The sequence below is a fragment of the Acipenser ruthenus genome, chromosome 24, assembly GCF_902713425.1.
Source record: "Acipenser ruthenus chromosome 24, fAciRut3.2 maternal haplotype, whole genome shotgun sequence".
NCBI classification, from domain to species: Eukaryota; Metazoa; Chordata; class Actinopteri; order Acipenseriformes; family Acipenseridae; genus Acipenser; species Acipenser ruthenus.
Window position 1 is genome coordinate 24,698,172 of NC_081212.1, and position 263,685 is coordinate 24,961,856.

At 37.7% G+C, this 263,685-nt stretch overlaps 9 protein-coding genes across 20 annotated transcripts; 7 read left to right on the plus strand and 2 right to left on the minus strand.

The window, feature by feature from the left end:
- Positions 1–22,755: 22,755 nt before the first annotated feature.
- Positions 22,756–34,128, plus strand: LOC131700589 (major intrinsically disordered Notch2-binding receptor 1-like). Its single transcript, XM_058998903.1, has 4 exons — positions 22,756–23,160; positions 24,282–26,564; positions 29,506–29,757; positions 32,217–34,128. Exons 2-4 carry the CDS (start codon positions 24,327–24,329, stop codon positions 32,412–32,414), a joined length of 2,688 nt encoding a protein of 895 aa, XP_058854886.1. The 5' UTR covers positions 22,756–23,160; positions 24,282–24,326; the 3' UTR covers positions 32,415–34,128.
- Positions 34,129–66,557: 32,429 nt separating this feature from the next.
- LOC131700590 (5-formyltetrahydrofolate cyclo-ligase-like) lies at positions 66,558–78,206 on the minus strand. The gene is made up of 3 exons (XM_058998913.1): positions 77,861–78,206; positions 74,205–74,466; positions 66,558–67,414 (listed from the first exon to the last, which is right to left on the minus strand). Exons 1-3 carry the CDS (start codon positions 77,969–77,971, stop codon positions 67,191–67,193), a joined length of 597 nt encoding a protein of 198 aa, XP_058854896.1. The 5' UTR covers positions 77,972–78,206; the 3' UTR covers positions 66,558–67,190.
- On the plus strand, positions 77,200–96,746 carry LOC131696767 (AN1-type zinc finger protein 6-like). Of its 8 annotated transcripts, none has more exons than XM_058998907.1 (7): positions 77,200–77,337; positions 91,563–91,729; positions 91,899–92,013; positions 92,911–93,014; positions 93,511–93,738; positions 94,633–94,749; positions 94,942–96,746. In XM_058998907.1, the coding sequence occupies exons 2-7, from the start codon at positions 91,579–91,581 to the stop codon at positions 95,088–95,090; spliced, it is 864 nt and encodes a 287-aa protein (XP_058854890.1). In that variant the 5' UTR covers positions 77,200–77,337; positions 91,563–91,578; the 3' UTR covers positions 95,091–96,746. The 8 variants fall into 8 exon arrangements, with proteins under 8 accessions (XP_058854890.1, XP_058854894.1, XP_058854893.1 ...); XM_058998911.1 differs by lacking the exon at positions 77,200–77,337 and adding an exon at positions 77,580–77,601; XM_058998910.1 differs by lacking the exon at positions 77,200–77,337 and adding an exon at positions 77,605–77,705.
- A 1,796-nt stretch (positions 96,747–98,542) lies between these two features.
- On the plus strand, positions 98,543–109,024 carry LOC131700591 (fumarylacetoacetase-like). Its single transcript, XM_058998914.1, has 14 exons — positions 98,543–98,758; positions 99,416–99,526; positions 100,406–100,527; positions 100,715–100,764; positions 101,825–101,915; positions 102,286–102,383; positions 102,501–102,553; positions 102,735–102,834; positions 105,487–105,617; positions 106,410–106,485; positions 106,989–107,035; positions 107,374–107,475; positions 107,777–107,894; positions 108,454–109,024. The coding sequence occupies exons 1-14, from the start codon at positions 98,678–98,680 to the stop codon at positions 108,525–108,527; spliced, it is 1,254 nt and encodes a 417-aa protein (XP_058854897.1). The 5' UTR covers positions 98,543–98,677; the 3' UTR covers positions 108,528–109,024.
- A 3,338-nt stretch (positions 109,025–112,362) lies between these two features.
- On the minus strand, positions 112,363–129,626 carry LOC117962569 (cortexin domain-containing 1 protein-like). Of its 2 annotated transcripts, XM_058998921.1 has the most exons (3): positions 129,531–129,626; positions 123,704–124,257; positions 112,363–113,666 (listed from the first exon to the last, which is right to left on the minus strand). In XM_058998921.1, the coding sequence occupies exon 3, from the start codon at positions 113,604–113,606 to the stop codon at positions 113,427–113,429; it is 180 nt and encodes a 59-aa protein (XP_058854904.1). In that variant the 5' UTR covers positions 113,607–113,666; positions 123,704–124,257; positions 129,531–129,626; the 3' UTR covers positions 112,363–113,426. The 2 variants fall into 2 exon arrangements, with proteins under 2 accessions (XP_058854904.1, XP_058854903.1); XM_058998920.1 differs by lacking the exon at positions 123,704–124,257 and having other exon boundaries at positions 129,531–129,614.
- Positions 129,459–170,702, plus strand: LOC117429480 (aryl hydrocarbon receptor nuclear translocator 2-like). 4 transcript variants are annotated; one of them, XM_058998916.1, is made up of 20 exons: positions 129,459–129,733; positions 132,625–132,739; positions 136,132–136,179; positions 137,797–137,841; positions 139,534–139,747; positions 140,228–140,441; positions 149,778–149,880; positions 150,850–150,915; positions 151,203–151,288; positions 155,835–155,911; positions 156,740–156,874; positions 157,011–157,085; positions 159,163–159,314; positions 163,694–163,769; positions 163,964–164,087; positions 164,710–164,812; positions 165,278–165,416; positions 165,512–165,677; positions 169,103–169,239; positions 169,456–170,702. In XM_058998916.1, the coding sequence occupies exons 1-20, from the start codon at positions 129,703–129,705 to the stop codon at positions 169,552–169,554; spliced, it is 2,205 nt and encodes a 734-aa protein (XP_058854899.1). In that variant the 5' UTR covers positions 129,459–129,702; the 3' UTR covers positions 169,555–170,702. The 4 variants fall into 4 exon arrangements, with proteins under 4 accessions (XP_058854899.1, XP_058854900.1, XP_058854901.1 ...); XM_058998917.1 differs by having other exon boundaries at positions 164,713–164,812; XM_058998918.1 differs by lacking the exon at positions 137,797–137,841.
- A 12,908-nt stretch (positions 170,703–183,610) lies between these two features.
- On the plus strand, positions 183,611–199,656 carry LOC117429149 (alpha/beta hydrolase domain-containing protein 17C). The gene is made up of 3 exons (XM_034048373.3): positions 183,611–184,664; positions 194,369–194,548; positions 197,665–199,656. The coding sequence occupies exons 1-3, from the start codon at positions 184,177–184,179 to the stop codon at positions 197,882–197,884; spliced, it is 888 nt and encodes a 295-aa protein (XP_033904264.1). The 5' UTR covers positions 183,611–184,176; the 3' UTR covers positions 197,885–199,656.
- A 1,766-nt stretch (positions 199,657–201,422) lies between these two features.
- Positions 201,423–232,301, plus strand: LOC117429034 (cell surface hyaluronidase-like). The gene is made up of 25 exons (XM_058998922.1): positions 201,423–201,625; positions 202,092–202,284; positions 204,055–204,363; positions 205,353–205,802; positions 210,085–210,225; positions 210,581–211,139; positions 212,154–212,323; positions 212,775–212,963; positions 213,184–213,353; positions 213,946–214,155; positions 214,323–214,528; positions 214,812–214,881; positions 215,141–215,269; positions 216,237–216,322; positions 217,357–217,488; positions 217,803–217,838; positions 218,914–219,066; positions 219,360–219,537; positions 221,041–221,256; positions 223,549–223,757; positions 227,165–227,347; positions 228,772–228,994; positions 229,591–229,692; positions 230,949–231,109; positions 231,551–232,301. The coding sequence occupies exons 2-25, from the start codon at positions 202,254–202,256 to the stop codon at positions 231,645–231,647; spliced, it is 4,410 nt and encodes a 1,469-aa protein (XP_058854905.1). The 5' UTR covers positions 201,423–201,625; positions 202,092–202,253; the 3' UTR covers positions 231,648–232,301.
- On the plus strand, positions 209,073–259,015 carry LOC117969339 (cell migration-inducing and hyaluronan-binding protein-like). The gene is made up of 29 exons (XM_058998923.1): positions 209,073–209,355; positions 234,317–234,436; positions 237,266–237,403; positions 238,394–238,532; positions 238,738–238,974; positions 239,277–239,456; positions 240,786–240,856; positions 241,040–241,135; positions 242,151–242,272; positions 242,777–242,924; positions 243,980–244,171; positions 247,462–247,631; positions 248,196–248,405; positions 249,800–250,005; positions 251,103–251,172; positions 251,540–251,668; positions 252,023–252,108; positions 252,286–252,417; positions 252,557–252,592; positions 252,674–252,829; positions 253,268–253,448; positions 253,881–254,096; positions 254,360–254,571; positions 254,913–255,098; positions 255,525–255,729; positions 256,206–256,292; positions 256,716–256,873; positions 257,210–257,310; positions 257,913–259,015. The coding sequence occupies exons 2-29, from the start codon at positions 234,349–234,351 to the stop codon at positions 258,041–258,043; spliced, it is 4,083 nt and encodes a 1,360-aa protein (XP_058854906.1). The 5' UTR covers positions 209,073–209,355; positions 234,317–234,348; the 3' UTR covers positions 258,044–259,015.
- Positions 259,016–263,685: the final 4,670 nt, after the last annotated feature.

The following is a 263,685-nucleotide window of genomic DNA, read 5'->3' on the forward strand; positions in this document are numbered from 1 at the left end:
GGAGGAGGAGGAATGCTGCTCTCTGGACTAACGCAATTGTTATAGCGTCTTAAAGCAAACCCTGTGGTATTAAATCAACAGTAAAACTAAAATGCCTTCACTTGTTTGCTTTTTAACTCATCTGTATGGATTGTTATGTCATGTTTTACCAAACTGAAACAGACCATTTGGCTCGATGTAATTGTGCAGCTCAGTCCTACATAGGAACAAATAAAATAAACATACATTTATTTAGTGCTTGACAATTTTGTTAAATACTTAATAGTCAATGAGAGGCCAGTCAATGTGAGGGGGAAACGGCAGCAACCCCTGGTTACAACTAAAACTGGAGAAACCTGCTTACAAGGAATAGCAAAGGGATCTTGATTGCTTTTCAACATGCAAGTTCTCCCAGGAGTTTTTTTTTTCCCCGATTAGTCCCCACTTTGCCACCTTTTGGGAGGTCTTGGTTTTCTCTATTTTTTTTTGATAAAAAATCTGCCCAGTTATGTTGTTATGATCTTACAGGCCTGCAGCATTAAGTCATGTTTTCTCTTAATGACAATTACCTTATCCCCACTTTGTCGTAAAGGAAGCCTGAGATTGGGCTTCTAAGTAAAAGGGAAAATAAAATGACATAGGATTCAGTTCATATATGATGCCACTGGGCAAATCAAGTTCTGCAAATCACATCATGGCAATCATAGCACTGCAGTCCTGATTTTTTCTTAAGAATAAAAATCATTGAGCTGTAACCATCACAGCACTGAGCAGGGGAACATAACTATTATGTGCTTTGGTTCCCAACCAACCAACCTGCCCACTTATCATTCCAAGCTGAGCGTCTGTCACATCACGCAGCTTGTTGAGCTCGTCTTCTTCATACTAGGAAATAATGATAGGCACCTTCCAAAACACAGCCTTCGAAAAGAAAATGAATGTCTTTGGGTGAGACCTGCTGCATAAAAACATTTATTTTGAATTGGAAAACATTTCTATATTTAAAAATAAAACACAGTGGGTACATAAGCAATTGAGATTGAGATTCATATCGAGTCATATCCATAGGATGATTACGTCTGCTGCTTGTGTGACTGTCATTTGCGTAGGAAGGAGGGTTTTAGAGCCACTATCCGCTCCTGCACTTGAAATAGCAGCTGCCCTGCTTGTATTGGTGAGGTCAATGTCAACTCATTAGCAACGGCTCCTTTCGTCTCTGAAAACATTGCTTCCTGGGCTACCAGGTACGAAACAAGCCATTTTACTAACTTTGACGGTCCCAGAGCCACTGTGAATAACTGAGGATGCCAAGTCTAAAGGTGAAGGTCTGGGTGGATACAACTTTTTTCACTTTTTAATATCTAGAGTAGAAGTGGCAGAATCGCACTAAATGTTCATTCTCCTCACCTTCATCATGTCTGGCAATTATAATAGTCTGCTCAATGTGCTGCACATAGTTATTCTTTTCAATAAATTCCAAGTTTGTTAAAGGCTTCTGTCGAAGATTTTAATCATATTCCCCTTGCTCTGCGTCCTTCATCAAATCCAATCTAGATTTCACGCATTGTTTAACCCTCGCAATGTTAACCACCACAGTTTCTAATTTAGATGGAAATCAAATCCACATTGCATTTCCTGCTGCACTTTCTCAATTACAAAGGTTCCCAGATTTCTGATCACGCGTTTGGTAGCCTTTAGACTTCAGAATATGTATAAACACCCTTTTGTGCAAAGGTCATTTTTGAGGTCAATCATACAGGAAATATAGCATTTTCCACTGTACTAAAAAGCTATTTATCCAGACAATCAGGAACATGCTTGTTCTTCAATATGTTTGCTTGTCTCATTAGGCATAATGAAAAATCTAACATGACACTTGTGGCATGGTTTATTAACACCCACTTCTCTTTATCTCTTTAGAGAAGAGTGTTTTATATGCTAGCACGGAATGTAAAGCAAGCTACAATGAAACATGATTAAAAACAAAAAAAAAGCAAAATATGGCAGGCTTATTTAATTCCTATTTTTATTTTTATACAGAGCTAACAAAATAATTCCAATGCTGCACATATGAGGCCTCCTCGCATTCTACTTAAAGTCACATGGTTTGGGAGATTTTTTAAGAACTCAAACTCTCAGAAGCTTCATGCTTTGGTTCTCCTATCAGTAACCATTCGCTGCTTTTCTATGAATTAAATATTTCTGTGTTCCTTCATCTAGAGATATACAGGAATGAGGCTGAAGTGCAGCATTGAAATATCTGCAGGAATGCAATGGCAGTTTGCAGGTCAATACATGTATGGCCATCTAGTGGTGATCTCAACTAAGCACAACAATAAATAGCACTGTACATGCAGTTAAAGAACTGAGAGAATTAACTAAGTGAATTAACTGATTGTGCTTCAGAAAGTCGAGTAAAACCTGCTGAATACTGTTACGTTAACATACCACTTTGTAGTTTTCAATATAATTAATGACTAAAACTGAAAAACAGTGACAAAATCTAACATGAAATAATGTACTACTGTGCTAGTATGGTTTCCAGTAGCCTGTTGCTATATCATTTTGTAGTTTCTTTGACTACATAGCACAAACTTCCAAACTCACATTCTCTTTTTAAAGGCTTTGTAATCATTATTACTCAGCCATTATTTTTACCCTAGAATATCTTGGATACAAAATGATCTGCTGTAAAACGATTTTAAAATTGTTCTAATTATAAACATCTGCAAGGATAGGTCTTTCTTCAAAAACAACGGTGCATATACTAGAAAGGAGTTTTTAGCTTAGATAATTGCTCACCGATAGTTTTCAGCTATAAACAGAAACACTGGCCTGTCTATAAAGTGCAGTGTTTGTTTTTTTGCTAAGTCAGTCAGGACGTAGGGAACTGCTGTCCTAACAACATGAGCTGCTCCTCAGTACTGCAGTTCCCTAACTGGGGTCAGGTACTCCTGTGTTACAAATGCACCATGTGCTTTCTTCTAGTTACAGTATTAGAGTTTCTTTCTAAACCTGTACCAGCAGCCTTTTGACCAGTATTTAGTTGTTTTTCAATACAAATCAATAATAAAGGAACCCTGAATAATATAATTGTCTAAAACCAAATGACCATTGCCTTTGGTGACCTGTTCATTTCACTCACTATACTGCATTTGTGCATGTGGTAACAGAAACATTAGGTGCAATATTTTCCCTGCAGTAACTGGCATGTCATAGCCAATGCTTCAGTAAATCCTATTTCAAAGGCACTTGCTGGTATTGGTTTGGTGGTTTCCTGTTTCTGATCCAATAGTGTACAGCACAACTAATGCATCAGTGACTGCCTTTGATTAACAAGTTTACAGGTCGCATAGTTCAAAGTATCTGAAATTGTAATGGGCGGATTTTCGCGGCAAAGAGAAATGTGATTTGTAGTTCGTATTGAGTCTTCTCCTTGATTTATGAGGCATATTATACGAAGTGACAGCACTGCCATTTCTGTCTGTAATTACTAAATGCTATCAATTGCTTCGAGACCTTGCACACCCATTCTGGAGAAGATAAGATGGAAATTGGTACTGCTTAAGGTTCCTATGTACCTTTCAGAAAAAAAATATGAGAAGAATCTGCAAGGATTTTGGGTATCTCATCTGGCACTCGGAAGCAATGGTAAAATGACACTTTGGAAATCCACACATTTCTGGCTGCAGCCATATAAATACTGTATCCTTCTTTGAAAGTGCAAATTTCAAAAGGATTGGATTTCATGATAAAAAGAAACTGCCTGAAAGAAGATAATTGGTTCATGATTTTAAAAAATCCACAACCTTTCCTTCCCATGTTCATCTTTCATGTTAATTACTTTTTGTGTAACCAACGAGACTACCATTAACATTTTTAATTTGTAAAATACATACATAGCTTTTTTTATAATGTTAAAAATCTTTTACATTTGGATGAGGAATAGAGGGGCTAAGGTTGAATAGAAGGTATTCAGAAATATTGCGATCCATTTAGGATCCTTGATGCAATTACAACCTTTGAGCAACGGGTGGCACTGTGTGCCAATATAATCTGCCAATAGAAGTGAAAAAATATGCATTCATGGATAAATATCAAGCCAGAAGGAAAGGGGAGAGGTAGTGTGAGACAAATGACCATTAAGCAGATGTTATGACCGGCTGTTTATTTTTTTTTGGATCGGTTACACTTCTCTTCCTATAATTCTATGCTCTCAATCATTCCTTGCCCTTCTCTCTGCTTTATCACCTTTATCACATTTTCTTGAGAGGATGTCTTGGTAAAACAGTGGACCCATTTTTCAGGTTGAAAGTGGTAGCAATAGTGTGAGAGGTGCACTACAAACAAACAACAGGACTGGGTCATTCAGAGTTCATGCACACATTTCACAGAAATGCAATGTGATATAAAAAGATTGATTTTGGTTTGTGGTTGTCATAAGATCTCATAAGTAGGCAAGGTTTTTTTTCCCCCCTTTAATAAATGTCTATTTCTGCCTCAGTCTTTTCTACAAATGCCCAGAGGCATCGTCTCGGAGGAACGTGGACATGTATAAACAAACAGCATCATCTATTCTGCTGACCAAGGATTCCATGAAGTCCATTACAGCCTGAAGCCACATTTATCTTGTGCTAATTCTTACTAGGATTTGTGACCCTCCCCCATCACAAATCCCAGTCATAATTATAACAAACTAAATTATTCAATGGAAGCAAAGTCTGGCAGTACAATACTTTCATCGTGTAATGCTCCAGGCTCTTTGAAAAAACACTCGGTTTCTGAAATCCAATTTTTGCAAACCCTTCAACTTAATTTTTGCAGATATCATTTGGATAGCTGACTAATGAAAAAAAAGAATGAATCCCTCCTGATGGAAACAGAGCCTGTTTATTAACTGAGGTTACACAGTCATGTATGGCTAATCTTTCTAATCCTTGTAGGGTATGCTATACCCTCTGTGGTATTTACTGTGGGGTAAAAAGTTGGAATCAAATACAGTAGAAGTAACTGCTATATATTTTAATGAGTGTTATATAATAAATTATAAAATGTGCTGTGGTTTATTAAATGGCAGCTAGGCATGTGAAGAAAAAAAAGAAAAAAAATTCAGATTCAACTACTTTCCCCTTTAAGGTGTCTTTCTTTACCTTTAATTTCAATTACGTTTTTGTAGCCATTTCTAACTACAACCAGAATTGCGTCTGTAAATGCATAAGCATGCTTTCTGTTTGCTGTTGTCTCTACTAATACCTTGAAGACAATGGCTACTTTGTTCAGCACTACATATTGCAAGTCCTTTACTATTTGAAAACAAAGCGAGGTGAGCATCTGCAGCTTTTATAAATGAGAGAATGCTCTGCCTCCCATAACAAAAGGCTCTGACAGAAGACAACATGCCAGAGTGATCGCCAGATAACTGGGCCTGAACCCAAATGACAGCAGTCTGTCATTATTCCTGGTAGAGATACTACCTGCCATGAGTAAATGGCCCACCTTCTGCTGAACAGATTTATATCAACCAGAGAAGCCATCCTTCACTGGTTAATAATACCCTGCAATATTAAAGCGCTTCTCTCTTTCAGCAGTGTATTGGGCTGTAGCAGAATGGCTTGTTTTTCTATTCCTTATCAGAGCAATGGCATGTCAAAGGATGATTTATTAAAAGCCAACAGCATCTAGTGGCGGCTGCTTAAAGATATAAAGCATAGACAAAAAGGCTATGAAGTGTTTAAACAATAAGGTATGAGTAAGGAGTTGGAGGACAATATATTTTCATTGTAAAAGCTGCACAATAAAACTTTTTTTTAGGTACCAATATTTTGAATGATATAACCCTAACCCGAATCCTTTTCTGATACAATTGTGTACTTACATAGATTGTGTACACATTAAGTACATTGTAACTATGCATAATAACATTGTAAGTGTGTATGTAACATGTATTTACTAAGTAACTACAATGTAAATACACAGTAATTAGAAAGACGATGTAAAGTGTTTCTTTTTAGTAGAGATGAGCGAGAGAGGGAGAGTACAGAGAAAGGTGGTTTGCTATTAGTTTTTTGTTCCACTGTTGGACTAACATTACTAATACAAACACTGTTCCAAATCCACAGCGTGCGCTCAGTTAGTCGGTGTGAATGAAGTAAAACAGAATTCACAAGGACGATTCCCATTGGCTGTGTGCTCTGCTCAAAGTAGGTGTGGTTACGAACACAACCAGCCAACATGCTGCTGGCAATACACAAATAATACCATTGGACTGAAAATCCTTTGATTTGGGTAAGTGGACACACATTGTGAGCCGTGTACTCTGTTCCCTGTAAGTATTACCAAATGATGCAGGTTTTATACAGGTTGTTTCCTTGTAAATTGAGTAAACAAGTTATCTAATCCAGGAGGTCATGTTGTGGAGCAAGGTCATATCAGTCTAAACTCCATAGCCTTTAATTACATTTGCAGCATTGATGTATGAAGGGCATCTTAGGAATCAACGCTGACTCGGCTAACCATACATTACATGGATGTGCAGTTAGTGTTCTGTTATAGGTTAGGGTTAAAATGAAGGTAAGCTCTAGTTACAGGCAATAGACCAAGAATGATGCCCACACAGAGTATTGATCACATGTGTGTGCGTGTTAATTCACTTTGCTATGCTTACTTGAAAACAGCAGCCTACAGTAAATCATTAATAAAACATTCTTCATCAAAAGCAGCACTGAACTATTCTGTAGCATTGGTAGGTCATTTTAAGTAATCATTATATTTTCAACTGAAACACACGCTGTTCTTGGGAGCCAACCATGTTATAATGAGGTAGAGAACATGTTTAAATTTGGTATATGCTATTGAAATAGCCCATACTGATGTAATGTGAGAGTCACTTAGCTGCAGTCTGCTTTCAGGGGGTAGGTGCATTAAAGATATACCTGATAGTGAGGCTTCACAGGCTCTCGGGGTGATTTTTTGATAATCTAATCACCCTAGTTACGACTTAAGGTTGAATTACACAGAGAATTGTGAGGGTCTGGAACCAACTCCCCAGTAATGTTGTTGAAGCTGACACCCTGGGATCCTTCAAGAAGCTGCTTGATGAGATTCTGGGATAAATAAGCTACTAACAACCAAATGAGAAAGATGGGCCGAATGGCCTCCTCTCGTTTGTAAACTTTCTTATGTTCTTATGAATTATAATTGTGGCTTTTATAGCTTGAAATATGGAGCAGAGGCAATAACACTCAGGACAACGATTTACTGGGTATTTGATCCCCTTTGCTAAACATGTAATAGACAAAAAACCTGTAAACATAAATACAGGGTGAATCCTAAAAGACCCACTACATGGAAACAAACAATATTACAAAACAGGTTCACAGGGAGCATGAAACTTCCTAACTGAACGGGACTTGCATAAATAAACACCAAGTCCACATATTCATACCACTTGTAAAACTGAAAGGAAACGAAAAAGTTTCATCCAAATCACCCAGTATGTATAGAATGTGTGGATATTAAATGTGAGCCATCGCATGATACTTCAAAAGAGGAAGACAAATGCCAGTCAGGCTGTTTTCTTGAAAACTCAATTAACAGAACATTAAAAGACATTTGAAAGTTAAAATTTTAAGCAGTTTCATTCGCATTTCAATGAACCAACAGTTGTGAGCAGGCCCTTAGTAAATGTCTCTTACAGCTTTATACATAATTACAGAGGCATTAAAGCCTGCAGCAGATCCGTTCACATATTTATGAGATCCATTACATTTAATGCATTAGGTAATGGTTATTTGGACAATATTGCTTCTTAATAGTGTCAGTAATGCAGCCATTCTTTCCGAACAGCCTTTCACTGTGTCAGTAGAGCTTGCAGGTAGATTGTGGTTTTCGTGGGCTTCAGATATTTCAGTTTTACATTACGATATGCCTTCACTGCTATATATTTCCATAACTCTGAAAAGGAGCAGACTAATAAAACATAACAGCCACGATTGCCATATTACGAAGCATGATGTCAAGCTTTGAATATTCTTAGATAAACTTTTTTTCTATTATCATTTTTTTTTATTTTGTTTGTTTTTTTCTTTATCAGATTGTTTTTTGTTTTTTTTTGCAAAAACATGTGAAATATTTTTACTAGGTAATCTCTGTATTACTACAGATCTTTCCAGGCCAGTGCTTAATAGTTTTGGATGAAAACAACAACCAAAGAGCTACCCAGTACAATCCTCTACATTTCCTTTTCCATAAAGGATGGCAGAGATAACACCAATTGGATCCCACTAAGGTATAGTGCAGTTTACTACTTGGGAAAAGCTCAACAGACAGCAAGAGGTCTCTCAGATCAGAATGGTTTATAATATACTTGAGAACGGAGCTAATCACATGACTTATTGAGTCCTTGACTGATGGATTAACAGGGCACTACCCCAATTCAACCTTCTGAAGCCGAGTAGTACATGGCTGTCAGGCAGCCCTCTGCTTTCAAGTCATAACCCCTTCCATTGTGATGGTGTGTTCTGCTGAACCATCATACCCTTCTGCTCATCTGGTTTAGATTCACAATGAATCAGATTTAACATGAACGAGGACTTGTTTCTGAGTTGAAAGTTAACGAATCGTGCACTAAACAGCAGGTTTTCATGTTTCATTTTTTAATAGAAAAAAACTGTGTGTATCATTTTAGGAACATTAAACCATATTCCTAGCTTTTACTGTCAACTTGAAAAGAAAAGTAAGCGCCTGTAGAATGTGGATTGCCAAAATAATAATTTGAATACAGGGCTTTGTGATGTCAAGTTGTTCTAAAGTCATGTGTTTGTGGTTATAATTTAAATCATTCACTCCAATAGTTAAGGGTTAAAGAAATCCACTGACAGCATTAGAACGGATTAACGTTTATAGGGGGACAGGCTGTAATTTAGCTTAATTACCATGCAGTCCAAGGACTTGAGCAAAAGGTAATCTATCCTGATACTGGTAGATGATACTGACATGGTATAGCTGGCCTACAGCGAACCACTGAGGTCTTCTCATGTGTGACCAAAGCTGGATTCAAACTCAGATCACATAATGATATTAAACACTGTCCTCAGTCAAGTTAGAACTCAATTTTCTGTTTTTTAAAAAAACATAAAAACTAAAAAAAAAAAACTTTGGGGCAACCTATTGTATTCTTTCATTGGAGTACATTACAGTGCATTCAGATTTGAAGACACATATTGTATTTAATATCCTTTAACTTTACAGTGATGCAGGAAGACTTTAAATATAAAAGTGCAATCAAGCGCATTGTTAACAGCTCGCATCGTTCAGCCTGACCTCTTACCGTTTCACAAGTGCGGCTCAATGTTCAGTAATTTGCAGCATTCAGCTACCATGAGAGAAGCAATAGCCCGCGACTATTTGTTACACGGCTCAGGCTGAACTGGTTAGATACAGCAAATCAATAGATCAATAGAGACTTGTATTTGGGGCCAATTCATTACAACTGGAAGTTTCTAACACACTGTCAATAAGATTGATTGAAGCACACTGATTAAAGCAGGTTATTTGAACATTCATTCTTGGTTTCTGTATTTTATTGACGTTTCAACTGAAGCATGTTATTGGAGCATGACATTCATTTTGGAACAACAGCTTTATCACCTTCATGAATGCATCATGTTTATAAATCTGACATGACAAGTAAAGGTATCTCACCTGTATCTACAGTAAGGGCAAATCTAATATTACGGGTGATTTTAATGCATTCTATATCAGGGATGGAAATAAGACTCCTATTGCATAGCAGTTTCACTCATTCCAGGTTTTACTACAAGCTTGATTAGCTTGTAGTATAGATACTGTAACAATCTCAGGTGCGTCTTGTTAAACTCATAGTAAAACCAGGAATGGATCAAATTGCTATGCAATGGGAGTTTCTCCATCCCTGAATATGCATTGGGGCCTAATTGTATTTTGGGCCAATCAAGAGGTATTTTATGAAGCCTACAATGGGAAGTACATGCCTGCATGTAACTGCAGTATGAAAGCCAGCTTATTAGGGTAATGTTAAATAATTTATTGCCGCGCTATCAAGCACTATACCACGGAGAATTCTTTTACGGAACTGATTTTGGTTAACATTTTCATTCAGAAGCAGGAGCTTACTGCAGCTTTTAAATGGGATGCCTGAGGGTTTACTAATAACACCTATCATCATCTTTAAACAAAATTATTAACGCTGTACAGCAGAAGGGAGCAGACGTGCAGGCATGTCAATAACTTTTCAAGGTTACGTTTTAAAAATTGAAGTTTTATGTCAAAGCAGTTGATCTATTTAGTAGGTTTACAAGTCGCAAAACTTTTATTTAAGTGTTTCTAAAATTAGCACTGTTGGAAAAACAAAGTGTAAGGAGCATTAACAGCAACACCAGACAGTGGTAAGAATATGATGGTAAAACAGGTTTAGAAGCAGCATAATGATATTTCACATGCTGTGTACCTCATGCAGTTGGATCATATTGCATTATATAATGTTCTACCTGATACAAACACAAGCATAATGACCATGACAAATGGATGTTATTGACTTGCAGCTTTATATTGCAATAACGTATGCTAGCATCATCCCATCCCTTACTGTACTTAGGGACTGATTAAATTATATATATATATATATATATATATATATATATATATATATATATATATATATATATATAATGTTCCCTGTTTTATGGGGCTATTCAATGAAACCTCCAGAAATAGCACTAACAAAAAGTAAAGCACTTGAAATGTATTTGAATATCGGATCTTGATGTGGGCTGTGGCTCCTGCTGACAGCTTTGTGTCTCAGTGACTCACCACTGGCTGCAATGTGAATCCACCAGTGACCTTGCCTGAAGAATATTCTTGCCATCAGAAAGTAATTAGAACAAGTTGGACTCACTTATCTGGATTACCCCCCACTCAACCCCTCAAAAAAGCTTTTGGGTAAAAAAAAACAAAACAAAAAAAAAGCAATTTATCTGGAGAAGGATTTAAAGAACATTTAATCTTCAATTAATCACATTGACTTTGTTACCTATGAAGACTACTTATAGTGTGCATGTGTTTCCTTGCTGTCTGTGTACATGTGTTTTTCCTTGCTGTCTATGTACATGTGTTTTTCCTTGCTGTCTGTGTACATGTGTTTCCTTGATTATACTGTGTATTTGTTGCATTTTTTTGAATGTCATACACTTTGCTATTCTACAAATCTGGGTGTAGTTTTTAAGCCTGGTGTAAACAGTTAACATAATAGCTCTTATTCTCAAAGTTTCTATTTTTTAATATTTATGAGACTTTGTAAAGAAGTCAACAACACCCAAGAAGAGTGTTGTGAATCTCTTTATTTATTTTCAAATAAAAAAAAGACACACCTATTGAAATTCTGTATCGTTGTGAAAAATAAAACTTGGGAACAACTAATGTTGACCTTTTCTGTACTGTGAATAAACACACTTATCAAATGAAGATACATTTTAATGATGTAAAGATGCAATTGCTGCCTACTGTATTAGGGATTACAGCAAAATTTGACTTTGAAAAAAAACATGTGACTCTGAATCTATATGATTTACAAGGCTGCTGGAGTTTTGTAAATCACCATTGCCTAAAGCATCTCCTGGTGCAGATCCTGAGAATATAGGTTCCTAATGAGCTTCTTTTCAACGAGACATCCAATCACTGGTGCTTAGTGAGCATGCCCTTATCCTTTGGGTTCTGGTGTCCCACCCAGCTAGGTAACTGAGGGCATTGAAGTCTGGTGGACATGGAGTGGAATCAGCTGTATTTAGGATTGTTATTGAGCAACTATGCCGTCACTTTGTCTTCCTGCCTCTCAGTGCATGATTATTAGTGTATATTTCATTGTTATGTCAAGAGCACAAGATAAATGATCTCAGGATCTCGAGATTTCAAATAATCTAGATATCCTAAGATAATTATCTTGTGATCTAAACATAATAAACTGATTTTCAAAGAGCCTGTAGAAAGTGAGGAAAAAAAAAAACCTGAATATGATTATTTGCAAACCATTGTGCATTTCTTCCAAAAAACAGATTCAGATGTAGAGCAGAAGCAGGAACTGTGATGCATTCCTTCAGCTTGAAATGTGCTGCTTTTTCTGGAGGTCAGGTTAAAGTGTTCTGAAAGTGATGAAGTACTTAATATTTTTATTGGAATGAAAGAGTTCACAAAGATTTAAACCAACCTGCCAGTCAATCATCCTTTTAACTTAGCAGCCAAAAATGAATACATCTTTGTGATATTTATATCCAGTTTGCAAAATGCGATAATTAAAATAAATGGCAGCTAAGGCCCTTTATTAAAACTGATTGCATACCATTGATCAAAAACTTGTAATATATTTCTCTTGAGCATAGTGTACACAGCTTTAATAGAAACACATTTAATCATACAGCCTGTCAGTAACATAATTGTTTTCAATTTTGCGGGATTTACATGAAGATGCTAATGTTAAACCATGCATCTTGTGCCTGTTTCTATCAAATGAACACTAAGCTGACACTAAGAGAGGCTAGTTCAATCTATCTCTATCTGACTTCCTGTGAATAAAAAAAGTGACACTTTTTGCAGTTAACTACAATAATAAAATGAAAATCCTTTAGTTTAAATTACATTTGTAAAATGTCTTGATTGTATTGTATTGTTCTATACTTGGTTATTACAGTACATTCATGGTCCAGCAGGTGGCGACGGTGTATATACAACAAATGCTTTCACAAATTAGCTGTAAACCAGTGAACTCTTCTATGCTAACTGAATACATGTCTGAAAAAGATATATGTTGATCTGTGTTGCATAATAAATGTATACCTTTAAAACCTCTTCACAACACATTTGTATGAAAAGACATACAGTATATCACTGTAACACATTAAATGAAATCAGGGACATCCATTCTTTACCCTGACATAGTGCTTTAATATTAATATCTCCAGAGAACTTGAGATTTTCTATTAAAATGTTGTGGTGGTGTCTGTTGTGAAGGAAAATATATGATATGCATGCTTCATACGTCAATTTCAAATAAAGCCTGCCAAACAGCTGTCAAAAGCCAGCCCTGGTAGAGCCTGCAAAACAGGAATTACAGGATGATTTGTCGAATGCCAGGACTGTTATTCCAGTGATTGTCATTAATACTTGTTGATGAAGGAAAGGCTATATTTTTTTTTAATTGCTGTAAATCTTTTTCACAAGCTTTTCAATATGTAACATCCTCTACTGCCAAGCAAAGGGATAATTACAACATTATGTCCTAGGAATACTGTTTCTCAACGAAAAATTCAACAGTTTCCCCTATTTGCATGTTTATGTGCAAAAATCTATCCATTGATCTGAGCTGGAAAAAGCAGGGAAACAAAGCAGCTTTTACTTCCCATTTCTTTGAATTCTCAACTGTACAGCCGTGTGCAAAGTGCAGTGCTCTGTGCTGCTCTGTAATGTTGTTCAACATCACTCCTGCCTCCTGGCATCAACACTGTCCTTTCTGTTAACTGAAATCAGTCACTAGAATCTCTTTCTGTTGCAGGCGGAAACAACTAATAAGCTAATGTACTGCAGTATAAGAAGCAATTGAAAGAAGTCTGGCCAATAAATCTGAAAGAAGCATTGCTTCTAAGCATTATTAACATTCAGATCACCCAAGACTACTTATGCAGTGAATTAATTTCCAGTTTGCATGTAAATTAAGGTCACATCTTGGACATTTTTCAGACAAAAGAAACTAGGAACAAACAAGGGAAAATAATTGCCAGAAATAAAAATAAAAAATAAAAATGGGCTACGGTTGGTGCTATGGGCTAAGGTCCTTTGAAATGCCTCGTAAATGAAGGAAGCCATGTATCTAATTGGGAAGTACATATGAATCCACTACTGGTAAACTATTAAGGAAAACTCTGTGGATATAATATACAAACCTTGCCAAAAAAGTACTACTAAATGGATGGATATTTACTACTGTAAATGATTGTACAAATGATTGGCCGCTGGTGACCTACTTTTTACAGTTTGGTTTCATACTGTTAAACAATACAACAATGCACATGTAACGGGGTGGAGGCTAAGCGTGAACCAGCGACCCCACACGCCGCAAGTGAGCATCTTAACCACAATACAAAAGAGCCGGGCTCGTCTGCAGTCGTGGTTTAAACCTCATCTCACTGACAGGGGGCAGTACAGAATCCGTAACAGCCATTAAACACAATCATACTCAAAGTGCTTCTAGAGTTTTGGATGTTACTACAGTACTTCACCTAGGAACTCATTTTTGACCTTTTGTAGTGCAGTGGAAATATTAAAGCAGTAACTTATAATGTGGTAGCAAGTTGCACCTCTTTGTAATAGAAGCCCACTGCCTGGTCACTTTAAAAGAAAGAGCTGGTATATGTCTCCCATTTCCACAGCCCAGAGGACGTTTGTGCAGAGGAGGGATAATTACATTACATGTGAGGGAGTCCAACATGCGCAAACATTGGAGAAATTATTTTTCAGTACAACACCAAGAAGGAAAATCAGAAGGGCATAAGGGAAACTTCAAGGGGAATCACAATCAGATCCCATTGTTTAAAAGATTTTTGAAAATGTATGTCCAATATTTATGTCTTGTACAGCATTAAATGCCTGTATCAATGATTTGCTGAAGCCTAGACTGTCTAAACAGAGCATCCTCGTCTGTTGTTAGCAAAAGACTCAAGAAATGTCATATACTCTAAAATCAAAGAAAGAACAGCAAACACCATTTCTGAAAGCAGCAGTGAAATCAAGGGCTGAAAATGCTTTAAAACAGACATACTCCTTCACCTTTAAAGTTCATCTTTCTGCCCAGATCAAGTTGCTCAGCAGTTCTGAAAGCTGTAGTAAACAGAACAATTTTTCAATTGTACCATTTTTTTTACCACTTTGCAACGCGCTGCCATGCTAATGAATAATGATGTGCAATTTTGCACAGCTGCTGCTCTGGGTTATACTGCATACTGCTGAAGACAGATTGGCAAATGATCCCTTTGCAGCTTTGTCACAGATAAGAAAGGGTATGAGCAGGCTGGGCACACATCGGAACACACTTTTTTAATTTCATGATAGCATTACTGCTAACAGATTGTGTTTTTGCAAACACTTCCTGCTTTAAATGTGCAATAAGGAAAGCATTCTTATTTATAATGTCTGTATATATAATATATTTCTGTCATCTATCAGACATGTGCAAATGTCTAACACTTCCATTTAAAAAAAAATTAAAACATACTTTTCAATTCTTCAGGAAAAGGCAATTTTTAAACAATGTGAACATTTTGTTCATATTATAAATATTGAAACTATATGCAAGTAAATTAACAACACACCTGTACGAAATAAGAAATTGCTTGTCTTGTCCATTTCCTTTTTTAAAAGGAGGCCTGTTCCAGCTATTCAGCAATGCTGTCACATTGACCATAAGACACATACTGCCAAGTCAATGGGTAATTCTACGGAAGATAGCTGTCTTTAATAAGTTACCTTTAAGCCAGAGGTTTTTTCATAATGAAGAAATAGTTGGGTCTTGTTATACAGTAGTCTGACCTTTATATTTGACTCATAATTATCTGTTTTATTTTAATATGAAGAGATTGCAATACACTTTGACTATTGCATGTGTTGTCATTATTTCCATATACCTGAATCACTGAATAGTTTACCTGCAATCGATTGTGCTATAGCAAGCCTGCCAGCGTTCGCTAAATCTAGATTTGCTACAAGTGCTTTTTCAACCTTTCAGTTTAGCATTTTCTTCTCTCTCTCTCTCTCTCTCTCTCTCTCTCTCTCTCTCTCTCTCTCTCTCTCTCTCTCTCTCTCTCTCTCTCTATATATATATATATATATATATATAAAAAGAAAATAAATAGTGATATAATAAGGATTAGCGAATGTAAAGTTTATCAGTGGATTATTGTTTTGTGACGAGCACACATTTTAAAGTGTGAGCCAAAAAACTTTCTAAATGTTCAGGGTCAAACGATCTTGAAAGTTTCTGCTTTTTTCCAAGATCATTAACCTTCTATTAAATCTGAAGATGAAACACACAGTTCATCTTTGAACTGAGCTGCCATTGAGCATGGAGGCTCTACAACAGGAAGATGTGTGGACATTATTTTTTCATAGCATACTCTATTTTGATTAGCCATCCAGTTGAAAAATTGAATATTTTATACACCACAGAAAGGCAGCACACTAAATGGGATGTCGTGTCAGAGAACTGTATCTATAATTCAAGGAAATGAAGCAATAAACCTGAATTATGATTGCACCACAGGTTTAAAAAAGGAGAAAAAAACTGTGTCTCTCTGATTGCTTTGGTCTGTACTGAATGACTGTGGATGCACCATAGAGTCTGGCCCTATAAATCAGATGATATATCTCAATAGGTAATACTGGACTACTATTACTACTACCAATAATAATCTGCTATTCAAATTTATAAGTAAAGGTAAAAAAGATAAAGGTAAAAACAAAACAAAACATATATATATATATATATATCAATCCACATCATTTCTATTAAAGGTAATTTCTGTTAATGTTTTCCTTGCACTATAGCTGCCAGTAGTAGTAACCTCCTTGAAAGAAATTAAAACAAAGACAAAAGTGAGTGTTATTGTTTTTCTTTTCAAAAAATAATGTGTGTGATCAAGTGTGATTTGCAAACATATCATTCCCCGTTGTTACATACTGAAATGTGATCACTCGACATTTATATTATTACTAATTACTTTAGAAAGCACAAGCAATATGTTGATGGCCTAAAGCAAGCAAAGTACAGTACCCTGTTTCTCTTTCCTCCCATAGGGGAGATCTGACAAAGTACAGTACACTTTTTCTCTTTCCTTTCACAGGGGAGATCTGTGCTGCCTGCTACCTCTCCTCCCTTCAATGCCGTTGTTCTAGCTGGAAAGAGTGATGTAATTAATAAAGAACAATTTACACAAATCACCATTGCATGGGTCAGCTGAGCGTTAATAAAAATATACTTTTGTGCAATGTATTCACCTACAATCCTTAGTTAAAACAACGAGTCAATGTGGGCTTAATGACTGGTTAGTTACCAGGCCCCACTAACAGTAGAAGAATGATTTATTTCACTGGTGCTGTAAAATAGACGAATGGTCCACTGACAAAGTGGACCAAGAAATGTGTCTTTTTTATTTGGAGTAATTTACTGTTGCCAAGAGTAATGTTGGCTTTGATTGTGCGGTTAAAAATTATAGCGCATGATCTAAAATATAACTTTCTTGTTGGCCTGGGCCCAATAACATGACAAGTATGGCAGCACTCACCAATTGAAAAAAAAAAATCATGGTATTACTCTTAAAGGTGTTTCAATTTACATTGTTCAGATTTACAATAACCCTCAAATCCTCTCCCTGACAAAGCAACAACATTAAAATAGAATTAATTTCCAAGTGCCGCTGCATTATCACACAGTATCACAGTATGCACGAGTTACAATGGTCTAAAAGGGTTTCATGTATCAGAAACAGACAATTCCTAAAGTAGGAAAATGCAACTGATGATAAAAAGATATAAGTTATCAAATCTAATAGCACGAGCCACTAGTCAAGGAAAATCTAAAAATGTCATGAAGACATGAAAGCCACCTATAAATCACTGTTAGTGAATGCAGAGAGCATTTAGGTCTGAACAATCCAGGCATTTTGACAGAAATGTAAATCTAAAAATCAACCTGACCCACCACTCTCATTAAAACAACTTTAAATGTCAAAGGATCCCTGCTACGAATAATTATCAGCCGCTATCACGAGAGAGGAAGTTCCTAGTATGACCCTGCTGCCTGGGGTTTTCCCTGTTTAATTATTCATTTTTAAAACAAAACCGTATGTAAAATATAGAAAATATCCAGAAGCATGACACTGGAAATACAGTGTTGAATATTACCTAAATTATATTTTCAGCTCCCCAGAAAACAGTTGGCACCCTTAAAGGATGTAATGCTATAATTCATACCAAGCCACCAAGACAGCCACTTTCAGTTGGTGTTAATTAACACAAGATTTCCCATGATTTGTAATGGCAAAATGCACTTAAGGAATGAACTGTATACTTTTAACTCATAGGCAGATTCATGTTTATACATACAGCTCCATTCCTTTAGACCCGTGCGTGACAAATCTGTGTTGCTGCAGGAATTAGGTGCTAGAATTGAAATGGACTCTGAATCCTACCTTGAGCTTGACATCCTGTGGAGATGCTTCTGAAAATGCTCATTATTGCATACAAAGTGCATTAAAAAAGCATGATCAATTAGAAGCACATTGCCATGGATATCAAGATTAAACCCAATAAAAGAGTTTTGAAGAAAACTCCACAAAATGAATACTCAGTGAAAAGCTCTCACCTTTTTAAACACCTCTTGTGAACACATGTCTTTAATCCTGTGCCAATCAGATGAGAGAAGTCATACCCCTGTGGGCATTTAATCTTATTAGGGGGGTTTAAAACTTTCGGGAGGCCCTAACGGCATTGCACAAGCAGTGATAGCAGGTGATATATGTATATGTCGTTGTTTTTGTATTGATCTTTTGTAGGCATTGTGCCATTACAGCTACTGTAAAACTGACAGGACAAGAAAGATACATCAATTATAATCTAATTGCTTTTCATAATCATTGCTTTGGATAGGATGTGCTTTAAATAACTTGTAAAGTCTTGAAGGCCCACTGACAGAATTATTTTAGGTAATGAGCCGTCTCTTAAAAGGAGTTTAACCCAGTCTAGGATGGGGTGTCTGGGGTTGCTTCAATGTTGTTCTTCCGTGACAGGAGTTACTGCATGGTTTTCTAGCCCCGAAAGTCACTTAAAAGAAGAGACCTTCAGTATTTAAAAGGCCCTTACTGTAGTGTAATGATATGAAGGTATTATTTGAATGTTACAGTATTTTTCTTTTACTCTTAAAATTACATTTATGTTCCTATTGCACACTCCATGAATTGGGATTTTTTTTGTATGAAGGAAAACTACCATATTTATGTAACTACACCATGTTGTTTGTACCAACCATAAAATCATTGTATTGTATTGCATTGTATTGTTGGTATTTGAGATGTATTATATCATTGATACTTAAATCATCACAATTTCTGCATTTTGTGAATACCATCCTGTCAGTAATAACGTTTTTTTTAAAAAATTTTTTATCTAAGAACTGCTCTGCCTTGGCTTGATCAGAATTCATAATGGTGCAACAGAAGACAAAGTGTCTAACTCTCGGCTAATCATCTACCCTGCTACCCTTCAAGCGTGCATGGGTCAATATAATTAACAACGCGTTTCTACAGCACACACCCTCATTTACATGCCTGTAGCAGTTTGATTGACTCTGCCCTCCAGAATGAGATGATTTCCTCCAACTTTGGCTTCAATGAAATCCTGCGTAGTCATCTGGAAAATGAAGAGCTCTGTCCAGGATTTACTGCAGCCGAGGAAGTGCCATTATGCCAATGCCTAAAAAAATGCATTTGTAAACCAAACAAGGATGAGAAGAACGGAAGTCATTTAGCCAGTTGTTATTTACCAGACCGTGCAAGGATAGTTCATGTGCCTCTGTGTCTTGTCTCTCAAGTAGAGTCTTATTCAGATAACTGTGCTTGTATGATTGATAAGATGGCTGATCAAAGGGGAGGTCACGGTCAAGTATCCCACTGAAAATAATTATTTGAGTCGAAATTAATTTTACAGAGTTTCTTTTAATATTTCTACAGTGTTTTTACCATTAAAGATGGATCCTAATGTTCCAGATGCTGAAGGTTTATAATGAGCAGAATTCAATATTTTAAATGCCTGCATCTCCAGTACTAATTCTAATTTGGGCATTTTTTCAGTAACTTTGAAAGTGTCAAAGGCTATGTTGCTTTGCTGAAAGCTGTTCCTCGGGGTATAATTACATTGTTTGCTCCACTGCCACTTTGATAATCTCCTTCATACTGTATCACAGATCAATAGATGCAAAGTCGATCAGAGGTTTACCCCAAGAGAAAATTTTCTTTTGTTTTACTTCCATGTTGCAGTTGGGGTTATGGCCATTTTCTTAGCGGTCACAATCACGCTGTTGCAATGCACAGGTGAATCCCAGTGAACTAAATCAGCTCATCCATATCTACATGTATAAAACACGCAATTAGAAATAAAGATTCAAATGTATCAGTTTCTAACACCGATTTACCTGCCACTTTTAAGTTCTATCAGATCATATAAACTGTAATAATTTTTTTAATCATTTACTAGCAAGGAAGCATTTTCCAACACCACCGATTCAAATTATTCTTCAATGACCCACCCCATGGTAAAAACTACAGGTTATAGTTTAGCAGGAAAAAAGGCCCATACCCTCACTATAGGTTTAATCTATTCCCAAGCCCAAATTAAAGCATATATTGTTAATTATTTCTGCTGGGAACAAATCATTTTTTTCCAGTTTCACGCGTCCAGTCAAGTTGATTTCTTAGAAGAAGATATGAGAATGCGGACACACTTGACCGGTCCATCTTACCAGGTCTAAGCGATTGCTGGTGTCACATCGATTTCTTAGAAATCCTGCTTACAGTGTCTATAAAAACAAGCCCCTGCTGGCTGCAGATTGATCCTAATAAAGTATTATGTTCAGTAGTTATGAGATGCAGAGTGCATGTCTTTTTTAAGTTCAGGAAAAGCTGATTTCTGATTTTTTGCTCCCAACCATTGTTTTTTGGTGTTTTTTTTTTTTTTTTTTTTACAGTATTTTGAGAATGCGTTTGACACCAAATGGTTCTCAGAATTGAAAGAGCAAACTTCACTGTTCACATTAGCTCTCGAAGGATATAATTCTATTAGTCTGGTAGTAGCCCCCAAGATTGTAACATCTATTTTCTTATCTCATTAACAACACTACCACTGCCTCTCTCTTCTGGTTCTTTGCTTGTGTTTTATAGTTCAATAAGTTCATTTACATTAAGTGTCTTTAATTACACATTAAGTACATTGTAACTTTGCATAATAATATTGTAATTATGTGTAAGTACACCTCTATTTACTAAGTTACTACTATGTAAAGTGTTACCGTCAAACTTATGCTGAATGAAGAGCTTCAAAAGGTACCAGCAGAGTGTAGGTAAGGATATGTACAGTCTTCTTTCTTGAACAAAAATACTGGAACAATTTCTTCCAACATAATAGTTTATTTAGTATGGTTTGTTTAATAATGGAACTACAGTGCACACTCACTCACACTCATTTTCAACGACACAGCTGGCTTGTAATATAACAGAATACCCTTCCTGGCAATTACTGATATACAACATATGGCCTTTTGTGTCTACAAGAGGTAGGAGAAACATTTGTATAGGCTGAATTAGCATTGGAAAAGCAGAGAAGCAAACGATCCTCCAGCACAATAGAAGTGGGCACTGCAACAAGGTTAATAATGGAAGTGTATTGATTTACATGCATTGGTTGATCTTCCTTGGAAGTTCATTTAGAGCCCATCTACATGCTGTCCTATTAAATAGTTGTGTTTCCCTTTCACAAAAATGGAGCAAATTGCATCCCAGAACACATCGCTTTAGTGGCTGATCTAGGAGTTACAGAATACCACTGGAATATTCAAAACACAAACTTAGTTCTAACTTTGAAATCTAAGAGTCGATTGGGACTAGGAAAGTCACTTTATTGCTTTATATGTTCAGGATTTTTATTTTATTTGTAATTATTATTCTATCATATGTTGTTTTGCTCTCCAGGGCTTGTAACCAGAAGGCCACCAGTTCAAATCTCACCTCTGCCACTGACTGACTCATTGTGTGACCCTGAGCAAGTCACTTAACCACCTTGTTCTCCGTCCTGCGGATGAAATGTTAAATCAACGTTCTTTTGTAAGTGACTCTCTATATAATGCACAGTTCACAGCCTACCTCTGTAAAGCGCTTTGTGATGGTGGTCCACTATGAAAGGCGCTACATAGGCAATGGAGCATTTCTTTTTTTATTAAAACAAAACAAAACAAAAAAAACTCTTACCTACTGTAAAACGTTTTTTAAGGAATTTGTTTAGGAATTTGACATAAGTCTGAAAGATGTCATTTGTGTTGGCAGCTACTACTGATACGTAAGTAAGGTAACAGGTAGAAAGATGTGGTGCAACTAAAAAGATGCCATGTGATATTTATGTATTACCTATACGCCGAGTCAGCAGGTGCTCTGATGTATTCGCTAGCACGCAAATAATGGCGCCACGGCGTTTACTTTCAAATCAAAGAGCTTCAGTTTTCTGTTCGTCACATTTCAAAGAATGCCGCGCAGAAATATTTCACCTGAAAGGTATTTTCTTTGCAAGAAGTAAATGTTAGGCGGTTGCTTTGTTTTGTGCGAAACGTGTAAATTATGTAAACTATAGCAATGGTGTGTGGCCAAAAACATATAGATACATGATCCACTGTTGAAAGGGGCTGGCAACAGTATGTGCATGCAAACCAGTCGATAACAAATAAACGCCGCTATTTGGCTTACAAAATGCAGGGGGGGTTATGTTTTCGTTGTTGTTTGGTACTATGTTGGCAATCATATAATAACACAAGGAGCTTGGGTAACCCAATCCAGCACAGAAAGAGTGCAATGGCAAACCCAGCCTTATATTATTATCATTTATGAACCATTTGCGGTTACATGCAGTGCACAATGATTGTGAGCGTAAGATACAGAGACGGCTGTACACTTGGTGTAATGACGTCATTCTGAGTCAAAACAAAGCGCCTCCGCTCTTTCAGCACCGCATACTCTCACTCAGTCAGTGGACAGCTCCTTCTTCAAAACTAATGGATTGATTGAGGATCACAGTCGGTGCAAAAAAGAGCACAAACGAGAGACTAAAGGAGATAAAGCAAAAGCCTTTTTTCAAGAGACGAACCTGTTGAAAAACGAAGCTTGCATTTCGTGTTTTAAAATGTAATCCGTATCGAAATTAACAAGTGTAAAAACCTGGATTTTTTTTATGTATCGATACAAAAAATATTTTAAATGCTAACTTTACCGTTAATTGACATAATGCTACAGTTTGTAGACTGGTGTTCAAATTCCAGCATGGATGGCTTTAAATGGGACCGTGCATAAGGTATTTCTTTTACCTCTGCTCTGCATTTATATGTGTATGCATTTATTTATATTAATTATTAACTACTTCATGCATTTTACAAGAGTGCTCTGCATTTTATAAGTACTATATATATATATATATATATATATATATATATATATATATATATATTTGTTTATTTGTAATTGTTTTTGCTGATTTTATTTAGCAATTTTTATTTTTATATAGCTTTTCAAATACAGTATTTTGTCAACTTAATATACCGTCTAACAGATCAATCAAGCTGTTTAAGACATACATGAAAGGTTGACACATAGGATATGTTTTTTTTTATTCCTGGGTTCTTATATTGCTCACATAGAAACTCAGGACACCTATTTCTATTAGACAATAATATACAATTAAAAGACACGACAAAAAGATGCAAGAATATACTAAAAGAAATGTGATTAAAAGAAAACATAAAAAATCTGTTCAAGTCAAGTACCTTGATCAATTTCAAAATACACTTGAGCTTTCAGGGGCTAACTGCAAATTGCATAATTTTGCACCGTTTCAGAGTGAAAGACTTTCAACGCTGTGCACAATAGCAAGCGTGCTCTTATTTTTAATATTACACAACATACATTTATAAATCCTCATCTGTCACGGCTATCTACACCCACAATACTAATCCTTCCAAGCTCTTTATACATTATTTATATGCATATAAATTCAGCATATTATTTGAATAAATAAATATTTTCAAATCCAACTGAAGTGCCAAAGAATGAAACACACGTCTGGTGGTCTAGACGATGTCATTACTTCCCTTCTCTAATTCCCTTCGCAGACCACGGAAACGGGAACAGTAAGATTGTGAAGTGCAGTGCATTGATTATTGAATTGGAGGGGTGGTTGTCCGTTGAAGTCTTGACACAGTCTAGTGTTTGGTACAGGATGAATTGATTGCTGCAGTTTACAGACTTACTGCTTCAATCCCTCGTTTAAGAACCCCCAAAAGACCTTTATTTGTGCATGAGATAATGGCAGCTAATACCAAGAAACAGAATATTATTATTATTATTATTATTATTATTATTATTATTATTATTATTATTATTATTATTATTAAAATGTTTGATTACTTTTTGCTACAGGACTGCAGCTTTCTTTTGAAATAAGGATCAGAACCATCACCCAAAATGGATCCAACACCTGAATATTCCCTCTTCCTGGAAAGGATCTTGGAAGAGCTAGACACAAAGCACAGTAGTGTTTCTTATCAGGATCTGTGTAAATCCCTGTGTGCCAGGTTTGATTTGGCTCACCTGGCCAAACTAAGGAGCCTTCTGTTTTATACAGCTTGCTTGGACCCCAGTTTCCCTGCAACCTTGTTTAAAGATAAGATGAGGTGCTCAATGGACAACCAGCAATCCAAGAAGATAATGGTCGCCGCAGACATTGTCACCATGTTTAACTTGATTCGAATGAATGATGAGGAAGCCAAGGAAAAATTACCCGTTGCACAGCGGCCCAAATTCCATAAACATCAGTCTATCGAATCATGTCGGTCAGACTCTGAAATATGCAAATATTCTGACTGCGTAACAAACTGCGATTTGTTAGATGCCAGGGCACACTCAAGCTCCCGCACGTCACCATGTCCCAAATCAAACTGCAGCAACCCACAGCAGTTCATTCAAACCTCTGATCCAAACTTCTTGCTGGGAGTTAATAAGGAAATGAAATGCAGGGCTGCTTCACTTGACCGGCTTCAGATGCTGCATCAGTTTTCAAACAGAAGTCCTCCACCTTGTGAAATGCAGAGCACCTACTTTCCAATGGATATCGACAGCGAATCCACGGACCAGGACTCATTGCATATGAATTTGGGGATTAAGGAGACTTTTATTTCAAACGCAGAGCCTTTTACAGTACACTCCTGTGTGCAGAAGAGAACTATATTCAAGGAAGACTTCCACAATCTTGCTGCATTTACACCACAGGTCCTCACTACAGATTCGCAACCAAGTGATAAAGGGGTCGGAGGGCACAACAGGAGGGAGACTCATAAGCCAGCTACTTTTTTTAATCACAGTTTTGAACTGCCATATAGCAATCCCTACTTTGAGCCCATAAGCTCCCCTGTACAAGAGAAAAGACGAGCAAAACATGAAAGTCTGGATGATCTGCAAACATCCACTTACTTTGGACCCACCACTGTGATGGAAGCCCCAAACCTAAGGAGACCATCATCAAGGCAGAGCAAACAAACAGCCTGGCCCGTCAAAAGTTTGAGTCTGAACACAGAAGAAGGACCCAATTTTGAAGCATCTTTTTTTAACGGAAAGCAGTCAAAAGACAACCATCGTCTGAATGTCAGTAACATGGAAAAGGGTCAGCATTACCAGTGCTCCAAAGAGCAAACAGCAATTTCTCCATCAGGGTTTGGTATCAAATCCAATGGTCAAAAAATGAAAGAAATGAGTTCCAAGTCTAGCGGTCCGTCTGCGGAAAAGAGGGACGGCATGAAAAGGTTTAAAGACAAAAGTATGAATTGTACATCTTTGCAGGCAGTGGATATAGACAACACTTCAAGTGTAGGAACACAAACCGATCAACCTGACCAGAGAAAGAAGAAGGAGTTTTCTAACACAAAACACATGAAATATGGAGAAAGGCACACTTTCAAGCATTCTGATGAGGATTCAGAAGTGGTCAGTGATGATATCAGTGATATTTTTCGATTCCTGGATGACATGAGTGTTTCCGGCTCTACTGTTATCCAGTCATCCCGTTACAACAGCAATGGGTCCCTGTCTCAAGTGACAAGATCAGAAGGAGATAGCTCACCCGAGCACAACATGGTCGCAAAGTACAGCAAAAAGTTTGACAAATTATTTTATTCACAAGAAAGTGCAGATGATGATCTGAAGGCCAGTGTGTGCAAACTGGTCCTCAGGATAGGAGAGATAGAGAAGAAACTTGAGACTCTTTCTGGGGTTCGAGATGAGATCTCTCAGGTTCTTTCCAAGCTGAATAAGCTGGATGAAAAGATCCAAGAACCGGAATCAAACAACAAGCAAAATGAACTGGACCTGGCCAATGAAGATCATTTAGATAATAATGTCTCACCAAGAATCTTCCAGTGCCATACCACTGGCCACGCCATCAAACAGGACAACAACCCGGAATGGTGTTGTTCAGATGTCAGTGGAAGTAATAGTGAAAGTTTAAGGGTTAAAGCTTTGAAAAAGAGTTTATTTACCAGAAGGTCGTCCAGATCCTTAACGGAGGAGAACAGTGCTACAGAGTCCAAAATTGCGAGCATCTCCAATTCTCCAAGGGACTGGAGAGCTACCTCCTACTCCATCTCTGCCAGTGAGGAGATGAAGGAAAAGGAGAGAGAAAGCAAGGAACGGCACAGGAAGTCCAAAGAGGTAATTTTTATTTTTTGTTTTCATATTAAAACAGGCAATATATACCAGACATCCTAAATAAGATATTACTTTTAGATGTGATAAATTGGTGGGAAAATGCCTGCAATGTATTTCATTTAGATAGTCATAGGCCGCAACTACATTACACTAATCTTAAAGATTTCTATTTTTTTACATTAACCAGCTGTCTGGTGCTAGCCTGATAACATTATGACCAACTGAAAATTAGCGAGCGCAGCAGTCAGCGGATGTGCTTTTTTCTTTGCCATGTGTTGTGGTGCCCTTTAAGATACAGACTGCAGCGTTTTCACAGACTGCACCACCAGTTATCAAGCACCCCCAGGATAAACACAGAGTGAGGAAATGTCAGCTCACTGTGGAAGTAGCAGCACTGATAAGCCCAACAGAGCCAATGTCAATTTGAGCGTTCTGACCTGTACAGAGACACAAACCTCTCTTAAACAAGGGTTTGGCATAGCATTGAGTAACTCTGACAGAATGTGCAAATTAAGGACTACAGTACTATCCCAGGGGATGTTTTTGTTTTCTCCTCCTAATTCCACTGCATCTACAGTATAACACTTTATTGCAATCTTGTGTTGTCTTCATATAGATCTTTTTTTATTTTCCAGCACTGGATTACTGAGTTTAGAAATTTGCATTCGTTTATCTCATGGCTTACATAGGGATTTTCTTAAAAAATGATTTCATTTAATTTCATTTTCAAAAGGTTTTCAGATTGTTTCACTCTTTCCATAAGTAACATGCCTACTATACTTTATATGTGCCTCTCTGTTGGCACTCCTCCGCACTAATTATGCCCTTTACATCAGTCACAGTCAATCTAGCCGTACACATAGCTTTGAAAACAGTTTTTCATTGCAGGCTATTTAATATCAATCTGCCCTGGTCAGTGAATCAGCAGCCCCTGAAGCTATTTTTCCAGCTTAGATTTCTGCACCTATTATGCATTGCAATGAAAGATATTCCCCGACGGTTTCACTTTTGGCGCCCTGCCCAGGTGGCATACGGCCAACCAGCAGTGTATGCCAGCCTGCCTGCTGCTCCACTCCCAGCTTGTCCTCAGCATCCAGGGGACCAAGTGCTCTACAGACCACCTCTACAGAACACCACCATAACCTTCAACCTTCATGTCTGTATTTACATTTCCTATACAAAAATCTCTGCTCTGATCTTCATAGAAATTATACAGTACGTTTGACTTTAATCATGATGACCTATTTATAGAAACATAGGGCCCAATTCACAGAGCTTTACCTCAGCTTTAAATGATTAAATGCAGTTTTCTGATTGTGAAACATTTCCTTTGTTGGTTTATTCAACAACATGCATGACTTAAAATATATAGAAGCACTACAAAGAATCACTAGTAATAGTTTAGACAAGAAGCCTTTATCAGTGTCTTCATGGCATGTACTGTATCTTATGAAGACATTGACAAATACTTTTTTTTTAAAGTCTAGAAAATTCTAACGAATAGAAATCCACCAGAATATACAGTACTTTGTAAAGCATTATTTATTGAGTTAAAGTTTTGTAGGGGGCATACGTTGTTTCTACCTCTCTCAGAGCTTTCCCTTGATTTATTCAACACCTGATTATCTCAACACATTCCAGTCACCAAATACAGAAGTAACATATGCAATCTCACCTTGATTATCCAACCCCCTTGATTATCAGAACATAAACATGCTTTTAACTTTGGTATCGAATTTTAACACTATTTAAAAGGCGAGTTATTATACAGGTGGGACGATGAGAGTTTGTGAGCCAGTTATGTAGAGTGTGGTGGATTGGTGATGTGTACCATCAACATTGCTTCACATGAAATTAAATGCAGGCTTCCATAGGTGAAATGCTTGTGATTGAACCCACTTACACCACCTTGTTTACTATCATCATTGGAAAATAAAACAGTCGTAACATCCAGCAAGCAATGAAGCAACTCTCTTCATGTTGGCAGTAATCAGTATTGACCCTGGTCAAGTCTGCAGCCTCACCATATCCATTGCATTGGGGTATCATCCAGCATGGGGCGCACTGCTCTAATCACCCCCCACTGTGGCAAATTGCTTATGTTCCAGGGGACTGTGTAAGGAATACAAAAATAAAAATGTACTTCCTCCCGCTGCAAAAACCAAAATGTGAAAGACTATCCAATCTCATCTCCTTGTTTCCTCTGTAAGCTAGAGTACAGCCTTGAGGCAATGCATTATTAATGATGTGCATTTCATACATTCACTTTACACTACAAAGGTGCTGATCTGCCGCTGGGCACTCACTGCTCCTGTGCAGCATCTCCTGGTTCACTAGGCCTTTGAATACAATGCCTACAATGGAATAGCTTCTAGCACAGCTGCGGCTGTACATCTGAGGGGTGTCCTGGAAAATCTTGATAACCCACAATTTAATTTACTTTCCATAACCTGCCTATGCGTCATATTACCAACCAAACACGATTTTTTGAAAACTAAATGGGTTGTGGGTTACCAGGTCTTTTCAGGATATCCCTCAGTTAAAAATCCTTCCTATGCATAATAATCAGAGAATGTGTATCTTCCACCTCAAACTAACATCTTGGGGGTTCAAAGCGTCTCCTAAACAGTACATTGGGGTATCAAAAAAATGGGAAAATCTTTACAAATTTTGCACATAAAACTGTATCATCTAGCAACGCCTTGCTTTTTGTAATGCATTTGAGCAAAGCACATTGTCAGCTGGTGTTGTGTTTGCACTTGAAGATTTACAGTTGTTTATAATATGTTCAAATACAACAAAATCCCAGGTAACAGGAGGTGGTTTTGACTTTGTCCAAACAGAAAACTATGTTAAGTAAATCATTCATTGCTTCTCTTGTAAACGGCTATCCCCGAGGGCCTCCTTTTCACACTCTCTCAAACCTTTTGATCTGTATCTGCAGACAGACAGGCAGTACGAAATCCCCCAGGCACACAGGTCCTCGAAGCAGCCGAAAGATTCCTACTTGATAGAGCAGGTCTTCAGCCCTCACCCCTTCTCCACGTCTGTCAAATCGCACAAGAGCAACCCTCTCTACACGGACATGAGGCTGACAGAGATGTCAGAGTCCAAGCGACCCCATCCTTCGTGGACAATCGAGGAATACAAACGAAACTCAGGGGAGAAGGGGAAGCTAGCAGTGCTGGATCTGCAAGTGAGTCCCGACACGTATTCTCATACTTTATACTTCCAAGTGTGCCACGTTACAATCATGTCATTAATTAAGACTGTTTGTGGGATGTCTAGATGCAGCGCAGCGTACTGTTGCATGTCAGGCTGCAAGTCAGAGTGACAAGAGAAATTAGCGTTTGCTGCCTGCTCTCTTTTGGCAGCGAAGGTTGTTCTGTCTTATTTAATCTCTACCTGTACATGACTGTCTTCTGACTAACTTGGCTGACACTTGACAGCTATTACTTTACTCACATAAAAGCTTTGCAGAGTGAAAAACAACAGGGCTTGGATCAATAACTCATTAGGACCGATTGCTTTTAGCCCTTCCTCCTCTAACTAATCAAACGCATTGATGTTTTTTTTACTCAGGTATTACATTCAAGGATAGATCTTTTTGACTACTGTAATGTTGCAAAGGCAGTAACCAATAAGTTTGAAAACAATTATGCTTAATTAAAATCTATATAAAAAGCATTTCTGTAACAGGATTAGTCTAAAGAAACCTCACTCTTTTTCTCTCAAAATCAGATTTTAGACAAAGAAGACAAAGAACACAAAGCACTTGGTATAATTTAATCTGCAGAAATGAAATTAAAATGGTAAATTAATAAATGCTAGCCAAGTTGTAAAATAGCTTCTGTAGAATATATTTCACCTGTAAGATTGTTGGCTTTTTAACAGCAGCAATAGCAAATGGCATAAATTACACCTATTTACAGCTACTGAACACCCTAAACACCTATGACCTGTTTAAAGCCCCTTTGTTCTCAACTAGCAGAGGAGCTCCACTGAAATTGCGTAGCCATTATTTCCAAGAAGCTGCCGTTCTGCTCTGCATGCAATATAACTAAGCGATCCAGACAGTAAATTGAAAGTGACAAAATGACCAGTGTTTGAAGATTACAGCGCCTGGCCCTTTGCGATCATCGCTATTACACAGCATTGTCGTCAAATTGACATGGTCCCATCCTCTTTTAACCTCTCATGCGTTGTTAACAGATTTCCAGGTTTTGTAATGCAAATTTCCTGAGGCACAGGAAAAGGAATTTACATGAAAATTAGTTGGTTATGAACACAATAGACTAATTATACTGTAAGCAGGACAGTGACATGGAAACATCTTGCGTTTAACAAAATACAGTTATTACACAAAATTCTAGATATTGACTTTCCTCAGCAAAGACTGGCCAGTGTCAGATTTATAGCCCTATCACTGAGGAGTGGTTGAATTCAAGGGGGGCTATTCTTCCAATTACCAAGTAACAATGTGGTTTAATTGTTCTGCTTCAAAACAACAAGAAAAGACAAACATGTTTTAAATACAGAACCAATAATGCATAAGCGCTCTGTCTGTCACGAATCAGAAACTTTCAAGGACAGCGTTTTTTTTTTCATTGCAGATGGTGACAATATTTGTTGGACGTGGTACAAGTTTGAGAACAGGACCAAATGGCAATCTTACAAAGCAAATCATCTGTGTCAGGCACTGCTTTTTTATAAGATATCTGCAGAAAGTATATTGTAAATTGCACTTAAAGATTAGATGTGGGAGATTAATTAAAACACAACCTGTGAATGACTTGGTCATAACCCATCTATCAAGTCCTGAAGGAATTAAAGGTTCAAAGGCATTCATCAAATAAGATCAGTACTCACACCATACTTGTGTTACCACCTTTCAGTCTGGGTTTTCCTGGAAATAACTTTCATCCTCACAAATCTGTTCTCAGAACAAAAAGAAAAGCTTACTTGTATTACGTATTGATTACTAGAAAGGTCTCCAGTTGATCTCAGTGCTGTAACAGCTAATAACGCTAGAATACTGATTCGTGATTTAGCTGCTTTGCTGGAGTAGAACTTGATGAATTATCATTCAGACAGGGATAGAGACCTTCAGTAATAATGCACCATGAACTTGCAAGCTACAGGGAGTTGGAAAGCCCTGTGGAAATACAAACTGAAGTGCACAACTCAGATCCACAATGGTTCCGGTTACCGTTAGGGAGACTTGGACTGCAATTGGTTACCCGTATTTATTTTCTCATATGGCTTCCCAACATTTTGGAATCCAAATGTCTGTATATCTGCTTCCTATTCTGAAAGAGGGGCCTCAAGTACAACTTCTCTGTTGGTTCGACCTTGTTGGTAATTTCGCTTTCAGAAGAAACGGCTGCACTTGATGTCTCTCTCTTTTTTCATGTCATATATTATTGATGAAAATCAATTAAAATAACTGTCAGAAGCGCTCACAAGAAGCGTCCGAGATTCAGTCTCAACAGACAGTATCCTTCAGTTGCCTGAATAAGGTCTGTGGTTGAAATCATGGACACTGAAGCACCTACAACCCATTGTCCACGTTGTTTAGCTTGTGCAAGTGGAGCTGTCTGTTCTCCTTCCACAATCACCCAACTCACTCAGCGTTTTCTTCCTTTTCCATTTCAGACTCAAGAATCTTTAAATCCAAACAATTTAGAGTTCTGGATGGAGGACATTTACACGCCAGGCTACGATTCCTTACTCAAGCGCAAGGAGGCTGAGTTCAGGAGAGCGAAGGTTTGTAAGATCGGGGCTCTGATTGCAGCGGCAGTCTGTACAGTGATCTTGGTCATAGTGGTCCCAATTTGCACTATGAAATCATAACATGTAAAAGTTGTTGTATTATATACAGCTGAAATGTTATTCTTAAAACCAATTTAACAAAAATTATATAAATATATGTAGCAGTGGGTTGACAAGAAAACTGTGTCAAGATTTTTGTAAACAATGCTCACAGAGGATATGTACATTTCATTGTGAATATTTTCAAATTAAAGATGCATCAGGTTGATTGTATTTTGAGAATACTTTTGAGGTTTATTTTCTATTATCATTTTCTATTATATTACTTTAGCTAAAGAATATCAAGTGTTTGAAACATGGTCAGGATCTGTTTTTTAAATGTAGTTAATTCATGTTTGAGTGCAGAAAAGGGAATGGAGTGGCTTCAGAAGTATTTATTTTTGCGTTGAAGGAAACACTTTTAAAGTACGTACAAAATAAGTTCATTGAGGAATATAAATGCAATTTAAAACATCCTGAGAGAGAGAGAGAGAGAGAGGATTTTATTTTCCACTACCCATAAAATACAGTACTCCCAGTTTCTGATACTTCAATTGTCTACAATATACATCTAAACCATCCAACATTAGGAACACTATGCAAAATGCATTGCATTGTAGCAGAGAACAGATATGTCAGGGGACTGTCATTAAGGCAGGGAACAAATCAGAATGATAGCACTGCTATTGCAATAGCTATTGTATGACTACTGAGTAACAGAGCCTTGTCTGTGAAACAGTAAATGCACTAATGTCTAATTTAACAGTGTGCTAATTATTGAGAAATAGGGCTTGTATTATATAGTGTCACTATAGTGTATAATTTATTTCAGGCTTAAGTTGAAACACTAAGAGATGCCATGCAGTGTGATGAAGTTAGAAATGTTTCGAGGGCAAACCAGTACTGTGTATACAGAATGAGAAACACGGTTATGCATTGATTATGATATTGATTTATGATCCATTAAAATAATAATAATAAAAAATAACCACAGGGTCTGTTTTAATGAAGTAAACTGTGGCAGAACTAAAATCCCGCCACCTCTTAATTCTATATAAACCCCACAGGTGTTTTCAGGTTAATACATTGCCCCCGCATAACATCCTTGAATAATATAAAAGGACAGTGGAAACAGGTCTGTGGTTGAAGTTCGGGAGTAATAGGCTAGTCATGTTCAGAGCTGCGATTGTGTAGATCCTTTAAGTCTTGGGTACTTACTGGTTGTCGTAGATCTATCTCAGTTACTTATTACTTTGTTATCCACTTCTTGTCTGCTCGCAACGCTCCGGCCCTGGTGCTCAGTAGAATCCTGCTACCATTCAACCAGGCAGTGAAAGTCTCACCACATAACTGTCCCGCCCATTGAGTAACGTGGTATCAAGCGCTTCTAACTCAGCCTGCCGATATGTAATCTCTTCAAGGGCCGAAGAAACAGTAATTGCTGCCAATCTAAACGTCCCCTTCAATGTCAGTGTTCCAATCACACCTTCATTAATATCTCTGTACACAAAGGTACATGTAGCTGAATTGACTGACCTTGGATACAGACATCAATTACTGTAGGGCGATGGGGATGATGGGCAGGGCTTTTGAATGTAATAAGTTTACAAAAACCTTGTGATCAGTCTTGTGACCCTGCCTTTAATATATAAACTGTGATCTGTTGCATACTGTAGTCTTTTATAAATAATTTCAGTGTTAATACAAATGCATTATGTAAGCACTGGTGTAACGACAGTAGAATATTAAAACATTACTGTTCTGACTGTTTGTCTGTGTACTTCTCTTTTGTATTTTTTTTTATTTTTTGCATTGTCTATACATTGAAGAAGAGATCCACAGAGTCAGGTTCACAAATATATGCTGGAGAGCAGATTTCCACAGTTTTTTATTCTTGGGGTGTTTGGTGGAAAATTGCAGCAGCGAGTTTTGATCTCTATTCCAGTCCACATTCACACAAACCTCCTAGTTTATTATATTCTAAATCTCCTACTTTATAAAACTGCTGTTGCCCCTCCATCAAAAGTTTACATAGAATCCAGAACTTGGAATCTTACTTTCTATCATCATGATCTGAAAATTCCTTTTTTTTTTACTTCCACTAGTTCTGGAAGTCAATTAGAGCTGTATGTGGAAGTGTTGAAATGCTGTTCTAGAAATGTTAATCATTTAGAAAGTAATGGAATGTAAAATGAAATCAATAGATTGTCACACATCGGAAATCCCTTTTTGTATGGCAGCAGGCTTAGTACATTATATATAATTTCCCTGCAAATAGATCTGTGAACCAGAATAATATGGTAAAAAAACAGCAATGCTTTAACATACAATGTGTCTATTAATATTAAAAAGTAGATAACAATTTCAGGACATTAACACCTATCACTTCTGCCTTTAACATTTATATAAATGTATTGAAATGGAAATGTATGCAGTGAAAATAATGCTCTCTGCAGGTTATTAGTTTTTGCTTGCTGTGGGGCAAACCCATCTAGAATAATGAAAGGCAAGACAGGATTGCAGTTGTCTTCATGCTACGCAGAACTGTAAACTCACCACAGGGTTTATAGCATTAGGGCTCTTTGTCTACCACTGTGTATTGAATTAACCACATGCAAACTTTATCCTATCCAACCACAGTGCCCTGTATACATATGCCCCAACCTCTTCCTAAAACTTCATAGTTCCCAGTAACCTCCCTGTCAAGTATAAACTTAATTTGCACATTCCATTCAAATTTAATTGCTAAAAAAGGTTGAGTGGATTCTTTCTAACAAGAAGTTTCATGTGTGTCTTCGACATCATAAAAAAAAGGAAAAACAATGGTTTGTAGTTCATATTACTGGTACAGAGAGTATCTCAATTTGTACTGAGAAATCATATCCTGTGCATCATGACCTGTGGAATATAACGTTGGGCTCATTCCAAGAAGAACTCATTCTATCAATCAACGCTGAACCGAGGGGACCCCTTGGAAATCGGCAGTCAGTGAAACTCAGAAAGCTGTCTCCGGATATGAAAATGATTACAGTACACATCCAGCAGAGCCCTCCTTTAGAGTCATAGAGGTATCAGTTCAAATCTGGGGGAGGTCTCATTATAATCAGGGCTGTTTGAAGTATGCAATATGTGCATTTAGCTGTGAAACTAACGCTGAAATACCACATATAGTAGAACTGTTTCTTTTAAATTATAGACCTAGTTTGCATATTTTCATAGGCAAAGCCTCAGTACTTACTAGTAGGCAGCCAATTTGAAAGATTAAATACACAGCTTTCATAAGCTGCAATTGTACTTCTTTTTTTATATCATTAAGAGCTGAAATCGTTTATGTGACAGGTTGCAATTGTATATTCAATTATTTATCAGCTACAGACATCCTTATGAACACTAAGCCAGTGCCAAAACCACTGAGACACTGAGACTGGAAACAGATAGCAACACAGTTTGGAACTGGAGTAACATCGGAGAGCTACTATTTTTTTTAGACAGACTCCAACTAGGCATAGTAGCTAAAAAAAAAAATAATAAAAGCTTATTCCATTCAAACTTCAAATAACTCTGGGAGCCAGTAAAGTGAATATTGCTATAAACGCATAAAGCAAACATTGCAGAGCAAATGTCCAGTAAACAGCAATCCAGCAACTACACAAAGATATAATCGCCTATTAAATATTTATGAAGCTGTAAACACAAATCATATCATTTCAGTCCAAGACACCAAACACACCGACCAATTATAGAGATTTAATTAACAGGAACATTTGCTAGTAATTAGGTGCCATCTACGTGACAGTTAAAACCTGGAACCTCATTTACATGCAAAACATTTCAATAGAAGTTAATTAATTCACATCACTATGCTTAAAATAAAAAAAAAGCTACCTCCTTTATACATGTACATGAAACTGAAACCTATTTTGTAAATCAGGCAATAACAATACATGTTTTAATAATGCTAGAATATAAACAGTTCAGAAAACACTATTTAACGTCTCCAGTTGTGACCTGTGTTCTTTAGATATTATAAACAAGATGACAGAATTGAAGTTTAGCACCCCCTGGTGTTAATGCATTGCCTATCTTCTTTTTGCCCATCTTCTGGCGCTCCAATAGGCTCCTTTGCTCTGCTTGATTTTGTACACCAGCAGAATGAACTCTTAGAGGTACTCCATCACCATCCTGTGTGCGTAACATGTGTAAAACATTTTTAATTTCACACTTAACCAGTTACAGTATCTGTAGCCATATGGAGCACAAGGTTTGTGGGAAACTATTGACTTTCGGCTCAAGGTCAAATAATAACAGCGTCAACAGCGTCTGTTTTTTTTAAGTTTTTCACTATATGAGCAGAAGCAACGTGGATTCCCTTTTGTTACAGAGTTAGGTACAAACTTGGTTCCTGTTGCGTTTGAGGTAAATCCATGAAGCGCAAGAGGTTCTGACAGCCAATAAAAACAGGTCCATCCTCTGAAGTAGTAGAACTGATATGAACTGGTATGAACTTGAAGTCCTATTCATCTTCAGGGCCATTCACTGCACTGTGCAAACAGTGACTCTGTCAGCTTACGGCTGCAGGTAATAGAAAACATTATCCTGTTTTGAATTGTTCAGTTCTGTAACTTTTTACAATTTTTTTCATTAGTTTTTTTTGCAAAGTTTCTATTCTATTTTCCAACGGAAAGGTCATTTTTTTCATTTAATTAAAATAAAACAGTGCATCTGCAAATTATTGGGAAGAACGTAAGATTGGTTTCTTGGCTATGAAATAGGTTTTCATTTGTTTAGGGTAGATAAGGTTAAGAAAACTAAGCAGAAAACTGCTTTCATAATCATTTTTCTTTCTTCATTGCATTCACATATTAACACTACCGGTAATATCAAATGTCCACCAGGCATCGGATGGCACATTTATTATTATTTAATCAAATGTGCAATTTCATAAGCACTTGTCTGTGGAATGCTTTGGTCTAAATAGCTCCAGTACAATTGGACAATTATATTTTACAATTACTGTAATTACATGTACTGTATGATGTAACAAAGGTGTAGGTACAGTGTAACTGCAGTGGATGGAAATAGATTCACATTGCATAGCAGTTTGATCCATTCCTGGTTTTACTATGAGTTTAACAGAACGCACCTGCGCTTGTTATCTGTACACTGTGGCTAATCAGGCACATTTTAAAACCTGGAATGGGGGGAGCGTCTATGTAATAGGAGTCTTACAACCCTTCTCCACTGGCACATCTCCACTGGCACATTCCCCTGATAGTGTAGGTAAGGTACCTGTATTTTAAAGTGTATCCATTTTCCTCAAAGTCACATAACAATACAAAAATGCAAACTGGGCGAGAAGATATATACCCAATACGTGCCAGTGAGCTTAAAGTAAAGAGATTTCAGCTACAGGTACAATCATTCTATGTTGTGAATGGTGTGTTTTCCAATTGTGAATAGTCCCAGCGGGTAATTGGGCTTGCAGGAATATAAGTATTTCAGGGAGGTTAAACAGTACCCCTGTTCCATGTTACAAGTGGTCTGTGAATAGATCAGTTACCCCAGGATTCAACCTCGACCATCAGCCTCTGCAAAATACCAAAGGGCAAGCAAAGTGCACATCAACATTGACATAAATCAGCTACATGAAATGGAATACACGGAAATAAAGACATAGAAAACATGCTGTTTACCTCAATAATACCTACAGTATTATCTAATGTCTGCAGACCTTTCCACACTTAGTAAATGTTGATACACTTATGATGATTACTCCTGGTAGCTGCAGTCTTTTCCAGGGTCATTTAATATGCTTTGCCATGCATCTCTAGCATGATAAATTGTAAACGACTATGCAAATGGCCACCAATTGAAATACTGTTGTAAACCTATGCTTTTGCAAATGGGATGCCATAAGGTTATGTTGCTGTGGAATCTTGAGATGTCTGTTCACCAAAATGTGCCATTCAAATGTAAACTGTATTGTATTGCAGCTTATGATATAGCAAATTTGGAAAAATGTAACTAGCAACCAATTGCCAGAGGAAAATGCATTTCTAAGTCAGACAGAAATAAGAGATAAGCATGCCCTGAAGTTGTACTAAAGATCATGTTCTCCGTGCTTGTGGTTTAGTCGGCCACATAATGGCTGTATTACTGTAAAAGCAGTGCTCCCTGGAGCACTCATTACCTCCGCTTTACGACTGGCATATGGTTGAAGCATTGGCATTTTTTGCAGTTCAATTCCCATTCTGATCGAAGGGCCATTGATCTGCACCTGTATTTTTTTTTTCAGGTGATGTCAGCAAGATTCGTAGTTTGCCAGCATGAATTGTTCACGAAGGTCATTCTTTCTTTCCTCTGCTGCATTTTATAACGTGTGTAGGGGTGCTGTGCTAATTTAGTTTGACAGGTTATTAATGGTAGTGTGTCTGTTACTTTATTATTATAGTGTATTAACATACACTTGCCTATTGCTTTTCTTTTACTTATTCAGTCCATTTCATATGTTGATGCACATGCATCGTGACAAGTAATAGAATACATATTTATTTACTGATTCATACTGTGTCTGGTGGCTAATTCCATAGGGTTCATCCTGTGGGCTCTTATTGTCATTGCGTCTGAATTCATTCAGGGAACAATAGCATTATTTCATTTTTAATGCATCTGTCGCATTATTTTTCCTTTAGCAGGGTACCTCAACAAAATCAGATGTTCCGATACCTAAATTTGGAACCAGGAAAGTGGAGCGTCGGGTAAAAATAGCTCAATGTTCTTCCTCTAACTGATTTACCTCTTTTGCCTCCCCAGAGTAAAGATATGTACAATAGACTGTAGACTGTAAAGCCTGGATGAAAGCTGGAGCAGTTGTTCAAACATGCCTTTCTCTTTGGAATTGGAGTGATCTTGACATACAGTTCTATATTAAAATGCTGTTTTGAATATTAAATGTAATATTTAAACAGCAGAGTATTCTGGCAATACATTTTAAACAGGTACTGTTCTGGTACTTCAAAATGATTTCATAAAGATACAGCTATTATTAAACAAACATGCACATACATTCCATCGTGCTTCAGAGTTTTATATTGTCCCAAATATTCACAAGTATACAAGTAGTATGCCTAAACTATTTAACCCTGTGTTCATTTCCACAGCATTGTATGGTTCAGTAGTTGACGTGTTACATTGTGCATGGCAGCAAAATCCTCTTCAGTCACTGTGATTCTATCGCTGGGATACATGTCATATAAAAAATACAATCAAAATAAAAAAAGACAAAATGCTTATCTCATCAGGCATGGATTTCATTCCTGAAAAAGGTGTTCAGATGTGTTACTCCACCCACTCTCTCAAAGTGACATAGCATTTCTATACATAGTGCTTACTGAGCTACAGTACATGGGCAGATGGTACCATGATATTACAATTAAAAAGTAAAAGATCTAAACCTTGTCCTTGATTTCTTTTATATTAGTTTGGGAGTTTATGATCTTCTAAATCAGTTCCCACTATCTGCTTCTGATTGATGTTCCAATGCAGTTATGATAGCCGTCCCACCCAACACTTTCCACTTGGGTATTAATTACACACAACTGTTATTAATTATAATAGGATTTCCTTTGAAAACATACTGCATTTTCTTAAAGGCAATATCAACTTGAATAATGAACAACCCTTTGACAGAAGATATACTTTTCATTCTCCTCCAGCATCATTATCATTTTTTTAGACACGTGGACCCCAAGTGTTTCCACTGTTAAACAGGGCTATAACAAATTTCTCACTCACATACAAATATCTTCCTACCTTACAATATCTTAAACATTTGCATGTGGATACTCTGAAGACATGAATAGATGAAATGTTTTAAAAACAATAGAATACATATACTTGTTGCACTTGATTATCATTCAAAGTGAAACCTTTTGGAATACCATGCAATGGTTTCTGGCACATGTCTTCCACATGACGTTGGATGATGACCACCACAGCTGCAAACCAGGGCAGAGTTTCAGCCAACTGAGACTTGGCCAGGCTTGATCAGAGCGAGCTTGGATAAATGCCAGTAAACCCAAGCTCCCTGCAGTATGGAAGTCAGGATCAGAGATTGTTATAGATGCCTTGCTGATGAATATTGTAAGAGGTGAAACATGGAGAAAAGCTTTAGAATAGGATATGGTTTAAAAGTCACTTGGATTGCAGCTACTGTGCAAAAAAATAAAATAAATAAATAAATAAATAAATAAATAAATAAAACAAAACCTATTTTTTTCATAGAATGTGTAATATTTTCCACTTAAGACCTATAATAAATGTTCTGTTTTGAAAAGGTGAGACACACTGTAGACACTAAATACATTTTAATATGTATTTAATATGTTCACCTCCCAGTTATAATAGTAAATAATTGCGTGTCCTAAATTCTTGACAACAAGATATTAACAATGTATACTGTTTCTGGTTTGGCTTGAGTGCTAGGTTAAAGTCAGTGAATCGACACTCTACAGAATGTCTTTATTGATTATGTAAATTGCACTGGTGTTGTAGATTGTGCTTACTATTTGCAATTAGGATGCTGTCTGACACCCAAAACACACCATTAGCCAGCCCCAAATGAATACATCAGCAAAATGATTAATCTAGTTGCTGTTATTTTTGTTCAGATTTACCTAGACGTATCTCTACAGATCAATTAGAATTGACGTGATTCTTGAACTACAGCTCTGCCTATAATTGCATTACCTATCAACTTCAGCACAGGGAAACCATTTCTAAAACACAATATTTTAAATGTTTTTACTCTTTCCTACACTTCTCGGAATCAGTATGTGGGTTAACCGAATCTTCCATGCCAATCCAATGAGGCGAATTTATAACATTAGTCTGAAAATGAGCTATCAAAAAGTAGGTTTCAGATTTACTAAGACTAATGAAGTCCCAGAAGCAAATCGCTCACAACATGTTTCTGAGTTTAAATGATGCTGATTACTGTCTTCTATAAAGGGGCACAGGGATACGTACCATCAAGAACCAACAAGCCACATGCACTTTAGTCATTGGAGAATTCCCTGCCATGCTGGATTCTCTCATGTTGGTTTTAAGTAACATAGATACATAGTTAAAGACTTTGACCCAGTTGCATATCTAAAAGGCGCTGTCTTAGATGTGATGGAAGAGGCACGTTCCCTCATGGAACTGAAAGTTAAGAATCCCATGTGAATCATTTTGTCGCAAAACACTGACCACATGGTATCTGAGTTTGGTTTTTTTGGAGAGGCATGAAATAAAAATAGATGTGTTAACAAAAATAGTCAATGATTTATATTCATAAAGTAATAAGCAGAGCAATAAGTGGGGTAGTGAAAGAGCTCAGTGGTTCAGTTAGCACCATAACCTGTGCTTCTGAATAAGCAATATTCAATTTCTGGAGACTGACCTAATAGATTTGTGCTAAAGAAGGCTTTATTAAGCAACCAACTCAATTCATTTTCAGCACACACCATCAGATGTAAGAAACTGCAATACATAGACAATGTCTTTCACATTGTTTAGGCTGATTAGTGAAGCCATAAACCCCCCCCACAATTTGCTAAGCAAAGCTTTGCTCACAGTGTACTAAGACATTTGCCAGCCTCTATGCTTCATATCACCACATTACTTGGTACATTCGTTACAACCATCTGCTTTGTGTTGTCCCGTTTTCCTCTTTTCTTAGCCTCGCTGCTGGTATCCGTGCTGTAAAAGGTAATTTTCAATTTAAATTCAGCGTGTATTGTTATTGCGCTCTATGGTTTCGTAAAGCCGGCACTAAAACTAAAACACAGAGCTATCTTTATTCATGCTTTTCAGGGGATGGCTGTTAGTGCTGCCTCCATTATCCATGAAAACCACCACGTGCCAGTCATGTGACAGTCACTGTGAAAGTCATATAAAAGCTACAATTGGTACACCATCTTCCACCCAATTCTTATGATGCAAAATGGCATTCAGTGAAGCAGGCTGTTTGTTTTATTGGAAACCAATGCTTTTTGTTCCTATTGTAATCCTTGGTTATATCAAAAATCATGGAGGCCAGCTAGACCCCAGCTAGAATATGTGCACCCCTTCACACCTGTAATAGATACATGGACAATAGACAGATATAATGACAGCTTATTCATGAAGCTGCAGCACACCATTAAGTATAATGCACTCCAGTGGATGTAATTCTTTATGAAACTGGCACAGTTGGGTGAGCATAATTGATATGATGGTAGATATCAACATACTGTAATAGATACACAGATAGACAGATACAGAAATGTCTGTCTTCAGTATCTCACAAACGTTGATATATATTCCAATAAAATGTAAAACACTGGATTTGCATGTTTCTATATATCTACTGTATACCAGTAGAGCTAGAACTACATTATGTAAATATACTGTGTAATGCATTATGTACCAAAGAAGCACCATTTTAAATGTTGTACTGGGGTTAAGTTGCTTGCAAGCATAATTTGTATCAGGCAGAACTGAATCCCACATTGTCATTTACTCAAGTCAATAAATTCCATTCTCGGTACAATGACAGGCAAGCACTGGCTAATACCTTCAGCTCTAAATATTGATGTAGCCATCAGACAAATAAAGCCTACTCTTCATTCAGTATTGTTTTCTGTTCTACTCTGCCCATAATTCAGTAGGATTTGTCTTAAGGTGCAGTTCAGAAGGAATAGATGTTGTTCCATTTGGTAAAAACAGAAACATGTAATTAGGCAGAAGTTGGCAGCTCTGATATGAGCAATTCCACACTGACAAGCCAATAGACAGTGTTTCATTACAGTATTGAAAATGAGACTGGAATTGCTATATTTTATTAAAGGAAAGCTTGGCATATTATTCAGAGAGAGAGCAAACACAGAAACTTCTACAAAACTATTTTCTTTCCAGAAAGTCAGTGTGGCGGTCAAAAAAACCTTACCTTGTTCCACTTGGGCACTTATCTGCACACTGAGAAGAAAACTGTTTTTTTCGCTGAAGTTTTTCTCTTGACAAAATGCTCAATTCAAATCTACTCACTGGAACCTTAAAAGAAGACCCCATCACTAGCTTCCATCTTCAGCTACTCAAAGTTCCCTGTCCCCTTTTATTCTGTTATCTTTCTTGTTGACCACAAGGATTACTGCATGGATATGAAAGCCAAAAAAAACTAACTGTGTGTGTGTGTGTGTGTGTGTGTGTGTGTGTGTGTCTGTGTGTGTGTGTGTGTGTGTGTCTGTGTGTGTGTGTGTGTGTGTCTGTGTGTGCAGTTCCTTTGCTTTTCACCTACCTCTTGTAAACTACAGTGCTAAGCTCATAGGACTGCCATTTGCTTTCCTGCATCAGTACTCTTACAACAATACATTGGCGATGACAAAGTGTTAGGGCAATTTAATGAACCCTACTGTCCCTGATGAGGAAACAATTGACACAATTTACCTTTTACCCAATTTTTTAAGACTTAATATGTGGTAACATTGAAATATATTAACTAAAGGGTTTATTTTTTACACAGCAACCAGCTTGTGGGAATAGGGGCTTTGAGGGAGCTGAAGATAAATGGGCAAAGATAGATATGAACAGAAATATACAGGCCATTGCAATACTATTTAAATTATTAAACTACTTCCATTTCTCAGGATCTGCACAGTCTTGCTGGAAAATCCCATCAGAGTGAATGGGGAAACAATACGGTAAGCTAGCAGACTTGTGAACAATAAGATGCCAGGTTGAGACAGTGAACTTTGTGTCTTGTTAAATATAGTACTCGATACACAAATCACAATGTGTAGTCTGGAATCCTTACAATGTTAAAATAAAAATAAGGTGAGTAATTCTATTGCTCATAACTTACTGTGATCACATCATCGAAAAATCTCAGGTTCTGCGAGGGTGCAGTGTACAGCCAGACAAGAGAGGTGAAAAATAATCACCTAGCAACCTTGGGCTAAACTAATAAAGCTTTCTATTTCAGGATCTTCATAATCTTATGTGAAATAGGATTGTGTTGATAGTTTCCACTGGAGATGGAGCAGATGTGGTCAGTTCCAGCACCAAACATAAAGTAAATAGTACTCGAAAAATATACCATTAAAATGATTATTATCTTAAATATAATCTACTTTAAAATTACTGGTGTATCTGCTGGGCATTCGAAATGCACAGACATAAAGGGAAATGTTTCCAAAGGAAAGTGAAACTGCATTATTTGCTTTTTTATTACAGTGGAACTATCTCTTTTTGATACGCAAACCAATATAAAAAGTTCTTTAAAGACAAAGGTGTATTTTTCTACAATGTTTCATTTTGATAGTATAGAGTAAAATGTATTGGTAATCATATGAAAGGTGTTGCTAATGTAGAGTTTCTAAGGTAACTTCAGTTGAAGCATGTACAGCAATGTATGGGAAAGAAGGAAATATGGTAAAAAATGACCCACAGTAACCTTGTACAAGAATGTAGTTAGTGGTTGGTTGCACTTGGAAGGTGTAACAGCTGAATAAGCCTACTAGAGTATAAACACCAGGCACACACAGACAGAAGTTTTCAATATCTCCAGGATCATCATTGACCACCTGTGTGTCAGTCTGAGGGCTCTCTACAGATAGGGTGACTTGATCAATTGCCTTATCTCTGTTAATACTAGTGGCATGCATTGTATCTAAACAATAACATTCAATGTAGAAGGTAATGTCGGTATTTGAAACCAATAAATGGTAAACTTTAAAACATGGTCTGGTCTCAGCGTAACAAAAGTAGTTAATTCCACGTTTACCTTCATTCATAAACCTTGCACTACTTTATTACAAAACAGCTTGTTTTGTGTGTCAAACTGTTCTGCTTCTTCTTCCTGTTGTCCTCAGTTTGTTCCAACATGCAACTCTATAATATGGGAAGTTTGTTAAATTAGAAAAATATATATTTCACCTTTACTTTTTATTGTTGGCTTCCCTTTGCTTCATAAAATCTATTGCCAAACCTCTTAAACCTTGAATTGACAATTAAGCCCTGGATAAGAACAAGCGTGCCAATGTTATTAAAGCTTTTTTCTCCATTAAGGAACTTTGGCAGCAGCAGACTGTGAGCCACTCTGGTGACTTAAAACTGATTTTCATTTACAGCATGGAGCGAATTCTGACATCTACTGTGAGAGTCTCCAAAATGATAATGGAAAGGAGCTTAGTTAATTATACTTACTTCAATATACTATAGCGTGGCACCAATCTAACTGTGGCGGTCTTGTATGCCAGTCATCTTTCTCAAAAAGTGTGGCCTCTTCATTTTTTAAAAGAAAAAAAGGGAATTTTATAAAAATATACTAAAAGGGTCCAGTGGGCATAGGCGTTAGGTGTGCAGACATGGGGATCACAGGGCGAGGCAACGAGATAGACAGGTGAGATCAGGTTTAAACCCAGGACATTGGATATGCTTATATACATACTAATTGGATACAACAACATGGTGGAAAGCTAGATACTGTATACATATTTCTATATTAGATATTTTCCCATTGACGTCAATGCTTTGTTTTATATATATAATGCTTTGTTATATATATATATATATATATATATATATATATATATATATATATATATATATATAGCAATATTAGAGTGGTTATGGAAGGTACCGAAGAGAATACACTAACTGATTGCCTTGGCATGTATGAGATCATCATGATAGGCAATTACTATACTTTGCACGCGAACATGCCCTAGCAAATGAGACATTAAATATCCATGAATATTCCTTGTAAAGAGATGCACTCGATCTCATTCCAGCTACCGGTGCACACACATGCTTGGCAAGAAAATGCAGATAAAAAATAAATGTCTGCAACAGCCTGTGTGGCACGATAAGCAATAAGCAATCAGGCTGTTACAGCTGAGCAAATACGAAAAACCTGAACAAGAATTGTCACGCTTTTAATAGAAAAAAAGAAGAACAGCATTGAACCATAAAGCAGACCCGATTCCATTTCAAAACAAGTAATGTTGAGTTGCTAGCACTCTCCTTATAATTGTTTATGTGATATACTGTACTGGATGCTTTTTACTAACTGGCACCCTTACGTTTTCAAATTTTAACAAGGATCTAGAACAAACATACAATAGAGAAGCACACACAAATCGTAACAGACCAGGTCACAGGCACTGAGGATAATTTGCTTCCCACAGCTGGTGCTGTTTATCCAGTGGAACATTTTGTCCGGGTGAAGTTGCATTAGGATTTCCATGAACTATCTTAAACTATTTGAAAGTGACTGTAAACTGTTGAGGCTTTTTTTTTTTTTTTTTTTTTAAAGAATATGAAAATATGATTATTATTGTACTGTCTTGTGTCTTTTACAGATTTATAATATACATTTATTCCCTGTAGTGTTTGTTATGCTCTATCAAGGAGGTTTATAAAAACCTATAACACTTTCATCAGATATGATCCCTGAACGAAATTTGACATCAGTACCACTATGGCAGTACCACTCCATTCAAAAATTCATATCGGAGAACTATAAAGTTGAATCTCTGCACACAACTAAACTTTTGAATATTGCAAGCATTACAGGACTATGCTGACATTTTATTTCCACTCAGAGGCCAGTAATATAATATCACAACCCCCAAGCCCCAACCTGAGCTGAACTTAAGGACAGGACTGTAAGATTTATAAAATGCATAAAGCATTGGATCTATACTTCAGGTCCAGCAGTCTGTGAATTCAGTGCATTCAGGGGAACATAAATTTAACAATAAATGACCCTTTTCATTTCACATTTCCTTAAACTCTGTGTAACTTCTGCATTAAGGCATCTTCACAGGGGAAAATCTACATGTAAATTATGGGCTCAATTCAATTAAAAACAGGAATGAGTAAGCTGAAGATTTTTATTTTTGGTAAATGATAAAATGTAAAAAAAAACCCTAAACCATGTTTTTACAGGTATTATCATTTTAATACCAGGATTATAATAGCTTAATTATCACAAAATAAAAGCAGTTAAACAAACCTGGCTCCTATTTTGAATGATTATTGTTGGACATTCATGAAATTATTTATTTGAGCTTGCAAGGGATGTTGTGGTTTGCCTCACTTTGAATAAGTACTGCAATCAAGACATTCAAAACCCAGTTGATCAAATGAAATGAAATGATTACAGAATCAGTAAACATTACAAGGTCTTTGACCCAGGCCAATCATTTACTAATTTCAATGAATCACTGTTCTAAGTTTGGCCAACCTCCCAGTTTCTCCAGCGAATGAGTTATGGGTTGTATTTTTTTGGTTTAGTTTTTTTGTCCAGACTCATGTGAGAAATATGCTTCAAAGAGGTTGCCCTTTTGCTTCACCCCCAAACAATGAAAAATCTTTTGCTCTGTGGTTTATTCCAGCAGGTCCCAAAGTGACTCTGTAATGACAACACCACGTTAATTAAAGTTATCGAGCCTAATAAAGAAACATTACTAATGCTGCCTGGTCTTCATTTCTCATGATTGATCTCCTCTAGACTTACGACAGCAAGTTTTCCTGATTTTCTAGCTTGAGACAGCGTGTAGAAATGGAAGACATACAGCCACTTCCTTTTATTATTTTGACTTAAAGGCTTTTTTTTTAGACATCATCTCTTTCAACAGTTAACATGGTTTTAAACTGTATTAAAGTGGGATTGGTGCATCCAACTGTTCTTTTTTGTTAAAATAAAATACACAGATAATTTTTATTTCTTTCTAAAAATGGTCTTGGTGTAATAAAACAAGCTTAAGCTTAGGGATTTGAGTAACTGTCTGTTAAATCAATGATAGCTCTAAAACAAAACAAAAAAATGATAGAACCACTAACCATAAGCTTGCTTTATTTTCAACCTCATCATTTTGATGATAAAAAAAAAACCACTTGCTTAGAAAGTTTCTTAAACCTTACTTCATGTATTTTAAGTATTCAAAAATAAGTAGCGGGGTTCTGGAAAATACAGCGTTATATCCCCTCACGGGTTGCTACAACTGTTTACAATAATGTACCTGTAATTTTTATTTTCATTGTTAACATCCAGACGACTTTTTACACTTATATACATATTTTCTGAGGTCCCCCGTTCATGACATATTAAGTAAAGCAGTGATTTGGAGTGGTATAATATGCTGGTTTAGTAAAAAAAACTAGAGATTATTTTTTTATTTGTGTTATACTGTGATATGCATATTACTACTCACATTGCCTATATTAGCTTGCTATGGACCATCACTGCGGTATTCTGTTGATGAAGCATGATATCCATTATCAAAAGATTCTTACGTTTGCGGAGACTTTTGGCTCAATGGAAAGCTCAGTTGAGTGTCTAAAGTAGAGAGATGCTTGCAGTTTCAAGCTATAAAACAAAGTCTGAATTGCATTTACAAATGGGAGGGGGGGTTGTTATGTGTACCCTTTGCATAATTTATTAAACTAATAGAACTTTTTGTGATGCACAGCTATTAGCCACTGAACAGTAGATCACCAGTTACCATATCCACATGCTGCTAACAATAAGCATTTTAATGGCTATCAATTGGGGTGAAAAGATCATGTAAAAAATGCTGATGCAGAGCGATGTTATTTAATAAATATCATTTATTTAGTAAGCTTTTAAACATCATGCAGAGGTCCTACAAACCTAGCTGACCAGATGTCCAACTTCAGTCGTTTCTTGAATTCCACAGTTTGTATGCATTAATATCAATCTTTTTCTTCTCCTGCTGTGTATTTTTTCTTTTTTTTCAAGGTGTGAAAATAAATTACATTTATTAGGCACATTTCTGATGTTGGGATTTTCTTTTCAAACATTACTCTACCTCAGCTGTGCTATGTGATGTCTTCATATTAAAATGCGTTGGAGCAATTTGTCAGAGCCCTTACATAGGATCATCAGTGTCCATTTTTTAATGATTTCTGCTTTGTCTTTTTTGTTTTGATTCAATCATGGCACCACAAAGGCATGGCGGTTCATTCACTCTCTTAACGGCTTTGTAGCTGGGCTACTATTTACATCCAAATACATGGGGTGCGTGTGTTACATGCACAAAATAAACACTGATAATCAAAATTAGAGTTTAATAGATTTAAATTATCATTTTTAGATGGCATTTTCCAGCAAATCAATGTCATTTTTATCATTTACAAGGAGATAGTATTCTAACAACCAAAATGGCAACCACCGTTTCAGAGTTCACGGAAGAACACCTCCATGTTACTAGAAATGTCAGTCTAAAACAAAGGAACTATTTTTAAACATATCAACTCAAACACTGAATATCGAAAGTACTGTATGTGAGAGGTCCATCCTCCATTGAGCAGATGGCCTCGCCAACACAAAAGCACATTATGGCGAGGAGCCATTTTACAAAGGCCTGTTTTTGATTATTTTCCTACACTGTATACAAGCTTTCGAGATCAGGCTGGTCCCTTCGCATCAAGTCAGATGTGGTGTGACAGCTAAAAGATGAGCTGTTACCATGACAGTGGGGCATCAAGTGACACCATGGCAGCAGCTTGCTGTCTTTTACCTGTCATTTCACAGCTCAAGAGCGGACTTGTGGTCTCCAAAGCGTGTGCAAGTTTGCTTTAATCCCTGTTAGTCCAATTAAAGGTATCAAAATAGGCTCCAGCCACATGTCCACAGCAGCATGAGAACCTTGCCAATTTCAACTGCAGATTCATCCCTCTACAAAGTGCTTCTAGATTATAGACTATAGGGTGACATACTAGATACTCATTTTAGTGCTAAGTGGCTTACCCTGTTAATAATATCTAAAGCTGAACTTCTTCAGAAATGGTGGCTTGAAAGTTTCAGGCAACTTTGCTGTATCAAATCGTAAAGTCTCCCCTGGTGTGCCATGTAGTGGCCTGAAACCTAGTCTCCTGCAGCCAAGTTCCAAGCCATAAAGTGGCTTTGTGTTCCCTCAGCTTAAGGAATACAGAATACATAGAGGACACACCATGAACTTTTATAGAGCACTGTAGTTATTCCACGAATAAGGATAGCCAAATAACTCACAAGCCCCAGAAAGGGGTAGAGTGAGTTTTAAAGGTAGTCTCATGAGCTCTCTGTATGTTCATAGAATATTCTGTTTATATAACAAACAAATATTATTGTGTGAAAATATAGGTCTAACCCATGCATTACTTAAAGGCGCATTACATCCGATTTTAAGGATTGCAAAAAAGGATTGTGGGATGAGACCGCAGCAGTTCCAGAGGTATGCTAAATTTGCTATATGTGATAGCCATTTACGTATTCCCTGTCAGCCAATCAGACAGCAGGATTTCTCTCATTGTGATCGAATCTACATTGTGCAAAACAGAAGCAGTCATGTGACTAGGTGCAGAGTTTATCATAAATGACACCTTGTGTTAATTCAATGACATTAAGCGACAGAGTATGTTTTAGTTTTTTACATTTGATTTTCACAATAATTATTGTAAAGTTTACCCTTACTGCATTATAGCTTTTGAAGTCATTAAAGCCAGAGGGTTTGAACAGAAACATCAAAAACAGAGAGGTCGAAGGGGTTCTGAAGTTTTGCACAGTCTTGACCCAGTTATTTGTGTCAGTATTTATGAAAGGTTCCATTTTGTTTATCTTGAAAGGCTTTCAAAGTGTTTCTCAAATCGATTTTTTTTAACAAGGTTTTTCACCAAGGCACAACCTTTTTTTTAGCAGTTTTTTATTGATATTTGAGACTTTCAAAGCCTGCAGTTAAAATGTTCTATTAAATCTAGTAAAGAAAACTGCTTCAGCACAACAAGCTTCAAATAAATGGACTCAACTGTTGTTGAATAAGAGTGCATTTGTACCCAATTTACTTTGATTCAAAACAGAATCTTGAAAGGTACATGCAGCACTCTTTTCTCTTGTAATGCTTTATATGCAGCGGTGCAAACATAAATGCCAAGCATGCAGTCAAATACAAACAATAATGTTAAAAAGACAAAATCAACAGGCAGTTTGAAAGCCACTGCATTTTTGATTGCTTTGTCTGTGTGATGGAAGTAGATTAAAATAACAGGGAGCATCTTGAATCAAAAGAAGTGTATGAGCTGATCACATGATTAAAAGCATGAAGTAGCTGCCAACTCTCAGGGTTTAGCCCAGAGTCTTCAGTCGGGCATGTGTATTCTCTGGGTTTCTCCCTGTGGGTGACTGGAGATCTTTGCCAAATGAAATCAACCCTTTGTTTATAGGATTCACTGTGCAGCACTGCAGTGTGCTATAAGCTAATACTTTTTTTTATAAGATGTCATCTTGTGCAAATTGAAATAAATAACAAATAATGTCGGACGTGCAAAATTTCTTATAATAAGATACACCCTTCACTGGACATATGAACTTATTATAAATCACAAAAATTGTACTCAGGGACTACCATTAAATATAAATGGTGTTTTTTTTTTAACATTACAATTGTGCCATATGTTATATGCATGGGATGAAATCTGTACACAGAAGATGAATTGACAAAAACTCTCAGGCACATGGTTTGTTGGCTGATTTGGTTGCGCTACAGTGCTGGTATTATAAACGTGTATATATATATATATATATATATATATATATATATATATATAAAGTAGCTTCAACCTGTTGTTTTTTTATTGTATATATTCTAGCTTTGCAAACTGGGTGACCTTCTCACTTCTGTCTGAAGGCATGACTGGAAAAAGACAGCATGTGGCACAAAAAGGGAGACATTAAGAAGTAAATTGGTTTTGGGTGATTCTCTGAAGATGGGTACAATAACAAGTCACTGTATTGTTCAAAACAATTCTGACGACACATCAAAGTCGCATCTGTTCCCTTCATGCTTTCAAGCCAGGTTTTGATAGAAAAAGGGCAGGATTTCTTGACTAGAAATGGCTATAAGAGAACTGGAAATTGCTTTTCAGTCTGTAGTAAAGACTTTAGGACTGGTATTGTTTTTGTTTACACATTTCAACAAACGTGGTGGACTGATGTCTTTCATGGGCCAGATCAATAAAGTTTTTACTCTAGCACAAAGAATGAAAAGCATGTCATTAAAATGGGGCATATCGTTAAAATGCATTTGCTATAAACCGAACTTCTGAGACCTACATATGTGGAATGGCAGTACAAAACAGGTGAGCTTTATGAAATTATTATTTCATTACCTATAACCCCTTTAAGTAATATGGCTTAACCTGACAGACTAGGTAGACATTAGGTGACAACTGGACAGAAAATAATAAAATCACCAGGTTAAGGCTGGATAGGCACTCAGTTCAAATACAGCTTTATATACAGTATATTGTTCTATCCTATGAATTTGCTACCTTTTCACACTTCTAATTGAAACATGTTTGCTATGTTTCTAAATCTGCACAGTATCACCATGGCAACATCTTTATTCCTCGCTTAGCTCCAGTTTTCAAGATTCCCTGTGTATTGAATTCCTCTGAATCCCTTATTCACTCTAATATTGTTGTTATTGATGTTCTCTTTCTCCTTATGATCTCCTCAAGGCAATAAAACAACCAAGGAAAGACAATGTCTCAAAAAATTCATAAAATTCATATTAAAAACAGACAGCAACAAAATGGTGCGACTTGTTCATTGTAATTCTATAGATGACAAGGAAAAAAATATAACATAAAAAGTACAAGAATTCCAAGGCGGTCGTTAATAACTGAAAACAATTGAGGTGTACCCCATACCCCAGTATGTGTGATAACGAGAAGTGTTGTGTGATGCACTTAGGGATGCCGTTACGGATTCTGTCCCCAGTCTGTGAATAATGGAATTACATCACATTATATCCAGGTGGCCTTTAATAAATGTTTGACTGTATTTAGCAAAATATAAGCAAAGGGACGATTTTTTTTATTATAGATTTGAAAAGTGTTATATTCAGTATACTAAAAAAAATGTATTATATTGTATTTGTGACCTTCAAATACTGTTAAGATGGACCACCACAATCATTTCTTCATTTTAACCAAATTGTATGCACGTTTTTCAACTGCAGGACACTTAAAATGCACACCTCCCTGAACTGAGTCCTGTCTCGGATCATTTTACTGACCCTGTGGGATCACTCAAGATATGCTGGTGTGCACAGTAAACACCCACTGTCCCAGCCTCCATGAAAAATGTAAGCCGCCAAGGACTGAGGAAAACCTCATTGAACGTGCAGGGTTTAGAAACTGCTGAGCTAGATTGCATTATGAGGAAATAAACATTTTTCAGACTCTCTTTAGGCCCTAAGAGGATTTCTAACATCGGAAATCCAAAATTCAAAGACAGACCCCTGCATTGATTTTTACCATCCAATTACTGTATCTGACAGCAGAATATTTTTTAATGCCATACAAATGTTAGTGATGTATTGGAAAGAGAAGCTTTTAACACAGTTTCAGTAATGAAATTGACAGAATGTTAAGTGGAAATATGTCTGGGAAGAAAGGAAATATTTGCCCTAAAACCATTATTTCAATACCAAGCCCAAACTTTTTCTCTAGAGATATATACATATATATAGACTGTTGAGCAAACCAATAACAGGCTTGTTTCATGAAACTTTGGGAATAGGATCCTTTGACTTTGTACAAACTGGACAATATAGTCACCAGAGTTGAATTCAAATAAAACCACAAGTTTCAAATGAAATCTTTTTCCCATTTACTACAAGCTCCTAATCACACTGTGTATGGAATGTGTTCGGCTGCAAAGAAATGTATCAGCTTTAGTTAGCCGTGCCTGAATATCAATATTTACAAGCATGCATATTTTTTATGGCAACATTAAAACTTATTAACATACGTTCATTTCATCAGATTAGCTTCTCAATAAATACATCTGAGAAACCCTTACAACAAATGGAAATGGAAGAAGGTGGAGAAATATATTGTGCCTATTTAAAAATCCTATGTAATTCTGAAATATATATGTAAAAGAGAAGTCATTCTTCATATGGGGGGTTAATGTGAAAAAATAATTAAAGCAGCCAAAAGTTTGAGGACAGTATGCAGGCTGAAGAAAAACACTGGACAGGACACTGCACTTTAAAACCATCTTTGTACATGAATGTGTCAGTATAAAGTTTCACAGAAGAATATATTCTATGAATCCTTTTTTTCTTGAGATATTGCGTGTATAACAAACCAGTTTATACAAGTTTGTTACACACAACAGGCCCTGTTCTCACTACATTCATTAAAGAAAAAAACAACACACATACTGCCACAATGTCCCTTCCCAAATGATCTGTTAGGACAATGCAATGGTTCTCTACTAAGGGGTAGCGCAAGGGCAGCTACAATGAGAGGATCCTTTTCCAGAATGGCCAAGCAGTTTCCTATTTGACATTCCAATGTAATACTCATGGTATGAATCAATGCACACTCTAATCAATAGCAATTAAGGTAGCATGGGACATAGCAATGGCAATGAGCTGCTGAATCAGTGCAACATTTCAAATCCATTGTCTTTGTAACCATTGCTCCTTGTGGTCACCTCTTAAAATATGTTAATGAATAAATAAATATATATATGTAAGATAAATACAGATGACGTCGTTGGTGCAGTTCACTGATTTAAACACAACGTGTTATTTGGCAATGCCGGTGCCATATCAATAACATCTGCTGATTCCACTCCGTGAGCAGAGTAATCAATCTATCCCAGCAGGCCGTGCTGTAGAAGTGAAGCCTGCAAACCGAGTCTGCCATCTGCATTTGTCACTCTGACGGAGAGTTTGTGTCAAAGAGTGAGAGAACTTCAGAGCTGCTCGCTGCCCCTCTGCGAAAAAGAGGAGATGCACCACAGGCCAGCTCCGAGGAGACGCTGCAGTGAATCAGCCATCGCTGTGACGACAGCACAGTCCTGCATCTAAAAAACCATATGCTCCCTCCTAGCATTTCAATGAATACAAATGCTTCATCAAATTGAAAAACTGTAAAAGGTTTCGGAAACGATAACATTAAAGCAAGAGTCTGTCTTTGAACATTCTTGGATTCTTCTGTAATTTTACTAATTCCAGAGCAAATGCGTATGACACAACTCGCTCCGGGCAGCTTCCTTCCTGGAATTTAGATAAAGCCCCTAACCTGTCTTCTGAATGTCACCCGCTTACTGCCAGTCACTAATTGGGCTTATTCCAAAGTCCAGACACCTGCCTAAGGCATGCTATATGTATTTCACTAAGTGTGTTTTTTCTATTTCTAAGGTTTTAAATATAATATAATGCATAAATTCATGTGCAGTGTTTTGATTGCACAAACAAAACAAATTCCTGTTGTTTTATTTATTTTTTTGGTTCAGGGGAGTTAGTTGCCTAACGCTTCGGTATGGGTAATATACATTTCTCAAGGAAGCAATTAAACAGACTCCCCAACTGCCCAAACTAAATATAGCAGATCAATTTTTTTTTCTGTAGACTCTCGAATATTGCAGCAACAACAGCTCAAAGGCATGCACCCAATGCAGGAAGCAATAAACATGGAGGCAGATAATGAGTCTTCATAGACTTTCATTTTCTTTTCAAAATGCCATTGGATTTCATATTCCTACCTGACACTGATATGAAAATCTGTTTACATGGTGGTAAAATAAAGCAATTAAGGCAAGTCTTGTCACAGTATTTCCAGAGGGAGAATGTGCAAGAAATCTAATTTCTGGTTTAAGTATGCATGAACTCGCAACCTTCCTGCACCATTGCTGATAACTCTTCTCAGACTACTTCAATTCAATTGATTAATGCGAGCAGCGAGGAACATTCTTAACCTCAGTAAAATCAATACCGCTTTCATTAATGAACTCAGTGACCTTAAAGAGACAGGCTTTCCCAACCTTTTAGATGCCAGCACAGCCTCATGGAACATGGATCATATTGTGATGTCCTGGTTATGGTGGTTGTCCGACATTTCAAAGTAGTACAGTAGTTTCAATATCTGCTAGGGACAAGTCAAGCTAATGCTTTTTTTTTGTTCTTTTGCAACGGGCAATCCAGATTCCACATGATCTCCACTTAGGTCATGGTCCCATGTGAAATGCATTTCCCCCAAGCAGTAATCCTGGACAACAAAAAAACACCTTTACATAATTCCTAATGTACATTAATTTAATTCCTGTAATTACACACACACACATAAATATATATATGTTTACTCCTATGAACTGACACTTTACAGCCAAGTTGATGTCACCTCATATAGCTAACAGGGCTTTGTAGAGTTTTCCCCAGCAACAGTGCAGCACAGCCTCTTCTGGAAACCGAATAAGGCAGACACGCAAGAAGACACAGTTTTCCCGGGACTATTCATTTATTTGTAATTAAATAACACAGTGGAGTCTAGGATCTGCCATTGGCTTACATTGTAAAGATCATGGCACATTCCAACGTTTATTTTTATAGGAAACAAACACTTTACTGGTTAGATAAGGAAACACTTTGCATAACATACAGTTCTTGTAATGTATTCTTTGTATAGCATGCATATGTATATAATATATACTGTACTAATAAAGGAAACCTGCTGCAAATGGAGATGTATTATATATGAATAATTACAGCACATTGTACATGAGGCTAACTCCATAACCTGCTAATTACTGGCTTAGCAACAGCAATGTGCAAATCTATGGGCATGCATTGGGGTTCTAACTCTGGGGCAACAAGACTCCTCTGTAAATCAATATTGATGTGTAAGTGCTGCTTCCTGTCAGTTTGTATGTTAGCACCCTGGGACAAAGAATACTAAATAAAATCAATTTTACAGAACAGCAAATACTGGGGGGGGGGGGGGGGGGGGGCAACAGAATGATGTGCTCCTTCCAAGACAGCAGCAAACAGATGGATTGCTAGAAGAAAATACAGCAGTCTCTGGAGCCGGATGATGTCTTTGATGTAGAAAGGCATTGACCCCCATGTGTATTAAACCCTTCTGGAGAGAGAATAACAAAAGTGCCAAGTGGTGAAGCGTTTCATCTTATCCTGCTCGTTCAGGTCACAGGTGTAAATTATAGATGAGCGTTCATCAGACCTGAAGCCCTGTACCTTTATAATTGAGTACAAGTCATCTCATGCTGTTGTTTTTCCTTATGCAAAATAGATGTATGAATCAAAATAAAACATTTATATTGTGAATCAGTAATTCTAGTTTGAAAAAGAGGAAAGAATGATGCTGGAGATCATGGTATACATTAAAATTGCTTGTTTTCTGTACATATATTGTGTATGGTCCAGTCACTACTGTTTCTTGTATTTTTATTCACATTAAGCCATGTATCTCAGTAGGACCGGACAACCTGTTGTGTGTTATTACTCACATAATAAACCCCGTCAGATGTTTATAGTAATAAGCCACTAAAATCACTGTTTTTATTTCTTGAAGCATGTAACCAGCATTACAGTCTCTCCTGAGCTGGTACCTGTTCCGGCAAGGATAAATCAGTGCTGGTCATTACTGAAACTACTCCGAAAATTTAAATGTTGAACTGTATTGATGTGCCTTTCTTGTATGTCAATAAAGTATTGTATTGGTTTTGCAATGTAACTGTTATATATCAAGTACACTTACTACAGTATGCAGTATTGCTTTAACCCAAGTGCTAAAACTATCTTTGTTTATTCCCTTAGCACGCATTTTAATTACAAACACTATTGTGCACTAATCAAAAACAAACACTGCCAACACAAAGATGGTTCCAGTCCATGTGAGTGAAAGAAAGCCAGCTAACAGTAAAGCACAGAGGGAGACTAGAGCCAGGTCCCAGTGGGCACAAGGGCACCATTTTCACACTGACACTTCCGTATAATGAATGTCAATGGGATGTAGCTGCACACAGGGCACATGCTGGTGCACCTAAACTGTTTTGGCAAATACTTCTTCTGAAGCGTGTCCTCGGGGGACAGGACAAGCTCTTTCATTGTAAAAGACAAGCAGATCTACAATACCATGAACAAAACGAGTCCGATGTTTCTTCTACTTCCAGGCATGTTACATGCCTTTCTTGCATACACATCATCCTACAATCAGGAGAACAGCTACTGAACCAGATTGTTAAGCCACAGCTTGATTACCTGCCCATGGTCATTTAGCCTATATCATGTTTTACATCACTTTACAATTAACGTTGTGGATTCATAACATTGTTAAACGTATTTGGTCATGTAAACAAAGTGCTTACCACTATGCAGAGTTAACACCATTTATTTTTGCTATTAAGAAAACAACATTTTGAAGTTACAAATGTTTTTAATAAACAGCATAAGGGATTAAATGAAGAGCTCCAAAATGTAGGTTCTGTAGCATTAGCATCTCTGAAAACTTAAAACAAACCCCTATGCAATTAAAATAGACATCACACTGCAATGTACTGAATCATGTATCATGTATTCTACAGCAAAGACCAATTCATTTGTCCCTGTTTACATAGGATGGTTTACAGTGTATTGTTTTCCCAATAACAGTACCTGACAGAAATCTATAAATCACACCCTGGTGTGAAGAATATGAATATATATATATATATATATATATATATATATATATATATATATATATATATATATATATATATCCTTCCTGCAACAACAACTTAAAGTAACATCTTCCTTGACCTCTCTGCTGCCTTTGACACTGTTGATCACTCTATTCTACTATCATCTCTCGCTGACCTGGGGATCTCTGGCACTGCTCTGGCCTGGTTCTCCTCCTACCTCTCCAACCGCACTTACCAGGTAACCTGGCGTGGAGCAACCTCCACACCTCACTCTCTCTTAACTGGAGTCCCCCAAGGGTCAGTCTTGGGTCCTCTCCTATTCTCTCTCTACACCCGCTCCCTGGGCCCCCTCATCGCATCCTATGGTTTCTCATACCATTTCTATGCTGATGATGCTCAGATTTTCCTCTCCTTCCCCACCTCTGACTCCACCATCTCCTCCCGTATCTCTACCTGTCTGTCTGCTATTTCCTCCTGGATGCACTCGCATCACCTCAAACTCAACCTCTCTAAATCTGACCTCCTTTTCTTTCCCTCCTCCTCCCCCTCCTCTGATCTCTCTATCTCTGTTCCTCTGGAATCTACCACACTCTCTCCCTCTTCCTCCGCTAAGAACCATGGAGTCACCCTGGACCCCTGCCTCTCTTATTCCCAGCACATCTCCACTCTGGCATGCACTTGCCGATTCTTCCTGAGCAACATCCGAAGAATCCGACCCTTCCTCACCAACTATGCTACCCAGCTCCTGGTCCAGGCCCTGGTACTCTCCCGCCTAGACTACTGCAACTCCCTCCTGGCTATAAAAAAGACTACATTTAATTCATTACAGCATTATCTTTAGTATGATATGCTTTGCCATGCTTCTCTACGGTTTGTCAGGCAGATATCCTGAATTTCTATGCTTAACTGTACTGTACCGTGTTATATCACAGCAAATGTTGTATTAAGCATATTAAAAGTGCATTGAAGCGTCACCTTTGAAGGTTGCCTTCAATAAGGTCTTGGAGCTCGGTGGTTGCAATTAAACACGAAAGCCCAGTTTTAGCTTTACAGTGCTACAGTATATAACAAAAAGCCATTTCTCACAATGTCATTTTAATGTTCACCATTTCCGATCTTGCAGTTGTATGAATGACCCCATACAAATCATTATGCACCAGTAGCTATACAATTCAGGAAGAGGACTAGCACATCTTGCAAACAGACAGATTGTATCCCTGCTCATCATCTGCAGTGTGGGGGGCTGGGGGGGGGGGGTGATCTGTGATAGCAGCTCCAGCACTGTTAGGTTGCATGCATAATTTAATTTATAAACAATTGTACACAGTGAACACAAACCTTTGAAACATCCCAGTAAATCCGAACATATTTCACTTTAATTATTTAACCAAGAACATTCCTGCATGCAAAACGACTCCAAGGTATTCGGATAAGAATCCAGTACTGGATTATGCATTTAAAAGTCCTGCATGATATCCACATAATCATATTTGTTACTGTTAAGAGGAGTTACTATTCTGTAAGCAATACAGTACAGATGTTATGTGCTGTATAATATTAAGACTTGAGTATGTGATTATATAATGCACATAAAGTTTTCAATCACTTTTATGTATCTGGACATATAATTAGAAAAAAATAGAAGAAAGCAGAATGCAATGCCTGGTGCACAATGGTATTGCAATGGAGCAAATCCATCACCTCAAATTGCTTACTAAAATGAAAGAAAAGTGCCTGGAAAAAAAGAAATTGCTTCCTGCTGAAACGGACCAATCAATTAATCAAAAAAGAAATATTAAGGAAACAAAATAAACATGTTTAATGTATTAGCCAGCAGCATTGTAAAATTCGCTCTAAAAGGGTACAGTATTTATGTTCTGCATTAAAAAGACTTCAGAAGTCTTGTTTTTGGATGTTACATAAGAACACAGAACATGAACATGAATGAGATTGTCCGTTTTCTAGTCACTGTTTGCTCTCAAAACTCTGTCAAGTCCGGTCTTAAAGGATTCCAGTGATTCAGTTTCAACAAAAGTGTCCCCTAGTGCCTGTCCTTAGTCTCTCTCCACTTCATTATCAGCTGTGTCCTCTGGTCCTGGTTTCTGTGCTGCACATCAAGCACTGGCTAGGGTTAACTTTGCCAACTCCTTTTAAGAGTTTTAAAGATTTCAATCAAGTGTCACTTCATTTGTTCTAAGCCAAGTAGATTTTGTTCCCTCAACCTCTCTTCATAGCTCATTCTTTTAAGCTCTGGGATTAGTCTGGTTGCTCTTTGCTGGACTCCATCCAAGGCCACAATGTCTTTTTTTTGTAATTTGGGGACCATTGATGCCTGTTAAGAATGTGTGAGGAGGACCCACCCCTGGATATTTATTGGCTGAAGGTTATATTCCAATGGCATTCATTGCACAGCTGGAGCAAGGTCACAGTCAATGAGGGGTGAACACAGTTTCATTCATCAGATCATTGAACAATGTGCACTTGACTGTCAGTTTCATAAGAAACAAAATGTTTTTGATCTAATCCTCTTCTGCTTTTTTATTTCACCATTAAAGTGAATTATGCAGTAAACTGCAGACAATTCATAACAAACAAATTGCATTTGCAAACAATTGTCCCTGTGGTTGATTGTAAAGTGTGATTTCTGTGAATCATAGGGAGCTTTTAAATACCACTTTGCTCAAATCCAATATATATTGAATTGCTTACTACAAGTTCAGAAACATGTCCTTACAGAAAGGTTGTCTTCTGAGCCTCAGTGTTTATGTATTCCAAAACTCACTGTTGCATTATCGCTTGAAACTAGAATGTATCTGCTGGAATATTATATTGAGAAATATTCTAAATCTGATTCAGCGTAGCTGTTACAAGTCATCAATATCCAATTACTTGAAAATCCGCCCATAATGTTAAATACTCTATTTAATGTATTAACATTTTTACCATAGTTGCGCCTACCCTTCTGGTCAAACCTTTTATTTGGATTGTGAACATTCTTGACACAGGCTCATTTTAAATGATCCACTATAATTGTCAGTGGTTTCAGGTCTCTTCCTCTTATCTTGCATCTGCTGACAGAAAATTAAAACTTAACTTGTGTCATAGAAGATGAATTACTGCGGCTAACAATAAAGCCTCTTAAAGGCAACCAATTCAATCATCTAAACCACAAAGGCAAGATAGACAAATAAATCAGACCACAACATCTTAAGGTGAAGTGCTACAAAAGAGCCGGCATGTCTTTTAACACTGACACAAGTGCTTGCTCACAAGAGAGGAAGATGATGCCAAGTTTTATGTCTGTGTTTTATGTCAGTTTTGGTGTACTGTGGTACACCAAAGGTCAAACGACATTCTGGGACACTTGGAATTCTGGGATTTAGTGGCACCCCAGTATGTTGTCCATTAATAAGTGCTCCAATTTCATCGTCTTCCCAAGGTAAACACATGTTCTTTTTTGGTAAAAGATTGCGTTCGCCATTGTTGTAGTTTAAATTTCAAAATGCAGTGACGTTGCGTCTGGGTACGTAAAAAAATGTAAGGCTACTTCCACCCAAACTAGTTTGAGACTCAGCGGGTGCGACATACGAAACTGTACCTCCTGAAACCAGTTTGGGTCCATGAGGAGGTGTACTTGATCCTGAGTGGAAACGCCTCGGACTCAGACGGACTTGCTGAGGTGCACTCAAGCGTGGCTAGTGGAAACGGGGTAATAGTCACACACACCAATTTACTGCATCAGACAGAATTCCTTGGCCTCAGATTGGGAGAAGACACAAGGACACTGGATCATTCTCACAGTGGTTTGTAGCTGCCCCGCTGGTTGCCATGTGCTTTATTTATACATGGGTTGGATTCTGTCATGCCCCTGCAGTTATGTGGATAGAAACTGCAATAAGTGGGGGCTCAACACAGAGTTGTAGAAAACTTTAATCCCCTATTACTGGACAGTCACAGGAAACCTGAGCAAGGTGTTTGACCTACCAATCAATCAGAGGAATCGTCCCTCTCCTACAAGTACCTGTAATTGGAAATTTCTAAACATTCTAAATCTGGACACTGAGATTGACCTGACTGACTGGCAGGCAGATCTATGATGGAAACTCATGAGCTGATATTGCAGTCAGCCCTCCAATTGAATACGAGGGTTGAGCTCAAGTACCCATTTCTCTGCAGCCTAGAATAAGCTTCTCAATGCCAGTGATTTTATATTACCTTTTGCTTACTTTGCATCACGGTTTTGATTTGTGACCTTTGAGATAGGTTCAGCAGTAGAAAATAACTTTCATGGCAGCACAAATGCATTGAGAATGATAATGTTAGCAACACTAGTAATACCTTAGGTACATGTAGGACGGAGCCTTTAAATTAATATTCTGTACCCTTCAAAGGGAAAGGGAAATGGTTTTAGGGGAATAAAACAATGTAATCCAGCAAGAAACTACTCATAGCGATAACTGAACAGCTCCTTCACTGCAGAAATGCAGTTTCTTGTTCCTGTAATTTTTCACTGTTATAATTGTTTTATTCCTCTTAAGAAAACTTTCTGGATCTATAAACTAATATTCAAGTGTGACTTTTGACACCCCTACAAATCAGCCCACAGAAACATTTTCTGACGGCTCTTTGAAGCTGTGCAGCTGGGATACTTCAGAGTGGGGGGGAAAGGTCAAAGAGATCGAAATAATGCTGTATGTTACAGAATGTTTTAGAACAAAGACACACAGATGGCACATTTTAATACAGTAACAGCCTCAGACTTGTTCTAATTTTGGTTATCCCTGAACAGCAACCCTCCCACAGGTAGTTGTCGGATCACTGCATCCCCCTTGTACTTATGGCATTGAGATGCTTATAAATGTCTTTTTATACCTCCTGAAGCCTTACCGCAACATTGATGTGCTTTGCACCTTTCGAAATGCCATGTTCTGTACTTGCAGGGCCATTGAACAGTCCCACTGCAATTTGTAATTCCACCTTCCTTTGTACACGTGTCTCCTGTTTGATATCTCCCAAGTCACAGTACAGTAAATGCCGGAAGTACGCATGATTAGGTATTTATTTACAGAGGGCAACAACGTCACACTAAGTGCTATATAAACCCCTGGGTACTATCACACTGCCTAGTACAAACATCATGCTTGTTGCATGAAGTTAACATGTAGTAACCTTTGCAGATCTCAGATATTATATAATAGCATCATATATTAGTATTAGAGTATAATGGTTTACTATTTTTAGCACAATGCAAGTAGGTAATGTTACAGAGGTCCATATTGGTTGATTATTAAAGAAGCATCTTATCTAAATCAAATAAATAATAACGTAATTGGTTCAATTACGTAATTGATCACTCGGGTGGAACAAAATCCAGAAGAACATGCGGCTCTCCACCCCTGGTCTATACTACGGGCTAAAGAATGTCCCAACCAAGTTTGATCTCCAAGTTCGGGTGATTCCCGGTTAACTGGAATCTGCATCTCCATGGGCGGAGAATAATTCTGAATACAGTCAGCAGTAAAAAGCTGTGTTTGTCACAGTGGGTGTATCAGAACAGCACAATCCAGACTTTTTATTCAATATTCTATTGTGGTTCTTAAAGTGTGTTTCTGGTTATTATACACATTTTGTACTTTTGATTGTGTATTAGTCCTGTTGTAATAGTCTTATTGTCAGTATGTATTGAAATGTCATTCCTGCATTTAACATGGACTGATGGAGAGTCGTATTGTTGTCATGCTCTTAACACAGAGGTGTCCTCTCAAATATGTCTTGAAAGCATTTCCTCAAAGCGCCAGCATCTTAAGTATTTAGACAGATGCCTAAAGAGCATTTCCATTATAATGCTACTTCAGTAAGTGCAAAACCATTATGTTTGAAGTGCTTTGCAAGTGCACATCAGCCATTACACTTTGTTGTCTCATATAATATTAATTATGACATCTCTAATATATACCCCAAGGGGAAACTGGAAAATGGTTGTTTGTTTGAATTGTTTTATTTGGTATGTACGCCGTTCTTTTTTCATGACTTTCACAAGAAACATTTTAAAACTATTGGGGTACCATTAAAACCAAGAAATCTTTTGAAAATGCCACGCTAATGTATAAAAACTGAGAAGCAAACAACTTGAGTGTGCTTTGTTTGGTTCTACTTTATCTTTAAAATGAACAGGTGAGTTAAGCACTGGAGGAAACACTTTAATAATACACACAAAGACATTGCAAGCCAGCATGCACTTGCCCTGATGACTTTAATTGATTTCAAACTGAACTTTTCACCTTTTGGTAAAGCACTTTAAAACAGTTCACAGCATCTTCATCTCATACCACTGTGAGACTAGACAATATATCATAGGCAAGAAAGGTAAAGGACCACTACTGTGATCAGCAAACCCTGTACTAAACATTGTTTATATTGACATCACAGGTTTAAGTGACAATGTTAATTCCTAAACTGTCAGCATTACTTTCCCCAGAGCAGCCACATAGTGAACCTCCCAGCTCTCATCCTTTACACTGCTATATTAATTTCTGGTAATGAGATCTCTTGCTGATAGCTGGCATCTGGCCAGGGTTTATTATTACTCATTTCTTGGACCCCACTGTGTTTGTTTAAACAGGAAGGATACGTCTCTAGGAGATAAAGCCTGAAAAAGGGTCCGATGCTCTAAATGTTTTACCTATTTTTATTTCTCTGCTAGGTAAGCATATTTACTGAAGACTAGTGTGCTCCCACATAATTTCTGGTTTTGCATCTTCACTGGTATAACTTCATCTGCATCCCTAAGCATAAAGTAAATTTCCAACTCAATTTCCATAATCAAAGTGACCAATCCACAAATCAGCAAACCTCCTCTAAACTCAGTGCTGTATACTGATTGCTTTAAAATGTCTCAGTGTACAGTTGCATTGGTAGTGCTTTGTGAAACATATTGCCTGAAATTGGATTGCCACAAAAATAAAAACCAATGCACACACACACACAAGGTATGAAGTAAAATCTGGCATTGTGGGATATAGCACACCCCTATACACACACACAAACATTTTTGTCTCTCAGATCAAGAACAACTATTATTATTATTATTCAGACTATGTTCATGCTTTGTATTAAGTCTAGTTTGTACCCACTTAACCTCAGTTATTAACTCTGCTGATGTAATCATTTTGGAGTGCTTATTTAAATTACATTCCACTCCTGTTTCTCTCTCTCTCTCTCTCTCTGTGTTGTGCTACAAAGCAGAAATATTGGGGTCCCTTGGATGCTATAACCGTGTAATTAGGGCGGAGTACGCAGAGGTAAAGCATCCATCTTAGGAGCGGGAGACAAATGGAGCAATTTAAACATTTCGCATGATCGGCTGCCCTGATGAAATTATTGAAACATCTCTGCCGCATTTAACCTATAGTTTAACAGACCAAAGTTTACCTCCTTTAACAAGGAGAAAGAAAATGTTTCAGTTTTAAAACTGGTTTAATATTAATTTAACTGCTTTTACCTCAAGCCAGTTTTATAAAAAGGTTCTTCTCCTTGTTGTAAAAGTGGACACAAATCAGGCCAGTTGCACACGACAGTTTGTGTGAATGGACTGCTGTGTTTGTACAACACAGTTTGCACCACACGTCAAGAAAAATGAAATTAAAAGGAAGACAGAAATTCAATAGTGTCATGAAAAATATTTATTCTCATAAAACATTCATTTGCATTTTTTAGCGACCTTGACTTTGTTAAAAAAATGTTAGTGAAAGAATTGAACAAGTAGAACCTTGCTTTACCAAATTATGTTTTTCTTGTAGTCTGATGACGGATAGACCTTTGGCTTAATATACTGCACACTGCAAAACTACACCGAATTCAATGTAAAAGTTAACAATTCAAAATGATTACCTTCACTGACAAACCTCAGTTAAATTAAACTGAACAAGACAGAGTAGTTTAAACTGGGCAGCAATTGTCTTCATTTCAACAGTTTCATTAATTATAATATTCAAAACAGTAAGCTTAACATTCATATATATATATATATATATATATATATATATATATATATATATATATATATATATAATTTTTTTTTTTACAGTATACAAGCCCTGTATTTAAGGTCATCTGAGGTTTTCGCTTCAACACGAAGGTCTCCATGGTTACGTGTGTACTTTTCATTTAAAACAGGCTTATTAAATTGGACAAGGCACATTTGAAGTAAAGGAAAGGAGCCAATTAAAGGAGGCTGGGACGCCGCTGGGTTTCAGATGAATCCTTGGAACCATGCTTTGTTCTTCCTGGTGGGCAGTTTATTTGAATTCATACAGTATTTCATCAACTTGGATGTCATTGTCGGCCACTGGGATCGCATCGCAGATCTGTTCCTTGAAAGCCACAGCAATGGTGTATGGCTTCCCTTTGGGGTGGTTCATACAGCGCCCCAGGTAGGTGTCATAGTACCCCTTTCCACGCCCCAGGCGGTTCCCATTCTTGTCAAATCCCAGGCCAGGCATGAGGATCAAATCAAGACCTCCTGTGCAGAGTTCAAAAGAAGGAGAAAAGGTTAAGAAAATAAAATTGCCCTCAATCAGCCCACATTGAAAATGCTTTACTGGACATGCTCTCCAATGCCTGAATGAAACAGCTTGCACAGGGAGGCTATGATCATCTCTGGAACTGAATACTCCTCTACAGTAGTGAATGGAGCAGGTGCTTGGGCAGCAAGGATGCACAATACCTGGGGGCATGGCCAGTCATATCTATGCTGTCTTAAAATCCCATCTGAAATCATAGGTGAAGGAGATATAGAGGAAATGTTGCCCATACAATATATCTGTGCATTCTCTTCGGAGCCAGATTTTACTCTTAAATTACATGTAGATACTGTGTTACGTAAACTGCAATAATATGCTACTGTTTCTCCTTCTGGTCAACAAGCCACTTTGAACTAGTCTTATAATTATTCATCCTTTAATGATGTTTTAACTTTGCACTCCCAATCCCTGCAACTCAATTTCAAGTGTGAATGACCAAAGTGATTATCCACTATTTAGACATGTTTAATCTTGATTAAGCCCAGTCAACTGAAATGAGATTCAAGGCAGCTCTGGAAGGATGGGCACTCTTATTTTCAATAATGCCTGACCCTTTCATGGTTTAAAGATAATCAAAATTGAAACTATATATGCAAACCTCATCAAATTAAATAAATACACATTTTAATATGCACTCACTGGTTTAATGTAAGGAGTATAAAGAAACACTTTTTATTTTGACAAAATGTTCCGATGGGAAGTCTTCATCAAAGGCTTTCTAAGTTTTAACTGAAGCACCTATTCTCAAGGTAGTTAAAAGCAACTAGGTATGACTCTGAAATATCAGTTATATTCACGAAATAATTCTTCTTCCTGTTTAGATTCACTTTGTATATAATTTTCTATTTCAATAAATCGCATCCGGTTGACTTTTTAAAACTCAAATGTTTTAAGAAACCCTGCCAGCTCAAAAGGGCTGTCAAAGACATCTTCTCTCCAAGTTCAGCTGGTACCCCAGACTGTAACAATCAACCTATCCTTCTGGAACAATCTGCCCCCAGTGGATGTCAGAATTAATTTCTTGCCATTGTCATACATAGTGGTTATTTGTCTTCATGGTATACCATTCAGCTCTTTGCTTTGAATGACAAAATGTATTTGTTTTTTAACTGTGGGCAAATCCCCCCCCCAAAAAATTATACACATATACATACATATATACATATATATATATAAACTCAGCTATCCTGCCTCTCTCAGGAGTGCCCTTATTGATTTGCTTTCAGTGTAAAGAGGCGTTTAATATTTTGAAGACTAAGTGGTCTCAAACATGCATTTCAAGCCTTTAAATAATTTAGAAACCTCTACAGAAACATTACGTATGGATTTTTTATAAAATCAACAGTTTGGTGGTATTATTATTAATCTTAAACTTGAATTCTTACCTGATCATGTATTCAAGCTGTCTGGGCAGCTTTATACTGATATAAGCCACATACATGTTGATTTGAGACCAGTATAGGTAAAGAGACCTCATTTGTGTCGATTGCAACAGCTTTTAATTGTCCAGATAAATCTGACCCAAGTTTGTAACAGTCATGCAAGTTTAAAACACTCATTTCTAAGTAAACAACCTTATTTACAATGTTAAAGATCAAACACAGACACTTTCTAATTAGAAGGGTGGGGAAAAATAGTGCAGATTGTGCTGAAACCAATTAGATAATTATGCAAACACTCACATTCCTTTCATTGACACTGCAAAAACGTGTGCATAAAGTACTGGGAATGAGCACATGTAACTTACGCCATGTGATACCATGTAACACACCTAGAGCAGTTAGCTGCTTGCTGGTCATACTGTACATGGGTAAAAGCAAAGATTCTGTATTAAAACCATATTATCTACTCAACACATAATCTGAAGGGAGTTGCAATATATCACAACATCTCACGTATGGTTGCATCTGCAAGGAGAAGGGAAAGAAAACACAATTATTTTAATGAGGGTTCCCTGCCTGATATTTGTTTGGTTATACAAACTCAATATTTCGACACTCTAATTACAAGCTTTGAACTAGAGCTTCCAGAATATTAGACAAATAATAATAATAATAATAATAATAATAATAATAATAATAATAATAATAATAATAATAATAATAATAATAATTGTTGGAGCAGTGTGGAACATTGTCAAACTTCCAGAACCCATTAAACATTCTTTTGAATGGACATGCAGTTGACAAGCTGTTTTACAATGGGCGAAGTTTGCTTAGTCATGATAATTTTAAGAACAGCATTCTACCTGTTATAACAAAGTATTCTGTTCCAAGGTATTCTAAATGTATTGTGCAAGGATGCCCTCTTAGGAGTAAATAGCAGAACTTGCGTTTCTCAGGCTTTCTTTGATGATGTTCAGAGCTTTGGTATTGTGAGGTCAAAAGCTTGCTGTGATTTTCTTCTGCTCCCAAGCACTCATGCTGGGCTTGTTTCTACATACAGTGCAACAGCAAGGGGCCACTTTCTTTAAAACCTTACCGACAAAAAGGACACTATCCTGTTTAGAGCAGAATGATCCATTTAATGCACTCTATGCCTGTCACTGTCAATCCTTCCCTTTCTCCTCTATTCCTCACTTTAGTTAATCAAATAATGCCTTGATGCCTCCATTTGCAGCACAGCAGCCCTTCCATGCAACTATTAATGCATTTATTTAAAAAATAATGTTCCCTGTAGGATGGCATAAAACCAGTGATGCTTTGCTTTTAATATGTGTTTTATTTCAAACTAAGACCTTTCCTTTTTTTACAATTTTGCATTCACATTAATGCACTGCATGGCACACATCTTTAGCCCTAGGACAGTGATCGAGTTTAAATGGCAATTCCTGGTGTTGCACTGCCGAAATAAGCAGCTCATTGAACCTAAACTTCTGCACCACTTTCTTTAGAAATACAAACTGGTTTAGCTGTATTTCTAAAATCTTCTGAGAGTTAATATGCATATTACAAATAAATATGTAACAGTAGGAATCCTGCTTGCTGCATATAATATGGCTGTGAAGAGGAATCACATAATTCACACTTTCGATCATTGATAAAAGTGAATACATTTCTGCTTTAGATCAGGGTAGACGAGTTTGTGCACATTCCTGCACTGAAGCTTAAGTGACCAGATTCCTATTTTTATTGTTGACCCTAAACAATGAGATACAGCTTGGTTTTGTTATTGCAAGACTAAATAATGTTGTGTGGTAAATGCTCTCGTCAGCAACACCCACAGGCAGGCAAGGAACAGCTCAGCATTTAACAGACCACTCATCCATGTTACTGCCTTGCGTCAGTGTGAAATATTTTTCATCAATCCACAAATCACTCTTGACCTTTGCAATTTTAGCAGCAGGATAAAATATCTGTATTTCTCTTTAAGAAGACGGCTCCTTAATTAATCGCTGGCACAGTAGCTGTACCGCAATCAACACTAGTGAGCAGATGTTTTGTTGCTACGGAAGTCTGGTTCTGGGAAGATAAAAAAAAAAAAAAAAAAAACAGAAATGTTTGATGGGTCAGGAGTGTCAGCAGAAAAAGAACCAAGAAACGTGATTCTTCCTGGAACGGGTTGTGCTCCAACCACTTCATTACACATCTAATGATACTGTTCCACCTCGATTTATAAAAAAATACATACAAAAGTAAAGTGTTCACTTGGATGGAAAATGAGAGTACAGTTGAACGGCAGAAGGATTGCTCTCAAAGTCAGATACAGCACCATCTGTGACCAAGCTAACCATTGTCACTGCTTGGGCCACTACCCCAGTCTCCCTACACTGACTTCAGCTGCATCAATTTCACATCCGATTTCTTTCCCTTCTGTCCTCTGCGAGATGACACTGCAAAAAAAAGTGCTAATCACTTTCAGATAAGGGGGCTTTTTAAAAGAAACTGCTTCATGGCATCTACAGCTCTGGCCAAAAGTTTTGCATCACCCTACAGAACGAACTAATTTGGCTTCATAAAGTCGAAAGAAAGCTGCTGAATAATGTTACGTTTAACATATTGAATTGCATACCTCTGTAGTTTTCCATATACTTAACGAAAAAACTGACAAATTGAAAAATCCAATATGAAATACTGTGCTACTATTATGGACGAGATATCATTTTGTAGTTTCTTTGATTACATGATAAAGATGCAAATTATGTTTATATATTCAGTTTGGATACCTCACCTAAATGTGTTTTGAGCCGTTATAATCAACAGCTGCTGGAAGGTTTGTAATTGTTGTGCAAAGAGCCAGTTTAAGAGTTAAAATTGAACCGAGTCTCATCAGTGATGGTTTAAAACTCTGAGGAGTTCTAGAAGCATAAAAAAATATTGCAGGGATAATATTAGAAAGAAATGACTTAGGAGAGACCAATAAAATTAATGTTCCAAGTAGTTCTTGCTAGTTTTATTATTTTAAGAAAAAAAAAAGGGAATTTTTGCTTCGGTGTTATCTGCATACATTGTGACACAAGCTTTGCTCTGCACATCAGGCAAGTAATTATATATTTTTAAAAAGTAACGTCTCAAGAACAGCACCTCAAGGACACTGCTAGGATTTTAGAACCAACTCGGACACCTTAATTGAACCTAGAGATATATAATTTGAGTCATCGCTGGGCAGGTGGACGTAAGATGTCGGTGTCTTGGTGTGCAGGTCACCCAGAAAACAATGGCTAGAGCTGGTGAATGGGGAGATTGCTTTGGCACTCCCTAACTTCATCAGTTGAAAGGGCTTAGTCATACAATCTTTAAAAAATAAAAAAGGATATATAGTAATACAGTGCCATCTACAGCTGATTAGTGCACAGTGTGAGCAGTATCGTGAGCACTATTATGTTTGATAACTGCACATGCAAACCCTACATAGTGGATAGAAATGCATGGGAGGCAAGATTTATGGAATTCTTTCAGTAGCTAAACCCTCTAACAGTGTATTGCAACAATCATATCTGTGTCCTAGACTACACTTTCTTGCTGGGTCTATGATTGAGCATTTAAAGTTATGGATGTATGTTAACATTAGTGTCTGAACAGCGCTTAAGTGCTTAAGTGACCATAGGAAACTAAGGATTGAAACATTTATTACTATCCTAGAGTAATAAACATTTATTAACAGGCAGTGTGTGCCCACATGAGCCCTGACATGTACAAGGATATGACCACTGGGGTGAAGATTTTTTTTTAATTAATTAATTTTTATATATATATGCTTGTAACCAGGTGGTCCCTGGTTCAAATCCCTCCTCAGCCACTGACTCATTGTGTGACCCTGAGCAAGTCACTTAACCTCCTTGTGCTCCGTCTTTCGGGGGAGACGTAATTGTAAGTGACTCTGCAGCTGATGCATAGTTCACACTACCTAGTCTCTGTAAGTCGCCTTGGATAAAGGCATCTGCTAAATAAACAATAAAATAAAATTATATTATATTATATATATATATATATATATATATATATATATATATATATATATATATATATATATATATATATAGTTTAAGTATTTGTTATTGTTGTTACAAAAAGAACTTCTGGTAGCAAGAAACAAAGACGGACAAACTGCAACCATTGATTTTTCTTCTTGGTTTAAATTCTGTACTGGTTTAAATGTGCAAAATCAATTCCATCCAGCATTAGTGTTATGTAAGGAGGCAGTATGTGTGTCGGTTGGAGTTTAGGAATGGACTCCCTGCGCCAAGTCAATTCACCTCCTTGTAGCTTAGCCCAGCTATAATTACAAGCAGAGTGTCCCCTTGGAAATCACGTCTATGGCAGCTGTCCTGGTTGTAGAAAACGATGGAGAGCCAGGTAGCCCTTTTGACATCTCTTTAATAATGGATCAAGGCAGCATCTTTTCAACCACATATAGGGTTTGCCCTTAAGTGTTCATCTTTTTAAATAGTCTGTACAGCTCAATTCCCCATCCACTCTTTTTTGATTTTTGTGGTCGCCACTGCTCAGTGGTGAAATATACAGTAAATTACACTGCAATATATCTCATTTTCAGAATATACCTTTTAAAATTAAATGTGTAAAATGGTGCCACTGGATTTATAATCTCCACTAAGGATGTGTTCACACCATTTGAAACGGACCCAGTGTGAATGCTGCCTAAGAAGTATGGCTCGAATCCAACAACACAGTGCCCCCTAACGCTGTGCATTAGCTGGAAGCAACAAAGAAACTCCTGCATTTGTACTTTCCCTCCACAAGGTGTCACCACTGGGTTGTTTTTGACAGTAGTTTTATGTCAATAAAATTTCAGAACACAAGAAATGCAGAAAGGGAAGCATATGGAAATGTTACTGGAAAAACAAATTCAATTTTGTGGCAGCTGGTTGCTGTTGCCATGAGCAGAGATACCTTTATAATTGAAGTAACTGGTAAAGGTTGACAATGCAAAAAAGAAAAAAACAAGACAAACAAAAGCATTACCGCCTGCTACCTTTTAAATCCCAATTAAAAAGTCTACCTAATATGCTATTTTGTTTGTCCGAGAGGGATTGCCTGCAAAGGTGGCACACATTTCAGCAAATAGCCCTCTACCAATACATTCAAATTAGTTTTAACATCGTCTGAAATCCTTGCAGAAAGAAACGTACTGTTTAAAAGATATTGCAATAGTACGATATATAATAAAAGTATTACTCAGCCTTTTTGTCTCCCTCAGAAGTTTTCATTTTTTAAAGAGATCTTCCTAGCGTCTACTTTTTTCAAACGTAATCTAGCTGGCTGGACCAACCTGTATCCAAGGCCTCCTCTCGGTGCTCCTCCTCAGAGGGCTGGGGGATATTCCAGGAGGTCAGGGGCAGGGCGTGGATCTCGCTGGCTGCAGTCAGCTTCACCATGTCCATGTGGTGGCTTTTTTTCTGGTATTTGGGGATAAAACACACTTTGCCTTTCTGGAAGATGTCCTCAATGATCTCCTCAGTCTGAACCTCATCATGCATGCTTAAAAAGACAGCGATCCTTTGACAACGCTGATACTTCGGGTGCTTGATGAGCTGCAAAAAAAAAAGAGTTAAATAAAGAGATATTTTATAGATAGATAGATAGATAGATAGATAGAGATAGATAGATAGATACAGATAGACAGATAGGGTGATTAGAAAGTAAGCTTACCACATCAATGATATGGTGTGTTGATGTGGTAAACACACATACATACATATATATATATATATATATATATATATATATATACATATACACACATATATATATATATATATATATATATATATAAATATATTATATATATATATATATATATATATATATATATATATATATATATATATATATATATATACATATATATAGATTGCAAAAATATATTACTTTTTTCTTTTAAAGTTTCAGTTTAAATACTTTCCCTGAGCTGCTTTAAAAGCTATATTAAAAGTGTAGCGTCTAGGCCAGTCAGAATACAAGCGGACAGCCGATGGCTAAATTCTAGCTCTAAATTAGAACTTTATTAGACTGACTTGTTACACAAAGGAGCATGCACTTCCGGATTTTGAAATGCAGTCTACATTATTCTACTTGAAGAAAATACGCAATGGAAAAATTGTTCCTCACTAGGTTTAAAACACACACACACACACAAGCTTATCTGCCTGTTGTGTATGAACTCAGAACACCACAGACACACAATTTGCTCCATGCTAGACTTGCTCACCAGCTAGAACAATTTGTCAACTTCTACTCTGTTCCCCAGTTTATAGAGGAGAGACAGCTTTTGTTTTGATGCGATTGGGTATTAGTTGGTACCAGTGCTTAATTTGAGCCGGATCCTGCCGGAACAGGATCCGGCACCTATCAGATTTTACTTTTTTTGTTCCAGCACCTAATTTGCTCGGATCCGGTACCTCTCGCGGCATGATTTATTATTTTTTTCCACTGTTTGCACTGTAAACATTCTAATAAAAGCGATCAGAGTTAAAGTTGCCTCTGCCTCCTCATTATTTCTCCCGTCCCCCAGTAAAAGCGCATCCTATCCTGCCACACCGATTCCAGACCTGCTCTCTTATTTGTACATAGAGGTTATGGGGCGGGCTGGCGAGGTAAGTAACTGATCTTGAAACAGCGGTGGTCAGCTAGTGAGAGATTCCTACGTGATCACGTCACGTAGCCTAGGCTAGTCGTCGCTACTGAATTTGAAACGCGTCGAGGGGAAAGGAAAGCCAAATCAAAAATGAGGGGGAAAACTGCTCCTGATGGCGATGCCTTAGCTAGCAGCGCTGTCTGCGCTGCTAATCCCGCCAGTTCAGCATCACCACCGGCACGTCCTCCACTAGCTAGTTAGCCTACTAGTGAGTCTGACTCGGCGGGACAGGGGGCCGGGGTCGGGGAGGACTAGTGATGGGCAGTTCGATTCTTTTTAGTGTCTCGATTCATTTGATTCAGTTCAGTTTGGTGAATCGATTCATTTCGTTCATTTGATTCACTGATTCAATGACACAAAACCAATCAATGTAGACCGCATTAAGATTGTTTACGTAGGTTTTATTTGAACCGGAAAGAACGAGTGGTTCACAAACTGCACATCACAGAAGCTAGGGAGAATCTATATTTGGTTGACTTGGTTCATAAACATTAAATTAAATATAGTTTAACAAAAAAATAATAATATATATTTAGAATACTGGAGATAACATAACAGTTTGAACCATTAGCATTGTTTAGCCATCAGTATCAATCTAATCTAATCTAATTTAATTTAATTTTTTTTAAAAAATAGTCAATTGCATTTCTTATGTGTTTTTTTTTCTATACATTTGGAGTCACCCATTATTTTTTACAACAAAAAAGAGAGGCTCGAACGAGTGGTATTTATGGCACTAATCCGTGGTATTTATTCAGCACATAGCAAAACGCTGTTTGCCCAATTCGTCTTCTATCCAGTAAACCTTTGGGATTAGTCATGTAATCAATCACACGTTGAAGCACACCCATAAACGCAACATGTATATTTTATAAAAACAAAGTTTAAACGTGTATATATTTAGTATTTTTTAGTGTTTAACACAGTAAAATAACATTTAGAAAATGCATATTTAATGTGCGTGTAAAATATAATAGACGTTTAAGAACGTCATCCATTAGAATGTGCAATATCATCTTAAAAGGTTGTTGTATCAGAGCTGATACTACGTGTCACCTTGTGGACTGAGGAGAATCGCCGTCATTATTAAATGATAAAATATTTAACCGTAGTTGTAAATCGTCATGTATAAAATACATTCATTCCTCAAGGTCAAATATGTAATCACAAGTTATATAATTATGCCTTGGGTACAATAACGTTACAATACCAGTAGATGTTTGTATTTATTTATTTTGGAAATGAGGTGTATATCTCAATTATTATTATTATTATTATTATTATTAATAATAATAATATTATTTAGTAATTTGGCTGACTTTACTCAAGATGACTTAGAAGTATTAATCATAGGGAGGGATGAAACTAGGAAAAGAGTGGGTGGAATGTACAGTAACGTCCTCTGCCTCCGACGTAAAAAAAACAACAAAGAGCCCTCAGAAAAAAAAGTTTTTGAACATGCCCGAACCATGGCCCATTTAGCGGCATCAAGCATTGTAGCCAAGCCTAAAGATGACACCTTAACACAGGTTATAGTTACATTGTCTGCCTACATTGTGTTTGTCACTTTTCTCTCATGCGTCCCGGTACCTCAGAGCCCCCCGGAACCCCCCCCCCCCTCTCGCGCTGACTATGTGTTCCGGGACCTCCCGATTTACAGATTAAGCACTGGTTGGTACACAGGATTTTTGCACTACCCAGCTAGCTGCAAGGTGGGGGTCGTGCAGAGGGGAGACAGGATAGGAGACAGCTTTGAAAACGATGCCAGGTAAGAAAATGAGCGTGGTGGCAAAAATATTATAACGTCACAAAATAGGAGTGTACAAAAAAAAAAAACTCTATAGTGCTAGTGCAGCAAAGATAAATTATGATTTAATACTGCAATGCTATTTTAATAATGCAAATATAATGTATAGCAGTTAAGTCGCCTGGAAGTTTTTTTTTTTTTTTTTTTTCTGAACACACGCCTGCTGGAAGGACGAGGACATGCGCAGTTATCTACAACTCCAAATTCACAGCATCAATTAAAAAGGTTGTAGTTCAATGTATTTTTTTATTTTTATTTTATTTTGCCTGCGATATCCGCTCATATTTGCAAAGCAGTTGACCAGTTTGAGCAGACAATACGAGTGTCAGGTTTGTACCTTTTTGCAAAACGAAATGTAACATGTTTGTCTTGGCTTCTTGCCCCCTCTATAAATACAAGCACGTTATACATACGCGTGTAAATGTTGGGCCTGTCGTTTTCAAACACTAAGTTTTCACTTAATTTATGCGTTTTATATCTTTACCTTCTGAGTAACGATATGAGACTGTCGGAGTTTCTCTTGGTCGCTCAGCTGAGATATCCTCTTCTTTAATTCTGTTCGCAGTGCTTGTTTTGCGGCTCTGAGGGCTGCCATGCTGCTGCTGCGCCCAGCCTCTCTGTCACAGCGCTCTTCTGCAAACAACCCGCTCAGCCCGTCCGAAGCCAGGGCTCAGTCTTTGAGTTCCCCTCGCTGCTGTTTGTACGACAGAGCAGACAAATCGAATCCGACTCAAGTTCTTCGGCTTCAAGTTACTGGCTAAAAATATTTCTGCAGCTGAGCAGAACCGACCTTGTAATTGAAAAAAAGACTAGCGATTACGAAACGTCAACGTGTTGTTAATTATTAAAAATAAAAAACACAGTAGGAGGACTGAAGCCCCTCTTAACTCATTAGGTTAAGAACAATCCACGAGTATGGCACAATTAGAAACAATATGCACATTATTAGTCAGTGAATTCTGTGAAGCACGGGGGGCTTTCTAGTCTTAGAAGTGGAAAGAATATTTTAGGAAGATGTGTACTTTTCTGAATCAGAAAATAATTGGTCAGATTACATAAAGGATAGGCACTTGGGGCTTAAACACGTTTTCAGTTTTGTTTTGAAAATTGAAATCAACAAGTCTCTTCGGTGATGATGATAACTTGGTAAGGACATTCTTTTTTACAAGTTATTGAGGGTCAAGAGGTTGATCTATATGTAATCTATCTATATAATTTAACAGTTACATATAACTGTTTATATCCTATGGTAAGTATCAACATATTGGGATATTAGGATTATGTCAGTTATATTACTGTCATTTCTTATACTGGTTTGGGGTGATACATGTGCATATACCCTATATAGTGTGGCCTGGGCACTAATAGAAAAAAAGAGAGCCTATGTACTGTAAGTACTGTAACATAGTAAAGCCTATGTGTAAAATAAACCTGTACAAACCAAATCAACCATTTAAATCATGCACCAGTCAAAATCCCCCACAAACAAAAGAAACCGAGTTTGGGTATTTTACAAACCTACTCATAGTTTACTCTCCACCTATCTATAGTACATCCTCACCTCAGACTAGGGTTGGAACAATAATCGATTATCGTGATATTATCGATAATTGTATTGCGTTGAAAAATAATTATCGATAATCATTTTATCGTCCGTTACCCACTATGATATGCTTGTGTGTAACAGTGACTCTGCATTGAAGCATTAAGACAGGACTTAACTGTCTGCGTGAGGCGCAACACATGATCTGTGCGCGCTGCGTAGTGGGAAGTTGTAACATGTGACGTAAGATTCACCGAGTAAAGGCAAACGTTTGAGCTAATGACGATGGCAACTGCAGAAACTACCAAACCTTCCGAAAATATTTTAGAAAAAAGAATCAGCATCAGTCCTGTGTGGCAGTTTTTTGGAGTTACAGAAAGTGATCCGCAAGGTAATAAGCCCGTCTGTAGGTAGTATGGAAAAGCTGATATTTTTAATCGCAATTTATAATTTGTTTGTTTTTTTTTAAACACTTTTTTTTTAATAAGTAGCCTATATTTCAAAAGTTGAAAAGCTACCAAACAAACATTTGGTTATATTATTTGTGCTTTTTTGTAACCAACCATTGTTTCATAACTTTTATTAAAAATGCTGGTCTTTTTGAAAATTGTCTAGTTTTATTTCTTCTAAACTCGTAGAGGCAGTTGTCATATTGCTCAAGTATATATAGCTTTAAATGTGGTAAATTCCAAAACATTTTACATATGTTATTTTTTCAGCCGATAATCATGATTATCGTGATAATTTACAGCCGATAATTGATAACTGAAAATGTCATTGTCGTCCAACCCTACCTCAGACACAGGATTTCCTCTTAAGGTTGAACATTCCTGTTAACATCAGCTGTTTCTTCAATTAAACAGACTTCATCATATCAATTTTACTTTACCTCGTTTAAAAGTGTATCCAATCCCTCCCAGTGTCATTGTCAACAAACCCTGCTTTTTCAGCAAAACCAAGCTAAACTGTGCACAGGATATACTGTAACCCAAAGAATGAGGCTACTAATGGGGCCAGGAAACCAATTGTAAAACCTTTTTGGCAAGAAGTACAATAAGAGAAATAATTTGGGTGAAAAGGCCAAACATACGTTTTGTATAAATCTAAATACAATATTCCTCTTTGTAAGTGAAATTGTCTACCTGACGACTTCTGATCATTATGTTTAAGAAACTTTCGCTTTTTGCATAAATGTAATACAAACGCACAGGTGATCAGCAATGTTGGAACCTTTCACAGTTACAAGTTACTTAAAGAAAATTGGAACTGGTTTCAGCACAAGCAGTTACTTTGCAGGCACAGTTAACATTTTACAGATATCTCTCTTTTTTTTCGGTTTGGTCAGACTACAGCTTGAAATATTCTTTGAAGATCCAGCTATTGAACCCACTTGTTCTCCTCTGATGATTTATAAAGCAGGTTCATGTGACATGTGAGGTTTGACTTGCACTGTTGACATGCTTTCTGATTTTATGCATTAGCCATAGTCCTTTTTTTAAAGTTGTTTTTCACATAAAAAATAATGCAGTATCACATTTGGTTACCTGTCTGAAAAAAAGGAACTATTACAGTTACAAGATTACTGAAGAATATAATCAGATGAGATATGTGACATGTAATGCATTACTCCCCAACACTGGGGATCAGTCACCAGTGGGATTTTTTAATTGGTTTTTTGGATTAAGTGTATGTATATGATTTGTAATTGTAGTTCCATTGAAGGCTGAATAACTGTCTGGTGTTTCCAGTTATTGTAGATTTTTCAGGAAGAGTACTAAACAAAAAATGCCAGTGACAGCAAACATGTCCTTCGTGCCAAGTGATATGCCCGGAGTAGGAATGTGGTGAAATCCTCACGCCTGAAAAAAAACATGCATGTATAAGATGAAGCGTGTATACAAGTGTAATGAATGAGACTAGTACAGGATAGGACATAGCAGCAAACTAATTGTTGTATATGTCTCTCTCTCTCTCTCTCTCTCTCTCTCTCTCTCTCTCTCTCTCTCTCTCTCTCTCTCTCTCTCTCTCTCTCTCTCTCTCTCTCTCTCTCTCTCTCTCTCTCTCTCTCTCTCTCTCTCTCTCTCTCTCTCTCTATATATATATATATATATATATATACATATATATATATATATATATATGCTTCTTTTTTTATTTATTCTTTGGCGTAAGACACCAAGGGTCATCAAAGAAAGTCAAACTTACCCAACCACCATTGTTATCGATCCAGTTTGCAGTGTTCGTATGCAGGTAATCTGCAATGCATTCTGAAATTGTCTGTGCCCCTTGCACAGCAGTTACCACTCCTCTTACAGAGAGTATTCTAGCCAGGATACCTCCTGAACCAAAACCATAATAACCCTTCCCCAGTTCAGTTTATTAAGAAGCCCTTCCATTAAACTCCAAAGTATAGAAGGGCATTTGGAACAGTGGAAAGATGAAGATGAGCTAAGTGCATTCTGATTTGAGCCTCATAGCACCGTTGGTAATATAAAATAGTAACTCAAAGTCTCCCTGCTACGTGATCTGGAGCTGGCTGTACTGATAACACCTGCAGCATGTACCTCAGATAATCCTGGGCTAAATGAAAAATATATCTGTAGCTATCATGCGGAGTTGTAATTGAAAGAGTACTTGACAATTCCAACTCCCCACCCCCTGACAAGCTTATTAAAGAGAGACTAAATGTAAATAATACTGTGCTTTTATAAAGAAAAATGTTGTGTGTTGTGTATGTTTTTGGTGTGAGAGAGTGATGGACAAAAACAGACAGAGAGAATCCATGGCTAAAGATGACTTTTATAGTCTGTGACATACATAGTAAACCTTGCACCCAGGCAGAACCTGATAAGGTGATCATGGATGGGTTGCATTGTGTCATTCCAATGCCACCACCAAGTACAATCAAGTTGATATTCTGTATAGACCAGATTCTAGCACAGGTGCTGCTACTGTGATAGAATAGCACTGTAACTGGAAATGTGTTACCAGAAAGAATCATATTTTCAGTGATCTGTTATCTTGGTATTGCTTTTCACAACAACTTTGAGGCCTTGACTCTATGTTGTTGCACACAAGATAATGAACTTCATTGAAAGTATGCAGTGTACACAAATGCAAGCAGCTTTGAGACCTGGGAGGGGACCTTCGGCTGCAATTTATAAAGGTAATAGATGGGGTGCCATTACAATCAGCAGGAAACCTACATGGATGTAAACCTAAGATTATAATTACCGGTAAATCTTAGTTCAATAAAAGCACAGCAAAAACACAATACAGTCAGAAGTAAATTTTAGCTAAATAATAGGGCTGACTCTATTGTGTGCTTGCTAGCATTTTGTCAGATTATGGTTGTGTTTTGTCTTTCACCTTTGAAATAGTTTAGTTGAATTAATTAGGTAAATTAGGCCCTATATCAGTTTAACTGAATCTGTTCACTGGAATAGTTTTGGAAAAACCAGGTGGTTTGACAACACTGCTGATGTTAAATATAATGTCAATATAGGCTTTGTAGTTAGTTTAAAAGGTGCCACCTTGTGGAATAGTTCAAAAAGGTGTTCATTATGTTTAGATTGGAAATATTTAACTCTGTTCATTTAAAGTAAAGAAAAAATAAATGGATAAATGTCAGTTATTGCAGGGGCTATATATAATGGCCCACAGTACAGTATATGACCATCTCTATTAATAAATCATCCCTATTGATTTGGTTTTGGGGTTTGGTGTAAAGTTTTTAACAAATGTCTGCAGATTCTGCTTTTTACAATGTGTTCTCTTGACCTGTGTAAAACAGCTACCTACTGTAATGCCAGTAGATGCCAGTTGTGTTTGATGGCCAAATAACTTTCTGAACTTGTTGTTCTACTATACACACGAGACATGCTTTTCTGAGACAGAAACGATTCACAATGTGCATGATAAAGAACAGACTATTGTTTTCAAAAGTACTATAGCTACAGCCAAAGTGTTTACCCTCATGACACGCACATGCTAAAGGGTTCAGCTATTTTCTGAATGTTTTTCTTGCCACTCAAAGTGCTGTGTGAGATGTGTGTTACTCAGGGACACTGTGTGAAGTGTAATTTCACAATCAATCACTGCAGTAGTTTAACATTAAACAGCAAGCTTTTAAAATAATTATTTCCAGTATCCAACTTCCCCTTTCCTAAGCTGAAAGTGTTGCTGAAAGAAGCAGTAAAGTCTAAATGATTACTGTTAAAGTTATTTGATTCCTCTCTGAAATGTTGCCTTTACCTTTAGACTTAAAAAGTAGACACATGCAGGCATTTGCTGGGAGCATTTGTGTGATAGAAATGTATTTAACTTGGGAAAGAGACACATGCAAGTTTTATTATTTAACACACAAGCTTCTCCAGTACCTACTGTACATTTTAGAAGATTACTTCAGGGCAGTGTGTTCTTCTGCTAACTAAACATTTCCATAATAAGATTTCGTTGTCAAAATAGTATTTCTAATGTGTGTATTTTACCTTTCGACGTTTGCACTGTAAGTAAATGCAATGTACGTATGACAGGTCCTGGGATAGCTAAGAACACAACACAAAAAAGCGTTTTAGATAAAACACAAAGCTAAACAATAGCCAGTGACCATCGTTTTATGGTTTGTTTTACGCTTTTAAACTACCGGTAAATGAGAATGGGGACAGACTGCTTTAAACTTCACCCAAAGAATTTTACTCAACACGGAACACTGACGATGCTACACGTATCAAAACATTACGCAATATTAAAAATGCGAGAATACTTGTATTAATATACTTCTCTGTGCTCTGACACTTAATATAGCATTTAATATTGTATGTGTTTTTTGTAAAAATAATAGTATATTATATTAAAACGCAAATAGTAAACCGATAGCTGATAGTAACTTGTAATTGGAACGTAGGTTTCTGGCCAATCAGCTCTCCTCCCCCACTTGTTTATGACGTCGCCGACAAGGTTAACAAGGGGGGGAGAAAGTACCAGACAGATTAGGGTGGGTGTTGCGAGAGAGAAAGGCATAAAGTATTTTCACTTTGTGGTTTTGTAAGGTTAGGTCGCCCACGTTCGTTACCTTAGGCATAGCGGGTAAGTAGAGTGTTTAATTGCTTTTGAACCAATTTAATTGATCGTTTGGAACTTTGAAAAAAAGGTGTCTCAAAATTGGGTTTTTATAGTTTAGAAATTGTCAGCGTTCCTTTGCAAAATTATGTATGGGATGAATCTTAACTTAATGTGCCGGCGTTAGTTTGAGCGACGTAGTTTTTGTTTCTGGTACACCACGGTTAGTGTAACGCTTGCTTAGTTTAGTTCAAACGGTGTTGTGAGTTTTTTTCACGGTAGTTTTTACACAAACTCATGTGTGTCTTGTTTTTAAACATTGTGATTTTATCAAAATTACTTCCTATTGCTTGTCTTTCTTCTTTTTTTTTAGTAGTTCAGTCAACACAGACAATGCCCTAGGATGTTTTTCACTTCTAAGTATGACCCTGCCTCGTTTTCTGTTTGGTTTGCCATCTCATGTAATTCCTCGGAATTGCCTTAGAAGGTGCTGCATGATAACTCTGCCATCATGTACACTGGGGAGGACATCTGTAGATGACTGCACAAGTACTGGGCTGCACCAGTTGGACAGGCTTGTGTAAATCGGCTTTACATCCTTTCGAGATATGTGTAAACCGGCTTTGCATCCTGTCTCGAACAAGTGAAAAGACAGGATGAATAAATAATAATAAAGAAAATAAGTCTACTCTTATTATAATGGTTAGATGAATGTTTCATTAAAAAGTCATAAACGATAGACCCTGAACTTTGTTACCAGTCTTTGGGAGAGGAAGTTTCCTTTTAATACATCTGTACTAATGTTAAACCCATAGAGGGAAACCGTGATATTCAACTTTCAGTTCAAACGTTTCCCAAGCATAAACCCTCATAACAAAGCTAGCTTTTCTATGATCTATTCAACTGAATTGTGACTTTAATACTTCTAATGGAATTAAGGGTCGCTGGAAAATAACCAGTGAAAGCAGGCTATTGTGTAACGCTGGCATCAAACACGTATTTCTTTCACAAGGTTAATCCTTTGTTTAAAAAAAACAAAAACAAAAAAAAAACTTCCCAATATAATAAATAACATACTGTAACTTTAAATGTTGCAAATCCAAGTCCTTTAAAAAAAAAAAAAAAAAAAAACGCTGCCTCAACCTAACCTGATAGATGAAAAGTTCATAACAATGATTGACGTGTGTGTTCGTCAACCCCAAACGACATGGGCGGATTTTTTTAGCAACGTTGGCAAACCACAGACTTGGAGGCGTGTTTTTTTAATAGTAAGTTAGATTGAAGGGTTTTTTGGTTTGTAAGCGAGTTGAATTTGGTAGAGAATCAAAGAGGAGTAGAAGGGGAAATTTGGGGAAGAATTTGTAGGTAGGTTCGATATTTAATTACGAATTTTAATCGTATGGTCGTGGGAACATGCCAGTACAACGAGACCTTTTAAAATAAGTAATGTCTTTGTTTTCAAGGGGTTGGCAGAATGTTAAATGATCCAGCGAGTTAGAACAAAAGGACACTGTTTTTAGACAGGAAATAAAATGATGTTTAGGGATTTAGGCTTGTCTTGGGTCTGGCTTTACATTTTTATGTTTTAATCGCCTAGAATGAATACAGAGGGGCCGGGTAAGTAACTGCTAGCATTTCAAACAGTTTTGAATTCGTTTGTTTCAGCACAGCAGTGCTGTACTTCTTAGGCGATTGATCAGTATGATCTAGATAGATATTTTTTATATATATAATTATTTCGGTCCTTCGTAATGAGATGTATATTATAGTTTGCTTTTGGGTGTATATTCCCCGTGGGATCAAATATGGAAAATCGTCTATCTTATAATTGGGTAAGTCTAAATAAGCCATTTCATTTTAAACTAAAACTAGTATCAATGTTACTAGCTACAGCTTCTGATCTGGGGGTTGTAATTCATTTCAACGAATGGAAAACATTCCTGCAAAGAGGAAGTCTGTTTTATATAATCGTGTACTGTATTTACAATTTAGAATTTTAAACAAGTTTGTATAGGAAGTGTGTGGGGGATTCTTTCTGATAAAACATTTAGTTAGCAGTCTGTGGGGATTTGTATTCAAAACGCTGACGTCAGAAATGTTTTACGAGCACGACAGCTGTATCTGTTCTAACTTTTGTGCAGTATATGGTCCATTCATTCATACATTCAACCACATAACGTGTGTGTTTCTGAATTATGAGCTCTTCTGCAAAACATTACAATACTAATGAACTGCTGCTTTTTGCCCACGTCCACCCACCACCCTGTACACTACAATCTGTTTGTCACATAATTATAGTGTTGCATACCCAGCACTGTAACGCAAGATTAGAAACCCAGTCCTGGGTTTCAGAACTATCCTCAGTTAATAATATTATTTAATCGGGAGACAGGAGTTTGAGGAACCTGACCTTTGTTAAACAACGCAAGCAGCTTTAGCTGTGTGGTAAACTCAGTAGTAAACACAAAGACTGGAGAACATCATGCAGTGTGAAAATACTCTTCATCAATCTTAAGATACTTCATGAATGAGCAGTGCCAGTTCCTTCCACCCTGCAGAGTGTACAGGATTGCAGAAACCGGGCTATAAAAAGCCAGGTGGGACAACATCTTTATTTAAACCTTTATGTTGGTCAAGATATGTGGTTTACAATGTGTGTGGACATCTCAAGTCTTTGCTTTGTAAACCTAAACCATAATCTAAAAGCTTTGGATAATACAGTTACGTGTGTAGAATGTAATTGTCAGATTTTCATAACAAGTTACATAATACTGTTTTCATTGTAAAACCAATTGCTGGTTAAAGTTGCATTTTCTTATTCTTTTTGTTATCCAGTACAGTATGTATGATTACGTGTTATGGTGGCAAAATTAGTTTATGATTGACTCTTGTATAAATGTGCAGGCTGCAGGAACTAGGCACATTTTTGCTCACTACAAATGTTTTGGAAGCTAGTTTGTGAAACAAAACCATGTGTCTCCTTTTAAAATGTGTTGCCATGGTAAATTCAGTATTGGTGGATGTTTCCTCATTTAACAATTCCTATTATAAACCTCAATGCTGAGTAAATACTGTAGGTATCTGTCTGCACTCGGTTTCACAGATAGAGAATATTAATGTGCTGTTAACTTGTGACCTTTTGCAGGCTTAGTTATGGACAATTTGCTAAGTAGGTTGTACAGCAGGTAGCTGCTTGACTCCCAAAAATGAACATGATCCCAAGGGTGGTGCTACTGTAGCTTTGACTTGATTGGAAAGACTAACAAAGGCATATATGTATATACTGTAGCCTAGATACTTCAGTGTCTGTTTTTAGCAGCAGGTACTGTACGATGTAGGTGGCTGTCAAGAAAACCACAGGCAAAAAAGAATACACACTAATAGGTCAATTCCTATCCATTTGATGTGTTCTGCGACAATAGGCAACAGTGCCTTCTATATTTAGCCTACTACTCAGTAACTGCATTTTGTTGTTCAGTAGCAAGGAAAGCTACTGCTGGAAACACTGGCTGTACTGACTGTTATAGGTAAATTCAAATAAAAAAAAGCTCCATATCATCCACATTTAAATTTTTAAATACCTGTACATCAGACCAGAGATCAAACATCTTGACATTTTGTGTGCAGTTTGTTCTAGTGAGCACATTTCATGTTTCCCAGTGAAAATAATTAAACTGTGTACAATGGGGAGGCAATTGGAGCAGTTTTGAGACACAAAGCTGAAAAACCTGGTCCTTGGCTGTTAAAAGACATTAATAACCTTGATCTGACATCTCTCGTCTCACTATGGACCTGGAAATTTTAATGAGACGTTTAAAGGCGTAATCTTCTTTCCTTTTTCAAACTGCAACATACATACCAGCTGTTCTGACTGAGATTGGAAGGGTTGATAATATATCTCCTTGTGCTATTCTTGCTGTATTTAACAAACTTGGACGAAAAGTAATGTTAGTCTGTTTACGTAAATCGATACGTCACCCATGCAGGTTGAGAAGATGCATCCAGTACGATGTCTTAATGGTTGATACACTCTTTTATACTCTCTCACCCTTGCCATGTTTTTGGTTTTATGCTACAGTTGCCTTTAGGTGGCTGTCAGATCATCCTGTTGAACACTATTTTAATTGTGCGTCTACAACAAGAAAAAAACATTATTTTGCTGTATTAAAGGGCCTGTGGGGTCTTAAGGGTGAATGTAAAGTTTCCAAATATCACCTGAGAATTTTATTTTCGAAATACTGTTCTGTGTTCACACAGATTGTACCTTGAAGCAAACATTTGTAAGGTAGGTGAGATATTTACATTCCTAGAAAGTCGAGTAAACAAACTCCTACTTCACTACTGACAAAATTAGTTGACACCGATTTGATTTTGTCTACTTTTTAGCAATGTCTGAGACAGTCTTTGGTTTAAGATGGCCCACTGCCTATTAACGCATCACTAACGCTACAGTATCGGGCTGTTTCACTATATATACACTCGAGGCAAGAGATTTGGTGAGAATGTTTTGTTTTACTAGTGTGCACTAGTTACATTTTCACAAATGAAGTCACCTGCTCTTCATAGAAGCTAAATCAACCACACATGCATGTGTTCATTTTCTGTTGTACAGTAGAACATTTGGACTTAAGACCTTTTCACTGAGTTTAATTGAAAAAAATTTAATAAACACAATTGAGCAATACTAGTAAACCATTGTAATGCTGAAAATGACAAATAGCTGTATTGTGATTGAAAGTCAACTACTTTGTACTGTAGGCCTGTCTTTCATTTTCTGGTACATTTACAGATGTATTATAGGATGTGGCAGCTCCTAACCAGCTACACGTGAAGTTTCTGTGGTAACTGCGAGTTACGTAGCTCTGTACAGAAGTGCGAAGATATAGTTCGATATGCACTATTAACACAGTTATACTGTATAGCATGTGGCTAATTGCGTCACAAATGGCTCGGCTTACAAGAAGTAATTTTCCTGTCAAGTATGCAGAATGTCTGTGTACAGTAAAAGGTGACATTTCAGCAGGCCCCCATTTTTCTTTCAGTCGCTTGCATTTATCTGATAATTGGACAGGAAGAATAAAACTTCAGTAGCTCCAACAGAGTGCCAAGAGCTACTGTTAAGAAATCAAGTGCTGCATTGTACAGCAGACTGTATTGCCGCTATGGGGATCTTGGCATTACACTGCTAGTGTGTTTGAGGACTGATACATTTTGATAATCATTGCACAATACTCAACTGTATATTTTGTACAGTAGCTCAAAGCCAGATGGATGCGTATGTATCACTGTGTGGAGCGGACATCTGGCACTGGGTTGCATTGGGAACAGTGTCAAAAGTTTAAAAGAGTACCTAAATTTCTCTGAAGCTCGCTTCTAAGAGATGCAAAACAAAGACTGTGGCTGGTGTTTAGTCACAACCCAAGGGTTCCATCTTTTTAAAGGCAGGTATTTTTATTTGTATTGTAGTGAAAGCTGTTTCTGAGGTGGGTTTCCAGACACTTTGTATTCCTCAGTTGCCTGCATGACAGTTTGTTAATTGATGGACTGTTAAGTCAGCACTAGGTGTCACAGTGTGGTGCTTCAGATCTTTGCTGTCAGACTAGTGAGAATTCTCTTCAACTGCAGCATGTTTTCTCACATCTTCATATATTTGTTATAATTTTAAACAGAACTTTGTCAAACAGTTAAGCTGCCTGTGTAGTGCAGGGAAGGATATTTACCCAGGGATATGACTTGGTGTACATTTGTCATTGGTAATCAATTATAAGTGTTAGTGTAAGCTGTTTTTGTTTTATACATAACAGTAAACCCATAGTAATAATTCTCTCATTTTTATTCTCTGCAATGTAATTTAGACCTGTGAAGCTTTGAAAACCTGCAGATCGGATTTTCTGCATTGAATATAGACCTAAACTGAAAAGCTGTGGTCATGGGATAAGTGCTTTAGTGTGCAGTATGTCCCCAGTAAGAAGTGAGATGCAGTGAAAGCCTGTCACAGGGCAGGCCATGTGAACGCTGGCGTGTGCAAGTGTGCTTGCAGTTTCGGTAGGACGAGATCAAATGGAAGAGCAGATGAATGATCTAAATGTAAAAATAAATAAACACAAAACAAACAAGTCTCTTAACTTTGCTGGGTGATTTTCATCAGATGGCATTAAATAACGTGTGGCTCAAGGCCGAAGGTGTTATAAATCTGTTTTTATTGTCTCAATTCTCGCACTATGAAAGTAATTGAGTCCTTGTTGTGGTATGTAATGTCCTCACTACAGTACATGCTGCTCTTTGACAATCATGACTTGGAAGGAAATGAATGCCAGCGCAGCTGTTTGAACCCCTGGCTGAGTTAGAGGCACACAATAGGATAGTGATTCAGCAGTCCTTGTGAGTACCCCCTCCTCCTTGTGAACACCACCTGCTCAACAGTGGTCCGAGTCCGGTTTGCCTGCTACCTTACAGTACTGTTGAAACTTTATTTCAAAAGTGAATTTTCCAGACTAGCTTGCAGCATTTAATCAATGCGCATTGTTCAAAAGTTATACATTGTCGCAAAATGCCATGTTAAGAAGCGAGTTGCTCTGTCTGTGTATGCAGAAGATTACTTACTGTACTTCCCCTTTGCTAACACACCATTCCCTTCAGAGTACTGCAGGATAAAAAGCACCGAAACAGATGCACACCAGGTTCATGCTTCCCACTCTGTTATGTCACAGCTGAGTGTTGCGAACAGTTCTCCTCTTCTGTCGAGTTTTTTCAGTTGATTGAAGTGTACAGCTGTATAGTAATGGTACTAAATCTCTAACATATCACATTGCCCTGTCTGTGAGAGGGGGAGGGGAAGGAGAAGGGAAATGACAATTGAGGGGGTTCTCATTGTGCACTCTGTACTGTAAGTTTACATTTAGAAACTAATAAAACATTTTCGTTTCAACATCGTCTGCTGTCTGGCACACATTGTTAACAAATAGAAAGTGACATGTAGTCTTGAGGGAGTCTATTTCAAATTACTGTATATGGTAATTCAAAATATTGGAATGTTGCCTAAATATAGTTGTAAATAAAAGGATCCAAACCCCAAACAAGCAGATTCCTAGTAAGGTTTCTGGCACTGTTAATGTCCCTGTGGTGAGATTCTTGTCTTGTTGTAGTGCTGACAGGCTGTATCCCCTGGAAGTGTTACTGTAAGGTACTGTGCTGTCCTGTGTGTTAGACCAGTTTTACTGTAAGTACTGCATCAGTGTGGCTCCTTGCGTTGCAGACATCAAGAATCCTTGTTATCAGGAGGAATCGTACGGTTAAAGTTTCTTAAGCATATTCTTTGTTTACCAGCTGCTGAGCATATTCATGACACAACCACCTGGAAGTCATCTAGCCCGACAAACTAGGATCAAGATAAAATCTCGTCTGTGCAACAGTAGTCTTGGCATGCCATCCTATCTTAAAACCAGCAGCTCTAGCAGCCAGCTCCTGGGCAGCAATGTTTTATTTTGGAGAGAGCAAAGTGCTCAGGGTAGAAACACTGTAATTGTTTGGAAAGTCAATTTGTCTTGCCTAAACTCTTTCTTTGCATTGTTTGTGTTGACAGGATCTGTAGGTGGGATATGGCTCAAGAAACTAACCAAAGCCAAGGGCCTATGCTCTGTACCACCGGCTGTGGATTTTATGGGAACCCGCGCACGAATGGCATGTGCTCGGTTTGTTATAAGGACTTTCTGCAGAGACAAAACAGCAATGGAAGAGTTAGTCCCCCTGGTAAGTACAAGGCGAGCGGTCCAGAACAGTTTAGCACTGACTATCTGAATACTAGTGGACAGTATTTGTTACTTTATTTCTCTGGTAATTACTCATCAAACTTGTTATGTGTTGACAAGTATTGTGTAATGGCGGCAGGTATTAAGGATTCATGATTGTTTTACTACAGTGTCCACTGGTGTCAGTAGTATAGGAGAATCTTTACCAACACAGTGCTCGGAAGCCAGTACTGTAGATGCACCACCAGCGTTAGTCCAGGCAGCGGCACCGTCCAAACAAAGCAGGTATGTTATGCTATTTGTGAACAAATCATATGAATATATGAACAGGTTTGTTTTGTATCCTACATGTTAAAAATCATCAGTTTCTGATTTGAAAGAAGTATTTAAGTCTCTGTTTTGATATATCTACAGTATGTATTAGCAATTATCTGTCTTCTGTGTAAATGGGATTCAGTTCTTTTTAACTGACTGTAGCCTCTGGCTTGGATTATTCTGTTTAGTGCATTGTACATATTTATTTGAGCTTGGAAACTTCCCAGACCATCCTGGGTGAAACAGAAGCAATTCATTGTCTGTCCTTTTTTATTTATTATTTTGTTCTCCCATTTTCTTTTTTTCCCAAATATAATCTCTCTCTTTGTTAATTCCTGCATTGTGGTTCAACCTGCCCCCCCAGTCAGCTGTTCAGTGCAGTGTATCTGGAGACATGTTTATGATTCGATTTCCATTACAGTTCCCCTCCACATGTTCAAATCCAGGAATCTGTGACACAGGGGTTTGGTTTTCATTGAGCCATGTTTTCAACTTTTTAGACTGCCAGATATTTCTTAATTTGTGAGCTGTTGAAAACAAACATGTGGCGAGCATGTCCACCTTGATGCAACACCAGCTTTACACCCAAGTTATTCCTTCTGTAGATTCAAGGTTTTTGTAATCTTAGTGTCATCTCTGTGGATAAGGGAACTTGATTTACATTGCTAAATCAAGTATATATTTAGTACTTGCAAACCATTTACTACTTGAATATTTTAGTACTTGATCACAGTAACAACAAAAAAAAATTAGACAACACATTTATTGCCAAGTTTTTTTGTTTTAAGAATAAATGTCTTGGTTTTGGATCTCCTTTTTTGACATATATATATTTCATAAATCTTCATACTTGCTGTTTACCTGCAGTGTTGTCTACAGCCAGTCTCTGTTGTCACAAACATCCAAAACAAATTCTGAAGAGGATGATGCAACGGGGTGCAAAGTAGAGCCTAAAACAGAAGAATTGCAAGGTACACTGTTTAAACTGTTTTTGTAACCCTGGGCATTGCTGGATGTTGCCCTCTTGTGGTAACTTACTTTTACTACAGATTCCACACACCTTCGTCTTATAAATAAACATGTGACAAAATAGGTAGGTCCTCAAAACGAAGTTAAATGGAGTGTTTACCAAGAGAGAATGCTTATTTAAAGTGTCCATACTTAATCATTTAGCTTTAAAAACCCTACGCAACATGTTTCCTTTCACTTTTTTGAAACTTGCATGGATTAAGGCTTTCGTTGAACCTTTGTCTACTAGACAGAGTTCCTCAGCACCGGATACAGTACCGGTCTGTCCTTAATAATATGGCACCCTTGCACCACCCTAGAAAGCAGATTGGGCTCCCCTTTGGGGGGAATAAACCCACATTGTCCAGGAACCAGATAGCACATTGAATGTTGTTTTTACTAGCTATTGGCTGTTTGTGGGGGAAATCCTGCTGTAAAATTGTTTCTTGACTGCACCAGGCAATGAGCCAGTAGGAAGAGCTTCACAGGACAGTGCAGAGAGCAGGAAAGGTGACAGTGGAAAGGAAGAGTGCTCCATGGATCTGTGTGATTTAGACACCTCTGAGGCAGAGCTAGGTTCTAGTGGTAGTGCAGCAAATAAGTTTGCCAATCTCATTCATGTGGCGGACAATACAAGAAGAGCCAAAAGAAAGTTTGATACTGATCGGGTATTAGATGGAATTCGTGGTAAGTGATATCCAAACATTATTATTATTATTATTTTTTTTTTTTTTAAATGTAAAAAAAGAAAACACCTTAAATTGACAGCGTTGTCCTAAAACAGTAGAGTCAGAAATGTATTCCACAGGTATGCCTGTATTTCCCCTTCCAGCTCTAAACTGTACTGCCTGATCTATTAGATCGGTCTGTATCTGAGACAGAGGCTTCTTGAAAGTAAAAAATAAATAAATAAATACATTTTTAAAAAAAAATTGAAAAAGCTTTTGCTTTGTTTAGGAGGAAAATAAGACAACTGAGGAAAAATAAGGTGACAAAAGGTTAGTGTTTTAACCTTTCATACCTTCAAAGCGCTCAGTAACATGTTTATGGTGTATGTTTCCCTGGAAGGAAAATGGTTATTTGTTGAATACAGCAGGTATTGGAGATTTTTCTGAACTGTCATCCTTTAGAGTTCACACGGCCATGCGTTTTCACTTTATTACGGTGCTTTCTTATTTTATATGGGTAAATGAAAACAAAGTGGTATAAACCCCTTGAATGAAAACTGTTGCAGTAGTGAGTCATCCCCCTAACCTCGGTCATGGCAGTCATCCCCCTAACCTCGGTCATGGCAGTCATCGTAGACATCCCCCCCTAACCTCAGTCATGGTAGACATCCCCCCCGCCCAACCTCGATCATGGCAGTCATCCCCCTAACCTCGGTCATGGCAGTCATCGTAGACATCCCCCCCTAACCTCAGTCATGGTTCTTTTTAAGCCAGAAACAAAATCTTCTGTTTCTATTGTACCTCAACAGTTTTGGATTTAACAATCCTAATTATGTGTAATATGTATTTTTTTTCCCATTTGCATATACAAAGTTGAATGTATTACTAATGGAGGTTTTGGTTGGTCCCTTAGCTTCAGCCTCAGACGAGTCTGACCAGGCTTCTTCAGAAGGGCAGGACAAGTCGCCTGAAAAGGCCAAACAGAAAAAGAATCGCTGCTTTTTGTGCCGGAAGAAAGTGGGACTTACTGGTATGTGCAAGAGCTTCACCTAGTGCCATCTAGCTGCTAGCTGGGTCACAATGTGTTGAATTTGGCTTTAAAGTTTGTGTAAGTGAACCCTCCCCCAAGGAAAAATATTGACCCTCGTCGTTACCTACTTCATTATATCAGTTCATTTCATATGCGTTTGTCTAATTTTATATGTTCTTGTTTTCTTCACAGGCTTTGATTGCAGATGTGGGAATTTGTTTTGTGGCGTCCATCGTTACTCCGACCTTCACAATTGTACTTTCGATTACAAGGCTGATGCAGCTGAGAAAATCAGAAAAGAAAACCCAGTAGTTGTTGGAGAAAAGATCCAGAAAATTTGAACAGTGGCTCAATTGGGATTTTGTAACAATCTGCAACTTAGATTGACTTAAGTTTATTGTTGTGTGTGTTGGTTTTTTTTTTGGTTTTTTTAGTCATTTAATGGGAATTCTGAGCAATGTATCCTACATAGACCCTTAAATCATGCATGCCACCAGGAATCGCATTTTGAAAATTTTACTTTTAAAATATTCTTTGCATTTTTTTATTATATTTTATTTAATTTCCTTTTGGATGTTGTGGTTGGATAAATCTAAGCAAACTTTAGGAGTAATGCCATTTTATGCCATCTTAATTTTAGTTAAGTGCAGAGTTTACATAACACAATTAGGTAAAAATGCTGGAGGGCTGTGCTTTTCCAGTAATTATAAACAAGCATGTTGTAACCTTGAAAGTTTATTTCCTTTGTATATAGCTTATCCTTCTCTGCAGCACGATTTCTCTTTCGAATTGTGCCTTTAAGGCACACTTAGGTATCAATAATTGAATGTATTCTAATCATTTATGGTTGCTTTTGTTCATTAACAAAATGGGGTTTCAACAAAAAAATATTGGCATATTCGCTTATTTGCTCCCATAACTTGTGTCTGAGTAATTTTAGGAGAGTATGCTGTAAAGGTTTGTGTGTGTTTCATTTTGAATGGGATGGGGTGGGGAGAGCCTGTATGCCCTTCATTGCTGGCTGCGATATCATCCTGGGAAATATAGTTCATATAACTCAGCGTGCACAAATGAAGTATGACCTGAAATTGTGCTGTATTTATGTTAGTTTATTCACTGTCTTAACTTTGATTAAATAAAGTTAAAAACAAATTGTTTTTATACTTTTTTTTTTTATTAATTTAATTTCTTTGTGCAAAACTAAAGTCCATACTTGGGACGGGGGGGGTTGTGGGAAGCTTTTGATTTTGCACTTTATTTTAATGTTTTCTTTTAATAATGACATTCTTAATTCTACTGGAATAGTCAACTCTCATTAATATGAATTAAGGGGCCAGCAAAAAAAAAATGTATATTGTATGGTGTGCATTATTCACCGCTTTCAACACCTCCACTTTTGTCTGCAAAGATAATGCATGTTTTTTGCGCTGTTCACTCATTTCTGTGCTTAGTGGAAATGGGTTGGGGTTGGAGATAAGACTATTCTACTTTTATTTTTTTTATGTATATATGCCTAAAAGCTTTGATAGCAATATAATTGTATGCATGAAAAGGGTGTGTGGGTGTGATGGCAAATACTGTATTTTGTATTATCTAAATTTATATACAGTAGATTTTTAAAGTTATATCTGAAATTTCTTAAGAAATCAGGTACTACAATTTGCTGGAGAGAATTTAAACAAGGAACCTTTCATAAATGATCAAGTTTGGAGCAAACATGTTTAAATTAGGGGCCTGTATGAAATCAGTTATGGCTGTGCCATATTCATTCAAAAGTACAGCTATGGCAGTGCCATAAACCTTGCTTTGATTTAGGCCTAGGTTTGACCACTTATGGTATGATGAATAATGTGTGATCTTGAAAGCACATGGACAGGATTACACAATGGTTGGTGTTTTGATTAACTGGCATGAGTTAATGAAGAAAATGTAATTACTGTAAAATGAGATTGAGTAATAACCATGTATGTAAACAAGGATTAAAATGCAAAATTATTCATTGACTAACTGTAATTTTAGACATTGGGTTGGGTTTGTTCATCATTTAGAACTACTTTGTCTTGTATTTGAATGATTAGATATAGGGAGAGGAGTAGTGCACTTTAGTGCACTACTATAAGTAAATAAACTATGAAATATAACAAATGTTAAATTTTTATTCTAGCCAGCTTTACATTTTGGATATTATTTTTTTTTTTTGTATTTATACTTGGACAAATGTCACAGATTTTTGCTCAGTTATTGAGTAACGATGTCAACAGTTTTATTTTCATTTGAACCCCTTCCAGGGAGTGAAGACCTGTCAATTGGATCCTGTGTAACTTCCAGAAGTGCTTCAGTGCTCCTCTTTGATGGAGTATATAGAGGATTTTTCCAGCCTTTTGATATGAAAATAATACATGTTTGATCCATTTTGTGAATGTGTGTGTGTGTGTGTGTGTGTGTGTGTGTGTGCATGAAATGCAGCCCAGGCAAGGAGCATTACAACAAACTAAGAATGCAAAAGGAATTTAAAATGTTAGAATGTGAAACTGGTTTTAATAAGGCCCAAAGCTATACAAATGGGATTGCTGCCTTAGCCAGGTTGGACAGCAGCCTAAAGATGTTTGACAGTTGAGACGGTTGTTTTCTTAACTGTTTAGATGTATTGGACGTACATGTGAGGGGGTGGGAGACGAGCAGGGAGCTCGAGACCATGCATGTAGTTTTAAGTTCGATGTAAGGGACTCTGCCTTTTACTGGATGATGATGCTTTTGGCTGTAAAGTTTAATGGGAACAAAGAAGATGATGAACCAGCCATTGTAGGTTTAATCTTTCTTGCATGTAATTTGCCATTTCCTCAGATCTCGGTTACTATTCAAAATCATTTTTGAAAGGGGTTGCCCAAATATAGGCTGTTACCAGACCACAATCCTATCGCGTGCCTCTGTGATATGCTTGGGAGAAGGATAACAACACACCCAACCACAGATACTGAGCTACAGCAGCTGTGCCAGGAGGAATGCAGGACCTCTTACCCCAGGTTTAAGCTAATCAATTACAGAAAGGGAGTTTTCCTACTTCCTGGAGTTCTGAGAAACTAGCATTCTTATTACGTTCTCTGTATTAGCTTTGCATATCATTTTTACATTTTAGGTGTTGCACTCTAGCTAGGACTTGCTGCATCATTTCCTTATCTTGCGTCACTTCTACAAATTATGCAATAACATTTAATTCATCCAAAGGTTATTGGGATGTTAAAGCAAACCAAGCAGTTCTGGTTTATTTCCTTCCTACATTCTAGTGATTAGACCAGTATACAACAAACTGTAATACAGTACAGGGCTCCAGAAAGTGAGTGAATGAAAAAAAGTGGTGGTAATTGAATTTTGGTGTAAAAACCTTAATTACAACTACAAGATTCTAGCCAACAAAGCTGGCATGGTTCCTCAGATTGACCAGGTTTTGTAACATTAACAGTTTTGTTTTATTTTTGTAAACTAAAAAGGGCAATAGTTTTAATGCATGTTGGTGTAAATCTCGCCCAATTAATTCCACGATAAACAAAAGTGCATTGACAACATTTACGTTTAAAAAAAAAAAAATTGAGGTGTTTCACATTCAATCAAGTCAATGTTTAGTTTTCAATAGGTTTGCTGTTTTAAATACAAAAAGTTTGAAAATATATAATATGCACAATTTATTTAAAAAATGTGCAGTACCAGGTTGCTGAGTCATGCAGAAAGCTGGCACTAATTAGTAACCAAGTTCTGTTTTGCAAAGAGATCTGAGAGAGGGGTGGGATGCAGGCCTCACTTCTCATTGGGTACCTTGCTTGTAGTTAGAGCCCTTGACAGTCGGATGGTTGCAGTTACGAACGTACGGTAATGGTTGGTGTTAGGGCTGCTTTTGTTGAAAATTCTCCCTGTAAGATACTGCTGTTACAACATGTCTTTCATTAAAGTCGAAGAAAATTCCAATTTCCCAATTCACAATCTTCCTTACGGTATATTTTCTACCCCGGACAATGTAAGTATCGACTTTTTGATATGTTCTACGCATTCCCTGCAAACCGTGAAACAGTTGCAGCTGTATTGGGATAGTTAAAACATGTGTTTGGGGATTGTTGGAATATTTTTCCAAACGAATCGGTATCTATCTGGTTGTTGTGAAGTTTACCGTCAGTGTCTGAAAAGTAGTATTGAGCACCGCTGGTCGGCGAAGTGCATGATGTGTATTTTATGATTTTCAAAAGTGTATGGTCCACGTGTTGTGTGTGTGGGGGGTTTTTTTTTTTTAACTAAAGTAGGTCATGGCGCAATCACATATGTAGTGTCCTTTGAAACTTTTACAATGGAGTCCTGTGTTTGCCTCTACGATTTCCTCCTCCAGGAGCATTTACAAACAACTACAATATAATCCATAAGTAGATCAATTAGTTATTGATTAGGTACCTAAAAACATTTCACTTTTTAAAAATGCGATTATTCTGTAGATACATTATTGCTAGGTCACATTCTCCTTCGTGAGATTAATCAAATATTTTTCCAGTGCCATTTTTTCTTAGTAATCCTTGACTTTTTAAATAAAAAAAAATAAAAAAAAATCAGGTCATGAATATGAATGCTTTCTCTTTCTCAAAAGCCTCCACTTTTCCCATGCCTGTGTTTGAATGCTTTGTTTCAGCCAAGGCGCAGAATAGGTGTTGCCATAGGAGATCAGATATTGGACCTCGGTGTAATCAAACCTCTTTTCAGTGGACCAGTGCTTTCCAAGCACCAAGATGTCTTTGACCAGGTAATTAAAATCTTGTAATAGTATGAAACTAAATCCTGTCTGTTCTTTTATATGTAAATCTAGGGCAAGTATTAAATGGCAGACAGACATAAGTTAGAGGAAAATAAACTGCAACTTAGCCACTGGATGGCTTTTGTTTTATTAAAAACTAGCTGAAGTACCGTTCGTTGTCCGGGGAAATTTGATATTTCAATATTTCATGCAGGACAAATTGGGGAACGGTAGCTTATGGTTTCTGTAAGTTACCGATCTTGGGTGTCGCACAATGCGCTCGGACCCCCTTTTTTTAAACTTTATTTTTAATTTTTTGTCATTTTTAAATTTTTTTTTTTAAAATGTTGTTCTTATTTTTTTGGTTTTGTGCGTTTCTTTAATTTGAGATACATGGCTACTGTGATCCAGCAGTGGGGTCACTAAAGTAAGTACCCCCGGGGGTCAAAATTTTGGATCCAGACATAACCCCTGGATGAAAGAGGAGGCCATGCAAAGTTTGGTCGCACGGCTCCTGGGGGGTCCGAATGCATAAAGGAACAGACTGAAAGAAAAACCTTCTAAGATATCACTTCATGAAAGTGTAATTACAATATTTGGCCATTAGATGGCAATAACACCTATTAGTACGTGTTAGGCATTCTAAATGTGATTTTTTTTTTTTTTTTTTTTGCACATCCCTATTATCTAGCAGATATATGTTATTATTTGCAGCAGTGTTTCTATACAGATTATAATTTCAGTTAATAATGGTGTACTACAAAAAATATTTTGCAAGCAGCAACTCCATCCTGTGGCTATGCTCATAAAATGCAAGGAACTGTAAGTCAAGTGTAAACCTAATATATACAGTGGGGTGCCTACATTTATATTTTGTTTGTTTCTTAGCCAACCCTTAATGCTTTCATGGGCCTGGGTCACGAAGCCTGGAAAGAGGCTAGAACAGTTCTTCAAAAACTGCTCTCCGCAAACGAGACGACTCTTCAAGAGGATGTGGGTCTGAGAAGCAGGTGTGCCTTCCTCCTGGCTTGTTACTATTGCACACAGATCTAAACATGCTGGCAGGCACTTCCTGTTATAGTACCTGCCTGGTGTAATAATGTTGACTTGTGCATCCAGGTGTTGCAGGAAAAGCAGGACCTCGCTCACATTAGGTTTGCATTTGACAGCTTGCATCTGGCCTGTTTTCTGTTTCAGGGCATTTGTACATCAGAGTTTAGCTGAGATGCATCTCCCAGCTGAAATTGGTAAGTGCCTCTTTAATGCTTCCTGGATTGACAGCAGAGAGTGATGGCTGCCATGCTCTTTAGCTGGGATATCTGCTGCAGAACTCTCTGTACTGATCCTCGACTCTCAACTGAAAGGACTACCCACACTTGAGGTGAAGAAGATGAGTCTGTGTGCACAATCGACCTTCAGTCTCTGAGAGCAGAATTGTGCTTGAATGTAGTGTGATGTGTCTGCGTATCTGATACTGTCCACTCGTAGAGATCATACAGAGACGAGCATCAGAAGAGTGTGTTGTACATCATTCTGAACGTGACAAAATTCAACCCAGTGGATCCTTTCGACAGTTTTAGAATTCAGTAGAAAATACAAGGCTCTGATGCGGGATGTTTTACAGCAGCGTTGCAAATTAGATAAACCTTACTGACAGCTAATAGGCTCAATGCTATTTTAATGAATGCACCACATAGGAGGAGGAGTGGCCCTTGAACCCAGAGCAAGCTGCTGCCCGGTCTAGTCAAGCCAGATGTGAGTCGTGAACATGTCCGCACAGTGTCTTCTGCATAGAGCCTGCTCAAATACAGACAGTGCCCTATTAAACACACATTCACCAGCACGTGTAGAGTAGAACCCCTTTATTCAGACTCTTTTCCATCAGTATCTATGGTGCAGAATTCTCTAACATGCTCCCAGTGGGATTTGGATAGTGCTGTCATTGCACAGATTCTGAGCAGGTTCCATATTCTTATGATAAGAAAACATGAGGGCAGCATGCACTACCAGACTAAAGCTTGTATTCTTGTACTGTATTTCACTGGGTGTGATACAGAATCTACTGTATTTATATTACCCAACAGCATTGTCAGAACATAACCAAACCAGTTTCTGTATGCAATGTAAATAGACTAGATATTTGTTAAATGTTTAGGGAATGACAAGTGATCAGTCAGTAATTTAGATCACCATACATACATACATACATACATACATACATACATACATGCACAAATACAGTATTTTTAGTTCTTTGTAATCTAGAAAATCAGGGCAAGTTTAATACATGTTTCTCTCTCCTGTTAGGTGATTACACTGATTTCTATTCTTCCCGGGACCATGCTACTAATGTTGGAATCATGTTCAGAGGAAAAGAAAATGCACTGATGCCAAACTGGTAAGGAGCAGTGGAGCTAATTGTTAATTGATGGTTTAGTTTTTCATTTTGAGAGGGATAGTGTTGCTCAAAAGTAAAACCAGGCTTCTTGTGTTACAGGCTATAGGACCCCTCCTGACTCTGACCTACCTGAGTTAACTCTGGGCAGAATAGAACACAAGTGTTGACTTGAACCGGGTTCTTTTGCCTGTAACACCGGAAGTGAACTTTTAGTGTTTCTGAAAGACGAAATGGGAAGAAAATATTTCAAAGGTCATTTAAAACATGACATTCAGGAAGGTTTTTGAGAATCTATTTCTGTGAGCTCTTTTACAGAGTATAACAGTGAGAGTATTTGTATCAGTTTATAAATAATGTTGTTTTGTTGCAGGTTGCATCTGCCGGTTGGTTACCATGGAAGGGCCTCCTCAGTGGTTGTGTCAGGCACTCCCCTCAGGAGGCCTATGGGTCAGATCAGGCCAGATGAAAGTAAGAATCTCGCATTTCAAATGAAATAAACACGTTTTCAAGTCTGCCTGTGTTCTACTTGAGCATTCTTTCGTCACGTTTGCACTGAATATGTTCCATTTTGTTTTTCATTCACAGCCAAGCCTCCTGTTTATGGTAGCTGCAAACTGCTGGATATTGAACTAGAAATGGTAACTTAATATTTCCACTAGAAAAATGAATAATAATAAAAATAAACATTCAGGGAGTGAAAAGGTAACTGCTGGCTCTTTAGTGAACTTGGCTTCTTCGGGCCGCTGGCAGAGTTTGTGACTTAACTCCACCCCGGAAGTTGAAATGATATTGACAGATTAACGTTGCCTTCTGTCCTAGGCATTTTTTGTAGGTCCAGGCAACAAACTAGGAGAGCCAATCCCAATCCACAAAGCTCACGAACACATCTTTGGAATGGTCCTAATGAACGACTGGAGTGGTGAGGACATTTTTGTTGACGTCACTAATAAAGAACATGAATTTTTCATAACTTTTATTTTCATTTTTGTTTTGAATGCTTCTACAGTAAGTGTACATTTCCTTCTATCAATGTCCTTCTATATGGTCAATGTTCTGCTATATACACTACAAGCTACTATATATTCTCAAAGCTATTTACTTTGTCATTAGCACATTTTTTTTGGAGAAAGGAAAATCTCATCCAATACAGTCACCAAACCAGGAAGAAACGACACTCGACATTTAGAGTTAGAGGTTGCAAGATGTATTTGTATTCCTTTTGGAAAATACATGAAAAAAAAATCAATGTGGAGTAAATTGCTTTAAGAATCCAGTCGTTGGAGATTTGCCATTTCAAGCATTTTAAAAGTGATTTTCATAAGCTGATATTCTGAGCTAAGTGAATCTTACTCTGAGGACCGCTGGATGCTCTTCCTAGTGGCCAGATGCCAACCCTGGAAAACTGCTGTAGCTGGCACCAATTGGCATGAGAATTAACGGCTTTCAAAGGTCATACAGATAATGAGTGTTAATGTAAAGCTGACCCAGCAAGTGTGGCATTTTATTTGTTTAGTGTCGGGACACATGACATTTGGCTGCTACCCTTGACTCATGGTACACTGCATTACCAGTCAGTCATCTCTCCAGCATACAGTACTTGTATATTTGTGCTGTATTATTGACAGCTGATCAGGCATCTCCAAGTAGCTTGTGGTATTTATATTCGACAATCCTCACCCCTGATGGCTTTCAAAGCTACCTGTTAATGTGGATGTTCATGAAGCCCATGGTCGTATTCTATAAAGCATCGTCCGTGTCAGTCTGCACCTGAGCCTCTAGGTGGGTGTTTCACTCCTCACTTGTTAAGAGTAACTCAGTGCTGCTGTATTTCTTTTCTTTCTCTTTACACTATTGGTTTTATTTCAAGGGAGGCTTTGTAACAGCAGCACTTTGTCACGGCGCACTGTAATTTATGTTCATTCGCCTGCATTGCTGTAGCTTTTCCTTTCGTACACCCCAGTTGAAAATACCTGCTGCTGTTGTTCGTCATGAACTTTAATGTTGGCGAAGTTCTAAAGTAACCCAATCATTATTTATTTTATTTTATTTATTTTCTAAATGCTTCTTGGTACAAAGGCAAAATGTCAATGTGCGTTTCTCTATTTAAAGCAAATGTCTGCGCTGACAGTAGAATGGAGCTTTTGACAACCAAGAAATAAACTCAAAATAAATCAAGGTGGTTCTTTTTAGCCCAACATCCTTGAATGAATTTTCCAACTAAATGACTAACTTGGATCACATAGAAATCTTATTGGTTGATTTCAAAGAGCTCTTTTCTTGCACATTACATGAGGTAATACAAGATTAGTGCTTATTTGGATCTGTTAATACGGTATGTTTTTCTACTAAATTTATTAGTCAAATAGTCATATTTTTAAAAGAATGCAACAGAATTGTTTATTTCATGATGTAGTCTGAAGTTGAGAGCACCTTCATATCCATCAATGCATGACATTCAAGAAGTCTCCTTGTTAAACATCAGTGAGAACCTTGGTGTGTAAATCAGACCTCCTGGGCTCTCATTTGTAAGTCAGGTGGCACGGTCGTAGCCACGGCCTGTGTTTACCTGTGGTGAGATTGTCGCAGTGCGATAGCGCAAAAATGGCACAGCTTTGTTTTTCGTGACCAGCTTTGAATCGGCTGCACTTCATTAGTCCTGCCACTGTGCATTATGTCAGAGCACAGGAACACTGCACATGGTTTGGAGTTATGCTCTGACGTCAGCTGATTGTTCACAATCGTTAATGGCAGGATTTAAAATGAATAGAGCAGGCTGTATAAAAAGTATAAATACCCCCAAAAACACTCGCGGGCGTGTGTGGTTGTGTGTGTTTTTTTTCCCAGGACATCTGATTTGCCATTTCAGATTCAATATATGAAAACTGTAAGATGACTTGACGGCTCATGAGATACGTTACTTTTTCAATTTAAAAAAAACAATTTACATTTTACGGATATAAACTGAAATATTTAGGTAATGAGCCGGTTCTGCACAGCTTCAGTAAAAACAGCTGCCTGTGTGAAAATGACAGTCCTAGTAATTAGATTGTTTGAGATCAAAACCAATAATGCTTAGCAAACGCTGTCAGTGGTACGAGCAAAATAAGAAATCTGAATACATTTTACAGTCTGGATAAAATTTAAACAAGAAGCACTTTTTTTTGGAATACTGTAAAGGGCATTGGGGCAGGTTTATTTTAAATGTAAGTTATGTCCTGGTTTTAGCACTGCACTTTGGACTAGGATTCAGTTAGAATTATGGTGCTGCTGTATTATAGCAGCCTTTAAAAAGTGACAGAAACAGTGATGATGGGGATAGTGCCACCATAGCATACATTTTATCGTTGGGTAAGACCATTCTGAACTTGGGCGACAGGTGAATAGCTGGTTTTGGTTACCGCTGTACAGCTCACTTGTAATTGTGTATTTTACTGTGTGGTACGTTTGGGCTGATTTGGGATTCTGTCAAGGACAGTGCTGAAATGCATTGTTGCAGTGTGTTGTATTGACAACAGTACGAAGCTCGGCAGCCTCTGAGAGAACCTGAACTGCTACATTTGTTGTGTTTCAGCTCGGGATATCCAGAAATGGGAATATGTTCCACTTGGACCTTTCCTGGGAAAGAGCTTTGGAACCACCATTTCCCCGTGGGTCGTGCCAATGGAGGCCCTCATGCCTTTTGCTCAACCCAATTCAGTCCAGGTGAACCTCGAAGAACATTGCTTTAAAAGTATATCTGCTTCAACAGGTAGCATAACAAGTAAATGCATGGTTGTTTACTGTACATTTCAAATGAGATGCATTCAGTTGAGATCTACAGTTGACCTTTAAGGTATTGGTAGATTTTACTAAGAATCTGTTGTATTTAAACCACTCCGATTCTTAAAGCATATTTTAAATGATTCCATGTATTCTCTTAACTCCCATAGCTCTCACTCAGTAGTTTTTGTCTTTAAGTGAAGAATTTTAAAATACATTTACAGGCTCTGAGGTGGATGCATGGCGGGCGAGTGTAAAGAAGCGGTCGGCTGACGGCACACGTTTCGGAGGACAGCGTGTGTTCGTCTTCGCCGCTCCCGAGTCAGCGCTGGGGTGGTAGCGGTTAGCTGAGCCTAAAATAATACAATTGGGTATTTCAAATTGGGAGAAAAATGGAGTCAAAATCAATTGGTGACTACTAAATTTATATATATAAAAAAGGCCAATCCAATGAACATTCACATAATTACAGCATCACCATGTAATTGTGGACAGTCACTCTTAATAACTAAAATGTCTTTCAAGAAAAATATATGTAGCTTCATTAAAAACAAAAAAGTTGATTGCTTTCTGAATTTAATTGTGAAAATAATTAGCTGTTCCACTCAGGTGCATTATCAGACTTGCACTATCTCCAAAGCCCAATGAATTAATAGGTTGTGCGGGACACTGCTGGACAGGTGCCATCCTCATTACCTCCGTCTGCCTTTTATGCTGCTCTCTTTGCTTTTGTAGGACCCCAAGCCTCTGCCCTATCTCTGCCATGATGATCCCTACACCTTTGACATTAATCTCTTTGTCTCTGTGAAAGGTACTGGGATTTGAATTGCTCAATAAACTCGGAGACGTGCATGCTTAATGAAGTAGGAGGAGGAAGCTTGCTAAGTGTGAGAGAGGCTGTTGAAAAGCTGCTATTGTCCACTATTGTCTTCCAGATTTGAAGTATGAAACAGTCTGACAGCACACATTTTCAAAGCTGCATTTTGTAAATAAACATCTAGGTAAAAACCAATCTATATAACGATGCAACTGGCATCTTCCTTTTATATAGCACAGAACCACTGAATTGTCAATGTCTTGTTAATACCTGAGGAATGGCAATAACCGCAAACATCATGGAGGAAATTTCAGTAAAATTGAAGCTGACATACCAGACCCTTAAAGGCACCTTTGACATACGTTTGAAATTAAATTCAGCGTTTGCAGTCAGAATATGCTGTATTGGGTTACTGATACCAGTTAAAGCCATTACGATCCATTGGCTTTTCATTTTTTTAATGAATTGTAAACACTTGTTTTAATTGCGTTTGATAGGAGAAACGATGAAGGAACCATCTACAATAAGCAAGTCAAACTTCAAAGTAAGTGTGCATTGTCATTATGCTTTATCAAAAAAAAAAAAAAAGAATGACTTGAAAAGTGATAGGTCTTTCTCTTTTGCCAACAATAAAACCTAATCGGACATTGATGTTGATCTCCACTCTGATATTAATGGCTTATTGGCAAAGAAAGGCCCTTAATAATAAACCGGACTGGATTCTGATCATTTGATTTCTCTGAACCCACTTAGTTTTAGTGCTTATCAGCAGAATCCAGAGCGCAGTCGGGGAAGCACAGAGATTCTGGAGATTATATTCAGTTTATATTGACTGAAGAGTCCTCATCATTCATCTGTTCTCATGTTTCGCTCTCTCCTCAGTATATGTACTGGACAATGAAACAGCAGCTCGCACACCACACTGTGAGTGGCTGTAATGTCAGACCCGGTGATCTTCTGGCCTCTGGGACAATCAGTGGACCTGTGAGTATCCTAGCCATGCATTTCGTCTTGCAGTATTGTAGTTGAGGTTCATACAGAAGACTCTTTGTCTCTCCTATTGACGATCATTCAGACCATGCTCTGATTCCTCAGGTGATCTGAAGGTGGCCAGACGATGGCATACAATCACCCTGCATTTGGGCACTTGCTACTTTGGTTAGATTGATAGTGTCAGATACTAGCTTCAGTGGTAGTCTATAATCTTACAGACCCTTACACCCTCTTACTTGTTTTAGTGTTTAGCCAAGATTTGGCAAACAGTATTGAAATGGGTCTTTTTCAGGATGCAGAAAGTTTTGGCTCAATGTTAGAGCTGTCATGGAAGGGAACGAAAACCATTGATCTTGGGGACGGACAGACCCGCAAGTTTCTGCAAGATGGGGATGAGGTTTTCATGACAGGTATGCTTTAGAAACCATTCATACCAGATGTACGTGATCATTCATTTGAACCGCTACTGTTCAAGCTTTGCAAAGATCGGAGTAAATATTGAATTGGAATTGCCTTTATCCAAAAGCTAAAATAGATTTCTAGTTGTATTGCTCGAAATAGTAATATAACCCTTGGTAAATCCAAACCAATTCTCCTGATCATTTTAATGTTGTAGGGCAGGAGAAAACAAAATGCAGTGCTGAATAAATGTATTGTATACAACGGCAAGGTTTCAATCTGCTAGTCTTCTGATGTAATCGGAAACTATTTGAAAAAATCTTTGTCTGGTTGGAGCTGACCGAGACGGGCAGTTCTGCAGTGTCTGCAGCAGGTATCAAGCTCATCTCTCCAGAGAAACGGCTGCCAGTTTGTCACAGTTTGAATGTTTACAGCAAAATAAAAAACATTATTAATGACAGTAATTATAAAGCCGATCTCTAAAGCAGCGTTCTTTATGAAACACACATCTGTTGTTGACAGATGTGCTGTGCAGTTAACCCAGGCTGTGCTGTATTTTCTGTATTCTAGGTTACTGCCAGGGTAAAGGTTACCGTGTAGGATTCGGCCAATGCAGAGGAAAAGTTCTTCCAGCGTTGCAATAAGAAGAGCAACATCCCTTCAAAATAATCATGCCTTAACAACACCTAATCATGCCTTAACACATACCGTACTGGAGTTGTCCATGTTTTAAACACATTTTGGTTACCAGAAGCAGTGTTATCTATATTAAGTTTAACATTTTAATTAAAAGAGAATTGAAGTGTGTCAGTAACGCAAATCTACCAGTTATTTACAATAACTGTATGATTCTACAGGGTTTACACATTCTAATTCCTTTTTTTAATCTACTGTACTGTATTAACATCGTATATTTGTAAAATCAAAATAATGTCAGCTTAGTAAATGTCACATTGTGTTCTAAGCCCCAGACACACTAGTTACATTCCACGTTTAAATAATTGGGTTAATGAATTATATCTAGTTGTGTCAATTCGCTCCACTCTGTTTATCAGATGAAGTTTTTGATTTGACTGTTTTCATAGGTTAGTTACTGTAACCCTTTTATTTTGCATAATGAATAAACACATCATATTCATTCCTTCTGTTTTGGCTTCAGTGCTTTGTTGGTGTGAGTGTGGATTTGAAGCAAATAACATAACCAAATCGTATTTAGAAATTGGATCTGCATTACAATATCAACACACAATCCTTTTGACAGCATCTTTTGTGATGTGGGTGACACAAAGCCTAAAACCTAACATAGATTATTATTATTATTATTATTATTATTATTATTATTATTATTATTTAGTTGTACTGTTATACAGTACTGTAATGATCTGCTATAAAACGATTTGAAACTCCTAGCTTTGCCATACAGTTGTTTCACCGCCTTTTTCAAAGTGGGGACTCAACACATAGCAAAGCTAAGTTAAATTGTGATTATTATTCTGCAGCACGTCTTTGCTACACAAAACTGCCAACAGGACTTCTTTTACTATGGTCCAGTGGGGCTTAGACTGACCTAGAGGGGAGGGTTGATGGGAGTAATCCATTATACCACAGTATTTCTGCATTGTATATCTGCTTTTCCCATAGTTTACCATGTTTATTACTATGCTTATCCATACCCTGCTGTTCTTTTACACTGCTTACCTATGCTTTCACTTTGCTTTATTACCCTTTGCTGTGCTTTTACAATGGAACGCTTTCACAAAGGATCTCCTCTGACGTGCCTTTTGCAATGAAGTAATGAATCAATATATAACCTGCAGCTGTGAGTTTCAGTGTTCATTCAGATTCCTGCAGTGAGTGTAGTGATTGACAAGAGATACGGATTCATTACACTGACTTGCATTTATCTTCCGTGTGTTATCCGAGGACTGTAGAGACATCTTAAATGTCCCATTTTGGTCTGACATGAATCTGATGATGTGGAGCCCTGCCAGAATACATCAATTGAAGCAATCTTAGAAAACACACAGTGCAGCTCAGGCAATAAAATAAAAGAAGGTGGTGCATTGGAGCAATCATTTATTTAAACCCTTAAAGCAATTAGGAAATTAGACTAAATCATTACAACATTAAATATGCAGGTTATAAGGGTGAAGCAGCAGCTTAATGCAAACTGCTGTTTTAAAAGTTATTATTTAGTTAACAAAGTAAGAAAATATATATATATTAGATAATTGTGGATGAGACCTAATTTGCTCCCTTACATTTATATTGAACCTGACCATAATTGAGTTAGCTGCACTGCTTTTGTCATATGGGATATTAGTCAGATCAGATGCAATAATGATTGATGAAATGGTCAAAACTAAGTCTTGTAATTTTTCTCTGTCATAGGTATGTAGTTTGTTCTTTTTAAATGTTCATCTTAAAAGGAAACCTAATAACAAATACTCCCGAAATAGCCTTTAGAAAGGGGGTGCTTTATTGAATCCGCATTCAGTAGCTAAAGGCTTACCACATTATAATATAAAGCATGGTCGCCATGGTGAGGTGACATACTCGCCTAGCATTGAAAAAGCAATAATGAGGTCTGAGGACACTGGTTCTGAACATGGCAAACAGAACTGGTTTTGTTTTATAAGGAGTGAGCTTCATGTACTGTAGCCTCATGGTTTCTTTAAAACTGAATATCTGTGGTGTTCATCATATGGAAAAAACCACTCCAAAGGGAAGTCATTATTAAATGAAAAAACATCTGGTTATTTATGAGAACTCAGGTTTAAAAAGCTTGTCTACAAGTTTGTGTACTTGGTGGTGTTGCCAGGGGGACATGTTCACATGAAACACTAAAACCTGAAGTGCTTGTATTTGACTTTTTTTGGCTTCCTAATAGAGGGGAGCTTTTGAATTGCATTGCACACATAACCACCGCATTGCCAAGAAGAGAACAGTATGTGTGTTTAATGTATAATCCTTAATGGATCACCAATCAAATGTCAAAGCGATTAGCATAAGTGACCATCAGACTGGAAGATTAGGTGTTTAGTTCCAGACTGGGAATAGAAGTAGCAGAGTATCTGAGCTCTTTTTAAAGCAGTTCAGAATGAAGACATTATTGAGTCACCTGACAGTAATTCATGGTTGTAGAGTAAAAGTTACCTTGATATATTGTTTACAAACACACACACATACAACACAGGAATAATATTGCCATCTTTCAGCAATGGATGAGCATGGAGACTGAGCTATCGGTCCCACCCAAAACAGGTCTTCCCTGCAGAGAAGGTCTGACAACAGGACTCCTGTAGAAGAATACTTATGAACCTCTGCAACAGCAATGAAATTATTTGTAGCGACAGCCAGTTTTGATAGAAAGCGACATTTCTCATGGAACCAAATCCTCAAATAGCTGATTCAGCCCAGCCATGGCAATCATTCTTCACGACAAGGGGTTTAAACAAGGAGAGAAATCATCCTGAATGTTTAGAAAATGAAAAGTCCAGCTGCAAGCTGCAAATTTTATGATACTTCACAGCACAATTTACTGCTTTAAAGAAACATTCATTAAAACACAACTCACTCAAGAACTTGCCAAGAAGGTCAATAATATTTCCTTCATTAAAAACCTGACATGCCGCCAGCTTTCTAGCAGGTTAATTGAAGATTTTTAACATTCTTAATTTACAAGATGAAGGAAGGTCTCCAGTATCACTTAACACTGATGAACTTTAACAAATATCCACAGTGGTAACTGGAATCAGTAGACTTTTTACATACAGCTGGGCAACGCATGAACACTTGCCATTAACAGTATCACAGAAAGCATTACTATGCAAGGGGCAAGAAGATACATAAATAAGGATAAGTTAATAACATAATTCAAAGAATGGGAAAGACGAATGAGGCTAGCAGAATACTTTTATAATGAAACACACACAGAATCAGAATGTGTGCGTGAACATGGAATACAAATCTAAAGAAAGCATCGTTGGACTCCTCCAGAGGGAAGAAACACATGGTTAGACATGTATATTGAAGCAGTTAGAAATGAAATAGTAACAAGCAGAAGAAGTAAAATTAAACTAAATGTAACTATGAATGAAGAAGAAGCGCTAAAGGCATTAATAGAGGATGATAAGATGATTATAAGACCAGCAGATAAAGGCTCTGGGTGGTAGTAATGTTCAAAATCATTTTGGTGGATATATAAAAAACAATACTTATGTTTGCACCTACTTTTTTTTAACTCAAATGATTAATTATTTCCCTTGTTAGGTTATTATTATTATTATTATTGAAGGCTGTTTCACCATCCACTGGTGAGTCCAAAATAGCTTGTCTATAGATGTATAAACCACCATGGACTCGTCCAAACAGCCTTTCAGTGTGACATTTTCTGTTTCAAGGTGTCATTATAAATATTTTCCAATACAATACACTGTCACACACACACACACAATCAGATCATTAACTGATCTGAACTGAATAAAACATATGCAGATCCAATTCAACATTTTTCTTTATTAAGAATATTACAATAAGTTTGCTAAATTTTAGCTTTATACTATTTTACATCAAACAGACATACCGTATATTTACTGCGGTTATTTACTGTATTTTTATTGTTCCAGTGCACTATTCATTATAAAGTATGAAAAAAATACTCAAGACAATCTTTGTGGTTGTAGCTGAGGCACTTGTTCACATGCATTTTAGAATACATTAATAAGAATCTAATCAAACTAGGGACATTAACATAACCAGACAAACAAGTAGAGGGTTTGCACCACACTTAGCTAAACCACTGTGAAAATGCAACCTGTGCCTTAGAAGTTGAGTCTTTACAGTAGTACGGCAAGTCGATTGTGTGGTGATGTGCCTCGATCCGAGCAGTAATATTAAAAAAGGACACTTTTCCTTTGTTAGCACATAAAATAGCAAGTGGAAACCTATGTCTACACTTTCTGTATTTAGTTTAGTTCAGTAAACATACTGTTCCAGAACCCCTCAGTAAATTATACTGTTAGTTCCAATAATTAGAAAAAAATGTATACAAATTAGATTTCCCTACGCTTTAGTAAATATGAATGGCTTTTTAACATGTCTATTATTGAAATAAGACCCTGGCGGAGAAGACGTTTATCTCAATGCTTAATGTATGAAATGTTTGACTGTTTAAATGCCAGCACAAGCAGCCATACCTACTGACAGACACCAATGATGGCTTTCTTAGTGCGCGATTGTCGGTCCACAGTGAAGTCTCGGCAACAGGGAAGCTCTGATTGGTTGACAGGTGTGTTGAGCCCGGCGTGTTTAGGAGGTGGTATCCTCCCTTTTCCCAAGTTTTATTAAAAGGTTCAAGCACAGTTTTTATTCTATTGAAGGAATTTCTTGGTTGATGTGAGGGATTTTGTGGCACATTTCCTCATAAAAAAACAAAAAAAAAAGCCTCACTCAGTCTTTTCCAACAGCAGCATGCTACAGCGTTCCACGTTTCAGTAAAGAAATCCCAATGGAACCGTTTCCATGGTGATGTCTCAGCCGCTCTAATCATCCAGGTACTGCTCCTCCCACGTGGAGGTCGGGATGGCACGGTAGGGGTCCATGATGACTTTGGCACAGCGGATGATCATGGCAATCAGGAACAGGCAGAGAAAGACCAGTCCTGCTAAAGTGAATCCTTTGTCCACATCTACAAAGGCGGGCTCTGGTGTGGTGTCCTCCATCGCTTTGCTCTGTCTTCATTGGTCTTATTAGCTGCCACTGTTACCATCCTGCTGATAAATCTAAGAGACAAAGGTTGAGATGCAGTATGATAAAAGCTGATAATACACAGGATGCAGCCGACACTCTACATCAGCAACATCTTCCTTCCATCCAAAACAACAACATACCTCCTTCAAAGTGAGGCTGTGAGAAGTGTAATGGGGTCTATTTTAATGATCTAAAACTTGGTGGATCTATATATCACCTGCCCTAAAACTCTCCGACCTGATATTCCACAGACCATTTTTAATTATTATTTTTTTTTTATTAAGTGATGTTATTAAGGGGCATAATCAATCCACCCTGTAGGAAAACCCTCCTGGGGTTAACAGAGAGGCGGTGTTATTTAGATTTGCAGATATGGTAATAATTAGTGATTTATTTTGTTCCAATTCTAGAACACACAGTTGCAGATTCCTAGAACACAGTTTTTTTTTTATTATTATTATTGCAAAGGAGTGCCTGGGTGACTTAATAATCTCTATGTACTGTAGATTCTAGGGACAGAATTTTCTGACGTGTTTCTAAAGCTTATTTTCTAAAGCTTTTCTGGAAGGTCTACTTTTCCCACCTTTAATTTCATCTTCAAAACTTTAAATGCTTATTTCTGCACAGTCAGGGGTGATTTAATACATCTTCCGTTACGGGTTCATGCAACAGTAATAATGAAATGTCAGCTTTTTGTTCAGTTTCACGGTGCCTGCAAATTTAAAAAATCCTGTGCAATTTGCTATCTAATCTAACAGAGCTGCTGGTCAACCAGTTATTAGCTACCAGAAAGCAGTAGGAGCTATTGAGTGGTCTTTCCAAACTGAAGTATAATGTGTATACACCCAAATAATGAAAAGTGTTCCACCAACGAAAAGGGAATTACAGAGCTAATAAGATTCATTTTAAATAAGATATGCTCATAAGAACAGGTTGAAGTACACAAAGAGTTAGGAGGTCTTCAAGAAAGCTGGAGGCAGAAGTCACCCAGGACAGAGAGGAGGATATTGTGTCCTAGAGGGAGATGTCAGAATAATTCATTATGAATGAATGGCAAATTAAATGTATAACACCTGATCTTAAAAAAAAAGAAACATCAAATAGTCTGCCAAAACAGTATTTTTTTTTTTATCTTCCAATAAATATGAAATGGTTTGCCCTAAGCTTAATGCAAATTAATCTGCAGATATCCTCTTTGTACCTGTTTAAGAGATGTTTCCAGTATATTGTCCCTTTACCTCACATATCTGGCCGTGTAAGCAATTACGCTCTCCCACTAAGTATCCCCTGCAGGTTCTGAATTTAAATCTTTTTTTATATGTGTCAATGTGAATAAATGTCAACTGAAAGGATATTTTAGAGAAGGTGTTTTAAACTCCTCAATATAGTTTTCCTCATTTTCATTAAAAAAACAAACAAACAGAGCATGTTAATAAAGCTGTTTTCTCTAACATCTGTATAAGCTGTGATCTCTCAGAAAGAGTGTCCAACATACTGGACCTTGTAAGCAGTAAGCCCAATAAAGCAGCCTTGTACATCCCTAAATTACATTAGCTGATGTATTGCGATGCCAAACAGCAGAGTGATGGCATTGCTTAGCTGCCACTCTTGCTCTCTATCTAATCGTTATTGTTTCAGACACTCTGTGGTTCCAGCCAGCACTCTGCTGCATCCTGGTACTTTAAAAACAATCAGCGTCACCTGGGCTGAAAACAATGTTGTTCTTCGCCGGCTCTGTAATTAAGACACATGTGCTGAAACAGCATTGCCACTTTTAAAACTGAACAAAAGAAAAAATGCCAGGCATGAAAGTTTTTCTAAAGACCTTCGTCTGTTGCAGATGTAATGTGAAACAATGGCAAGAGAATTGAGAATGTTTTTTACAATGTAATCAAACTTAAAATGTCAGGGTCTATGTGAATACGTTAGTAAAATAACTATATCAAATATGGTATTTTACTTATATAGCCTAGTTTTCACCATGCATTACCCAGCAAGCAAAATTTATTTTAAAAACAGAACCACAATGGCTCACTTGAAAAGCAATCATACACACTGAGCAGTGGAGCATTGGGGCGACAGTAACAGCACTGCATACCGATCTGGTCTTTTTTTCTTAGCTCTCCAGCTTTAGTAGGCTTTTCCCCCAGATCACTTTCCCTAACAAAGTCTAAATCTGGAACAGAAATTCCATTTAGGCATTGGAATGGGCGTTCTGTTTCACGAGCACCCCGTCACTTTTCAAACAGGAGGTGCTATAGGGAGTCAGGAAGCACTGGTGAAACATAATGATTGCAGAAAGCTGCAAAGGATATAAACAGGTAAGAAAGGGTGCACAGTAGAAAGCAGGTGGTTTAATAGATGAAATAAAGTTTTAGTACAGTAAGTATAATAAAATCAATACTATATAATAACAAACACACAAAACAGCCAGTTAGAAAATTATTTTACTATATATATATAAATACTAATAAAAACCCTATCAAAGCTGTTATTGAGCTTATTATGACTGAGCCTATTATGCTGTACTGTCGTAATAAAGAACAAAACAACCCATAAAGGAACTTGCAGCGTGCCAGGAACAGCAGATCATCAGATTAGGACCAGTACATTTTATTAGATAAATTAATTTGACTAGGTAAGAGGCCAGGAGATCAAGGTCTTGTTTTGTAGTCACTCAGAGCAGTAAAATTATCCTTCCATGTTAATTAGAAAAGTTTATTACCCGATCATGCAGTTTGGAGAGTGCCAGGGCGCCGGGGGAGTAAGGAGAGGATATTAAAATTTCACACTGCTGCCTCATAATAAGGATTCCCCGAGGGCTGAGATGATAGCCAAGCCAATGTCATTATCCCTGTTACCAGGAATCTAGACGTGTACTTTGAGAGGAGCACACAAGATAACACAATCTCTGGGTTCAAACAAAGCCCACAATCCACTTGACATTGAATCTCAGTTTCAGACACCCTTCAGTAAGTCTGTTTCACTCAACGGCGATGAAAGAAAGTCCACTGCAAGCATGACTGCATGACCAACCACACCAGAAGGAATTCAGTGAAGCGAGCTTATTCTTCTTACACAGAGTGCTAACTAAGGACGTTTGGAAAGACTTCTAATTGAAATGTTTTGTCAGTGAATTTTATTTATTTTACTGTAGTACTGCATTACTGGGCCCTATTCACAAAGTTATACCTTCACTATTTAAAGACTCTTTTTGTGAAGGTTCTCTAAATTTAGAGTTTGTTCTGATATAGAAGAATACTCTTCCTCTTTAGTGGAGAAATGCTTAAGGAATACCAAAAGGGACTATACAAAAAAGAACTGTTTAAATACAAAAGTGAGTTCAGATTTATGAATGCTGTTTTTATTTCTCTGTTTGTTTGTTTGTTTGTTTATTAGCTTACCCATATTGAAAGAGGCTGAACTACTACAGCACAAACCTAAATAAGAGAGAAACACTTTTGTCATGCATCTGGTGTTAAATAATCAGGGAGCTTGTACTTTACTTGCGTCAGCATTTTGGTATTACCTTACATCACACTAATAAGCAATTTCCTCTTCTCCAAGCCTATCTTTCTTGTTCTGTTCATCCCCCGTTCTCGGGAACTGTAACCTTGGCAACGCCATTAGCAATTTAATAGGACACTACGATCGGTCAACCGAAAGCTTGAATAGGATGCCTTTTATCTTTGAATCAACTTAAAACAGAATGAAAACAGTTTGTTCTTCCTTCAGAGTGTTTGATGGCTGGTGGGTAGTGTACAGTGACTGCCGATAGGGTTAAACACCTGCACACAAAGGGATACCAGGCAATCAAAAAGCAAAGTCTCTACACAGGGCAATAATGATGAATCTATATCAGACAAAATAATCAATACATCAATACTGTGTACATATAGAGTACTTGTAAAAACTACCAAGAAGTCAAAACCATTTAACAAAATATCTACATAGTGTTTGACCCAGGTGCATAGTTTAATACAATAAGCAACTCAATGTTATATCAAAATATCATAGAATGCTGCACTCTTAATTGGTTTCTTATTCTAATAAATGCTTATTATAATTTAAGCTCTAGTAAATTATGATAATTATAATTTTACTGTAGGTTACATAGATTCATCTTACCTGAGTGCCCTGTGTATTTAATATAAGTTAATATGTGCTATCTCTGTAAGTGCTGTAAGCAGTGAAGGAACTCATGTATGATTGTGCACCATTTAAAAGACATACCCATTCTCATCTGGTGCTCAGTACTGGCTCCGTGTGACAGTTTGGTACAATACAAAGTCCCTGCAGCCTGTTGAACAGTAGTGTTATTTCGATTCAGCAACAGCTGTTAATTGGCTCAAGCCCTAAACCTTTTCACAGCTGAACTTTACAAAATGCCCCACGTTTAAAATAACCTTTCCCATGCTCTCCGTTCATTCCAGCTTTGTGCATGGAAAGTGAACATCATAAGTAAAAAAAAAAATAGACTTGAAAACTGGACCTATGCAGTTTTAGAAAAACTGTATTTTAGTACTTTAAACTAAAGCAATAATTTTCACCAGTGACATCACTAGGTACTGCATGCTGTGGTAAACGCATAGTAAAGTGTTGTAAAGCTTTGTAAAAGTCTGGTAAAAAGCATGGAAAAATTGATATGTTTGATAAAAGACTATAAAACATAGTAAAGACATCGTGTAAGCGTGGTATTAGCATGGTAAACTGCAAAATTACCATTTAAGTTTATTCTGGCCATTGCCTTGGATAACAACACATTGCCTTCCTCTTTCTGCAAGCTTAAAATAACTTCTGCTATAATGGCTGAAATGTATGAAAATGGTATTCAAACTTAGATGTAAATGCCTTTAAATAGTAACTTGGTATGGTTAAGAGTTATCTAATGTATTCTTCTTGTTTAGATTTACTTTGTTCCAAGTGGTTTTTCTTATTGCTGGATTTCTTTCCTCTCCTAGGGACAGTGTGGCCGGGGGGCAGGTTGATGGTTACACTCTGGTGTGCCGGAGGTACTCAGAGGTTGCTCATGATTGTATATTGCTCATTGCTATTTAGCTGAATGCATGACCGCCAAGTAGGAATTCAGTAATGTATGCTAATTCCAAGGAGTGCTAATTAAAATGATGGATACTTTTTGGATTGAACTGTTTCCAGTAAAACCTCCAGCCAAAAATATGGCTGTGGAAACTCCAAGTGACTGAAAATGATTACGGAGATTATCTGTAGATTCTTGCCAATGATCATTAGTGAAGAGGAAACCTGGAATATATGATACTGTAAATGTACTGGATATCCAATTTCAGGACTGAAGTGAACAAGGAGCTTTGACCCACATTCTGAGGCTGGACACTAACCTGCCATTACAGATGAATGGATTTTCAGAAGTAAGCAATATGGGATTTTACTCTACTGCTGTCTTCACCAAGGGGAGACTGTTGAGAAAAGCCTTTTTTTAAGCTCTAAATTTTGCTGATGTCTTGCTGATGTAAGAAAATAATCTGCAGATTGTCAGTTGTTTATACACCATTTTTTAGTGCTACCACTTGGGAAATTGAAATTTCACAACGACTTATGATGTTCAAAAGCACAGTACAGCCCCTCAAGTTGTCAAATGCCCACCTTCTTCATGCTCTTACACAATGAATAAAACCAGTTTAAATTTGTCACTAGAGTATACTCATGTCAATTATATAATTTAAACAGGACTGGTGTTTTATATATTTTTACAGATCAATTAAATGATATGCCAAACTGCAAATTACAAATAAATAGAGGAATGCTAACTTTAAACTGAGTCTGTTTGGAACTTGCATGGGAAGCAATAAGGTCACAGTCTGGTAGGCAGCCATGGACAAGGTCTTACAGTGAGAAAGTCAATTGGCTGATGACTTGAGGCTGTTAGCTGTCTGGAGAGCAAGATCATCAATTTAAAACACACAGCCCCTGCAGAGCACAAAACAAATTAAAGAGGGCTGAGGAGCTGCTGCTGCTGCTGCTGCTGCTGGCCTGACGTGGGCTATTTTTGGTAAAAACAGCTACAGGTCCATAAATGTAATTCTTACCCTGCCAAGACAACTCCTAATTACAGTTCGAAGGTCAGGTTTGCACGCTTCAGCGCAAGTGGAAGCCACTTTGCAGGTTAAACTTTCTGTTTATTGGAGTTCTCCGATGTGCTCACGGCTCCTGTAGGGGATTCCTTAATGTCTTGGAAGTCACAAGAATGTTGTTAAAATGGAGCACTGCAGCCAAGTGCGCTGACCTCACATATTATGATGCACTGTGTCAAAAATGATGATAACACTATTCATTTTCTATTTCAGAGTGATTTCATTTAAAATCATATAACTCAACAGCTCTTTTTTTTAAATATCTGCAGATCATATGCATTTGGGGTTTATTTTAAGACTGTGTAAAACGTTTTAATATAACCATCACCGCACAGTATGGTACAAAGCATATACATGTCACAAGCGTAGATGCCTAGAATAATAACTGTGAGGCTTTGCATATAACTAAGTGAACTAGCCTGCAGTTTGGTCTATTATCTCCCCCTGCCATGCACCCCTTCTTCTGTGTACTGTGTCCAGATCCCATATTTACTGCCAGTGCAGTTTCACATCTTGAGATTTCTGATCCAGCGTTTCTAGGCTCAGCAGTGATTGCAGTGAGGCGTGATACTAACCCCAGCCATATATGTAATTCAATATGCTAACGTAACATTATTCAGCAGGTTTCATTCGACTTTATGAAGCAAAATTAGTTACTATAGGGTGATGCAAAACTTTTGGCCATAGCTGTAAGTGTCCCTCTTTTAGCCCATCTAGTACAATTCACTTATCGGTCTTGGGGAGTGTCCACTTTCCAACTTGGGGAACTGCTAAGGAAAGTCACCAAAAAACATTATCAACCTTACTATATTTTCAAATAGAAAAAGAACTCCCACTGTAACAAGGGTCCAACATTTCTACACGAGTAACAAAAATAATGCATAAGAAGGGTTGCCTCTGATGGAAAGTGGTAAAAAGCATGCAGTTGATCCGAGCTGCTGGCTGGATGAGGGGAGTGAGCCTGGGGCTACTACAACACTGCCCTGGAGTCCCTATTGAGGATTGGCAGTGCTGATGTGATGGAGTGGATGACCTTGAAGAGGTGGACAACACAATGACCAGGCTAACGCATCAATAAAAGAGAAAAACATGTGATTTCACAAGTGACGTGTCTCCCATTTGCATTGGAGGGGAGGCTATTTCTATTTTGTTTGTCAAAGGTCACCACATCTGCCCTTAGGTAATAGAGCTCATAAGCTATAGTGTGATTAAGCTTCGACCCGCAGTAAAGCTGGAATGGCTGAAACCGCTAAAAAATTTAAGAGCTCTCTCATAAAATGTACAATGCTTTTACCATGCATATACAGTACCTTGTGTTCACCATTGTAAACCATGTTTTTTACAATGCTTTGCCATGCAAATCTGTGATCAACTCTGCTTGCATGTGATCTCACTATGCTTTTATGCACTTTTAGGGTTAAGGTTAAGAATAATTACCAATGCGTTCAACTGCAATATCCATTTCATACAATAACATATATAAAGGGGACCCATTGTGATTCTTATGTCTCCTATGAAACAGAATCTGATACTCTCTATACCGTATACTAAATAGCGTTAATACCAAGTTTCATGACAGCTGGATAAGCGGCTCACCAGATATATGCATAGATTGTGAAGTGTGACATACATGCGCAGCGAGGGATCATAAACAAGCAAACACATCCTATCTATATAATTCAACCATGCTCGATATTTATGGCACAGTTCATTCTCTTTCATCTTTTAACTTTTGTCACCCTTAGAAACTGCTGCAACAAACTAGAGCCAGAGAGAGAGAGAGAGACTCGCCCTTTGCAGGAGCAGCTGTTCAAAGATGCATAGCGGCAAAGTGACATCAGCACCCATTATCATTCGCAGATATTTATACCGAACCCATGTTTGGGGTGGCTTTCTAGAGCAAATAGAACAAATGTTTGCAGATTGATTTATGGGAGCTGTCTAAGCTTGTTATTTTGCTATCTGACAATGAAACATCACAAGATAGGTAAAAAGGGGAGGGGCTATGGGGGGGTTGCCATGGATTAAATACTTAGAATTTTATGGAAAATTACGCTACTGCAAACACACTCACAACAACAAGCTTTTGAAAAATGAGTATCAATACCTTACTGGCAAGTATAAGGTAGAACTGTCTGTAGAAAGTTATATTTTTAAGTCCTATCTTCCTACTATCCAAATGGCAACTGTTGTTATTGAATATGCAATGAATTACTGAATGTAAATCACTACAGAGGTCTTCTGAGAGAAAACCATTAACCTCTTTCCTGCCACAGGTGATTTATTACCAACACCAACAGGATTTATTTGGGGTTTCATCCCAAATGAGAACATGTTATTTATTATAACTTTGTCTGATCAGGGCTGAAGGTCACCAATGCTATTTTCTTCAAGGTCACCAGTGGTTTTATACAGTGCTCCGGCCTGTTTAAAAAATAGGGAAACCTCTGTCAGGAGAAATAACAAAAAAAACTCAACTGTAGTAAAAATGATCCAGCACATCTAATCTAATTCAAACCCTTTTAGGAACTTCCTATTTTGCAATCATCATTTATTCTGCAAAGTGTCTTACTTGCAGTAAGTTACTGCGATAGCATTAAACATAAACACTGGCAGAAGAATTAGGTCACTTGCGATAAAACAGCTATTCATTTTTTTAACGCAACCAAAATAACCTGCATAAAACAGCACAAAATGTTATATTCCATTAATATAAATCAGAATGACTTTAATGTAACATTTGGATCAATAATTCACATACAATATGCATTTATTTATTTAATATTTACTTTAGTAAAAACAGTCTCTGCTGGTCTACAGGTATTTCAATAAAAGTGTCTTACCCAGGTAGCTCAGAAAGGGAGGCTAAAGACTCCAAAATGTTTGCAGCTGGTTGAGTGATAATGCTCCATTTAAACTAATTAAAGGGTGATTATGACACAATGTACCTCCCAGCCTCTTGAGTTCCCTGTGTAGTATTAGCCTTCCATTCACACTCTCAGCAACTTCACACTTTAAGGCTGCCCCAGATTAATTTCAAATCTGATTAGACTTGCTGATTAGTAACTTGGTGGACTCCCATTGACAGAAAATAGGACATTTGTGCTTATTTCTGTTAGCTTTGGTGAAGCTATTACTTTTAGAGCATATCAACCAAAAAGGTCCAAAAGTCCTGTATTATTGACTTCGGATGCTGGAAACCATTCCAGCATCCAGTCTGCACCATCTTCAATTTACAACACATCTCCAGTGTTATGCCAGACCGCTATGGGAACCACCACATATAACTGAAATAGCTTATGAAACGTTAATGTGATATTCTTTCTACACCACACTGAAATCTCCTGTCAATACATTTAAAACAACATACATCAACAAATACACTAGGCAACTGCATCCCTACTCATCTTCAGCAGCTAATTGTTGCTTACGCTAATTCCTCTCTCACACTACGTTACTCAGCATGCCTTTTACACAGGTTTCAAAATATGCCTGCAAGACTCTTTAAAGCCTTTTTGAGAGAATGATTAAGACTTAAGGAATACAAAAAAACTCCTTGTATTTGAAAACCTGCACACAAGCCACTAAGACAATAAACAGCCCATCACAAGACATAGTTGAAATTCTACAGTGATATAGAAAATGTAAACAAAAACCCAAGCAACCTATTTGGTATTAATTCCACACAGGACCAGCAGGCACCACTGGATCCCTGCAACACAAAACAGATGAAAGAAACACCTGCTTAAATCCAGCTGGACTTCTATTCCGTTTTTCTCCGTTTACAGGCCAGCAAAATAAAGTCTGCATTCTGCTGCTAGGAAAGGTAAAAAAAAAAAAAAAAAAAAAAGAGACAACCTGCCTTTCTGTCCACATCCTGTTCTGTTGAGACTATTACTGTTTTCAAGGTAAGCTTCAGACAACAGAGCCTGCTGCTGCATTATCACATAGCCACTTACTGCAATGCCTTCTCAGCTTAGCCAAAGTGTCAGTTCCCTTAAATCCCACATGGTTCTGTCAGCTGGAGGGCTCCATTCAGCACTGTTCAGCACTGCCTCTGTGTATCTCTGACTGCAGCTAGCCCTGTATCAGGCTTCTGTCCTCTCTGGCTGCAGTGATCGCTGGCTGCCTGCTGAACCTGTGCATGGTGTCTCACTGTGTCTGCTAAGTAAGCATTCCTCTGGGCTCCCCTCATGAAATAATGGGGGTGGAATTTCCAGATCAGTCAGATATTAATAGGTCTCCTTTCTTCTCAATGTAGCGCTGTCATAGGCAGCAGAGTAGCTCCTGGCAGCTGGAACCCCAGTGCCTGCCTCACGCTGACTGTTCTGGTGATCCATGTAGACAGGGAGCATGGGCTTGTGTTGGGATTGTCTTTTGAAGTGTTGCAAAGCACTGCCTGACAGCCTGGCATGCCATGCAGAGTTTGCAGTTGTTGCACTTCTGTATGGGGCTTCGGTAGATCCCTGTGGTCCAGCTGCATTCTATTAAAACAAATAGCTTGTTGTGTATTCTGGAAAAGCCAATAGAAATGATTAGCTATGTTAACATCTTAATAGTTTAACACGACTGACCATCGACACACAGAGATATACACCCGTTAACGCAGCAGTGTAAAAGAAAATTGTTGATGGGCTGGTTCTTGGTTGTACAACATTGAAAAAACAATTTTGAATATAGTACCGCCAAACACTGAAAGATAACTACCCCTAATCAATATCCAATTTCCTTCTGTCTTTTTGAGACATTAAGTCAAGTCATTCATTTAAATTAACTCCTGTAACTCAGATGTGTGCTTGTTTAGCCTTCACTGGGTGGAATAAATATAAATATTTATTACCGTATTTCATTAAATAAATATCTTGTTTTTAAACAAAACAAAACAAAAAACATTTGTAACAATTAATATCCCTATCTTAAAATTGTTCTGTTAAATATTCGAACCACCGTGTGAAAAAAACTGATTTCTGAAAACTAAAACAACTACCTTAAACAGTATAGCAACAACATACACCGACAGAGAACGTACTGAAGAGCACAGATTTATGAAAATATATAGCCAGGTTCCTCTGTAAACATTGGAAAAGAGATTAGGTGTTTGGCTTAGAAAACAAAATGACCACTTGGAGAACAGCTAACCCCCCCCCCAATCATCATTCTCAATAGCTGATGATTAAGAGGAGCTAGGTGCTTCACATCTTTGACCAGCCACTGGAGCCCTTAATAAATCGAAGGCAAGATAAATGAGGCAGGGTTAGAGGTAGGGAGACCTGGAACAGGGTAACCATATTGTGTGTTACGTTGTGTTCTGTGTCTCAGTCAGTTTTCAGAATCATACATGTTTTAATCTGGCCTATACACAAACAGGGAATCTGATTGAAAAGGATGAAAAGCAGTTATCTATGCCCTTGACTGCCTATAACAAGAAGCTGCTGCCTGCAGCCTGATTAATCTGTCTCAAAACAAGGGACAGGCTTGGCTCACTGTTATCTAATCAACCTTTACTTTTTATTTTACATAATAGTTCCTGTGCATTTCAAATACTGGGTAGATATGGTTACTGTTTTATATAGCATACATTATACAGTGCAGTAAAACATAAAGGATTTAGTATGATTTTAAAAAAAAGATTCCTAATGGAATTACTATAGATTTACAATAACATACTCTAGCTTTACTGCTGTATATAAGTCATACACCACAAAACCAGCCATTTCCATTAGAAAAAAAACCAAAAAACATATATCAGAACGCTTACAATTAAATGAAGGATTTTCTAGGGGCTGCTACCCAACTACAGTATATAGCATTTTTTATTGAATATGTTTGACCCGTGGTCTCACCCTTGGCAGCAGAAGGGTGACAAGGAGACAGGAAGGCTGCCCGGCCATTCTCCCCTGGACTGATTCCAGCTGGAAACAGTGGAGGGGAAGGGGGCTGATCAGCAACAGGAGAAACAGATAGCGTAATTAGAGTCTTATTTACTGGCAGTCGTTCGGACAACTGATGACAATAATCGAATTGATTAAACCAACAACACAAACAGAACACTAAAGTTTCCAAAATGCGTGACAGACCATAAAATGATTTCCCAATTAAACTCCTTATTCAGTTAAACTCTATTATGAATTACTTACTTACTGTATTTACATGTTCTTTTGAAATTTGAAAGGTTTAAAAATATTTCATTTAAATGTGTTATAAGCAGAGCTGCCAGTGACAGGGATGGGGAAGGGGGTGGACACAGGACAGATTTATTTGAGAATCCCCTAAAATGTTTTAATAACAGTAAAAGGGAAACATCATTAACGGGGAAATGGACAGCCAAACTGTTCAGCTATCTTGTGTTACATCAATGTAACATTCTAATGTACATTATAGTACTACTTGAAATAGTCTAACTACACTTTCTAAATCTGAGGTTTCAAGAGGAAATGAATGGTCATAGGCAATAAAATGAAAATTAAAATGAGCACCGCTTGCTCAAGTTTCTTTTTATTGTCAAATACATACATTTGCAGCAAAAGTGAATTGGTTTCTATTGATTAAATATGACATTTGAGAGGCTAGAATAGGATTACTGATTACTCAGACTCTCCTTCCAAGGACAGAGAAAAAGCCTTTAAAAATGATTCAGAACTTCTGCAGTACAGTCATATAAGACATCTAATTAAAACTTGGTAAACACAATTATTTAAAGTGCATTCTGATTATAATGTTTTATGGGCATCAGGCATTTTGATTAGTAATAAACCACATGTAGGCATTAAAGATTTATTTGCCAGAAGATGGTTTTAGCAAACTAGGCACTTTTTTATACTGTATATTACAAATAACCTGGGCTGTGTGTGTGGGGTGGTAGGGGGTGGTTATTCAACTTGTGAATGAAATCATTTCTGTTTATATTAATGTAGGTGGTAAAGTTATTTTTCTAAAGCACAGAGAATAGGCGAGGAGGGGTGCTTGAAGGTTGGTTACACAGAGACTTTTCAAAATATGACAATAGATGCAAAACTGGTCTGTAATCTCCTATAATCTGCTTGATTACCACAAAGCTACAATAATATCTCTACACACTACAGGGAGACATAAACAAAACCACAGGGCGGAAATTTTTTTTAAAGGAACTACGGGCTGGATATTTGGTTGAACAACCCACGTTTTAGGGATATGCAGCATGAAGTTAAATTTCATTGGGCAGTAAAAGGAAAATATTAAAGAGGTGTGATTACAGAAAGTTGTATTAATGTGGCACCTTTGCTCTGGCGAGACATAGTATGTCCCAATGGTTTCCAATTGGAAATACTGAAAAAAAAACAAAAAAAAAACAGACTGAGCTGGACCAATGTGAAACCGGGGGCAATATTGTGAACAACACACAAGTCTGCCAACCTTGCATGCATTCACAGCTACAGTATATCTGATAAGATCGGTGTCCACTCCAGATTGAATAGGACTAATAGACTGCAGCTGTGATTGCATAATGACCACACACAAACTATATCACCAATAGAATACAAAGCCGATTGAGTTCTATCACTTCAGTGGTTTAACTTGTGGTGTGTTTTTTTTCATATGTGTCGCTGTGTAGCCATCTTTTGAATGCAAAATAAAACATCATGCATGCACTCTGTTATACACTCTACATCCTTATGATTTTATTCATCATCACATTTTCTGGTAGCCGTTTGGGCATATCTTTTCTTCTTATGTTGTTGCTATTAACCAGTTCTCTGTATTTTTAATTCCTATGCTGCATGCTTAATATACAATCATCTTACTTGTACCCTCAAGAGCTCTTCATCAGCTTATGTAATCCGACCCCCAGCTCTGCACCTGGGTGCACGGCTGTGTTGCAGCAAATTGCAAAACCTTTAGCTCTGCAGTGATTCTTAATTAGTCCCGTCTGTAAGGCCTTCTTCAAGAAATACATGTTAAATATATCAGGGTAACCCCTGGAATTAAAGAACGGTTTATGTACTACCAGTTATAGCGTATTGTAAGAAATGAACTGTGTCCTGCAATAAAAATAAAATAAAAACATTCTTCCCAGTCCCTAGACCGTGCAGACTGAAAATGATTTTATTCTTCCTATTTCTTTACAGTGAACTATATATTTTTTAAAATCAGTTCAAATCCGCCTATAGAGATGAATGCCTTTCCTATTTGTTAACATAACATGTGGAATTTTAATTAGACCTTTTAACATATGTATCATTTACAACCACTTAAATGGAGTCTGCTGTACTTGTGAGATTTATTTAATATAATGTATATTGATAAAGGTACTATTTATAACCTGTTAGTCCTTCTCTTTTTTTTTTTTAAACTTTCAAATCTGGTGTCAGTTACAGTAAATTACTAAGTGTAATTAACTAAATGTATTATTGTTTTGTTTTTGGTTTTTTTTTGTTTTGCTAAAAGAATCCTGGCCTGGATAAATTCGATCTCTCCAGCCTAATGTAATTCTAAATAAGTCTTCACTGGCCTAAACTCAGTTAAATGAGGGCAAGGCATTTGTGGAAATTAGATGCTGCACCTCAGTGAGTCTATCTGGCATAAATACCTTTCAAAACATTGAATGTGGTAATTAAACAAGAATAATGAAAGGAAAACACTGACTAACACATTTAAAGACAGGCCATAACGCAGGTACTGTGCCTCATTGATTTCTGCTTCTTTACATTGGTTACCAACAGCAAGCTTCTCTCAGAAACACCACTCAGCATCTCCTTCAGTGGCTGTCTACCATGCTTTGCAACTTCATACAGGAAGAGAAACGCATTGTTAGTAAGGGTGCAACTGAAGGTTAAATAAGCAGTTATTAAGTTGAACACAGCCTTCCGCTACATTTACGGCATATCATCGCAGATATGTGCGGTATATTAATAGCAATTAATACTTATTTGGGGGTAATTTTAATTAGTTCAATATTTCCCTAAGGCAAGAAACAAAACCTGATGAAGCTTTTCATTTAGGCACTGCTGACCTATATTGAGTCCTATTAACAGACTTAATCAGGGGCATTGAGACTGGAAATGTGTTAAAATGGTGTAATCCTTTAGGCTTTCGCTAGTTTTCTTCTCTTGTAGCTTACTGAAGACATTATTTGTCTGTTACCCTGCCACCCAAGTTGTGTGTGTGTGTTTTTTTTTTTTTTTTTTAATGCATACCAACGTTTGTTATTGTTAATAAAAAAACAAAAAAAACAAACAACAAACACAGCTAAAACTAACCGTTTACCGACAACACTACTAGGTATATGCATACAGTCCACTAAACTGCTACACAGAAGCAATCTGGTAAACAGAGTCGTAAATTACATAGTAATTTAGCTCTGGTGTTGCTTACAAACCGCAGTGGTCCACAGACTATCGACTATAGTTTTTTTTTTTTCACAATTGATACTAGACACTACATTTAATGTTCTATTTTATAAACACATACGTCAAATATTAGGTGTTTTGTTCTGTAACTTGAAACTGTGTTTCTTCAAAATTTGCAATACACCGGGTATAATAGCGGTCTTGATCTTTCTGTACGGGTTTATAAATAAATAAATACATAAATAAATAAATAAATAAATAAATAACCCTTACAGCCTGCCTACCTCCATCTTCCTACGTTTAACTTTTATACGCGTTACCAAATAGATTTGTTTTCAGAGTAAACTTTACATTTAATTAATTCAGCTGAAGTCTCGCGGTGTTACCCTTTCAGACATCTTGCATTTTTTTCTCTGAAAGGTACCGAATTTGTTACAGAATAGCAGCTGAAATTACTTACATATCATTTTTTTCTTTAAAGGTTTGCGCGGATTTGCGGTTTTTTTACACTTTCATATGGTTTCTGAGCAGCATTACTGTGCTTGTGTGCCAAAACACACCTCGGCTTGTTCCTAGGCGTCGGTATTGTGCGTCACTTTCTTTCTTCGTTTTATTTTTCCCAACCTGACGACATGGCAACTCCCGCAGCTGTGAATCCATCGGGTGAGTACTATTTATTTATGTATTTATTTATTTAACTGCTCTTGAGGTAAATATGTCATACAAGTTTATTTAATTGTGAAAACAAAATAAACTTGTTTGTAAAGCATTTTTTTTCTGACGTCTGTCAATCACAGCATCCCAAGCACAGGGATTGTGTGTATGTAGTGTGTGCTGCTGAATAGAAATAAGGTTTATTAAACGCATTGTCCTTTAATTTCTTCTGTAATTATTCAATTAAAAAAATGCGTTGGGATTTATTTATTTTTGCATAATTTTTTGCAGCTGTATGCGGAGATGCAGATTTACGAGTGCGTGGATACGTTACTGAGTAGTGTAGCCTACGTATCTCCTGGTCCTATTTGTATTATTTTTAAGCAATAGGAATACAAATTGCACCTAGACTGTGCGTGTTGATTTTTATTAAGCGTAAGTTAAGCGTGCATGGATAGAATTGTTACACATTGTTTGCCTGTTGATATAGCCTGTTGATTCCAAGAACAGAGATTCTGACACGGTTAACATACACAATGTAATAATAATAATAATAATAATATCACGTAAAGAATCTACAACTAGCACCCCTAAACCAGTGCGGTTTTTGAAGGATCCAGTCTCATTTGTTTTATAATGTAGTAACGATGCTCGGATAGCAGAGGCTGGAGATCAACCCTGTTTACTGTGCTGTGTCTTGTGTGCAGTAGTCGTAGTGAACAATGCAGACGTAAAACAAATATTGAGTTCCTGGTTGGAACACAAAACGGGAAACTACTGGAGTGAAACCGCATTATCTACTGAATCACAATTCACAATACTCTGTTTTGTGTGTCTATCTATCTATCTATCTATCTATCTATCTATCTATCTCTCTCTCTCTCTCTCTCTCTATCTATCGATATGTATGTATGTATGTATGTATGTATGTATGTATGTATGTATGTATGTGTTAGTGTACATCATATTATTGTAATGTCATTTGATTGTTTTTTTTTTTTTTATTAAATGGAGTACAGTACCCTGGTGTGTAGAAACATAATGTATAATAAAGCACAGTATTATAAGTGCCAGTAGCTGCGTGAAATATTGTTATTTAACTCTTGCGTATTGTAGTGTACTTACTGGATCCTTCTGTCTACAGAATATTGCAGAAGAATTTCTTTCTTTCTTTTCTTTTTTTTTTAAATGATTTCCATGGAACTGTGTAATGATGCCCCTATGTGTAAGCTGTGATACTGGGCGTAACCATAATCTGTTATTCCTACCTATTTGTATGGTGTCAGTGTTCTTTATTTATTTTAATCATTATGCAGTATAATTAAAAGAGATTTTCATTGAAGAAAACTTATTTGAATTGAAGTCAGTGTAACTAAAAACAAAATGAATTTGGGCGCACAGTTGTATCTATGGGCGGTTGCTTCCATGTTGAGCGCATTATTTTCAGAAATCTAATCTGTATCCCAATAATACAAAAAGAAAACAGTTTATAGACACACAGAATACAATAGTATGGCAAACATATGTTGATATTAATATATAAGTGCTGCTTTTGTATTATTAGTAAGTCTTGTAAGTAGCATGTACTGTGGGGTTGCCCGTTTGTGGGTGGTGGAATCCTGGATTACTGCAAGTTCATTCATATTCAGTGAAACCATCTGGAACAGTTTTAAAACCTGAAAAAACTAATGTCTGAATATTGCTGGCGAATTCAGTACTTTTGTGGAAGGGGTGTGCATAATTTGATACCTTTGTTGCATACAGATTTGTTTAGTGTGCTTGAAAATGCCGAGCGAATGGGAAATGAAGCACTTCTGTTGGTGGGTTGAAAGCTGCTGAAGAACATGCTTGAGCATCTCTCTTAGGCCCCTTTTGTTGTATTGCAGAATAGTAAGCAGATTCAATTAATGATGCGTCTGCATAATAGTAGACATCTATTAACTGAAAATTTAAATACTTTAATGAACAAAAATTGGTCAGCCCCAATCAAACACATTCTTTATGCCCGGTCAAAAAAAAAAAACACTGCTCAGTAGTTTAGGTTGAAGCTTAATCAATTGGATTATGTTTTAAACTTTAACACACAAGGCTTACAAGTCTAACAAAAAAAATGAAATATATAATAGTCATGACTCATTTCACTAAACTAGAAGATGCTTGTGGCTCTAACAACTGCTGCTATAATGTTGGTACAGTTTGTGCTAAAAAGAGGAAGGGTTTCATGTATTTAAGAATCTGGTGCATCTTTTTTGACAGATAATGGAAGCATATCAGAGATTTTGTTACTCATACAATGGGCTGTATTTGGTCTAAAAATAAGACATTTCGTCATTAAACATAATGTTGTCACATTTAAAATTGATCATTTTTCTCTGCAGTTATTATATGACACATTTCACAGAAATCGTGAAATCCGTGATAACTGAAAACATACAGCCTTACTCATGAATAATCCAAGCATCTTTCTGTAAAATGGTTCCTGTGCGCTCGACATCCATCAGTAATTGTGCCGCAAATAAAATAATTAATATGCAAGGCAGGCAGCAGAGGCTGATTCATGGACCACAAGGTAAACAGATCACAGATGACGTTTTCTGAGCTGAATGCAAATAGAAGTGCACTTCAATCTGTGCTGGCCGCTTTATTAAAAACATACAGATCAAAGACGCCTTGCTCAAGACTGATAACCGACAGATCCTGGCTATATAAAATAATGATGAACTGGACCTCTTAAGAAAATAAGATGTGGTCTGTAATATCAGTACCACAACTGGATACCAGTGCAACAATTCAAGGGATGTTTGAGGCTGAGAATTGGTTGTGTGTGGTGTAAATTGAAGTCTTTTCCTGAAGTTTATGTGTAATCCAGCAATTGCTTTTGTGTCTGGTTCACGATACAGAGATGGCTTCTGATATTCCGGGCCCCGTGACGCTACCAGGAGCACCAGTGGGAGCAGGGCAGGTGAGGATGGCAGGGTCCATGCCGGGCCGTGGAGGGAAACGCCGCTCAGGAGGGTAAGGGCTCGACACAGGCTCCTTTCTGTTCCTTCATTTTCCAGCTAAAGGCCTTGAAAAGAAAATATTAGGTCCATTCCACGCTACGCAGGTTACAGTTTGGAGCCCACCCTCCTGCATGGTAATGTAGTCTGAAAACTTGGTGTAACATATATTTATAAAGTTATACAGCCAAAACCTTCCTAAAGGAACATTTTTTTGATAAACATGTTAAGAACTCATAAGGAGTGATTTAACATCCTTAATGTTGCTGTAACATGTGTAACGTGGAATGAGCCATTAACAGTAATATAGAATAATGTTTGGTTGAAGCCAGCAACAATCTAAAAAACAAACACACAAAAAAACACTTTAAGCTTTTTGAATTGACCTTAAAGTCAGATTGCTAACTAAATAACTCCACATCATTCGGGTCATCCTAGAGCATTTTTACATAATAGAAATACAGTATTGCTGATGAATCACCCGCTGTCGGTCCATAGAATATCGTTCTCACTTCAGCTTGTTAATGCAGGTAATTAATGTGTGCAGGAGCAAGTGGTCTGCCACCCGCTAATTTAAACCCAAACAACACAGCTGCTTGTCACGACTCTCACAGGTACGACAGGCAGAAGTCACGGTCAGGTGTTTTACTTTAATAGGCTGCCCTGTGAAAATGTTTTCCTGTGAAATGTTTTGGCATATTCTTGTTTTAAATTGAATTTACAGTATGTTTTTTTTTTCCTAGTATTACACATCTAAATCCAATAGATCAAAAGCTTTCATTTGATGGAAAATAAAAATTGTGCTTAGAACAATGAGACATTATAAAGCAGGCATTCAGAATATGTATGCTTGTTAGGCTCAGAAATGACATGCTAATGCTAAAATGTTTAATAATAATAAAAATAATAATAATAATAATAATAAAATAATGCACTAGGGCAGCATGATGTACTGTTCATCGAGGGAATGATACACACTACTGTATATAGACTGGGCTCCCCTGAATGAAAGAATATCTATAACCTGAAACATGTTTAATCCTGCAGAAGCTCCTCACAGGTGTGGCTCCCTGTCTTTGCTTTGACATTAACAGGACGCGGATGTCAGAATCGATATCTTAGAATTGCTTTTTCACAAAGCCATAGGATGTCAGCCTCCCATTGCTCTTCATGTTATACTGACCCTTGTGCCTGATGAACACCACTGCGTAGTTATTTAGTTCATTCGCTGACCAGCTAACGCTTTAGAAACAAGATGCAGACGACAGCAGCCCGATACAGTCGATTCACTCGCTCGGTGTGCTCTTTACAATCAATGAAGCGTATTTCATTATCATACTTGATATTAGACCTGCACAAACCGTTTTTTATGATCGAGCTCTCCACTCTTTTACCATTCCAATTGAAACAACTAAAGCTGTCAGGTTAGCATCCAGCACCGATTCAAGCAGCTGTTTCTTTAATGGTTTCAACTGGAAATGCAAGTGAGCCCAGTCAACACCATTGACCTTCGCTGGAGTGTCATTACCTGCTTGCTGTGGAGAGCTCCGTCAGAATATCCGGTTTGTGCATCTCTACTTGATATCTGTCTTGCTATTTTTTTTCTTTTTGTCTTCCACTCTGACCTTGTAGTTAGAATGAATATTAGATTAACCATGTTCGGAAAAATCATACTTTTGCTGACCTTAAAAGAACAAAGAAAATCATCAAAGAAAGCACTGCCGTGTAGCTCACAGTCATGTGTGACCTGATTTATAACATTAAATATAAACATGCTTTAAATGTAGACTTCTGCTTTGGGATTCTGTGTTAAGAATATGAAGTGAAGTAAAAAACAAACGTGCAGTGATGTGGTCACCAGAGGGTCCCGTTACAGCATACCATTAAACTTGAAATAATGAAGTTCTGTTTCTGTATTCTTTTTATCTTCAAATATATAGTGCATAGATTCCAGTCCCAGTTATAAATGTGCACACTATAAACTAGTTTAAAATAAATACATAAATAAAACCCTGCAATTCTGATGTACCGCTACCCATAACTGTGCAATTGTTCATAAGAATGTAATATCCAATTTTACAGATGGCTGTCATGGTTAGATTTTAATGAAAAGATTAACCTGAAGCACAACTAGCAGATTTCTTTGGCCAATTCATTATCTATGAAGGACACTTATTATCGACTCTGCAACACTAAAAAAGAATCCAATTGAGATGTTACAACAACTGCGACAGGCTGTTAAGTCCAGCTGATGTCACAGGATGTGCGGGGTACTAGTGCTACATGCATATTCATGTACAGTGCTACATGCATATTCATGTACAGTGCTACATGCATATTCATGTACAGTGCTACATGCATATTCATGTACAGTGCAGTTCTTTACAGGTGTGCAGAAGAACATATTCTCAAGTGCTAAAGTTTAGATAAATATGGATCCTGCACAAAATGTTTTTGCTTTTAAAGATGCTTCCTGAAACAGTCATCAATTTAAGTCACTTATAATAAAAAGTGACTTGTTTAGTAGATGCCAGCTAGAATGTTTGTGCTGCCGTCTAAGGAAAAGGATTGACTGGATGAAGGATGAATGTCTATTCATGCAGGTTTTTAAAAAAAAATTTTATAAATATATTTAATGTACCTTTGGCTTGCATACAAAGTTCCAGAAATAATATCATCTGTGTGCCGAGGTCCTCAGTAGAGGCACAGCATGAGTGCAGAGTGAGTGACATGAGCAGAGGCTTGCGTGTTTGAATCCTGGTTATGTCTGGAGGTGCCAATGGAAGTAGCTTGGTTTAGTTCACACCTCCTCGTGCTACAGAGCTTGACAAGCCCAGGTGGAGATTTACTGGCTGAGTCCAAACTGCCAGGGTTCAGTAGCTTGATAACCTACTTCTGTTCCAGCATTAAGGCAACATTTTAATTGGGTGATTGGGTACAGAACACATGGGTAAAAATAAAAAGGGATTAGCTGGAAGCGATGAAGTGATGCTTGGTGTCTTGGGATGTTCTAGTTTTGTATAGTAGTTTTAAAAAAGAAGCCGGGGTAATACATGAATTCCACACACCACTTTGGACGAGCATTATGCTCACCACCTCATTCCAAGCAATCATTGTGATTGTCTTAGCCACACCAGGGATGTAATTAAGACTCCCATTGCATTGTCCATTCCTGGTTTTACTATACCTTTAATAACACACCTGAGGTGGTTACCTGTACACTGTGGCTAATCAAGCTCATAGTAAAACCTGACATGGATGAAACTGCAGTGCAATAGCAGTCTTCTTTCCATCTCTGCACACTATACTGTGTTTAGAAACACAAACAGGAAAACAGCTGCAGCATATATCCAGACGCTGTTCCGCTGTGTTGTTTGTAATCTGGTCTTCATCTGTTATCTTTGGCAGAATGGACTTTGAGGATGAAGATGGAGAAGGACCAAGCAAATTTTCAAGGTGAGAGAAAATGCAGTTTTCATTTTTAGAAAAAATGAAGGCATGTTTAGTTTTCAGTGACTGTAAGTCATGAATGCTAGATACATACCACATAGAAAATACCTTTCTTTGCACATTTGCACTACACATAAAATGCCTACTGAGTACTTGTAACTTGAGTGAACGCTATACCATACTTATATATAGTACAGTCCACTATATAAGGATAGAGATATTCCAGAAGTCCCATTGTACTTATTTTTTTACCATTTTGGTTTGCTTTTTTAATGATGTCTTTTATACAGTTTCTCATCAGAATGTCTGCTGTCTTATGTTTAGTAGTGGTGCATATTTTACTAGGTAACCTGTATCATTTAAATTGTGCACATGCGTCATTATTCATTTTGTTTCTTTTATCTACCAGTAGGTATTCATGTTTAAAGACTCTGTATCCCCTTTTGTCATTTGATTTCTTTTGTTTTCATACACCATATATACCTTAAGTAATATTAATTGCATATATAGCCCTGTATGTGTGGGATCAGCAGTGACATCTGATAGAGAGATGGAACTCTGAAAATAGAGGCTGCAGGTCAGGTTTACTAAGATTCTGCTGTAGTTTGTCAAATGTTCTAGTCAAAACTAGAAATAAACAGTCATGTTTTTCCTATTGGCACCCGCAGTATTCCTTACTAGTTTGCAAACTGTTTACTGCAGCAAACGCTTAGCATACAGTATGTGGCCATGTAACTTATCTTTGACATCTTTTACCTTTGGTTGGCAGCATTTAGCCAGTTCCTGCTCCCATGTGCAGTGAGCTGAACAATTTAGCATCTGTGATAACTTGTTATTGTTTTCCTCCCCTCAGAGGGCAACACTAAACTATCACCGGTGAAAGCACCCCCGCCCCCCCCCCACCTCCACCCCCCACTCCAGTGTATTTTATGGTCTCTGGAATCAAGACACCTGGGTTAAATTTGGACTCCAGCCTGACGGCCAGAGCTGAGATTTGAACTCATGATGTTTAGTGATGTAGGGAAGAAGGCCATGTTTTAAACACTCCATTCTAGCTCTTATTTGCAATTATACAGCCACTTTAAATAATTTTTTGCTCTTTTCCATTGTTGGCATTTTTCTGTTAATTATCCACCATTAATATAATAGATAAGTTATTGGACCAATAGAATGCTTACCTAAATATACAGTCTAATTTATAATGTGCATTTAGTAGGCTGTATACAAAGACCACTTCACCATTAAAACGACTCAAAGTATGTTTCAATACAAGTTAGCAATGAGCTGTACAAATAAAAGCTTGGTGTAAATTCAGCAGAATGAAAAAATGTGTGTGCACGATAAAATGCATGCTTGGTAGAATTAAAAATGCCTAACGCTTATTTAAATTTAAATATACTGCTAAAAACAAAGGTACAGAATGCTAAGCCTGCATGCTCTCAGTGCAAGTTAATTGCTTTTAACAATTGTAAATGTTTACAATAAAGCACAACTTGTGTGTCTCTGCAGATGCATTTTGTGCCCGTGTCTGCTGCAGTGTAAATGCTTGCCACAGTGCTTTGCTTTGCATTTTATTTTTTGTTCTGCGAGGACGTCTGTATTGACTCTTCTCTTTGTTTATAGGTATGATGATGATCAAGTCCCTGGTGATAAGGAAAGATTTGCAAGGTAGGACCAATCTGTACATGTTAAAGAGGGGTTGCCCACATTACATATGCTCTTGCCTACCATCTTTGAGGGTCGGTAATTTTCGTTTCCTGGTTAGAAGAGGATCGCTGCACTGCAGAAAAGTGGCTAGGTATTCAAAAAGGAAAAGGAAAGAAAGAAATGCAAACAAAAAAAATCTGAATTCTACTTAGAAAAAGTAACACAAAAATAATACTGTCAAGGTAAGTGCAAATACATATTTTGGTGCTTGTAGAACTGGAAGATGTGCCTTGATTGTCCCTACTCCCTGTCTGTGTTGTGATAATAATAAATAAAAGAGTTTGGGTATTTAGCAGTTAGAAAACCAGTCATCAACCTGCAGGTATACTTTTGTAAAGTTGTTTCAGTTATCTAGAGTAGTAATACAAATACACTACCAGGGGACCAGGTATTGTCCAGAGCATAAAGTCAAGTGATAGAATGTTACACTTTGGATAAAACGTAATTGATTCGCAGCAGGAGAATGCACATGTAGCATATTGGGAGACAGAGTGTTTTTTTCTCCCAGTGTTTCTACCAATCACAGGTTTTCAGTGAGGTCCAGCCCATCTGAACTCACTGGAAGACATGCTGTGCTGCCATGGACACAGGTAGCAACATTATGTCTCCAAAAAAGGCTAATTAAAAACCTCTTTTTAAAACAATGTACCTGTTTAGACTTGGCTCTGCCTCAACATGGTAAGGCAGCCTTTTTCGTCCAGGTAAATCAGTACTAGATAGTTGCAACGGGATTCAGAACTCCAGTGTTGGCCTTTTGGATTCTGTCTGTACTGTAGGGGATGTATTATTATTATTATTATTTGTTTATTTAGTAGACGCCTTTATCCAAGGCGACTTACAGAGACTAGGGTGTGTGAACTATGCATCAGCTGCAGAGTCACTTACAATTACGTCTCACCCGAAAGACGGAGCACAAGGAGGTCAAGTGACTTGCTCAGGGTCACACAATGAGTCAGTGGCTGAGGTGGGATTTGAACCGGGGACCTCCTGGTTACAAGCCCTTTTCTTTAACCACTGGACCACACAGCTGTATGCCTTTATGTGCACAGATACTAGGAAAGAAAAGCCAAGACATCTTTTCTTAATGTTTGACATTAATGGTTAAAGGGGAAGACCCTAAGGTTCAGTATAAGCCTCACAGATCGCCTCAGCCAGTCCGGTTTCGAGTCATTAACCATGACGCCCTCTTACAGGACTTTAGAATCTTGAATTTGTACTACATTCTCTTCAGTCTGAAAATTGAAAACTGAAAATCTTGTGCATGTGCAACATTATCTGGCATCCCCCTCCTCTGTGTTGGTCTGCATCTGTTGCAGTGCCCTGGGCTGCCTTTGTTGGTCAGACTTTTCACATCCTGCAAAACTGTAGGACAGGTGACTGTCGCAGAGTGTAATGTGTTCTCTGAAAGGGGAAGCTCTGTCCAGCAAAACATTGGCTCTTCTGTTTCAGATGAGGGATATGGCTGTCTTAAGCATTTTAAAATTAAATATAAGCCACATAATTAGATTTAAGAAAAGGCATTTTTTTCTGTTTTAGGTAGGAAGTTGGCAGAGATGACTTACTCCCCTCTCTGGAGCCTTTATAAGCTGAGATTTAATGTCACTATCTGTATGCTTATATATTCATGTTTTTTTGTTTTTTTTTTAATTCCAGAGAAAATCACAGTGAAATTGAAAGACGTCGTCGTAATAAGATGACACAGTATATCACAGAGCTGTCTGATATGGTGCCTACCTGCAGTGCACTGGCACGGAAGCCAGACAAACTTACCATCCTGCGAATGGCCGTGTCTCACATGAAATCCATGAGAGGGACGGGGAACAAGTCTACTGATGGAGCTTATAAACCTTCATTTCTAACAGAGCAGGTTGGTTACCATGCAGGCCTTCATTCTACATATTGTAAGATAAGATTACTGACATCCTTGAAGTAAACCTGGCAAAAAAACAAACAAACAGTAAAACAACTGTGTTGCATTAATTGACACTTTCAAAGTGCTAGTGTCTTCATTCATAGCCCTTTCTTGGAATTACATGCTCCTACGCTGTTTTAAGCTAATGATTAACATAGGACCGTAGATGCCAGTTATATCAGAGATGTGTGGGAGTGTGGTCTACAGGAAGCCGTTTATGTCTAATATGAAAAGTATCTGTATAGTCTGATTTGCAGTTTTGGTCAGTCCTGCTGTAGAGTTTCCGTGTGTGTCCGCTGTCTACATACCTGAAAATCAAACCCCAGATTGAATCTTTGTGTTTTTTTAAATGATTCCAGGTGTAATATTGGGAAGAAGTTGGACCTGCTGGTAACGCTGGGATTTTAAGGTGTTTTTTTTATTTTTTTATTTAAGGAACTGAAGCATCTGATTCTGGAGGCAGCGGATGGGTTCCTCTTTGTCGTTGCCGCGGAGACCGGTAGGGTGATTTACGTTTCGGACTCGGTTACTCCGGTCCTCAATCACCCGCAGTCAGAGTGGTTCGGGAGCACTCTGTATGAGCAGGTACATCCAGACGACGTGGATAAACTGAGAGAGCAGCTGAGCACGTCCGAAAGCTCAATGACAGGTACAGGAACATGCACTGTCCCTCACAGCGGTTTCATTTTGTTGCCAGCCCTTTGATGCATGTTTTCTTGCTGCATTGATTTTTTTGTATTCTGCTTTTGTAAATAAGCTGTCAATTTTTAGGTTTAATTCTAGATTGGTTTTACTGTTGTAGATGGGACAGTTTACTCTTACAGCCACAAGGTGGAGCTCTAAACTTGAACATTAGACCAAGAAAACTGCCTGGCTGTTAAAAAACTGTTTTGAAAATTTAAAAAAAAAAAATAATGGAAATGAGACCCACAATAAAACATAAATTAAAAGGCTGTGTCATGCTGTCATAAAAAAGAAATATGTATAACGGTAGTTAATAAGCTTCAGGGCAAAACAGAAACACAGTGCTATATGTGACATTTATTAAGAATAACAAATTCCTCATTAGTCAACAATTCTATTACTCATTGTGTGCTCTTAGGAGCCACATTCCCCAAAGTATTCGTCAATTGTTTTACACCCTTAGGACTAATCAACCCAATTTGTCCAATTCATCAGCTTGTCTGTATTCTTGCTATTTATGTCAGGGTAGATTCTTGTTTAGAGTTCACTGTATCCCTGTAATGTCCCTGGAGTGTTATTTCAACTCAAATGAAAAGGAAAATGTTAGCAACAAAATGAGCATTTAAATAATATTCAAGGAAGATGTTTGCGCTAATTACGAGTGTGCTGAACTATTTGAAAACTGTGATGAGTTGTAGCATAATGCTGTCTGACAGATGTTATGCTCCATGTCATAGAAGTGTATCATTGCTTAGATACCGAGGAAAATATTGCCATTTATTTACATCTTTTACAAATAATGGTATAGAAGTACATTTTGGGTTGTGTGCAGCTTTTAACTACCACTCAGGTGTAGTATTTCCAGCAAATACAATGTTAAATTAAGTTTTATTTTAAAAATGTAACTACCGTAATCCTTCAAATCTAAGACGCCATCGAATTTAAGACGCAGCCCAAATTTACCGCCCTCAATTTGAGGAAAAAATAAAACATCAAATAAATCCGCATTTGCAAAGATACAACCTCAATTACGCATATGGAGGCAGTTTGCGGTCGTCTGCTATCACACAGAGCATTACAGTTATGTGCTGCTTCTCATTTCCAGTCGTGATTACTCACACCTGTTTTTCTCTCAATTTGTGAACTGTGGTATTACTTGACATGTTGAAAAATATGGGGGTCTGATCAGCCTTTCCGATCTGTCCAAGCTGGTACTGTTTGTTAGAAACGCTGAAATGGTAAAAACCTCTTCGAATTCCTCAGGAAGCTAATGACGTTCCATTGAAAATGGCTGCCTGTATGTTATGGATGATTCAAGATCGGGCAGTAACGTTTTGGCTCGTCTTTTCTCGGCAGTTAGTCACGTTGCTGTTTGTGTACTCAGGTAGTCACGTCTTTTGTTGGCGATTTTTAATACACCAATCACTGTACTGTACTTAGATTTAAGACGCAGGATATTTTTGAGACGACAAAAATGGTTTAAAAAGTGCGTCTTAAATTTGAAGGAATACGCTATCTTCCATAACTATGAAACACTCCATAGTGCTATATGTAGTAATACTAAAAAGAAACCTATTTCAATGACAGGTGCTTTGACTGTATTCTTTCCCAGGCTGAGAGACCTATAGTTGAAACATTTTTAATTATAATTGTATATTATGTTAAAAGAAACATTTACTTTTTATTTAATATCCCCAAAATCTTATCATATTATACTGTGTCTGAAGAAATATTATGTTTATGATTTGAATAAAGTTTGTATTTAGAACCTTAAAATAGACCCCTGATGTAAATTGACCACTTAAAATCGGGTTAAACTTAACGGCAAAACTAATAAAATATGAGCTTGTTTGCCTGGTATAATACCGTGGTTGAGTCACACAGATTGACTCTTGGTATTTTTCCAGTGTGCCATATAACTATTGCAATGGAAATCAGGAAATTAACAAACAAAAAACGCAATGACTTTATTACAATTTAATCTATGCTACAGTACTTGAATATGGTCCTGTTCAAATATTTATACGTGTGTGATATCTAGATTAAAATCCTCTATTAAAATAGCGATGACAAACTGTCATTAAAACAATATTGATGTTCTCTCCTGCCTAATTTGTGTAATTGCTTCTTTATGGGCAGTAATCCATTGGCCTTTTCATCTGCACACAAGCCAGACATACCCAAACATATCTGTTCTTGCACTGCTAAATACCCAAGCTCTTGTACAGGTATCAGCATTATACAGTTAATGATTCATCATTACGATGCGTGTGTAATGTATTCGGTTGGTAACGTGCACTGCATAATAGGATATTAGCCTACAGCAGTTTGCTTTGAAGTTGCAAGTGATGTTTTCTGTTGGAGAAAATACATTTTTTGTTAAATCCGGACCAAAAAAACATGAAATATATTTTTAAATAATTGCTCGGACAGTGTTCTGGTTCTGTCAGCTGTGGTTTATTAAGCCGTCGAAGTGCGTGCGCTGTATAATACTCTAATACTCCCTGTGGTGTTGATGATAGAAACACAAACCCCTAGGGGTGTATGGGTCCTGACTTCATATCTGCTACAATTAAAAGCTGCTTTTATTTATTACTGAGTGTACAATTAAGAACCGCAAGACTTTGCAATATCATATTGAAACTCTGTCATACGATGAAGATGAAGTTAAACTGTTATACATTTTTATTTTAGACAGTCTAGTGAAGCACAGAGTAAGTTCTGGAATAGATTTCTATGCAACAGGGAGTTCTCTTTTCGCTAATGCCGGCATTGTTTGTAGGTGGTTTACATATTGCAATGCCATTTTAATCTGAAGATCTGACACTGTTGTCTCTATTAACTAAGACACTGTAGTTAATACTGTGGACATCAACCATGACATTTCATTGAGATTCAGAGGGATCGGACCCCAATTCAATATGTTGAGAGGAGTCGGAATCTAAACTTTAAAATACAGAATTATCTTCTTAAAGTTACTGCGGGTAATCTTTACTTGGTTGTACTTTTCTTTTAGAAATTGAGTTGTTTGTACATTTGCTAATTTGTTGTGAAATATTTCTTGTATGTGTCATTATTGTTTGCTAACAGTAAGCACACATGAATCATTGAGGCCACACGGCTGCTGCTTTGGCATTATTAAGGCAGCAGTGTGGAGTAGTGGTTAGGGCTCTGGACTCTTGACCGGAGGGTCGTGGGTTCAATCCCTGGTAGGGGACACTGCTGCTGTACCCTTGAGCAAGGTACTTTACCTAGATTGCTCCAGTAAAAACCCAACTGTATAAATGGGTAATTGTATGTAAAAATAATGTGATATCTTGTAACAATTGTAAGTCGCCCTGGATAAGGGCGTCTGCTAAGAAATAAATAATAATAATAATAATTATAGCCTGTAATCCTGAACTTTGCAAGCCATTTAAATGTTTGTTTGTTTTTTGTTCATCTAGGCTTACAGGTTTGATACTTTGCTTGTCTATCTCTGTTATTTTATGTAAATAGAAAAAAAAAACAACCGTATGTACTATTATATAATACTGATGTACTATTAAATAACAGGGCCGCTGAGTATACCCTCTTAACACAACGCTGTTTATTGAGGAAGACAAGCGCTTGGAAAAGTACATTTCATTTTGGTAATCTCTCTCTTCAAATAGTTGCCATGTGAAATCCAGGCTTTTGCAGTGAATATGGACTATCCCTGTTCAGCCCTGACTTGCAGACCGTAGGCTTGGTTATGTTTGTATTAATGTGTTATTCTTTTAATAAGTGTCCTCTGTGTGTGAACAGGTTGTCCATTTAATTCAGGCATGCATGTGAGGACTTACCCATCTGAAAAGCATGTCTAGGAAATACCTGTCCTATTGTGCTCATAGAAATGCAGGCAGTGCATTCTTACACAAGTCGGGCTTCTGTGTTTGTATCTGTGGCAGTTCATGGTCTGCATCAAAATATTTTCTTTGAAATTAAACCAGGTAATTGGTTTCTTTTCTGTTTCTTTTTAAATGAACCTTGTTTTTGTTTTTTAAACATTTAGGTGGTATTCTCTATACTGGAGTAAAATCTGGGCTATAGTCTGATGGGCATTTTTGTTTTTTTCCAGTAAAACAAGTTTCTTGTTTTGTGGGGCAGTCCTTCTATATAATTTCACATGTGGAACACAGACATGGGATAACACACTCGCCAAGCATATTAATACTTTGAGACTTAATCTTTCCTTTTCTAAGGCTGAATTTTTCTTGGATCAGCATCACTTACTGTCATCTGCTTGATCTCTCGTTCACTAATGTTCATCCGTTTCCTTTTCTTTTCATAAAGTTTATGATTTGAAAAGTATTCACGCTTGGTTTTTCCACATCGCTCTTGTTGTGCTGTTGTGTATTTTTCTTCCTGCTGCATCCTGCTGAGCCTTTGCAGGCTTCTTGATCATGTGTTTCCAAAGCAAACCTTTCACGCTGTGCATTTACAGCTTTCAGAGGAGGCTATGAAGAACGCAGAAGGAATCGCAGCACTCTTAAGTAATACATTTGACATTAAAACAATGAAAAATAATCAGTGTTCTCTAAACAAAGGAAACTGCTACTCATCTTGTGGTGAACAATTATTCACACACATGGAAAATATAGCAGCTCTGGGATTGTTCCCATTCATGCTGATTTCTGGAAAGGTAGTGAGCTGTGTTCAGTGGTATGTGTGTGGTGTGCCCCAAAGAGTGACAGAGTGGACTCTCCTACCTGCAGTGCTTGGTTTGCACTGTTAATAAAGAATGGTAGAAAGCCAGGCAAATTGTGATGCATCTTGTCTGTGTTTTTCTGTGGAACTTTGTGCTCAAGAAAGATCTAGTCGGGATAACATTTTGTTTTGCTTTGAGCTGGCTTTCAAAGGTCAAGGTCGCAAAAGGAACATTTTGGTGCCGTCCAAAATCTGTCTCGCCCTAGTCTTTTGAGATGGTGTGTCACAGCCCCTTCACAAACCACCTGAGTGTGATTTGCCTTCAAACCTTAGCGTTCTGACCTGGCAGCTAAAAATGCATCATGTTTTCAACAGGTCTGTTTTGTTCTAAAAAGACACTGACCTGAGGCTGATGCTCCTGCAGAAGCATGCAGCCATTGTGACATAACAACACTACAAAAGATAGGGCAGAGGTGGGTGGTTGTTTTTCTGTAAATCTGCCTTTACTGTACATAAAGGCAGAAGCACCTTGTATTGGTAGTCTCTCCTTAAACTGTTTCAAATCCTCCTTTTGACAGACCAGGTAAGGGGAGACTACAAAACCTAACTGACAGGAGCTCTACTCCGTTCTTGTACAGAAATGCTGTCCCAGACTAATCCATTCAGCTGATTTCAAACTCTTTACCTATTGACCCTACGGGGGGGGGGGGGGCTCTACAACACAGTGAAGGCTCTTTCTCAGTTGGTTTATTCTGCTGGTTTTCTGTTTTTAGTAGTGAAGGAGCAAGATTTTTTTCTGCAACCACAAAGAAGTTAACCTTCAAATCTATAGAATAATTAGTTATTTAGCCCCCCTGGGCATGGAATGTAACCAGTTGATGACGTAGCTTCTGTAGGAGTGTTATTGTAAAAGTAAATGTTGCCTCAGTGAGATTTAGTTTCCTGACTAAAGTCATGGTTAGTACTGTGTATAACCTATAACACACGGCCGGCCTGCCTGCCTCCGCTCTCATGCATAACTGTTGATCTCATCAGATCTCAGAACCTAATGAAGGTTGGGTCAGTACCTGGATAGGAAATCTATCCCTGTTGTGTCTTTTGTTGTTCTTGTTCAAAGCTGAGCACAGAACACCATGCCTGCACAAATGGTTTCAAACATTGTTGTGGTTTTGGAAATTTATTTTGGCATTTTGTTCCCTTTTTGCCGGAGATGTTTTGTTTAAGAAAATGGTTTGGTGCTTACCTCATGTGAACTCTGCTGGGGAAAAAAGTTTTCATGAATAAATAATTTCCTTGAAACCATGATCGTGTAGTGAATTGTTTTGTTAGTATTTTTGAAGAAATAGTTTGATGGCCTTTTAATTTGTTTTGCAGACAGGCATGACATGCCTAAACTATTTAATATATTTTGCTAATGATTGTTGATCCAGACAATAGTGTTTTGTCTTAACAAGTCGCATAGAGTAGCAAGAAAAAAAAAAAAAAACATATAGTCCTACAGTATATGACTGTGTTTTCCATGTACAGGATTGGACAAAAATCACTCGAAAATTAACTGGTTTATTTACTTGAACCTCTGCTTCAGTGTAACAACCAGGGTGCTGCTAAAGGTGTGCTGTTCAAGGTGTTTACAACAACACGGTGTACCGTTACTTCTGTGTTTTACGCATCCGTTGTAGGTGGTATATCTTATTCTGGCACACACTATACAACTTGTCCATAATTGTCGGAGCCAATTATGTTCTACGGTTTTTAGGTTGATTGTAATTTCTATCTTTAACAATAAGCCAGAAACAGTTTGTTACTCATGATGTGCAGGGACTCCTGCTCAGCCTCGTGTTTCTTCACCCTTTGGACCGACAGATACATGTGTTGTAACAGAAGGGCTTTTGAATTCTTGGTTAAGAACGTTATTGTGTGCTTGTTGAGCCACAGAATTAGTCCATCTTGTCACTGATAACGCCTGTCTGAATAATTCTGGCTGAACAATCTGTGTTCTGAGAAGTCAAAAGTGCTGCCAGAAAATCTGAATTGGAAGAAGATACAGTGCCTTTCTGTTTTTGTATTGTCTTTTTTAGGATGATCTTGGTGTACAGCAAGAGAGTGGTTAAGAAAATAGTGTTTCCTTTAATTCTGAACTAATGACCTTTTGTAGAGAAAAGTGTAAGGTACTGCACACAGGCAATAAAAATGTGCATTATAAACACCATATGGGAGATACTGAAATTGAAGGAATCTATGAAAAAGACCCAGGAGTTTATGTTGATTCAAAAATGTCTTCATCTAGACAATGTGGGGAAGCTATTTACACAGAGATCCTTCATGAAGCTGCTTGATGAGATTCTGGGATCAATAAGCTACTAACAACCAACCGAGCAAGATGGGCTGAATGGCCTCCTCTTGTTTGTAAACTTTCTTATGTTCGTATGTAGTCTACCTGTAGTCTTGATTTGCTGATGTGGTCATGGTGTAGTCCACTGTACATGCTTAAGTATGGTATATAATTAAGGCAGTACCTATGATATGATTTATATAAACATCTTTGTATTGCATCATTATTTACAAAAATGTATATTAATAAATGTAAAATGGTAAAAAGTGTCATAATGCTTCAAATCTGTATATGGCTATATGTCATTGAAATACAGACTATTAAAGCATTTCTCATGGCCTACAAATAGCATTTAGTGCATGTTTAACTCCGATCAACCTATAGTTAATAAATAGTTTTTGATTAAGAAAAGAATAGATTCCACATGTCGAAGGTATTTAAAAAAAAAAAAAAGGAAAGGAAAGAAATTTAAGATGCATTCCAGTGGAAAGTTATGTCATTGTTGGAATTTTCTCTGATAAAAATAAGTACAATTCTGTTTAAACATCTGGCAGCATTTTGATCAACAAATCTATAAAGTATGTGTTGGGTGTTTATCTTGATGATGAGATGTGAACCTGTTTATTTAGAACATCTTTGTTTAATAAAGGCTATTTCAAGTTATTGGTGGAATTCCATTATATTAAAGAAAGTAAATTTATATAAACTGGGTATCAATGAATTCATCTTTTACGTCGTAGTTAATTTAATGCATTCATTTGTTTGAGGTACCACATCCTTTTATATAGGAAACATGTGGTGTTCTCACACAATGGTGCAAGAGTTGTGATCACAATCAGGAAACGCTTATTAACAGGCAGTGATGTAAATAACTAACAATACTTTATTCAGACTGAATGCTTGTCCTAAATCACTTGGATGCTGGCTTGGCACTTGTTGTTCTGGAAAGGATCATTAACAGACTAGTTCATCAGTACTGTGTGTTGTGTGTCAAGCATCATCATTGTGGGATGCTGCTCAGTGATAACTATCAACAAATCTGACTGGTAAAAATATGTTCTGCGCCAACAGAGTGTGATGTACCCAATGGACTGATATCATTCTAATGTTATGCAGCTCATTCCATCTTCTTGTGTAATCTTTAAACAGAATGACTTTTTTGTTTTCTGTGGTATATTCTGTCATCACTTAAGAATAGCCTCATGGCTTTGCAATTTAAATTGATATTGAGATATATAAAAATAGTCCTGGGATGAACACAGGATTTTCATGTTCGGATATTCGCTCATAATTTAAATATGAATTTGTTTTTCAAAAAGTAATAAAAGCCATTATATTGCTCTGAACGCAGGCAGAGACAGCATAGCATCAGAGACAGGGGGCGTGGCCATGGCCCCTGTGTGCGCCTTTATTTACAGCAAGACCTTACAATATGTAACACGTTAAATTAGAAAAATATCCCAGGAGTAAAGAATAAGTTGTGTAGGACTTACTTTACCCCAGTGAATTAGCTGCAGAACAAACGGTGCCAAATAGCAATTCAAGTTAAAAGTTTTTTTGTTTATTCCTGAAATAAATAGTACATAAATTTGACAATGTATTTTTTTTATTTTTATTTTTTCATTTCTTGCCAGTGCGGTTTCTTCACAGTAAACAGTGGCTATTGACATGTTTTCATAAAGTGATAACATGCGGTTTACTTGTGCCTTTTTCTAGCTGAACAAGCAAACAAAAACTGAAATCTAACTTTAAACACTCCAAATAAAACAAATAAAATGGCGTTGTAAAGTGAAGGGGGGAAAAAAATTATTGTTTTGGTTCTCATTTATTACATTCCACATAACAAAGTCACAACAAAATATATATAATATATACAGTCTATATAAAAATCACTACTCAACATTTTCAGGAAGTTGGGTATTGTTTAAACGAGTCATTTCAGAATGACGTGTTCGCTTTTTTCTGGCTCGCTCTAAAGCAGCACAATGCATTTTTGTCCCAGGTGACCTTCCATAGAGATCACTATGCGTGTGCGCACATAATCTGTTTGCTCTCTAAAACTTTTAAATAGAGGCTCAAGAGCTGCTGTGTTAATTCTGTGTTTATATATATATATATATATATATATATATATATATATATATATAAATCTCACACAGAGCTCTTTTTCATTTGCCATTTTTTGAAACTGTTGCGCAAATTCTGCTGAGACGGTAAATAAGTGCAAGGTATTTGTAGCGAATACGATTGACTTATCCGAATACATGATTTTATATATTGTTCTCTTTCATTTCTCATCAGGACGCATTCTGGACCTGAAGACGGGTACAGTCAAGAAAGAAGGCCAGCAGTCCTCTATGAGAATGTGCATGGGGTCAAGGCGTTCCTTTATCTGTAGATTGAGGTAAAGGCATGTCATATATGTTCTGGGGACCCATCTCTCAGGATTCACCTTCAGCCTCCTCGATGGGACGTTACACAGTATCTACTGTGCTGCTGCAGCCTCCCACTTGACACGTTGTTTGCTTGCTTTTCGTTTTCGATTTTTAACAGCCTGGCTTGTTAGCAGCGTCTATCGCCACCCACTGCTCCGCTGTATTTACCTGAGTATGAGTCGCTGATTGCATGTGCAAACATTCATCGCGTGAGGTTCAGCTTTCATTGCTGGAATGCTGCACGTTGTCTTTTTGATCCACCTCGCCCAATAGCTTTACTTTGTTATGACAGATGTCTTCATAAATAAGGGAAAGAAGCATGGCTGCCCATTGTTTCCTTTCAACACTTTTGGGGGGGAAATAGAGAGAGGGAGAAAGCATAAAAAAAAACCATGTAACCGTAGTTGGCTGAAATCCACCCTGAAATGATGTTACTGTTTGAACAGCATTTTCTTTTGTCTTTGTTTATTGAGATTTATCTGCTGAGATCGTTGCACTTGGTTTTATTTTTCAAAGATGGGTTTAAAGTTTGACATGCGTTTCGTGATTTAAAGACATTACATTCAGAAAACACTAGTAGATCTGTAATCAAATTAGAATGCTATTTACTGTAGTCCAGATTTCTTTTAACCATCTGTTTGGCAGACATGTTAGGTAAAGCTAATCATGACTGGTGCTGAAGCAACTTGTACACCTCCTGGTGTTTTCTATTCATAGGACAGTAGCAATTTGGAACAAAATAACTGAAAAAAATAAATGTTAAAAAAAAAAAAATACTGTAAATACTGGGAGACTCTGTTAAATTAATAGATACCTGTTGGCAAGGGATACGTGTGGCTGATGTACCTTCAGGGTCCCTCTGGCCAATGCGATAAAGTTTGAGTGATAGCAATGCTACTGCTTCTGAATGTTTAACAATCATAACTGGTTTTGTTTAGGTGCGGCAGTGCGCCTTTAGATCACATCTCCTTGAATCGACTGTCCAATATGAGGAAGAGATACAGGTACGATTTATTGTAATTCATTCCTCCCTACAGTAGTTCCTCTATTTTGCACATCTGCCAAACTGATTTGCATGTTATTGTAATGTGAACCTTAATACTAATTTCAAATACTCTCTCAGCACGAAGAAACTTTACGAAAGGACTGTCTTTTTATTGCAGTGTCTTACACTGAAAGTAAAATAAATAAATAGAATTAGCATAAGGATGATTCCATTGTGATTTCTTGTGAAATGCATTATGTCATGAAACAAGGTGAATCATTTTTTTTATCCATGTGCTCTTTACAGAAATGGCTTAGGACCTTCAAAAGAGGGAGAACCACAGTATTCAGTTGTCCATTGTACAGGATACATCAAAGCGTGGCCACCAGCAGGTAGTAACAATGGTTTCATATTCACTATTTTGTAGCCCGTTTTGAGGACCTAAAAGAACATGCTGTTGGACAAAAGCATGTTTTCATTTTATTTTGAGTACGCTGGCTTTCGAGATCAGAGATTTCATTTGGAGCAACTTCCTAAGAGAAACATTCTATCCAACTGTTCATTGAGGGTTTGGGATGGCGAGGGAATATTGGCTCAAGCAGATATGAAATGGCCAGGGCATAGAAGACTATCATAGCTAGAGGCATCTCTTCTTTTTTTCCCTTTTTAAAGTTAAATTATTGCATGCTGTAACTTGTTTTCTACAAGTCAGTTAGCACCAATTTAATGGACTCTTAATTCTTTGCAATAAAGTCAATTTATGAAATGTTAGGGATAATAATCCACTATCCATAACTTTGAACACCCAATCATAAGGTCTTCAGACATACAAATAAAAAGAAAGGGATTTTGACTGTGTCATTTTATTTAAGTATTAATGAAAATGAAGAGTTAACAGTTTCTTTTTTTAATATAGTGATACAAGGTAGGCACAGAGCACCGAACAGCGGCAGAATTGCAAGGTTAACCATACAGGTATTTGACGTGACAGGAGCCGCAGAATGCACATTCACAGTGCATTAATTCAGAAGGTTTACCCTGGGAGCAGAGGCTATAATGCCCCTTGCTGGTTATCTAGTATTCTTAAAATAGACTTGTAGATGCATCAGAAACAGTACATGTATGTCAGCAGGGATCCGTTTTAGTTGAGCAGGTAATTCATAAGTTTTACAATTTGGCAAGATGATAGCTGTATGATCCAGACCTGACCTGTGTATGTGTATATTTATATGACTTGTCTTTTTTGTCAGCCTGACAACTAAAAGCCTCCTATTTTTGGATTGTAAGTGTGGTCCTCATCTGCAAGTAGTTTTGTCGGAGGTCTTTTGAACGTTTGGTGCATTTTATAGGAATGCACTGTAAATTAGCATGCTTTTCTTAATTGTGTTTTCCAAATACAAAGGATTTTGAATGTTTGTGCAATGTGTAGACCTCTTGCTTAATGTTTTCGCTGTGGTGAAGAGACTGTTTGCATGCAATCGTTCTGACATGTTCCTTCTGTGAATTCCTGTTTCATGATTTCGTTTTTAGAGCTTGATGTTCTGTAAACATGTTGAACAGTAAGTGGTGAACGTGTGAACAGGGAAGCAGTTATTCCAGCTAGCTTGGTGTTATCCACTATAAGGAAGTCTGTTTCATTGACGGGGGGGGGCTGATAGGGTATTATTTAGATGTTGATAAAAGTCACTTTCTTCAAGTGCTGTACTGACAAAATTGTGGAACAGATGGCATGCAGGCAAATTGAATGCTTTGTCGGTGTATCTTAATGTTGAGGACTAGGAAAAGGACCACTTTCTCATTTGTGAATGAGTGTTAAAATGAATCACAAGATGATGGGCTTTTTGCTTTTACTTTTTAGGTTTGAAAATTGTCTTTTTTTTATGTACAATGTTGTGTGTGTTTTTTTTTTGTTTTTTTTTAATCCTGTGTTGTTTATTATGTTAACTCATATGAAACTTACTGGGAATCCTTCACATGAAATGTGAACATAATGGTTTTTATTGTAAATCACCAAAGAATGGAATTGTATTGAAATAATCTTAATAGCTCCTCTTGTTGATTAATTACATAGGCAATATTTTCCTTGTGAGTGGTGGCTGTGCAATCCTTTTTCTTATGACAATCTTATATGGTCTTGGAACAGGTACAAAATAATACAGTACTAAAGCTACATAATAAAATTATTAATAATATTCAAAGGTTATAGTTGAAATGTTTTGACAAGCATTTTTAACTCTAGATTCTATGAAATGAGATGGTGTATTTCATATTTTAGTGTGAAATGACAGGAACATTGACTTTAACTAGGAAAACTAAATGGACAGAATTTAACAAGCAAAGAACAAAAAGGGTCATTCAAGGTTGGGCCTACTTTATTTTGTTTTAACTAACCCTGTTTTTTTATGATTGATTGCTCAGATATTGTTTATGATCCTATAGACAAAACTGGTGTGTCTAGGCTTGCTCTGCAATTATTGTTCTTGGCTGCAATAACCAATACATCAAGGTGAATTTTATAGCCCTAAGTGCTTAATTAGCCATGGTGTTTGGGTAAGAAGCTCAGGTATGTATAACTGTACACATAGATAAAACCATTACACTCTGTGCCTTCCCTGAAATAGTATGTCATTTTCTTGCAGGTAATGCCAGCTGTGTTGGGTATTAAGGCTTAAATAGACCTGTAATAAAATAAATTAACTTTATAACATAGAAAGTTGATTCTGCACATTATCACAGAGCCTGTGCTGTCTTTTTTGTTTTTTGTTTTTTTCCCCCAGAAAGTAATAAACTCAAGAAATATATCACAAGGTAATGGAGCTGTTGCAGCTGAAATAGTGGCCTCATTACAAGCAATTAGACACTGCCCAGGGGCAAATGATGTACTAACATTTCTGTTTTAATTTAAAAAAAGGACCAGTACAAAGAAAATAATACGATTTCAGCATTTACCAGCTGTTTTGTGGCAGTCCTGCTGTGGCACACTGAGCTTAATTTAGAAGCCATGTTGGCTATTATGTATGCTGAATACAATACATTCTTCTTCTTCTTAGGAATAATTGCAAAACACATTCTTTAGGATAAGGCTGTTGTCAAGACACTTCACAATCAGGTGCTTGTATAAACAAACAAAAAAATGCAGAAATTGGAGCTGAGAGCAAGCCTAGCACAGCAAGCCTAGGCAGATCAGTTGTGTCTATAGGATCATAAACAATATCTGAGCAATCAATCATAAAAAAAAACAGGATTAGTTAAAACAAAATAATTTTGAATTCCTGTAAAGTAGGCCCGACTTTGAATGACCCTTTTTTGTTCTTTGCTTAAATGCCGGGTGTATTTACTGCTATTTAACTTCCCGATGTTTATAACCACCGATGAACACCAGCATTTCATTTCCGGGTGTACTTGTGAATAATATGAGTTGTTGAGCATCATTCGGATGCATTCTGAAAATTGCTTCTGAATAGTGCACACCTTTTTCCATTGGAACAGGACCCGAGACACAGGTATGTGGTGACATGCCCTAACAGTATATGCATACAACATGCTCCTGCTGTTTCTGCTATGGTAATGTTTCTATAGATCAGGCAGTGCTGGCGTGTAATAATATAATACAGTGTATCTAATAGTTTGGAGAAACAAGAAGATGCTCCTTTCCTTCCTGTTCAGGGTGGTACCCGTAGTTATCACAACTTGAACTACTGACCGTCTTTCATCAGAACTGTCCACTTATTTCAGCTGTGAATTTACAATAAAAAATTTTAAAAAAAAAAACCACAACACTTCTTTGCCGCCTGACCCACTGGCTGCAGGGCAGCAAGAGAAACCACACGCAGAATGTCTTTTTTGAATTTCCATCTCTGCAATGCATACATTCATTTACCCATCAGGTAAATGAATGTACAACATTTGGGCAACATTTGAAATATAATGTCATTTCAAATGTTGCCCAAACCTAAATGATGTGCAACCACTGTGCATGTGAGTTTCTGTCTGTAACAATGCGTGGAACACCAGGGAGTTTATTCAATAAAACACATTCTATTTATGTTTCGGGGAGCCTTTACAGCAGTTCTATTAACACATAAGTAATATGTTATACATATTATACATTATACACATATTGAACATTACACAGTCTGTAATCTTGGTAAAACTTTTTTGTGAGAAAGATCATTTAAAGTAGATCTCGATATAAATCAGATAAATAAGGGTGGTTTGGGCAGCTCAGGAAATCTCATTTCTACAGTAAGCTTGTAAGGTAATAAAGTCTTCTCCTGTAAACAGAAACGCACAGACAGCTTGGAAGGTTTTATTTCTCTGTTTACATGACTGATCACATTTTACACTGGTTTTCAGACCTTTGTTGTTAGATCAGCCTTTATGACTTGTGTAAAACATGCGCTGCATCTTCAAAGAAGTGATTCATCATCTTTGTTTTTTATTTTTTAGACAGGAAGAGGTATTGTCACCTCTGGGTGCTAATAAAAATGTTATTGTAATTGTAAAGACAAGTCTCCCCTGCAGCCAGAGCGGAGACATGTTAATTTGTGTTTAAAATGTTTTAATATAGAAAAGGTCAGTGGACCTTGTCAGTCTCCCTTTTTTTAAAGAAAAAAAAAAAAAGCTAAATTAGTGAGGCTGATTCTGTAGCGTCTGTCAGTCTGTGCTGTATTTAGGCAGGTCGTTTTGTTTAATAGATTCCAGTACAAAAATAGGAAACGTTTTATTGTTGCATTATAATTGCGTTGATATTTATATTCTAGTGATGAATTGTGTGTTTCATAATTGTTCATTAGCATTAATATTTTGAAGGGTAAATATTGTGCCCAATTTTTTTACCTGCCGCTTATAACCTTAGTAATTGAAGTTCAGTAGATTGTCTATGCTGGTAAATCTGCAGTATGCTGATCTTATGGATCATTGCGTCCTTGTTTTCAGGCATGACCATTCCTGATGAAGATACAGAAGCAGGACAGACCAGTAAATATTGCCTTGTTGCAATTGGAAGACTTCAGGTATGCATCTGCTCGCTCCCCATGGGATGAACCGATTGGGGCAGTACTGTAGAAATACATTCTGCGTGCTCATTAAATGAGAGCAGGGGAGGGTCTAGTTGTATTCATTATTTGTATTAATTATTGATTTAAGAAAAAAAAAATTAAAAAAGGGGGGTAGTTCCCTCTTGATGGTCAGAAGAGAATGTACTTGTTGTGCATTGTTCCTCAGCGTTTCTCACTCTTTCTCTAGCCCGGACCAGTGTCCCTCTGTGATTCTCACTCTTTCTCTAGCCCGCACCAGAGTTCCTCAGCATTTCTCACTCTTTCTCTAGCCCGCACCAGTGTTCCTCAGCGTTTCTTACTCTTTCTCTAGCCCGCTCCAGTGTTCCTCAGCGTTTCTCACTCTTTCTCTAGCCCGCTCCAGTGTTCCTCAGCGTTTCTCACTCTTTCTCTAGCCCGCTCCAGTGTTCCTCAGCGTTTCTCACTCTTTCTCTAGCCCGCACCAGTGTTCCTCTGCGATTGTCACTCTTTCTCTAGCCTGCACCAGTGTTCCTCTGCGATTGTCACTCTTTCTCTAGCCCGCACCAGTGTTCCTCAGCGTTTCTCACTCTTTCTCTAGTCCGCACCAGTGTTCCTCAGCATTTCTCACTCTTTCTCTAGCCCGCACCAGTGTTCCTCAGCGTTTCTCACTCTTTCTCTAGTCCGCACCAGTGTTCCTCAGCATTTCTCACTCTTTCTCTAGCCCGCTCCAGTGTTCCTCAGCGATTCTCACTCTTTCTCTAGCCTGGACTCTCTCTTGAACTCGTGATCTCGCCCTAATATTTCTGTGTGTTGTCTTGCTTGAAGGTAACCAGCTCCCCGGTGTCCATGGATATGAATGGGTTGACGGTTCCTACAGAGTTCCTTTCTCGACACAGCTCGGATGGAATTATCACTTTTGTGGATCCGCGCTGCATCAACGTTATTGGCTACCAACCACAGGTTAGCTTGTTAAACCCAGTTAAGGATTTAGTTTCACCAAATGGATTACATAATAAGCATATATATATATATATATATAATATGTATGTTTTGTTGTTTATTTGACTTATTAATACATTGTGATTGCTTTCTCAAGGATCTGCTGGGAAAGGACATATTGGAGTTCTGCCATCCTGAAGATCAGAGCCATCTAAGGGAGAGCTTTCAACAGGTACACATGTACCATTGTTTTACATGAAGATACATTCATTTGAACAATAACATTTGCAGGAAAGCTGCCCAATAATTAACCAGAAGTAAAATAAACTTCATTAGATTTTGAAATTATTGTTACCTGTATATTAATGTGCGGTTTGAAGCCAAAGCAAACCCAGTGTTATTGATTAATAGAACCTTGGTTTATTCAAAACAAAATAAAACCATCAGTAGTATGAAATCCACTCTGGTGAATGCAATTCAAAATCAGCAATGGCAGCTTTCTCTACCTATTGAAAATAGCTGTTATATCCCTGCCACATTGTATCCTGTGACAGTCGCAGCCAATTTTAGTGTCTTCTTTATTTTTTTTTTAAATAAAAATTAATATTTCCAAAGAACATAATTTAAACTGTTGTATTAGGAAAATATTATAATTTCCTAACTCCAAAATGAAAAAAATAAATTCTCAATTTTCTATCACTCTGGGGCCACATATTCATCCCATTCCCAGTGAAAAGGACCACATGGTCGTGCCACGCGAAGCCCAGTACTTCCTGGAATTCCTCATTTCCAGAGAAGCATGCTCATATCACTGACAATAAATGGATTTGTTTATTTTGACTTTAAGTGCAATCAAATTATTTTGTAAACCAATTCGTACCCTGGCACAAACAGACAAACTACAACATAATATGTGATTGAACTTGTGTATTTTTGGAGGCATATTGTCAGTGGTAGCCAAACCACTTTTAAGATTTAAATATAACAATTGGCAACTTGACCATGTTTTATTCATCAGCTACATGCAATAACATTGTGTAAGACCTGACTAATATTAATACATATTTATGCAAACCCCTTTCCATTTCCAAACGTGAACTGCAATGCTTCTTAATAAAAATTAAAAAAAAAAAAAAAAAAACACAGAGGAATTTTCAAAGCTCATTGCACTGAATAGAACCACTGATTTAAAAAAAAAAAAAAGCTGCTTGAAATAAAGTGATCTGTATCCTCATTACATAACAGGGATGATGACCCCTGGCCACATGCATAGAACATCCTTCACCTCCTTAGCTGTTATCAGGTCGGGGCTTGAAGGAAGGGAGAAGCATTGAAGTAATTGGCCCTGTGTTTTCTTGCTATTGCCCATCGTGGAAGGGCTTTGCTTCCTTTGAAAGATACATTTAGTTGATAGAAAGTGAAAGCCGGATGGGAATGATTCCCATTTTGGGCCAAGAATAACAAACCAAGCTGTATCTCTGCTTCCAGAGCAGAGTCTATAGATACCTAATAGGAAGCTCTTCTTTGTAAACGTGTCCTCATTTTTTCTTTTTTTTTTTTTTTTTGTTTAGCTACTGGGTGTGGTGGTCAACACTGTTGACACAAGGATGTCATGTCTTCGATTAGCAATCCAGTATTAAAGCAAAATAAATAGTTAGTTTAGCATCTATGCACATTTTAGGCTATGACCTAGAGTCAGTCATCTTTATTTTAAATAAAAATAAATCACTTGATTTTTTTTTTCTTCTTTTTAACAAGTAATACTTTTGTCTGATTTAGTGTAGCAGAAAATCTAGATGTTTGTACTTAATTAACAGTGGCGTGAATGCTATGACAAGAATGTTCACATAAAAAAAAAAATAAAAAAAAATTGACAAGGTGTTGCAGACTGCTGCTGCCCTCTCCACTTGAGCAGACGTCACAAATGAACAGAGGCCCCACTGAAAGAATAGCTTTAAGTACCACAGTCTAGTCTTAAATCGCAATTAAATCTATCACATGTACACCCTGCACAAATAATGATACTCAGTGGTGTGGGGGGACAACAACAATTAGAAGGATCTCTTGCTGCATGATGACATTCTGTCTGTTGATTATTCCAAGTTATAGATGTTAACATTGGTAACCCTCTTCAAAGTATTCCTTCTCATTGGTTGCGGTACAGTAATGTGTAGTTGCATGTCACCAAGGAGTATATGCATAGTCACTCTATATATAATATAGTCTCTGGCCACTGCAGTTGAATACTTTGCACAGGTACCCCAGTAGTAAGTGGAAGCTGTCACTGTGTATTGATGATTTCTTTCTAGGTTGTTAAACTGAAAGGCCAGGTGCTCTCTGTGATGTATCGTTTCCGCACAAAGAATCGTGAGTGGATGCTGATCAGGACGAGTAGCTTCACCTTTCAGAACCCGTACTCGGACGAGATCGAATACATCATATGCACCAACACCAATGTAAAGTACGTGTTTCCCATGTTTCTCCATTTCAAAATCCATCAGACAGTGAATATATAGGGGTAGAGTGTGATATGAGAATGTAATGCCCCACCGAGGGGTGGGATGCTACATAAACTGTTTATCCAAGCATCCCACCCCAAGGGCGGGCATTCAGTTATCATTTAGCACACACTACCTACCCCATGCAGTATTTTGTATAATGTCAACTGGATGAGTCCATTGAAAAAATTGCTCACCAGTTGTTATATATATGTATCTATATGATAATGTTGTGCATCCCTCAGCACAGAAACATGTAGCTTACTGCTGAGACTGGCAGAGTAAATATTCACATTTAAAAATAGATACCCTTATTTTTGCTTTTACTAATTTTCTATGGTTAACAGTCATAGTTATAAAGTAAGCGGGGAATAGCAATGTTTAAATTGTAATATAATTAATACCAGTCAGGTTCTGTGGTGATTGCTTTTAAAACTGGTCAGAAGCTCAGTTTATTTCTAAAGGTGTTAAAAAATGTTATATATACTTGGCAGGACTACGTGTTTTTTTATACTTCGGTTCTCCTGTATTCAGTTTACTTAGGTCCTTTCGGTGCCTGGAAACCAATAGTAAGAACAGTGAGGCTTGAAATGACCTGTTTACTTTCAGCATAACATTTCAACACAGGTGTTTTTGCAATGTCAGCATTCCTGAGTTGGAACACAGCAGCAAGTACTGGCTCAGAGACAGCATGGGGCAGTAGCAGGTTTTGTTGCTCTTAGTCATGGAGTCTTGAAAGTTCTCTACGAGGGAGGTAACTTCCTAATGATGATTCCGTTTGGAAAATAAGTCAAGCCAAAAGTTCATTCAGTGAAAATGTATTTTTTTTTCTGATGTATTGATGCTGATAAAGCTTTTTTGAATTCTGAAGTGGGTTTGTTTATAAAAACAACTTGCCCTTGGGTACACCCTCCTGATATGACCAGTTCACTGTGTTCCACGCACACAGGAGCTGCTGTCTGATCCTTTCCAGATTTGATGGATTGCTTCATGGAGGAACATTTCAAAATGGATAAATAAATCATGAACAGCTAAAACAATAAATGCATTTGAATGGGGTATTACTGTGGAGACTCGATTATCTGTACAGGTCCAAGGGTAGTTCTACAATGTTAAAAATTCAGAAACCAATGGGTACTTGCACCCTGTTTCATGTGGAACAGCAGTGTAAACAGTACCAGCACAACAATCAGGGAAGGCAAAGTCCAGATCGGTTCTGGAGGTTTATTTGGTTTACAGTGTGGTGTTTGCTATAGCAAAGTAGTTTTTTGTTGAACAGTTTTACTGCATGCTAGTTAGAAATATTGTAGGAATCTGGAATAACATTTTTATAAAATATGAACAGCTCATTATTACCTTTCAAATGAGCTATTGACAACCACTCTAGGGCTTGTAGAACCAGATAAATTATGTTTGAAGTGACAAGTGTCAATGAAACTGCAGTGAACAGAGCTGTTTTTAACAGTGTTTTTTCCCGAATTTAATGTTAATCATGTATTTTCTCCTCAATTTAACCAAAAAAAGATTTATTATTATTATTATTATTATTATTATTATTATTATTATTATTATTATTATTATTATTATTATTTATTTCTTAGCAGACGCCCTTATCCAGGGTGACTTACAATTGTTACAAGATATCACAGTATTTTTTACATACAATTACCCATTTATACAGTTTGGGTTTTTACAGGAGCAATCTAGGTGAAGTACCTTGCTCAAGGGTACAGCAGCAGTGTCCCCCACCTGGGATTGAACACACGACCCTCCGGTCAAGAGTCCAGAGCCCTAACCACTACTCCACACTGCTGCCCCAGTGTGTAATACATAAATGTTAAACACATTCTTCAAAGTTTTGAAAACTGTACATTTTTTTGGCATTGTAGTATGCAGAGGAAGCAGAGACATTGGCTCTCACAGTGTAAGAGCAACTCTGCAGCACACAACGCCAAATCAAACGCTTCAATGGGCGGGGGGCTCATTGAGCTTCAGATTTAGCTGGCAAAATAATTATTTATTTAGTGAAAACCCAGATTTTATTTTTTTCAGATTTAATTGCTGAACGATAATGTTTTTCAGATGTATCTGTTAGGTAATTGTTGACTCGCCAAGTTTAAAAAAAGTTGCAACAAAATGTATGCTAAGTAAGGGGGGGGGGGGGGGGCAGCATATAAAAAGTTTGCGCAGCAGTGATATAGAGCACAGGATTGTAGATTATGCTGATGTCAGATCCAGTAAGGATCTGCACCTGTGTATTGAACAATGGTTACATGGTACTGTTGTTTTCACTAGTCCTAAAAGCAGATAGTAACATGCTGTTGTAATGAATATCAAGCACAGCTGTGTGGTGATGTGGTGTTCTGTAGCGGCAAACAGTTTTGTCTTTGACCTTTCCAAAGGCTTTATTGATTCCATTGTACACCCTATTTACCTGTGTTGTCATTTCAAGCACTGACACTGTAATAATGAAAAACTCAAAAATTGCTAACAATTACTAAAATAGACAAGAAGAGGACTTCAAAAACTTTCTTTAAAAAAAAAAATAAACTAATTAGCATTGCTTCTTGAGGAGCAAGAACTGTGATGCTCTTAACTGAGCATTCACTCAGGCTGTGTGCTGTAGATAGAGTAGCATAAACCTTGGTTTAATCAGTTGTTCAGACTAAATGCAGCAAGTTCTGCATGACTGCTAGTATTTGACTATAAAAAAAATACACAAAACCTCTTACTTGGACCAGTGAAGCACTATAAAAACATTTTTTGTTGAACATGACAAAAACAAAATCCAAATTTGATCAATGGTGTAATCTGCTGTGAACTTGTGTCCCTTTTCAAATATCAGTAATGTTCCAACTATGAAACCTCATAAACCTTCTGCATCTGTTGCACGGTTTCAGTTGTTTTGAGCTCATTTCAAGCTGTAATGATGAATTGTTTGGCTTTAATGGTTTTGAACACTTTTTTTGCATTTGCTACCTTATGGTGCTTCAGTTCCATTTTCACAGCCTCTCTATAATCATTGATGACTTCAACTGAAAGTGATGATCTCTTTCCAGGCAATAACGTATTGAAGACTCTCAACATGGAGAAAAGTACAGCTCTATAATGTTCATCTGAACAATAAGGGGAGCAGTGAAAGGGGTACTGAAGGAACTACACCTGAATGATGTAATTGATTTGGCTGACTGGGTAGGGGGGCTGTTAAAATAGCCATTCTGAGTTTATATAATTGTGCCGGATCTGGAAAACCTGCCGGTGCATTTTAAGGAATCCTACTGCTTGATTCAGTAGGAAGCTTTGGATTTGGTCTGAAATTTGAATTCCTTGTTTGAGTGCAAATTGTAATCCAATTGGCCTTGGAAACCTTGGGTAACATTCGTTTTCATTCATATCGTTCCTAGCAGTTCTGGATGACCCTGTCTGCACTTGTTCCTGTCATTGGGTTTGGCTGAGTAACAGGTTCTGTGTATGTTTGGGAGATTTTTAGTGAGCGTTTGACATGAATGGGGCTTTGGAGTAATTGCTGCTGTGCAAATTGTTTTATTTGATGTGACAGTTTTCTTTGAAGTGGTCCTTGTGAGCTGGTAGGTTGGATTGATTATAGTTACTTACCTTGGTCATTTGATAGACTTATTTTTATAGGATGTGGCAGGAACGTGCTAAGCAGAGGTCTGGTTATTATTGTTACCAATACAGTCTAACATTTTCACAGGAACTTTTCTATCGTTGCCACTTGCCTTTTGTGTTTTGAGATGTGCACAACAATCAGTTTCCATCAGATATATTGCTGTACAGATGCCCTGTGGGGTGTTTATGTCTGTTAATTAATTAAAGAATCGTGTCTCTTTGAGAGGCTGATGAAAATGAACTTTCTTTAATGTGAGCACAAGAGTCAGTAAGAGGTACTTCTGTTGCTAAATAAATACACAATGACTTACAAAACACTGCTCTGGGAATAGTGGGAACAGGTCCAGTATACCCAGAACAGGAGCTAAGGCAGTGTTGGTCTGGGGTCAGTGTGTGCTTCTTACCAAAGGCACAATGTGTCTCTTAAAACACGCAATGTACAAAAATGTGGGAGCCTGGCATGAACTGGGCATGTCTTAGTGTTCCTTAAAGCTAGCACGCTGCCTGCATAAAGCAAAGGTTTAGAACAAAACAACCTGGATATTATGACAGGTTTTAAAGATAGTGCAAAAAGATATATTTGGTCACGTGGCTGCAATGTTCCTTATTCAATCTGTTATCCAAGACGGGACTATAAATTAGGACATTTGTCATTTTTTTTATTATTTTTTTTTTTTCTAAATCAATCTTATGCCATGCCCTTTGTTTTTAGGCAGCTTCAGCAACAGCAGCAAGCAGAGCTTGAAGTTCATCAAAGAGATGGTCTCCCATCATATGACCTGTCTCAGGTAATACTTTGACAGCTTCAACTGTAAAAACTAGCTTTAAATGATCTCTCTCGTCGGCCTCTTAAAAAATCATCCGTCTCTGTGGCTGTCAGTGGCATCAGATTCCACTGCGTAGTGGTGAAGCAGTCAAGGTTAAATCACTTTTGATATGCTCCTATCAAAAGCATCTCATGCTTCCTTACTAATTGCAACAGGTGCCTGTTCCTAATGTTACTGCTGGTGTCCATGAAGCAGGCAAACCAATCGACAAGGCAGAGAGCATGTTCACCCAGGAAAGGGACCCTCGCTTTGCTGATATGTACACCGGGATTGCAACTAGTAAGTTAAACTTACTTTGTATTTTTTTTTTGGCACAGCATCTGCACAAGAAATTTGAAATCTTCAGTCGTCTACCTATTAAAATATTTTTATAACTCGGTTGGCTACAAAACAGCTGTGGGGAGTGCATTGTGTTTTCTAATGCCAAAATGCAGATCTGTTTTGCAATCAGTCAACTGACTACTAAGAAGAAACAGAGGGTGGCAGATATTGCTGCTGTTTACTGTAGCTGAGATTTCCAAAGTTAGTGTAGAAGCGAAAAGCAACAAATGTATGCAGGTCAACTGGCAAGTAATTGTTAGGTCTGGTTAGTATTCAGAGAGCCTTATCAGGGATACCATTTGGAGATCTCTATTCTCATTCCTTCAGTCTCTGTGGTGAAATAGTTTGCAGTTTACACATTTACTAATGGTACAGGTTATGTAACAGGTTGAAGCAGTTTCTATTCAGTATACTTTTTTTGTTTTTCTCGCTCCAGCGAATAGACTAAATATATAATCAAGTTAATAACCAATAAAAGTTTTCCATTTTGTTTAACAGATGAGTCTGTCTTTTTTTTTTTTTATTAAAAACGTCTTCACAGAGGGGGGGTGTGTTTCATTAAAAATGCAATTTATTTCAGCAGCTGACAAAAAAATGATGGCTTCGTCTGCAGCTGGAGGGACCCAGCAGCTTTATTCTCAAGGCAGCCCGTTCCAGCCAGGTCACTCAGGGAAGAGTTTCAGGTATGCGGGTTTGAGTTTGAAGTATCGTTTGTTCTCCACATGTGTGAATCTAACACCCTTTCCATGTCTACCCTAATCAGGATGTAAAAATAAATAGGACATTTTTTCCTATTTATTTATTTTTTTAGGCAAGTTTTAAGTAAACACAGAATGTGGGAGGATTTTTCTTGCTTCATCTCTAAGACCCTGTGTAAGTCGTGATTTCATGGGCTGCGTGGAAATCGTGAAATTGGCCCAATACTGCAATTTTTTTTTACAATATTAAGCAATAAAAATAAATTTTCATAATTATTATTTGTATTTCATACAAAAAAAACACATTAATGAAACTGTACAGTTCATGTGACTATACAGTCTAGGCTGGAAATTAAAATACTACACAGTGTAAACAAGAAAATGGTCTCTTAAAAAAAAAAAAAAAAAAGGTCCTGGAGGATTGTTAATAGATACTGTAATATCTTTCAGTTCCTCTGTAATACATGTACCAGGAGTCAATGATATTCAATCAGCATCTTCAGCTGGACAGAACTTGGCACAGATTTCTCGACAGCTGAACCCAGCTCAGGTTCCCTGGACTGGGAATCGCCCTCCTTTTTCTGGACAGGTAAAAAAAATAATTAAATAAATAAATATACAAAATATATTATATATCTGTATCTATCCTGGTAGAATTCGAGTTGTACAATTCATTTTTTCCAGCAAATCCCGTCACAGTCCGGGAAGGCTCAGTCATCTCCGTTTGGAATTGGATCGAGTCACAGCTACCCAGCAGACCCCTCTTCTTACAGCCCCTTGTCCAGCCCCACCACCTCCTCCCCAAGCGGGAATGCCTACTCGAGCCTAGCTAATCGCAGCGCTGCTTTCGGTAAGTCACGCAGTCATCACCGTCAGCCGTGCTTTCTGATCGGTTTTCTGTTCTGTTGCGAAATATTTATTACTACTAGTCTGCTGTGATTTAGGGCCCCCTTGAAACAAAACGTCTCAACAAATCGTATTCTGTGTTTTTTTTTTTTTCATATATATTAATCTCACATATCACACAGAGCTCTTTTTTTCATTTCCCATTTTTTGAAACTGCAAATTCTGGTGGGACACTAAATAAGTGCAAGGTATTTTTTGTCATTTTGTAGTGAATACGAACATCTGATTGTTGTATTCGAATACATGTCAAAAAATATTTGTTTGAATATTTGTCCACTAACAATTATATATATATATATTCTGGCAAAAACCAAAAAAAGAAAATCTGGCTCTCACTCAAAATTAAAGCTATTAAAAACATGAAATGCTGAATGTTGCATTCAACCTCTGTATGTAATAATCTGCACTGAAGTGCTGCTTTTGTGTTATAATGTTGTGGCCCTGCTGTTTCTGCAGAGCAAGGGGAGACTGAAGTCAGTGACTCGTGAGCTAAGGGTTCATGTGTCTTCATTCATTTAAAAGTGGACACAGGCGTGCTTTATACTGACGTTCCACCAGGGGTCAGGTTTCCTTATTCCTGTGTTGCACATCATACAGTGTGAAATCCCCTGCAAACTGATACTAACTGTATTGACTTCACTGTGAACTGTGTAATATGCCGTAAAATTGCATAGATGCAAGGATCGGAACTGCTTTCTCACAGCAGTGTAACTTACTGTAAGGTAGCTAATAATTGTCTATAGAGCAATAAAGTGGAGAAAAAGTACCGAAACTGCATGTGAAATCTAGGGTATTTCCAGAACTATTCCAGTTGTTCAGTGCCAGTAAAAAAGCACTGACATTACAGCTTGCAAAAGGAAAGACATGATGGCCCTGTTTGTCTGTTTAGTTTTTATGTCACATTGAAATCTGGACTGTTGTTTGAAGATCTTTTAAATGCCTGATCTTTTTTGTCAGTGACCCTCTTGTCGTGGGTATCCCATCTCTTTCAACACTGCAGGCATGACCGCAGAGCAGTGAGCGTATCTGATATACTAACATGTATATTTGGAACTATGTCATTCATTATCGTATGGCATGTCTTTCGGTAGAGTCACTTCGTGCTGAGAGTGTAAATGCACATGATTCCTTCATTATAACTGCGTTGGTCCCATGAAGCAGCAGTGTGAGTGTAGAGAACGATTCCAAAGCGTGCGGTGAGCCGACACCTTTGCATTTTCACACGGGCTCCACAGAAAGATGCTGTTTCATTTACCATCAGCTAGCACCAGTATGTTTTGAAGTTTACAAAGTGATAAATCACAAGTGTTTTATGACCCGTCGGCTTTGTGGGATTGAAAACATCTGCGGTTCAGATGTAGGAGTAGACATATGATGGATGAGGCTCATCTGGTTGTGAACCCAAAAAAAAAGTTTTATTTGACCTAAAAATGATAATGTTAAATAAGGTTTCAAGTAATGGCTTGTGTATTTAGCCTTAAGCTGGCAAATGTTGAAAGAGTTGTCACCTGTTTTTGAAACACCATAGCTCACCCCATTCAAAGCAAATTCTTTTAAAGAATGTAACAGATTAGTGTGGTTTTGAATCGGGTTCAATTGAATTATGGAATATTGCTTAATCGGGATGATTGTACATACACATCCCTGAATCAGTCGGCCTTAATTCTGATACTGCTTGTGTATCATTAGCCTTGCATGTGTTAATTGACAGTTGTGCTTAATTGAATGGTGTGCTTGTGACAGACTGCCTCTCAGGGTGAGCTTTCATGTTTAACATGCTGTAGTCTACAGTACATGTAAACCAAAGGATTCTAAATAGTAAAAACAGTAGTCTGCTGAACCATATGGTCCATCTGTAATTTATTTTAATAACTAGCTCAGATACATGGAAGAAACCTTATACTCAACCCCCACGTGTTATATTGAAAAATATTATTGAGAAAGATATGTACAACATATCGAAACATTGGGCAGCTGGCTCTTTGAGCTAATATATATATATATATATATATATATATATATATATATATATATATATATATATATATATATATATATATATATATATATATATATATATAATGTCTGATTTGACATGAACCAGAATACTTGTCTCGCGTGATTGAGTATGGAACCAGAACATCTGTCAGCGTCTTCACGCTTTTAAAACACACTGTTTTAAACAATTTGACATAGTTATTGCTTTTGAATTGCTTTACAGAGAGCCATTAAAAAGCAAGTGTGTCGTGTGCTTATTGTTACATGTGATGTGTTTAATTCCGTCTGGCATTACTGACCTATAAAAGGACTGGCAGCAGCTGTGCAGGTTTCTGTTCTCTTTGTGCCACTACATTACCTCCACACCGACTTCCGCCCTTCATCTGGTTGAAACCTGGCTCAATTCAAACTCCCCTTGAAAATCATGAAATGAAGGCAAAATGAGTACATCTTTAAACCGCTTGCTGTAATGTTGTAATTGTATAATAATGTTCAACCTTATACAGATATTGTGTTATGTATATGCAGGTTGCTTGTTGTATACAAGGTGTGCAGTAGGTAACAGTATTCTATATTGCGTACCATGGTGTTTTACAAGCTATACAAGCAGTGTGCATTATACTATTATAATGTACATGTTATACAGGAGTTGCATGTTATACAAAGGGTGTTGCCCAAGACTGCCCAGCCATGTGCATTATACGCAGGGTGTGTGCTTTACACAGGATATGTGTTAATATTAATAACTACTGGAGTTATGATTTCTATGGAAATACCGGCTGCCATTCATATAAAGTTGGAATTGCTGTATTTGTGGAGGTTTTGATGTAATAATTTTTAATCAAACCATGATTTACTTTAACATACTTTGCAATGTTAAAATCCACCTCTGCACAAGTAATAAATCATTATGCCAATAATATTGTGCTATTAAGTGTATTCAATGTACCACCTCTGCAAAGCAGAGGAATGATTTAAAGGTTGCTGGAGCTGGAATGTTTTCCGTTGTAAATCACTGATAAGATGGAATATCCACCAGTATGCTGTTCAGCTTAATTTGTTTTTTTTTCTTCTTGTGAATAAAAAGCTTGTTATTTTGTGTGTAGGTGTTTTACTTCACCTCTTTGAAGGCACCATCATTCACATTCATTTGTGAGCATGATGTTCTCTCATACATAGTTGCGTAGGTTGAAACAGAACATGTACTAATAAATATTTCATGAAAGTGAAGTAAATTTAGCAAACCCTGCCCTGCTGATGTGATCTGGCTAAAGGGACAAGTTAAGACTGGAAATGTTCTGCACACTGCCAGTGGATGTTCTTGTGCTGCACTGTGTATTTGGGCTTCATTACCCTTTAATCTTTTCCCAGCTGAAGGTGGACAGAGTGGAGGGCAGTTTCAAGGCAGACCGTCTGAGGTGTGGTCCCAGTGGCAGAGCCAGCACCACAATCAGCAGGGCAATGAGCAGCACGCACACCAGCAGCCAAGCCAGACTGAGGTCTTCCAGGTAAGGACCCAGCCAACGTACCAGAACCCATGAAACCATTGTGATTCCGCAGCCTGTCTTCTGTACGTCAAACAGAAACTGAAAATACCGTACACAGAGGTTGGAATTTTGGGGCTTTGGCAAGAGTGGAGTTGACAGTTCCCTTTTTGGCACTTCCTGTAATTGTGAGCAGTTGATCTCCTGTTTAATCTGAAATCATTGCGTTGTATTTTGCAGGATATGTTGCCTATGCCTGGGGATCCCACACAGGGTACGGGCAATTACAACATTGAAGATTTTGCTGACCTGGGCATGTTTCCACCTTTTTCCGAGTAAATGGAGAGAAGGAAATCTAACTTTGACCTTTCCCAACTTGGTTTGATTCATTCTGAGCTTTAAGTACCTTCAAGGCCTACAGCACACTGAGACTGTCTAAATGCATTAATTGTACTCTGTAACAGGTGTGGGACTTTGCAACAGAAACAAAGGAGTTTGCTGTTGCATCATTTAATTCATGCTTATTTTGAGAACGCCTAGATATACAGCATATATCACTCTTGAGGATGAAAATCAGAATATTACAAGAAAGAGAGAAAAAAAATCTAAGTACATTTCTTTAATAACTAGAGTTATTTACCCAGGATAGAGACCCCAACTGAGTTAATCTTAATTACAGGAGGAAGTGGTACTGATAGTGTGGTTTCCTTTTGTTTCAGTGAAACTGAGTCACTGAGAGTTCATTTTACTTGTACTCTGATAGGCCAGTCTGTCTTACTTTAGTTGCGGTGGTTCGTTTAGAAAATGCACATGTGCATTGATGCGAACCAGTGTTACATTAACATATCATCGGTGTGAAGGTAGTACCGTAATGAGTTGCATAAAAAGAACCAATGTAGAAATCCCCATTCACTTAATATTCCTGAAAAAAAAATAAAAAAAAATATAATAATAATAATAATAATAATGCATAGTTTTGCATACATATCAGACTGATGACGTATTGTATAATGTTAATACAAGTGAATGAAACTTGTAGAAATCACAATATTTTTAAAATTTATTCCCATGTAATTTAGGCTGTTGCAGAATTCTTGCTGCAGTCCTGTTTTTGTTATGCTTTTATTGAAAATGCTGAGAATGGCTTGTACAATAACTTCTAGCTCAAGTGATGTACTTTGAAAGTGTGCATAACATGTAACAATGTGTGAAAGAGAGATCACTTTGTTTTACACCGATCAGTAAATTTAGTAGGAATTTTTTTTTTGTAAATAATGCAACGTCTTTATTATTAATATACTGCTATACATTTCATGCAGCTATAATATATATAATAGTGTGCTATGTGAGTAAATATTTAACTATTAATCTTTAGTTATTTGATATTTCAAGTGAGTCTAGAATTGTAAAAGTGTAACGTGATTCAGTATTTTTGTGTAACTTTATAAACAAATGTGCTTATGTCAATAAATACTTATTGTGTTAAATGTGTCAAGTTCAAATGTTTAAACAGTACATAATGTAACACGTTTCATTTCTAACAAAAAATTGATCAAATAGCATTTTGGTGTAAAGATACATCTGGCCCAGTTGTCTTGCACGAATAAGAGTTAAACAAAATATTTTAATACTATTGGTTATCACTCTTAAAGCTCATACCACTGGAAAGAAATACCGATATTATAGGAACCCGTGCTGTGTAATTATACAGAAGAACACACAGGAAAATGATTAGTCATTGTTATTAATATTATCATTTGCTAGGGCAGGGCAGATTGGGCAGTTCAAGCGACACTGCAGCTTCCAGCAGGAAACAGAGGGTGGATGTAGAACATGCTGAGCTCAGGTTCCCATGAGCCTCTCACTGGGCAGTGACTGACAAAGTGCCCATTTTATGTCAATTGAGGTCCAGCTGCTACTGTTGCAGACGTCAGTCAACTTCTTTTTGGTACAGAGTCAGATGTCCTTGCCATTACAGAAAGGATATAAAAATTAGGTATGTTTTGGAACATTTAGTTACTAGATTTATGAGGACACTGTCAATCTACGAAGAGATTTGGGCTTTTGTTAACTGTTCTTGTTGAATAAAAGTACAACTATTTTATGATTATTATTATTATTATTATTTATTTCTTAGCAGACGCCCTTATCCAGGGCGACTTACAATTGTTACAAGATATCACATTATTTTTACATACAATTACCCATTTATACAGTTGGGTTTTTACTGGAGCAATCTAGGTAAAATACCTTGCTCAAGGGTACAGCAGCAGTGTCACCCACCAGGGATTGAACCCACAACCCTCCGGTCAAGAGTCCAGAGCCCTAACCACTACTCCACACTGCTGCCCCAACTTGGCTCTTTTTTTACTATGTGTTAATAACATGCACAGCTTGCTTTTAATCTGCAGTTGTAAAACAGAAATGACCACTCACATTATCCCTGTCTCTGGGCATACTGAGTGATCCTTCGAGGTGTATGGGTATGTATGAATAGAGCATACTGAGTGATCCTTCGTGGTGTATGGGTATGTATGAATAGAGCATACTGAGTGATCCTTCGAGGTGTATGGGTATGTATGAATAGAGCATACTGAGTGATCCTTCGTGGTGTATGGGTATGTATGAATAGAGCATACTGAGTGATCCTTCGTGGTGTATGGGTATGTATGAATAGAGCATACTGAGTGATCCTTCGTGGTGTATGGGTATGTATGAATAGAGCATACTGAGTGATCCTTCGAGGTGTATGGGTATGTATGAATAGAGCATACTGAGTGATCCTTCGTGGTGTATGGGTATGTATGAATAGAGCATACTGAGTGATCCTTCGAGGTGTATGGGTATGTATGAATAGAGCATACTGAGTGATCCTTCGTGGTGTATGGGTATGTATGAATAGAGCATACTGAGTGATGCTTCGTGGTGTATGGGTATGTATGAATAGAGCATACTGAGTGATCCTTCGTGGTGTATGGGTATGTATGAATAGAGCATACTGAGTGATGCTTCGTGGTGTATGGGTATGTATGAATAGAGCATACTGAGTGATCCTTCGTGGTGTGTGGGTATGTATGAATAGAGCATACTGAGTGATCCTTCGTGGTGTATGGGTATGTATGAATAGAGCATACTGAGTGATCCTTCGTGGTGTATGGGTATGTATGAATAGAGCATACTGAGTGATCCTTCGAGGTGTATGGGTATGTATGAATAGAGCATACTGAGTGATGCTTCGTGGTGTATGGGTATGTATGAATAGAGCATACCGAGTGATCCTTCGTGGTGTATGGGTATGTATGAATAGAGCATACTGAGTGATCCTTCGTGGTGTGTGGGTATGTATGAATAGAGCATACTGAGTGATCCTTCGTGGTGTGTGGGTATGTATGAATAGAGCATACCGAGTGATCCTTCGTGGTGTATGGGTATGTATGAATAGAGCATACCGAGTGATCCTTCGTGGTGTATGGGTATGTATGAATAGAGCATACTGAGTGATGCTTCGTGGTGTATGGGTATGTATGAATAGAGCATACTGAGTGATCCTTCGTGGTGTATGGGTATGTATGAATAGAGCATACTGAGTGATGCTTCGTGGTGTATGGGTATGTATGAATAGAGCATACTGAGTGATCCTTCGTGGTGTATGGGTATGTATGAATAGAGCATACTGAGTGATCCTTCGAGGTGTATGGGTATGTATGAATAGAGCATACCGAGTGATCCTTCGTGGTGTATGGGTATGTATGAATAGAGCATACTGAGTGATCCTTCGAGGTGTATGGGTATGTATGAATAGAGCATACCGAGTGATCCTTCGTGGTGTATGGGTATGTATGAATAGAGCATACCGAGTGATCCTTCGTGGTGTATGGGTATGTATGAATAGAGCATACCGAGTGATCCTTCGTGGTGTATGGGTATGTATGAATAGAGCATACCGAGTGATCCTTCGAGGTGTATGGGTATGTATGAATAGAGCATACTGAGTGATCCTTCGAGGTGTATGGGTATGTATGAATAGAGCATACTGAGTGATCCTTCGTGGTGTATGGGTATGTATGAATAGAGCATACTGAGTGATCCTTCGTGGTGTATGGGTATGTATGAATAGAGCATACTGAGTGATGCTTCGTGGTGTATGGGTATGTATGAATAGAGCATACTGAGTGATCCTTCGAGGTGTATGGTTTTTTATTTGCTGCAGGAGGATGTCCCAGTCTGTAAGGACGTCCTCCTAAGGCAAATAAAAACGAGTTACCACAAACATTCATTCAATATTCTGCTATACCACAAGTATACATTTTAAATAAATAGCAATAAAATGTGTATTTTTTACATTAAATTAAATAATTATAATACCTGACAGATCTTAACTTTCATTGTCGACAGACAATGCTTCGACGAGGATTCATTTCTAACCCTGTTTATGGCCTCTTTGCAACCGTCTTTTTAGAGAAGTCAGACACAGGCAGATCAGTAACTTGCATTTCTTGCTAAATTTGTTCTCCAGAGTCCAAATCAAAACAATAATAGAAATGTGAAAGTATTTCAGACATTTTAAAGTTGTTATAAAACATGTATCCATTGCACAGCTGTCCTGCATTTCAGCAGCACACCACTGGGTTGGAATGTAAGCAAAGACGCATTCAAAACTTGTCCCAGTAAGCATGTTATTCCACTACTGTTATTCCAGTTATGTGTCCCACACAAGCTATATATCCACTCTTGTGGTATAAACATATATATATGAAATACCCTTTCTATCATAATTCCAAACAGGAGGAGTTCAAAACAAACTGATCGTGACCTCTTTTAACTTGAAGGTCGGATTGACTGGTGTAATTGCACTGCACGAAGAGAGTTGATGTTCAAACAAATTCCTTAAGTGGGACTTCTGTCATTCTTTTGACAACATGTCTGAGAGAGACATATATGTTACTACATGTTTTAGTTTCATTTCCTCAAAATAATAGTGGTTTGTTAACTTTGCCATGTGGTTACACACAAAAAATATATAATAATAAAAACCACTTCCCTCACACCAGAAAGCAAGACTAGGATTTGGGGGCTGGAAAATAAATATGGCATGTCACAATCATTTGTTTTGTAATCAAGCGAATGGATTTCATCCTTTGGACATGCAGCCAGCCTATCTCCAGGCCTTTGTTAAGTACATCTGGGTAAGGGTCATCCCAGGACAGAAATTGATTCAATAATTTCTTGCCAGGCCGAAGGCTCTGTTGCTAACCACTGTGCCATTTGGTTGGTTATAATGACGCTCATTATTACTCACACTGGTACCCTGGTAAAATGCTCTAGAAATATCCAGCTGCAACTTACCACAGTGGGGTAGTTCCTAGCTGGATAAAGTTGGCCCCTAAGCCCATCCTTTAAATAGAGGTCAGATTGGACTGAAGCCCAAAGAAGTGATTGCTTTACTGTAACCATCAAAAGCCTTGATGGAGAACTCATGAGCAGCATGCACAACTTCTTAAATACAGCATCTCTGAAACCCTGGTAAAAGAGCAGAGTTCTGTTTTTCTTGTTGAACAAATTTGACCTTTTGGCAAAACCTTTGCTAATGTATGCCACCAAGTCCTCACATCTCACTGACAAGAAAAGTGTCTTGCCTGAGAATAACATATTTAAGTGATTAGACTACAGTATTGTTGGAATGCAGACACACACAAGTATGGAATGAATATGTCCCAAAGTTAATGAGACTTCCAGGAACATTTCTTTATATTTCCAAGTTCAATACATATTAGTTTGTTTTGTTTTTACTTAACTGCCAAAGCAACATACAGTCTGAACAGCTCACTGTTCTTTTGTGCAGCCTTTGTCTTCCACAACAGTAATGTTCTTCAGAACTAGGATGACCCCGAGCATGTGGACTTAATAAATGACTAAAGTAATTTTCAGAATAGCCAAATTCAGTAGTCCCCGTGTATAGGAACACCTCCTAAGGGAACAACAGATTTTTCCCATTATAAATGCTCCATCTAAAGGAACTTTGCTTAAAAGAACACCTTCTTGGCACCGACAGCGATTCGTGCCCAGTCCAATTATAAATATACTTTGACGACTGTGTGGAATAACTATAGATTCAATCACTGATTGAATTCATCAAATGTCATTTAGTTAGCCTGGCATTAAACATCGAATCCCCCAAAAGTAGTGACTAAAAATTATTTTCTGTTAGACAATTACATGTGGAATTAAAGTTGGTGGGTCAGTCCCCAGTTCTTGCACTCATCTGAAGCAGAGCTCATAAAAATAATCAAATGTGTTCTTCATTGAAAGGCGGAATCACCATTTCTTTGTAAAGCAGGAGAATGAAGCATCAAACATTCAACATCGTAATCCTAGCATGTATAGGGTCTTTAATACATTTTCAGCAGAACTGCAGTGTAAGCATCACGTAACCACTGCAAACAATGAACGAGGCTGTCCAGCAGTTTGTTAGGGGATACACAGCTGTTTGTCTTTCCACGTGGTTTTGAGATCTTTCAGATCCTGTGCGTGTTATTAGAAGCACTTGAAGACTACCGATGTGTCTGTGTGGAACATGTGGATACTCCTAACATCGTCTTACTCTACAACAATGCTTACATGGCTGGAGGGGTGACTTGGATTATTGTGTAATAGCTTATTTATACCACAGGTATTTATACAACTCAAAGACAGAACAACATTAGCAAGTTTAAAGTAAATGTGTTGCACGTGTTTGGAACGGGCTGATGCAGTGAAATGCCACAATGCAACAACAATAAAAACAGTACCTGCTGTATAGTCACTGATAGTAACTGATTTTTACTTTAACGGCTGGTTTCACAGACCCAGATTAGCACTAATCTAGGACTACCTAATGTAGATTAGTGCTAATTGGGGTCTGTGAAACTAGCTGTTGGTTTGGTAAATTATTGTAAAGATGGAAGCAAACATCTGGTTCAAGTGCCCCCTCAAGCACAGTGGCCTGTTTTGCATGGAGGTGTCAGGAGGTTATTTGGCTGTGGTTAAAGGTTAAGGGAATGGGCACCTGACTGGAATAATCAATTATCACTTTCTACTGCCTTAAACCACTTTACTAAGCTAAGGTCACAGCTGTCAGCATCTGTACTCTGGATCATTGGAGTGTTGTACTCTAAGCAACCTTTCTGCCGTGTCTCTGTTTGGCTTCTGCCTCTCCATGTAAAAGGCACGCGTGTGGTTTTGATGCATGCCTCTACTAAAATCTCTGCCATGATTCCGTCAAACTGATAGAGACAATGCACTTGGAAATGCTAACGAAATGCGTTTGTGTGTGAATAACTGCAGGCACAGAGTAATTAAATCAAAAAAGCTTTTAATATTTTCAAGAGACGTCATTATTATTTTTGGATAACAGCAAGGATGGGTTTCTTGCCGCGTTTAGAGTTGTAACACCATTTACCGAAGCCCACAAGTCAAGTGCTTTGTGTTTTTCAAATATCAGCAGCCTACGCCTGTTGTGTAGCTTCCTTAGCCCACTATTTAATTACCCCTGCTCTGCTTGCTTGTTTTATCAACCTTGTAAAACCAGTGCCCACAGAATTCCAGGGTTTGTGACTTAGCTCCAAGGTAATGAGGAGAGCAGAGAGCAATGTTTTTTTTTTTTATTTCCCCATCTACGCAAATCCTTCTTTTATTGCTTCTGGTAAATGACCTTAGAATTGTTCTGCTGTGTTAAGGAAAGGAATAATGAAAATGGTAATAAAAGGACTTCCAGGACAAATTCTGACTTGCACACAACGGAACAGCCGGATACTTGATTCAGTGACATCAGTTACTGCCCCATGGGGAGAAAGGTCAGCTAAAGGAAATGTCTCATTTGAGGTAAGAGATGATGCACTGACTTCTGTGAGAATGTGAGAAATAGGAAGCCACTCTATTGTAATAACACTGGGCTGACAATACAGTTTTAACCTTTTGCTGTCCTGCTCAGCAGTGCTGCTTCAAAATGTCTTAAATGTCATTTGACCTAAAACGCAAATATTAAAACATAGATTGTAGGCTATATAGTTACCGGTATCGTTTACACTTTACACTTTAAAGATTTATTCTGCTAAAACTATGACAAGCATGTATCCGAGTTTGTAGCCGGTGCCAGGAATTCCAGAGTCTGTTTGGTACTGACAATAATTTGATTATCATTTTCATCCCCTCCGAAAATGTGAGAAAGTTGTATTTGATTGTCAATGTCTTTTTTGTTCCAGTTGAAACTGTCTATCCCAGAGCTCCCGTGCTACAGTGGCGAGTTAATAAAAAGCATAGAGAGCTTAAAGCAGTCAGATTACTGCTAGACAGACCCAAGGTGGGATTTCAATTGACACAGGTAGAGAGTACTGCTGAATAATAACTGGGTTATTCATGTTTTATATTATAATAAAAATATCTATTTAGGTATGGTAAGACTATGTCCCATGACTAAGACAACTCCAATATCATGTGTACCAAGCCAGAGACTGTACAGGCCACTAGGTGTCAGAAAAATAGAGTAGCTATTGTTTGATTGAAAGCTTTACCATACATATATGGAGGAGCAGTCTCTGCATGGCTGAATTTACAAATGGTGATCCTTACTGTTTTTAATACAAATTACAATACAATACAAATGTATTTTTATATAGCGCCCTTCACACCATGGCATCCCAGAGCGCCGTAAAGTTAAAACAAAATAGCTCAAATATACAATACACTCCAGTTACAACCATTATGGTTGAATAATACTGCAATCTAAAGGAGCTTCCAGAGTGCTTCACAGGTGCAGTCAGCTTCCAAGTGCAAATACTGCACCACTGCCACCAGCACAGGGAAAGAGGTTTCGTATTTATGAAAAATGAAAAATACCAGTGAAATAACTGCATTCAGGGTACAGGATATGTACTGGAGAAGTCTATAAAATAAGGTGCTTTTTTTTTTTTTTTTTGCAAGTTATGTTTCTTCTTTGTCCTAGACATGTAATGCAGCATCTCATAAATGCAGAATGAAAGCATGCTGTTTGTCTTTCTGACTGTGTCTCTTTATAAGGAAGTCTGTCAGCCTTTGCTTGTTACACCTTTCTAAACAGTAAGCCCACTTTCTGAAAGAAGAAAAACAACTGGTACCAAAAAATATAAGCAACCCATACTGTTCATTTAAGGTCCCTTGTTTGGAACTAATTAGTTTCTTCCTTCCTAGTTTTGTAACATTAAAAGAATGTTTTTACTTTAGGGAAAAAAAAAGTGAAAACTTTGCACTGACGCAAAAGCATTTTTATTTTCCCAGGGAAAACATAATTTAGTCTCCTGTTTCTAAAATAACCCTGGTAAGTGGGCGGCACACTGACATATTGTGTAATCTGTGTTTATATTTTAAAACAGCATATGTACAACATTAGCTTACAAAATAGTCATATTAATGTGTTCACTCAACAAGCAATGAACGATACACTGTTGTGTAACTGGTGTTGAGTAGCACAAATGTGCTCACTAATTTATCATCCAGGGATTAAGCGTGGATGCTTCTGATGAATGTGTAATATAGTTCTGCTGTGACTTTATTAGAATGTCTTATCTATCCTGCTTTGCTCTCAGTATATATTTTATTAAACAGAAAAGACAGTTTCTATTTTATTGGAGAAACAGCTTTTGTTGAACATTTAAGAAGCTTTAGGGCTTACACCATCACATCTCCTGTTGCTAAACATTTCAACACAGATGGACAGCCCACTGATGACATCACAGTTTATGGAATGTACCCCACTGCTGTGGCAAACATGCTACCAGGAAACAAAGAGAACACTTTAAAAGTACCTCAGAACCTCCTGGATGAACATGATTAATAAAGTTCTGTTTTTTCTTCATTAAGTATTTCTAGTGGTTGATGATTATCCTGTTGGATCCTGACTCTCATTATTATTTGTTTATTTAGCAGACACCTTTATCCAAGGCGACTTAGAGACTAGGGTGTGTGAACTATGCACATTCTTATCCTGGGATACTCTTTATTCACTTGAACATTGGTCAAATAAACAGAAAGCACTCTCCATTGCCATGTATTTGTTTGAAATACCTGAGGGAAGCCTTACTGCGCTATCAGCACTTCGGGACACATGGTGAACAGGTCCAAGTATTTGATTATTCTTTATTAAAAAAAAAAAGAATGTAGACAGGGTTGAACATTGTGTGAAATAACATAATACACGCACATATGTATATTTAATTACTGAGGCTTCTGCTTCCTGCTCTTTTAAACTTCAGAATGGTTACCCCCGGTTGCTAGCCTTGGGATCCAGTTTGTTTCAAGAGTGCACAGCTGCAAAAGCAAAGCATGACTGTCCGATCCCCATGCTGGTTCAAAGGTTAGGAAGCCTCTCTCCTTGCTCTGACACCCCTAAGGCTTTAATTAATTTCCAAAGAAATGACTAACTCGTTACAGTATGCGGGGGCAGAACCCTGGGCTCATTTATCACAAAACAGTGGTACAGCACAGTGCAGCTACTTCAGGTTAGCTATGTATGCAAAAGCCATTTCAACTCACACAGCATGCTGCAATACACCTTGGGCTGTCAGCCAAGAATTCTAATATAGCCTGTCACGTTTGGCAGGAAACTTTTTAGTAGCTTTATTGCTTTAAAGCAGGACCCCATATTCAAGGTGAGGAAACACTACTGCTTTTCCAGTTCTTCTCGCAGCCTCTGGAATGTAGAACACAGCAAATTTAACTTCAACCACAAACCCACAATAGTTAACAAAGTTTTAAGTAACATACCAAACATTACAAGTTAGAGATCTGTAATATTCATAGATGAGGGGGGTGTATTTATTGTACTCGGCTCCCTTGAGGAAACTGAACGGCTATACTATGCAGTCTTAATAGGTTCATAACGCCCACTTGCACAAACAGTTACATTATTAGCATTATTATTGTCAGTATCACAATAATGATGCTAAGAATAAGGAATGCTAACAACATTTTCACTGTAAACAAAATGTAATAATAATCAAACCCATAAAATATCAGAGGCATACAAAAACGTGATTGAATGGTGCCTGGTGTCCAAACCCATACTTGCAGAAGTAGCAGCAATAAAACAAGTGCACTATTCAGAGAGCAATACAGCTGAAATATAACCCCACAGAAATGCTCTTCATTTGTCCATCAGGATAGACACAACACAGAATGAGAAATGAGGGTGGACTATTGTTTATATGGATACTGTATGACTGTAGAACTAGCAGGAATCTCTAATGTATCACATTCCTACTATACCATTCTACAACCACGGAGCCAAGTCAGTGTATAAAAAGAATTCCAAGCATGGCCACTAGGAAAGCCCTATGACAAATCACATGATTCAGACAAACAACAAAGACCCTACACACAAGCTTTGCCAATGCTTGTGTTAGTTAGTGTTGTGGACCTACCTGATCTCAATAACACGTATTGTGGTTACACAAGCATAGTTCAAAGAAACGTAAGACTTTAGAAACAGGATCAGAATAATCCTGTAAACATGAGCAATAATGAATAACCAGCTCTTTATGAAGAGATCTGTATCGCTAAATGCTGGCAAGGGAGCCGTAAAGTGATTCCGGCATTCTAATGAAGAGAATGCATTGTCATTTTTTTAAACATACTGCCATGCTCTCTCAAGTCATATCAGATGTTCTTTTTCTAGTTTAAAAAGCACTAAGTTAGAGTGCCCAGTTATTTTACTCTTGTTGTTCTCTATTGGGAATGTACCCCAATTATGTTCCCTCGTCGGAGAAATCCCCAAAACAGATCATGAGACTGAAGGTCAGTGGACGTCCCTCCGATCGCACTGTGAAATCGCACAGCCAGGACACAAACCTGCATTTTAAACAAGAAGGAAACAAATAAATACGGGCATTGGCTTCTTCTCCAAAAGTCTATAGTCCCCCATATATATTTTGTCAGCTTTATAACACATGTGGTGATAGAAGTTTTTCTTGTTCCAACCCCATAACAATGTTCTCCCTCATACTTAATTTCTTTACAAAAACAAGACACTCGATAGGAAAAATGTATATTTTCCCACCGAAAAAAAAAAAAAAAAACAGCTGCAGGTTTTCATTTCCCCTGTTTAGTTTCCTTTGTGGTTCACACTATATAAACTGCACAGGAATTTGCACTGGAGGCGAGCATATCTTGAGCAATTTAAATGAACCTGCTTGACCTCCTGTAAATACAATAGACCATTGAACAATAAACCACAACAGTCAGAGAACAGAAGTTAAGTGAAATCAGGTGAAAACAGTACGATACAACCTGAAAGTGATTGAAATCATTTTCTCTGGAATAACCTAATCATGAACAACTTGGTGCATAATGATGCGGTTCATTTATTTTTGTTATATGAAAGATGAGACTTCATTTCTCATCAAGGGCTATTGAATTCTTCCAGCAGCTGTTCAACTCCCTTCCATTCATTGTGTCTCCTGATGTAATATTAACATAATCAAAAGAAATAAGTGAGTTGTATTTTATTTTGTATTGTTTGTAGTTTCAAACCACAGTAAACCCTGTGTTGTGTGTTTCCTAATATGATGTTTGATGATAAACAGTCCCTTAAAATGTTTGAAATGTTTTTGCTTACGATTGTAAGTCGCCCTGGATAAGGGCGTCTGCTAAGAAATAAATAATAAAACTATTTTCAAATAAAATTACTTTCATTTTTATTCAGAATCTGCATCCAAAGATTGTAAGTTATTGGCACAAGTGGCAATGCTTAGACTTGTTTTTTTATGTATTTTCTTTGAATAAAGTTTGTGGAAAGGGAAAAATAGAACCGCCACCACCCAGAAACAGACTGATTTATGTATATTGAAGAGTCAAGACTAATTAGATCCATTTTCCTATGAAATGCAAATACAAAAGTAAATCAATGCTGCTGATCATTGTTATAATTCATCCTCTGAACAGGAAACACCCAATTTCTCCTTAATTTGATGGATCATCTTTTGGCATAAAAGTGGAAGGCTGCTTATGTTAAATGTGGTTTAGGGCATATTTTGGAAGCATGCCGGTGAGAATGTGCTAAAATATTACTGTGTAATGTGTGGGATCAACATGAAGTGAGTTAAGTCTGGAAGGAATGCTACACTTGGCATGAGTTACAACATAAGACAAAAACAGAAGAAAACCTCTCACACTCTCTATTAAACATGGAATAGCCTTTTTATCATCTTGGGCTTTTCAGATAAAATAAAGAAATAAAATAAGACAAACACAAGTTGAAATAAAGGGATCGGCTGTAGAAATGTTAGCTGCACAAAAGGGATTTGAAAGTTAAAAGGATCATCCCTGTAAAGATGGGATTTAAGGTTGCATTGAAAATAAGTTGCATTTTGGATCCTAATGACAGAAGAGGTCCCCAGTCGTCATGCACGCTTTTTACACCAGTCGACAAAACAAGTCGATTTTTAAATGACAGACTGTTATTTTAAGTTGTTAATTAAAAAATGTCTTATCCAGTACTGTATTATTTTGGATAATCAAGACACCCACAAAACATGTTTTTTACTCATGAATCAGAGGGATTATTCGGAGATTATTCGGCATGTTTTACAATTACACACTATTTTTCAGGTTCGTATTAATTAATCAAAATAAGTCTACTCATGATTAAGACAGTCGAAACGCGTTGAGATTTTGTTTGTGCTTTTTTTTTCTTTTCTAAAAAAATATGTGAAGAGGAAAGCTAAAAGAATAATGGAAATAATTTGTATAATAATTTGTATATATATATTAAATAATTTAAAATAAATTGTGAAGAATTGGTTGTCTTTTTTTTCAGTTTTACTCATGAATAAAATATGCATTTTTGAGCAGTTCGTTTGGGGGGGGGGGTAATTACCTCACCTTATATAATTAAAGCATTGGTTGTGGACCTTAGCTAGATTTTTCTGCAAAACACAAAAAAACCCCCACTGATTTTGTAAAGAGATAGTATGAGAAGGCTCTGTCTAGCAACGAGAAGAGGGGGAGGGGATCCTCGACCAAGTAAAGAGGTATTGATTTTTTTTTTTTTAATGGTTGAGTGTAGCAATAAGGGAGACCGGTGGTTTGACTTTGAGAGGCTCTGAAATACCTTTTATTTTCTTTTTAACAAAGCACTTCTTAGTGTCATATTTACTAAAGACGAGCACCAGATTTCAAATAGCCTTCTTACCGGTTACCTACGCAAAACATTGTTCCATTAACATTTAACAACATCACTTATTAACATCATTAATCATAACATGTCGAATTTAATCAGATGCATTATTTGTATTATTCGAAAAATGTCTTTTGGTTGCAACAGTTAGCACTACGTAAAGAGTTAAGTACCAAGTTTGTGTCAGTTTTCAATTAGCATCGCGTTGAGCAGTAGGACAGGATTCAGGCTGACAACTCAGTCGCACTGTCCTGCAGTACAGTATGGCAGCGCTATCAACAAAATAAAAACAATAAATATGCTGAAAAGCATCTACTTTAAACGTTGCAGTTACATACGTGACATAAATAACAGATATAAACAAGTAAACGCTCCACACGCAGCGCCCGGAGAGTTGCATTTGTTCAATGGAAATAATACATAATCAGCATTAAGTGCCATCTGCTACAGCTGGACAAGGATATCCGCCGTCTAACCCGGAAGCTGTGTGTAAAGGTAGCCTTGTGTCGGGTTAGTAGTGCGGATGCTTGCTTTGTGTTTGTCTTACAGTACAGGTTTTACGTTTTTCTTTTCTAAAACAAGAATAACCATTTAACGTCACTGGTAGCTTCAGTTTTCTACGGTTTCTGAAAAGTCTCCAGAAGCTATGGTGTCAAGAAGCATTTGATCGTGTTTATTTTTTATTCTGTTTTTATTTTTATGTTTGCGCTTATCATTATAATTGAATTGCTTTGCTGCTGTAGGGAAGGAGGTTAGTTTGGTTACACCGTGTCTCCATGCCAGAGCAAGGCCCCAGGATGAATGGTTTCTCACTAGGTGAGCTGTGCTGGCTTTTCTGTTGCCCGCCCTGCCCGAGCCGGATCGCGTCCAAGCTCGCTTTTCTGCCCCCTGAGCCCACTTACTCGGTGCTGACAGACGAGGCCAACGCGACGTCCAGTCTTCACTTGAATGAGCGGGCAGACTGGCAGTACTCCCAGCGGGAACTGGACGCTGTCGAGGTGTTCCACACCCGAACGAGCCGGGGCAACCGGGTCGGGTGCATGTTTGTCCGCTGTGCCCCCAACAGCCGCTACACCCTGCTCTTTTCCCATGGCAACGCAGTGGACTTGGGCCAGATGTGCAGCTTCTACATCGGTCTCGGATCCAGGATAAATTGCAACATCTTCTCCTACGATTACTCGGGTTACGGGGTCAGTTCTGGCAAACCGTCAGAGAAGAACCTGTATGCTGATATTGAGGCAGCTTGGCAGGTGTTAAGAACAAAGTAAGTATTAGTGTTATGCTACGGACACAGTTTAGTTTATTTATATTTTTTTTAAATGGGTTGAACTATCTTGATTTAGAAAGAGATTTAAAGTTTTTTTTTTTTTTTTTTATTCGTCTACATTCCATTCAGTTACTATTGTGAAGGAACCCCTCCCCCATCTGTACATTTGCCATGGTTACCGTTGTCAACTCTACCACATTGAACCACTGCATTTTTCTCTTTTTAGTCTTATAATATTAACCCTACTAGGGTATACCGGTAATCTTTAAAGTATATGTTTTGCTCATTGTTTGTATTAATAGCAACACGCTACATAGTTTTAATGTAATTATTCTGTTATTAATGTAAATTACCTAGTAATTTTGATGGCTTACAAAGAGCACTCTAGCTGGGATCAGGTTTGGGGTCCATTTTTGTTTTTAAAAATAAAATTCAAATTGAAAGGAATGGGAATTGATATTTTAGATTGATTTGATTGTTCAACTGCATTCATTTGAAGCCAATTTAATTGACTTACAGTGACTTGAATTGAAGTAATTTGTTGCCACTGTGAGAAGCTCATTTGAACAGAATAATGTAATTGCAGTTTTGTCCAGTGATGTGTTGGAATTCATTCAAAGGGAATGGGAATTTGAATTGCCCCCAACCCTGGCTGGGATGGTAGCCTATGAAGACCACCAGGAGTGACTCTTTTTATGTTGTAGTCTTTAAATAAACATGAAAAGGGTTATAGTATTTATTTTAACCTACTTGTAAACTGTATCTGTTTCTTCTCACAATAGTATTGAAAGAGCAATACCAGGCTTGTATGAATGCATCTGCTGGGTCACTGGGATAAAAATCAAGGAAGGGCAACTGTTTTAAAGCCAAGGCATGTGGACAGGTCACTTAGACTGCAGGCCCTTCCTGGTACTGACTAGGGGAAACATTGAGTGAGTCGTAAAGGTATTTTACTGTGTCCTTTTAAAAATACAGAGAACGTGGCTTACACCGTTTGGACCCTGTAATCTCAGCATTATTATCTTGTTTATTGTTTATTTTGGATACAAGTATTCCATTTATTTGAGCTATACACTGTTGCTGAGTTACTTTCATTTCCACACTCACTGCTTGAGACTACAAATCACTTGTTTGTTAAGGTTAGGGACATGAATAAATTAAACTAATCCAGTCTGCTATTAACACAAGTTTCCATACTAGACTTTTCATGCAGAACTTGAAATGATTAGTGCTGTAATTGTATAAGTTTAAACATGTTAAACCTGCTTGCACGTGGTAGTACTAAGCATCTACTGTATCAAGGGTGAATTCTGGTTTGTTTGGAAGATTTATTTCATTGTACTCCCAGTGCCAATTGACAGTGCAGCACTTTTGTTAATTGCTTTGTACAGGGCCACCATGATCCCACAACCAGCTCAATACCTTTGACAAGCAAGTCAACCCTACACGAATGACTGTAATCCAGTTGTGTGTGTGTTTATGATATAGAATACTTGTAAAAAAAACTCTGCAGACAGGTTAAGTCTTTCCTCATTCGTTGGATTGGGAGATGCATTGAGCTATTCCACTTTTAAAGACGTTCTTGTAGGCTTTCACTTCAATTTATGCTCTTTATGTGAAAGGCGAAGACCCTTTAACCCTTGTAGCGAGGTTCGGACAAATACAGCGTTGCACGCCCCCACGTGTTACTACAACTGTTTAAATAACGTTCCTGTAATTGTTCTTTTCATTGTTAACAACCTGACAACCTTTTACTAGGGGTGCACCAATAAAGATTTTCTTGGCCGATGGTTATCTACCCATATCGGCCGATACCGATAGTGCAGGCAAGCTATTGTAAAATACTGGAACAAGACATAGGGCCTGTATTAAAACTGTTTTATGAACAGGTTTTGTTTACTTGTTACATAGTATTATATTGTGTGATTGACAGCGATTTATACATTTGTTTTACAACAGTCACACAAATAAAATGTAGCATTTGTACTAGTAAAAACACCTATGTTTTTTTTAAAGCATCAGAATAATATTCTACTCGCAGTTCATCGTTGGATTTAGTGTAGCATCAAGTGTCTTCGCTATCCTAGTGTCTTCAGATATTAAAAAAATAAATAAAAAAAAATCAATCATCGCTCTTTTGAGACATATTTACTGCAGGATGACCGCATGTTACACAGCACTGGGAAAATTACTGTCTCAGTGTTCTCTTCGTTGCTAAAAAAAAAAAAAAAAAAAAAATTCTCTGGCTTTTCTGTTCCGTACAACATCATGTCATCGTCACTGCTGTGTTACCTGTTTGACAATGTGAGCAGTAGTTCTTGCACAATCAGTGCACTAGAGTGGACATTTTGAAAAGATCTTTGAAACAGACTTTAAGCGTAAAAAGTTGTCGGTATGTTATTTAAACAGTTGTAACAACTCGTGGGGACGTGTGACGCTATATTTTTCAGAACCCCGCTACTTACTCTTTAAATGTATTAAACCTGAATTAGTAGGGCTGGGGTGTTAAATTCGGAGTATTGCTCTATAACAGCGTTCTTGGTCCAATATAGACTGCCAAAAGTAGGTGCTAATGTAGGGTTATGACAATTGGCTCTATTTTGCACGTGGCTGCCAATGGAAGCATGCCAGCGTTTGTTTGGGTTAGTTAATAAAAAGACAATTGATATTGCTGGGGGAAAACAAAATCAGTTTCTGCTTTCTAACTGATTTTTGTAGAGCATGTAGAACGTGTGGAAAGTTTGATTGCTGCTGTAGTATGTATGTTACTGCTTACAGTATGTGCATTGTACGGTTATTCTCTGAACATGAAGATATCAGATCGCCTAGTTTCATAACAATATGGATTGTAAAAAAACATCATACCATGCATCATATGCAGTTACTGGAAAGCCCACAGATTGTTACTGGAGTACAGAAATGCCCTGAGGGAAGACAGAGGTCAATGCAAATAATATTAACTGTGTTGCAAACTTGCTATACTGGAGTAAAAGGTCCACCTTTCTGTCACCTTTTACTTTGAATGTATGTTCCACATACTGTGCAGTACACTACATACCATAGTCCCTGGTTTCTACAGCGCCTTGCCAGTATAGTTTAAGTTCACCAAGAAAATGTAACTATAGTAGTTATTCAATTGAAAAATTCAAACTACTTGACCTAAAGAATGTTATACTTGCCCAATTAGATTAATGAGTCAGGTTATCCATAGCACTGAAGTTTGTTTGTCCTAAATTCAAACTTTATTCCAGTTCAGGCGCTGTAGATCTTGAGAATAGAGATTCGAAGTGCAAGGATATTTTGATTGTCTGTATCCATTACAGATTTATAGTCTGTGTTTCATCAATGGAAAAGTAGTTTCCTTGTTATTTGAGCCCTGTCATTAGAACTGTCTGCAATTACTACTATAAATACTATACAGTTTAGTGTTGTTTTTTTTTTTTTCCCCATCCATACTATACATTAGCTAAAGGATTATGTAGAGACTTCTAAATCCAGCCCACAAGTGTAAACATTAGTCCTGGAGCAGACCATTTTTGATCATAGGCTAGTTGATCACTTTGCAGAAGCTGTATCTGAAGCTATAAAACAGAATACAAGTTCCTGTTGAGTGAAATATGACACCAGTCAATTTTGTATTCCTAGTTTGTGATAAGTAGACTATTAACAGCAGCTTTTATTCAGTTTCACTTTTCTGATACATGCACACAATGCTGTGCTTTTTCACTAATGCTTTGGCAAAAGGGATGTGCCAGTAAACTCAGTTACTGTGTCCCTGTGAGTGTCGCTTAGTACTGATGATAATCGTCAAAAGGTAATTTAATTACCACGTTATTGTGAAGTGCAAGGACACACATCACTAGCCTTTGATTAAACTCTGCAGCTAAACCTACAATACGTGTGTGCCCCTTCCATCAGTTTGCAACCTTGGTCAGATCATTCCCTTTGATAATACAGCAGCTTTCTAGATAAATGTAAAACGGTAGCATAAACCTCCTTGCTGCTTGTCCCAGGCTGTCAAAATGTGACCGATGGAAAGAGAGAGCTAATGCTTCCTGCAGAAAATACATGTCTGTGAGGCTTTCCAGGTAGCAAGCAGCGATCTGAGCAAGCTTGTCAAAAATATGTTTATTGAATCATGTTTATTTTAAACAGCATATTGTGTGCTGTTTGCCTGTGAACGCTTGGCCGCTTCCTCATCCAGAACTTCCACCAAAACATTCATCTCCCACAAGGCATTGCTGGATGTGAGCCAGTGTGCACCTCGCTGAGCAGGGAAGGTTAACGTGACCTCTGAACGAAATTATAAAGAAAGGAATACAGTAAACCACAGGGATGGAAACGGTAAGACTCCTATTGCATAGCAGTTTCACCCATCCAGGTTTTACTCCAAGCCTGATTTAGCTCAGGCGTTCTCTTTATTCACATTTTTCTGAGTTGGCAGGGTCTGTGTCACGCTTCAACCGCGATGGAGTTTTAATTTACAAATACTTTAGGAGACACAATTAAAGTCCAGTGATCCTTATAGAACAGCCCATCCAATTTTTTTTTTTTTCTTTTTTCTCTCCAGCCTCACCTAACAGGTCATTGTCATTCTTATATTTAATGAATTCTGTAAACCCATTAAGTGGGTCTGAAGGAGAATCAAAAAAACGTGTGTATTGCCATTATATCTCAAAGGTATTGCAATGTTAAGTACACCCTGTCATTTGTATTTTTTTTTTAAGGGGAATTGCTGTTGGTCTATTTTCCTGTTATTGGCAGGTGTAAATTTAGAATGTGCAAAAATCACTTTGTTACATACAGTATAGAGAGAGTAAACCAGCTACTGGCACACCCATAAGTTGTTGAGGCTAGGGAGTAGCCTGGTAATATCTTGTAAAGATGCAATATCAGAGCATCTTTACAGGCTAATTGGTTAACTCAGGCTACCACACAAACTAAAACAAAATAGGCATGACAAAGTTAAACTACAGTACTGGAGTCCAGCATGAAGCTATTTTTTTGCTCTATGGTTACAGTAGCAATGGGTTCCACTGACCTGAGCTCAAAATAATCTTTCCAATAAACATTTTTTACAGAGACATTTACTCCACAACATTCTGTCTGGATAACAAACCTTGCTCTGTGTAAGTTGTTCTCATTTTTCTTTAGGCTATCAATTCCATGCTGAAAGTGAAAGTACAGTAATGTGGAGCGTGCCAGGCACAGAAGAATATTGCCTGCAAGATCATTACACTGCCGGGAGCACTGGCCTGTCCTTTTCAGTTTTTGCATGGGAGACAAAAACTTGTTACAATTTTAAATAGCATTTAAAAGGGTGAAATCAAAGAACTGTATTGTATTATTTTAATTGCGTCCCTAATGTCCAGTTCTCTTTACTTCTAAATCATTGCACAATACATCTCATTCAAAGGACAGTACAGCACCCACACACAACTTGGCACATGGCATTGGTGGATGCAGGACAAAATCCACCTGACCAAAACCAATAGTTGTAGCATGATTGGCAGGACGTCACTACAGTGAAAAGTATGTGCATGAGCTACTGTGGGTCTTAGTTACAGTGCAATTAGAGAGAATGCTGACTTCAGCAGAGCCATTAAATGGACGATTCTGTCAGTCTGTATTCGTCACATGATGCATTAGTCACTTTGTGACACTACAAGTACTCGTTGTAAAAGAAAGGATCATGGGAGAAACCTTTGGTTACCAAAAGTTACGATGGCATTAAAAAAAAAAAGAGGATTGTTTCATTGACCTTGAGGTGAACTGTTGGGGAGGGGTGGAAACCTAGTGTGTTTTCCATGTCCTTTTAAAGTAAAATATGTTTCTTAATGTACAGTACAGCATCCTGGTTCTTTGCTTACAGCTGTTCTAGCCATATGAAAGAATCTGCAACTCGGTTACTTGGGGTTTGATAGGAGTGACTTCAGCGAGTTTGGCAATCCTCAACAGGGAGCATGGCTTTTTAAAATGTCATTAAGGCGTAACAGTTACACTGTAGCGGTTACTTTTGTTAAGCAAATGACACATCAGTGTAGTTACCGTGCTGTAAGTAACCTACAGTGCAGTCAGATTTAAACATTTTCTTTTTTTGAGCAGATACTTCTATAGAGTGTGTACAGTATGTGCTGTGAGTTTGACTGTGACCTTAACCTAGATGTGGAGGTTAAAGTTCAAATGTTTGTTGTTTTAAAGCAGACCTGGTATTCAAACTCTTTATTACTTTACACATTCTTTGAACTTTTTGATCTGATCGGTGAAGATGGGGATTCCTTTTCTGCACAAGTTTTCACTGCCTTTTCTGTCTGTGGTAGATTGCATTGTATGCTAATGTTAAAGCTTTAGAGTCCAGTCCGTACAGTGCTGTAAGATAGTTTTGACCGAGCACAGTTTGAGAACCTTTCTTCAGCTACGGCCAAAAGTTTTGCCTCACCCAATAGAATTGAATCTCATAGCTTTTCCATATACTTAATGAAAAATTTGACATTTAGAAATGAAATACTGTACTGCTATTATGGCTTCCGGTAGACTGTTACTATATCATATTGTAGTTTCTTTGATTTACGTGGTGTTAAATAAAATATCTAAATTATGTTCATATATCTTTCTAAAACTCCAGGTGATGCAAAGCTTTTAGCCCTAGCTGTATATCTCCAGTATATCTGGGAGTGACACCAGCTTCTCAGCACTTGCAGTTTCACTGCATCGTCATGCTTCCTGGTAACAGGTGCTGTCATTTCCCATATTTACAGTGTTGATCATTGCATTGACGAGAGCTGCCATCATACTGTAATCCTTCTTTCTGAGTAAAGGCAACAGAATTATTTTATTTAAAGAATGAATGCGGTTATAACTATCTGTACCATTTTATAGACCAAGTGTATTGATAGCGACATATTCAGGAGGCTGTGTGGTCCAGTGGTTAAAGAAAAGGGCTTGTAACCAGGAGGTCCCCGGTTCAAATCCCACCTCAGCCACTGACTCATTGTGTGACCTTGAGCAAGTCACTTAACCTCCTTGTGCTCCGTCTTTCGGGTGAGACGTAATTGTAAGTGACTCTGCAGCTGATGCATAGTTCACACACCCTAGTCTCTGTAAGTCGCCTTGGATAAAGGCGTCTGCTAAATAAACAAATAATAATAATTCACACAATCTGTACTGTAGGGACCAGATGAAAGTCACTGCAGTGCTGTATGTGTGATTATAAACTGTACAGAGCAGCTCAATTAATAAATGAAGCTCAATTAAAACATCTTTCTTTGTTTTTATTTTTATTTTTTAAAAAGGGGTACTGTATTTAAGTAACTGCAATTGAGTAAGGTAAATACTAAAAAAGTAATATACTAAATTCTAACTACTTTTTTAGCACAAAGTAACTTTTAAAGAAAGACTCCTCTAGGTTAACTAAATAATGGTTTCAGTGTCTTTATAAAAATATATATAAATGTACAGAGATACATACTAGTATATTGTATCAGTTCACTTGGCCTGCTATTTTGAGTGGAGTTCTCTTTCCTATCCAAGAGTGTTCTGCAGTTTTGAATTTATTAAAAAATAGCAAATCAAATAATGTAACAAACTGAGTTTAGATATCTGTTTGGTTCATCCAGACTGCAATCTAAAAAGATACCACGTATACATAGGATGTTTACATTACTTTTCTAAATTAAATATAGTTAGAGAGGAACCCAAATTAATATCCAGCCTGTGCAGACCAAGGCACTGCCATGGTTTTGTCTGCTTGCAGTATGTGAGCACAGTGCGCTATCCTTACCTGTGACTTGCAGCACTGTCTGCAAAGTTTATCGTGATGGCAGCTTGTTAATATTTCTGTCAAAAAAATTCTACAACTGTTCATTTTGGCACAGGAAGTGTGTTTCATAAATCAAACTACTGTGCCCGGCAATATTCCAACTCGCATTGGGACCGAAAGTTTTCCAAAATCTGGCATTTTAATTTAATAGACAGGCTTTGCTTTCTGTGAATGTTCTTTTTCTTGCAACTAATTGTTCACTGAAAACAATAAAACTTTTTTCTGAAGGGCAGTTTGTAGTTAAACCCCATTTCGTTGCTCACCTTTGATTTGATGTATTTATTTTTTCAAGCCAGTGTAAAAATATCCCAAAGTGTGACTTTGCTTGTTTTCTTGGAACTTCACCAGCATCTGTTTAGACAGGTAATTCCTCATTCCGTTTGTTAGGTTTAAGCTCTGTTCATGGAAACATGTGACCTTTTCGGTTGTGCTGTAGCCTTCGCTGTGTTTTCACAGGTAATACACAAACGCTGCTTTTATCCAAACCGGTGTAATCCTTCCAAAAGCAGTTCTTTTCAGCAGCAGACTTTTTATTTATGAAATATTCTATTTTGTTTATGTAGAATACCAACAGTAGAATATCTACTACTTCAGTGGTGTTTTTTATTTCACTTTATTTGATGCACTTTTCTATAGATGCCTTAGGTTTTAAACCTAATTTTCTTTACAGTGTATGAATTTATTTTAATATTACTTTTGCAGGCAGGTCTGCAGAGATACAAACACCCACGTCGCTAAATGAAGAGGGAGATCTAGCATTTATCTAGTCCAATTCTTATTCACAGAAGAAAATATGTATTTAATGCAACAAACATATTGATTTATTTACAGTGGGGAGGAATATAATTTACTACTGATCTTGTCTGTTTGCTGTTTTGGAAATAATAAAAAAGCTTTTAAATGTGTCCTAATTGAACCCACATGTTGAAAGTGAAGTAAAGACAAATCATCTTTATGGATGGAAAATGTGGCTTGGCTGACCGTCGAATCAGCAGAGACCTCGTTGCGTGACTTCAATGGGAGTGTCTACATCTTTTAAAGCTGCGTTTTCCATGCTAGACTACAGTACCAGATCTAAAAATAAACCACAAAAGAAAACGGGAAAAGAAACAAGAAAAATGTTCCAGACTGTGTAGCAGCTTTAGAGTTGTTGTAAAACTTGGATAATCCAGTTCATTCTACAAATTGTAGTGTGGATTAATGTAGAATTAATGTGTTTCAGACTGGAGCACATAAATTAATTGAAAATAACCCCTTTGGCACTTTAATACTGTATACTAAAGATGTGTTATCTGCAAACTACAATTTAAAAGAGCAATTCTGGTGGCTGAAAAACATTCTGAGTAATGTTGTGCAAAGTCAATGAACTAAAAAGAACTTCATTCAGGGGAATAAAGGTGTTCCTAGTTTAGTAGTGTTAATCAGATATGATTACTCAACCGTTTTCTATTTGTATTCTAATCTAAATGTGTGCAACCTAACGTCACTGGAAGCAAGGTCTGTTGAATGATCAGTATGGATAGGAACCCAAAAAGATCAAATGTGCCCTGCTTTAGGAGATGTGTGGTACAGTATATGCACCTACTGTATAAGTAAAGGGTCATTTAAACAGTAAGTGGTCAACAAAATAAAGTAGATCAATTTGCATGTGTCTGTTTTAGAATTATTTAGGACCACTTGGTGTATAAGAGGCTCTCTTAGTTACAGTGCAAAAAACATTGCGATTTTCTTATTTTGAGACGGACAAATCACCTCTGCAGGTTCTTCTGGGACAAAGCGAACCTTTGAATTTACGAAGGAACTGCTCAGTAAATTGGTGTCCACCCCCAAATGATGCAGCATTCCAATCAATTGTGACACAATCTTTTTTTGCCTTCCGTAGGTACGGAGTCAATCCTGAGAACATTATCCTGTATGGGCAAAGCATCGGCACAGTCCCTACGGTGGACCTCGCCGCTCGGTACGAATGTGCCGCTGTCATCCTCCATTCTCCACTCATGTCAGGACTGCGAGTGGCATTCCCCGACACCAGGAAAACGTACTGCTTTGATGCCTTTCCAAGGTGGGTGAGACTGTGTAGCTATAGAGGGCACAGTTCAGCTCCACATAGCTGTGCTGAAGCAGACACAGTACACCACAGTGCTTCTGTTTATTCTTTCTTTTCAGTGAAGTGTTCGTGCAGGAGCACTGTATGACTGCATGATTCGCATTCCTTTACTATTATTGCATTGCTTTGCTGCCTGATGGAGGCTGTATATTTAAGAAGCCAGGAAAGAATTTTGCAAGGAAATGTATTCTCCTCCCTTAAGTGCCACAAAAGGATATTTACCTTGCTTTCTAGAACTTCTTGTAAAGGCTACAGTGTAGTTGGTAACATGTGCAAAAGTTATTTAACATTATTTAATTTGATTCCAAATAGCTTCTGTGAGTTAAGGCATCACATGCTGTATACACACAGGTCCAGCAGTAACATTGCTTTCCACAGCTTCATAGTAACTTGCATATTGACACAGGGCTCCGTTTATGAGCATGTAAAACTGTTAATAATTTAATATTCCTAATCGGAATTGGTTTTGAAATAAACCTTGTTGAACTTCCTTGTTTCCCGATTTTTATTAAAAAAAAAAAAAAAAAGTGTTTGGGAAAAAATATGCTAAATGTTTTGAGAACCTTGTCCATTGTGTTCATGGTACTGTATTCTTTTCCTTCCTTTTCTTTTTTTTTTTTTTTTTTTTAGCACCCTGTTATCTGTTTGTTGCTTTGAACATTTATTGTAGAAAATAGAGCAAAATATAGATTTACAATATGTGTCGGAGAAAGACAAATAAATGTTTTTGAGTGGTATACACAACAATACTTTGAAGTACGTGAGGAAATCTGAGAAACTCACAGGGGAAGTAGATGACCCAGCAAAGTAATGGTACAGCTTTAAAGAATACATACCAGTGTATTATGTGGGTCAGTGGTATTAATCTGTAGAGAGTGTGTTATTTCTTTGGACATAATCACACAACAGATGGTAAAAGCATGTCTCTCCTGTGTGTTTTGAAAGAAGTCAACCTTTACATCATAAAATGAAATCAACTGAACAGATTTTCCCATGCTGAATTATTATTTATTTTAAACAGATTTGTGCTAAAAGAAAAATTGTTAATACTGTAGTGAGTTGTTTTTTTTTTGTTTGTTTTTTAATTATGGCAAATGTAATCTGTTGAAGATGTATCCCTGTTCTGTGCAGTTATTTAGCGCTGTGTTTAGAATATTATAGAATATTAAACATCAGATCGGAGGCCTTTTGAAAAATCTGTGCTCACATTCTTCCAAAGAAATAATCAGCTACTAGATGCAAATTAATATCATTTACAGACATCTGGCAACTGTACTATAAACTGCACTGTGATTTTCTTTAGTTAATCTAAAGAGAGAGATACTGTAGCTGTTATCCATTGGTGTTCATGGAAATACTGTAGGAATCCCAAGAGTCCCCAGACATGTTGCCCGCTTGTGTTGGCTGTTTGTGACCTTATCATCAACACAGTGCAATACAACGTCTCCTAAAAGCAAGTTTGTACAGCAGGTTCTTATAATGCTGTACAGGCTGGTTTGTAATGTCCGTTGGACATTCGTACAGTAATATTATAACAATGTATGGGCATGTGACTCACTCATCACAAACGGAAGAAACTTTCCATGCAGCTGCCATTTGTGGTTTTCTCATGAGTCGCCTAAACTGGGATCAAATGAGGTGAAAGTCAGTTTGGTGTTTCAGGATAATAGGCATAGAAAATGTTATCTCTGTACTTTTTTATTTTTTTTGTATAAAAAATCTAGTCGTGCTGTCGGTCAGTTGTTCCCAACTCTGACCCTTTAAGGTCCAACCAGCCCAAGACTTTGTTTCAATCAAGTGCTAAATTGGTTACTTCCAGAAGCAGGGCTGGGTATGTTTCCACTGGGAAGTTACTTCACACTCCTATGCAGTATAACAGATTTTTAGCCAGCAGAATATGTACTTGTAGTGTCCACTGTGAATACTGTGTCCAATTTTGTGAAATTAATTTTTTTTTTTTTTTTTTTTTTTAATATGGTGCTGTTTATCAGTTGTACTGTAGGCTACATGCTGTTTGAAAAATTCTAATCATCCTAATAACATTTACATTAAGTTTATTTTGATAGATGGGCTATCAAAGACAAGACAATCAGTGAATAAAAATAAGGCAATACATTGAATATTGATGGAGCCCAATTTAATTCTAGCCTGAAGGCATCCTCTTGAGCAAGTTTCAGTCCCTATGTTTTTTGGTGCCATGTATTTGTATGTGCAGACTCCTACAACACCAGTAGAACACGGGATCATCAGATTGCAGTTTACTTTAAAAGAGGAGAAGCCTTGCACAATGCTAAATATATTTACTGAGGATTGTAATGGTATAGAATGTAGTTTAGGGACAATTGCACTGTTCCTTTTACTCCACAGATGTTGTGCTCTTGTATAGACTATAGCAGGCTGCATTCGAAAGATTAGGGAGAGAAGATAACCTTGATCAGGTTTCTGCTGGCTTCTTTATTTGAATTGGAATTTTGCCGTCATTGGCCTGTCAGGTGAAAAAATGCATTGGTTGTCAGCTATTATTCTTCAAGCCTATAACGATTTCTTTGTATTGTACTTTGTGGCACAATAGTAGTAACAGCAGCATGTTAAAGAAATCGAGGTTTCTTAGCTGGCATTTGTAAATGAATTTCCAGAACACAGGCATTGTAAAGCATTACCAGAGTGAGACTGTGTGAAAACATAATGAGGTTCCTGTCTCTATAGATTTGCAGGCTGTTATGCGGTGTGGTTGGAATATTAAGTAAGTTTAATGTGTAGTTTGCAAGTCAAACCTTGTGGCTAGCTGAATTGGCCATGGGATATTTCCTGTAACCCTCCATATGAAATCTGGGTGAGTGGCAAAAGGAAGTGGTGAAGGTACTGCCAAGCAAAACGTTTTTAATGACAACTGAAACACAGTTTCGCCACTCACTCGCTTTTCCTCTATTCAGGAGCAATAAAATACAGGTTGCAATCGACAAGAAGTAGCTACTTCACTGTGTACTGTGCATTCCCAATGTTGCACAACGCCTGCAAGTCCTGTATCTTTCATCCCATGTTTGCTGACGTCTCCTCTGTTTGTATTGCAGCATCGATAAGATCTCAAAAGTAGCATCTCCAGTGCTGGTGATCCATGGAACTGAAGATGAGGTCATTGATTTCTCCCACGGCCTGGCGATATACGACCGCTGTCCCCGAGCAGTGGAGCCTCTCTGGGTGGAGGGGGCCGGACACAATGACATAGAGCTGTACGCACAATACCTGGAAAGACTCAAGCAATTCATATCCTTTGAACTGCCCAACTCCTGAAAAAGAAGGAAAAAAAGCACATGTGGTGACAGGTTGCTACTCTGAGCCAGGGGGCTGGCCTGATCAGTATTTGCACATGCTTTTGTCTGGATTGCTGTCAAAGCTTCAGACCATAAAGAAAGCCCTTTGTAATCCTAGGGTGAATTTTAATGTGATAACTACAATTTTGCAATCTTTTATATACATGGAAAACATTCAGATAATACACCTGGGATACTGGACTGCTGATTTTTATTTTTTTTGTTCTCTCCCTGTAATAAATCCCCCTAAAGGAAACTGGTTAAGCTGGAGCACCATGCTAGTAACAATGTTTTCCCACTTGATTTTGGTTTGTTTTGCAATCTTTTTATAATTTTTTTTAAATGGTTAATGAGGAGGAAAAAAGTACCTGATTTAAGTCTTGGTATTCACGACACCAGTCATTGGTTTGATTTGGTCGACGCCTATGCCTACTGTATGGTCTGATACCCATTCAGGTTTAAGGCCCAGGGAATACACTCTCTTTGTGAAGTTTCTAATTGTGGTATTGTAACTGGAAAAGCTGTGTTGATAAGGTTTTATCTAATTAGTGATGATTTAGTAAAAAGTGCTGTATTTGTTCAGCCGCAGTACATATAACAGGATTTTCCACACTGTTGAAGTGTGGTGCTTGGTACAGTATGTCTAAAGATAGGTACACCACTTTTGTTCAACATATGTTTTCTTTCTCACTAAAAAAAATTGTTAAACTGGAAAAAAAAGAAACATAAAATGTGTAAATGTATCATCTTTTAAAACATATTTGACACATCGTACTTTACTCCATCATTCCTTTTTGCCAGTATTTTTGAAATGGGTGTTTTATTTCAGCCAATCTTTTTTTGGTTTATTTATAAAGCATTAGGATGTTCAATTGATTTGTTTTAATAGGCAGTACTGTGGTTTATACAGAACATTTCTAAGAAGCATTGTACATTAAAAATAAATACATAATAATAATAAACATGTACAAAAAAACTACATTTGAAACATGATTATATACAAGAGGTGAAATAATATAAAAAGACTACAGCTAGTTTTCATTGCAGTTCTGTAAGCAAAATATGTACATTTAAGTTAAATATATTGGAGTGGTTTTTTCTTTTATAACTAAAATGGTCTGGTATGTTTTTGAAAAACAATCTTAAAGGTTGGTTTTTTTTTTAATACATATAATGACAAGGGTTTATTATTAAACACTACTTAATGCAATTGTTTGAGAATTGCTTTCTTGGGCTGCTTTTCAAATCTAGATTACTGCAGTTCTAGAATCTTGACCCTCTATTTTTTTTTTTTGGTTATCCAAGCCTATTTTTTTTTTTTTAAAGATTGGAATTTTGTTGACTGTTTTAATCCCCAATTTTTTTTATACCTACATTTTTTTCAGTAATACATAATAAATTTACACATTTGTGTTGCACAGATTTTTTTTAAATTTTATTTGGGGGGGGGGGGGGGGGGTGAGATATATATAATAAAAATAATGGGTTGAGGATATTTTAGCCTACTTGATTTTGACACTGGAATCACAGTATGCATAAAAATGCAAAAACAAAAAAAACAAAAAAAAAACACTTAATAGGTACACACTACTACGAGTCTATATCTTATTTTAAGAAATAAAAAAGCCTTAAATGTACTGTAAGACTGAGATTGATGTAAAATTGATTGCGTTAGAAATGTTTCTGTACAGTTGCTTTAAAGCAACATAATGGTTGTAATGGAATAAAGGATGCATGGAATTAATAATCAAATGTGTTTTTTTTTTGTGTTCTTGATGTGCTCTAAAAGAAAAGGTATGAATCTGGCAAAGAGGTAATACATCAAGCCTCTTCAGTCTGCTGCCACTAGCTCTTGTTACTGTGGGATGTGACTATTGCCTCATTTGTACTTGCACTTCAAAACTGTCAGCTGTGCCCTTGTCAACTGTCTACGCTAATTCAGGCTTAATTGAGTCAAACCATTAAAGTATTGGGCTGTATAGTTAATGATTTGAAAGAAATGATCATGGTGCAGGGAGAAAAAAGAAACAAGGTTTCAGAATTCGGAGTAGTCTGTGTATACCTCTTGCTGTATAGCAAACTGAAGAGAATGCGTTTTCTGCCAAGTGGAAAAGCTCTTAATCTTCTGAGAAGTTCCAGATACACTCTTGTTTTAATGTAAATTTTACTTAACAGTTGCCTGTGGTACTTTTTGTTTCTTTGTGGAAAAAGAACTGTTGAGCTCCAGTTCCCTCATGAGCCTTTAATTCCACTTGAGTTTGGTATTTCTGCTGGGAATGACAGAATTATTAAGTGTTGTTTCACTTACAGAATTTGTACTGGCAAGGGAAGTCGCTCCTCCTTGATAAAGACATATTTGGTAGAAGATATCATTTTTTTCTTAGCCTCTCCTGCTCCAAATGAGCATTCCGCTATTAAGGACAACACAATTCATCCCCAGCTGTCTTTCCTCCCTTCTGTTGTGTACTTACTCCACAGATCTAGCATAACATACAGGATTATTCATGCAAAGTAATGAACCAGCAGAAATGTGTGTTTTGTTTGTTTTGTTTAAATATGTAAGTGCATGAGGTCCGTAGCTCTGATTTACGTCTGTTTGATGTGCGTGTTCACTTAGTCGGAGATGAATAATATAAGGAAGGCAATGTGTATCTTCCTTGTACCATTCCTTGGCAAATAATGATGGTGAGAAGTGTTCTTAAAGGGTCATTTCAATGGGTTTTAATGTATGTGAGAACCAAGGTCTTCAAGCCAAGGATCAGATACAGCTCATGACCAAGAGCATTCTAATGAGAAATGGTCATGAAAATTAACTGGTATGAATTTTTATATTTCTAATCTAAAGAGTTAATCCGTTGAATGATATCATTTAGCAATAACTAATTATTTCAATCATTTTCTTTTATCCTCTTTCCTGAATAAATGTCTAACAAAAAAGAGACTGTAAGAGAAAATGTACTTGATGTGTTTTTTTGGTTTTCTAAATCTGCTTCAATGAGTTCAAATACTCTTTGCAGGATCTCTGTCATACACAAGTATGACAAATGCTGTTTAGTTTTTTTAGGATATTCATATTATTATTGTTAGTTTTTAAAGATGATGGCAATCATAACAATATTCCATTAAACACAGTCAATACAACAAGACTCCCAGTCCAGCAGATGGAAAGCAGGACATTTCTAAGCTATACAAAATAAACACTTTTGTGTCCATGCTATGAATAAGGGCGTTTACAAGAAAATATTACATAGTCCAATGCACAACAAAATGCACATAACTCACATACTGGTCAAATATGTTTATTTTTATTAAACAAGCATAACTAAAAAAAAAAAAATATATGAAAATATATATATATATGTAAACCATCCAAGTCTTTACTTACTGTTTGTAATCATACAAAAAGCAGAACGACTCCCTGACTGTTTGTTTTGAATACAGTACACCATGTGACTATCTTTTTTTGGCAGGCAAGCTCCTAAATGTACACATTTGCAGCAGGGAGTCTGTGTCTTCAGTTTTCTCTAAATTTAGAGCTCTGTTTAGTGTAGTATTTGGGCTCAGGTTGTAAAGGGCCAGTGGTTAACTGAGGCTATATGATCATCAGACTCTGTCGGATTGAAAAGCTCAACTGTTGAAGACTGTTTTATAAATAGAGCCACTGTGTCTCTCTCCCTCCATAAGAAGCAGTTGGTATTTGGTAAGGAATCTGCTGCAGAAAGTAAGATTTTTTTTTTAATTCTTATTATTTTTTAATATAATTTGCTTGTGCTTGAACTTTATTTAAGAAACTGATTTTGAAGTTTTAAATCCTCTTTGCAATAAGCAAATTAGTCTATTTGAGTCAAAATGCAGACCCTAAAAACTAAAAAGTGAGATTCTGGGTAATAGATTTGTAAGAATTATTTTAGAAAGTAGATGGTAAAGAAAAGTACAAAGGGTGTAATGCAAACCACAAAATTCTAACTGCCTGTAGAACATGTTCCACATGTATTTAAATCCAGTCATTATCCCAGACAGGAATTGCCTGGGAGGAGGGTGAAATGTTAAAGTGATGCATGTGACAATATCGCTGCAGAAAAAAAGAAATCCTTTTTCTCTGAGAATATTAGATGTGTGAAATGCAAAAAAATGAAATTTCCAGCAAGATCATATTTTGCTCACTGTGGGGCTTTCCACATTGGCAGCTCTGATTAGGAAGCTTATTAGAGTCAGTGTAATTGGATTTGGCAGGCACTGCATGAGACGTCACGAGTTTTCAAAAAGAAAATGGGGAAAATGAGTGCAAGGAAATAAAGTCTTCAACAAGAGAAGGAACAGACTTTTATTAAAACCATGAATCTCAAAGGATGAACCCTCGTGCATATCGGACACAGAAGGGTAAGTTATAAAACACACCAATACAGCACTAATTACTGATCGTGTTGTTTTTTTTAATGTACACTGTTGCTTTTTGCAACTGACAGACTGTACAGTGGTTTCAATTTTAAATACTGTACCTGTTTTGCCTAAAAAATATTGTATTTGCATCATGTATTTGGTGTCTTCCAAAATGTTAAAAAAAAAAAAACATTGATAAAGTTGTGTCTGTGTTTAGCTTCTACTTGTGAATTGTTTTGTTAGCTTTCCCACAGTTAGAAAACAGGAGAGAGCAATGTGCCCCCCTCCCCCCTTCTTCCTTCCGAACGGAAGCTGGAGGCTAGGTTTCTGAGGTTCAAAGTGGGGAACAGTACACAGGTCTGACTGAATCCTGCAGACTAAATCATTTACCAGTAACACACAATCACTCAAAAGGATCACTTATATGTCTTTTTGAATATAAATATCTAACACCAGGGATTCCGAATGTAAACCCTGTGTGAAATATGTTATGTTCCTGAGCAGTAGTTGCCTCTTGTACAGCTATGGACAAAACTTTTGCATTATATATATATATATATATATATATATATATATATATATATATATATATATATATATATATATATATATATAAATAACAGTTTTGATCTTTTATTTATTATCATATAATCAAAGAAACTACAAAATTATATTGCAAGTCATAATAGTAGTACAGTATTTCATGTTAGATTCTGGAATGTCACATTTTTCATTAAGTATATGGAAAAACTACAAAGCGGTATTATTCAATATGTTAACATAACATTTATTCAGCAGGTTCGACTTTATGAAGCAAAATCAGTTCATTCTATAGGGTGATGCAAAACTTTTGTCCATAGCTGTAGAGTCATATTGCATTTGCATTTGCTTTTTTTAAAGAAGCAGAAGACTGTCGAGTGATCTGCACAAATGTGTTTAAAATGGGTTGATGGATCACAGCTTGTTCTTAGTTAAGTGTTGCAGTAAACAGAATGCAACGTTCCTGTGGCTTTTAACTCTTCAAGCTCCACATACTATATATATATATATATATATATATATATATATATATATATATATATATATATATATATATATAGTTGAATTGTCACATTGTAACATGATGTGTATGGAATGAGGAACCTTCTTCAATCCTGACACCATCAAATAGTAAGGTTAATGTAAAAACCCAATTACTGTTTAACCCTTAAATATAAAAGTTAAACATGCTCTTTATCTAATGATTACAGTGGTTGATGTGGTATCCACTTTTGTCCTGTGCACCAGCAGCTTCCTGGGAAGCTTTCACACTCGTTGGGCAATGTGAGCAAAGTACTACTTCTTGTCATGTAATGTACATGCCCTTTGATATATACAGAGTGAGTCTCGGACTCCAGTGCTGTCAGTCTAGAGCCTATTATTAGCACCAAAATCCATCACAAAAGATACAAAGAAACTACTCAAATATGTTAAATAAGAAAAGCCATATTTGTTTTATTGTGATGTCGACAGCATGGGTTTGGTTTTTATTATTGCTTCCAGAACATGTTTGCAATATTACTGCATCTCAACCCTTTCTCATCTGGTAAGAAATGAAGTCATTGTCTGAGGAGTCAGCTGAGGAAATGTTGAGATAATAGCTTTTTAAGAAGCAACCAATTGAGCAGTAACAAAATCAGAGTGCATTGGACACTTTGTAAACGAAAACCTACGTGTCCGCCTCTTCATTGTATTTCTGTTTTTTTTTTTTTTACTTCTGTTTAATTGCAGCATGTAAAATGAATACAGGCGAAGACTCAGTTTCCCAGGCCCATCCTGCAGATTCATTTTCGTGTCTTCATGAAGAGCTTTTGCCCCATGTCTCTGACAGTGAGAGCGTGAACATTTTGTCTCAGGTGTCTTCATTGTACAGAAACGGAATCCATCAACTCTCCCTTCAGCGTGTTGACCAGAAGACTGGACGTCCTCTACAGCAGAGGCAGAACCATCTCTACAGAACTCCATGCACTCCCAGTGTGCTGGCATTTGTGGTTCTCTGCTTGGCTTGCTGGCAGGGCTCTCAAGCTGCAGCTCCCACAGGTTGGTAAACCACTGATCCTCTGTTTCTTGTATGTTTTTTAGGCTTCTAATATTTGTGACTACGTATACCGAGGGTCGTATTACAATGATGTAATGTAACATGGATTTTTTTTTTTACAATAGTATGTTAGCAGTAACATTAAATGTACATCACTGCCAGTGGATCTAGTGTTGCATGCCTCACGTTTTTTCCTACCCCTAAATTGTAATAGCTTTAACAGCAGTGATATTTACATCTGCTGCCATTTCAGATCATTAAAATAATTCCATCCTGCCTTCAATGCTTTACAAATGGCTAAATCAGTTGAAGATAATTGAAATTCATTTCAGGAAGTAACAGTGATGAATGTTATCTGGTACATTAACCTAAAATTGAACTAGCGCACTTAGGGACCTCCTGTGACCACATAAAAAAACCTGAGACAGCTTTATATATCTCTCTCCGTAAGCACTGTGTCTAGACATGTCCTTTTATTGTCAAGCAATTGTCGAGACAACTAATAATTATATTGAGATTAAAATAAACAATCAAAAATTACAAAGCAAACCAAATGGACACAAATATTAGTTTGAAATGATCAGCGTTTCATCTTGAAATAACACAATTAGGTTTCTTATTCTGAAATAGGCAATTCTACATAAGAGTGGCTTCTATTATGAACTATCCTGTAAAAACAACTTGAAACACAGGCATTAACCCCATCTTAGAGTTCTTATTTAGCTGCCTATGGATTTTTTTCTTCATCACTGCTTGCAGCAGTGGCTAGTTATGGATGTTGTCCACTAAAGTAATGTTCTTTGACTGGCAACATTATCTGGATATAAAACTTTAAATTCCATCTTCATGGCTTTGATGTTCCCTTTACCTCTTTGGTGTTTGTTAATCTTCTGAATGGACGTTCATGGGGGTTACATTCGTTGTTACTTTTAGATTGACAAGAGGCTTGTTGCAATGAGCTTAATTTGTGGACATTGTTATTGTGTTACAGAAGAAGAGTGGACATGGGGCGTTGAATCTAGTGGCTTCCTGTATGATGACACCCCAGTCACTCATGAACTCCACAGGAGAGAAGCCAGAAGGAACGTCACTGTCAGCAGAGACCAGATGGAAAGAACAAAGCCGACAGATTTGCCCTGCGATTCCCTCATACGCCTCTCACGATACGTCTTGACGAAAGCCTTCGGCAGGACCACAGCTTTGGACCTGCTACCACTGATGAGCTGTGATCAGCTGCTCCCACCTTCCAGCATTCAGATTAACCCTTTGAAGCTCATTCAGCTGCGAGTGAAGCCGTGGCTGCTTCACCAAGTGCTGGTCTTCTTGAAGAATGGAGGAATGCTGCCAGAATCCCAGCAGGTGAAAGCTTTCTCCATCCTGAAGAAAAAGCTGCTTCAAAGCCATGACCGGGCCTCAAGGAAACCAGTCTTCAGAACCAAGGGTTGGTATAATATTATATATTTGTTTCCATTTCCTACCCATGTGAATTATTTCTTACTTCATTTGTCAATTGTTATGGCATTACTGCACTTTTCGGCACTATACTGGCTATTCATCACATTTCCTTCTAGGAATATATAGAAAAAGTGAATCTTTCATGGTAGACTGTTTTTTTTAAATCTGATTTTTCTGCCCCTTCCCTTTTCCACCAGATGTTACAAAGTGTTGTGCAAGGGAATGACGATTCTTTAAATTAGACTGCTAATCATCAGTATCTAGAAGAAACATCTACATACATATACAGTACATTTTTTATTTTTTTTTATATTTGTACCTTTTTTCACGCAAAATATCTTTGCTCCTCAATAGGAATGAAATACCAGCATAAAATAAACATGAAGGTTTTGCAGACCCTTTCTGTAACAAACAGAAACAGGAAAGCTAGCTGCTTTAGGTCGCCAAATCAAGCGCAAACCAATTTTTTTTATATATATATTCCGGTAAAAACACTGCAGATTCCAATGCTTTGCAGTGAAAAATGAGCCTTCACATTTCAGCTGCATGTTCTTGTTTAATAGTGGGTCTACTTCCAGCTCAGTTTTACAGCAGCAGCAGACAGGTCGGTTACCGACCAGAGATTTTGAAACCAGGATCTTCTACAGTAGCTGCTGGTCCTTGGTTCTAACTTCTTGGCCACACCAGCTCAACTTGGCACATTCTGAATTCTCATATTTTGTAGATCAGCCTGTTGAACCGTGCATCCCTAATAATGATGCAGTTCACAGCCCTTTCAGCTGTGAGATTGCTTATTCTCCCGAGTTGATGTTGGAAGCAGTGGTGTGGCTTTGTGTTGTTTACGATGCCTGAAGGGCAGCACCCACACTACTCATGGCTTGTCAGCCAACTAATTCATGTTGAAGGTTGCTGACGGTTTGAATACTAAAGATAAGCAAAAATACAAATTGAAAGGTGCCACAACCTGTTGTAAAGATCCAACGAATGCAAACTTTGCGAGAATAGGGATGTGAGTTAATAGTTTTTATATTGAACGTATAAAATGAATGAAATGATTATATATTGCTATGACAGAATTGGGTTCATTTCCTGATAATATTGTAGTGTTGACCATGAATCTGGCCCTTATCACAGGCAAGGCACTTCTATCTGACAGTTGACCAAGAGCCTGAGGGAATGAAGCCCTGGAAAACGGAAAGTGGACAATGGACACCAAACGTGCCAAGAACTGGCACGTGCTTAATATGGAAAGGTTTATTTCTAGAATGGTCAGCCAGGTCTGTAATAAAAGGTTAGCGACAGTACAGCTATGGACAAAAGTTTTGCATTACCTCGAATTTTAGGATTGAGACACAATAATATATATATATATATATATATATATATATATATATATATATATATATATATATATATATATATATATATATATATATATAATTATAAACATAATTTAGATGTTTTATTTAACAGCATGTAATCAAAGAAATTACAAAATGGTATCGCAAGTGTTTACCGGAAGCTATAACAGTAGTACAGTATTTCATGTTAGATTTTTCAATTATTATTATTAGTGGCCAGACATGTTAAAGGGCGACCTCTATGGGTCTGACTTGGAACAACCCAACATTAAGCACTATTTCTGCGCCCTTGTAAAATGTGAATCGTACTCCTGGCATTTGATACACGAATGGATTTTCTTTCAACGGTTTTCATTTGTACAGCAGCTACAACATTATGTTGCGATATAATGTTTTTGATGTCTAAGAGTAGAAAGCAACAGAAAGTCTGGGCTGTGTGATTAATGTTGCAGTCATGAACTGTGATTATAAACATTAAAAAAAAAAACCTTTATTGACGAAATCAGCGCTTCCGACACGTCGTGTTTTTGTTATTTTTTCCATCGTGTGGGTGTAACTTGCAACTAAACAAAAATCATGTTGTGGTTTGTTAAGAAATCGTCCAAAAACATTTTCAAATAATTTGTCCAATTTGTATGAAATGCACTGAAGGGCAATGTGTCGCTGTTTTATTCCATTATCGAATCCTGCCAAGAACCACCGAATCCGTAAAAGAACTCCAGCAACTCATTCAAAACAGGTGTTTTCTTTTGCGCAACTTCAGTGGGTGGAAACATTGACCAGCTAAACACTGTCCCACGCGTTGAACGTGGAAAGTTACCGGTACTTGAACATACAAACAAAAATTGCCTTGTTTAATATATATATAAATTGCCGATGTGGTGCGTCATTTAATGTATTGTGTGCCATGTCATTAGAACTACGTTGTAATTACTGGTATCTGAGCTATTTAAAATGTACCGTAATAAAAACAAAACAAAAACAACCACGTTATTAGCGTGACAGAGTAATATGCTTACACGCGCTGTCTCGCCGCCTGACCCTGTTGCGTACTGGCACGCGTCTCTTATGATGGTTCTCGCATATGGAATTTGCTGAACGATTGGAATGTGATTATTGCGTGGTTAGTAGGCTTTACTAGTTAAAGGTCTTTCAAATGTAGCTTTTTATGAAAGTGACATATAGAATCAAAGCACCCTGTATGAACGTTATATGATATAGTAATAGAATCTGTGTGTATTATTCATATATCTATCGATATGTTCTATCGCAGTATTTCTTTATAGATGAGTAAATAAACAGTGATTCATGGGCAGGTCTATACGAGAACGTACATGAGAGCTTAGAGACTACGCGGTTACTCTTCTTTTAAACACTCGGGGACTGGTTTGTTATGAAGTTATTAAATCTGTGAGCTAGGACAACAGACCCAAGCGTATTGCACACTGTATATTGCACGCTATTGGATTTGATCTATTGTTCAGCAGGCACACAGAAAACTAGTTCAGTTTGCATGAGAAGTGTCTGCAGAGAGAATGAGCTTCCAATTGTTTCCGATGTAAACCTAAGTAACATATCATTCTTTACTGAAGAAAACGACCTATACAAATCTGTGTCTACATTGCGTAATAGTCTAATCATCATATTTTTTCCCATCGTCCTCCTTAATCAAGCAACAATTTGCAAATGATGTTCTCAGTTAAAAGACATTTAGCCGCTATGTGTGTTCGGCACGTTACTTGAAAGCTGTCCAAAGCGAGGTTAGAAAAATATACAGATAGTATGGGGATTTTTTTTAAGCCAATCCGTGTACCGGAGGCGGGGTTTCCTCTCAGCTGTTGTAAACAGTGAAGACATTGCCAAAGGGAACGAGATGAGTATAAATAACAGGACTTTCAGTCGCTCTCAACAGCATAGCCTGCACATGAGCTCCCGAGCTCTCATTCACATCGCATCTATGATCAATAAACCAGACTGCACTGACTTAGAATTTTAGGGTGTTTGTGCTACAGATTGGCGCGCGGAGTCCTCTTCACTTGGATAACAAAAGCAACTCAACTAATGTCACTCCTGTCACCGTTTTAACTAGGAACCGGTAACTGGCGTTGGAGTCACAGGTGCATACAAATTACAAAAGTGTGGCTTTGCAAAATACTGGGAAGAGACTCCTTGGTGTAGGTAAGGTTAAGGCAATGTAACTATAAAAGACTGTTTGTTGTGCATTAAGGGATGTTGTTGCAGATGAACTTTGCATCATTATAATGTATGTTAATTAACCAGTTGTTGTACATGTGTTTTTATTATTGTTTCTCTATTTACTGGGCAATGTAAATGTTGTATGTTACTAAATAAACAATGCAAAATGCATTGCTGTATTCGGTACAGTAGCCAGTTTAAAGTTATACGAGTGAATGAAGAATTGTAGGGAAGGAGGTTTTGATATCTTGTAGGAGGACAATTCTAGCTTACCAAAAGCAGTTATCGTTGTGTGGCAGATGACAGATATGTTGTGTGCAACTTAAAAAGAAAAGCAGACGTGTCCCTGGATTTAACATAGTTATTTATTTTATTCATTCACCAGTTTGTTTTTCTTTGTCAATTTTGACGTCAATTTCGTGCTCTTTGGAAGTGCTTGATTTTTCCTCCGCCGTGACAAAAGGTTTGCTCGGTACGTTTTGGACAGCGTTCACCAGGTATTTACAATACAGGCGTGCGGCGTTTTAATTTCTCAAAGGCATCACGAACTACCCTGGCGATAAGCCAACCAACGTTACAAACAAAGCCGAGGAAAAAATACAATAGTACCAAGGTGTGCAACAGGTTTGTATTTTACCTTTTATTTTGTCCTGTTTACATTTTAGTAAGCAATGGTTGATGTACTATTAATTCATAGAGTTTGTGTTACAGACCGCTGCCCTGATAGAAACCACAACCTGTTACCTTGGAGCCCCGGACACGATAAAGACAGGAAAGTTGTAATTGGACCCGGTTTATTTTTAAAGCTGGAATCTTCAGCCACTGTGCATTCCATTGTTATAGAAGACCGAGGTAAGAGAATCTATTGGTAAATTAATATAGTCTTCTAGCACTTGCATTTTTAATGAATGGTTTGCAATGCAACACAGGCTGTAGGGATACTTTAGTTAAATACATAATACCGTATATATTATTTAGCATTCTGACCTTAATGTATCAATATGCTTTCAAAATGTGGTGGGGTTTTAAAGTAAGCCAATGTTTATATATATATATATATATATATATATATATATATATATATATATATATATATATATATATATATATATATATAGCAAGTATTTAATTATTATTATTATTATTATTATTATTATTATTATTATTATTATTATTATTATTATTATTTTAAATAATTTTCTTTCAGGGGCATTAGTCTTTGCAGACTACCCAAAATATCCTATCACACTGAGAACTAGGCATATTCTTATTAAAGATGGTGGACAGCTGCACATTGGTTCGGCAAAATGCCCATACAATGCCACTGCCACGATCGTATTGTACGGCAGGTCTACAGACGGAGCGTCTGTGGAGGATTTCGGGAGGAAGTTTATTGGCGTCGATGCTGGTGGAACTTTGGAAATGCACGGGAGGAGAGCACTGTCTTGGACTCTGCTGGCCAGAACTTTGCATCCAATGGGACTGCAGCATGGATCTTATAGATTCGAGCGGTACTGGGGCAGCAGGGGGATCAATGTTAGGGTTGTAGACGACGGGACAGCTCAGGTTCTGGCATCCGATCGTTTCGACACCCACATGATGGCTAATGAAAGCAGGCGACTGAAAGAGTTCCTCAGTAACCAGCCCTCCGGGGCAATAGTGGCCATGGCAGTTGGGGATTCTGCAGCCAGGAGTTTGTCAACTGATTCCAGGGAGTACGTTATGGAAGTCTTAGGGAGCAAATACATCAAACATTTAGGATACAGGTAAGATTCCATTTGGATGTCCTTTTGACCTTTTTTGTATTCAAATTGACAGTCCATTATTTTCCAGCAGAAAATAATAATGCGATATTTGTATAAATTATACATGTAGTGTTCTTTTTCTCACCTAATATTATATACTTGCTTTTATTTCCAAAATAATAGTTTGTAAAGACTGTGAATTTGTACTGTGTATATATATATATATATATATATATATATATATATATATATATATTCCAGATGCATTTGAATAGGCAAAGGATGAAACATGAATTACCTTTTTTAGAAGTACCATGGACAGCTCCAGATAATTAACTTGCCAGCCTCATTTAAAATAATGATATGTCATTTAAAACAAACAAACAAAAAAAACAGGCCAGATTTGTCTTGAAAATATGAAGACATTTTTGCATTCACCTTACCAGGAAGGTTGTGTGTTAACATTATTAGTTGGTTCTCCATGAGACATGGCTCTTTGTTCTAGTCTCAAAGCAGGCTTGATAAACAAAAACGAGGGGATGTAAAAGTGTTGTATTTAGTTTAGTTTAGATTTACTATTAGGGCATGTTCTCCCAATTCTTTGTTGTGTTGATCCACAACTGACCTGGTCCTCTCTCTGCTGCTATTGGCATGCTCATATATGAACATTACTCCTTGCCAACTGTCTGCCAGCCTCCCCCATTCCATTAGCTGCAACTCTTCAGCTGTGCAAGAATGCTCAGATAATGGGAAAATGGCACCAAATTGTAACCCTTTAAGGCCTTTATTTTTGGTCTATCATCTGCATCCATTGCTTAACAATATTAGCTACACAAAAATTGCCCAGGTTTTTAGTGCTTGATGAACTACCTGCCAGTGAGTTACATATTGTCTAGATTCAAAAACGTCTCTTTTCATAAATCGCTGAACAGCAACACCTCATTCTTAAAGGTGTCTATTAACAAGATAGGAAAACAGAACATACTTGGTTAGAGTTTAATAAGAGCTCTAAATATCACTCCTTCTGTCCCGTAGGCAGCCCTGGGCACTGGTAGGTACCCTCAGAGGGGGGCCATTGTCAACCACAGAGAATAGGAGGCCGTATCAATTGAGTGGATCCACTGGGGCGGCTATAGCAAGGAGAGAGTTTCAGACGTATGATGGGACTCGATTCACAGTCACTGCCTATAGTGAATGGGTAAAAGGTTTAGTGTCACTGTTCTATGGGGATATGTAACTTATGTGCTTGCCAAAGGTTGTCTGAGGTCTGACAGGAGCATGTGTCTAAGTGTTTTTTCCTGTTTAATCAGTACCAGTACTTTATCCTCCCTCTCCCCACCCCCCAGCATATCCTGTTTATCATTGTTAATAAATGTATGTGAAAAGCATGACAGCAAGTCACAGAAAATAATGCGATTAATGTAATTAACGATTTGAGCATAGTATTGAACAGAAGGATTTCAATGGATTTATCTAAATGAAATATGTAAGGAAAGAGTTTGCTGCCAAAGCTAATGCATGTTTGAAATGGGGTGTGTACGCCACCAAGCTTGGAGTCAATCCTTCAAAGCCATGCACATTTTAGAAGAAGGTACTGTAGTGTAACTTCATTAATTACATATACAAATGGCACATCCTTTTCTTTTGGATATTCAGGCTCCCCACACATTGGATTTAAAGTTGAAGCTTTAAAAGGCATTATTTTAGACCTGGTGGATGACGCGTCAAGTTGGAAAACTGGAGACAGAATAGTGATTGCTAGCACTGATTATTCAATGTACCAAGCTGAGGAATTCGGCCTTCTCCCGTGCCCTGAATGCAAAACGAACCAAGTCAAAATTGATGGTATGAACTACTCAATTTTTCCTACAACATAGAAGTCTAATTTCCATAACATTTACCACTCTGTCACTGTGGATAATGTATTGAACATTCAGTTTGTGTAATAATTTCATTATGCAAAGTAACACTTTTTTTAAATTGAGACTAGCTTCTTGTGGACGTAGTTTAAAATGTTGGCCGTTTAAGATTTGCCTCTGATGTGACAAGGTATATGTTTTGACAGGCACACCTCATTATCTTCACATGGGTGAAATTGTAGATGGCGTTGATATGAGAGCAGAAGTTGGGCTGCTGAATAGAAATATAATCATTAAAAGTGAAACGGAAGGCTCCTGTTATGGCCAAAACCATTGCGATATTTTTAACTATGATACATTTGGAGGACATATCAAGGTAAGTGCACTGTAAGTAATTGGGTTGTATTATAATTGGGTTGTATTGTTCTTATCGTAATGGACATTGAAGAAAAAAATAATACCAAACTTATTTATTGAGGGCCATTAAAAAGCTACTGAACAAACAAGCCTATTGCAGCAATACAAAATGTAATTCTGATCTTGTGAACTCAGTAGAGTTGGTCAGTACTTTGATGAGAAACCCCCCAAGAATACCTGTATAAAGTGACACTGGTCGCTCAGTAGGGGGCACTGTCCCTTTTGGTACCACAGCGTTGTGTAACAAGGCTGGTGCCATCTATTAGATAAGATGTTAAAGATCATGTTCATTTTGTGGCCTTAAAAGCAGTTGTGTTAACCCCAGTGGCTAGCCAGATTCCAATGCAGGACACAATTCTGGCCTTGCTAAATTGCCCCTTTCCTTGCTGATTTTCCAAATTCCCTATACCCGTATGAATGGGGACAGGAGATCCATGGAAACTGCATCTTTTGAATCTGGTTAATTGGATTAAAAGAATACATTTCTCAGTAATAAAAAAGCATCACAAGGGATAATAGAGAATTCAGTTTCCCAATATTTGTCTCAGTAGATCCAAAGGCACTTCAAGTCTTTTCACATGTCTGGGGTGGAGCTGACTGCGCTAGGGCAGCAGATCCTTGGGAGCTACCCAGTACACTTTCACCTGGCTGGGGACGTGGATCACAAGGGAGGCTACGACCCTCCAACTTACCTGGAGAACCTGTCCATTCATCACAGCTTCTCTAGATGTGTGACCGTGCACGGGACCAATGGGCTGCTGGTACGCGCTCATAGTTTACTGTTGCCAGCAAGATTGTTACAGGAACAGTATTCTAAGTTGTGAATTTTTTAATTGTATAGTTTTTCACACTTTATTATGCAGTTTATAAGATGTGAACTTCTCACCACTAGAAAGCTCAAAGCCAATTTTTAAAATCTCTTTTTCAGATTAAAGATGTTGTAGGTTATGATACATTAGGCCATTGCTTCTTCCTGGAAGATGGTGTGGAGCAGAGAAACACACTGTATCATAACTTAGGGCTCCTTACAAAGCCAGGAACCATACTACCCTCAGACCGGGACGAAGCCATGTGCCTCAGAATCCGCAGCAACGTGTTTGGGAAGTACAGACCAGTGCCGAGCACTGATTGCATGTGAGTCAAATACTGTACTAAGAAAAACTATTTAATACATTTCTTCATGGTGATGGTGTACAGCTTTTCAGTAGTTGGGAGGAGTGATTTATACTTTCTGTATTGAATTCTGGCAATTTTAATAATAGGTTGAACTGTACAGTTTTTTTTTAAATTCTGTTTTAATATGTTTATGACACAAGGGTGTATGGAACAATCTGGTTAAGTCTGTCCAGTGTGCGGAAAACTTGTTGCTTGTTTTGTTAAGCGTATGATAGTAATCATAGTGTTTTCTTTCACCCAGGGCTGTCAGCACATTCTGGATTGCTAATCCAAATAATAACCTAATAAACAATGCTGCAGCTGGAGCTCAGGTATGGGACTTCAGATATATTGAGAATCTATTTGTACATTTTAGTTTGTAACACTTTAGTTTAGGCATCTGTTATAAGTGATTATAAACAATCTATAATTCATTATGCTATTAACAATTTTAGAATATGCTTAGAAATAATAAGACTATTATACACTTTTTTTTCATTGTTTATAATCAGTTATAACGGATACCTACATTTTTTTGTTTTCTCGCGATGCTAATGTAGTTTCTATGCACTGTGATATTTATTGATGCAGGATGTTGGAATCTGGTATATTTTTCACCGGGTTCCTACTGGCCATTCCGAAGGCACATTTCCAGAAGGGCAGGCTGAGCTGACACCACTGGGGATATTTTACAACAACAGAGTGCATTCCAATTTCAAAGTATGTAACACAATCTTCTGTGTACTATTCTTGTCATGAACTACACAATACTGTCCAATAGGGTGTCGGGCCACTATGCAAGGTCTGCAAAGTGCTTAAATAGTTTTGAGTGGAAACACGATTGCTGCTCAATGATTCGGGTAAATGTGCTGCAAAGCGTGTTCACTAGAAAGGCTCATTGCTTTAAATCACTCTACCTGAAACCTCAGTAGTTTGTCTTGTATGTGGAAACACCTGCCAACTGAGCACTATTTATCAGTGTCTGCTAGCCCATATAGGAACTGACTTGTAACAGTGATTTGCATCTTTTTTTGTATTCCAGAATACATGTCAGGGATTCTATTTGCAAAACGAATTAATCTGTCAAATACATTCATAAAAACATAATAACTTCTTAACAGAGAGAGAGAGAGAGGCAAGGAATTTATTTTTTTCACTGATGGGTGAAGGAGTTTTATCTTATTCCCACACCTTCTTATTATGTGTTAAAAGGCTACCTCTAATGGAAGGTCTTATCCTACACCCATTTAAATTGCAGTTATCACACTTGTCAAAGGATGCAAAAAGCTGACATCCCTGTGCTGCTGCAGTCACTTGCATTAGGACCTCGGTTTTACATCTCATCCGAAGTTAGAAACAGGCCAGGACTTTTTCCCCCTAGCGTGATAGCTTTGATTTTGTGTATACAGAAGTAAATGAAAGAATCTGTCAATATAGGCTTACCGTTGGTGTACGTCTAACGCCTACAGTTAAAAACTTTGAATAAGGTTGTGGGTGGTTTTTGTTCTTCTCAGTTTACTGAAGGCCAGGTAGAGTGGTGTTCATCTGTCCTGGTCTATCATATTCATGCATTTAAACAGAAAGGTTGCTCATGTGTGAAAGCGCACTGACTGCATTCAATCGCGTTTCTTTTGCTGCGATGCTGTCTTTTCTAATAAGTTACACTGTGGTTTGAATGTTTCTGCAGGCAGGTCTCTTTATTGGAAAGGGAGTGAAGACAACAAATGCAAGTGCAGAGAATCCAAGAGAATATCTCACTATAGATAACGCAAGGTTAGTGACCATACAGTACACTGCATAGCAGGCAGAGCAATACAAAGCCTTTGTGCGTGGTTGCATATATCATTTAAAATGCATAAAGAAGATTGAAGATTGCCTAAATTATTAGCCAGGGTTGCAAGTCTATTCAATTTCTTCAGCAAAAATACAGTTATTATAATGTGTCTTTTTGAAAACCAGACCCATTAACTACAGATTATACATAATTTTCAAGCTTCCTCGCTTCTCTAAGACGTGCTATAGCAAGGATTATGTTAATTATCGGTCCTACAGTGTACCTATTTCTTGCTGTTTTATGACTCATATTCATCAGTTTCCATGCCATTGGGGCTGCCATATATAGTATTAAGAACAGTAACAGGACCTTGTAGGGGTATCCAATGTGTTCAAAACATTCAGTTCATACAAGCTATCAAAATGCAATATGTAAATTTAACAACACATGAGAGGGTTCATTTAAATTGTCTGCTTCCAGCAATAATTTAACATTTTAAGGGGTTTTCATAGAAACCATTTCTATCTGTCTTCATAAATAGCCTTCTAAAGGGCTTGCATGCTGTTTATAAAGATAATGGCCTTCTGGCAAAGGCAAATGTTTTCCTCTCATTAGAACTGAGCAATTCTGCCTCGATGCCTTGGTGTTTTTTTTTTTTGTTTTCTATTGCTAGCATTTAAAAAAATAAATAAAAGGAATTCGAAATATATTGCTGTGTATTTTAAATCAATTGCGCTGCTTCCAGCCCTCAGATCTAAGGAAACTGACTGTACTGTTGCATAATTTGCATCAGGTTGCTTTAAAAGTAAAGTTCAGTGTCTGCTTACATAGCAAACACACATGTCTTTGATGCACCTTTCGGATCCCTGTAAATTCCTGACCCTCAATGCACACTTTGCCAGCCTTTCCTCTGTTCCTGTTCATTATCTCCTGTTTGGTTATCTGACAGTGTCTGGGGCTTGGGGTTGTAATGGTAAGAGGGTTCCAGGTGTGGAATGGACAGAGGTGAACACTTCCTGTATGTCTCTCTCAGGTTCCGCCCACACGAGGACGCTGACCCTGCCAAGCCGAGAGTTCCTGCAGTTATTGATGGGCTTATAGCCTTTAAAAATAATGACCATGGCGCCTGGGCGAGAGGGGGGGATATCATTTTCCAAAACTGCGGGTAAGTCTCTTCTTCATTTTAAGCCTCTCCCAAAAGACTGACTCGATTGTTTACACAGCTAGTCTAAAGCGTTTTTTTTGGATAACTTTGGAGGAAATTTGGAAAAGTACACAACTGCCAACTAACCAAATGATGATGATGATGATGATGATGATGATGATGATGATGATGATTATTATTATTATTTTTATTATTATTATTATTATTATTATTAGTAGCAGTAGTAGTACAGTAACAGTATTGTTTATTATTTTACTTTGGTTGCATTGTAATGAGTATTTACTTGTATAACCATGTTTTTCTTTTTATTTCAGTTTTGCTGACAATGGAATCGGACTGACTCTTGCCAGGTATTGTAACTGTTTACACCCAGAGCCCTTGATTCCAGTTCTGTGAAAAGTATCTGAACCTTTAGCCCTGCTCTTGTTAGAGTGCTGAAAAGAAATGAAGGTTCTCTTAGGAACAGAAGCTATTTACAGAGGCATGACAGTGTTTGTGGTCTCATTATTATATTAAGATTGTATATGTAAGCTGATTTATGGGGTGTGCAGTAAATTGGATTTCACTTTTTCTTTCGGATTCCTGCTGCAGTTGCAAAACTCGGCCACCTTGTAGCACTGTTTAAAACTAACTGCAGTTACAGTGTGTGGCTGCTTCTGACACTGTAGGTCTCTGTAGATCAGTGGTTCCCAAACTGGTCCTGAGGACCCACTGTCACTGCTGGTTTTCATGCCAACTGAGCTCTCAATTACTTAACTAGCTCAGTTGGAATGAAAACCAGCAGACTCAGGGATTCCCCAGGACTGGGGCTGGGGACCCCACTGCGTTAGGTGATGTGAGGGTTGTCAATGTGTGTTAGCGCTGGCAGACAGAGTAGTCCTTGAGCGGGGGAACATGTCTTATGATTGTCACAAGAAGAACATTAGCAGCTGTGATTATTAAATAAAAGCAGGACCTTAGCAAAAACTTAGACAGCTTTAAAAATATAGATAGAGCACTTGAATCACTGTCCCATAAAACTCAATAAACAGTATTTAAAGGGATGTAACATTTCAAATCTGCTTCCTGTTGTTGTTTTTTTTGTTTTTTTTCAATGCTAGCTACAGCTGGGATGAATCCAAATGTGTCAGAATTGTCCTTGGTGACAATACAAAGAACCTTACTGGTATATTCAGTGTAAATCCTGAATATGAATGGATGTGATGCAAGTGCTTAAGGCTTTCAAATGGTCCTTTTCTTCTCAGGCTTTTCCCATGAGTCATTCCGCCACTGCCTGTTATAGCGACCATATAAAAGGGGGCTCCTACCTTTTTAGTCATGGGAACAGTTAGATTAGATGGTGCCTAATTACCCTATTCTTGGACTTTTGATTTGGACTATGGTATTTTTAAAGGAATTTCAAGTTCCTGTGTCTGTTTTGTGCAGTGATGGAACTTTCCCGACTGATGAAGGCTCGAGTCTGGAAGTCACGGACTCCATATTCGTTGGGGAGAGCAGCAATGTGGGCTGTCATGGAGGGCAGAACAGCTACTGGGGAGAAGGAGCCAATGGGGAATACAGGACTCTGCCCAGGAATAAGTAAGAGTCCTTTTTAAACTGTTTGGGTTACAATTTTACCATGATGAATTTATATTATCATTGCAGTCAATATTTGCTCCATCTTAACTGTAATTTTTACTGTGGCTTGCTATGCTTTTTACCATGGCACATGTCAAGGACAGTATACATTTATAAGTAGAGACATTGAAACTGATGGACCATACTGTTAAAACACAGGTGTTTGCAAAGGTCTTAGGGATGCATGGACTCTTCTTGCATGCAGAACAGTACTAGACAGGAACGAAGTAGAGCTGTGATCTCTGTTGCGATAGGACGTTTCCAATACGTGGATTCCAGATCTATGATGGTCCAGTCAGGCTGACGAAGTGCTCCTTTAAGAAGTTCACCCCGACGGCTGACAGATACTCCAGTGCCATTGGGTTCTTCATGAAGAATGGGTGGCAGATCAGCCCACAAAACAACGTGTCGTCCGTCAAGATGGAAAGAAGTGTAAGACGCATGTTTCCTGCTCTTTATGATTCCACCAGTTAGTCAGGAATACAGAGATACACGCACTGCAGAAACACATGAGAAAAAGCAAATTCATTTAAAACGTTTATAATCGGGAGTCATAATCAGTTTAAAAAGTTGCATGCCCTGATCAAAACGGCATTGCTTAAATGAACATAATGCAGTCCCACATGGTTGACAAAAGTATTTTGCAATATATTAAAGATGACAAAAATTTTTGCAACGTATTTTGAAATATGTATTTCCCATGTGTGAGGTTGCTGATCCTGAGTGTGAAATTTCATGAGTATCCTGTGCAGGAATGTAGTGCAAACTCTGCCAGACAGACTCTCCGTGGACCAACAAACTATTTTAACAAACGCATATTTAGATGAAGGCTGTATTTGATGGGTAAAAGACACAAATTAAAGTACGATGGCAGATATGATGACTTTTTTTTTTTTTTTTTTTTTTAATATACAGCACCCCAATCAAGCTGCATACAAAATTCAGTACACTGTTGATAAAGTTAAAGGAAAAACAGCTCAGTTGTGCTGTCCGTCCTTTTTAAATCATACATCTGTTCAGGAATGTAGCTTGTCATGTCTGGTAATAGTTCAAACTCGTACAATTAGATTCTATTTCAGTTACATTGTTATAAAAACAGGTCAAGCACTTGCTATAATACTGCGAAGCGATACATTTTTAAATAGAATGTAAGTACTAATTAGGAATATACAATTGGCTGATTGATCATATTAAGTGGGGTGTCTTTTATCGGTCTGATTGTTGTAATTAATTGCTTATGCCACTGTTTAGAACCCTGCTTTCCTTTGTGATGTTCTATTGTAATTAGATGTAATCTCTGCCTTAGGTAGGAGTTGAGTTACTAGAATAGCATATTGTACTTGACAGAGAATGACTGCCACTGATTCATTCAGCACTGCATTGCAATCCATTCATAGCATAGGACATTATTTTTCAGTATTGTATTAAAAGCCAACGTTCAACCATTGCCTTGACAAATAGCAGTTTCAGAATGGAATTCTACCTAAATTACTGAAACTGGCGAATCGTTTCCTACCTGTCTCTATGACCACTCTTTCTTAAATACAGCTATTATCTGCTATTTCTGCCTTCATTTCTGTGCAATAAATACTGGTCTGCTGTTTAGATGGGAGCCTCTTTGATTGTTACCATGTGGTTATCAAGTCTTTCGCTCATTCATTATGTTACATCAATTAAAAGACGCACAAAGACTTCTGATTTCAGTGTCCACAGACCCCCTCTTCTCCTCTACTTGTGATTGTAGGTATGCCATGGAAAGGAGATTGCCACACACAGCACTTTGACCAGCAGGAATTCCAGCAACCCATTTCATTACACAAGAATGCTTAGTATCTCTAATCCATTTTATGTGATTGTGCTTTCCTTGGAAATTCACAGTAGTTTGGCAATCCTATACTAGCTGGCAGTAACCCTTCACCTTTCATTTTCATTTAGGTTGGACTGAATGTGTTTTTTGGCAAACCAGGCCAGTGGTTCGGGGGTAATGACCTGGATGGAGACAAAACCTCCATCTTCCATGACCTGGACGGCTCAGTGACTGGCTATCCCGACTCCTTCGTAGCCAGAGTGGACAACTACCTTATCCATCACCAGGGCTGCCTCACTGTCCCAAGATGGAACGGGGTTATCTGCACTGGCCAATATGCCCAGGTAAGAACCTTATATGTTTCAGGTTTCATTTTTATGTAAAACACATGATCCATTTATTTGACAAACTAATAAGGATTTCACTCTATATAAAATAAAACAAAATCTTTGTCCGATATCTTTAGAATTGGATGCTTGCATATTGTGGACTGTTTGCATTCCGTATGCCATGTTTCCAGACACTTTGCTAGTGGAAGTGTGCCAATATGGGCCTGTTTTTGACTGTCACTCTCCAGTGCAAGAATCACCATAATATTTGCTATATGCAGAATGTATAACCATTCAGTATTTTTCTTCTGAATAATTGTAAACATTGATTTCTCTAATGCTGGCTTTAAAAATATATATATATATATATATATATGCACATGTGGGACCCAGCCTTAAGTATTATTATAAAAATATTTGTTTTCCTATTCCAAAAAAACTATGTTACATTCCCAAGCAGAATACCTCAGAGCCTTTCCAGCACTGTACAGATCATGGAGATTCCGTATGTGCCAGATGCTTTCAGCATTTATTCATCTCGACCTTTCATTTCTGAGTGCCAAAGATTAAGCCAAATTCTGTTTGAGTTATCCAGAGCCAATGCATTTCTTTCAGGATACACTGTGTCACTTAAGCAGATCTTTCTGAAGACTCTATAGAAGGAAAGAAATAATGAGTAAAGTAAAAGGTGTAATCATGATATACCTGTGATTTGTTTTCTACAGTGGGGGTGTTAAAAATGTACTATTTGTTCCACTCCTCTCCACAAAAATGCTTTTTTTCAACTTAGATATATTGTAGCGATCTCAGTTAACGCAGACAGGTGCATCACACAGGGCGAGGCAATCCACACACAGGCGGAGGGCGGGCGCGAACCCGAGACCTCTCACACTAAAGCATAGCGCCGATACCGCTGTATAAAAGAGCCGGCTCTTGCAAAAAGCATATATCTGGCTTATGTGTGTGATTATATCATCTACTAGCCCTGCTGCTGCCTTCCCCCGTGCACGCTACAGTATGTTTGTTTAGGCAACTTTAAGACAAGTGTTCCAAGTTAAGTGCAATCTCTGCATTTTATAAATATCTGTGTTTAGTTTGGCATCATCACACAGCAAATCATGCTTGTTCTAGTTTAGCCAAATCTTGAGAGCTTTGTGTGCCTTTGGGGTCAATCCACCCTGAGAAACATAAAAAAATGGTTTGCTAAAAAAAACACAATTTGCCATCAGTGATAAGAAACCGATAACAGTGATGGAGCTTTCAGCCATTGTGTATATTTATATGGAATGACCCTTTTGAAGGAGGCCATTATAATACACTTATCTTTTGAATTGCCTTTAGGTATTTGTGCCGCAATAGCCAAGTACAATGTACATACAAAGTGTATATATATATTTAAATAAATAATTTATTATTTCTACTTCATTGGAAGAGATCTGGAGAAGTATCACATCATTTAGCCCTTTGCACATTTTAATAGAGTTTGTATGATGTGTCATCATTTGATCTTCTAGTTGATTAATTTGACAAACAGTGGATTATTTCACTGATTCAACACTTTGTTGCTCATCCATTAGTTTAATATTTTGACTGTACAGTTTCACTGGCAGCCTGTACGTTATGTTTCTGTCTGTACAGGCAGTGCGTGCAAAGGGTGCGTATATTTTCTTTCTTGTCATTTTTAACATTCCAAATGCGTTGTCACATGAGAACATTTTCTAGACATGTGGAAGCCTGGTGTTCTATATGCGTCGCTTATGCTGGATGCTGACGTGGTGAGAATTCTTTTAGTTACTGCTGCAATTCAGTATGGCTAGGTAAAACATTGTAAAAAACAATGAAGAGGATTTATGCATCAGTATCTAACCACACCTGTTTATGATACAAGGAATATAAAGTACAATAGAAGTACAATAGAAATGTTATTACAATAAGAATTTGTATATTGAGAAGTGTCAATTATTATACAATAGGCAAAGTCTTTTTGTTAAATGTAGATTCACACTTTTACTGACAATCATCAAAATTAAAGTTCAGTTGTATATTTTGAATGTTGTGTGTGGGATAGTCTTCTGTTCTTTTTGAGTGGTAGTGCTACCTGTCCCACAGGTGCTGTGCCCATGGTTAATGACACCTATCTAGACTGCTTTGAGAATTAGTTCAGGAATTAAAAAATAAAGGAACAGGAACACCCTTCAAAAGTTCGAGTGCTGTACGGTGAATTATGAGCGAGAAAGGCGAGTGTTCCTCTGAATTTGCCTGGCTGGTTGAATGATTTGCATTGCCTTCTTTTCTTTTCCTCCTCAGTTGTACATTCAAGCCAGACGCCCTGAGAATCTGACTCTCCTTGTTGCCAGGGAAACATTCCCCAGCCGCCCCCTGAGGCTACAGGGAGTCAATCGTGGAGCCCCTTATCAGCAGTATCAGCCTGTGGTGATGCTTCAACAAGCCTACATTGTGCAGTGGGAAGGAAGGGCACCTGAGGAAGTCATACTATACCCAATCAACTTTAACAGGTAATGTACCTGCTTTCATACCTGTATCTGCTCAGAATGTGGAAGGACATTGCATAGCAGACTGGTGCATTCTAGGTTTCACTGTGAGCATAATTACTCACAACGTGGCTATCATAGACAAAGGTCATAAACTCGTGTTTGACTGTCCAATCTCATAGTAAAGCCTTAAATGGCTCAGACCACTATGCAACGGGACCCTGGACTTCTCAGTAAGCTTATGTTGTATACAGGGCTTGCAATGTCTCCTATATCCTTTAGGGTTTTAATCCAACCATTTGTGTTTATCCATCCCCTTCATAGGTGACTACTCATTTTTAAGTTTATGCCAAATCAAATCCAAGAGTGGAGAACCCACATCCTTCCAGTGAAAAAAAGTCTTTGCAATCTATTTCTCTTTTGATTTCTATGAAACATTGCCTTCTTTGTGGTACAGATTTTTTCTGTGCGCCCCACCCAGTGAGCAAACTATGTTTTTGATAACAACCCCCAATGCACATTTTATTGGTATCAAATGTTGACAGGATAATTGTTAAAAAGCTCAACTTTGTTTGAAAGGGTCCCAAAATGGAACACCACATCTCATTTTTGTGCAATCTCAAATCTACAGCAAAGCAGAATTAAATGCTCAAAGGGGCTGGTTCTTAAGCCCTGAGGGTCACAAATCGGAGAGATTTATTTATTTAAAATACACATTATATCCGACCTGTTTTTTCCATTTACACCCACCCTTGAGTAAGAGAGCAAAACTGAAACTGAAGTGTTGAATGAAATTTGACAATGAAACTAACTTTTTAAACAAATGATTTAACCAAAAGAGATACTACATCTGTTTTCCAGTGGCGTATTCCCTGATAAGAATGTCAGGTTTGGGACTTTCTTGGAGAAAACATTTCATTTTTCCTGCTCTAATCTAAGCTTGAGATCTCCTAGGCCTCTCATTCCACAGATCTTGTTTTGAAAGTTTAAGTGAAGAATGCAAAGCTACAGTGTATATCAATAGCACATGTTTTGAAATAGTATAGTGCTAGGACCAGCAAAGTACAAGCTAAATTTGCACCCAGTAAATGAATACTGGATATCTGCGGGTCAGTTCCATTTATCTTGCAGGTGCCTCCACTTCAAATGTCATTTAAAAGGGCAATCCCATAAAAACACATACCGGTACTATTATATAACTGGCCCAAATGTTTTGAATTCTTCTCTGTTGTGGAGTTTGTTATTAGATTTATTTTCCTCCATTATTGTTTAGTCTGGGAGCTGTTTGCAATGGCATGTTTTTTTTTTTTTTTTTTTTTCTTTAAATAAGTTGCATTCCATACCAAAGTTCACATATCAGTGCAAATTAATATATACTGTAACAGAGAACCCCCAATGCACCAACAACCTTGTAGTGGGGCATGTACCGGTGATGCATACATAAATGAGCCATCACATTTTAAACCTGTTTAACCCTTTCTTTCCCTTGCTGCAACAAAAAGAGGCTTCGCTTTGAGAAATCTGGGGATGACCAGCGCTGGTTTTAGACTGTCCGAGCTAGTTGAGGGGGCTTTCCGTGTGCTGCTGCAGCAACTGTGTCTGTTCTCTGCAGTGGCTTTTTTGTTGCTGTGATTTAAGGCGGTGTAAATCTGTTCTTGAATTTATAATCCAGCAAGATCCCAATAATATTGTATTCTAATTGCCAACTAGTACTGCTGATCACAAGCAAACAAGAAGCTAAGCATTCCTTGTCCCTGATTTCCTGTAGTGAGCGCTGCATGGGCTGGTACAGTAGCTATTAGAAACCATGTTCCTGCTGATTTTTTTTATCAAGGACAGTACAACCTGAAAGAAAGTCTTTCTTTGATGGGATTAACCTTGAAAGTACCGCTAATCCGTCAATTGATGTCATTTCATTCACACACAGCGCTTTCTTCTATTATAAAGTTCTGAATATTGGCAATGGCCACGAATCGTCTTTATTAAAACACACGTGGCAGCAGTTCTAGAAAATTACGCTCAACACCCGAAACAAACAGAATGGTAAAAAGCTTCAGGACACCGCTAACAAAATCGCCTTGACTTACCTTTTCATGAACTATATAAAACAAACTTTGGATTTTTAATTGACGCTCATTGGGTTTGTAAACACAACATTTAGATTAAAAACAAATATCCAATTTGTATCCATATGCAAACCTCTTTGCTGTGGCTGCCTCTTTACGTTCCAGTACCTTATATAACAGTCAGGTTACAACTAAAAGCAGAAACAAAAAGTACAGGCGCTGTTTTTAGTATACATGATTTATGGTTACTCTGGGTGTGGACAGTGGTGTGTGAAATTGCAGGTTCACTGATGTAATTATATCTCCCACTCTTCAAACCCTTTAATATGTTTCCCTAGCAACAAAAGAAGGCAGTGATTTGTATCTGTGTTAGAGCATTTTCTGCATTTTTTAAATTATTTTGTATAAGAAAATCATCTCTTAGGATTTTTACAGTTGTCGAGGGAGATTATGATTGTTGGGGTGGGGGGGGGGGGGACTTTTAGACAATTCTTCTGCTGCTATGCTAGAGGTTTATAGCATTGGTGAAGATATGGTAGCCTGGGGGCTGCTTCTATCATTTGTTGAATAGGACCCTTTGGTAGTAAGCCAACTGACTTCAAACTGTACTGATACCCTGGAAACATACAGTGTCATATTAAAGTATTTGGCATTCTGAGCAACATCACTCAATACACTGGTGTCATACACTGCTGTCTGTATTGAAGCCTCTAGTATGGGGGAGCTCCTTGTACTGTTTGATGATCTACAGCAGGAAAGTCCAGCATTTATCCAACTTGCGTTTCACGTTGAAGAGTTGTGATGGTCTCAACTGTAGTGCACACCATGTACTGTACAAAGTGCATTCACTGGGATTTGCCAGGTAATATAAAAAGAAATGCTACGGTATTCAGACATTGATTTATTTGCCAGCTTTAGCAGAGAGAAATGGGTAAAAGATGAGCGAGAGGGAGAGCCAGACAGTGAATACAGGCCAAAGGTTGATGCAATTTGGTACATTCTTTGGCATGTTAGTTTTAAAAACACTAATTACTTTACCATAGTTATGACTCCTTCGCTGATTGCTGTTTGAGATGCTGTGTGTCAGGAATCCGCCTTCTACTTAATCTCAGCTAATCATAAGATTATATAGAGTAATCGGAATACTGTTAACCTCTTAATATCTGCTGGCTGTTTAGTAGTGTTGCAAACATTAAAACTGTATAGAATAGTTTGTTTAAGTTAGCAATGAAATGGACTTTGTGAAATTAGCTTAAATTAATCGAAGACACCTAAAGGGAGGGAATCCGTGTGTGCTGATACAGATTCCAGCTCTTTCATTATGTCAAACTGTTGAAATCTGACACAAATATATTCTCATTCCAGAGGAAACTGGATCCAGGTGGCTCTTTGTTATCCCAAAGAAACATCGTTTAAAATCATATCGGACATAAACCAGCGGCAGACTGGGAAGGTACACAGTGTGGCGCACTACACACCAGCTGCATCAATAGAAGCGGTGCTGCTGAACTCTGAGAAAAGGCTCTTCTACTTTGACAGCAAATCAGGGTAAGAACACCCTATCATTACATCAAATAACTCTGACAATGGTGATAACAACAAAAGGATAACATACGTCACATGCTGTGTCTGTCTGCTGCCCTTACTGCGTTCAGTGACGGAACCAGTGTCATGGAGAGGTGTTATTTAATGGCACCAATAACTCCTATTGTTGGGTTATTGTTTTGCTTCAGTGTAGGAGAAACTCTATGGTGTCTATGGTGATTATGTTCTAAGAAACTTTTTCTTAACTCTTTGAGTATGCATGCTTCAGATTTTAAATGTACAATCACTTGAGCTATCCTTGTGCTTGTAAATATGTTACACAAAAAAGATTATTAACATTGTCCAAGTATAACTGGACCAGTGATCGAACCACCAATTTACCAATCCAAATGTGTGTCTATGCTAACCGATCCTCTATTGGTCTGGTATTAATTGCACCATGTCAATGTTTTTTAAAGAAAGCCCTGGACTTGATGGTTCCTCATCTCCAGGCAGTGTTCAGGGTATTCGGCTATATTCTCAAATACAGTGGTTTACTTCCACAATTGGTGAAATACTAGAACCAAAAACATTTCATGCAATATTTATTAAATTTAATAAATAATAGGTTTTCCGTAAAAGCCGAGATGGAGCCGAATTTTTGTAAGGCAATCTCTGTACTGCGCTTTGGATCGAATGATGCAGGAGCTCAAATTAAATGTACAGCTCTGAGGGCTGCTGTGCTTCTTGGTGGCAGAGCATGCTTGAGTTGTTTGCCAAGCTGGGGTTCTCATTGCTACAGCTATTACATTTCTCCATCTCCTGACTTTTTTGTTTCATAAGCCTTGGATCGTTTTCTTTATTTGTCAATGTTTTACATTCCATGGGTGATAGATGCCAGACGTTTTCATGCAAGTTAATATTCCAGACCCTTATAGGGAGAATCAGAGACACTGAATGTGAAAACAACGGCAGATGGTATTTAGATAATATCACTTTGTTAGGTTTAGGTTCATGATAGATCTTATATATTATATAGATAGATATGGGTCGGTAATATCACAGTATGTGGAGACCCATACACAGATTTAACATCAGAGTGTCATTCATGTGTAACCTTCCTCCAACATATCATGTCAAATTACTGTAGTTTAATTCATGAAGTGGGATCAATTATATTTGATATAAAAGATCTACAGTTTGTTTATCCCTCTTGTGTATAGCTGGTGAATAGTAGAGCTGTTTAGATTTGAAAATTACTCTCGTTATGTTATACTATTTTGATTCTGGCTTCATGATAATAGGAAAACCTATTTATTCAACGAAACAAGACCAAAATAAAATACACATTTTGTGTTGGCAGTGTCTTATTAATGTTGTATGTTTTTATGGATTAATCAGCAGCTCCTAATTGATCGGCACCTTCTCCTCCTTCTCCCAATCCGCAGGTACCTATTTCTACACATACAGGCCACTCACCCTCGAAAGGGGCACAGCTACTGCTCCAAGCTAGGCTGCGAGCGCGTCAAGGTTCTGGCACGCATGGTTTCCACGACGACTGTGAACTGCCCGCCTAATCCCTTCCCAGTGAAAAGCAGCAGGAGCCCGGCCAAGCGGCTCTCCATGTCTCAACGCGTGGCAACTCCGTGCAGCCGCTGTGGAGCCCCGCAGGTGAGAGCCTGTGACTGTGCTGGCAGTCAGCCACGCTGTCAAGGAATCAATCTTCTCGCTTGCTTGGGTTGTTTTGAGGATGTTAAACAAAAGCTTTTTACAGCTTGAAACTGGAGGTTGTATTGCGTGATTTTAAAGTTGATGTTTTTTTTTATATGACATCGTTACTCAAAGACACTCACTCAAACATAGCTTAATGGTTTGAGTATGAAAAAGCACATGTATCTTTTTGTAAGTTCAAAACTATAAGCAATCTATGAATAATTTTAATGAAGGGGGATTTGCACAGTAAAGAAAGCAGTTGTCTCTCCGTCAGGGATGAAAATGTATAGCTTGTGTAAATGTCTGTCGTATCATTTTAAGAGAATGTAGGACAGTTCTCAGGTCAGAAAGAAGACCAAGGCCTACAAGACCACTTCTTCAGATTGAGAAAAAACCACCAATGACTGCTGTGATTGGCATCACTAAAGCTTTTTCACATCGTACCTATTTCTAGTTACAAATTGAAGCCTATTCACGTTTACTGTGCTGTCACAGAGTTCTTGAGCTGGAGCTTGGGTGGGTGTTCTTAATAATCAGTCACTGTTTGATCTTAGGTTGCCATTTCCAGTGAACCCTACAAGGAATATATGAGAGTGCAGGTTCTTTCTCTGAGCAAAGCGAACATACAAAACGGGCTTGAATCTGCCTTTATTAAGGTAGGTGTTAAGTGTGTTTCATCTTATAGAATGAACATGAATGGGTGTGTAAGAAATACATATACTGTACAGAATCATCTCCTAATACTGTATTTTAAAATAACATTTCTTGTAATATATATAAATGGGTTTGAAAGGAGGTATAACTGCAGTGTACAAAAATAAAATGTTTTTTTTTGGATGTACACAAAGGGTTTAATTGATTGTAAAATATATATTTCGGGACGTTTCAGACAAAAGCCCTTCTTCAGCTGTGTAAAAAGAAAAAAATATACCAATTCGAATGACGTGTAGGATTATGCTCTTTTAGATTCATTGTGGTGATCAGTATTCTAGATCGTAATGTTCAGTGTTTAAAAGTTGCGTTTTGTTTAAAAATATAATTGTATGTTATGTACCGATCTGTGTAAACTGCAATATTGAATTTGTGAAAAGGTTCACATGTAACGTACTCTTTATCGTACTGCAAAGGGACCCTGACATTGATTAAGGAGCTCTTTAACAGATAGGCTGCCAAAGGTAGTAAAAAGAAATGAGCACGAATCAGTGTGGTTAGCAGAAATGCCAGGATATTTCTCCACATACTGTAGTCCTCCACTAAATGTTTTAGGTTTAATTGCAAAACGTGTTTGTAATGTACTGTAGGTCTTCTGTATGTCTGCTGTGGAAAGATCTTGACATACAAAGCAAACTTGTTGAACTCTCTGACGGCATTTATTAAGTCATGTTGAAACCCACTCAGCCAGCTTCGCTGGCAGTAACTCTATCGGTTTGGCTGGCACCCTGCTGTTGACAGGTAAAAATGAGATTAAGAAAGGCAACAAGGGCTGTTCAAAACAACCCGGGGATCACAATGTACTACTCGCTGTGATGCAAAGGTATTTAGCAGGTTATTGGAGACAAATTAGGTGGCGACATTCGTTTTTCTGCAGGTAAACCGATCATGATAATCTAAGATACTGACTGTGAACCTTATTCATAAACCTTTATACGGTAAGTATCCATTGTTCATATTTGTGTAAAATAATTATCCCATAGTTTGTCATTGATACTTTTTTTTTTTTGCAACTTGTTTGTTAAAAAGGAAAATATCGTAAAGAAAGCCAATACTGTTCTGAAGTTTTAATGCCATTTGTGTCAAAATTGCAGGTTGATTTATTTCTAGTTACTGGCTCCTCAAATCTAGACGTAATTGCATCAGTATAACCATAACCTTAGTATACAGTTAAAGGTTATATTTTGTTCTTTTTTTGCAGGTTAACAATGAAGTATTTTTGTTTAAAAAGCGGGGATTGTTTTTCGTGGTGCTTGATGCTTGCACTGGAGAAATTAAAAGCAGACGGCACATTGACATGCTCAGTGTTCCCCAGGCTACCAGCGCCATCGATGCTTACATCATCTCCACAGTCAAAGAAAGGTCAGCGACTACTGGACATGCAGTGTAGGGCAATAAAACAGTAAAAATATCACTTGTATTTTTCTCAGTGGAGCTTTCATTGTATTAGCAGAGTACTTCAAGACAGTGGGGTCTGTTCAATAGATCTAAATATTGCTGTCATTTTAAATCATTACAAGAAACTGACTTTAATATTTTGTTTTGATAAACATTCAAATTGGGTGTGCTGTTTTGTGCACAAGATGACCTCTGTACACAGGATAAGATGTACTGGAATTCTGGCAAATACTTACGCTGTGATTGGTTGATTTCTGCTTGTAGGTCAATAGTTTTGGTGTGTTCCAGAGATATCAAGGACCTGCCGATAGACTCTGGACTTTCAGCATTCATGAAACTAGGCTCTTCAAAGTCCATTGGACTCTTCAGGAAAGGTGATGTTATCGTTTTCCATTTGTCTTTCAGCTCCCCAGTTAGGAATGCTGACCGTATTGTGTTTCAACAAGAAAGGATTTGGGCTGTGTATCTGATACAGCATGACTCACTCTGGGTGGCTCAGTAAACAGAAAAACTGAGAATAAAATAACATTTGGTTGGGAACCGGGGCAACAGCCTCTGTGCAAATATCAAAACCTGCCATGGTATCCGGTAGCGTGGGTTGTCTTTAGAAGTATTATGCATTTACATTTTTGGTGAAAATAGCAAATAGGAAAACATGAAATGTGGAGAAAAAATGCAATATATTTAGTGATTATGATTTTTTTATACTGTAGATCAATATTTTAGTTGCATAAAACTGTTTGAATAAATGAAGAAATCTTGCCTTCAATGGCACTAACTCACAGGTGTTTAATTTAGTTAAATAACATTACATAAAACAGATGTGGGGATTTCCTCTGTCTAATGTGTCCTGGCATCAAATTAAATAAACAGGTCCAACACACTTTAAGGGCTTGAAGACAAATATCTGAGCTTTGCCTAGAACATTGCATTAGAGCATCACGTGCTGTAATTTTGTTGACGGAATATTATTCCAATTGCTTCAGTTCCATCTCCCCTTTTTTTCAATGCAGGAAGTTTTGCGCTGCTGGGTTATAAGGGCCAACCTAACCCATCCTGGATTAAGATTGTAAACCGAGCTGCGGGGCTAGAAGCTGCCTCGCTCCAGCAATACGTTCCTCTGAACCTGAATGAGTATAAATGTCCTGGCAGGGAGAGAGAATACAGAAAAGATGAAAAGCTCTTGAGAGGGCTGCTGCAACAGAACCAACTGGAGGGCTGGAGAGGCCCATAACAGAGAGGGCTGCTGTAACAGAACCAACTGCAACTGGAGGGCTGGAGAAGGCCCATAACAGGCACAGAGCTGTTCATCCACATTACTAATCTCAAGCACCCCTGTATAAATAATTAAACCAAATTAATAAAATTACAAACAACAAAACATTCTTTGAACATGTGCTTTTTCTTTTTTTTTTTTGTGCTTCCGAAAACAAATCAGTCGAAGGCTTGGACCTGACAATACGAGTTATCTGCCACTGATTTTTAGGTTTTGCGTGAAAACAAAAACAAGATCATTTGATTTAGTAAGAGCATTCTTTGTTCTTTATAGGGTTTAGTAGTTCTAAGCTTTAATAGTTTTAATAGTTTGTATATATATACTTTATATTATACTGTAACTCTGCCAGTTCCTTTAGGACTAATAAAATGGGCTTCATGCTGATCAGCTGAGAAGTCTATTCGCATACAGAAGTTCTGCTCAGACATGTTATTTATTATGCTTACTGACAATTGCAGTAGCTGCAGCCCAGACAGTGACTGGAGGTTTTCCGTGGTGAAGTTCACATTTACAGAATGTGAACTGTATCCAAATAAACCAGACTGTGTCCAATAATGTGGGGAGGTGTCACAAGGAGGGAAACTAGACACATTTCAAAGCTTTAGATACTGTTGGCTTTGACTGACTTGGCTCATTTTAAAGGCATTTTTGGAGAACGTGGTAAACTAAATAGTATTTTAAACTGATTACACCAGTCAGTTAATATCGGGAGCATAATACCACATATTGCATTGCATCACCAGATATTGCCTATCAGGGTATTTTTTGAGACTGTGGCTACAGATTTATTTATGTTAGTTCTATAGAGAGCTACTTAATTATGGATAAGGTCTAGATGTTCATAAGGTTTAAAAGCACATAGAGCAGCAGCACCTGACCTCGTAGGAGGGGATGGACAATAGCCTGCAGTCAAGGTTTTAGTTTCATTTATATATCCTGTTTATTAAATAAGATATTCCAGCATGCAGTTGTACAATCAATATGAGTCATGTCACCAGGCCAGTGTTGTATTGTATGAAGACTCTTTTGTTTGTTCAATATAAATTTATTTGTCTGAACCTTTTATTTTGAGATGCTTTATTGGAGTGTAAGACCATGCATCGGGCGTCTCCTGCAGTTCTGTAATGGAGTACATAACAGTCAAACGAGAAATGTTTCCACTGTTAAGATACAGTAGCTGCTTCATTGTTGACCTTGAGCCTTTGAATCTTAGTGTTTTTGTTGCCCGCTTCAGCGAGGTTAAAAAATGGTTCTAAATTTCCATTAAAAGTCACTGTGAAATACTTCAGGTATGCTGAATGTTTCAAGTGTTTCACAGTAAGTTAGTTCATTCTACATGCATATTTCTCCAGTAAACCTTAAAGCATAAAACTACTGTAAGTATTTGTGGGAAATCACATTTGTGTGTAAAATGATGCAACTTTCACTGCTAAAGAATGTCCCTGGCTCATCTCTTGTTCATAATGTGTAACTGTGCTGACTGACTCATTCAGATGTGGGGATATCCACTTGTCCTTTTGGTAGTTTAAATGACTTGTTAAAAATGTGTTGCTGACATTATCTATTGCTGGCAATCTCAGCAATCAGACCTATGCTACTATATCTGCACTGAGCTGGTTAAACAATTGAATCTTCCAACAGGTAACACATTACAAGACCTACATACTTTGTATCTGTTGGTTTGTGGGATTCAAATATTTGGTCTGTTTGGAGCACATTTAGCATGAGCCTGGTTGTTCAGATTGCTGGCAGCACCTGATGATTTCAGTAACACATCTCCACAAGATGGTTCAGAATGAATGGACAGGGTGCGGGACATATGGACATCCCCACCCATGTCATCCTTGCTACCAGCTTGTACCAACCCAAGTTGAGCAATGTTATTTTCTTTACAGGTACTTAAAACGTCTAGAAAGGCCTGCATCCCATGCTCCCTGAGATCATTCACGACCGGGCAAAAATGAAACCAGTCTCCATTCTGTTTCTTCTCACAATACTCCGGGCTGTAAAAGCAGGTAGGTGTCAAATAAAGCATTTGTATTACTCGTATGATTTAATATTCCACTTAGTAAGAAAGGTTATGCAATGTCTGAGCAATTAAAAAGGTTTTGGAACTGGCACTTGACCCCCTCCCAAGAGCTGTTACTAACCACATCTGTTAGGTTATCAAAAATGATCCATACTGGTTGCTGTCCAGTGGAGTTAGAACCAAATAAGAAGACTACAAAGTTAGATGATAAGGGTTATATGGCAATGTAACTTACAGAGTATTCACAACATCGTCATATGAAGTTGATTTCTTTATAACAATTTCCAATTTGCCAGAAGGACCTCAGTACCTAACATTCTACCTTTGCTAGCTAACCACAGTTGACACCAGTAAACAATTTATGGCTGGATATTGGCAGACATGATTCATGTGGCTTAATGTATGGACCTGGAAGAGTGGGGGTGACTCATTAGCCAATCAGATAGCTGAATGGAACTCCCAGTGCACAGGGTTATATATATATATATAATATATATATATATATATATATATATATATATATATATATATATATATATTGAACATTGTATGTGTTGAGTAGCCTCACTAAGGCATAAATAATGCTGTACATCTTGTTTGTGGAGTTGCAGTAAAGAATTACAATTCTGAAGGTGGAATCAAAGACATGTGAACACGGTACATATGCTGCATTATGTAGGTCAGCTTCAAACAAGGCATAAGAAAGACTCTACAGAGATTTTATTTTAATGTAATTATCTAGGCTGCCTTAGAGATCCAGTGAAAAAATAGAACTATTAGGTTTTTTCCTTTAATGTTTGATCAAATTAGACTACATGGAACCAGTTGGTTAACTTTAGCTGTTTGCACATACAGATTTGGATTGGCAGGCTGTGGGTTGAAACCTGGGCCAGGGTTGAGTCAGACTACATGAAGATTCTATTTTAATGCAGTCTGGAGCAAGCTAGGGCCTGTCCAAGGGTTACATACAGTAAAATCCTCATGTTTAGGAAAAAAAGGAAAATAACTTTAGAGCAACAATTAACTTCTTAATCCCGGAGCCGCTCCTGCAGGAGAGAAAATACTCTGTGCCAACAAAACAAGCTGTGGGAAGTTCATTGTGAAATGTCTGTGGTGCAACCAAGAGCAAGGCTTTGTATGAGACATGCTGCGTCTTTTGGGGGAAACGGCGAGAGCAGGCAAGGCAGACTGACCCATTAGTATTCTCGTTCTAAGAAAAGCCAAATCTCAGAGACCAAAGTATATTAATGGCACGAATTGTACATTTTTGTCACGCTAAAAATATTTTTATAGTAATTGCAAACAGAAGTAATACAGAACATTTTAATTGCTGTTCCTAATTGTAAACATACCTTGTACCCAGCTTCCAGAAACCATCCACACGCAAGCTGGCAGTTTCTATAATGATGGCATATTATAGAACTCTAACATGGTTATGCAATTTTGTAAAAGCAAAGTTAGTTCCAGAATTGGCTCTTTGCAGTTTTGTTGTGTCTAAGTATAACTTTTAATAGGTCCAGAAACAAAGCAAGTGGGACACCCTGAATATTAACAGTTATGAGCTAAGAATTAGGAGAGTTTGATGGGATTTAGATGCATTAGTGATGGATATAAGTCATTATTTGCCACAGTAATACCCAGACCTTTGTTGTAACACACATCCTTTAGTAATCCTTTTTTAAACTACAGAGTTTAGAGACTGACATATATACCACTAATATCAGAAATAAAGCTTATATTTCAGTGGTGTCTGGGGGAGTTTCGCTAATGTTTATTATGGCTTGTTCACTCTTCTCCTCTTAAAATATTTCAATTTTGCACAACGGGGGCCATTTTGTATTTATTCCAAACAGTATTCTTGAGTTACCTGTTGGAAGGTTCAGGGAAGGTTCATGTCTTTAGTCATATAAACATTGTCATGTCAGTTGGAAAAAGAAACCTGTTTTTCAATGTGCGTGTTATCCTATGCTGTGGGCTGTCGAAGTGTTTACCTTTTCAATAATGCAATATTTAATCTCAGTGCACACTTCTGATGATAAGCCACCGAAGAGCACCTGCAGTGTAAAGCGATTGTTTAGAAGATGGGAGAACTTTACACTATAAGCAAAGTCTATAAGCAAAAGAAAAATGTAATGAATCAGGAATATTACTTTTAAAATCAAATTGAAACTAATAACATCTCTGTTTCAATTGTATCGCATCATATAGATTCAAGCCAGACCCGACTGACACATTTCACAAATGATAAAATCGGAGAGATATGGGAGATTGTTAAAATAAAAAAAAAATGTATTTGATAGAGAAGAGAGTCTGGCAGTGTAGAAAAAAATGACAATAGCCTTTGATAATGAATCAGCAGAAAATGACTGTAGGGAGTGGCTATTGAATTATCCTCTGTCCTGCCTCGCTGCATTCCAGTGCTGTGACCGAGAGGCTGTTTGCATTCCCAATGTCCCAAGTAAAGCACATTTTAAAGGGATGGAGAACCATGTGTTCTTTTTATAAGTTCCAGCAGTAGCAGTTAATGATGCTCTTTAACTTGTATATAAAACCACATTTATGTTGTGGTTTATATTGTTATTTTGTTATGTGGTTATATTCCTGCACCATTACTGAACCCTGGCATTGTTTGATGCTAATACAATTGCAACCCATAGTGACAAATGGTGGTAATTGCAGTTGCTTCTTTCAAGGTGATTTCTTTTTAAATAGAGTACACTTGCAAAGCAGTGTCAGAATATTGGCACTGCAAGATCCATTTGCAAAGCTCAGATCTTGATATTCACGAATATGATTGTATTTGTTGGTTTTATAGACTGTCCTGATGAAGATGAGCATCTGCAGCAGTGGGTCCCCGGGCATAACGAAGCTCACCGCGTCCGCATTGGCTACGACAGGAAGCTGCTTCTCACCTCCTCTGCCACCGTCCACTCAATCCGAATCTCTGACGGAGGTACAGTAAGATGACACACTGACAGTACACCGAGGCTGGCTGGCCCTTCAGATAACAGGGGTTGATCCGGGGACTGTGTAGAAAATCACAATAACTTCCCCCTTTTTATTTCCCTGCATACAAAGAGGAATGGCTCGTGTTAGACATTACCATTGGCATGCTCACCTTAAACAATCAGCTTTAATCAGAGCTGTTATTGGAAAGTAATCCTGTTTGTGACACGCTTTATAAGGAATTACAGGACTCTCTCCCACTTTTATAAAACATTGCTTAATCAGGAGTGTGCATCTGTACCAGCAGAGGCAGACATATGATTAATTAGCTGTGGATGGGCCCTTCTAAGCCCAAATTAAACAGTGTGAGCTACTCACCTCCTTCACGTCCAGAGTACACAACGGCACTCTCGAAGCATGGGTGTGAAAAAATAATCTTTTAATTGAAATCAGGCCGAGGCATTTGTATTGGCACAAAGAGCATACTTGAGAAAGAATGTTTTAAACAGCCAAAGATGGGATTTGATTTCAGTCTGTGTCTCCCTCAGCTAAATGATATGGGGGCACTGCCTTAAACGGAGCCAGGCGAGGGAGGAGTAATCGAGAAAAACAATATTAGGAATGCAACTGAATATAATGGGTTCGTCTAAAGTATCAGAATAAAATGTCAGGTGAAGTGAAAGTGAAAACTGAGGAGACAGACGGCATTATCATGTGTGCAGTGATGATTAACAGCCTTATTACTTACAGTGTTTGCGCAAAGTTGCCCCCATAGTAATCTGCATGTATTAGGATGTCATTTTACATTGGGGTTCCAGTGACATGTATAACCACAATGCCTCAATAAAATGACAGCCTTGTTATGTACTGTATTGCCTGTGTTATTAATAGCTCTCAGATTAAAGTGTTTTACCAACATGTAATATAGAGTAGATGGGAGAAAACAGCATAAAATAGCATTTGAATGCATTCCTCTCCATTTCTGTTTATTTCTCAGGAATATTAGTTATTGCAGATAGAGGACAGCCTGTTGTTCTGAGGACAAGACACATTCTCATTGAAAAAGGTGGAGAGCTGCACATCGGCAGTGAGGAGTGTCCTTTCAAGGGGAACCTCTCTATCATCCTCTATGGAAGGTATGGCTGACCCATTTACTGCGCCGGTGTATGCTTTATAGCCATATAACATCTATGGAAAAAGCCATTTATTGTATTTGATTTATTGATTCAGGAAGTACAGTACAGACCTTGCAATCAAACAGAAATTTCAGCATTCAGATGGTGGAAGTAATACCCTTAGAAACAAGCTACTCATATTGACATTTCAGCATGTGCATTGCAGATCAGATGACCCAGAGGTGGCTCACAGCTACTTTGGCCACAAGTATATTGGTGTTGGCACTGGGGGCACGCTGGAGATTCATGGAGAGAAGAAACTGTCCTGGACCTTCCTGAACAAAACTCTTCATCCCGGGGAGACGAACGAGGACAGCTACCACTTTGAAAAAAGCTGGGGCAACCGAGGGGTCGTCGTCCACGTCATCGATCCAGAGACAGGGGAGGTGCTGCATTCAGACAGGTCAGTCAAACATGGGGGGGGAGAATCCAAACACGTCACATGATCTCTGAGCTTTCCATGCAGATACTAGTTCAGAAGTTAAGTAGTGGTGTACGTCCCGATTAAAACAAGCAGCTCCAGAGGAAGTTTAAAGAAATACAACATGGAACAAGCAAAATATGTTCTTGAACAAACACCAGCACCCCATGAAAAAAAATAAATCTTTTTTTAACCATGTATTTTTTTTTGTTATTATGTTCTTGTTTGGGATTTGATTAAAGTCTTGTATAAGTCACTGCATGTGATATATGGTGCTGTTTCAGGTTCGATACCTACAAAAGCAAGGATGAAAGCAGGCGCCTAGCCCAGTACGTGGATGTGGTGGAGGATGGCATGATTCTAGCGATGGCTGTGAACGACGAGGGATCCAACAACCTGGAGGACTTGGCCAGGAAGGCTGTGTTGAAGTTAGGCAGCAGGCAGTTCCATCGACTTGGATTCCGGTATGCAAGACCTGTTTGATGTCTGCCAGGCTTTTAGATTAAATTAATATTTATCAGAACTGTCAGTGGCACAAATGGCTGTAAGCATGGGCAGCAGCATAGCTCTAAACAAAGATTCACATTGTGATTTGGGATCAATTGAAGTCCTCAGATCTTGGCTTTCATAGAAAAAAAACCAAAAAACTACAGCAGCAGCTCCACATGGGAAAGATCTACTTACATACATTAGCATTCTACTTGCCCACCCCTATTCTAAAGCATTAGGAGGCCACTAAGAATAGAAAAGTGTAAATGTAGGACTACAATATTTTTAGATATGTTAATGCTTTGTGAATACAGCCCTAGGCTTACTAATTTGCAAACATTTTAAAATCAGCAAGGTGCAGAGCCCACTGCTCCAATCTCTAAAATGTTGCTTATTTCATTGAATCCAACTGGTAGTATTTTATTAATTAAACTTGAATACATTACTAACATGTTGAAAGCTTGGCAGCATTACCAGCTGTGAAATATTTTTTAAAGGAAGTTCAAAACAATCTAGCACCACATTTGGAAATGAAGTGCTGTGTTTTACAAGCACATGTGGAAGTTTCCGTATGATCATAGCCTGATGGAAACCAATGAAAGAACATTGAAAAAAAAAAAAAGTGTTCCATGGAGCCATACAGTATGTCCTCAGTGAACTGCCAAGTCATAAAACTGCAGTTGTTTTTCATGCGGTCTGCCAAGAAAATGTTAAGAGATGATACTGACTTATATACTGTAACTGAAGCTCGGGGGTGCTGCACCTTTATTGCAAATATCGAAAAATTTAAAAATAATGTTGTCAAACTCAAATGATGTACATTTTGTCACCTGCTTTTTAAAATAAGATTAAAAAACGTTTTTTTTATTAATTGGACGTGTGTCATTTAAAGGGATGTGTTATCATGTTATCTTTTACTATTTCTCAAAATTGTTTATATTAATTGTTTTGTTACTATCTGTGAAGTGCTTTTGAGGCGATTATCTTGAAAGCTGCTATATAAGAAATAAAGATTGATTGATTGAACAGCTGTGAGAGTACTTCTATGAATGTTCTGTGAGAGAACCATAATGTCCATTGTATTTTCTAAAACTAGTCTTGGGACTTCAATGTCCAAAACAAGCTTGCATGGACCATTTTTTAAGTATCTTGAGAAAGTAACATTTGGGATTAGCCAGAGAAGACATGGTATGTGTTGCTCCACAAGAAGTCATATGCTTCAGTATCAACAGCATTCCTGGCACAATGTGGGATTGTTTATGGAATAACAATGGAATCTAACTTTCCCCTCTTTGGTTCCTTAGGCATCCGTGGAGCTTTATTACAGTGAAAGGAGATCCCTTCACTTCTACTGAGGATCATGTAGCCTATCAAGGTAAATTACTTTTGCATTGCATGATTAACAAGGTTAGCTAGCTTAATATATATATATATATATATATATATATATATATATATATATATATATATATATATATATATATATATATGTATGTGTATACTTTTCATTGTTATTAGCAGTGCCCGTTGTTTGATGTTCTGTGTTTCTTATTTTAAGGAACCAAGGCTTCAACAGAAGCCAGATCTTCAAAAGTGTTCCAGTCTGGATACGGAGAGCATTTTACTGTCACTGCATCAAGCCAATGGGTCCAAGGTAGTAGCTAAGTAACTGCTGCTACTAGCTGTGAAATCTCAAGCAGCTTAATAAATTAATCTTTACATGCACTGTGTGTGTTTTTTTAATGCAAAGAATAACAGCTACCGGAGATTGTTGGATAGCTGTATGGAATCAAGTGTACTCATCAAAAAGCAATTATGCTTTATAATAGTGACAGCAATCTAATTATAATGCACATTAAGATGGTTGCACATGTTAAACTATTCTGCAGGACCGTCCTTGGGAAATGTTCTCCACTGTTTTGAGCAGCTTTTTATAACAATGATTTCAGAGTAGTGCTTAGTAGGATAATGCTGAATAACACTGGATACATAGTAAAAGCTATATTAACAAGAAAGTGCTACAGCTTATAAAACTATAAACTTATAAAAGTTTACCACGGTAAATGTGCACAGTATTTTCAGAATTTTCCCATAGTTATACCATACATTTACCATAGTTTACCATGTTTTTTAAAATATGCTTTACCATACCTCTCCTGGCTTTACAATGCTTACCTATGTTTTACCATGCTTTCAGTGTGCATTATTTCACGCTTGTATGCTTTCACTATGCTTTATTACACTTTGCAATCCTTCTATAAGAGCTAGGTGACAGAGATCACACAGGGGAAGAGAGTGTACCAGCTACACTGAGCATTCCTAATTGTCTCCATGCTGGAAAGAGAACGTGTGGAATTCTTTAGGGGCTTTGGCCTGTGTCCTCAAGTCAGTGACCTTACTCGAATGAATACATTAAAAAGGGATCTTTAACATCCGTATCACAGATGCATGCTGTATCTGCTGTATCACTTGCCTGAGGGCCTGCAATGGCACAGTGGTGTCCTGATACTCCTGGAGAGGTGTTAGTAATCCCGAGGCAGAGCTTAATCCCACTGACCTTGGGGTTCAAAGGTTATCATGCTGCTCCGCAGCCTGTATGATTCCTTTTCTTTGACTATGCATATTCAGTGTTCTAGACCTCACTGGGTGTTTCTGATGCTGTGTTGCAGAGATGGAGTGGACCGAGTGGTTTGATCGGGATGATGAGAGAGGCTCGGGCGACTGGGAGAAGCTGTCGGATCTCCAAACTGCTTTTCCAGGGAAAATCTGTGCCAGCCCCTTGGACATTCAGGTACTCATCCTAATGTAAATCCCATATACATTACGGAGGGCTGATGTACTGGATTCAGCTTGGACGATGGCATATATTTCTGTTTTGTGCCCATCGGATCTAATCCAAAAATATATAATCTGGGTGTAAAGATGGTGAGCCACAGGTTACAACATGGCTGTAATAGAAGGGAATCTAAATTGGGTCTTAGACCTACAAGGGTTTCGATCTGTAACAGGTAGATGGGTTACTGTAAATTTCCCTTCCTCTTGTTGCAAACTTCCACCCAGAGCCCAGATCCAGATCGCCATTTTAATGGCCCATTTCTAAAGACATACGTCATAGCCATATCTGATCATCATTTAACTGAATCTCAGCATCAAAGGCAGAAAGCTTTCCATTACGTGTTTAACCACTCATTATGAAAACAAAGCAAAGTGCACACTCGATGACAGAGGCTTGAAAACATCCTTTCTTTTTTTTTTTTTTAAACGCTGATGTAATATCTTTCATCTTCTATTCTAGGCAGCCACCTATAGTGGAGTCGATTCCAATTTAACAGATGAGGTTTTCTACAAAAATGACAAGGATTACGGATTTGTGTGCCTTAATAAAGATCAACCAGATGGAATCTGCAACAACTATAAAGTGCGCTTCCTCTGTGGGAAACTTGGTATGTGTGGCATGTTGGTTCTGTGTTAAATAATACTGCTGTGCTGTAGACTTATCAAGAGAAGAAAAAGCACTGGGACATGGTGGTGGTGACCCAATGTGCTAATCGGAACCAGACACTGCTGGTCAACACATGGAACACTAGTGCTGGGACCTGGAGACCTAGCAGGGTCTCCTCGTCTGGACTCGGCTAGTGGTAAAACCTACTGTACATGTAACACAAGCTCAGCCCTTTAATGTGAATGGAGCTCTGTGTACTGGACTGTAGAGAAGACTGCAGTTAAACTGCAGCTTGCAGGAGCACTAGATCACCAGACTCAGTAGCTGATACAGTAGAAATCACTTTTAAATTGTATTGATACTGCAGACCTCTAAAGGCCTAGAAAAGGAACTTTATTACCAACACAGCAGAACTGTTAGTTGAGTGTTTAGTTACAGTAGGGTTTCCTTTGTGCAAAGCTACTGAGTGATGAAAGTGTTAAATATGAAATGACTGATTTTAGCATCAGCTATGAGACTGTTCAAGGAAAATCCATGGGGCTGAATTGTTTTTGTGACTTTTTAATAGGAGTGGTCAAATGAAATATAAAGGAACCCGGTGACATGCGTCAATACATTTACTCTTTTGTAAATAACCTGCCATTAATATGCAATAAATGACACACCCATAGTTTGTTCATGGTTTATTGTTCAGCGACGAATGCAAAAGGCCCTTTTGTTAACGCTTCAGATGGAATGTATTGTAGAATGTTTTTCACACTGCTGCTGAGCACAGCCTTAAGGCGTCACCTAACTTTAATTATCGTCAACTCCTTTTAGAGCACTTGTTCTGGTCAGTTTGTGCCAGCATACCATCATATTTTGGGCAATAGTCACCTAAGACATCAAAGGCAAGGCAGGTGCCTAAAATTCTTTCCACACTTGCTGTTAATGAGACAAGTCAAGGCCTGGAGATAGAGTATATTTGCCAAACATGTGAAACTTGACAGCTATAGTTTCTTACAATTTCTGAATGTGCCTGCATTGATAATGTTTTTTGTGTATGTTTATTTGCAGTTAGGCCACAAGTGACTATAACGATCGAGACCCATTCAAACACCACAATACTGGAGCTTGCAGAAGATGGGCAGACTTGGAAAGCAGGGGATACCATAGTGGTCGCCAGTACAGATTATTCCATGTACCAGGCTGAAGAATTCAAGATACTGCCCTGCCCGGCATGCGCATCAAACCAGATCAAAGTTGAAGGTATGTTTGTTTTCGAATACTAGTATTATTATTATTCTATTAACAATCTTATGAAATATAATGCTTCGGCCAATTCCCAAAGTTTGTAGTGGAAAACGGTAACCCCAGGAGCAGGCATGAGAACATATCTTGAGGGGTCACTTGAGGTCGCCCGGCATTTCTGCAGATTGATCTTTCCCACTGCTGGAAGGACTTAATTCAAAAGTACAGTATTGATCTAAAAAGAGAAAAACAGCCCTGCAGATATTGATCGCAGGGGACTTGTGAATCCAGCATGGATTCACTCATTCTTTCATCTCTGTTTCAACATCATCAACCTCCAAGAACTTCCAAGCCTACAGTTATACCGCAAAAAAAAATAAAAAAATTAATAAATTCTAGAGCACTTTTCATTAAAACCTTGCTTGGCCGAAAAAAAAACAAAAAAAAAAAACACTCACACAATTACATTAAACGTGGCTAAAGTATTAAAATACTGTAATTTACAGTTATAAAAAAAAAAAGCTGAATTGCTTATAAAACACTTTGAACACAGTCAGCCTGCGTGACGTTTTTAGTATAAATCTGCCTTCAACCCATGGGCATCCAGCAGGAAAACATAACCCTAGTTTTACCTGCCAAGGATTGTTAAAAATAAATGTCTTGGAAGCCAAGGACAATATTTTTCTTTTCCATATAGGCAAACTGTAATTAGCGGTTAACATGGGAAATTAATTTGAACTTTCATCTCGCTGTAATTGTGGAGAACGTTAGCGGTTTGTCTTCCCCCTGTAGACATGCTGCTTCAGGAATGTGCAGCAGGTGATGCCACATTGCTTTGGGTGATTTAGTTATCATTGTGCTGATCTAGCGTTGATTTCATAAAGCATGTTGAGAAACGCACTGGACTGCTTATGCTTTTGAGAATGTATTTACGTGTCTGACTCTCCAGCAGAATTTTGCGTCGTTATTAGGGATGAGAAAGGGAAGTGCTTATCTTATTGAGTATTCATGGGACGGTTTTATCCCTGGGAAAAACCATGGAGAGCTGCACTATCAAACTCTGAGGTCGTTTCTAGCTTCCACTGATATAAATCCTATTTATGCAAAATTGATTGGAAAGAGATCCGGTAGAAAAAGCAATACTGGTAAACACCGTGTGAAAACATTAAAAAAAGAAAAAACTGAAGGGCACTATTTTTACCAATTTGTTTTGGGGCAGAATGGACAGAAAATTAAATGAGCCAAAGTAAAAAGCTGCTCTGAGCTTCATAACTAGCTAATATAAATAGAAGTGGCAGCAGACTGGCATATTTTAAGATTTGTGTTGGCCAGACAGTGGGGTTCAGCTATTGGAAAATCCACGTCATACATTAGGAACTGTAGGAAGTGGCACATCCTGGAGGATGATCAGTAAAAATGAATATGTGATTCAGCTGGCTGTCTAAACTTTGAGCCTGAAAATATTCATAATTTTATATTTGTCAGTCAGTAAATTGGAACAGATCAGACTATGCTTATTTAAATATTTTATATCAATCATAACTGGAAGGAGCTTTCACAATCTGTAACATTATGTGCTGAAAATCTAATATACAGTACTGGCCAAAACAACAACATCAATTCTCATTTCTATAGTGCCTTTATTTTTATTCAGGCTGTAATTCTGCATGACATCTTTCCACTTGGATGAGTGTGTCTGTTTACAGGGCATGTCTTCCTTTAATTAAATTGAACAGAACCCATCATATTAATTCATCCCTCGTGTGCTGATTTTTTCATATGCAATATTTCCTACATTTGGCTTGAGATGGTACAGAATAAGGAACATTTGTCTGTATTGGACGCTAGAAGTACTTTGCTGGAAAAATGAAACCACTTGTGGGTTTTGAAGAGACTCCCTTTGCAGTAATAATAGTTATGAAGGCTTTCCTGAGTGGCACATGTACGTCTGTTGTTAGCATCCTACAACTATCTGTAGCTTACTGGAGTACGTAGCTGATCCACGTTAGTGGAGATGCTTTTTTGGCCCAGCATTAGAAGTCTATTTTTTGTTGCTTGTTTTCAGTTCATGCTTCCAGATTTTGCTTGTCCTTTCTACAAACATGTACTGTAAAGCTCTCCCAAAGCCAAAGGTGACATCCTTAGAGTTTAGCATCCAACTCCCAGAGCTTGCAATTCGTTCATCATGATCTCAAGTTATAATGCTTAAAGAACATGTTGTATTTTACTTACAGCAAATTGAGATAACACACCGCAGGCTTTAAATATCGTTTCAGTTTCATTACAGTCCTCACATAAGCTTGTGGCATTTGAGAATAAGAGGAGATTGAGGAGTGCAGGAGAAGAAGTGGCTTCTCATGTATTGTGCTGTAGGGGTCCTGATATCAATAGAATATCATGAAACTGTCCATTAATCTTAGAAGTGATTTTCACCAGTGCTGTAAAGTGGAGATACTGTGAGGCAGAATGAAGGCTTTCGGAATGGATAATGCACATGCTTTGCTGGAATGTTTAAGTAAGGTTTTTGACAAGGTATAACTTGGCTTTTGAAATCTTTATCTAAAACTAACTAGGACAATCCCAATAAACCTTCAAGCAACTGTCATTCAGATAATAAGTAAACAAGTCCGTTACCTCTGCAGTCCTGCCTGAGTGCAGTTATTTTTATAATGCCTTACTCCTCACGTTTTCCTCTCAAACTGTTTCCTTTAGATTAGAGTTTATATTTGGCCACTGGTCCTGAATGATATCACATTTTAAATTCAATCAATTTGCTTTATTTCTGCTCACCATATGCTTTTGCTGCTTACTGCCTGGGGGCCATCAACAGAAATTACAGTTAGCTATCTCAGTTGTTATACTAAAAACATTACATACAGAAACAAAAACAATTATAAAATTGTGTTATTCCTTGACAGACTTTCATGAAGCCAGGTGGTGCTGTGTTCCCTCGCTTATATTCTTACAAACAAATCACACACTGCCTCTTAGTGGCCAAAAAACAAATCAGATGAGAGGAAGGAAATACTGTAAGACAGGCTTCCATAAGGGATATTAAACTCCACAGTGCTGCACTGAAAATGAGAATGCTGGTTTAGTGTGCAACAGCCTGGTTAAACAATGTTGAAATAAATGCATGCTTTACTGTTGCTGATAACACCAGTGATGTTGCGTAAAAAAAACAAAAACTAAAAAACAGTCATCTTGTTTATACCCCAGTTAACAAAAAAGGGCATAATTGAGCATGTAGTGAACCATGGGGTTATCAAGGACCCTTATGGTATTGTATGGTATTGTATATGTTTCAGGAAAAGCAAAGTACCTGCATATAGGAGAGGAGGTGGATGGAGTGGACATGCGAGCAGAAGTGGGGTTACTGACGCGAAACATCCTGATAAAGGGCGAGATGGAAGCGCAGTGCTACGGCAACGACGCCTGCAAGTTTTTCGACTTTGACACCTTTGGAGGACATTTAAAGGTACTGCGAAACCTGCTTGACTGCGCGGTCGTGTTTCACAGTGAGAAGCAAGCGACACCACAAAGAAATCTGGCTTAAATATTCATCAACCTTATGATAGCCAGATGTTTTCAATAAAACGTGGTTGATAAACAACACCAAAAACAGGGCAAATAAGCATTACATTGCATAAAGAGTTTGGTATTGTTTCAAAAATGCTTCACATTGCCAGAACTAAAAACACTGCTCAACAGCAAGGGTCATGGCCTGTTATTGTTAAATGATATTAATAGTGTATATGTTTATAAACATGACTACAAATATTATACTCACTAGTTATAATCAAAGAGCATTTCTCTTCAAAGGAATGTTGAAATCCTATTTTTACACACATTCTGCATGTCCCCTTGAGAATATTCAGTTTCTTAACCACAGGATAAGGACAGGGAGCAGTTTTAGAAATAAACAAGCACACAAAGCGCCTAAACAAACCCCTTCTGCACAGTTGCTCTTCACCTTTGTAACATCCGCTCTGCTGCCTTCCAAAGCGCTGATTGGGATTATTCTGTTAACTGTAATCCCCAGGTAGAACACGGGTTCAAGGCTATCCACATTGATGGGATGGAGATGAAGCACATGGGGCAGCAGTTGATGGGCCATTACCCCATCCACTTCCACATGAATGGAGACGTGGATGAGAAGGGGGGCTACGACCCCCCCACCTACGTCAAGGGGATCTCCATTCACCACACCTTCTCCCGCTGCGTCACTGTGCACGGCTCCAACGGACTGCTGGTGAGCGATGACCTGAGAATGGATTTCACACAGGGGGGATAACGACTCTATATGGAAACAGTAGTTATCCTTTTACATAGGAATTGACGCACAATATCATATTTGGATACACATCGGCATAAAAGCTACATGCAGAAAATATAATTACTCAGTTATTTATTTATTTATTAGGATTATTTATTATTATTCAATGCCTCAGGCCTACAAGTAAGTGCACGAATTGCCATCCCATCTTCTTTATAATCATTTTATGAACTGTGCATTTGAGGCCAGCCCACTAAAGCGCTTTGTGATGGTGGTCCACTATGAAAGGCGCTATATAAAATAAATATTGATTGATTGATAAATAAGTTTGATACCTTACTCTTATTAAATTGTTTCCGAATGCAACACTGCAGTATTACGCTCATTGCCCGCCCTAAACAGAGGTTTTAAATTCTGTTTCATCAGTCCAGATGTTTGGTTATTCTACCCATATTGTTGTTTACAGCATGACAAAGACTTTAGGATTTGCAGCACAGCTTTCTCCCCCTTTTAACTGGAGCCATGTCACAATCTCACTGGAGACCAAGCTCAGACAAAGTCATCTGATGTTTAAAAATATAAATTAGTGGCACATGCTTTGCAAAAAATAAATAAATAAATAATGCATACGCTGGTTAGACACTTGCGTTGTATTATGTGTGTGTTTCTGTCTTGTAAGTTATGACAAAGCCTGCCTACAGACACAGTTTAAAATGTTAATGCCAAGTTAGTTAAAATTTCCACAAGGTGGATGGAACTGCTGTGTCAATACAAAGTGAATATAAGTGTACGAGTATCCATTTCCCTCTGACACCTGACATCTTTCCAAAGCTAAAGGCTCTAACGTCATGCACAGTAGCTGCTAACTCCTGCATTAGTGAGGTGCCTTGTTTGGTCTTTTAGAAGGGTTAATTAAGTTTGAGAACCTCTACCTTCTCCTGCCTTGAGTAATGCATTTTCCACTCTGTTTGTAAATGATTTCCCTTTGTCTGCTTGCTGTGTTAGTATTACTGCTACAGTGATTAGAATACATTTGCAGCCATCTGTTGATGCTGAGTAGTCAATCAAGTCAGCTCAGTAATATGCAATCTCCAGGAAGTATTCTTAAGGGACTGCAGATCACTTAACACAAGCGGAATTGCATTTTTTTTTTTTAAATAAGAAAGCCAAATTGGACAGCTGAGATTGCAAATTGGCACCTCTGGTGATCAGCCTAAATTACTCGTGATGTTTAATCTAGCTTCTTTCGCAGGCAATTTGAAGGGGGAGAAATGGATTGTGCTATGGCAGCCTGCCCTGCTTGTGTGTTTTACAATGGGATTCAAACAGTGTGATCACTTTCTGAGTAACGTGCTTTGTGTGTGCTGCAGGTAAAGGATGTGGTGGGATATGACAGCCTGGGGCACTGCTTCTTCACGGAGGATGGGGCCGAGGAGAGGAACACGTTTGATCACTGCCTGGGATTGCTTGTGAAGGCAGGGACACTCTTGCCATCTGACAGAGACAGTAAAATGTGCCGCGTGATCACTGACGGGGCGTTTCCCGGCTATGTAGCCAAACCCAGGCAAGACTGCAGGTAAGAGAAGCGCATTCCCAATGCCAAGCTGTGGAGTAGCATCGGACTGGGTGTGCCGATTAATCAGATTTGTTCAAATTGGCTTAATAAATTGCTGCTGCAGTTTTATTCTGTCTCAACAATTACATTTTTTCTGGTGACATATTCTACTAGTTCATCACTATGTGTGTACACATTGGCTCTGTAAAGATGACACAGTTCACTGAAATCTGGCCAGTTTGCTGGGAGCAGAATTGGTTGGTATTTTACAAGACAAATGGAGAGGTACTTAACAGTGTGTTTGGTATTCCTTTTAGGGTGCCTGTCTAAAATGTCACTGTTTTAACAACTCACTCTGACAGCAAGTAGCCTATAAAATGGGTGACTGCCTTGGAAGAACATCACAAAGAAACACTTAAATCTGACAATGAAATGTGTGTTTAATCAACAACATACTTTACTTTTCTGCATTAAAAACATTAGAATTCCTAAAGACTGGAGACAAGGTCCAAGTCCCTAGGAAAGGCTAATATTCATCCATACAAATAGCACAAGATTTAAAGTCTAAATAAATCTTCACTTCAAATGAAAGGATATTTGCTGAAGCATGGGGCAGTTCCTAAAATTCCAGACCCCCCCCCCCCCTTCCTGTATTGAAAAAACAAATGTGACATTTCTGACAAATGCATATGCAAGTGCCAGCCAGCACTTAAAAATGCAGGGTCACAGGAGGGTACAGCTAACTGCTTTTGATAGGTTTAGCTCATTGGCCATCTGGTCTTCACATAACATCCATTTCTGCATACTTGGATTCAGTTCCAGAATGATATAGCCTGGCAATCTCCCCTAGTTTGCACTATTGCCTGTTAAACTATTTAGCAGGCAATATGTAAGGATCTCATGCAGGCAGTCAAACAGTTAAACATTAGTCGTTAGCTATCTGACTACCATGGCATATAATGTTATTATACAGTATATCAAAAAAGCAATTTTGAGACATATTAGAGACGTAGACACCACGGCAGCTCCCTGTGTGAATTGCATTGCTGCTTTCATTTTTGCACAAGAGGAGCAAATTCATTTTGAAATTGAATCAATGGCTTTGTTTCTCTTGACAGCGCAACTTCCACTTTCTGGATAGCTAACCCCAGTAACAACCTCGTCAACTGTGCAGCTGCTGGGTCTGCAGTGAGTACATTTCTTCTCCATCTGTTTACATTCATGGAATAGTCCGTTATGGAAACCACTGCCAGTGATTGATTTGTTTCAGGCGAGGCACAGGCTCGCAATGTTAAAACTGTGCTGAGTTATTTAAAAAAAAAAAAAAAAAAGAAAGGTCAGGTGAGTTTATAAATTTATGAAGGCCTCTGAACCTTTGTCCCCTCGCGCCTCCCCCATTGCATAATTGCATAAAACATATGGCATATAATCTATGTAATTATCATATCCTGTTCACCATGTAGAGTGTGACAGATAGAGCCTACGGGTCCATGTACCCTGAAAAAACAATATACTCGATTTTGATAAAACCTCCAACCGTTGCTCCCCGCCACAGGAGACTGGGTTTTGGTTCATCTTCCATCACGTTCCCACCGGACCCTCAGAAGGTCTGTACTCCCCTGGACACACGGAGCACATGCCCCTGGGGCAGTTCTTCAACAACCGGGCGCATTCTAACTACAGGGTGAGTTTGCAGGCCATGCTGAGGACAAACTTGCTCGCAGCTGTGGGTCGTGTCAGCTCTCAGTTCACAGGGTTATTAATACTGCCTCAACGCACTTTCCAGGTACTAGCTTCCAAATATGAAAAAAAACAAACAAACAAAAAAAAAACAAGCTGACCGAGGTTAGTTATTATTAAGTGCCTCCCTTTTCCTGTTTTTTTTTTCCCCCCCAGTGTGTTGCAGTACACAGCTTATGCTCATTTATCATCTTCTTCAGTACAAATGTATTGTGAACTCCTGCCAAATGCTTCCTTGTCTACTGTGCGTCTCTGCCTGTTCCCAGTTCTGATGTTATTGAATTTGATTCCCCCCCAGGCTGGGATGATCTTGGACAATGGAGTTAAAACCACAGAAGCCAATGCGAATGACAAGAGACCGTTTCTCTCTCTGATCGGGGCAAGGTGAGTAACTCGCATACTGTATTGCCTTTCAGTAGTTTTCCTTGTGACTTTTACATCTGCAACTGCTGTGAAACCCATTGCAGACACAGCATAGACTACCATATGTGTGTGCCAATTCCAGGAAAGAGGATTAGGACATCACAGCCCCTGATGTTGTATTCCTTTGTGGTTGAACAGATACGGGCCGCATAAGGATGCTGATCCTTTCAAACCCAGAGAACCTGCTATCATCAAGCACTTTATCGCCTACAAGAACCAGGACCACGGTGCGTGGCTGCGAGGAGGGGACGTGTGGCTGGACGATTGCCAGTGAGTTTGGAATCATTGTCCTCAATTCATTTAAATGCACACAGAGGACAGGATGACTGCCCTGTGAATGAAATATCGCATTGTAACTGGAATGCTGTTCAATAAACTAATAACACAAACATTTGATCTTCTTGTGCAGGTTTGCTGACAATGGAATTGGACTTACTCTGGCGAGGTAAGAACCGCTGGGATTCCTTTGTTTCTTTTATTGCACAGTAATTTGAAACGGCAGACTTATGATTTGCCCTCTCTGCAGTGGCGGGACGTTCCCCGATGACGACGGCTCCAAACAGGAAGTGAAGAACTCCTTGTTTGTGGGGGAGAGTGAGAACAGAGGCATGGAGACCCCGGACAATCGAATCTGGGGGCCCGGGGGTCCGGATCTCAATGGCAGGATGCTTCCCAGAGGAGTGTAAGTACTGCAGAGTACATGTAGAGAAAGGTCTTCGGAATAGCATTCCAGAGGTCTTCAGTAAGCAAATGACTAAAAGCAAGCGCTTTGGGGGTTTTGACTTGTCTCTGCCTAATTCTGTCCAGCTGTGAAAACTGTCAAGGAACAGAATCCCACTACAAAACAAATATCTTTTATCTGGTTTAAAAGGAAAATGTTATTGCTCTTTTTCAAACTTGTCTCCAAAGTCATCAAAACTTACGCAATTACTTACATGACCCCACTCCTCTATTTTTAGATGCCCATTATTAGCAATGTGTGTGTGGCGGTGTTCTTCTGAATACCAGTAAAGCACAAGAGCACGTCATAGATGGGATTGAAGCTTATCTGCCAGTTTACCCACCTTGTTTATTTATTCAATTAATTCTAAGTGTACATCTGTCCTTTTGTGATTTGCAGGGACTTCCCTATTCGGGGAATGCAGATCTACGATGGGCCCATCAATGTCCAGAACTGCACTTTCCGCAAATTTATTGCACTTGACGGGCGCCACACCAGTGCCTTTGGCTTCAGGCTGAACAACTCCTGGCAGAGCTGTCCCAATAACAACGTGACTGACATTACCTTCGAGGATGTGCCGGTACGTCTGCCTACACACAGCTGACACGCTCTCCTTAAACTGCGTAGTACTTGAGACAGCAAATCAAAGAAAATAGGAACATTGCTTTGTTGGTAAGCTCCCAGTAAATATACATTACTAAAGTAGTGCTGGTACTTGAATGCTGTCCATTTTAATGTAATTTGAACTTGTCAAGGAGCTATACAACACTTGTAGTTTTCCAAGACAAACAGGATAGTTTTGAGATGCAATCTGAACTTCTGGACACACATATCTACATCGGGATGGATTACATTTCTCATAGAGTGCGCATCTTCTTGAGTTTCTTCAAGCTGTTGCTGTAATGAAACCCCATCCATATGCTGTTGGCAGACAAGCCCCATGTGTCTAGCAGTGGTCAGCAGAGGGCACCCTTGCACCATATCTAACAGATACTTGCTTCTCTTCATGCAGATCACATCGCGGGTATTCTTTGGGGAGCCAGGTCCCTGGTTCAACAGGATGAACATGGATGGAGACAAGACGACGATTTTCCACGACGTCGACGGCTCTGTCAGCGAGTACCCAGGAGCGTTCCTCGTGAAGGACGATAACTGGCTCCTCAGGCACCCCGACTGCATTGATGTCCCAGACTGGAGGGCAGCTATCTGCAGTGGCCGCTATGCACAGGTTCATCCTCTTTCTATTCGTGTTTCAACCCCCGTAGTGCCACTGTACCTTTTGCTTCTGAATGCCCCCTGCAGACCATCGTAGGCTCAAAGATGAGATGTACCAATCTAAATTTAACCGACAACAGCTCTTGGCTGGCCAACCCCTCTTCACTTGACGTCCCTTGAAAACTGCTATAAATGAAATGCAAAATGGTAACTGAAAGTATAGCTTGTTATAATACAGTCTAACACTGGGTTTGTATGCCGCCTTATCATTGACAGATTTACATTCAAGCCCGTAACCCAGCTAACCTGGACATGAAGATGATTAAAGACGAGTACCCTGAGCACCCTCTCTCTCTGGTGGGGGCTCTTGGGAAGAAGAACCACTACCAGCAGTACCAGCCTGTGGTCACCCTGCAGAAGGGATACACTGTCCACTGGGATGGGGCAGCTCCTCAGGAACTCACCGTGTGGCTCATCAACTACAACAGGTAAGGCTGTGTTCAAATTACAACCCGCTGGTGTGGTGATTAATTGCTTAACGTTCTTGGTAACATAATGGCGTTGGTGTGTATTTTTAAGTTTCACATTGAATGTTCCATATTTGAATATAAAAGTATACTGGTATGTAAACAGCCTAAATTTAATTGTGGCTCATACAATGTTTTACCCATTGTTTCACTTTTTGTAAAGTACCGCATAAGCATGTAAGATTTCCTGTGTATTTTATACATGCAATCTCCCAGTGTGTGCACCAGCGCCATCTAGTGAATATTTAACTGAAGTATATTACATTTCAATGTACACTTGTATATTTGGATACTCTTCGTAGGAATGACTGGATCCAGGTTGGGTTTTGCTATCCTAAAGGAACAACCTTCTCCATCATCTCTGACATCCACAACCGCCTCACCAAACAAACTCACAAGACTGGGATCTTCCTTCAAACTTCCCAGAAAGATAAACTAGCCCATGGTCACCCGCATAGGGGCTACTATTACTGGGAAGAGGATACTGGGTAAGGATCATCATCCACGCCTACAAACATGCTGAAGTGTAGTAAATCAAAGTGAATTCATAGAGAAGAATGGGTCAGCATTGACAAGCTAGAAAACTCAAGGCAACCCTTTTTTCTTTTACTAATGCTAGTTTTCCATGTGTCCTTAAAAGTGTGCAGCCAATGCTAATTTGACTGCGATTTCTATCCATTGTGGCATGTTTTACATGCAGATATCTGAATATCTAATTCATACATCATTGCAATGTGTGTTCAAGAGGTGGCACAGAAGGGCCATTAGTACACATTAAGCTGTATGATTAAGTTAGGTCCTCCTAGATTGTCTGCAAGTGCTATTATTATAACTGGACAGCTTTGTTGTTCCCCCGCTGACTCGCTGGATTCTGTTTGTAAACCGCTCTTGTGCTTTATTTCTGTTTCCTCAAGGCTGCTCTTTCTGAGGTTGACAGCACAAAACGAGAAAGACGAATTCGCCTTCTGTTCAGTGAAGGGCTGCGAGAGAATAAAGATCAAAGCTGTGATCCCCAAGGGCAGTGGCCCGAGTGACTGTACAGACCAGGCTTATCCCAGATATGCAGAGATGCCCATTGTAGACGTGCCAATGCCGAGGAAGCTGTCCGCTTCAAAGCTGGTAAGTGACTGATCCTTCGTTTTTAGTCTCCGTTCACCTTACCTGAAAGACTAGTGTGGGAGCCTTGCTCTCAGGTTTCTGTTTCCCTCCCATCACAGAAGATTTTGTGACTTTTTGTCTCCCTCTCCCTCTCCCTCTCCCTCTCTCTCAGACAACAGCTGAGCCTGAAATGTGAATATATGTTTGCCACTTTATATTGCACCCCTGAACCTCTCTGGGCAAGCCATATGTAAGTGGCAGTCTGCCGTTGGATTGCGAAATGTTTTACAGGGCCACTGTAATAAGAGTCTGCTCCAAGTTGGTATGGCAACAATGGTGTTCTAATGAGGCATACTACCAACAGCCAAATGAATGAACATTTCAGGATTGACAGGCAGTTTTGAACTAACCTTTTCAATTGAACCTTTCATGGTACACTCAAGTTAATGAGTAACTCCTGCTCCCAGTGAAAAAGTTTCCCCTCTGTGTTTCATCAGCACACAAAGGAACACTTCCTCGAGGCCAGGCTGGAGTCCTATAATACCAGATTTTTCCACATCAAGGATGATTTCGCTTATGCTGAGGTAGGTCCCTATACAGCTTTACACCTCCCCCCCCCATCCCACCCCATCTACTTTAAATCCCACTTTATTATGCATTAATAATCCACAAGGGGGTGCTGAATCAAATGCTGTATCTGTTGTGTCCTGCCTTTCTTCCATTTCTTTGTGTCTAACAACACGCAGTTAAAACTGAACTGTGGGAGATCGTCAAATAGCGTATCATGTGAAAAAATCCATATTATAATTTTCTATAATTGAATTATTAAATGCATTTTTACTTGTGTATATACACAGTTAACACTAGTGTAAACACGAATCAAATATTACACAAATGTGTATTTTGAGATTTTACATAAAAAAAATAACTTGACACTTTTAAGGCATTGTTGTAGTTATTGGTATTACTCTGTAAGTGGTAAATCTTCTGATGTTGTCTGTTGTTAGGTCAATGGGAAGAAACTTTACCAGCCTGAGGATGGAGTCCAGCTGACTGTCATTGATGGTCAATATGGGAAGGTGCTGGACAGCAAAGGGTTTAGAAACTCAATTCTGTTGGGAATCCCGGCCCAAATCGAGAACTACGTAGCAAGCCTCAAAGACGAGTGAGTAGCAGATTCGAAGACTGGGGGCTTTCCATTGTTTTGCAGGACAGCTGCTCCATTGCTAGGGTTTATTTTAATCAGAAAGGAATTTAGCAACATGGGGATTAAGACTAAAATAAGAATCAGCAAACCGTCTAAGCAATCTGAAATGCTTTTAGTGGCATACACTATCAATCAAACAAAGCACTATTTACACTGCGAGTCATTTCACAGAACACTTTGCATTGCGTAGCTGTCACAGAATGTTTAGACTGCGTGGTGTACATCTACGGGGGTCGTTGTGAGAGCGGGTTTGTAATTATTCATCCTCTCCTTTATGGTGATGTTGTTTTATAGGTCTATTGTGATAATTACCTCAAAAGGACACTTGGTAACCAAAGGGCCATGGACTAAAATACTTGAAAAACTTGGAGCAGAAAAGAATGTGAAGTTAAAAGGTAATTTACGCTGCAGGGGAGTAGTTTCTGTAATGATAGTTTGTATTGTACCTAGGTTAGTCCGTCTATCTCACTCAGCCTGAATAATCTGCATACACACAGCACACAATTAGCTCATGTACCTGCGTCCAGGCTTAAGCCAATACTGCCTGCCTTACTATGTACCCTAACTTCTAATGAAGTTTGTACAATGTAACAGCAGGTGGAGCGGTGTCAGTTTCACTGATATTCCAGGACAAATGTGTACATAAATCTGAACACATGAGGTCAGGATATTTCAAATTCAGACAGATTTTAGGAAAATTTTACTATTACCTGAGAACTAGAAATGTATGGTTTCAGTAATTCTGTTTGAATATTTTTTAAATTAATTTTAGCATTAAATCAATTAACAATTTCCAAATGCAAAAATAAACATAGGTACAAAGCAAAGATTATTCGATGCATGTGCATACATAGATGCATGCATGCATACATTTTACCATTATATCCTCCAAAATATAAACACTGTACATTGTGTTTAATATTTAAGTTATTAACACAAACGCATTCTTGCTAACCAGCTTCTATGTTTCTTTTTTTTTATGTTCTCTTTCTTTTAGACAAGCTGGTGTTTGTGGGGTTCAAAGGAAGTTACAAACCTGACTGGGTGAAACTCATCACAAACGACGAAGCGGCTAAAATTCACCAAGTACTGCCAATTCCTGTGGTGAAGAAAATGAAACTACGATGAGAGCGGGACTTGCTTCCTGTTGCTAGCACTGCCCAGTGTAACTGCCTGAAACGAAGGGGGTTGAGGGAGAGGACTACTGATTTCTGCTTAGAAAGAGCATGTGTGTATTACAGCATAGTGTTGTTGATGTCTAGTCTTTTTGTATGTGACAATGTTCAAGTATGTGGTTGTAATGTGTATTGAATATGCTTGATTTAAAAAAAGAGTACAAACATTCCTTTTTGCTGTATGTAAATGGTGTTAACCCCAGTCACATTCCAGTGGCGTTTGATTAGTTTGTTGGCAAAAAAAGAAAAAAAAAAAAAAAAAAGTTTTTGATGTGTGGAGTGTTTCATATTAAAAAGCTTGCCTTGTTATGTACCAGCGAGAAATGTAGACAGATTAGAATCAAATTTGTTCCATTGATCAAAACAGTAAAAGTAAACTACTGGCTTTTCTTTTTCTAAATGGTTTCTATTCAATACCAAATATTTCTATCTATCACGGTTATTGATATTCAGGTTTTAAATCTATGGCATTGGCCAATTTCTTAATTGGGTATCAAACACAGGCTTCTACTTTTCCTCTTGCCGAAATAGCTGGTCTTTTTTCGGAGATTGTAGTGTTAGTGTTTTGTATGTTTAAATATGTTTCTAATCTACATCAGATTGATTTAAGAGTTATATTTTATACGTATTTATTGTACAGGCACAATTGAACACATTTAGAATGGACATGTGGAGTTGTAATGTATTTGCTGTATTACTGTCCTGACTGTAAAAGTTGTATGCATTGTCTGATGCGCTAGAACCCAGACTCGTGCATAATTATTGTTATTATACAAGATTATGGTTGTTTATACAGTACTGTGGAAAAGAATGTAATTCATGTGGATGTGGAAGTTCAATTAGAAAAAAGGACTGTTGTGATTGTAGCTGTTCACAGGTAACACAATGTACAGATCTCAATAAAAGTGTTACTGTGTAGAACGTTTCTCCTGTCTTGTGTCCTATCATTGCACGTACAGTAAAACCTTATCTGAACTTTGATATCACCGACACCTCTGTTGTCCAAACAGCCCCTAGGTAATCGACAATGCTATGTGTTGTCTGCCATAGTAAATGCACTAACCAGACCTTTATTAATTATTCACAATTTATTTGTGTGACAGGTTGCTTGTTGTATAATAGCCATTTTAAATTCAAATTCCTGGTCCTGTATTTTGAAATGACATTTACAGCCTTTTGTCTCTTGTAATGGAACTCATTCTATGGGCTCAGGTAGCAAAGCTGCTAAATGATTCAAACTTTCATCATGTCCTGTGTATAATTTCTGATTATTCAAGCTTGGGTTAGTCAACCCTGACCTCTACAGCTGGAAAGACTCCAGTTTGGAATGGAAGTGTGCCATTGTTCTAATCTATCAGAGCAGCCATTTTCATAACCAGGATTCAAAGTGTTCCTTCCTGCGTTGTGTGTCCAGTCAGAGCACTTGACCCATAGTCACTCATTCGGTTACACTAACTTTAACCAATTCATTGTTTAAATAATGCTAAGCATTTATTCTTTACCCTTTTATCCTGCTTCAACAGTTCCCTGAAAACAACAGTGATCTAGAAGTCAGGAGTCCGAGGATATTTTGTAGGATATCTGGAGTCATTTTCACACATTCAGCGGTTTTGTTTCCCTTCTAAAACAAAAAAGGGGAATTCGCTAATTGTCAATTTGGATATGAAAAAACAGTCACAAGCACAGAGCTCCTCACTGCTGTCTGGGTAAACTGTTGAAAAAGACACTTATCTGTCATGCAGCAGGTGTAAGAACACACCAGTGTTCCGTGAATGGACAAGTGGAACTCGTCTGCAGGTCCAGCCTGATAGGAGATGGTGATAGAGAGGCCTGGGACTGAATGGCAGGGTGTGTTCAGGTCAGTATCAGGGTGAGCTTGCAGCCAGTAGCACACTGTTCCTCAACTATAATGAGCACTCAAAATTCTCAAGAAACATGGGAAGCAAAACAGAATAAAGATTAAAATAATAAATCAAGAATTGCATTAGCCACAGCAGTCACTTCAAACATTGCACTAAAACTCTTATGATTTACAGCAGATTTTAGGAGAGCTTAATAGAGCGTATTGTGTATGGAACAGAAGGATTAAAGAATGCATGATGAAAACCCAACACCTGGATCAAAGCATAGAGAATGGGTGAACACGGACCTGAAGAGAGAGGTGATACAGGTGTCCTGCATCAACACGATATATCAAAGCCTTTTACTCTAGTGTGCAAATTGAATTTTTTATGAAAGGGAAATAAAACGAGGGGAGCAACTCAAAAGGGTTATTTAAAATGCAACAGCCTCCTTTCATTCTAGTATATTTGGGTTATGGTGGGTTTTTGTTTTAAACTTTCCATATACAATTAATTGTAAGCCTTTGAAATCAGGTGTTAGGTCTTTTCTTTGGCTTTAATAACATGTTTCAATTCTCTCCCAATCATTGTGTAGTTAAAGTAAGATTTTTCTGTGTTTTAAGCCCATCAAAGTTGTGTGGAACAAGGGGGGGGGGGGGGGGGGGGGGGGGGGGGGGGGGCATTTTGCAGTTACACATTTACTTTAGCCAGGGAAAAGGTGAATTTAAGTGTCTCAAATTATCTTACAAAATTATAACGTTATTTCTACTGTGAGAGGACAGTCAAATTATTTTTAGATCATGCGTTCATATAGGCCTATCCTATGGTATTCTATTTCAATAATCAAAACCAACAAAGGATTTAAAATGTTCCCATGGTACTCAGGGAGGAAGTAGGGATACAATCGCTAGAATAACAAACCACTCTGACGGCGCAAAATCTTAAAACACACTGACTAATTTGAGCAAACATGTCTTCAGACATAGCTGTATTTTTCAGGATTCATTTACATGTACATTCCTCAAAAGGATGTTTAGCTCACCAGTTATTACATTCCATGTAATCATGGTCTATACCCAAGAGGTATTAGAAAACCATTTGCTACTTGCTCATTCATAGGAGATGAAAAATAAAGGAAGCTAATACAATATTAATAAATAGTTGTGGGCTTTGTAAATGGTGCCAAAATCAAAAGCTTATTTTTTAGGAATGTATTTGTGACTTTATAGTGGTGCAGTGATCTCCTATGAAATATGGATGTTCATCGGGCTGACAGAACAGATATGAAACTCAAAAGAAGACTCAAAACTTAAAAGAGCCCGTATCAAACAGATTTGAAAACGTACTGTGAGCCCACACGGAAGGATCGGGAGAAGGTACCGGAATATATTTCTTCTGCCTTACAGTGCTTTGGTAATGACCTATTTTTAGTTCTGAAATCACAGGCTACTTATCAGAATTATCATCCCAGCACTATATTATAGTGAATTATCTGGCAGTTTGCATGCCTGGAATGCAGTGTTGAAAATCATGAAGTTTGAATAAGACGGTTCTCATAAACACAAGGAATTCTGATCATATCCTAGCAGTGCATTTGGGCACATACTGCATGAGCTGGCTCCATTTAATCTTTTAACTGTCATGGACTACACTTAACAAAACGTTACTGGCTCCAATTATTAGTTCCTGTGACCCATTTTAAAAATCTGTGATAACTTGTTGGAATGCATAAATAAAATGAATATTTATAATGAAATACACACAGCACATTCTTTTACTGAAAAAACAAACCTGATAACATTGAAATGTTTCAACTTCATTACACAACTTTGAAAGAACAAGGGTCTATATCACTGTTTCTCAACCCTGGTCCTCGGGGCCCACTGTGTCTGCTGGTTTTCATTTCAGCTGAGCTCTCAATTACTTAACTAGACACTTAATTGAACTGATCATTTGCTTAATTAGACCTTTTTAACTGTTTTCAGCTCATAAGCAGTTGCAGATTTCAAGTTAGTTATAACATTCTGTAAGTTGAACTCTGCAACTGTTTAACAGCTGAAAACAATTAAAAAGGTCTAATTAAGCAAATGATCAGTTCAATTAAGGGTATAGTTAAGTAATTGAGAGCTCAGTTGGAATGAAAACCAGCATACACTGTGGGCCCCGAGGACCAGGGTTGAGAAACACTAGTCTATATGATGGGAATTTTTCCCAACATGTGGTGGCCAAAAATAACAACAAATACTATGGAAGTGGTTTAATGCAACTACCAGATCTGCAAAAAGGTTTATTGCCTCATTTTTCTTTTTTACATGTTTCCTAATTTAAAAGGACATTTTTCAGTATGTTCTTCAGCATTATGAGATGTGACACATATTAATATTGTTTAATAAAGATGCATCCGAGTGCTCTTGGTGTCTGCAGTTTACACTTTACAGCATACCTACCGTAACATCTATCACATGCCAAGACATGTACCATCTGTAAGTTAATACAAACCAATTAGAGAGAGTGGGAGGTTATAACAGTTATTACTGATTACTACACAGAAGTACAGAACAGATGATGGTTCCTAAGGGAATCGAATTAACGTCTAACAATGTCAAATTCTAAAATAAGAAAAACCATCATCCGGTAATTGCGTAACTCAGTAAACAGCTTTATGTTGTCTTTTGTAAGCACGATGTTGCTAAGAAACAGCTCTATCTATTGCATGACTGTTCTTTTTAGAGTGTTGTTGATTCCTTTAATTCACAAGGCTGGTTTATCTAATTAGAATGAATGGATCCCTCCCTATGTAGTTTGTTAGTTGTATTTGGCATGAACAGATTTTAATCTATTGAGAGAGCCTGGAATGAGATATGCATCCATGCCTAGAAACGACACCAGCCTTCTTGATCAGACAAACAGAACAGCGTAATGAGTCGTGAGCCAAAGAGCTTGTGTTTTCAGTTACAATACACTTTTGGGGCTGCTTGTATATATTGCTAATACTTACACTAGCATCCACAGCCATTGCAGAAAAAGGTACATGGCATGTATTTTGCGTATACTGTATACACTTGATAGTCTCTTACACACATAGTATTGTAGTAGTTAAAATATATACCATGCATCTTCTGAGAAGTTAAGGACAAACACACAGCTTTTTGTTTTAAAAAAAAAAACTTTAGTAAAAGCAACATAAAAATGAAATTCAATAATTTGGCATCCAAAACTATCAGTCTTGAGAATGGTACCTTACAGAAGGATTCAAATCCACTTTCTTTCTGGTAGACTGTGATTAGTTTCAGAAGAACCAAACAAACCGTCCAATAACATTAGATGGAGAATTCTAAATATTTATTTAAAGACAAACATAAATTAAACTGGCACTGAAATCACACAAAACCACCCCTGAAAATCACAAGGAAATTCTGCAGTGTCCGTTTCGGCTCTTCAGAAGCAAATCCGAAAGGGTGAGCTCAATTCTAGAAGCATAAACACATTCTGCACAGTAAACAGAGCTGCAGTAATCCACTGATGTGAAGAGAACATACATTTTCAGTATTATATGGTATTAGCAATTCATACCGGAAAACCTTGAAAAATAAAATGCTCGGGATTATTGACAATAGCCTCTTAAAGCTGAAAATGAATTTAAATTACCAGTCTCAAACAAAACTGCTTGTTATTGCTGGTAATCAGCTTCAACCACTACACATACAGAACAGCAGATTACATGACAAGGATTGATCTTAGCAAGGCTGACTGA

Coding starts and splice junctions, on each gene's coding strand:
- LOC131700589 (XM_058998903.1), top strand. CDS start 24,327: ATGGATCCAACACCTGAATATTCCCTCTTCCTGGAAAGGATCTTGGAA. Junction 26,565..29,505: donor GGCACAGGAAGTCCAAAGAG/GTAATTTTTATT, acceptor CTGTATCTGCAG/ACAGACAGGCAGTACGAAAT. Junction 29,758..32,216: donor TAGCAGTGCTGGATCTGCAA/GTGAGTCCCGAC, acceptor TTTCCATTTCAG/ACTCAAGAATCTTTAAATCC.
- LOC131700590 (XM_058998913.1), bottom strand. CDS start 77,971: ATGGCAGCCCTCAGAGCCGCAAAACAAGCACTGCGAACAGAATTAAAG. Junction 74,467..77,860: donor CTCATATCGTTACTCAGAAG/GTAAAGATATAA, acceptor TTTTTTTTGCAG/CTCATCAAGCACCCGAAGTA. Junction 67,415..74,204: donor AGAGGAGGCCTTGGATACAG/GTTGGTCCAGCC, acceptor AACTCTGCACAG/GAGGTCTTGATTTGATCCTC.
- LOC131696767 (XM_058998907.1), top strand. CDS start 91,579: ATGGCTCAAGAAACTAACCAAAGCCAAGGGCCTATGCTCTGTACCACC. Junction 91,730..91,898: donor TGGAAGAGTTAGTCCCCCTG/GTAAGTACAAGG, acceptor GTTTTACTACAG/TGTCCACTGGTGTCAGTAGT. Junction 93,015..93,510: donor TAAAACAGAAGAATTGCAAG/GTACACTGTTTA, acceptor TGACTGCACCAG/GCAATGAGCCAGTAGGAAGA.
- LOC131700591 (XM_058998914.1), top strand. CDS start 98,678: ATGTCTTTCATTAAAGTCGAAGAAAATTCCAATTTCCCAATTCACAAT. Junction 101,916..102,285: donor AATGCACTGATGCCAAACTG/GTAAGGAGCAGT, acceptor GTTTTGTTGCAG/GTTGCATCTGCCGGTTGGTT. Junction 102,835..105,486: donor CCTAATGAACGACTGGAGTG/GTGAGGACATTT, acceptor GTTGTGTTTCAG/CTCGGGATATCCAGAAATGG.
- LOC117962569 (XM_058998921.1), bottom strand. CDS start 113,606: ATGGAGGACACCACACCAGAGCCCGCCTTTGTAGATGTGGACAAAGGA.
- LOC117429480 (XM_058998916.1), top strand. CDS start 129,703: ATGGCAACTCCCGCAGCTGTGAATCCATCGG. Junction 132,740..136,131: donor GGGAAACGCCGCTCAGGAGG/GTAAGGGCTCGA, acceptor TATCTTTGGCAG/AATGGACTTTGAGGATGAAG. Junction 169,240..169,455: donor GCCAGACTGAGGTCTTCCAG/GTAAGGACCCAG, acceptor TGTATTTTGCAG/GATATGTTGCCTATGCCTGG.
- LOC117429149 (XM_034048373.3), top strand. CDS start 184,177: ATGCCAGAGCAAGGCCCCAGGATGAATGGTTTCTCACTAGGTGAGCTG. Junction 184,665..194,368: donor TGGCAGGTGTTAAGAACAAA/GTAAGTATTAGT, acceptor TGCCTTCCGTAG/GTACGGAGTCAATCCTGAGA. Junction 194,549..197,664: donor TGCTTTGATGCCTTTCCAAG/GTGGGTGAGACT, acceptor TTTGTATTGCAG/CATCGATAAGATCTCAAAAG.
- LOC117429034 (XM_058998922.1), top strand. CDS start 202,254: ATGAACCCTCGTGCATATCGGACACAGAAGG. Junction 219,067..219,359: donor AGGACTCTGCCCAGGAATAA/GTAAGAGTCCTT, acceptor CTGTTGCGATAG/GACGTTTCCAATACGTGGAT. Junction 227,348..228,771: donor TACTTTGACAGCAAATCAGG/GTAAGAACACCC, acceptor CCCAATCCGCAG/GTACCTATTTCTACACATAC.
- LOC117969339 (XM_058998923.1), top strand. CDS start 234,349: ATGCTCCCTGAGATCATTCACGACCGGGCAAAAATGAAACCAGTCTCC. Junction 238,533..238,737: donor TCTATCATCCTCTATGGAAG/GTATGGCTGACC, acceptor TGTGCATTGCAG/ATCAGATGACCCAGAGGTGG. Junction 247,632..248,195: donor CCTTTGGAGGACATTTAAAG/GTACTGCGAAAC, acceptor TGTAATCCCCAG/GTAGAACACGGGTTCAAGGC.